At 41.2% G+C, this 288358-nt stretch overlaps 2 protein-coding genes across 3 annotated transcripts; both read left to right on the forward strand.

Annotated features, from left to right (window-relative positions):
- The first annotated feature begins 25819 nt into the window (after positions 1-25819).
- On the forward strand, positions 25820-155640 carry LOC148008906 (uncharacterized). Of its 2 annotated transcripts, XM_087673929.1 has the most exons (3): positions 25820-26129; positions 31711-31807; positions 155168-155640. In XM_087673929.1, exons 1-3 carry the CDS (start codon positions 26067-26069, stop codon positions 155173-155175), a joined length of 168 nt encoding a protein of 55 aa, XP_087530055.1. In that variant the 5' UTR covers positions 25820-26066; the 3' UTR covers positions 155176-155640. The 2 variants fall into 2 exon arrangements, with proteins under 2 accessions (XP_087530055.1, XP_087530054.1); XM_087673928.1 differs by lacking the exon at positions 31711-31807.
- An 86623-nt stretch (positions 155641-242263) lies between these two features.
- LOC148008907 (uncharacterized) lies at positions 242264-246391 on the forward strand. Its single transcript, XM_087673927.1, has 3 exons — positions 242264-242696; positions 245773-245835; positions 245956-246391. The coding sequence occupies exons 1-3, from the start codon at positions 242349-242351 to the stop codon at positions 246073-246075; spliced, it is 531 nt and encodes a 176-aa protein (XP_087530053.1). The 5' UTR covers positions 242264-242348; the 3' UTR covers positions 246076-246391.
- The last annotated feature ends 41967 nt before the right edge of the window (positions 246392-288358 follow it).

A 288358-nucleotide genomic window follows, 5' to 3' on the forward strand; every position in this document is an offset into this window, starting at 1 on the left:
TTATCCTATGAAGTAGAAGCAGTCATCTAACTGTGCGTCTTGTAGCATAGGGTTTATTTACAAGATGAAATGATGGTCCACAAATAAGGTGAAAGGCGTAGCGAAAAGATAATGTCAAAACTTCTTTATAGCAAATACCATGGCTAGGCCTTCCCTCTCCATCGTGGAGTAGTTCATCTACATATGTATGAGTTTTCTACTAGCAAAGCTCACCGGATAGGCAAGATTTTGTTCACCAAGTTGGCATAAAAAAGCTCCCACAACAAACTTTGATGCATCAATGTGCACATGGAATGTTATGTTCCAATTTGGAGCTCATAGTATAGGTGTAGTAGTGAGAGCCTTTTTCAATTCCTCATAAGCGCATTGGAACTCCTCCTCGGTCCACTGGAATATGATTTGCAACTTTTAAAGAGGTCTAGCAATCAATGCATAGCTCAAGATGAAGCGCCAATAGTACCTTGTGTGTCCCAGGAAGCATTGAACTCCCATATGATTCATTGAACTCCCTTATGATTCATTAGTGGTGCCAACATGTAATGCATGTTCATCTCTAGAAGTGCTTGGTTCTTCCTTAGTTTTTAGCTTCTTTTCCTCCTCTAATAGTGATGCTTGGATATCAACAAGTTCAGGGTTTGGCATGTTGATTAAAGTTGTTGATACATTATTATATTCAAGAGGCAAACTCTTAAGTAGAACATTGATGAAAACATATTCTTCCATTTTAATGTTGATTCTTGCAAGTTGGGTTAGAAGTCCTTCCATGTAATTTAGATGTGTGGCAAATGATGTGCGGGACTTCATTTCAAGCCTAAAAATCTCAATCAAGAGACCATACTTTGATGATGTAGACTGTGCACCAAACCAGGTATCAAAGTCTCTTCCATGTATCCTGTGATGTCTTACAGTTATCCACATGGTGGATATAGCTATCGTCTAGCTCCAGTTTGATAGTGGCCTAAGCCTTATCATTATTCTTTTCCCAAGTGACAGCAAGGTCGGCATCACGAGGCTTCTTTTCTTTTTTGGTGGTAATGGCCCAGAGGCCCTTCTTCATCAGGATGAGTTTGATGCGGGTTTGCCAAGTATAAAACCCGACTTCTTTGAAAGAGGTAGTTGAAGAGTCTTTGCCCATGTTAGACGTGTAGGAATAGTAGCAAATTAGTTTCAAAATTATCAGATTTAAGCAATAGAAGAGTTGATTGAGATGTGTCAAAAGACACAAGTGCTAAGAGCACTAAATGAGTGTTAATGGACACTATGTTTCTTCCTTGAGTCTTCCAAATTTGAAAAATCCTTCAAGTTATGTCTGATCCGAATCTTCCCGTTCTTGATTTGATGCCGGGACCTTCAAATCTGAGTCACGGTGGGTTGTTCTAGGTGGCAGGAGAGAGAAAATGATGAGATTTTTTAGCTTGGTGAAGTTTGGCTATGGAGTCATAGTTAGGGTTTTTGGGGGCAGCTTGGTTTTTTTGACATTGCAAGAGCTATACTTGATAATTTTGAAAAAAATTTATACGAGAATGATGCTTACTTCAAGAATTATCAATGCCCTATGGTGGTCGTCGACATTGCGAGCTGTTGTACTGACGATGATAGCCATACGAACGGCAGTAGGCGTTCGTATGGCTATCGTTGACATTGCGAGCTGCTGTACTGACGATGATAGCCATACGAACGGCAGTAGGCGCATTCTGGGCAGCAACCACGAATTTCTTCAATGCTGGGCTTTGGAGTGGCCAATGCCAAGGTATCATGTGATAGGAATCTTCTCCATGAGCAAAGGCACACCTCTCTAGAAGAAAGCTTCCAAAGATATGAGCTCTATGATGAGATATGAAAGCTCCAAGTGTAGCAGGTCTTATCTGAATATGGTTGCCACAAGGTGACTGTGAGATTCAAGTGAGAAATTTGGGTTATGCACTCATGAAGAGAAGTTGAGAGGAGTGAAAGGAGATCTGAACCATGCTAAGATATGCTTAGGTGAGCTCTGATACCATGTTAAAATATGCGGGATCTAGAGCATGGCAGATGCAAAAGCTATGGAGGTTGAAAGAGAAAGAAGAAACTCATGAAGACATTTACCCTGACAAAGACAAATTGTCACACAAGTGAATTAGGTTCCAAGATTGAGACTTGGACTCATAAACACAATCTTTTGTATTGATAGTGACAAGACACTTTACTGGAAAGAAAAGAGTACTATCATTGCATTAGAAAAAGAGTGCAAGGACAATGCTTTATAGGAATTGAGTGGTGGTACTTTCTCCTTCTGCACATATGGGATTCTGGTCGTGAGCCCTCACTGCTCCTTACAAAGGGACTGAAATAGGTGTGATTGAAAGTATCTCACCATCTTTCATAGCCTCCTAGATGATGGTTGTTAGCACACTTCTATATTTGATGAATGAGGCTTTTGAGGAAGACCTCTTCCTCTTAGTACTTTTAGAGGCTGGGGACTCTCCGCCTACCTGTCTGCTGCCCAGGGCTAGTCCTTTGGTTGCCTGGTCTATATTCTTGCGCAAGTAGTCGTTCCACTCTACCTCATCCAAGGTGTGGATCGCCACATTCTCTAGCACATGCACACTGATTCGGTGCATGAGGGAGTTATAGCTCTAGCTCGAGAAGAGTGAGTGCACCAATTTTGCATGCATACAGGCCTTAGCATCGGGGATATCCTGTATGTTGATGCCGTTGTTTGTCAAAACATCCTCCCTCTTCATCTTTAGCATAGCATACACATCTCTCTTATGTTTCTTCTCCACCATAGGTTCCAATCCCAGTGCCTTCTCCACCAAGGCCTCGTTCAATGGCAGATGCACCTGTTTAGCATTCTCCCCTCTTCCCACAATCACCGTTCCGCATTCTTGATCGGGGTTCTATGTTCTTAGAAATTCCACACACTTTGTGTGATCAGGCTCCTGTGCAAACTTCTCTAGGTACTTCAAGAGGTTACACTGTTCCACATCTCTCCTTACAGCCTTCTCCTTGGCTACCACCTTCTCGAGGTTGTGGATACTGCGGAATTTCAGTTGATTATAAGCACGATTTTCTAAGCCGATGCCATACTGCGTCCTCTCCTCCTCCGTGAAAGGGAGTCGGTGAGCACGATCTTGTTGCGACATCTTTCGTTCCTGTCATGAACCATCATTCCCTTTAGTGCTTCCAAAACAATTATTTGCTGAAAAGAAAGACTTCATGTTTGTTGAATGAAAACATTTAAGCTCCAACATAAACTTTCCTTTTAGACTTTTCACCCTTCATTTCAAAATTTTTGTGACATTTTTCCTCAATCGCAAGTTAACATGTTTCTTTCCTTTCTGCGTTTAAGTGTAGACTGAGGTTTTCATAGTGGTGTGTTTTTTCTTATGTGTTTATGCATTTGCTTGATTTTGATTGGTTCCGATTTGACTCACCTTGCCCCCTCCGCTTCTAGATTTGAGAAGAATCCTTCCTAGGATTAAAGGCTAGTGGGCCAAGGACATTTAGCACATGGGTGGAGTGTTTACTTTTGCATGAGCCAAGCATAGAAGTCTGGATTGTACCACTCCAACTAAGCTTTGCAGTCTAGATTGAAGGGTCAGCTGTCTACGTGTGTGATGTAAGTAAGGACATTTGTTAGAAAGCCATCGGAATCAGTATGGCTAGCAATATGTAACTCTTCCTCTGTTAGGAGAGGTGATCAAGGTAAGGGTTTCCTTTGATGTGCTCTTCCATGGGTCGGCCACAAATAGTTGCTAACACCCTATACGAAGTTGGAGAAACATAAGTTGGGTCATCCTTCGATGTCTTGATTGCGCATTGCTACTTAGCATTGGTCATTATTTAGCATCCTTTGAGTTCCCATTGCAATCGAAGAGCATACCAGTTCCATAAGAATGGGGATTCGATTCAGCAAGCTATTTCAACTCCTCAATTTCTTGGTCAGTGATAGCAAAAGTAGCTCGCTTATCATATGACATAATGAGACACTATTTGATGGCTTGCTATCTAGATATCTCAGTGCTGAGCAACTCTGCCAGCTGAGTGGGATGCTTTGACAAATGCAAATTTGAATGTGTCCCATGAACAAGGCATTGTATGAACTTCGGTTGCTAAGGGATCTTACAATAGGTCCATGTCCAAGTCCAAGCAGTCATAGCTCAGAGTAAGCGACATGAATGTGACATCTAAGCATCTAAGGCAAGCAATCATGTCATCCCATGTGTCTTCGACTAGATCTATGGCCAGTGTCAAGAATGATTTCCGCTCATAGGAGGGTCTAAGGCCTACGACGGGTGGTTGGGGTTTGACAGAACTAGAGAGTTTGGCAGGCAGATGGTTGCGGGTTTTGTTGTTCTTGAGATTGTGGTTGGGTCCCTTGCACAACATTGGGACTGGATTGCAAACAAGGCGCTGCTACTTGCAAAAGCGGCTTCATGAGTCTTGGTAGAGTTATGTGGTACTATTTTGGGAGTAGTAGGTTGAGATTTGGGCCGATAGACTTGGTTGGTCTTCATGGGCATAATCAGTTGTGAGACTATGGGCTTGGTATCTTGAGGCTTATGCGGATTTAGGCCTTGACACGTTGTATGGTTGGGTATGGTTAAGCATGAGGGCAGCATTTGATCGGCGCCTTTGGCTGTTTTAGCCTTAGGGATCCATATCCAGGCATTCCCCTCATAATAGCCTTGCTCTTGCAATAGGGTCTTAGAAACCCATTGCGCATTGAATGTACATTGTTGTCTGTAGCTTTGTCTTAGTCTCCTAGGTTTTGAGGTTGCATTCTTAGCCTTGCAAAGGCGTGGCAGATTGCTCCTCCATGGTAGGCTCTGATGTTTAAGTACCCATCTAAATTGGGGTTCATGGGCATTAGGTTTGACCTTAGCGGGTTGTTGGTGTAGAGGCTTGGTAGGTTGTAACAAGTCACAACCCCCCTCGGACTATCTAGTCTTTTTTGCATCATATTATACAAGTGCAAGATCAGTTTTAGCACATGCAATCCACTCTTCCAAAGGCCCATCTTGTAGGGATTACACTTGGTTGCAAGCATTTCTACCGGTGGCTTTGCTGATCTCGTAAGAGTCACACAACCCTTGCTGAAAGCTACAACTATGCAAACATTGTCAATGGCTAGGTGGATATGTTGCAACTCATAATTGACATTGCAGTGATCTTGCTTTTTAAAGGTTTGACCTAGCAATGATTCCATGCCTACATCTTTAGTGTTTGGCAACACGTAAAAGATCATTAGTGTGCTCTCAGACTGGATAGAAACTGCGACCCTGCACTTTCCTAGGAGTGCGTATGATCGGCCCCCATATGGGCTTAGTTTGGCAGTAGTGGGCTGTAATTGTGGTTTGCTAATGTGGGTCCAATGATTGTGGGTTAAGATATTGAAGTCTACTCCCTCATCGATCAAGGCATTGAAAGTGCATGTCTATATGGCAGTGACCGTGATGCAGAGGTAAGCAGGTTCTATAGCTTCCTCATTTTCATCGTCAATCTTCGTGATTGTGGCTACTCGTACCTTGACAGGGGGTTCTAACATTCGTGGTTCATGTAGAGGATGTGTGGAGGGTAGTACTTCTTGATGTGATTTCCATTGAAGAAGTCTATGCCCTTGCCTTCCAGAGTCTCGAGTTCGACATTACTAATTCGACTGATGGCACGAACCTTGAAAGTCCTTAGACCTTTAAACTTGATTTTCTATTTATGCCCCCCATTAATAGAGTACAAGGGCACTAAGTCTTCCTATTCAAAGTCACGTTGCTTGACATGCTTGTCAAAGCAGCTTTTGTGTCATGCTTTCTCGCATATGAGCACATGGGTAGCTAGAAGTTGAGTTTTTGAGAGGCGTTTGAGTTCAACTAGATGTTCCGTCCATGCCTCCTTCCCTTCTCATCATTCATGAAGTGTGATCCTCAGGCTAAGAATGAAAAACTCTATAGGTAGAATTGCTTCATTTCCATAGATCAACCTAAAAGATGTCTCTCCTACAGTTGTTTTATAGGCTGTGCAATAAGCCCACAAGGTTGCCATCAACTTGTTATCCCAGTCACTGTGCGAAGCAGAGACTACCTTGGTTAGGACATTAACTAGAATTTTATTTGTGGATTCTGCCTAGTTGTTTTCTTGAGGGTAGTATGGCGAGGATTGCTGATGGATAATTGGAAAGTGGATAGAAGATGTGCAATCAATTCATTAATGAAGTGTGTGCCTAGTCGCTAACCAGTTCGATGGGGCAGCCGAATCGTGAGATTACCTACTCCCATAGGAACTTGGCAATCATTCTAGCGTCATTCTTTCACGTAGCTCTTGCTTCTACCCATTTGGTTAGATAGTTAGTGACCATAGTGATGTACTTGGCTTGCGAGTATTGTGCCGCAGGACTAATGGGTCCTATGAAGTCGATTCTCCATTTTTTGAAGGGTTATCGTGCAATTATTGGGTTAGCTCCATCTGATCCTTGCTAATCGGGACCTTTGTTTGTTGACACTTATCACAGTGCTTAAAGAATCGTGCTGCATCGCAAGAAAGCATGGGCCACCACAGTTGTGATTGTAGCACCTTGCGAGCGGGCTATTGTATCTCCACTAAAGTGTCCTCCAGTAATTCCACTATGTACTTCTGAGAGCGCATCATGTATCTCATACTCGCATATGCATCTACTCAACAATCCATATTGCCCTAGCCTATATAGCTGACCTATTATCAACTGATAGGGTTGGATTTTGAGGATAATTTGCCTAAGTTAAATTTTCTCTATTGGTCATTCAGGTAGTCCACACTCAAGCACTTGGACTATGTCGTCTGTCCAATATAGCATCAAGTCGGCTCGAAATAAATCTCTCTCTCTAGATAGGTTAAACAAGTGTGTATTTGGCAACTCATTGGTGATGCCTCATCTAGCAGCCTCTCTCGTGGGGATGCGTGACATGTGGTCGGCCATGTAGTACCACTTTCCCTTTTGTACAACCACAGAGAAGTCAAATTCTAAAAGCAGAAGGAGCCATCGAGCTATAGCACAACGTTTGTTTACTAAATACAACAAGACTTGATGGTCCACAAAGAAAGTGAAAGGCGTGGCTAATAAATAATTCTGAAATTTCTTCACGGCAAATACCATGGTTAGACCTTCTCTTTGTGTTGTCGAGTAGTTCATCTCAGGTCTCAATGAGTTGTCTACTAGCAAAGCTCACTGGATAGTTGAGATAGTTCTTGCCAAGTTGGCACAGCATTGCCCCCACAATGAATTTCAAAGCGTTAATATGCACATCCCTCTCCCTCTCCCTCTCCCGCTCCCGCTCCTACTATCGCCCTCCCTCCCTCCCTCCCTCCCTCCCTCCCTCCCTCCCCCCCTCCCCCCCTCCCTCTCTCTCTCTCTCTCTCTCTCTCTCTCTCTCTCTCTCTCTCTCTCTCTCTCTCTCTCTCTCTCTCTCTCTCTCTCTCTCTCTCTCTCTCTCTCTCTCTCTTTGTGTGTGTGTGTGTGTGTGCACGCACGCGCGTGAGGCATGCACAAAAGCCAACAAATAAATTTATAGGTTGAGGTGACGATCAAAGATTGATGTGGCCCCAAGGCATTCACTATTAAGAAAATTCTCCACTCACTTGCATTTTAGTCCCTATAAATGAATCCCAACTACATCTTGAAGGTAATTTCTAGCACTCCTTGTCATCTCTCCTTCAGGTTGTGTGAGAGGTTTATCTCACACACTACTCTTGAAACATTTGTTTTTGATGCCCCTACTGAGGGATGTTGAAAACTAACTTTGTTTGCAATTTGTGAATTATTTTTCTTGAGATTGTTTTCAAATTGCTAATTATTTTTCATACTTTCATGGTACAAAAGGAGAGGATCCTCAGTGATTCCTTAAAAAATTGGAACTTGGATGCATATTCCTACAAATTACTAACTCGCCCTTGAAACTTCAAATTTTAAAAATTCAGTTGTTAGATGAAGGTAGAAATTGGTTTGAAGATTATGAAAAATGTCTAAGATTTAGAAGTTCTCAAATAAATGACTTTTTTACTCAAGGGTCTAGGTATATATACTTTTCTTCTTGAAATTTTGACCAACCCATCTGTAGAAGAATCCATATAAAGACATCCCTTATGTACCGATAGGTCGAATAAGTTAAAAATCTCATTTATTCACTTATCTGACATGATACATTCAAAAAACTAACAACCCCATATAGATATCAAGGCATAAGTTTCTAGAATGTTCGTTTCTACTGGGTTATTCAAAAAGTTGATAAACAAGTAAATCAAATCAACTAATTAATCCAACCATTGGCATAAACTAATCTTGCATGATGGGATTTGTCAATTTTAACTATGAAACATGAAGATATATAACATATCCAACTTCCTATTAGAGATCTAGTGTGATACAAGACAACATACATGGAAAGTTGACAAGGATTAAATTCTATGTGTTTTCCATTGTTTCAAATCTAGAGTACAATATCCTTCTATCGAACTTGTTCAAAGAGGGAAATGTTGGCCTACTTTAGGTGGTCCACATGGGTGGTGAGCTCCTGATGTTAATGTTGCTACTAGATCAAGAACCCATTGATAAAGTTAAGGGACCGGTACACCATTTCCCAACTAAACTCCAAAGGGATAAGAATGAGTTGTTGGGAAAGAGTTGTGGAAGATGGGATGGCAACAGAGGAGGTGATGTCCAGACTTGTGAGTGTCATCAAAGTGGGGCCAAGCTCTTATTGTCTTGTGAAGGTTTCTCCTTATAGTGGCACTTATATCCTCCCTAATAATTGAAGAGGGCAAGTTTGGTGGAGAGGCTAGTGGTAGAGGTGGTCTTCTTGGGGGAGCAGGGGGTGGCTTCCTTGGGGCAATCAATTGTGCTCTAGTACTAGCTTGGTAATGTCTTGATCCATATGATCCTCTTTTTGGAGGATTTAGTATTTAGGGCTCTACTCCACCTAGTCCTGATGGGGGTTAGCATTAGGCTTGTGTGAGGTTCCAACATCAAGTTGAAGACTAGGCGACATTCACGATGGGTGATGGAAACTAACAGGCTATGTAGCATTCCCACCATAGCACTTCATATCAAGAAATGAATTTGGGCTTGATGCATTTTAAAAATTACTTGCCAAGCTATCACATGCCTTGAATCTATGCACCCAGGTGATCTGCAAGATGATTTGATTCTCACAGCACCTCTTGTTCAGGAGATTCAGTTAAAGCCAAGGAATAATAAGCTCTAGAATCAAAATAAAGGGACTTTGCGGGGCTATCTTAAGCGAGCCCAAGGTCAACATCTACCTGGTCAAAGAAAGAGGGTCAAAACAAATGCAGTGAGAAACTTCATACATACAGGAAGTAATTCAGGAGTACCTAGGTGCTTCCACTATAATGAGCCATGACATTTTAAAAGACAGTGCCCAAAGCTTGGCCAAATTCCTCGCCAAGGATAGTAGAGAGGTCAAAACTAAGCTTCAATTGCAAAAGGAAAAGCATCTGCTGTAATTCTTAAATAGCTTGAAGAAGCGGGGAACCCAACTATGGAAGTGGGTGTGGAGAGGGCATCAGTTCATGCCACTCTCCATAAGAAAGGCCCAAATCGCCAGTTTCTGAGGATTAAAACACCATAAAAATATCAAGGTAAGTCCTTTAAAATTTTGATTGATTTTGGAAGCACACACTCATTCGTGTCACCAAAGTATGCCAAGAAATTAGGTATAGACACAATACCTACATCTAGGTTGCTTGTGGAACTTGCCAAAGGAAAATAAATCATGTCTACTCAGCAAACTTGCAAAGTGACATTTAGCCTGGGAAGCAATCTCTTAAAATGGGATTTAGGATTATGAATTTAGGGGCCTACAAATGTCTATTGGGTATGGACTGGCTAATCCCCAATGACGCACATATTGAGTGCATGTGACTTTTCAAAACCTAAAGGGAGAAAAAGTGACGACCCAAGGTGAGGTAGGAAAACCCAAGGTTCAACTAGCCAAATCATCTTGCATAATAAAAGGGTTAAGAAAAGGATTACATGTGTATCTCATAAAATTAAATAAGGTTGAGCAAAATAATCAAGACAAGAGAGAGCCATATTGGCTAAAGGAATATCATGACATCTTCCCAAAAGAGATTACTGAATTAGCACGTTAAAGAGAAGTCGATCACGAGATCAAAACTTGAACCAGGAGCCACTTCAATCGCCAAGAGTTTGTAAAAAATATATATCCCTGAAGCAATTGAGCTAAAAGAGCAACTCAAGAAATTACTAGATCAAGGATACATCAGACCCAGTAATTCACCATGGGGGGGCCCATTACTAACCCAAAAGAAAAGGATGGAACTCTCTGCCTTTGCATTGATTACCAAGGACTAAACCAAGTAACAATCAAGAATAAGCATCCAATCCCAAGGAGCTACTTGATAAACTGCAAGGGGCAAAAATCTTTTCCAAGTTTGATCTCCGATCTGGTTATTACCAAATAAGGATCAAGGAAGATGTCCCCAAAACTACCTTCAATACCAAATATGGTCATTTTGAATTTATTGTAATGTCTTTTGGTCTAGCTAATGCCCTTGCTACATTTAACACATTAGTGCATGACATTTTTTAACCTTATTTTAATGAGTTTGTCCGTCTTCTTTAATGACATCCTAACATACTCCAAGAGAGACAAAGACCATGAGCTACAATTGCGCATTGTGCTAGACACAATGAGGATGCACAATCTCTATGCGAAGAAAAAGAAGTGTGCATTTTTCAAAAGACAGATGGAATATCTCAAATTCATAGTATTTACTGAAGGAATCTTTGTAGACCTAGCCAAAGTTAGAGATGTTCAAGAGTGACAACCACCAACAACAATTAAGAAAGTGAGAAGTTTTTTAGGGCTGACTAGATGGTATAGAATTTTTATCAAAAATTACTCCCTAATAGCTGCACCTCTCACTAATTTGTTGGAAAAGTATACTACTATTCTGAGGATGCCCATTAAGCAACAAGCCAGTTTTGAGCAACTCAAGAAAAGTTTGGTAACAACACCCATTTTAAAGCTACCTTACCTAAGTTAAGATTTTGAGGTCATAATAGACGTAAGTTCTCTTGCACTTGGTTGTGTGCTTATGCAGCAAGGTCATCCGATAGCCTATTCCTCAAGCTAAAAATCCATGACAAGAATTACGCCGCCCATGATCTTGAGCTGTTAGTTGTGATCCATGCTCTCATTGTGGCGACACTATCTATTTGGAAGTAAGTTTACTTTGGTCATTGACCAAAAAATTCTCAAATGGATCTTTACTCAACCAAACCTCAACATGAGGCAGCATCGATGGATTGAATTCTTGCAAAATTTTGATTTTGAAATCAAGTTCAGACCTGGAAGACAAAATGTGATTGCTGATGCATTAAGTTGTAAAGCTTTTCTAAATGCACTTATCATGGAAGAGCCATATAAAGAAGAGACTTTAGCTACCATGATATCAATGCCTAGCAATCTAGTCATTGAGCTAGCCAAAGAAGAGGCAGACAAGGATCCTAAGTATCAGCTAATGCTTAGAGAAATCCTAGTTAAGGACACTAATCCTAAGCTCAAAGTCAAATGCCAAAATTTCATTGTGGATGATGTACTTGTCTATTTCAGGACAAGGCTCTACATTCCTCTCAGTCAAGTGCTGAAAAAGAAGATATTATGGGAAGCCCATGACTCCCTGTTTTCAAGACACCTTGGCTATGCAAAGACTCTTAATGCAGTCAAGAAAAGTTACCACTGGGAAATATTGAAGCATGATGTACTCAGATATGTTACTAAATGCCTAAGTTGCCAACGGGTGAAAGCTAAGCGTGTCAAAATGCCATGCAAGCTGCAGCCACTTGACATTCCACAAATGAAATGGAAATTCATCAATATGGATTTCATAATTGGCTTACCTTCTGTTCAAGGAGGTTATAATTGAATCATGGGGATTGTGGATATGCTGACAAAGGTGTCTCATCTTATCCCAGTCAAGACCAACTACAAAGCTTCAAATATTGCACGACTATTTGTGAAATAAATCTTTAGGCTTCATGGATTGCCTAAATGGATCATTAGTGATTGTGACTCTCTATTTACATCGCATTTCTAGAGAAGCCTATTTGAAGTACTTGGAACCCATCTTTGCTTTAGCACAGCTTACCATCCCCAAAGTGATGATCAAACAAAGTGGGTTAATCAAGTCATTGAAGATATACTTAGAGCTTACTATTCCAAAGAACTGACAAGGTGGATACATTATTTGCCCTTAGTAGAATTTTCCTACAATGCATTATATCACCAGAGTATTCAAATGACTCCATTTCAAGCATTGTGTGGGCAAGGTTGTTTTATGCCATTGAATTTCTCTGATCCAACCCTAAAGGTTGAGGCTTCTAAGAAAATTCTAGAAGACATGGATGATCAGGTCATCAAAACTATCAAACAAGACATCCAAGCTACCAAAGACCACCAGAAAGCTTATGTTGATCTAGGACGGCAAAAGCGTATCTTCCAAGAGGGAGACATGGTTTTCATCTGTGTACACCCAAAGAAGATTTCTTTGTCGTTGGAAAGTTCAAAAAGTTGAGTCCAAGGTATTGTGGACCATACAAGGTTCTCAAATGCCTAGAAACTAATGCCTACAAACTACAACTTTGTGATCATGTGAAAGTCCACAATGTATTTCACGTTAGTCTTCTAAAAGGTTATGTGGCAAATCAAGATCATATTCTTGATGACCAACAAATTGTAATGCCCAGTCAAGGAGTCCTTGAACTCCAACTTGATAAGATTCTAGATGTAAAAGAGAAATCTCTGAGAAACAGAACCATTATAGAGTATCTTATCCAATGGAAAGACTACCCAAAGGAGGATGCCACCTAGATAGAAGAGACAGCTTTAGAAAAACAGTTTCCCAAATTCTTTTCAAGATTAGGACATCTCGATTCCTCTAAGGAGGAGAGGATGTAATATTCCTGCCACAGTGCTTTATATCAAGAAACTAATTTGGGCTTGACGCATTTTAAAAATTACTCGTCGAGCTATCACATAAGTGACCACACGTAATTTTTTTGATATCGAGTCTTGCATTAAATGAATTCTACAATTCGACATGAGAAGATGCCTCAATGTTCCCTGCCAAAAAAAAGCAAAGACGCCTCATAAATAATATTATGATGGCTTGATCATATAATTTTTCCCACATTATATTTGATTTTTCATTCTCGAATCCATTTAATTCATCGAGGATCGCATTGATTTCATAAACTGCAAGACAATTCACAAAAGCCTCAATCAATAAACGAAGAACGCACAAGAACCAACATGATATTGAGTAAGTTAACTATGAAAGAGTCTGACGTGACTTTATATACTAGATAAGTCATGAAGTAGCTAGGCCAAAAATACATGACGTTTTTTACACCTAGAGAGAGAGAAAGCATTAAATAATCATCCCCATGCCACCATCCAACAAGCAATCAAAATGAATATTTAATCAAGCTCAATCAGCTCTTGACAAGTAGACAAACGCAGTCAACTACATACTCCCCCTCATGCCTATACATACACCCCCTCTCCTTCACAAAAAAGCAAGAATGAAGATCTCCCGATACTAGCAAAATTTCTCTACTTTCCTTATCCATGGAAGCTTTGAGGCTTGAAAGAGAGAAATACCCTCCCTCCCTTCATGTCGAGAGAGAGAGAGAGAGAGAAATATATATATATATATGAGTTGTAGGCTGCTGTGAGCCCAACATCTGGAGGCGTTGGAAGATCCTATTCTAGATAAAGGATGGAAATTTTGGTGCCATGTGATTTGGTCTGCGCTACTTTGATCACTCACAGACATGCGGTCTTTTGAAAAAAACAATCTATTGTATTTGATATATCCAAGTCTCGATTACAAGATAAAATTTATTGTAGTTACATCTCATGGATATCTTCTAGGTTTTTCCTAAGCACTTGGTATATTCTAGATCACTGGAGCTTGTACAACTTCATTTCTTGTAAGCTCAAGTTCTCTTCGAGTTCCTTTGGGACAATTGATATAGTGATGTCCAATATTGTGGCACTCGGAGCATCGGTGTTTAGGGTGCTTTGGACATTCCCTTTTGAAATGACCTAACTCCCTGCAATAGAAACAGTGCGGAGCTTTATCACTTGTGGTCACAAGGTTCTTGGTTGTCCTTGGCAGGATTTTCTTCTTTAGACCAAAGTGTCCTAGGATTCTTTTAGCAGATTGGAGTGGTCCTTTATCTTGGAAACTACATTCCCAGATTGTCCTATCCTTAGTTCAGGACTGAGCTCCATGAACAATTGGCTTTGCTTGTAATACTAAAGAATACTTCCAAGCTTTGACATTCTGGTAAGACCCAATCCATATTAGTTGAGAAGAAACGACTTAAGAGAAATTCATTGCACATTATAACTGTCATTCCTTGCCAGAGTATCTCTAATCATTTGCAAGTTATAGGCTCAAAATAGATGCAACTCATATTACTCAAGTTAACTGTAGTTACAAGAGTAAAGTTTATTCCAATACAAGTTGTATTTCATATCGACAAAATTTCTAGGATTTCTAATAATCCTGAAGTGGTGTAGTAGGTTCTAAGTTGTCGTCTTCATCTGATTCCTCTATATATCTGAAGATTGCACTTGTGTAGCTTCATTTTCTTAGAGGCCCAATGTCTTCTGGACCTAGATCAGGGTAGTTTGCTTGGATGTGTCCTAGCTCATTGCAATGGAAACATTGTCGGTAGGGACATCTCCTACAGATGTGGCCTATCTCACCGAGTGGCATCTCTTGTCCTGATCTCAAAAATTATCTTTGTTATGATTGCCTGATTTAAGTTCTTGGATGATTGGATTCGCTCGAAGTAATGCATCTTGCAAGTCCGTTGGACACATTGCTTCAAGAGGGTGGTTTAGAGGAGTGTTCAGGCCATGCCAAAGCTTGGATGCTTGCTATGCAATATCCATAGGTGGTGCATATTTTAGTAGGGTTACAAACTTTGAGTAGTAATCTTCCAAGGTTAGTTCTAGCTGCTTGAGCTTGAAAAATTCATTCATCCTCAAAGTCTGGTAGGTTGGTGGAAGGTATCGTCTGCGTACAACATCTTTTAGCTGAGCCCAAGTGACAATGGCTTCAAAAATACCTTGATCCTTGCACCATTGCTTCCACCATAATCGAGCCTGGTCAACTATTGGCTATCATTGCTTGATTGGTAGAAGCAGTTTCTGACGCAGAGAAATAATCATCCATCAACTCAATGCATATCTCCGCCTCAGCTGCGACGTCTATTCTTTAAACTCAGGTGCCTTAAATTGCTTGAGAAGAAATTTCCTCTCTTGCATGTTACAATTTATGGGTGCAAGAGGTGCCTAACAATCAAGCCATACCACTTAGATTATTTTGTTTAAGATATGCCTATGAACCATACATTAATCAATCACGCGTCATTACGAAGTTTGGCTCTGATACGAACTGTACGGTGCCCGCCGTCCATCGGCTATCCAGGCACGCTTTTAGTAGTCTATCGAGAAACGAATCTAAGCGTCACTGCTCGGCACTCCCATGGAATGTTCCGAGTTTTGTTGCCTAGGGTTTTCTGAATCCGCCTCGCAATAGAACGTTCACGGCCAAACCCACTAGGATCAACTTGAAATTCGAGTTCCTAGTTGTCAAGGTCTCCTGATAGCATTCTAGCATCGGGTATTGGACATCCTACTTTATGCAGAGATACCCAATCCGAAGCAAACCCATGCTGCACTTGGTTCAAAGAGAATGGAAAACGAGAGGGATGCGCTCCTCAACCTCTCTACCTGTAGGGCATAGTCCCATTCCAGTCCCCTAAAACGGCATGAATCGAGGTTCTATCCTAACAATTTCTAAGGTTGAAGACGATAAACCTTGTGAGAAGCCTCCTAGCTTTCTGGGATCACCCTACCGTAGGACGGGACCCGTCGGGGGTTTCGCCCACCCACTTCCCTTAATAGCTTTAGTTTTCTAATTAGGTCCTACCACATTTATGTGTGACACTTACAGTCAGCTTCATTAATTAAGCCTTTTAGGGAACATGGTTCGTTCGTATAACTTATAGCACAGACACGAAAACAGAGCAAGAAATCTATTGACAAACAAGTTCAAACAATTTCCTTAACTTATCTTCAAGTTAATCTTTGTCTCCCGCCCATACAGGAGAAATTATGTATCCCTTCTGTCCAACAAAAGTATCCCTTCTACCTTGCAGAAGTAACTGGTCCAATTCACATGGCACCACAAATTCAATCCTTTATCTAGAATAGGATCTCCCAACATACCCAGATGTTGGGGGCCACGGAGGTCTTCAACTCCATTCTAGACCTAGCAAGGGGTGTCCAGAGCTCCAACTGACCCGCAAGCTATCTAGGAGCGAAACATCATTCCCGTGGTTGGCCTTTTTACCACTCGACCTTCGGCCCATGAATCGAGTAGTGCCCTCTTTGGGTTAATTTGCGGTGCGATCATGGAGGTGATCCACATGTGCAAAATATCCTTCCTTAATTAAATCCTTTAAGAATCAAGCACAAACAAGGCATTCAGCCCTAATATCATTTTCCAAGAAAACATTCATTTATTCCCATGGCGACTTGTCATCACACATCCTTGCCATGCATTTACCATAAATCACAAGCACTTGGAATAATCATCCAAACAACAACTAACAACCAGTTGAATGTAAAAGCATTTAGGATGTTGTTCAATCAACCAACAAAACCAATTGCATTCTTCCCAAACAATGCAAGAATAGTCACGATAACATTTCCATCATATATCAACTCTCCCCCTTGGGATCGACGATCTATTCTATATAAAATTTACTTAACGCTTGTATGCACAATTTTTAATGTCAAGATTATGTCATTCATAACCATTGACCAATTCTTCATTGTAATTGCTCTATCAATGAATAAGCCACATGCAACTAGGTGCAATTAACTTACCTTGATATATGCACTTTGCAAGCTCCATCTTACAAATATGTGAGATGAAATGATCTAAACTCGTGCATCATAGTATGGGGCCTAACATATCTCATACGGGAATCAAAATAAGCATCTATCAATTTAGAAATACATTACTTACGACCGCTACCGCAATTGGATTGACAATGATGCCTTCGTCTGAAGCTTCGTTGTTGGTTATGATATTGCCATCCGTACATGATATTCTTCGTTTGGGGGCCATTGTCCGCAAGTAGAATCGAGAGATTAAGAAGGTGGAATAGATTCAAGATGGGAGAGCGTAAGAGAAGATGGTTAAGTCGAGGATCGAGATAGAGGGAATTGTGCAACCTCTCGGGGTGACTCTTCTCTCTTTCGCTCTCTCTCTCTCTCTCTCTCGCTCTCTCTCTCTCTCTCTCTCTCTCTCTCTCTCTCTCTCTCTCTCTCTCTCTCTCTCTCTCTCTCTCTCTCTCTCTCTCTCACACAATCTCTTGGAGGGTATGCTTCTCTCTACCTCTCTCTCATAGCCTCTCGAGGGTCTCCTTATGCTCCCTTGTGCCTCTCCCATGCCTCATATTTATAGTGAATTAAAGGAAAGGGATTGTGGCTGAGAAGTGGAGCTCTTTGTGGAGAGGGATCTTGGAAAGATAAGTGATATGATGCTCAGATCATAAATCTTATGGTTCCCTTGGCTCCGAAACGGGGGGTAAAACTCCAAGACACTTGTTAGAAAGCTCTCAGTTCACTCCTTCTTCTTTTCTCTGTACGAAGTGTTGTTTTCTGTCTGTGGACTACGATCGCGAAGTGCGCGATTTCACAAATCCTCTCTTTATTTTTTTCTTTTTATAAAATCTCCAAAACTAACTAAAACATCACTTTTCTTTTCTTTTAAATGACATCTAGTTCTAGAAATCCCCGTATCTTTTTTTTATAATATCTAAAATATCTAAAATAAACTAGTTTTGTCCAAAATCTAATATTTTTGGACCATCCAAACTATACACATTAACCTAGTGATTAATATAACTCATAAGTCTCGTTCATGTTCTAATTTACGTGAAGGGTGGCTACGGTCCTATCAATTCAAGAAAAATATCAGATTTATGACTCTCGATTTCTCTAAATAAAATATTTTTAATTAAATAAAAATTATTAGTTATTAATGTTAGCTAGTTTTTACCTTAGTTAGTCTTTAGTTAGTAATCTTACTAACTTATTGATTGACTAACTAACTTTCAAACTAACCAACTAACTTTTATTGTGTGGAAATATTACATCTATACTTTGTATTTTGATGGAGCTCCTTGAAGGCCCGCTAAGCATGCCAGTGTCGATATGGTTATCAAAGACTCCCAACATAGAGTCATTATGAAAATGGGAGTTTATTTAGGCACTACTTTTACTAATAACATGGCAACATACAAGCCCTTAATCATGGGGCTCAATATAGCTCAACACGGTGGTATATGTCATTTATTGGTGAAAGGTAACTCGCAGTTAGTGATCAATCAATTGAGTGGGATGTATAAAGTGAGTGATCCCATTCTACGGATGTCTCATCATGTAGCCATGGATATACTTGAGATTTTTGAGACAATGACTTGTTAGTTAATTCCGCATTAGTGGAACCGCTTTGCAAATTTGTTGGCAAATTATACCTTTGTTGAGGATGTATTTCTCAATTGTGGTCCTGAGGGGTTATTGGATTTACCCAATCTTGTTAGCCCATGACTGCTATGGGGACTACTTGCTAACATGTCTTGTTATGGTTGTCAATGGTTAGTATGGGTGATGAGCTAGGTAGCGATTGACTATCTTCCTATTCTTTCATGGATTCATAAGATTGTTTAATGATATATTTGTATGACACCCCTTGCTATTTATGCAGGGAGCTTGGATAATAATTTGATGCATTTAGGGTAGGGGTTGAGTAGACCCATCCCTTGGTCCAATACTAAATTTTAGTATGATTTATGTAGGGACCAAGGGTTTGTTTTCAACCATAAGATGCTGCTTTGTGTAGTTTATAGCTATGTTTTTCTTACGCCAAGAGGGCCGTTTATTTTATAGTGCACTAGTTGATTTCATAAGGCCAAGAGGACCATGTGTTTGTTTGGTGTAGGTGTGGTTAATGGTTTCTTGTTTTATCGTAAAGGAAAAAAATCGTCGTCCAAGTGATGTCCCTCCTTTACGATTTTTTTCCCTTTGTGCTATATATGTATATGTGTATATGGGGAATTTTCTTCTTTTAGGGACCGGCAAACTCAAGGCACGAAGTCCTAGAGTTTGGTTCGATATATTTGAGGAAGTTCTGAGTAGTTGTCTGCCTCCTATAAAGACATTATCAGGCACTCTAAGAGCTATTTTTGAGAGTAGTCCTTAGTGACCCTGTCTTGCTAGCATGCTAGGCACTTGTTCCTATAAAGACATTGTTAGCCACTCTAAGAGCTATTTTTGAGAGTAGTCCTTAGTGACCCTGTCTTGCTAACTTGCTAGGCACTTGTTTCTAGTTGCTTCTATTAATTGTGACATAGATAGATAAGTGTGCCACATAAAAGAAAGAGATGCAACAATGAAAACCTAGAATACAAAGGTGTGTAAAAAGAGGTTCTAAACCTTGAAAAAAGAAACGAAAATACAAGAAAGAAAATTCCAAATGTAGATGATCATTGCCTTGCGAAGGCTTGGTAGGTTCTTGGGGTTGAGTTAGAACCGAGGGCCAATGCCTTGTCTTCCTAGTGACATTTAGTCGAAAAAAAAGAGGGATGGTTGGAGACAAAATAAAAGTGAGTGAAAGGTGAAAAGGATCTAGTGCTGCCTCGCAAGAGCTTGGTAGGTTCTTGGGTACTGTGCTAAGACCTAAGACCGATGCCATGTTCTCCTTGGATCATAATATGCTCACTTCCCTTCGTTTTACACGCTCAAGTATTAAGTCCTAAAGTGTAACAAAATGGTACATTAAAAAATATATGAAAATAAAAGACTAGGCTATAGGAGTCCTCACCCAATAGGAGTTCCTAGTCCAATTGTCCTAGGTTAGGCAGGCAAGTCAAACCACCACTTAAGATGACTCCTTTGATAGTTCTTTTTCACTGGTCTATGTTGGAGTAGTTGGTTAGCGACTAGCTCTGGATCTTTGTTAAATTATTATGCTTAGTGTATCCCTTATGGATCTTCATGCCTTGGTTTTGTTAGGGGGGTAGGACGAGAGCTATATTCTTGTTTGTTGTGTATTTTCCTTGTAGCAGCTTGATGCTCTTTATGGTTCATTAATGTGCATATCAATTCATGGATTTGACGGGTTGAGTCGCCCTATTCTATGGTTGCTAATGAGAGTACAATTTTACAACTCGAGAAGAGTTTAAAATGTACCAAATTTTGTCAATTTGAAGCAAAAATTAAAGCCTAATGAAAGTAGTGGATGCGGATTCGACAATTTTAAGTGGTCGTGGAAGGCAAGATTTAAAATTACTTCAAAAGATGGATCTTGCAGTGGTCTCAGACTTTTAATAATTGTTACGTGTGTCAAAATGAGATGAAACAAGTTTTAGCTAGCGTGGGACTCCAAGACGGACATGGAAAATTTATTAGTTCGCAATTCGGTCGTCGGACTCATGTAATAGCCAAAGCTGGGCGGCACGACTAACCAAAAGGAAATGTAAAAGAGACTTTATTTGTAAAGGATGGTGACCCTTGGGAGCTTAGGCCCCATAAATTTTTCGGGGCGGGGGAGGGGTCAGCTACGTGAGAAAAAATGGTGCATCCTCTTGCATGTTGTGATGAAAAATGGAGAGGGGCTCAAAGTAAGCCGATACTCTAATTTGACCAATCTACTTCTTGATTTTTGCACTTCATATCGCTCATCTCAAATCTGAAGATTGTGGCCTGATCATGAATATTGAATTTCAGTATTTCTTTCTCCTCTCTCTCTCTCTCTCTCCTATCAAGGGATGTTCGTGCGGGTATTCTTTGGAGAAGATCAGGATGAAGATCGGTTGTCCGGCTTGAACCGGATTGATATGAGATAATATTGATGCTGAAAAGAGATGATTTGACCAATATTGTTTAGAGATCAATGGTGGGTCCAGTGGCTATCCAAAAAAACAATTCTTGAGACCCGAAACCTGAAAAAATGGTGATAAGCCTCTTTCTAGTAGAAATTCAGATTTGTTTTTATAATTGATGGTGCAAATCTTGTTCATATGCCATAAAAATTTGTTTGAGGCTTGGTTGTGATGTGTTTGAATTTTAACAACTTGAAAACTAAAGACAGATGCTCATAATGCTCATTCTCATTTTTACTGAATACCAATATATCATCAAAGAATACTATAACACAATGCTGATATTTCAGAAATATGCGATTCATCATTCGACTAAATGTAGCTAGTGCATTAGTTAGACCAAAAGGCATTACTAGAAATTCATAGTGTCCAAATTGTGTTCTAAATGCAGTTTTGAATATATAAGATTTATCCAATCTTACATTATGATAACCAAATTTAAGATCTATCTTACTAAATATAGCAGAACCTTGTAGTTATGGTTTTCTTGGTTTCGAGGTTTCAAATTATTTTCATATGGGATAAAACCAAATGTGATGATGGATTTGAGTGTGGATTAATTTCTTGAAACATAACAATAAGAAAATATCTCATTTTAAACAAGTAAAATAAGAAAAAATACTCAAAAATACGATTTTGACAGAGAAAATAAAAAAAATAGTTCTTATGCCTGAAAATTTATTAAAAAATAGAATTATGTTTGTGCACATATAACAGAGGTAAAGCATAAGGATTAGCCTCAGTTTATCCCCTTTTGTATGTTTTAGTACATGCTTATCACTTTTTATATCAATTTTTTTACATGAAATATCATTTTAACTTACCCATTGAATACAAAATCTTAAATGGTAGGGGGAAGGGGATTGTGGGAGAGTTGAGTATCTTTTAAATTCTGATTTTATGCATATTCTAGCATATTGGGTTCGTTTGATTTAAGTCTTAAAAAGGGCAGTAGCACGAGTTAGCAACGAAGCAATGCGCTAGAGTGACATCATGAAAGGGTTGTTTAAGCACATCCACACTGATTGATTTATAAGTTTATTTGTTTGAGCACGCATGTCATTCACCTTACATCCGCTGTTTCATACATGGTTCCATGAGTTGTAGGTCTAGTGCTATTATCTCCTTTAGAGACTAATGTGGTAAGGATTATATTATCTCCTGAAACGTTTTATTAAAAGAGAGGGCTATGTTTCCTGTGTGTTTTTTGTTGAAATGGCGCATCCTGGGGCTAATCCATGGGGTGTAGAAAAGCCATAGTGGGGCCACAATGATAGGCTAGGGGGTTCTCCCCTCGTTTTGTTACAAGGTGCTAGCCACCAATATGTTTGGGTACTCCTTTTGCTTGGAGTCAAAAAGGGCATCATGTTGGACTAAAATCTGGAGATAGTATCTACAAACACATTATTTCGATAAATCAACTCATATTGTTTATATGCTCCTGGTAGGCTGTGGGGTTGTTCAGTTGAGTTCAGGAGGTGCAACTAGAGACCTAAAGCCAATGTCGAGCCCATTTTTGGTCTCGACACACCAGTTTAGAATCATGCCATCATTGCACAATAGTAAGGAACCAACCAACAATACCACAACAATAGATACAAGCATACCATCCTTATAGTAAAGTACCGACCAATAGCACCGCAATAGTAGATACAAGCATATCATCATTGCATAATAGTAAGAAACCAACCAATAGTATCATAACATTAGATAAAAACATGCCATCATTGCCTTACAATAAGAAACCAACCAACAACATCACAACAATAGATAAATGTATGCCATTGTTGCATAACAATTAGGAATCAACCAACAAAATCACAACAATAGATAATTGATATGCCAAGTAGATAGTCAAGCCTACTCGAAGAAGATACACTTCAAAATAGAGTAAGGCTAGTCTCGAAGAAGATGCACTTCAATATAGAGTAGTTGGTCTCCACCCCCCACTAGGAACTTCATCTTGTGAATACCTCTTGTTTGCCAAATTCCACAACTCCAAACATGACAATACAATATGAACGAAGCAACTCAACCAAGTACTATAGGGATGATGAGTAGATTCAAAACAAAAAAGTACTAGAAAGAGAGAAATAGTGGCCAAGGGAACTTACTTAAGCATTCCTTATAGTCAAACGTAAACACAAAACTAATGCATGCCCTCAAATCATGCACATCTAGCATGATGAAGACGATTGATTAAGATGAATCAACTACATTAGCTGATACAACAGGATTTTAAGCCTCCATAAACCCCTTTGGTATTGCTCGAAAATATTGTCGACTCATATGGTTGTAGTAGTATTCCCCCTCTAAAGCCATCCAAGAGATGAGAAATGCATAGCACAACTCCCATTTGCCTAGTTTCTCAATATCCTTGATAACATAGGAAAGAAACATTCAACCAATCTCTTCACTAAGGTCCTCAAAGGCTGAAGACATTTGAGCTCATCAAGATGCCCAATGATGTTAACCAAAATAGAGCGCATTAGCTCCAAATCTTTCAATGGTAGGTTATGATCAAGAAGAATATGTTTTCGATTGGGCTTGAAGTGCCATCTTCCACTCTTCTCAAAGCTTAACATCCTTTCAAACATATGAAGACTATCGTTATTGTGAAGGTTCTTAAATATGTTGAGATAACATCCAATCAGAGTACAAAGATTGCATGTAAGTAAAGACTTTGTCCTCAGAGAGGTGCCATCACTTTTGGGATTGCAAACATGGCCTTCCACATTCTCCATGGCACCTTCTGTTAACTCTCACATAGGTCAATGATATCATCAATGAGAAACATACCTCAATCTTTGTAGGGAAAGGTGTTTGAATACAAACTTATTTGGGAATTGGAGCTCTCGAATGCTAAACTCTCTCAAATTGAGTGGACTTGGGGAATTGGAGCACTTGAGATCGAGCAATTAGAAGAGAAAATACAAACATATTATTGAATGAAATTAGGGCTGAGGTAGATATTGTTTTGGAAACCAATTGGAGCAATGTTTGTTAGAGGTACAATGTCAGAACACAACTATGTAGAGTTTGCAAACAAGTGAAGCAAGAGTTTAAGGTTTAGGAAGGACAATGAAGAGATGTCAATTAGAATAAATGTTGTACTTGTGTCTTTAAAAACAACCAAAGACCTTGAATATCATCATTTGATATACAAAGGCTACTACAAATAATCCATCTAGAATGGGCCATCCATCATCGCTAGTGGAAATTCCTTTATGATTTGATCCCCTCATGCATGCCCCCACTCAACTCTTTCACTCGCCCCTTCTTCATCTTCTTCATGTGCTTCATGTTCATGCTACATATGTTACGACTTGTTTGAAGCTTCTAAACAACATCTATTTTGTCATTTTGATGTCCAAAGCCCAACACTCATCTCAGATACAACAAAATGTACCCCCTTTTTTGGGACCATCCATCAGCCATTGGATCAGATGTGTCTACCTCAAAAAGGAAAAGGGCTTTTCATAAGATCATCACTGCTAGGGTATTTTGATAGGAACCCCTTGTTTTCTTTGAAAATTGAAAACAACCCCCCCATGTGGCCTTTGGGGGGTTTTTAGTTTTTAGAGAAAACCCCTCCGGGAACAACTCCATAGTCTTTTCAAAATTTCAAGGTATCTTTGCACCAAGAGAAACAAGCATATCATAAACATTTCATCAAAAATCAAAACATTTTCATTTGGATATCCCATGAGAGAAGATACAATCCATGACTTATTTTCTCTAATGTGCAATCATAAAGAGCAATACATCATAGTCCCCCCTAGTATTTACGCTGCGATACTTCTCAACTTCCTTCATACTTTTCAAAGGTCAAAGCTTTTCTCCTAGATGATATAATGTGTTAGCATGCAACACTTTGATATGCAAGAGCAAGGCAGATGATCTATCTTTACTTCTAGTAATTTTGTTCTTTAAGGAAAAATCATGATTAGTTTCTAATGGACAATTTATTTCCATATTCTAAGACGCTATAAGTTGTAACTCCCTCCTAAATGTTTGATAATTTGAGGATAGTCAAAGATAGTTATTGTTCGTTTCCCTTCATTGTCACAAGTACTAATAATATCCAACTAGGTATAAACTAGTCTATCACTCAATGAATCATTTCATTACTTTAAATCTATTCAATTGCACCTGAGTAGAAGTTGGTGTGGATGGGACTTTGTTCATATGTGCTTGTCCCGCTCTAGCTCTCTGCCATTTTGGGGCCATTGTTGTCAACATTTTCTCAATTCCTCCTTGGCGGTCTTTGTTAGACTTGAACTTCGAGCTAGAAATTGTAGAAGCAAAAGAACACATACGGAAAAGTGTGAAGGAGTTTAAGAGATTGGGGAGTTTGGCTTAGAGTAATGAAAAATTTGGGGAGTTTGGCTTAGAGTAATGAAAAATTTGGGTGGAGTCTTTGGACAATTTTGGTTGCATAATTCCATAGATGGATGCTCTTATGGGTGATGTGATAAGAGTAGGATGATGAATGGAGGTAGTGGATTGCACCGGGTAGGTAATTCTAGGCGAAGAGAACATTGAAGTACTTAAGCTAGGGTATCTCCATGCCTGGTGGTCAACCCTTATGATCCATGTTTAGCTTCCTAACTTCCTCCTCTCCTTCTTCTTTCTTCCTTGCCCTTTCTCCCTCTTACCTCTTATTCCCCCTTTTCATTTAATTCTCCCTTTCTCTCTCTCTCTCTCCTCCCTTGTCCCCTCCCACTACCCTTCTCTTCTTCTTTCCATCCCTACTCTTCTTCCTCTCTCTCTTTCCTTCTCCTTGAACCCCAATATCTCTTCTCTAACTCTCTTTCTATCTCTCCATCTATGGCCTAATTCCTCTCTCTCTCTCTCATGGCCGGCGCCTTAGGATAAACGGTCAGCGCCTTCCCTAACTAATTATCCCCCTAAGGCTTTATATAGACTTAAGCCAAGGGGAGGTTTTCTTAACGCGTGCAAGCTGTTCGTTTGTAAATCGAGTTTGGAGATTACTCCTGCCTTTCACACGAGCTTTGCTGAGGATCGCGTTGTGATGGATGATTGCGCTGCTTTCGAGATACATCGGACGACAGACGTGATGATGACAGTGCTGAAGGTGACATTCGCGGCCGTTTTTGATTTCTTTTTTCCTTTTCGTTTTAATTTTACGTTAAAACGTTACAGAATGTAACCCAGCTAGTGCTTGGAGGTGTGCCACTGCTATGCACACACTTGTCTACACAAGCTAATCGACACAGTCTACTCACACACAATGCAATACATGCATCAATGGAGAGATCACCTCTCTCAGATGCACACACATGCATGCACAAACATGTCACACGCATACACCTACGCACACAAGAGAGGGAGAGAATCAATGGAGAGCTTGCGAGAGAGGAGAAATGCTCATCACTTAACTCAATGCTCATACATTAGCGTGCCCACAAGCCACGGAAGCTTGGAGCTCTTGGCTATGGAGACCGTCGTGCTTCACCTCTGATAGGTCCACGTGTGCTTTTTTTTGGCAAACGTGCCACAAACGATTGCAGAACTCCCCCTTGTAAGTTGTCTATTGATTGTTCATCCCTGGAGAATCTCTCGTGGGTGTCCAGTGTTGATGTAGATGGTGCTGTTGAGGCCTGTGATCGACGTGAGTGATTGCGCAAGAGGGTTAGTAGCGAGAGAAAGGTGGTGGTGGAAGCTAGTCATGTCTGCTGCATTGTTGGCATACCTGTTTCTTTTTGTCGTGTTGTTGCACCTTGGTGATTGTTCTTAAAATATTAGTGTCTTGTCACCGAGTTCTCCGCTACTAGGGCTGTTAAGTCTCTTGATGACTAAGTCAAGTTGTTCTTAAACAAGTTACCAAGGAAGTACTTTGACTTTGTGCAACAAGTGATCTCATAGCTAAACATGCCCATGTTCTTTGAATTTGAGTGTCAACTATCGTGTTACGCTTGGTTGTCTGATTAGTTTCATAGAGCATCCTCTACAGAGGAAGCCTTTGTTACATCTTCTTAGAAGGGGCAGTAAGGGAAGGATAAGCAAACTCAAAATTCAAATCAAAATCCAAATAAAAAACAAGCTAGTGAGTCGTAAAAAACTTTCTAGTTAAATCTTAAACTTGGATGGTAGAATGTACCAAAGAAAAGTAGGTATTGTCAACATTGTCAAAAGGTTGGTCACTTTGATAATGAGCGCCGTTTAAAGGCTAAAGGCAGTTCGCCCAAGACTCCCTTTTCAAGCATATCAGGTGAGGGCTCTCCTGACCCCCCTGCATAGCCGAGATAGTAGGGTAGACCAATTGCTCACATGGTAGTTGACTCCTTTGCCCCCCCAACATCTAAGGAGCTGTTAGAAATGTCTATCCATTCTAGTGTTTTGGACTTTAGTTATCTTTGGGCACTTGTTGTTTCCCTTGAGGACAGACTTGACGAGTCCCCTTCTCGTTCTGAGTTGCCCTCTCCTTCGAGTGTGTAGCTAGAAGCACTTGAGTTTACTTTCTCTAGAGACCTTGCGGTCCACCAACAGAATGTGGAGCCTGCTTGCAATTTAGTCTTCAATGCTACTGACCATGATCCGTGTACCCCTCCCACCTACACATCACTCGATCCTTGTAGGACACGCTCTAGTTTGTCTTCTCTTTTCTGTTGCATATTTTTTCGTTTACTTTCCTAGATTCTTAGTGTACCTATCTTTTGGTAGTAGGAGTCCTATCACATTTGTATGTTGCACCCCCTTGTGCTTTGCATTGAAGTTGAAGTTTGGATATTTTATGACCTTATGTAGTTGTTTTTGCTTCTCTTTACAAGTTGACATTTACTTCTTTAGGATTTATTGCTTTGCTCGAAGGGAAGACTTGGATAGTTCGGTACTCCTTTTCACGGTTGCACCTTTTGGTGGAGCATCTTTCCCAGGACCAGTCATTGCCTTTTTTGAGATAACCTTGAAGGTCATTCATTTCACAGGTTTTCAGCTAGACATGTATGCACACGCTTCTTCTTTGGGTGCTTCTCCTTTTTCCCACCGACATCGATATCTTGGGGAGAGAGGGGATGCTTACTTCTCATTTCACTATTTGATAGTGAGAAGGGGAAGCCTCTTTACTTTCCCTTCCACTTGGAGAGGGGGCACCTTATTCTCTTGATCGTGAGAGTGGTGATGCTTACAGTTTTTTATTCAGACATTGTCTTTATTGTATATTTTGAACATTGTATTTTCATCTGCACTGTTAGGATGACATGACTGTACAAGGGCGGTTGGGCAAGTAAACAATTTCTCTATGCTTGCTTGCTTGCTTTACTTGTCTTTCTAGCTTATTGTTTTTTTTTCGGGCTTCTCCATATACCCACTATATATTGCTTTACATACTCACTTAGATGAATCTTTAGGCACTTACCTAGTAGTGTGAGAGCTAGTTTTGCTTGTTTTGTGAAGGACTTGGGTTTAAAACTCTCTTCAGAAAAATCTTTTGGCTATTTGATACTTGATTGGCTGATATCTATATATTATTTATTCATTATTTGGAAAAAAGAAGAAGGTTATTTGTGGTTCTATCTAGCTTTGTAGGATGTGGTAGGCCGCCGGGCAGTCGACGTGCACTCTTTGTTTGATGCCCTGGACTCTTTGGGGTGACCACTTGAACTCCCTTGGTAAGATAACCATTGCCTCCATATTCTTGGTAGACAAGTGGGCAGCCAACGTGTACCTTTTGTTTGATGCCTTGGTTGCTTTGGGGTGGGATGCCTTGGGATAAAAATAAAATTTAGGCTAGACTACTTTTTTAGCCCTATTTTGGGTTTGAGAGGGGGTATTGAGCTAAAAAATGAATTACATGTTGATTAGCCACTTAAACGGCCCCCAAACATACTTATTTTATGTAAAAACCCTAAAAGATGGTTTGAGAGAGTTAAGTGGGAGAGGATTGAGAATCCAAATTTTCTATAAATAGGTATTCTTCCCTCCACTCTCTCAATCTTGTGTTTGCAGTTTGCTGGTGCTAAAGCTTTGCTGCCCACACCTTGTTTGCAGAGGATATCTCAGATGAAGTTGTCCCAACCTTGTACCCATACATTGGCATGTGTTTTGCTGCCTCCACCTTGCTGTGCAATCACCAATTGATCTAGCTTATGCATTTGCTGATTGGCAACACCATCCTTAGCCTAGCGACCTTCTCTCTTTGCTGCCACTTGTCTTTCCACTGATACCTAGAGCTTGTGTTTGCATCCTTTTGTTGCCGCCCATGCTGATCTCCACCTCGAGGTACTTGCGTTTGCTGCATATTCTCTTTCCTCGTTGCCTAGCTGTATTAGAATCCATCTTCCACAATATTCTGTATGTTTGTTGCCTAGCTGTACAATTTGTTTGTTGCATGAGCATTGTATATTCTGTATTGATTTACTTCAGTATTCACTATGTTCGTTGTCTCTGAGTTACCATAACCCTATTTGTGTGATGTGTTATAAGTTTATGATGCTTTGTTGTACAATTGGTTTTGTGTTTAGAGCATTTTTTCACACGGTGTGCTTATTTAAAGTAAGGGAGATTGGAGACGATCTCTTCTAAGTACTGGTGGGTATCCTCATTGTGAATGTTGCCTACTAGGGCACCATATCCTGGACCTCTAGTATGCTATCATCAAGCTGCTAGCTATCATCACTTGTGAGGGGTACCATCTTCTCAGTAGCTAGGGCATCCTTTACTATCAATGCTGGCTACTTGGGAATCATGGGCCTCCAATATGCCATCATCAAGCAGTTGTATCAATGTTGTATCCTAGCTCATCAAAGCAAACCTTTCTAGTGCATTGATGAAGGACTCGCTTACATCTCTTCTTTCTATTGTGACTTATAATATAACAAATCTTTCTATTGTTAGTGCAAATCCTTTCTAATATCAATGCTATAGCCTAGCTGATCAACGCATTAAATCTACTATTGTAGTACAAGAAATGACCTACTGTAATTCTAAATAGTACACCCTTGGTAAACTTGGGTATGAGTAATCCCTTGGCCTTGAAGACTAGCATTATGCAAATGGATGCCTATGATCCAAGGCTTGCCGTTCCAAAAGTGTTAAAAAGTATTGTATTTTTATTCAAAATCAAACTTGCTCATTTGAAATAAACCTATAGTCATAGAGCCTATGTTATCATTTGAATGATGCATGGCATTCATATTTCTTATGCTACTTAGTGACCCTATATAATGATCCCAAATTCTACTTGGGCCTTGTAGTCATCCTAAATGCTAACTTTAAGGTCTCAAATACTTGCAATGATACCAGATGTTGCTTGCAATGATCCCATATATTGACTTCAATTCTAAATACCTAGAGTGATCCTAGATGTTGCCTATAGTGAATCCAAATAGTGCAACCTACTTGTGGTGATTCTAGATGTTAAAGGTTAACTTTGATATTAGATGCCAAACTTTGATTCTTACACAAGAGAGTTGATACAAATGCAATGAATTCTTCTACCAAATTTGCTATTAAGTATACTAAGAGAGAGTTTGATATTGAGTATGCTGAGATCTTATAATGATAAAACATGTGTTGGTCTTCATCTTATGTGTATGATGACAGAAGCATCAGATAACACAATAATAATAATCATTATCTTAAGGTCCTAAATCTGAAGTTGACTAACTACTTCAATCTAGAAAAAATCAATAATATGTAAGCCCTATAATAAGCATTCTTATTCTAGGTGTATCTTGCAGTTAGTGTATTGGAAGAAACTATATCTTTGTTGAACATCATGAAGTATTCGGTGAATTTCTTCTAGGTTCTCACATTTGTAAACATGTCAATTAGAGACTTAGTCATTGAAGCATCTACATGCAATCCAATTTAGATATATTGAATTAAATTATTGTTAAAAAATATCCTAGTAGTACCTTTGAGTAATTAGCTAAAGTCTTTGGATTGAATAATGAGATGGAGTTTGAAATTGAAATCGCTGCAATCCTAATTTTAAAGGATAGCTAAAGGGGTTGAATTCTTTTGCAAGATGTTTCCAAACTATTGTTGCAAGCTGCCCACAAAAAATGTAAGTATACTTATTACAATCCCGATCTAAAAGGATAGATGAAGGAGATGAGTTTTTGTTTTTTCAAAACCTTTCCGAGCTCTTTAGCAGATGTTGGAAATATGCCCACCCAAAATGTATTTGACAAATATTTTTGCAATTCTAATCTTAAAAGTATAAATGAAGGAGGCTAATATTTTCTGTAAAACGTTTTAAAAAAAGGAGATATGCTTCCTCGACCGACTTTCCCTTAACTCTCTCTCCTTGCCTCCCTTCCTCCCTCCCCCCTCCCCTCCACTCCCGTCCCTCCCCTCTATGAATTAAAAAAACACAGAATGCTCACCATACATGTGCTTCATGGTTAATGTTTGCCATGGATGATGATACATCACTACACTTGAGACCTCTATCCTTGCCCTATATGGCGTGGTGCTTCAATGCCCCATCCCTTGGTCTCCCTTTCTTCCACCCCACTACCACTTCTCGGCCCTACCCTTCCATCCTTGTCAGCTTGGCAAATATATATAATTGGTAAGACATAATGATAGTAGTCAGTAGTCTTGGTGATAATTATACTTTCTTTTTCTAGTAATTTTACCTAAATTTCAAATTTTGAAGTCATATTTTTGCCTAAATGCAAAATTTTACATTTTTTTGTACTATTAAGGATACCATCCAACATTCGCTAGCACAAAGTGGGAAGTTGTTACTTGTCAACATCAGCATCACACATTTGCTAGCACATAATTTATCAAGGTTAGAAGGTAGGCCTCATGGTTTCCCCACACTTGTTATTAATGACACATCTAGTTTACTATGTGGATAGTAAGTAAAGAAAAATAGTGCAAGTACATGTAATTCAAGCTTGCTAAGTATACCACTTCTAAAAAAAATGAACCTCAGTGAAAAGAGACTGTTACAATTGAGTATAAATGTCATAGGCAAAAAGAGTTAAGTTAACAACATATACTCAACCACAAGCATGACAACTACAAATACTCCAAATGCTCTACCAACATGTCATGTCCTACTATAGACAATGGATGGAATAGATTATAAGCGCAATAGAACTTTCTGGCTAATGATGAATGGCTACCAACACAACTATACACACTAGAAAGCTCTAAATTAGTCTACTAGCATTTTGTGTTATGGAACAGACCACAAGCTTGAGAGAGCTTGCCAATCAAACATAAATGGTTAGTAGATCAGCCTATATCCACTTGCTAAAGTTTCATATATAACCTTAGTTACTAGTCCAAAAGACGTAACTTCTTCGTAATCGTGTTAAGTCTAGATTATTACCTCCAATTGAGTTTTGACACCTTTATATGTTTGAGTATGGTGGTACTAAAAGGGCTAGACTTCATGTATAGTCTTCTAGGGCAGGCTAATTTCTACTAACTTGAACAATATTATGATTGATCGATTTAGAGTAGTGATTGAACTTCTATCATAAATAAGTTGTCTAACATATGAGGAAATTTTCTTTATTATTATTATTGGTTTATTTGAGCAGCCCAAGCATTAAATCACCATAAGAATATGTTAATCCATAATTCTTACTATTTGTAAGTTTTTATAATTCTTTAACAAATAAGATTCAGTGCAGATGTTTTAGGCATTGCTTGACGTAGATTTGTATAGGTACTACTCACCTTTGATAGATCCAAGAAAAGTCTATATCTCATCCATAGAGAAAAGTGTAGCATATGGTAGTCAACAAGACTATATGATCATAGTGTAGTTATAAGTTCAAGGTTGTCAATTGTACAACTATACAATCTACCTATAAGCTCGTGTAGCGCTAGACGAAAATATACAAAAGCATAGTAAAAAATTGCAACACACGGAAGTCAGTGATAAGACTATACAACCAAAGTGCAGTTGAAAGATAATGGCTGTCCCATCATGCATAGTTCAGATAAAAACATACAAAAGTATAGGTGATTATTGTAGTTATAGTAGGATAAACAAGAAAGACATGCTATTTGCATCGGTACAAGAAAATCTCAAATAAGACCATTTTTACTATATCAACATATATCCCACTTTCAATGTTTTTGTTCAACATAGAAAAAAAATCAGAATATCATGTTTAGTTCAAAGCAGAATTTTTCATTGATTTGAAGAATCCATCCTGGCTTGCAGCTTGCCCAAGTAAACTTCTAGCTCGATCGCAATGATTTTGAACCTAGCTAATGTTCATGACATATGATAGTGTCATTTAATTTTAAAAAATCCACAACCTAGCCAGGATTTGAAACATAGTACTTACGAGGCATAGGTCCTACAAAAACCAATAGGCTTATGCCAGTTCTTATCAACGAGAAGAGTGTTATAAAGCATGTAAATAATAAATAATTATACTCTTGAAAAGATAGACTATTTTAACAAGTGGAATACATAAGGTATTTTGCACCAAAACGATATATGCGTGTAGAATGGTACGAATGTTGTACCACTTTGTATGAACCTTGACAGATTATAATAGTAAGTATTACCATAGGATAAATCATAGTAATAATTAAGTTATGATGAATCAAAACTGACAATTTTCAAGATGTAAGGATTTTACTAAGGTACTTCAGAGATTCACAAGCTATGTCTTGATAATTTCATCTAGCAGGAGAAAAATTTGTGTTAACTAGTCCTACTAGCATAATCTAAGTAGTTACAAATTAGTGCTGGACATTCTTCAACATATTCGTGATTACCACATGCCAATGTACAACACTAAGGCCTGACATGAATACTAAAAATCTTGTCTTGAGTTCATTTTCTCCTTGCAATTTGAACGAGCAAGTTTTCAAAAAATTTTCTCCAGAGTTTACCAGATATTATCATGTACACATAATCCTCAGTGAATCATGGATGCAAAACAGTATTAACGTAAACCTCTAGTTTAGTCCTTAACATCCATAGCATTACAGAATTTAACCAGTTTAGATGTATGCCATCATTGCATAACAGTAAGGAACCAACCAACGAGATCACAACAATAGATAAAAGCATGCCATCGTTGCATAACAATAAGAAACCAACCAATAGCATCACAACAATAGATAAAACCATACCATCGTTACCTTACAATAAGAAACCAACCAACAATATCACAACGGTAGATAGAAGCATACCATCGTTACATAACAATAAGGAACCAATTAATAACATCACAACAGTAGATAATTGATTTGCTAAGTAGGTTGTCAGGCCTACCCAAAAACGATGCACTTCAATATAGAGCAACTAGTCTCCACCCCCTACTAGCAACTTCATCTTATGTATACCTCTTGTTTGCCGTATTCCACAACTCCAAATATGACAACACAATTTGAGCGAAGCAGCTCAACTAAGTACTACAGGGATGAGTAGCAGATTCAAAACATGAAAGTACTAGAAAGAGAAAAAAAAAACAGCCAAGGAAATTTACCAAAGCATTTCTTATAGTTAAGTGCAAACACACAACTACGGTATGCCCTCAAATCAGCACACTTACCATGGTGAAGATGATTGATCAAGCTGAATCAACTATATCTGTTGATACAATGGGATTCTACGGCTCCATAGATTCCATGTGTTGCTCGAAAATATTGTCTACTCAAATGGTTGTAGTAGTATTTCTTCTTTGGAGCCATCCAATAGGTGGGAAATGCATAGCACAATTCCCATCTGGCTGGTTTCTCAATGTTCTTGATAACTTGAGGCAAAAAACATTTAGTTAATGCCTTTACCAGGGGCCTTGAAGGCTCAAGACATTCGAGCTCATCAAGATGTTCAACAATATTAATAAAAACGAACTTCATCAACTCAAAATATTTTATTTGTAGGGTATGATCAAGAAGAAATACATTTGCAATTGGGTTTGGACCAACTGCAACTCATCTTTTGCTCTTTTTGAAGCTTAACATCCTTTCAAACATATGAATATTGTCATTGCAAAGGTTCTTAAGTATGCTGAAATAACATCTAATTATAGTGTGAAGACTAAAAACTTCAGCACGTTGCATATAAGCAAAGACTTTGTCTTCAATGGGTACCATCACTTTTGGGATTGCAATGTTCACCGTGATGTTGTACAACTTCTACGACTAGGGAGGAGGGGATAGAATCTGAATACCATAAACCTCAAAAAAATAGGTTGCAGTGGCATAGTTGTATCATAAATGATTTGATTGTAATGGCTTGGTTGTAGTATAGCCACCAAAAGTTTGTGTAGGTGAGTCTATCCAAAGGTTCTTTAGTTGACGGTCCCCTAGGTGCCACAAGTGGTTCAAGGTCAGTAGCTCTGCCAGTAATATCACTCATAATTCCATCTAATGTATACAACCAAGTGTCAGAAGTGGAGCAGCAATGGAAGTGTAAACACATGTTGTAATAAATTGTTGAAACACAAGACAAAAGAGAAAGGGAAAGAAAGAACACAATATAGATGAGAACACAGATGTATGCTTAGGAAATGGAGTCCATATATCAGACACGAGACTGTCACATACAACAGTGAGTCATTGGTTGCATGCGCACTGGCACTGGCACCGGCACCGGCTCCTCTCTCCACAGGACCTTTAGGTGGTAAATTGACTCTGAGGAGGAGGAGCCTAGAATATATAGGCATGAATAATGCCATAAAATATGTCAGGTCGGCCAACATTTAATACTACTTGACTGGCAGCAATAAATACCATAAAGCATGAAATGCTACACAAAAAAATACCTAAAATATCTACATAATGTGCCCACCCATAATACATGCTCAGACTCACACATGAGCTGACATACTCTGCTAACATCCTCTCTCAGATCATGGGTGATTTGATACAATACAATGGTACAATAATAAAGGACTCATCATAGTCCATACAATAGAGAACCACCGAGTAGACCCATGGATATTGAGGCAATGGGTGGTTAAGCCACCACCAAGGTGCCTTGGAGAGAACCTGATGTCGATATCGATCATACCAGCTCTCCTGAAGATAGAGAAGATCGTAGTAGCTCTTAATGTTTGTCAACAATGCCGCTAATATAGCACACGTGACCATCTTGTCACCAATGCCACAGCGCATAAATGACCATGGATTCCCCTTCTTTGGCTAGAGCGTCAAAGTGTCCCCTCATGTAAGCTCCAGACGAAAGCCACCTGCTCTTTATTAAGTAACCATTCCATCATGAACCTGGATGTTAATCCAAGCTCCAGGATTTAAACTTGCTAGACTTTGGTTGATGTGTCAAGGACGTCCCTCTTTGGATTCTGTGTATGTGTAAGAACTATAGATGAGGTGCGACTGCTCCATCTCACCACCCTCTCACACTCCCTCTCTGGCACTGGAGAGTCATGAGGGATGATTTCATCACCACCACTAGAAAGTAGCTGAGGAAGGGGCCACCAAGCCCTTCCCACGATATGAAGAAGAGGATCCCTTCTGTGCCTTGGACTTTGTCTAGGCTGGAGGATCGGAGTCGGAATCTAAGGCAAATGATGACTCGTTGGAGGAGTCTGCATCCCGCTTTATCTTCTGCTTCTTTTTCTTTCTAGAAGCCACTAACTCTTTGTAGTCCTGCAAATGGCCCTTCTTGCCACAGTGGTAACACTGAGGCCTTTGACTTCTTTGTCTTCGAACCCTCTTTGAAGTTGTAAGAGCCTCACCTGAACCTCCATAATGTGACGGAAGCCGCCCTTGTAGTCGCAAAGTCGCCTCATGCTCAAGCAACATCGAGAACATATGAAGAAAATTGACATGAGTTGTAGATGTCTGCGCCCGTAAAGCATTTGCCACTCCATCAAACTCCTGAGGAAGCTTGTAGAGTACTGTACTAACAAGATGTGCCTTTGATAGGGCAGACTGCATAGTCCGAAGCTGGTCCTGGATCTGGGTAACTCGAAGGAGGAATGATTGGATCATATCTTTGGTTTCAACTTTGGCCATAGAGAGTAACGGCCTTCATGATGAAAGGAGCCTTGTACATCAATTGCAACTTCGACCATACGTCTAAAGCTGTCCTGTAGGAGGTGACCACCGGTAGGACTTCTTTGGAAATACACCAAAGTAAGGCCGAGTAAGCACGGGCATCATCCGAATTCCATGTAAGCACTGCTTCCTCATGGTTGTCTTCATCAAAATCAGTTGGAATAGGAGAAGGCCGTTGAAGATGTGCAATAGCTCCGCAAACCACATACCATAACTGCTTCTGGATGAACGAGGTCTTCATCACCGGACTCCACGTGTAATAATTAGGTCCATGGAGCTTGTCATCAGTGGATGTGCACGAAGGAGCCATTTGTAGAGGATTCAGAAGAGAAGTAGAGAAAGGAAGGTATTTGGAGAGGGAACACAGATAAAACACGAGCACAGACTGCAAAAAACAAGAGTTCATGTACAATATAACCCAAAATCTGACCAAAAGAAGACAAAAGCTGCTGCAAAAAATCAAGAAATCGGTCAAAAAACTGCCAAAAACAGCAAAGACAGCTTGAAGTTACAGTCGCCCAGCCAGGAAGGAGTTAGGAACGCCAAAATGCAGGCTGAATATTGCCACAAATAGGCTGAAAGTCGCAAGAGTCGGAAAACTGAAAACACAAGCAACAGAGGGCCGGTAGACAGCAGTTGATGGAAAATCTGCAGAAAATGCAAGTAAAACAGATTGCCTGTATGGAGCAGTAGTCACCTGATCAACAAGGGTGAAAATAGTCCTAAAATCAGCAAGAAAACGCAGCATGAGCACAAATCTTGAAATTTGATACCATGTCAGAAGTGGAGCAGCAATGGAAGCGTAAACATATGTTGTAATTAACTGTTGAAACACAAGACAAAAGAGAAAGGGAAAGAAAGAACACAATACAGATGAGAACTCAGATGTATGCTCGGGAAATGGAATCCATATATCAGACACGAGACTGTCACATACAACAGTGAGTCACCGGCTGGGTGGGCACCGGCACCTCTCTCCACGGGACCTCCAGGTGGTGAATCGACTGACTTAGGAGGAGGAGTCTAGAATATATAGGCATTAATAATGTCATAAAATATGTAAGGTCGGTCAGCATTTAATGCTGGTCGACTGGCAGCAATAAATGCCATAAAGTATAAAATGCTACACAATAAAAATGCCTAAAATGTCTACATAGTGTGCCCACCCATAATACATGCTCAAACTCACATATGAGCTGACATACTTTGCTAACAGCAAGAGTATACGAGGTTGGTGGGCTGCCAACTCTTTGTTCAGAGCAAGGGGAGTATACAAATCTAGATTAGCTACCTCCAATTTGTTCAATCGAGAGCCTTGATTTGGGAAAGTTCGACAAAAGATGAAGTGAGTAGTACTTTGAGGTTGTGTACCTCCTTCTTAAGCTTAGTTTGTTGCACTTTTGGTCGCTTTATAATCTCTCCATTGGTTGAGATTCGGTTCCTTGCTTATATCCTGGAAGCCAAAAGAGTTTTATGGCTTATAGCTCTGTTCTCAAGAGCTCTTTGTGCATCACCTATTGATAAAGAATCAATTTCACTTGTTCTAAACTCTATAGTCCATGTTCCACATGGGGTGTCTCTTGTAGGGATATCCTCCAAGCTTTTTACAGATGGTACGAAACGATAGGAAGCAAAGAATAGAATAGAATCTGATGGAGGAGGCGGAGAAGGAGTTGAGACAGCTTCCATGGCAAAGAGGTAGGCACAGAGTTGAAGAAAGAAAATGTAAGTGTATCTTCTTGCGAGGAAAGTATTGAACTTTTTTTACTTTGGATTTTGAAGCAATGAAACATTTAGGTGCTTTTTTCTGTGGATCTTGAAAGTAAAGTTTGGATAAACATAGTTTTTTTAAAATTCCAAGGTACGTGCTTGCCAAGAAAGTATTAAACCTACTTTTCCGTCGGATCTTGAAGCCAAGGCAAAGCTTAGATAAATGTAGTAGCCTTTTGCTTTGGATAGAAAATATTTTTATTTTTTACCACTTGGTAATTACTAAGCAGTAAGTTGGAAAAACTATAGAAATACGCAAGATCTTAAAAAAGTTCAATAGCCTTGAAATTTCTAAGGAATCTCTTACTTCCTTCTTAAGTGTTTGTTTCCCTCTCCTATCTTGTCTTACTCATGCATCTATCGATGCGTCTGTCTCACGCATCCATTCACGTATCATTCCCCAACATTATAGCCTACAATATAATCAATAACACATGCTTCTCAATCAGGTTCCATTTGCTACCCATTTTGCCCCATCACAAAGGATGGAAAGGAAGAGTCGTGTGCATGCATATGCATATACACATACATACAAAAGAATGCATACATGTATGTATATATATCTTATATGTACACACACACACACACACACATAAATACTTTGATCTCTTCTTTAGCCATAGTTGCCTGAAACAGAAACATTTCGGCCTCAAAACGTTTTGGTCACATTTGGGGGGACAAATAGGGTAACTCACCTAGTTTCGTGATAGACAGCTTATTTTGCCTTGCTACATGTAGATTTTACATTGTGTAGAAATTACATGGCATAGCGGACAGAATCTAAGGAGTAGAGTACACACAACAAATATGTGAAGAACAGAGATTGCTTTAATTTCAAATGAATTGATACAAAGATAGCTCTGTCCACCCATGCGCTTTTACTGTGAAGTTTAGATGGCGATCCAGACAGATAATAGGCGAAGAGCTTAGGGTAGTTGAAAAAAACTCTAACTGGGTGAAAGATAGATTAACGATGGCATTAGAGGGGTCTTCCTTTTATAGCCCGGGATCATTAGTACTAGGGGTCTCTCCATCTACTCCACCCCTCATATATCTCCTCTCCCCTAGGTAGTTGCTAATTCTATGTGGCTCTTCTTGTGTGGTAGAGGCTTGATCCCCATATGGAAGCCCCATACATAAGTGTTGGTGTGACCAAAGTGTTGAAGAGCTAGAGCTTCATTTGAGGCTCTTGAAATTGTATGCATGCTAATGAATCACTAAGCACAAACAACAACACATTCTAGAAAGAACCACTTGGTATCGAATTATTAGCTTATTCTTCTGCATGATCCTTTGATCTTAGCTCCATGAAATTCTACATGGGTGGAATGATGATATGCTTGGGTGTGGCCCTTTTGCACAAGTTGTGTGGATAGTTTCCGATAAAGAGAGTGAGTATGATGAAGGCTTCTAGCAAGTAAAAAGCTTGCTAAAAATGCATTTCGTGAGAGTTGAAGTAGGGCATGCATTCTATAGATGTTAGCATAGCATCTCTCTCCCTCTCTCTCTCTCACTCATAAACACTATTCAATTTTCTTTTTGCACTGTTACGAGACTACTGCGGTTGTAGCTAAACGATCCTATGGACTACCTGGCAAGATAATGGCAATCCAAGTTTGGTTCTACACTAGCGATTGTATACTCGACTACTGCATGGAGGCTACCTCATAGAGAAGGAATGCACTCATAACCTTTAGAGTGATTCTAGAGCTCTTTCGCAAGCCCAACGTGCTTTTCAACATACACACACATGGTTATCTACTCTCCTATCTACTCCAAAACCTTGTCACAAGCACAAAGAGTCATTCTTCACTCTCCAAATAAGCATTTTGCCTGCTATCACATGCTCAATAACACTCTCAATTACTTCAAGCATCACATTTCATGCATGCAAGCTCATTCAAGTCTTATCTAGTGTTTGTTGAGCATCCAATTAAAACTTTCCCCGTGTTTTGATCCGTGGTTTGATAGGAAAGTAGATAAGCTTGCGTGTGTGTGTGTGTGTGTGTGTGTGTTGAAAAGCAGATTGGGCTTGCGAAAGAGCTCTAGAATTACTCCCAAACGTTATGAGTGTATATCCTCTTTGTGAGGTAGCCTCCATGCAGTAATGGGTGTGGAGTTGTCATTATCTTGCCAAGTAGTCTATAGGTTGGTTTAGCTATGACCACGGTAGCCCTATAACAATACAAAAAGGAAATTGAATAGTGTTTAGGGGAGAGAGAGAGAGGGAGAGAGATGCTATGCTAATATCTGTAGAGTGCATGCCTGCTTCAACTCTCACGAAATGCCTTTCTAGCAAGGTCATTACTTGCTAGAAGCCTTTGTTATACTCACTCTCTTGTTGGAAAATGTCTACACAACTTGGACAAAAGGGCCACGCCCATGCATATTATCATTCCACCTATATGGAATTTCATGATGGAGTTGAGGTCAAAGGATCATGCAAAAGAATGCGCTAATAATTCTCTACCAAGTGGTTCTTTCTAGAATATGCTGTTGCTTGTGCTTAATGGTTCATTAGCAAGAATCACTAGAGATTCTTTTCTCTCTCTCTCTCTCTCTCTCTCTCTCTCATCTATCTACAAGCATGTCCCTTCCTCCCTCCTCTTCTCTTTCTTTCTTGCTCCATAAACTATCCGCTCTCGAGCTTTCTATCTTCTGCACCAAAGAAGAGATCAGAGTATCTTACTTTCTCGTGTGTGTGTGTGTGTGTGTATGTATACGTATTAGATATAAATATATACACGTGTGATCCTTGTGTGTGTGTGTATACATGCGTATGACTCTTCCTTTGCACGTTCTTTGATGCGGCAAAATGGGTGGCAAATGGAATGTGATCGAGGAGGGTGTGTTATCGATTATGATGTGGGCTATAATGTTGGGGGATGATGTTTGAATGGAGACATGAGGTGGGCACATGAGAAAGACAAACACTTGAGAAGAAAGCGAGAAATTCCTTAGGAATCTCAAGGCAATTAAACTTTTATACGATCTTGCGTATTTCTATAGTTTGTTAAAGTTGCTGCTTAATAATTATCAAGTGGTAAAGAATAAAAAAATATTCCATCAAAAGCAAAAGACTACTATATTGACCTAAATTTTGCCTTGGATTCAAGATCCAAGGGCAAAATAGGTTTAATACTTTTTGGGAGAGCACATATCTTGAAATTTTGAAAAGACTATGTTCACCTAAACTTTCCTTTCAAGATCCAAGGTAAAAAGCACTTAAACTTTTCCTTGCTTTAAGATCCAAAGTAAAAGAAGGTTCAATACTTTCTTAGTAAGAAGATAAACATACATTTTTTTTCTTCAACTATGTGTAGACCTCTTCGCTATGGAAGCTATCTCAACCTCTTCTCTGTCTCCTCCGTAAAATTTTATTCTATTCTTTGCTTCATTTCCAATCGTATCATTTGCAAAAAGCTTAGAGGATATTTTTATAGAATACACCCCAGGTGGAATACGGACTTTGGAGTTTAGAACAACTAAAATTAATTCCTTACCAATGAGTATTGTGCAGAGAGCTCTTGAGAAGAGAGCTACAAGCCATAAAACTCTTTTGGCTTCGAGGATATGAGTAAGGCACCGAATCTCAACTAGTGGAGAGATTTTAATGCAACCAAAAGTGCAAGAAATTGAGCTTGAGAAGCAGGTATATGACCTCAAAGCACTGCTTACTTCATCTTTTGTTGGACTTTTTCAAATCAAGGCTTGGTTGGATAAATTAGAGAGAGATTATCTAGATTTGTATACTCTCCTTGTGCTAAAGAGAGAGTTGGCAACCTGCAGCCTCAAATGCTCTTACTTGTGTATATTAGATGGAATTGTAAGTGATATTACCACTAGATCTACTAACCTTAGAACCACTTGTGGCATGTAGGGGACCATGGGCTGAAAACCATTTGGATAGACTCACCTACACAAACTTTGGTGGCTATACTATAACCAAACTATCTATGATCCAATTGTGCTAGTGTAAGCCTATTTTTTTGAGGTTCTTGGTATTCAGATTTTGTCCCCTCTTCCCTCGACCCTGAGCTTTGAGGTGAAAAAGTCACAGAAGTTGTATAACATTGTGATGAACATTGTAATCCTAAAAATAATGGCACTCTTTGCTTACATGCAACCTGTTGGATGCTATCTTAGTGTATTTAAAAACCTTTGCAATGACAATATTGATATCTTTGAAAGCATGTTAAGCTTCAAGAAGAGCCAAAGATGGGTTGCAGTTGCTTCAAGCCCAATTGAAACATGTTTCTTCTTAATCATATCTTACCATTAAAAGATTTAGGGTTGATGCGATTTGTTTTGGTTGATATTATCGGGCATTTTAATGAGCTCAGATGTCTTCAATCATTGAGACCCTTGGTAAAGGGATTGACTAAATGTTTTCTTTTCCGGATTGTCAAGGACATTGAGAAACCAGCCGGATGGGAATTGTGCTACGTATTTCCCACTTATTGGATGGCTCTGGAGGGGCAATATTACTATAACCTTTTGAGTGGATAATATTTTTGAGCAACACCGGAGGGGTCTATGGAGCCATATAATCCCATTGTATCAACTGATGTAGTTGATTCAGCTTGATTAGTCATCTTTATGATGGTGGCTATGCACAATTTGAGGGCATGTCACAATTGTGTATTTGCGTTTGACTATAAGGAATGCTTAAGTAAATTCCCTTGGTTGCTATTTTTCTCTTTTTAGTACTTTCGTATTTTGAATTTTCTCATCATCCTTATAGTACTTGGTTAAGATGCTTCGTTTAAGTTGTGTTGTTATATTTGGAGGTGTGAAACATGGCAAACAAGAGGTATACATAAGATGAAGTTGCTTGCGGGGGATGGAGACTAACTGCTCTATATTGAAGTGCACCTTTTTTGGGTAGGTTTGACTTTCTACTTAGCACATTAATTATCTATTGTTGTGATGTTGTTGGTTGGTTTCTTACGATTATGTAATGATGGCATGCTTTTATCGAGTGTTGTGATGTTGTTGGTTGGTTTTTTACTATAAGGCAATGATGGCATGGTTTTATCTAGTATTGTGATGCTGTTGGTAGTCGGTTCCTTATTGTTATGCAATGATGGCATGCTTCTATTTACTTTTGTGATGCTATTGGTCAATTCCTTACTGTAAGGCAACGATGGCTACTATTATGATATTGTTGATTGGTTCCTTACTGTTATGCAACAATGGTATGTTTTTAAACTAATGAAATTTTGTATTGATATGGATGCTAAGCATCAAACTACAGGTTTTCGTCAGTACTGTTTTACATTTGTGATTCACTGAGGATTATGTGTGCATACTAATATCTGACAAACTCTAAAGGAAAAAAATTGGAAACTTGCTCCTTGTTCAAATTGCAAGGAGAGAATGAAATCGTGGGAGCTCTCGCTTAACCGCCGCTAAGACCCATGGATCGCTTATTATTTCAAGCGTTTCATGTAAGCTCAAGCAAGCTCGATCCTCAAGCTCCAAGCTCCAACCTCAATTGCCACATGCGAGACAAGAGAAGAGAAAAGAAGGGAATAAGAAGAGAGGAAGAGATGGAGAGCTTCTCCACCATAGTCTCTCACCCTTACACACTCACTCCCTCACACTTCCCCTCTCAAGCACAAGCACAAGCAATAACAAGAAAAAGAAGAAAAGGAGAGCTAGTTTTTGGCTATACACAAGAATGATATTCTTCATTTACTTTTTATCTTTCTATACATGCCCTATTCCTCTTAGGCGCCCATTTCTTTTTTACATGACCGGCTATTTTAGCCTAGGTTGTCCTATTTTCTTATTCTCTTCCTATTTACATTGTTCTTTCCTCATGCCCGCCTATATTTACAAATGTAGTGACGGGTTGGGCATGAAGATCGAGACAGTCAATCATTACGTGCAATGAGAGATAGAGAGTGAGATAGAGCAGAGTAGAGAGTGAACATGCCTTAGGTACAATGATGAGTGTGTACATTTAGGTTTTTAGATAGATATATATATGTACGTATAAGTGCTAAGGGTGTGTTCACACTCGAGCATATTTAAAGGCACGAGGCCTTTATTGCCAACAACCTCCCACCTAAAGGAAATGTACCTTAAGAGGAAAAAAGAATCAGCTAAGTCTAGGTATGTACAAAGCTGAAATACATATATCTATCCAACTCCTGAAGTACATATATCTATCCAACTCCCATCATTTGTCGGCAATGAGCAAACCGCTCCGCTGGAAGACCCTTCGTGAGAAGGTCTACAGGATTATCATCTGTATGCACTTTGACAAGCTCAATGCTCTTACTGTCAAGTACATCTCTAATGAAGTGGTACTTCACATGTATGTGCTTTGTCTTTGCATGAAAGACATGATTCCGTGCTAGCATGATAGCACTCTGACTATCACAATGTAGAAGAGGTAACTCTGTGATGCTAAGCTCTCCCACAAGACGTGAAAGCCATAAAGCCTTCTTGCATGCCTTAGTGGCAGCCACATACTCTGTCTCTATAATAGACAATGCAACACACTTTTGTATCGTGGAGATCCAAGAGAGTGCTCCTCCTGTGAAAGTTAACGCATACCCAGAAGTGGACTTTCTGCAATCCGCATGACCAGCATAGTCTGTATCCATAAAGCCAACAATAGATGCCTTTTGCTTTCCAAAGCAGATGCACAACTCCTTTGTGCCTTTGAGGTATCTCATAATACCTTTCGCTGCATCCCAATGCTTCTTGCCAGGGGTTGCCATGTATCTGTTAACCACTCCCACTGAAAAGGCAATGTCAGGACGTGTAGCAACCATAGCATACATCAAACTGCCAACAGTTGAAGCATATGGTATCTTGGCCATTTCAGCCTTCTCATCATTAGATGTAGGGCTGTCCTCTACACTGAGTTTCACATATGGAGGCAATGGAACTTCAATTGTTTTTCCCCCTCCATATTGAAACGTTGCAAAACCTTGGAGATATACTCCTACTGAGATAGATAGAGTAAGCCTGTTGACCTATCTTTGAGTATTCGCATGTCAAGAATGTGATTTGCATCACCAAGATCCTTCATGTCAAAGCTGCCATGAAGACTGTGCTTCAATGAATCCAAGGAATGAGTATCCCTGCTAGCAATCAGCATGTCATCAACATACAAAACCAAGATAATTAGGCTGCCATCTGCTGCCTTCTTGGTGTACAAGCAGTGATCCACTTGACTTCTATGAAAGCCTTGGGACTGCATGAATGTATCAAACTTATGATACCATTCTCTTGGTGCTTGTTTCAGCCCATACAAACTCCTTTTGAGTTTACATATCATCTTTTCTTTTCCTTGTTTAACAAACCCTTCAGGCTGCTGCATATATATGTCCTCATGCAAATCACCATGTAAAAATGCAGTCTTTACATCCATCTGTATAAGCTCCATATCCTCAACTTGTAAACGCCCTGAACAACGTAGTATGCTTAACAATTATGATATTCGCTTGTTTTTGAGATTTAATATAAAAGAGAATGAACACTTAAAGCTGAAAATGAAAATTACTCACAAAATTACAGCCATGAAAATGTAAAAGTAATGGAGACAAGATTGAGGGTTGAAGATGGGCAATCCCCTCCCCCCCCCCCTCGAAGGAATGTATTTCTGCTCAACCCAAGTTCCTTAGGGAAGAGCTCAGTTACAATCAACCTGAGAGTGAGGAGAAGTAATTCTCACTCTTACAAGATCATGCAAAGATGTACAAACACACATGCATTATCTATTATGCAATGATAAGAACTGATTTCTTTACAGTATGAGAGAAGAAAGAGGGGAAATCAGCATTTCTTCATCGTTGATCAGCAGTACATGGATAGGGCTTGCTTCTTGTTGCTAAAATGGAAGAAAGAGCTCGAGAAGGAGGTGCTGTAATGAATTTACAGGCTTGCTGTCCTGTAAAACAGCAGTGATAGAAGAGGGAATATGGAGGAATTTGATAATGGAGAAGTGGGGGATGATGATGGGGATGGATGGGGCCAGTTTCTGGCTATTTGTGGGTGCTGTACATGAGTTTACAACAAAGAAAAATGATGCTGAATGAAGAAAAACGAGCTCTTATTTATAGGAGAGGGGAGAGCTAGTACAAAAGGGGAAAGTGGAGTAGCACAAGGCAAGTGTCCAGCCACATGTCATGAGATGTGACAAGTGGTGGGACACTTGGAAACTTGTGTGACAAGTGTCTTGACACTTGTCTCTTCTCTATGGTCTTCCTTTTTGGGCTGAATACTGTCAAGAATAGAAACAACCAAATTTAGTAAGCACAGTCAGGGTACAGAATTTACTATTTTTAGAATGTCATCCCTATGTTTTAGGACTAGCATTTTTAGGCTAATTGGAGGCTCCTAAAATTTAGGGACCTCCTAAATTTTAGGGACCCCCCCAATATGGGTGTCATATGAAAGCTTTTTCCGTGTACATCGCAAAAATGGTATCCGAATCTTCATGTGACTTTCCTATGCAAAGAAATGTGCATTTCAAGCTTTCAGCCCACACATGCACATTGTACAAGCATTTCATGATCATGCCATCTTGTTGATTGTAACTGTCTGTTCTGGCGGATCTAGCCCACACTTCAAGGCATCAATCCTTTTTGTGTGCGAGTCTAACCCTGATATGCGTGAGTTCTGGTCACAGGCGCCCAATCGGCTATATAAGTGGAAGTGCGAACTATCTTTTCTCTAACCCACCGCGTGGGTCCACCATAACCTGTGACCACTCATCAGTGGCCAGTTCCAATGCACTTTTCTTTATATCTAATTAGTGCAAAGGAAACAAATTTAATAAATCATTATATAGACAAATTAATGAAAAAGGATACAAATTCTGTTTCTATAGAGTTGTGATACAACTGTAACGACGCCCAAAATGGTTCTCAATGTAGTCATCTTGACTACAGGAGAGAAAATCTCATCAAAGTCAATTCCATGCTTCTGCTTGTATCTCTTTGCAACCAATGTTACTTTGTACTTTGGTGAGGAACCAGAAGTGACCTTCATCTTGTAAACCCATTTACATGGAAGTATTTTCTGCCCCTTAGGCAACTACATCAAGTCCCAAGTGCCATTTTTCTCAAGAGATTCCATCTCTGACAACATGGCTTTATACCATTTCTTGCTGTCCTATCTGTCCATTGCTTCCTTGAAGCAAGACGGTTCACCATAGTCTGTCAACATGACATAATCAACCACATTGTTTTTACCAGGAACAAATTTGTCAGGTGGTCTAGTAGCCCTAGATGATCTCCTAATCCAATGGTCATTGTTTGTTGGCTGTTCCTGCAAATTTCCATTTTCAGCATGCTGTCCTAGCATTTCAGCCTACAAATCAGTATTAACAGCTTGCTATCCTAGGTGTTCCTGCACATGTAGTGGCTCATTATCACGGGCAATAGCTAGCTGATAATTTCCAGTATCATTTCCTGCATTTACAAGTTCATTTACAGCAGGTATTTGCTGCTGTACAGTGGGCACATTTTGTTGTCCAAAAGGTATTTTTTCCTGGAATACAACCCTACGGACCTCCTCAGTCTTTTCGGGCTGTTTGTGCATGCGATCTTCTCGGAAGATAACGTCATTGCTACGTACTATTTTCTTTTCTTGGGATCCCACAATTTATACCCCATTTCACCCTCGTCACCGTATCCTAGGAAAATGCATTTATAGGACTTTGGCTCAAGTTTGCTGCATTTTTCTTTAGGAATGTGCACAAAAGCCTCGCAGCCAAATACTTTCAGATGAGTATCTGAAGGTGGCTTGCTCGACTACGCTTCTTGGGGAACTCTCCCCCCTCCCCCTTCCCCTCTCCAAAGACCTGTTTGGTGACCGATTAATTAAGTGAACGGCTATCATAATAGCCTCTGCCCATAAACCATGGGGTAGTGCAGCATGAGAGAGCATCGTACGGACCTTATCTTGTATGGTCCGATTCATACGCTCTGCAACTCCATTTTGGGGTGGATTATGAGGAGCAGTGAGCTTCCTCTTTATCCCTTTGCTATCATAAAATCCCTGAAAGGCCTTGGACACATATTCCCACCCATTATTAGAGCAAAGACACTTAAGTGTTTTATCTGTTTGATTTTCAGCCAATGCCAAGAATTTTTAAAACTTGTCAAGCACTTCATCCTTGCTACAAATAGGGTAAATTCATACCTTTCGTGTAGCATCATTGACAAAGGTGACAAAATATTTCTTTCCCCCTAAAGATAATCCTGGTATTTGATATACATCCGAATGTACCAACTCTAGAGGAGAAGATTTCAAAGAAAGAGGCTTTTTATGGGATGTCTTTGCATGTTTGCTATAAATACAATGATCACAGTGCTCAAAATCGGCATAACGAAGACAAGGCAAGTAACCCAAACGAAAAAGCACTTTCATTCTTGTTTGACTCATGTGTCCCAACCTGCCATGCCACAAAGAAACACTTGGTTGCTCAGTCACGGCAACAACATGGTCATGCACACTAGATACATGAAGTGGATACAAAGTATCACTCTTGCAACCTCTGGCAATCACTCTTGATCCCTTACAAATCTTCCATTTTTCATTACTAAAGGTGGTATGAAAACCATCATCATCTAGCTGCTTTGTGCTAATCAAGCTCTTCTTAAGCTGAGGTACATGCCATACATGCTGAAGTGTAAAGACAGAGCCATGCTGAAACTGTAACTGTACACTACCAATACCTGCAATCTCATATGCATAGTTGTCCCCAAGATGGACAACACCATGTCGACCCCTTGTATAGACAGAGAACCACTCACGATGAGGGGTGACATGAAAGGAAGCCCCTGAATCGAGAATCCAGGTATGCATGTCATCATCTGTATCTGCAAGTAAAGCATATACACCAAAGTGTGAAGAGACAAAGAGTACGTCACTCCTACTATCACTGTCATGAGTGACTACATTCACCTCTTCAATTTTTACACTGCTCTTCTTAGGCCGACTGCCCTTCTTCTCTTCCTTGCTATCATCTATCTTCTTGCCTTTTCCTTTCTTTCTTCCATTTGTAGCAATCACGTTTAAAGTGACCCTTCTTGCCACAATGATGACATTCAACATCTTTGCCACGTGATTTAATGCCTCCCTTGCTATCATATTTGCCCTTTTGCTGTGATCTGCCCCTAGTATGCAAAGCATTGGAAGACTTACTGGATGCATTGTTTTGTCGATTTATTTCTTTCATAAGTAGAGCACTCTCGACATTAGCATACAAAAAGATCACATTAGAATTGCTCATAGCAGTCATGAATGTATCCCAACTCTGTGGTAGAGTGCAAAGCAAGAAAGTAGCCTTAAATTCCTCATCAATCATGAACTTCAAGGCAACCAGCTAGCTGAAAATGGAGTTAAACTCACTCAAGTAAGTAGACATTGCTATACCCTCTTTTATACGCAAATCCATAAGCTTTTTCAGCTTATACACTTTGCTTGTAGCACTCTTCTGTGCATACAGTTCTTCCAGTCTAGTCCATATAGCATATGCAGAATCCAAACCTTCAATGTTGAACAGCAAAGCATCAGAAATTGATAGCTCTATGGTTGAGCGTGCAAGCTCATTTAACTCATTCCAATTGTCCTGTTCCATATATGCGGGCTTTGCCCCTTGTGTTTTGATTGGCTTTGCCTGCTTCTTTTGTAACAGGATATTGTAGCATTGTTTTTGCCAAACTGCAAAGTTATGTGCTCCTTCAAGCTTTTTTATGTATTCCACAATTGATTACAGTTGTTCCAAGGGCATATGCATCACCTTACATGAGAAATCCTAGATATTAGTTGCAATTTCTGTTGTACATGTACCCATGGGCACAAAATTTGACAGGAACGGTCAAAAGCCCTAAAATTTTGTGCTCAAAGCATCAACCACACATCTGCATTTTTTCTATCATGCATAGGATAGGCCAATTTTGCCAAAATAGAGCAATTTCAGCAAAACCCCCAAATTTTACGAAGTGTTGATGTCCAAATTGGGTGGAATTCAACCTACATGTACATAAAATGACCAAATGCTGCATAGATTTTGCCCAAATAGTAGAAGCCCCAAATTGCACGGGGTCCAATGTGCATCAATGTCAAGAAATTGGGTAAATTTCAGCCCAATTTGTGCATGTACATGAAAAGCCCCAAATGTCGGATGCAAGATTTCACACTAGCTTTGATACCAGTTTGTAGTGACGGGTTAGGCACGAAGATCGAGACAGTTAGTCGTTACGCGCAGTGAGAGACAGAGAGTAAGATAGAGCAGAGTAGAGAGTGAACATGTTTTTAGGTATAATGACGAGTGTGTACCTTTAGGTTTTTAGATAGATATATATGTGTAAGTACTATTAGAGTGCAGTGATGCGGAAGCGTGGGACCAAGACTGAGAGAGAGAGAACGCAGAGAGAAGAGAGAGAGAGAGAGAGAGAGTGGAAGATGAAGATCTGCTGTATAAAGTGTGCTGTATACAAAGATATGTAGATATGTACACGAGCGCAGTGCGCGGGACTGCATGTCTCCACCTCGACGATGCAACCTGTTGTTCACCTCGAAGTCCGCTGCAGTCTGCACGATCTCCAGCCTGTAACCTGCGAACATAACTGTAATCTGCACGAATCTCCAGCCTAAAACCTGCGATCAGAAGTGTGGAAGACTGCAGAATGTCGGCTATAAATAGCCAGCATGAAATCACCCAGAATAGATAGGTCGGCTGCATTAAATGCAGCAGCCGACTGACCAGTACAGGTCGGATTGCCACGTGGCAGTCCGATTGGTCAGTCCAACCAGTCTGCCGTACTATACGGCCAGGGATCTGATATCGCTAACACCCCCTCTCAGAGCTTGGACGGGGCAGAAGCCTGAGGGATTTGGCATGTCTCCGAAGTAGGGCTTGGGGAAGCGCCTTCGTAAACAAATCTGCAAGATTGTCCTCCGTCTTGCAGTACTCCACAGCTATGGTCTCATCCAGAAGCTTCTCTCGGATGAAGTGGTACTGGATCTCTATGTGCTTCGTCTGGGCATGGAAAATAGGATTCCGTGCCAAGGCAAGGCAACTCTCATTGTCGCATTGCAGCAAAGTAGGACGAGTCTGGGGGCAGCCAAGCTCCTCCAACAATCTCCGAAGCCACACAGCCTCACATGTGGTGGAAGACGTGGCCCGATACTCCGCCTCAGTAGACGAAAGGGCTACCGTGGGCTGCTTCTTGCTACTCCATGAGATAACACATGCACCCAAGGTAAAACAATAGCTTGTAGTAGACCGCCTGTGGTCCACATCACCAGCCCAATCCAAGTCGCTCCAACCTGCAAGTACAAGATCTGAACCACCTGTGCCTGTTGGATAATGAATCCCTAAGTCAGATGTCCCCCTCAAGTACCGAAGTATCCTCTGGGCAGCCTGCCAATGTACCGTTTGAGGTTCACTCATGAACCCCGCCAAGAGACCAACAGTAAAACAAAGATCAACACGAGTGTTGAGGAGCCAAATCAATGATCCAATCAACTGACGGTGGCGGGAAGCATCTGCCAAGGGAAAATCTGAATGTGAAGTGGCCTTCCAATTCGGATCCATAGGAGTAGAAATGGTCCGATAATCCTCCATCGCAAAAGAAACCAAGAGCTCCTGTACATATCTCTGCTGAGAGATGAAAATTCTCCTCTGAGACTGATAAATCTCATGGCCCAAGAAGAAGTGGAGTAGACCCAAGTCCGTCATCTCGAACGCCTGATGTAAAGCTGCCTTCGTCTCTTTGATCTGCTGTGCATGATCACCTGTGACAATCAAATCGTCAACATACAACACAAAAAGCACACAACCAGCCTCGGAAGTGTGTACATAAAGTTGCGGATCGGCCTTGGAACGCCGATAGCCCAACTGTGACTGAAGGAACGAATCAATCTTCTCGTTCCATGCATGCGGAGCCTGCTTGAGGCCGTACAAGGCCTTCTTTAACCTGTAGACTTGCCCATCTGAAGATCCAAAGCCAGGAGGCTGCTCTACATAGATCTCCTCCTTCAAATCACCATTAAGGAAGGCCGACTTCACATCTAATTGGTAGACAAACCATCGCCTATGGCCAGCCAAGGCAAGAACAACTCGAATAGTCGCCATACGAGCAGTGGGGGCAAAAGTATCATGACAATCAATCCAGGGCGCTGTGCAAAACCTTTAGCAACAAGGCGAGCCTTGTGCTTGTCGAAAGAACCATCGCTAAAGTACTTGGTCTTGAAGACCCATTTGACACCAATCACCTTTTTATTCGAGGGGCAAGGCACGAGATACCGAGTGCCATTCCTCTCAATAGCCTCCAACTCGGCTTCCATAACTTTCTTCCATGGTGCGGACTGTAAAGCCTCCTTCACGGAGGTGGGCTCTCGATCCTGCATAACACGGGTCATCAAACAATAGTTAGAGCAAACAAGCTCCATAGAATGTGCCTGGTGTCTCTATGACCACCGCGGACCATCCTGCGGTCCCCACTCCTCAGGAACCCCCTCGATTCCTAAATCTTGGAGTGTGTCACGGGCCCAATGAGGAGAAGACCGGACCGCTCCTCGTCTCTCTCCATCAGTTGAAGACTCTGGGAGATCCACCGGTGGTAACTCCTCGGGGGTGACCGGTGGAACAGTAGACTTTGTATCGGAAACAGAATCGGAATCAAAAGGCGTTGGCTCCAAAGGAACTGTCTCGGGAGCCCAACTCTCCCCTGGATCTCCAAGAACGGGATGCTCCTCACTCGTTGCTATGGCCAGAACCTCCACGAACCGCACATCGCGACTAGTGTACACATCCCGCTTTACGGGATCATACAAGTGATAGCCTTGGGACTGAGAGCTGTAGCCAACAAACACCTGTCTTCGGGAAGCCGCTTCAAATTTATCACGATGAATCTTGGGAATGTGAACATAGGCATCACACCCAAAAACCCTAAAATAAGAAACATCGGGCTTAGTCCCAAAGTAAGCCTCAAAAGGTGTCATCCCATCAACGGCCGAAGTGGGGATCGGTTAAGGATGTGGACTGCAGTAGCCACAGCCTCGGCCCACAGAAACTGAGGTGTCTGTCGGTGCTCCATCATGGTGTGTGCCATCTCGATCACACTTCGGTTCTTCCTTTCAAGAATGCCATTTTCTTGAGGAGTGTTGGTGTTAGCAAACTCCTGGTGAATGCCTTTATCTGCACAAAAACGAGCAAACTCATTAGAAACAAATTCACCACCCTTGTCGGATCGCAAGGTCTTTAATCGCCGGCCTGATCGGTTCCCCTCAAAGAGAAGCCAATCCTTGAAGTGGGAGAAAGCCTCCGACTTCAACTCCAAGAAATAGGTCCAAGTCATCCTGCTGTAGTCATCTACGATCAACATGAAGTACGAGCTCCCTTTCAAGGACTCATTCCTCATAGGGCCACACAGATCCGTAGATACAAGCTCCATCGGTGAAGTAGACCGCCGCGAAGCTTTGTTGGGAATCGCATCCCTATGCTGCTTCCCACGAATGCAGGAGACGCATGGCTGCTGGCTCACCACTATGTTCGGCAACCCTCGAACAAGCTGTCCACGTGGCACCCTCCGAAGATAATCATAGTTGAGGTGACCAAACCGAGCATGCCATAGCTCTGACTGTGTCTGAGAGGTAAGAAGAAGAGTAGGAAGAGCGGTAGAAGAAGTCAATTTGTAGATGCCATTCTCCTCATATCCTGATGAGAGAACCTTCCTTGACCCATGATCAAGAACTCGCATCGAATCACTGTCAAACTCCACCAATAGTCCAAGTGAACAAATCTTATGAACCGAAAGTAGATGATACCCTAAACCTAGCACATGCAAGACCTCTGAGGTATGGGTACCACCACGTCCATCTGGAATAAGCTGCATTTCACCCCGTCCTGCAATAGACACCAAAGAGCTATCTCCGATGAGAATCTGCCCACGCGAAGGTCGCAACTGGGCAACACCAACGGATGGAGTCATGTGTCGAGAGGCACCACTGTCAACGATCCACTCTCGAGCCTGGGGAGCTGTCATTGCAGCATCAGAAGCCTTCGGTGTAGAGTCCTCAATGACTGCTAGATGAAGAAACGCAGCTGATGAGGGTGCAGCTACCGCTCTAGAATCCTTCGAGTCCTTCTTGTTGGTGTCCTTCTTGTCTTTGTCGGGGCAATCCTTCTTCCAATGGCCGGTCTTACCACAAATATGGCACGTGGATTCTTTTTCCTTGTCATTCTTTGACTTGTTGTCCTCCTTCTTTTTCTTTTGGTCCTTCGCCTTCTTCTGAGAGGCTTGACCTATCAAGGCTTCCGACTTGGAAGCATGCTGTCCCTTCAGTTGTTCCTCTTGGTCCAAGACCATAGGAACCAGCTCTTCCCACCGAAGAGTAGACTCTCGCCCCGAAGCAATAAGGGCGGAGTAGAAAGCACCGAATCGTAGCGGCAACTGGGACAAAAGTGTGATCGCCATGTCTTCGGAGGAAATCGGCTTTCCCGCATTTTGAACCTACATCTGAAGCTGTCTAAGCTTGTTGATGTGCTCCCGCAATGAAGAAGACTTGTTCACGGACAAGGTCCGCATCTGCACCTCCAAAGAAACCCACTTCATAAGGGTCATCCGGTTATACATTTGGTCAAGCTCCAGCCATATCTCCCGAGCCACCGTCAAGTGCTTGATATGGGCTATCACGGCTGTAGTACAAGACAGAAAAAGAAAAGAACGAATCCGGGCATTCAGTTTGTCCCAGTGAGACCGTGCCTTGGCCAACTCCGCACGAGCATCGGAAGAGAGTTTGGACTTATCTCTCACTGAGGGCCGGTCGATCTCCTCCTGTACAAGCTCCGCCAAATCGTAAGACTCAAGGATGGCCAACATCATCATGCGCCAGATGCAGTAATTGTCGCCATCGAGCTTTTGATCTGCGGAAAGAGCTGGTAAGACAGGCACCTTCCGATCCATGATCGTCTGGAACTCCAAGTCAATCTCTGTAGACATCTTCACTTGTAATGCCTTCACAAACGCAAAAGCAGCCCCCTCTGACTGTGAAAACGCAGCCTGCTAGGGCTCTTTCTTCTGCGTCCCGAACCTTCTTCACCCGCCGGAGGCGATGAAAAAGCAAAACCTGCACTTGAAAGCTGAAAACTCAGCCTTCCTCCTCTTCAAACAGCAGTAAACAGCAGAAAATCCACCAACTAGACTTCTTCCCCGCGCGCCCACGCTCGCTTCAGCCTTGTTCCGATGCGCAACCCTCCCGCTTGCCCTCGAACGCTGGAAACGCAGCCTTGTGTCGCGATGGAATCTCCTCGTCAAGTAGGTTCTTCACTCAGTCAGCCCTTCTTCACTGCTCTGATACCATGTCAGAGTGCAGCGATGCGAAAGCGTGGGACCAAGACTGAGAGAGAGAGAACGCAGAGAGAAGAGAGAGAGAGAAAGAGACAGTGGAAGATGAAGATCTGCTGTATAAAGTGTGCTGTATACAAAGATATGCAGATATGTATATGGGCGCAGTGCGCGGGACTGCGTGTCTCCACCTCGACGATGCAACCTGCTGTTCACCTCGAAGTCCGCTGCAGTCTGCACGATCTCCAGCCTGTAACCTGCGAACATAACTGTAATCTGCACGAATCTCCAGCCTGAAACCTGCGATCAGAAGTGTGGAAGACTGCAGAATGTCGGCTATAAATAGCCAGCATGAAATCACCCAGAATAGACAGGTCGGCTGCATTAAATGCAGCCGACTGACCAGTATAGGTCGGACTGCCACGTGGCAGTCCGACCAGTCTGCCGTACTGTACGGCCAGGGATCTGATATCACTAACAAGTACAAGTGCTAAGGGTGTATTCACACCCGAGCACATTTAAAGACACGAGACCTTTATTCCCAACAAGAAATTGCATAGGAGGGAGCTAGTGCTCCTTTACAAAGATTTAGGGTGCGCTTTTATATTTAAAATGTGCCTTTTTCCTTTTGCGCTTGCCTTGGAATTTTGAGTTTGCTTCTTGCACTTTTGGCTCTTTTTCTCCTATTTTTCCGTTGGCTTGCATTTTTCCACTTTGTCCTATGACTTTTTAATTTTCTTTACTTTCTTTGCACTTTCTTTGCACCGGGGTTAACATTATCCCCCTCCTAGAGGAGTGTCAATCCCATGGCACTTGTTGGTGTGGGTTCGGGTGATTGAAGGTTTTCCATGTGGATTGATGATGGGGCTTTAGGGAGATTGATTGCGGAGAAGAAGCATAACAAAACAGATGAGAGGTTGTCAGAGACCGAGGATAAATTGGGTGGGTAATGGGAGCCTCCGATATCAGTGGTTGATCGCGGGTTGTTGGGTGTATTTGAAAGAGGAAAAGAAAGTGCATTACTTGGGGGTGTGTCTATCTCATCGTGTAGTGCATGATGTCCATGCCAATGAAATTGGGAGTTAGGCAAGCCCGTGGTGTTGTCCCACACTTGAGGACCCAGTTCGTGTACAGGGGGAGGTGTTGTGGGCGCGACTTAGGGAGACAGGTCTAATTCTAGGTGTGTGGGAGCTCCCTAGGTGTATCCTGCTCTTGATGTGCCTTAAGTATGTGAAGTGGGGGAAGGGGCTAGGGATATAATTGTCCCTAGGTGTAGTATCTGTGACACTCTAATGGTATATGAGAATCCCATTACTTTCTTTTCTTGTGCTTCGTCTTTGTCTTTTCTTTACCTTTTTTCTTTTCTTTCCCCCCCCCCCCCCCCCCCCCCCCCCCCCCCCCTTTTTTTTACACTTAATACATGGGGAGAGAGCACACTAGACATCATCTCTATGCTCTTCAAGAGCTACACTATGAGGGGGCTTAAGGGACTTGGTAAGGAAGGGTCTACTTTGCAAGTAGCCCTTATGTTAACACGTACATTCAGAGGTATCATTGATAGGAAGGGGTGGCTGCACCTGGTGAAGTGGCTATCATTCATATATTCCAGGATGGCCATGCAAAAAGAAGGCAAGAGTGCGGCCATCTTTTTTAATCTAAATGTAGGAATTGATAGCTGCTTCTTCGTCTTGGCCTTGTTCGAAGTCTAGCCCCTCTTCTCTTAGCGGTTCCGTTGGAGCTACAATGGATAGTTGAGCTTGTTGTTTTGGCTCTCCAAACCCTGATTCTTCCAGCTCCTTCGTCGAGAACCCAGCTTGCCTCAGGTATTATCGTTGTTGCTCCGTGCTTAGGCTAGTGCTCTCTTTTGGTACTCTTTCATGGAGGCCATATCCTAGGGCTTGTCTTGTAAGTTCTAGCTTCCTCTGCATCCCTTCTATCGTATCCTCGCCCTTGGCTTGGGTCACATGCAAGACCGTGTTTAGGAAGGCTTGCTGTTGGACCTCAAGACTTGCCTCCATCGTTTCCGCCCTTACCAACGCCATGATTTGATCGTTTTTTGCCAAGGCAAGGCATTCGGCAAGGTCTCTAAGCCTTCTAGCGGTCTTTTCCTCCCTAGCCTTAGCCTTTTTGCTCATCCTCTCTATGCCCTGATTTTGGCATTGAGCAACATCATGACCATCTGTTCTTGCTCTTTCAAATTTCGAGCATTTTCTCTTTCTATTGTTTGAGGCGGCTCAGTTGCTCTGCCAGTTGTTCTCGCTCTAAGAGGGCCTTTTAAAGTTGGGTTTTCACCTCTGGCAGCTTTTTGGGTGACACTTCACCTCTTTGTGCCTTAGCCTCATGCAGTTTCTTAAGCAGTTATTTCTTTTGTTGTTTTTCCCTTCTATACTCTGTGTAGGCCCGGGTCCTAACCCTTTCAAGCTCCTCAGTGAGCTCGTCTCCGATCTTCTTCAGTTGGTCGAGGTATTCTTGCATTTGCTCATTCTGCTGAAGAGGACCGAAAAGTCCTCCTCCAGCGTTACCTACTTTCATCTTTCCTCTTCATGGGGCTCTTTTGCAACCTTCTCCTTCGTTTTCCCTTCTAGTACCTGTTTGGCTTCCAACTCCTTCCTCAAGTCGCTTATTTGCCTTTGTTGGGTGGCTATTTGGCGTGTTTTTTTGAGTTGGTAGGTTGAGAATGTTTCTCTTTCAATTTCCAACTCTGCTACTACTGCCTTCCTCTCTTCTTTTACTCTTTTGAGCTTGCCTAGTAGTTCTTGGACATACTTAGCATACTACGCTGATCTTGACATGGCTGAGGATATGGACATAGTTGAGGCTTTCACTCTGGCCTTCTTTGGGTCTTTTCTGGATTCAACGTCCACAGCAGGGCAGGCCTCTTCGTTCATGGTATTGGGGCTCCTCCATTGGGTACTGGACCAAACTGCTACACCGTGTTGACTAGGTATTGTACCCAAGCCATCACGTTGCTTTGGTTTACTATTGCATCCGTGGTTTTTTGGGTGGTGGTGGTAACTATGGCGGGCGGGGGCTGTTCCGATGGGGCCTTCCCTTTGCCTTCCTCTATGGGTCCTCTAGCCGCTTCTGCCGTTGTGGAGTTGGTTCCAAGTGTGTCATCTAGACTCCTCATGGCCAGATCTTCTGCATAGGAGGGTTGCTAGACTGACAGTCTGATGGCGAGAGCCATCTGCTCATTCTCTTCTCTCCTTAGTCTTTCCTCCTCCTCTTGTCGCTTCTTTCTTCGTTCTTTCTCCGTCCTTTGGGTTTCTTCTTCTGTCTTCCGTAGGCATTCCTTCTCTTCTTCCTGCTTCTTTTGCATGGTTGCTAGGGCTTTGTCCTCTCCTAGTATGATTTTCCTATTCTTGCTCGGGATTTTCAGCATGACTTTCTTATGCTCCCCCTGGCTCAATGGGACTGAACCCTCCTCGCCTTGCTCACTAATGGTCCTTTCATTGAACTTCTCTTACTGCTGTTGTGCTTGGAATTGAGCTCCCTTTTTTCTTGCAACTCGCTCTGCCTTCTCTTTTTGTGGCTTGCATGCTTCTTCGTCTCCCACCTTTCTTGCTTTTGGAGATGTTGATGGGCTTTTTGGGATTAGAGAGAGTGCTGCTCTTGAATAGGAAATCTCTCTGGAGTTTTCCCTACTTCCCTTTCCATCTCTCCCATGGCTTCTTGGATAATGGCCATCAGCATTTCTTCAAACCCTATCATGGACCCTTTCGATGCGGGCATTTTTCGGTCCAACTCAGTTGTGGTGGTCAATGACTCACCTCCTGCAGGTCGTTGGCTTGAGCAAAATGCCTTAGTTGATGATTCAATCGTCTTGTGGACGTAGGCATTCAGATTTATTTCATCTAGGGCCCCTACTACAATACTTTCAAGCATCGGCACTGGGATCCGAGCCATGAGGGTGTTGTATCGATGACTAGAGAACATGGCATGCACCATCTTGGCCTGCAATTGTACGACGGGGACAGGGATGTTTGCTAGACTGATCCCATCATTGGTGTACACCTTTGTCTTTAGCATCTTCAACATGCCATAAATGTCTCTCTTCGGTCTCTTTCCCTATGTGTTTGCCAACCCTACAGCCTTTTTCACTATTTCAGGGCTAAGCACGACTTCTATCCTTTTGGGTGAGCATTCCTTCCTAATGGTTAGTGTCCCATTGTTCTTTCTTGTGTTAAAAGTTCTTAGGAACTCTGTGCACCTGCCATGGTCAATCTTCTGGCCAACGTTCTCTACGTATCTATGAAGATTGCACTTTTGAATATTTGTCTTACCCGTCTTCCTTGTTCACTAGCTCCCCCAAATGGCTGATGTTATGGTACTTTAGTTGGTTGTTGTAGAGTTGTGTTTTAGTGGCCAATCGGTACTTGTTGTGCTCTTCCTCTGAGAACAGAAGTTGTCCTGCCATCTTGAGTTCTTGTTATGGCACAACAGCTTACAATTAGCTCATTTGAGAGTGCCTTTTGCAAAAAAGGAAAAAGTTTAAGAATAAACACTATGGAATGGTGCGATGTTCCAGTAAGGAATAGAAACTTTTTGTACTTCAAGCAATCCACACATTCCAAGTACGAATTTTAGAAAACATTTTCTTTAAGTATAAGTTTCCTTTATTTGTTCTTTTTTGCTTTTGAAGTTTGGTTTGAAGTTCAAAAGTTCAAGTCGTGTTTTTTTTTCTACCTTACTCCCTCCAAGAATGATGAAAATCCTTCCTAGGATTGGAGGGTGAATGGTTAAGGGCGTGAAGCACCTGCTTGGTGTGGTTTATTTCTTCATGAGCCAAGCATAGAACTGTGAGTTATTGTCACAACTCTATAGAAACAGAATTTGTATCCTTTTTCATTAATTTGTCTATATAATGATTTATTAAATTTATTTCCTTTGCACTAATTAGATATAAAGAAAAGTGCATTGGAGCTGGCCACTGATGAGTGGTCACAGGTTATGGTGGACCCACGCGGTGGGTTAGAGAAAAGATAGTTCACACTTCCACCTATATGACCCGATTGGGCGCCTGTGACTAGAACTCACGCATATCAGGGTTAGACTCGCACACAGAAAGAATTGATACCTTGAAGTGTGGGCTAGATCCACCAGAACAAACAGTTACAATCAACAAGATGGCATGATCATGAAATGCTTGTATAATGTGCATGTGTGGGCTGAAAGCTTGAAATGCACATTTCTTTGCATAGGAAAGTCACATGAAGATTTGGATACCATTTTTGCGATGTACACGGAAAAAGCTTTCATATGACACCCATATTGGGGGTTTCCTAAATTTTAGGAGATCCCTAAATTTTAGGAGGTCCCTAAAATTTAGGAGCCTCGAATTAGCCTAAAAATGCTAGTCCTAAAAAATAGGGATGTCATTCTAAAAATAGTAAGTTCTGTACTTTGACTGTGCTTACTAACTTTGGTTGTTTCTATTCTTGACAGTATTCAACCCAAAAAGGAAGGCCATAGAGAAGAGACAAGTGTCAAGACACTTGTCACACAAGTTTCCAAGTGTCCCACCACTTGTCACATCTCATGACATGTGGCTGGACACTTGTCTTGTGCTACTCCACTTTCCCCTTTTGTACTAGCTCTCCCCTCTCCTATAAATAAGAGCTCGTTTTCTTCATTCAACATCATTTTTCTTTGTTGTAAACTCATGTACAGCACCCACAGATAGCCAGAAACTGGCCCCATCCATCCCCATCATCATCCCCCACTTCTCCATTATCAAATTCCTCCATATTCCCCCTTCTATCACTGCTGTTTTACAAGACAGCAAGCCTGTAAATTCATTACAGCACCTCCTTCTCGAGCTCTTTCTTCCATTTTAGCTACAAAAAGCAAGCCCTATCCATGTACTGCTGATCAACGATGGAGAAAGGCTGAATTCCCCTTTTTCTTCTCTCATACTGTAAAGAAATCAGTTCTTATCATTGCATAATAGATAATGCATGTGTTTGTACATCTTTGCATGATCTTGTGAGAGTGAGAATTACTTTTTCTCACTCTCAGGTTGATTGTAACTAAGCTCTTCCCTAAGGGACTTGGGTTGAGCAGAAATACATTCCTTCGGGGGGGGGTTTGCCCATCTTCAACCCTCAATCTTGTCTCCATTACTTTTACATTTTCATGGCTGTAATTTTGTGAGTAATTTTCATTTTCAGCTTTAAGTGTTCATTCTCTTTTATATTAATCCTCGAAAACAAGCGAATATCATAATTGTTAAGCATACTACGTTGTTCGGGGCGTTTACAGTGGTATCAGAGCTTTGGCTCGGTCCTCACCCCCAACACTGGTAGTGCTTACAACTATAAGTTTGTTTGTTTTCAGCCCTTGCATTGAGTGCTTGAGCATATTTTTTTTCTTTAGTCTCGAGTGCTATCCTTCAAGCCATTCAAAGTCTTAGAGAGGAGAATCAACAAATTCGTGAGCAACTTCTCAAACTAGAAAAAGTTGAGAATCCCAAAGAATTCAAGGAAAGAAGCCCATCTACTTCAAGGAGACAAAGCCATACCAATGAAAGGAGCGGATCAAGAAGTCCAACTACTTCTAAGAGGCAGTCCCATTCTACTTCAAGACAAAGAAAGAGATCGCGTCGAAGCTCATCCTCTTCTTCAAAGTCATCTGGCGCCTATTCTGATGGATCCTCTTCTAGTAATGAAGAGTCACACTCTTCTCGTGGAAGACCTCATCATCGTCAAAGGCGTCAACATTCTTTACCCTCGTCTCCATCTTCATCCCCATCAAGCACTTCATCATCTTCAACCTCAAGATCCGAGCATGGACGAAGGCATAAGAAGAAGAAGAAGACTAAGTCACTATCTCAACTTGAAAAGAAGATCAAGTTCAGTATGTATGAGAGTTCCCGAAATCCTGATCTTCTTCTGAAGTTTATTTGTCAATTTCAAATTTTGTATGGTCGTGACAAGTATAAAGAAAAAGAAAAGATTAAGTTTGCAGCTTTACATTTAACCGACTTAGCCCATACTTGGTGGACGGGGTTGGAATATGATCATGCTGCCCCAAAATCATGGCGGTCCTTTGTTCGCCTGATACAAAGCCAATTTCTTCCTGTTCATTTCAAAAGAGATGTAAAAATGGAATGGGATCGGCTTTGGCAAAGGAAAAATGAGTCACTTGGTGACTATACCAAGAGATTTTGGGAGCTACTTTTGAAGGTCCAACATTTTAAGAAGATCAGCAGTACGGAAAAGCTTAGGAAGTTTCAAGGAGGTTCGCATTTTAAACTTCATATTGCTCTTAATCATTATCATTGTTCTAGTCTCAGGGAACTCATTGACCATGCTGAGACATGGGAAATGGAGCACAATGGCAACAAATCATTCCAAAAGAATGATAAGAAGAGAGTAGCTGATGATGAGGAGTATTCAGCCCCAAATGAAGGACAAAAACAGTGGTAAAAGCAGCCATCAAATCAAAAGAAGATGAAGCCCTATGCACCTCCTAATGCTCCTCAATTTCGCTCCAATCTATACCCACAAGCAAAGCAATTTTCCGAAGAAGAAAAGCAACGCTTCATGAAAGAAGGGAAGTGCTTTAAATGTGGACAAATAGGCCACATAGCGAAGCAATGTCCAAACAAGGGACAAAGCAAGGTTTCTGACAACAAGCCTAAGTCGCCAGTGAAAATCAATGCTATCAGTGATGTAGTTGCAAACACAACTCACACTCCAGAGACGCGCAAATTATTAAAAGCTTGGGGACAGTTGCAAGGTAAGCAAGCACTATTCTTAATAGATCTTGGGGCGAATGAAAATATCATTTCCTTGCAATTAGCTAAAGAGCTTGGATTAAAGAATGAAGAGATGGACACTCCGGTAGAAGTTCGCTAAGCTTTAAATGCTGATGAAGGTGACACAGTGAAGACTGTGATACCCTACATTGGCAAGCTCAAGTTTCAAATTCAAGGCTACAGTGACGAAGATACCTTCTGTATCGGAGACCTTGATGGTTGCGATGTGATTCTTGGCATGCCCTGGAATCATAGAGTAGATTCAACCATCTTCTCTCAGAAAAAGAAGGTAGAACTCACCAACAAAGGCAAGAAGTACGAGATCCAAGCTGGAGTTTCTGGAGACACCATACCTATGGTAAGCCATATGCAAGTCTCTAGAGCAATTAAGGATTGTGTTCAATGTTGTCTGCTTTATGTCACTGATGTAAAAGATAATATGAATGCTGAAAACCAAGAGCAACTTCAGCTCTTGGAAAAGTATAAAGATTGTTTTTCGGAAGATCTTCCTTATCAGCTTCCCCCAGAAAGGCCAGAAGATCATCATATTGATATTATCCCGGGCAGTTCTCCTCCTAATATAGCACCATACCGTGTGAGCCGTCCTCAACAAGAAGAAATCAGAAAGCAAGTCGAAGACCTACTCAACCGTGGGCTAATTAGGCCAAGTAGCTCACCATTTTGTTCACCGGTTCTTCTTGTTCAAAAGAAAGATGGCACATTCAGGATGTGCATTGATTATCGAGCCCTCAACAAAATCACTGTGAAGAATCGGTTTCCTATTCCCAGAATTGACGACATTTTGGATCGTCTAGGAGGCTCAAAGGTTTTCAGCCGCATTGATCTAAAGAGTGGTTATCATCAAATTAGGGTAATACCACAAGATGTACACAAAACTGCTTTCCGCACTTCATACGGTCTTTATGAATTCTTGGTGGTTCCTTTCGGATTAACCAATGCACCAGCCACCTTTAATCGAATGATGGAGCGCATCTTTAGAGAGCATCGACAATATGTCGGTACTTTCTTTGATGATATTCTTGTCTTTAGCAAGAATGAAGAGGAGCATCATCAACACTTGGAAATTGTTCTACAATTACTACAACAAAATCAACTCTTGGTAAATGGTAAAAAGAGTGAATTTTTCATGCATAAAATAAATTACCTTGGGCATGTCATCTCTTCTGAAGGGATTCAGATGGATCCTGAAAAGATCAGGATAATCCAAGAATGGCCTCATCTTCGTGATGTACATGAGGTGCGATCGTTTCTTGGCTTATGTTCTTATTACCGCCGCTTCATCAAGCATTTTGCACATATGGCTTCTCCACTTCATGACCTTATAAAGAAGAAGATCTCTTTCCAATGGAAGGAAAAAGAGAAGGCAGCCTTCACGACATATTACTTTTGCAAGAGCACAAGCTCACTCCCGCCCAAGCCCAACAGGTAGGAAAGGTACTCCCACGCAGTTCACATACTTACTAAGAGTACACCATCGGTGCCCACGGCAAGAGTGGAGACGTATGCACCTCTATTGGCCCAAGCCTCACCGCCCATGTACAAGACCATGGGATGATTGTGGCAGGGAAGGTTTTATGGATCAAATTGGATATTGAGGACTCGTGCCTTGGAGTTCTCAATGACTATGCCCCTACTGAGGTTAGGGCACGCAACAGGTTCTAGATGGAGATTGCAGCAGGACTCCTAGAGGTGGACTCCTAGATTGTTGGAGGAGACTTCAACAACCTGGAGGCTTTAGAGGACCAACAAGGATGAGGCAAAAACTACCAGAGCATGGATAGGGAGGAGCAGGAGGCATGGGAGATCTTCCTACTAGCAGTAGGAGCACGCAATGCTTGGAGAGACCCAACTTTCCATAGGAGGGAGAGGTCACTAGACTTCTCTTGGGGATACAGACGGCTAGGCACAGTTTTGTTGCAGCAGCTGGACAGGTTTTATGTGGGAGAGTGAGAATGTTGTCGCTAAGGCCAGGTAGGGTAGTTGGCTGGTACCACTTTGTCAGATCACTGCCTGGTTCTCCTGACACTTGATACCCCATCCTCTGCCCTAGACACATGATCCAAATCCCTGACTCGATCTACAGAAAGAGAAGGTGAAGAGACAAATTGAGCAGATTTGGACTAGGGAGTGGAGCAAGAGGGACTGGATCGTAGAGGAGGTTACGGAGGTCCTAGCCGAGTCGAGCAGTATCTACCAGGAGGCAGCCCTATAGGGCAGGCAGCAAAGCCGAGAGGAGGAGAGAGCACTCCGACGGGACCTAGCAGCCACGCAAAGACTACTACAAGAGGCACCAAGGGATCCCATCCTTCACGCACAGGAGGTGCGCTCACGAGAAGCCCTCGTTGGCCTAGAGGACAAGCGCTCGGAGTTCTCATTCCGCACCTCAATAGCCTTTTGGGCGTGGAAGGGGGACACGATGTGCAAGGAGTTTTTCCAAGCACATCAGCCCCGTACCTTAGGAGAGCAAATACGTAACCTTTGGGATTAGTATGGGAGGATTCGCTCTAGCCCAGATGAGGTGATGGAGATTGCCACCGACTACTAGAGACGCCTTTTTTAGCAGGAGACAACCTCAGCCACAGGACAATGATGTAGACAACAGGTCTAGGATCACATCCCGTCCCTCCTCAACACAGAGGAGATGGGACGCTCCCTCCTAGACCCCTTCACAGAGAAGGAATTGGAGGAGGCTTTCCATACACAGGACGGGCAGAAATGCCCAAGAGAGGATGGCCTTTCTAAGGCCTTCTTCACTACCTACTCGGAGGTGATGAAGAACTCCTTACTGCTGGCCATCCAGGAGATTTTCAGCTCAGGATGGATGCCAAGGAGTCTATTGCCATGTCTTATCAGTCTCCTCCCCAAAGGGGAAGATCGGTTGGAGCTATCCCAGTGGAGACCAATCACCCTCTTGTCAGTGGCCTTAAGGACACTGGCAAAGATTATTGGTAGGCTACTCCGCCTTGTGCTTCCAGACATCATTCAGGACACACAGACAGGCTTTGTCCAGAATAGGAGCATTCTAGACAGTCTTCACCTTCTTTGAGGCGACAGAGTAGGCCCAGCACAGTGGTCAAGGATTGGCGGTACTACTCCTGGATTTCGAGAAAGCCTATGATAAGGTTGACTGGGACTTCTTAGAGGGTACCATGGTGAGGTTGAGCTTCCCCCAAGCATGGGTCCGCGGAGTCTTTGCACTTTAGAGATGAGCTACCAACAAGGTTCTCATAGGTGACAAGCGAGGGGAGGAGTTTTGACTGGAGAGATCGGTCCAAGGCAGGGCTGCCCTCTAGCCCCGTATCTGTTCCTACTCTTTGCAAAGGCGATGTGTCACTTCCTCAGTGAGCAGGTTACGTAGCCTCCGACTTCCAATGAGAGAGGAGATGGAGCTGTTAGACTCGGAGTATACAGATGATACAACACTCTACATAGAGGACGATGAGTTGATGCTGGAGAGAGTGAGACTAGCTCTCGAGGTATTTTACACTGCAGCGGAAGTGAAAATCAACTGGCGAAAGTCGCTTGGTTTCCTTACGGACCCGAACTCTAGCACAGAGTGCTGCGTCCACTTGGGATTTAGATGGGTGTGCAGAGGGAAAACCATCCGTTACCTAGGGCTCCATGTGGGACTCGACATCACTCCTGCCCAACAATTTCTTTCAATCCTCGACTCTATTCAGAGGAAGTTGACCTACTGGAGCAGGCCAAGCCCTGGTGGTTAACCAAGTCTTCCTAGCGACGTCTTACTACATCGCCTCGTGTTGGTGCTTCTCCTCGTCCTGTGTAGTTCACCTTCGCTGCCTAGTGTGGAATTTCCTTTGGGCTGAATCTTATGATTCCAGAGACTCCGGGGCCAAGGTGGCGAGGGCAACCATCATCCAACAGAGAGAGGGCTTGGGATAATAGACCCAGAGTATCATAGTCTAGCCCTTTTGGGCAAGCTAGTAGTCTGTGGTCTCACACCAGGAGAGCAAACTTTGAAGATCCTATTGCAGGAGGGTCTCCAGGAGTGTAGACCGAGACTTGGCGGTGATTGGAGGCTGTCCTTGAGATGGATCTTTACGACGGCCCACATCATGTCCCCATCCTCCTTCCTACGCAGCCTACTTCGTGTGTGGTAGGGCCTCCGTAAGGCCCTAATTTAGAGTCCCCCCAAGATACTAGGAGGAGATAGACCGCCAGCCAGTGATCTAGAACCCCGAGGTCAAAGATCGGGATGGGTTACAGATTGGCGAGCGCCCCCAAATCCAATGGGCTGGTCCGGCCTGGCTCATGCCATCAGGACATGGCGAGAGATGTACAGGATGGTGGACCAGGAGGTGTTGCAGCAGGCATCAGGTTGCCAAAGAGGAGTTGAGTTGAGGAGAAGGGAGATTGACGCAACAATACCTAAAGAGTGGCTTGACCCCCCGATACAAGAGCTGATAGAGCCCGATGAGGTATGGGTTGCTAGGTTTTTACCAACACGTATTCCCTTACAAGTGGCAGGTAGAGTGGGCGGTGCAAGAGGGGGGGCGTTTGGTCCTTGACAGAGGGCAATAAGATGAGGAGATAGTTGTCCTTCCATGGAGGAGAATTTGGGTGGTTGGCCTTCAAGGGAAGACATGGCGGCTAGACCCTTACATGTATTCCCCTACAAGTGGCAGGTAGAGTGGGCAGTGCAAGAGGGGGGGCGTAACATGATGTCAGAGCTCCTAGGTTGAAAGGGCCTAGTTTGAGCAAACTTGAGTGAGAGATACATTCTCCATTTACCACAATATCACTTATTTGTAGCTGAAAATGGCACCAAGCCCACACAATCTTCACTCAGAGGGACCTAAAAAGCTCAATGGCGCTAATTATGCAACATGTAAGGTGAAGATGGAGTCCCTACTATCCTTCCAAGAATGTTGATAGGTGGTTTCTATGGAGAGACCAAGTTCAAAAAGTGATACTCAAGAGGAATCGGACAAATGGAACAAGAAGGCCATGTTTGCAATCCACATGATGAAGCTTACTGTAAAGGATAATATGCTTAGCCATCTAATGGATGTTAAGACTCCCAAGAAACGATATGGATGCTTGGAAATTGGTAATAGATTGCTTTGAAAGTGGTGACAAATTCCTTAGAAAGTGGTTCTGCAGACTACTTGAAACCTCTTTCAAGTGTTCTCAAATCCACTTGAAAGTGCTTCAAAGTGCTTTGCTAAGTACTTTAAGGTGATACAAAAGGCTTGTTCAATATGAGAAATTACTTTACAGTACCTGTATGGTACTCTTACAAAAACCACTTGAACCACTTGGCAAGTAAAATAAAAGTACTTTCTACAATACATTTGTTATTCTCATATATTTGTGATTGCTCATTTTAGTCCATTGTTGTTAAACTCTTGTCTTGTGTCAAAGCTTGCTCTCCCATCCCATGGTATCAAAGCATACCATCAACTTTCACATTGTATCAAAGCATACCATTTCTTGGCATGATGTTGGAGCTCCTAGGTTGAAAGTGTCTATTTTGAGATCTTGAGTGAGAGATACAATCTCCATTTATCACAATATCAGTTGTTTGAAGCTAAAAATTGCACCAAGTCTACACAAACTTAGCTTGGAGGGAGCTGAAAAGCTGAATAGCACCAATTATGCAACATGAAAAGTGAAGATGGAGTCCCTACTATTCTTCCAAGAATGTTGGGAGATGGTTTCCATGGAGAGACCAACTGCAAAAAGTCATACTCGAGAAGTTGGACAAATGGGACAAGAAGGCCATGTTTGCAATCCACATGGTGAAGCTAAGTGTAAAGGATAACATACTTAGCATCTAATGGATGTGAAGAACCCCAAGAAAGGATGGGACATATTGAAGAACATATGTGACTCCAAGAGCACCTCAAGGCAAGTGGCTTTGAGAGCTGAACTAAGCAACACTAGGAGGAACCAAGGAGAGGATGCTACAAGCTTCATCAAGAGGGTGAAGGATCTACATCAACAACCAGTGGGGCTGTTGGAGACAAAATCATAAACAATGACCTCTCTATAAACATCATTAATGAATTGAGAGATGGATATGAGGGCTTGCTCCAAGGCCTCATTATTTGGAGGGAGAAGCCATCCCTTGATGATATAGAACAAATCTTTAGAGATGAAGATCGAAGGAAAGCAGCCATGAGGACCATACATGATGTAGGAAGAGGAGCACCTCCAAACAACAATGACAGAGCTCTCTTTACATCAAGAAGAAGAGGAAGAGCCAACACACAAAGAGGAAGAGGAAGACATCAGCCCAACAACAATCAAGGTCAGCAACCTTATGAAAGTAATCCATCATTTTATGGTAGAGAAAGTCCTTCCTCAAGAGGTAGAGGAAGAGGAAGAGGTAGAAGCAACTTCTATTCCATGCAATGTTTTAAATGCTCAAGGTATGGGCATCTTGTTAAGGAATGCAGGAGCAAAGCTGATTGGAAAGGAAAATCAGCCAACTACATGTATGGAGAAGATGGAGAAGGAAGCTCGCAATGCTTCCAAGATAATACTTCGTTGTTATCTCCCAACATTCTTGGAACAATAGTAGGGACTCCATCTTCACCTTTCATGTTGCATAATTAGTGCTATTCAGCTTTTCAGCTCTCTCGAAGTGAAATTTGTGTAGGCTTGGTGCTATTTTCAGCTGCAATAAAGTGATATTGTGATAAATGAAAATTGTATTTGTCACTCAAGATCCCAAAACTAGGCACTGTCAACCTACGAGCTCTAATATCATGTCAAGAAATGGTATGCTCTGGTACCATGTGAAAATTGTTGGTATGCTTTGATACCATGTGATGGGGGAGCAAGCTTTGACACAAAACATGTAATATTTCCACGCAATAAAAATTAGTTGGTTAGTTCGAAAGTTAGTCAGTCAATTAACAAGTTAGTAAGTTTACCAACTGAAGACTAACTAATGTTAATAATTAATGATTTTATTTAAAATATATACATATTTTTTAAAAAACGAGTCATAAATCCGATAATTTTCTCAGATTGACAAGGACCGTAGCCACCCTTCACAGAAGTTACAACGTGAACGAGACTTATGAACCATATTAATCACTAGTATTAATGTGTATAGTTTGGATGGTCCAAAAATATTAGATTTTTGGATTAAAAACTAGTATATTTTAGATATTATCCTAAAAAGATAGAACTAGATGTCATTTAAAAGAAAAGACAAGTGATATTTTAGTCAGTTTTGGAGATTTTATAAAAAGAAAAATGATAAAGAGAGATTGACGAAATCTCGCGCGCCATGATCGCAATCTACAAGCAGTAGACAACACTTTGAACAGGGAGAGAAAGAATGAGTGATCTGAAAGATTTTTAACCAAGTGTCTTGGCGTTTTACCCTCCTTTTGGAGCCAATGGAACCATCAGATTTATGAGTTAGGCATCAGATCACTGAGTTTTCCAAGAGTCCCTCCACCAAGAACTCTTGTTCTCAGCTACATCCCCTCCTCTCTAATTCATTATAAATATGAGGCATGGGGAGGCACAAGAGAGCATAAGGAGATCTCGAGAGGCTGCAAGAGAGAGGTAGAGAGAAGGATACCCCTCTAAGGGATTGTGAGAGAGAGCTTGAGAGAGAGAGAGAGAGAGAGAGAGAGAGAGAGAGAGAGAGAGAGAGAGAGAAGAGTTACCTCGAGAGGCTGCACAATTCTCTCTATCTAGATCCTCAACTTAACCATCTTCTCTTACGCTCTCCCATCTCGAATCTATTCCGCCTTCTTAATCTCTTGAGTCTACTTGCGGACGAGGGCCTCCAAGTGAAGAATGTCGCATGCGGATGGCAATTCTACAACCAGCAACGAAGCTTCGGGCGAAGACATCACTGTCAATCTAACAACGGTTCCGATCGTAAGTAATGTATTTCTAAATTGATAGATGCTTGCTTTGATTCTCGCATGAGATACATTAGGCTCCATACTATGATATACGAGAATAGGTCATGGGAAGGGATATGCCTCTTCTCACATATTCGAAAGATGGAGTTTGCAAAATGCATGTATCAAGGAAAGTTAATTGCACTTAGTTGCGTATAGCTTATTCGTTGATAGAGCAATCGGTCAGGGATTATGAATAGCATAATCGTAAAAAGAATAACATTAGGAATTGTACATACAAGTATTAAGTAAATTTTGCTTGGAATCACTCTTTGATCCCAAGGGGGAGAGTGAATATGAGATGAAATTATTATCGCGTTTATTCTTGTATTGTTTGGGAAAAATACAATTAGTTTTGTTGGTTGATTGAACAATACCCTAAATGTTTTTTTTACAATCAACTTATCGTTGTATTGTGATTTGGATAAATATTCCAAGTCCTTGTGTTCGATGGTAAATGCATGGCACTACGTCTGTATTGACAAGTTTCCATGAAAAATAAAGGAATCTTTTCCTAAAAGATGATATTACGACTGATTGCCTTAATTATGCTTGATTCTTAATTGGATTAATTAAGCAATGATATTTTGCACGGGTAAATCATCTCCAAGATCGCACCGTAGATTACCCTGAGAGGACACTGCTCGATTCATGGGCCGAAGGTCGAGTGGTGAAAAGGCCAACCACAGAAGTTGTGTCTCACTCGTAGGTTGCTTGGGATCAATGGAGCTTTGGATACCCCTTGCCTAGACCAAAACGGAATTGTAGACTGCGTGAGCCCAACGTCTGGCGGCGTTGGAAGATTCTATTCTAGATAAAGGATGGAAATTTTGGTGCCATGTGATTTGGACCAAGTACTTCTATTGGACAGAAGGGATACATAATTCTCCTGTATGGACAGGAGACAGATTAACTTGAAGATAAGTTAAGGAACTTGTTTGTCAAAAGGACTACTTGTTTTGTTTTCGTGTCTGTGCTGTAAATCACGCGAATGAACCTTGTGCCCTAAAAGACTTAATTAATGAAGTTGATTTTAAATGTCGCGCATAAATGTAGTAGGACTTAATTAGAAAAACGTCTGGCGGCGTTGGAAGATTCTATTCTAGATAAAGGATGGAAATTTTGGTGCCATGTGATTTGGACCAAGTACTTCTATTGGACAGAAGGGATACATAATTCTCCTGTATGGACAGGAGACAGATTAACTTGAAGATAAGTTAAGGAACTTGTTTGTCAAAAGGACTACTTGTTTTGTTTTCGTGTCTGTGCTGTAAATCACGCGAATGAACCTTGTGCCCTAAAAGACTTAATTAATGAAGTTGATTTTAAATGTCGCGCATAAATGTAGTAGGACTTAATTAGAAAACTAAAGCTATCAAGGGAAGCGGATGGACGAAATCCCCGACAGGTCCGTCCTACAAGACAGGATGGTCCCAGAGAACTGAGAGGTTTCTCACAAGGATTTATCACCATTCGACTTAAGGTATTCTTAAGTTAGAACCCGATTCATGCCGTTTTAGGGAACCGGAATGGGACTATACCCTTCGGACAAAGAGGTTGAGCGCGCATCCCTCTCGTTTCCCATTCTCTTTGAACCAAGTGCGGTATGGATTTGCTTCGGATTGGGTATCTCTGCATAAAGTAGGATGTCCAAAACCCAACGCTAGAATGCTGTTAGGAGACCTTGGCCCTAGGAACCCAGATTTCAGGGCGATCCTAGTGGGTTCGGCCGCGGATGTTCTGTTGCGAGGCGGACTCGAGAAAACCCAAGCAACAAACCCCGTGCTATTCCATGGGAGTGTTAGGCGGCATCGCTTAGACTCGTCTTCCGATGGACCACTAAAAGCGTGCTGTGACAGCCGATAGATGGGCACGTTACAAGACAAGAGTATAACAACAATGGACTAATACGAGCAATCACAGACATATGAGAACAACAAATGTATGGTAGAAAATACTTTTATTCCCCTTGGAAATTGGTTACAGATTTCTTGAAAAGTGGTTCAGATTGCTTAGAAAGTGGTTTCTACACACCACTTGGTAGATAACCAGATCCACTTGAAAGTGCATTGGAGTGCTTTGCTAAGTACTCTAAGGTGATACAAAAGGCTTGCTCAATATGAGAAAGTACTACAGTGACTGTAAAATACTTTTAAGTACTTTTACAAAAACCACTTGGCAAGCAAAATAGAAGTACTTTCTACAATACATTTTTTAATTCTCATATGTCTATGATTGCTCATATTAGTCCCTTGTTATACTCTTGTCTTGTATTGAAGCTTGCTCCCCCATCAAATGGTATCAAAGCATACCATCAATTTTCAAAAAGACACCCCACTCAAATATTGAAACGGGCTACTATCACGGCATGCCTCAATGGCGCTTGTGGGGTTGACAATCAATTGAGGAGTAGAAATGTTGCCAAGGCTTTGGGGCTACACTGATGGAATGTCATTGCCACCAATTCCCAACTTCATCATGATGGCAAAAATGGTTTATTTCCCTCGGAGGTCTGTCACCGTCAAGTGCATCAAATAAGCAGCATCACGAGCGAAATCAAGGAAATTGTATTTGAGTTTTGGTCAGTCAGACCAAAAGATGTAGTGAGAAAAAGGATAGACATGAGTGCCCATGTCATGCAACCATTGCATCTACTGGATTTCCCTCAGGTATGACATCTCAATGAAGCACATGCTTTTCTATATGAACTACTGCTTTCATCTAGGCTGCTAGTGCTGAAGTGAATTTCAAAGTGCATTACAACGCCTCAATATGCTTGATTAGTGCTGTCAAGTGCATGTCAGTCATTCACAATGCATCAAAGTGCTTCTAACTGCTTGGCAATGCTTGGAAGTGATTGGTAGTGCTTATAAAAGCTAGGAAGTGCTTGGTAATCCTTGGAAGTGATTGGACGTACTTGACAATCCTCCCTAGAGCTTGGAAGTGCTTGACAACATGCCGAAACTGCTTAACTGAGCTTGATAGTGCTTGCAATGTGGTAGAAAAGGTGCTTGGATGTACTAGAACGTGCTTGAAATTTGTTATTGATGACAAAATTGCTGTAATTGAAGTGCTTGGCAGTGCCTGACACTACTTGCTTGGTAGCACTTCCAAGTAATTAGCAGTGCTTGGTGTTGCTTGGCAGTGCTTCATAGTGCTTGGTAGTGCCTCAGACTGCTTGGCAGTGCTTCCAAGTGATTAGAAGTGCCTGGTAGTGCTTGCAGTTCCTCCTAGTGCTTGGCAATGCTTGGAAATGCTGTTAATGACGTTCTCTGAAGTGCATTTAGTATGTACATGTGAAGAGGTTGTACCGATTCTAAATGCATTGTTTTGTGTCTCAGAGGGACTTTTAAATGCAGTTCCAGGCACCACATCCTAATATAAAGATCAGCCTCAGATGCTTTGAGAGTCTGAAGCCATACTTTGTGCCAAAGCTGAGGGACCACAATACTTGCCTCAAGACTGCTTGGTAATGCACAGTGCTTCCAAGTGCTTGGCAATGCTTGGCAGTGCTTCACTGTGCTTTCAAGTGCTTGGCAATGCTTGGCGGTGCTTCCAAGTGTTTGGCATGGCTTGGCAATGCTTAATGTTGCTTGAAAGTGCTTGGAAGAGCTTGGACGAGCTTGGACGAGACTCTGCATTAGGCCTAAACATATTCTTGAACTTAAATGAAGAAGGCAGTTGCACCTTCTTTCAAGCCATCTACATTAAATAACATAATTCGATATTAGAATACTAATCGTTATAGAAACTCCTCTTTTTTTTTTGAAAAGTACACTCCATTCAGATAAAAGATAACCCCAAAGCAAGACATTAAAGTAACATCTATGTAGTACCATTCTTGAGTAAAAGCTTCATTTACATTAATTAACTCTACCAAGAAAGAGAGACAACCTTTGCATTGAAATAAGAATCTGTGAGGTTTAACTTTCATGAATATCTCAAGGGGCTACATGTTAGTGATTTGGTCATCCCCTGGAAAGGCATTCATCAGAGATGGGTTGTGTACATGCATTTCCTATCAGACACACGTTTGAGAGCAGTTTTGTCAGAGTTGTGTGTCGTCATCAGGCTGGTTGTGCCACGTGGCAGTGTTTACAGCCATCACATTTATGGCAGGAGTGCCACATGGCAGCACTGGGCAGATTCACTTGTGCTGGAGCAGTCAGTGCATTTATTGCACATGCCACATGTCATTTTCAGGCAGTCAGCCTGATTTCTGCCCAGTCAGCCATCATTTATGGGCCGATCTGATGCTGATTTATGGGCTATATATTCCAGCCCACCACACATACTTTGACACAGATCTGATTGCAGATTTCAGGGTTGAGATCATGCAGATTGCAGCAGACTTCAAGGTGAACAGCAGGGTGACATCATCAAGGTGGAGATACACAAACATATGCATTGCGCCCATGTACATATCTGCATTCTTTATTCAGCATTCATCATTTGCAGATCTTCAGTGTTCTCTTTTTTTTCATGAAGATAATTGAATTAAGTAGTAAATATTTACATCAGACCATCAGGTCAGCATTCTCTCTGTATCTCATACTTTCTCTTATTTTCTGTTACATCAGACCATCAGGTCATCAGAGAAACTCTCTCTCTCTCTCTCTCTCTCTCTCTCTCTCTCTCTCTCTCTGTTTACATTCTGTTGCATCAAAACATCAGGTCCTCAAAGAAAGTGAAAGACTATTAGGACTATGTCACAAAGAGAAAATCACACTGCTGGTGTCGAGCAAACAATGGCCAGCCAGTGGGCAGCAATGTCAGGAAGAACCAGGTCAGCTGATATCATAGAAGAAATCTGCCATGGCACTAAACCTCAAATACAAGCCACATGACCATGGATGCCCGAGACCAAATCAAAAAGAAAGGTATTCCAAGTTCGCCAAATATGCCACAAGGCAGTCCATCTAAGGAACTGGAACACACAGGAATAATCAAAATGCAAAGAAGGCACGGAGGGCAGCTTTCCCATAATCCATGACCGGGCTGTTATCCAGAGCCAAGTCGCCGAGAGTCAGACGCGAGAAATAAAACACCAGATCTGTCGCGCTACTGGACAAGAGGCAAAAAGACAAAGCAATGTTTCATCACATGTAATGCAAAATATACAACGACCAGCAGAGATCTTTCGGGCACGCAGCACCTCTCTAGTTGGAAGACCACCAATCAGCAGTCTCCACAAGAAGATTTTCCCCTGATAGGAAACCTTAAACTTCCAAAGTTGAAGGAATCTTTCCTACCACTTCTTTTTGCCGTCCCTAATATGCCATAATTTATTCACCTTTGTAGTGACCCATCTCTTGGCCTCCACCGTCTGATGGTATATCTAGTTAGCAGACCTCTTCTCAAAATCATCCAGAATCACAAACTTCCACACACCATGGATACAATGGCTGCAACACTGGTAAAGGAGAGAACCTCTGAAGTGTGATCTATATGGATGACCAGATATCACAATATCCACGGGGTACCCGAAAGTGTTGATGAATACGCCAAAAAGAGTAAAGACGGGACTGCCCAGGAATAACACCATAAAAAATTGTCTGCAACCCCAAACGAGCCATCCGATCAAACTTGAGTCTATGCAAATCTTTGTCCGGCCAATCCAACAACCTGGAGGAGACTAAGACCTCTCCTTGCAATGAATTCGCCTCCTTGTGAATCTCAAGAGGGCGCCAAACTGAAAAACGTAAGATCTCCTGCCAAGATGCAATCTAATGAGAAAGAAGAAAAGACTGGGTGGTCTTAATTGGCCTCGAGGAGTTGAGCACATACCACTAGGAGGCACAAATAACCGTATTACCATGAGAGATGCCAATCTTTTCAATGAAAAATTTTGCAATGTTCGACCAAGGATGACTCTGTACACATAATGCCTGCAAAAGGGCCAACCTTAAGGCTTTCATATGCAAATTAACATCCAATAGGGTTGCTCCTTCCATTCGTTTAGGCATAGTCACATGCTACCACGAAATCCAAACCTGACCCAACCAATTCCCCTTCTTTTTCCACAATGTAAACCTGATAGGCTGAACAAGTTCCAAAAGGGACTTCTTAGTCTAGGGAAGGAGTGGCAAAAAGAACGATATCGTACTGATCATAATACTTTGAGCAACTTTCAGTCTGACATGTAAAGGCTAGCCCTGAGATTTCCAGTACATGAACCTTTCATGAATCCAAGAGGCCATCCAATCCAGTAAGGCCCGGGGTGCTACCTCCAACCCAATAGGATATCCCAAGTGTCTCGTTATATTTCCCTTTGGGATCACAATTCCATGCCAGCCCAAGGCCTGCAGATCAGACTCCGTACAAGAGAGAAGTATAGATTTCTGTGTATTAATATGAAGACCAGATGCCAAAGCAAAAAGATTCCATGCCACCATTGCCCAATTAACATTAGTGCGATCAGCCTTAAGGAACATAAAAGAATCGTCTACCAAAGATCGACCCACAAGTTGAGTACCACTGGGAAGAGTCAAGCCAACTATCTCACCTTGATCAGCCAACTTGTCCAACAATGAGAGCATCGGGTGAGTGACCAAAGCAAACAGCAAAGGGCTGACAAGGTAGCCTTGCCTAAGAGATCGAGATAAGGCAATTTCTTCTGTGATCCCTCCATTAAGAGCAAACGAGCTACAGCTCCCTGACCAATAGTGTCAACAAGAGAAACCATGCGAGGGCCAAATCCCATTGTAGACAATAATTGCCGCAAAAAAGGCCAGCTAACATGATCAAATGCCTTCTCAATATCAAGCTGAAGCATTACTACTTGTTGTCCTGAAGCTTTAGTATAGTCAATTTCCGGTTGAACATTCAAGATGTTATGCATGATATTCCGTACCTTCAATGAAACCATATTGACGTGGATGAACCAGGTGCAGAAAAACTTTCTGCAATCTGTTCGCAATGATTTTGGAGAAGATTTTATATAACGAACCCATAACGGAAATAGGTATCCATTGTTTCAAAGAGGTGGGGGAGGGAACCTTGGGCAACAATTGAATGACAGCAATCTTCGAGTCGAATGGCATGGTACCAAAGTTCCACACTTGCTGGCACACGCGAGTCAATGGGTCTTTAAGCTGGTGCACATTAGCTAAAAACAGCTCATTAGGAAGCCCATCCCAGCCAAGGCTTTTCCTTCGGGGTAGATGGGATAGCACTTCTTCCACTTCATCTTCTGAAATATCTACCTCCATTAAGTCCACCCATTCTGGTTTGACCTGGTTGCTTACCAACTCGCAAATATAGCAGCGAGCAGAGAGGACAACATCAAAAGAATTCTCTTGCGGACCCAACAAGGACTTATAAAAGTCGACACACATACGAATGATGGAGGCCGGATCCGTCACCATAACACCCTGTTTATCCATTAAGCGCATAATATTGTCCCTAGCATATTTTTGGTGCAGGCGAGCAAAGAATTGATGGGATTGGCAGTTATTATCGTATAAAGCTTCTGCTTTGGCCAACAATTTGTATTTTGCATATTCCTGTTCTTGAAGAGAATGAGCCCTGCCTTTCAACCATTCAATGCATGTGATCAATTCATCATTAGAATCCCCTAATTGACTTAAAGACAAGGTGTGGACTAATAAAGATTGGGCATTTTGCAATTCAGCTCGTAAAGAGGAAGCCTGCTAAATACCATACTGATTGGATAATTGTCGCTCATTGTCCCTAAAAACAGCCCATGCATCCCTCCCTCCAGATAGGACCTTCAAGCTAAAGGAAGCGATCAGTTGCTGAACATATTCCAAAAACCGATTCTGTTGCAGAAAAGATTGATTAAAACGGAGTGGCAACCCGAGTAAGAAGAGCCTTAAATACACGAACAGATCTATGGGTCATTTCCAATACCAAAGGGTAGTGATCTGATAAGACATGCTGTCGTTCCACCCACATGTCAATAACTGCAGGAAGAAAGGAATCACTCTGACAAATATATATCCGATCCAGTCTGGCCCAGGTGTTAGGATGTTGCAAAGATCGATAGGTATAACCAAATTGTGATGGATACATCCAAGACCACATGTCTTGCTTCAAAGATCCAATTGCAAGGGCATCCCAAGCCTGTCGCTCAAGACCATCCATAACTGAGTGCAGAGAAGTAGCCTAATCCTCAGATAGACATGAATTAAAGTTGCCCATAACAAAACCTTGGCGAGCCATGGAAAGGCAGTGCAGGTCATCATAAAGTTAACGACGCTCCCTTACCGTGAAGGAGCATACACGCCCACCAACCACAAAACCTCTCCCTCATAAAGTATCTCCAGAATTACAAATCGACCTCGAGGGTCTTGAGAAACCAACGATGGCTGCAGACAAGATTTGACAGCCAACATAACTCCAGATTTATATGGAGCTCAACCACTGAAAAAAACAACATAATCCTTATAAACATAGGAGGATCCAGCCAAAGCATGCTGTTTATGCTCCACCACACAAAATACATCCCACTTTCCAGCAAACACAACTTTCCATAACCAATACTGCTTGCTATGCGAAGAGATACCTTTCACATTCCACAAAGCAATTCTCATAATAAATCGGAAATGAGAAAACTATCAAACCACTGCTTTTCCTTTTCCTTTTACATCTACAGCTTTGGCTGCCTGGAATCTTTCCATCTCGCTTCAGATTACATCTATAAGGTCTACCCTTTGCAAACCAGCAATCGAAGCACGAGAAGAAAACTCTTGTTACTGTGAACGAAAAACATCCCTAGGCACAAGCCTCCCCTGCATATCAAAGCGCAAAGCAGAATTGGAATTCCTTTTATCATCCCTGATCGGAGCACGTGAAGATTAAGGGTTCACGTAAAACCCCCTACCTCTGCGTTGAAAGGTCTGAGTGATAGGGTGTGGCAATGGGTGGGCAAGAGCCGAACGAGAAGCTTGTCATACATTACGTCTAACCACTGATACCCAAGAATCTTCCCAAGAAGACACATTCCGATCAACCGGAAGGGAATTACGCTCAAGGCCCACTTGAGGAACCTCCTTTTTACCTTCATCACGACCATGTTGGAGAGGCATCTCAAGGTCAGTTTGAAGCTGTTGATGTATGTGGGGAGGATGGTGATCTTGCATATCCATGTCTAAATCTATAGATTGCTCCAAAACCTCCAGATTTTTGTCACATTCCGAAATAAAATGGCCCAATTGGTCGCATTGGAAACAGTATCCTGCAAAAGCATCCCATTTCAACTCATAAACCAAGGTTTGCAGTCCTGGAACCTGAAAACGAATTTTGGTTGGGCGAGGTTTTCTTGTGTCCCAAAGCATGCATGCCCTATTCCGATTGTGGGAAGTCAGCCGAGGCTCTACCAACACATCGCCTAAGGTTCTCAAGACCAAAGGCACGAGTCTCCAAAGATGCGCGGGAAAATCAACCATCTCCACCCAAATAGAGCATGCCTGCCTCAACACCTCCTGAAACTCAGTATACTTGGAGATCCCAAAGATAGTTGGACACCAGAGACTGTTCCCTTGGAGCCAATGCCTCTTGGAGATGCTTCTTCTTCGGATGAGGATCCTACTTCACTGCCTACTACTCCGCTTAAGCCACCACCGATGGATGTACTAGAGACTTCGGTAAATGGAGCATGACGTAGAGTGATCTGGCCTCCTTCTCACTAGGCACGCGATACACTCCGCAATGCAAGGATTGAGGGGGTCCTTGAGAAGTGGTAGCCACGTTCTCAGAGGAACTAGGGACATTCCACCGAGCTTGTTTGTTCTAACTATTATCTGATGACCCATCTTATGTAAGATAGAGAGCCCACCTCTGTGCAGGAGGCTTCGCAGTCTAATCATTGGCCGAAAGCGATAGAGCACGAGTTGGAGGATATTGAGAGGAATGGCACTTGGTACCTTGTGCCCCGTCCCCCTCATAAGAAGGTTATTGGCATCAAATGGGTCTTCAAGACCAAGTACCACAGTGATGGCACTCTAGAGCAGTAAGAAGCAGCCCACAGTTGCCCTCTCTTTGACTGAGGCCAAGTATCGGGCCGCGTCTTCTACCACATGCGAGACAATGTGGTTTCAGAGGTTGTTGGAGGAGCTTGGCTATCCTGAGACAAGTCTTGCTACTCTTCAATGTGACAATGAGAGTTGCATTGCCTTGGCACAGAACCCCATGTTCCATGCTACAACGAAGCATATAGAAATACAGTACCATTTCATTCAGGAGAAGCTTCTAGATGAGACCATTGATATGGTGTATTACAAGAGGCAAGATAATCTTGCAGACTTGTTTAACGAAGGTGCTTCCTCACACTTTACTTCAATAGCATTCCAAATCCCTCATCCTCATGCCGCATCCAGGACCTAAGTGGAGGTGTTAGCGATTTGGTCAACTTCTGGACAGGCCATCAAAGATGGGCTATGTACATGCATTTCCTGTCAGACAATCATTCGAGGGCAGTTTTGTCAGAGTTGTGTGTCCTGATTAGGCTTGTTGTGCCACATGGCAGTGTTTACAACCATCACATTTATGGCAGGAGTGCCATGTGGCAGGCTGCAGCACTGGGCAGATTCGCTTGTGGTGGAGCAGTCGTTGCATTTATTGCACATGCCATGTGTCATTTTCAGGCAGACGGCCTGATTTCTACCCAATCAGCCATCATTTATGGGCCGACCTAACACTGATTTATGGGCTATATATTCCAGCCCACCACACACACTTTGACACAAATCTGATCGCAGATTTCAGGGTTGAGATTGTGCAGATTGCAGCAGACTTGAAGGTGTACAGCAGGCGAACATCATCGAGGTGGAGATACACAGACATACGCATTGCACCCGTGTACATATCTGCATTCTTTATTCAGCATTCATCATTTGCAGATCTTTTGTGTTCTTCTGTCTCTTTCTTTCTCTCTCTTCTCTCTATCTTGACTCTATCTCTCAATTTTGGTCATATGCTTCTGCACTGCTGCACTCTGACCCTACATTCTTTTCCATCAAAACATCCTAGAGCTCAACCATTTACCCCTTTGAACAAACACGAACAAACAACCAAGAACATGTACTCTCAAGTGAAAATCGTCTTCCAAAATACTAACAGCATGTACTTTCAAGTGAAAACTCAGAACATATAAACCTGAACTGGCATCAGTAAATTTGGACTGACAGTAGTTTCTACTATCAGTTCAGTGCAAATCTGACAGAAGCAAATCTGCTCTAAATTAGTGGCCTCCCCCATTTATGTTTACTAACTCCTTTCTTAAGGATTAGACATTTAGTCAGAGGTTGAAAGAAAAGTGGATTGAAAGTACTACTGGCATAGCAGATACCTTTGGGAGAATAAAGGCACATATTGCAGTAATCACTGAAAACCCCAAGCAACATGGTCATGCTTGAGCTAAAGCTAGGAGAAGAGATTTTGATTTGGCCAAATGTTAAGCATCCATGTTGGCTATCCTTACTTGCTACCCTCATGATAAGCATATGGTCAGGGTGCTGCAAGGAATTGAGGATTTCATTAAGGAGGAGGAGGAGAGGAGAATTACTGCTGTACAGACACAATTAAAAGGGGGATATTATCTAGAGAGCGATACCCTGTTGCCAAGCTTCTTCGAAGTCACTAGCCACGAACACTAGAGAGAGAGAGGGGAGACCATGTACCTATGGACTATTTTGTATTTGAGAGTTCACATATGCCCCATGGAGGATCCTGCATTCCAGCTGCCATTTTGTCACATAGTCCTCTTGCTGCTCGCATTCTTGAGATTTGGTCTCCTCCAAGCAGGCATGAAATGACTAAACAAAGCACCTGCAGTATAATTTATTTTTCATTTGAACTGACAATAGATCCTACAGGCTACCATGATAATAGACTAGCAGTATAATAAACGTGGAATAATGTAATGAACCTGGAATGGACTGACAGTATGTCATCTGAACTGACAGGAGCAGATCCTAATGTAATGATAAATCGACAGTATAATGAGCTTGGAACTACCAGTATATACTATCTCCTGCATGTACATTCACAGTCATGTACCAGGGGTACACTCATTTTCTGGAGTGAGAAACTACACCAAGGGCCAACCATCTACTCTGTTTGCCTCTTTCTGCCAATCAAAACCTCCAGTGATGCCTACAGTGATCTAGTTGAATCTTATCACATACAATCTAGTAGAATCATCAGCACAAACTACTTCATTGTGATCTCCAGCTTCAACAAGATTACCTTACTGTGCAGTAGGTTCAGCTTCAACAAGATGCCCATAATGTACCCAAAGACAAACGAAGGATTTAAACAATCTAACAAGCTGATGGCAAACAGATCTGCACAAGTATTAAATACAGCAACATCCAAAGAAAACAATGCATCCCAAATATGGTAGGAAGCATTGAGAAGCAGTGAAATCATGAGATATCTTAAGGGCACAAAGGATTTGTGCATCTGTTTTGCAACTATCGTTGACTTTGCAAATGCAGACTATGTTGGTCATGCTGACTGCAGGAAGTCTACTTTAGAGTATGTATCCACCTTCACAAGGGGAGCAATTTCTTGGATCTCCAAAGTACAGAAGTGAGTTGCATTGTCGACTACAAAGACAGAGTATGTGATTGCCACTGAGGCATGTAAGGAGACTTTATGGCTTTCACGTCTGGTAGGGAGACACTTGTCCTCCATTGCGATAGCCTGAGTGCTATCATGCTAGCACGGAATTATGTCTTTCATGCAAAGACGAAGCACATCCAAGTGAAGTATTACTTTATCGAGGATGTACTCGACAACAAAAGCATTAAGCTTATCAAGGTATATACAGATAATAATCTTACAAATCTTCTCATGAAGGGTCTTCCAACAAAGCAGCTTACTCATTGCCAACATATGATGGGAGTTAGATAGTATATGTACTTCAGCTTTGTACATACTTAGACTTAGCTGATTCTTTTCTCAACCTTAAGACACACTACCTTTAGGTAGGGAGGCTGTTGGGAATAAAGGGCCACCGTACCTTTTATGTCTGCTCAGGTATAAACACACCCTTAGCACTTGTACTTTACATATAAATATCACAAAATCTTTCTCTTTGCCATTGCTATTGCTGAATATCAAACCTTCACTATGCATCGGCCACCACACCTCATCAAGTATGATCACAAAATAAGCTGAAAGATTTTCATCAACAAGTGCCTCTCTCAAGAGCATACCATCTATAGACTACCATCTACTTTATTACTACCTCAGGTATTGTACAATGCTCAAACCTAATGGCATATCCTACCTCCTCCCCTAGTCTGCAACCAAACTCTTCTCCTTTCATGCGTCTCATCAAGCATGATCACAAAATAAGCTGAAAGATTTTCATCAACAAGTGCCTCTCTCAAGAGAATACCATCTGCCATGTACTTTATTCCTATCTCAAGTCCTGTACAATCCTCAAACCTGATGGCATATCCTACCTCCTCCCCTATTTTGCAACCAAACTCTTCAGCTACTTTCTTAGCAACAGACATTGCTGCAACTCTTTGAGGTTGGGTGCAGCCAAATTTTCCTCTGGTGGTGTACCCTGCTTCCACAAGGTACTGTGTGACCTATGTTGTCTTAGCTGAACCTGTCTCCCCAATCACCACTAGCATCTGATTGTCCTGAACTGCTTTGATCAGTTCATCCTTTAGCTTATATATGGGGAGATTCTGTCTTTGTTTCTAAATTCAAAGCTTTGATCTCTGACCAAAAGTGGGTGCCTTTCCAAACACATCCTTCTTCCACTCAAGCATATGATAAGCAAAAAGGCCAACACCACAAAGCTCCTATGCCAAATGCCTCTCTCCTATCTCTGGCATTGGATCCTCCCAAGGTCAATTCAAATCTTCAGGGATGGATCACCATCTGGGTCATAGTTGGGATGATCCCTCACATCCAAAACCCCAAATACGATGAGCTGTGTAGCCTCCCATCTCTCTAGAGGGCTCATCCTTTTTAATGGGCATCAAGAAGAATAGTTATCATCTTCTTCCTGTTTTCATTGTACCTGAGAGGCCCTTCCTAGTAGAAGGAAGCTGATTAGAACTAGAAGAATTTGCCAGCATGTCAAACAATGGGACTTTCAGCAGGGTGACCTAGTGCTTCTGTACTCCATGAAGGGCCATAAGTAAAAGATGAAGTTCAAAGGATTGGGACCTTTCAAGGTCCGCAACATTAGTCGAACCAGCAATGTAGAGCTCAAGACTCTAGAGGGGGAGAGCATAGGCTTCTTTAATGGCAATCGCCTCAAGAAGTACTACCCTCCACCCCACCCATTGCACCAGCCTCCAATGCTAGACCCACCTGTGAATGTAAGAGTAGCCACCATCACTGAGATAGAGGACGAGGACGAGGAAGCAGTGGCATCTACATACTTGTGCATAACAGGGCCACAAGACATATACCTTTGATGCACTCATTGACGAGGGAGCTAACTTTAATATCCTTATGCACGTAGCACGATCATTCAACCCTCATTGGTCAACCCCAATTGCAACCTACTGCCGCAAAACTTAGCCCATTTGGGAGGCAATCTTATTCACTACTAGAAAAATGCAAGGTAGCAGTCTCTATCGAGACTGAAAGCCTAACAATGATATTCTACGTGATACCTAACACCAAAGCCACTGGTAAGGAATTACTGCTAGGACATGCATTCAAGAAACAAACACACTACAATATTGACTACAACTCACAGCACATTTACCTTACCATTGGCAATGTTCAGATAATGACGGCTTTTAGCAAGGGCAGCATGGCTCCATCTAAGACTACAGCACCACCAATAGAGCAACTTACTGCCAAGCCTAACCAACAAATGCACTCAAAGCCACTGAGCAGCTCCTCAAATGGATACCCAAATGACAATCGCAGTCGCCTAGAAGCCAATCCACACAAACTCATGATCCCAAAAGCCCTAGGTCTAGGAGACAAAGCTGGTGCTATAGGAGCCAACAAACGATCAACAAGCCACAATGGGTGCCTAAAGCCCTATTACACGCTCAAGGCTACTACGAAGACAACACTTGGATTTGGTTGCCGAAGTCCACAAGTGGCACGCATATCCCTCAGCCACCACCTTCCAACCCACCTCCACGAGACTGTGAGCCAGCTAGGTATGAGAAACGAACTGACCCAAAAGGAACAAAACCCAACAAGTCTCAACAAATCTATCTACCAAAACCGTGGTCCACTATATCCGAACCGACTCAACATAACACTTCTACTGTTCCAATGACTCCACAAGCAAAGAGCAGATCAACTAAGCTGTAAGACCAATCCATCGCACAAGTGGCCAACACACACTCCACAGAATAGTCCATGAGACAGGCATCAGTAGTTAATTTATCCAACCCAACCAAACCCCAACCTCTCACACGACTTAGACCCTCTTATAAGCAAAGATCCATCCTACCTTTACCATGTTTGCTAAAAGCTACAAACAGTTGGATTTAGGCCTCCTCAACGAGCCATTAGCAACCAAAGTACACTCCTCGCCATGCACTTGGAAGGAATATGAGTTCATGTTTCTCAAGATTCCCAAGGTGGCCAAGGACTTGATTGCCAATGAGATTTCTCAAGAGCAAGCTCTCAAACAGTGGTTGCTCACCTCCTATAGATTCCCAAGGTGATCGAGGACTTGATTGCCAACGACATTTCTCAAGAGAAAGCTCTCAAACAACGGTTGCTCACCTCCTATAGCAAGAGCAAATGTCAAAGTCTCTACAACAACCCAAGAACTAGAAGAGTTGAAACGGTTAGCTGACTCTAACTCTTCCTTTCTGCGAAAATGGTATACTCTTCGTCTCCAATGGGAACAAGAGGACTGCCCAATTATGACCAATGTTGAGCAAAGACACGCAATCAAAACCTCTAAGTACGATCCGACCTACATGGCTCCTACCTCGTTTAGAGTATTAGCCATCATGTGCAATCAACCTTACATGTTATGGCCCATCCCTATTTGGATTGACTCCTCACTTAGAAGAAACTATATGTCACTAGCAAGATGCACTCTAGCAACTTTCTAACCAGACTTTCTAACCGATGTCTTGACCTATATTACACACAAGGCGTTAGGTCTCAAAGCATGAACCATCATGTGCAATTAGAGTATAACTGTAAACGCCTCGAACAACGTAGTATGCTTAACAATTATGATATTCACTTGTTTTCGAGATTTAATATAAAAGAGAATGAACACTTAAAGCTGAAAATGAAAATTACTCACAAAATTACAGCCATGAAAATGTAAAAGTAATGGAGACAAGATTGAGGGTTGAAGATGGGCAACCCTCCCCCCGAAGGAATGTATTTCTGCTCAACCCAAGTCCCTTAGAGAAGAGCTCAGTTACAATCAACCTGAGAGTGAGAAAAAGTAATTCTCACTCTCACAAGATCATGCAAAGATGTACAAACACACATGCATTATCTATTATGCAATGATAAGAACTGATTTCTTTACAGTATGAGAGAAGAAAAAGGGGAATTCAGCCTTTCTCCATCGTTGATCAGCAGTACATGGATAGGGCTTGCTTCTTGTTGCTAAAATGGAAGAAAGAGCTCGAGAAGGAGGTGCTGTAATGAATTTACAGGCTTGCTGTCTTGTAAAACAGCAGTGATAGAAGAGGGAATATGGAGGAATTTGATAATGGAGAAGTGGGGGATGATGATGGGGATGGATGGGGCCAGTTTCTGGCTATCTGTGGGTGCTGTACATGAGTTTACAGCAAAGAAAAATGATGTTGAATGAAGAAAAACGAGCTCTTATTTATAGGAGAGGGGAGAGCTAGTACAAAAGGGGAAAGTGGAGTAGCACAAGACAAGTGTCCAGCCACATGTCATGAGATGTGACAAGTGGTGGGACACTTGGAAACTTATGTGACAAGTGTCTTGACACTTGTCTCTTCTCTATGGCCTTCCTTTTTGGGTTGAATACTGTCAAGAATAGAAACAACCAAATTTAGTAAGCACAGTCAGAGTACAGAACTTACTATTTTTAGAATGACATTCCTATTTTTTAGGACTAGCATTTTTAGGCTAATTCGAGGCTCTAAATTTTAGGGACCTCCTAAAATTTAGGGATCTTCTAAAATTTAGGGACCCCTCCAATATGGGTGTCATATGAAAGCTTTTTCCGTGTACATCGCAAAAATGGTATCCGAATCTTCATGTGACTTTCCTATGCAAAGAAATGTGCATTTCAAGCTTTCAGCCCACACATGCGCATTATACAAGCATTTCATGATCATGCCATCTTGTTGATTGTAAGTGTTTGTTCTGGTAGATCTAGCCCACACTTCAAGGCATCAATCATTTCTGTGTGCGAGTCTAACCCTGATATGCGTGAGTTCTAGTCACAGGCGCCCAATCGGGTCATATAGGTGGAAGTGTGAACTATCTTTTCTCTAACCCACCGCGTGGGTCCACCATAACCTGTGACCACTCATCAGTGGCCAGCTCCAATGCACTTTTCTTTATATCTAATTAGTGCAAAGGAAATAAATTTAATAAATCATTATATAGACAAATTAATGAAAAAGTATACAAATTCTGTTTCTATAGAGTTGTGACAGCCCTCTGGCTTTTATTCAGCTGTCCTTAGCTGAAAAGCTTCTTGATATTGCTGTAGAATATTTGGGTAATCCTTCATGAATTTTTCATCTACCCACTGTGCATCTGTTGTGGGTAGATTCTTGAATTTTAGTAAGAATTTTCGTGTCACAAGGCCACTTCTCGTGGTTCGATCCTTGAGAAACAAAATCTTTTCAGGTTCCAAGAGTTGCTCTGTTTCTTCAACTTCTGGGGGATCTTCAGTAATGGGTTCCTTTGGTTCTGGTCCTATGTAAGGTTTTAGCAAACTTACATGAAAAGCATTGTGTATTTTCCAATGAGTAGGAAGCTCAAGTCGATAAGAAACTTCATTTATTTTCTCAATCACTTTGAAGGGTCCAAAGTATCTACTGGAGAGCTTTGGAAAAGATGAATTTTGACCAGAACCTTGTTTGAGCCTGCTTTTATCAAACTTTAGCAAGACATATTGACCTTTTTCAAAAGCCAAAGGTCTTCTTCGTTTATCTGCTTGCTTCTTTTGTCGTTCTTCGGCACTTTGATAGTGGCTCGAACTTGATCCATTGCGGTTTTTAAATCTGAAGCAAACTCATCAGCAGCAAAAATCTTATCTTTAGTGCGAATAATTGGAGGAGGAATCACTTTACCCTGTACTATTTCATTTGGAGCTTTCCCTGTGGATGAGTGCACTGTATTGTTGTAAGCAAACTCCAATAATGGAAGATATTTCTCCCATTGTGACTTATGTTCACTAACATAAGCTTTCAACATATCCAAAAGAGTGAGATTCATCACCTCTGTTTGGCCGTCAGTTTGAGGATGAAAAGCTGAGGAGAACTTTAAAGTGGTTCCCAAATTCTCAAATAAAGCACGCCAAAAGTTACTTGTGAATTTGAAGTCTCTATCTGAAATGATCTCAGAAGGCATACCATGTAATCTGAAGATATGTTGAATGAAAAGTCTTGCAGCTTGTGCGGATTTCAATGTTTTATGACATGGAATAAAATGTGATTGTTTGCTGAATCTATCAATTATGACCCAAATCATATCATGACCTTGAGGTGTTCTTGGAATACCTGAGATGAAATCCATTGTGATAGATTCCCATGGATCTTTGGGCGCTGGAATAGGTTGCAACAATCCTGGAATCTTCTGCCTATCATATTTGGATTTTTGACATACCAGACAAGCCTCAATGAAGTTATGTGTATCTTTTCGTAATGTTGGCCAATAAAAGTAGCGCTCAATTGCACTTAGAGTGGCTGCCCTCCCTCTATGCCCTACATAAGGGGGTTCATGACTTTCTTTAAGCACCTTTTGTCGAACAGGAAGAGTGACACAAAGGCGATTGTTCATGAGAAGGTAACCGTCTTTGATGGAATAATCTGGATGAGAACCTCCTTGCTGTAAATTTGACCAAATTGCTGCAAAATCAGTATCTTCATCATAAGTATTCTTCATCGTTTGAAAATCTTCATGATGAGCCACTGTAATAGTTGCAATGCGAGGCACTCTAGAAAGTGCATCAGCAACTACATTTTGTTTCCCTGGAGTGTACATAATTTGAAAATGAAACATAGACAAGAAATTTTCCCATCTTGCATGTTTCTCCTGCAAATGCTTTTGAGTCTTGAAATACTTCAAGCTTTGATGATCGGTTTTAATAAGGAATTCATTGCCTAAAAGATAATGTTTCCATATCTTTAAAGCATGAACCACTGCTAAGAGCTCCTTTTCATAAATGTCATACCTTTTCTCCACATCATTTAGACGGCGGCTTTCAAAGGCTACGGCATGGCCTTCTTGATTTAGCACTGCACCAATACAATCACCGCAAGCATCTGCAAGATGTATATTCATATGGAAACCTGTGAGACTGACCGAATAGGCATATGTTCGGTATGGAAGCTGCTGATGAAGAAGAAGAGCCATGGGTCATGCGGATATGCTCTGCTGTAGGCCTGGACGGTGAACTCCATTTCCCCATGGTAGCCCTCGGGCGGACCATGGGGGTGATGGATGTGCTTGATGGTACCACGAGGGCATCTATTAGGTGAGAGGCGTGACTCTGTACACTAGTAGAAATGGGCCACTTGTGCCAGGGGCCACTCGATCGCATCCATCGGAGCTCTTCACTGTGGAGGGGCTCGAAAGATAATGCTTAGATGTGGGACCTCGGCCCTAGCCCACCAATTAATGTCCATCATGCAACTTGGCCAGTGTTGGGAGAAAAGTGCCAGTCCTCCTTCCGTCCATTGGGAGATGTAGCCTGCCACTTGGCTCTTCACCTCCTCCTCTATTTGTGTCATCGTCCAGTCTCTTATATGAGAGGTCTGAAGGAAGAAATCATAGTTTGGTCCATCCGATGGTGCTAGTAGATGGACCTTGCTGCTCCTTAACTTTTGCGTACCACGAGGATTCCCACCTCTAGAGATAGTGGAAACTCTTCGCGCTCCAGAGATAGTAGATGGACCTTGCTGCTCCTTAACTTGCGTTCCACGATGATTCCCACCTCTAGAGATAGTGGGAACTCTCCGCACTCTGCAAATCTCAGGTAAGACCACAAACCACTGTGAAAAAACTCCTGTGGTAGTAGCTGCGCCTCTCTCAAGAAAGTGTGACGAGCAGTATGGACGAATGAGGTGGTAGCTGTGTGGGGAGGGGGGGGACTAGATTGCTTGGTGCGTGGAGGATGTTAGCGAATGGGGCTCCTCACCTCCTGTGGGGGGGATTCACCTGTACTGGGTGGCGATTAGGGGGGCTGATTAGCAGGGGGTGGTGGGGAGGGGGAGGGTGTGGGGGATGTGGGCCCTCGAGTGAGGTGGTTTGTGACGCCTCCGTGGGAGGTGGATGTGGAGGCATGTGGTCTTGTCGGTTGAGATGAGGAGGGGTGCACTGCGTGGTGCTTTGCTGTGGGGGCGACACTCGCCCTCTTGCTCCTTGCTGTCATGGCTGCGTCTGAGGGGTTGACTACGGCTCTCCTTGTAGTCTCCCTCTCTGTCATCTTTGGACCCGTGTAAAGCTGTCCGTGTCCACCTATGGGCCTGTCGGCGAAGCCACCTTGGCTCCGAAGTGTGTGTAATCTGTTGTTTGATGCTCAAAGTCATGGGAACGCAGGCACTGCCCTGGCTGCCCAGTCACAATAACGTGTTGCTTAAAAGAGTGTCCGCCTGTCTTAATCTCTAGAAACTGTGGTATATTCTTTGTCTCTTTCACTACCATCCGTACCTTTGGGACTTGTGCGGCTGTCACTACGTCCGCGAAAGAGGCGGGAAGGATAGTGTCAAAGAGCCATCCAAAGTCCTCCACTAACTGGCGATACTCTATCACCAGCCGGGGGAAGAGTAGGGTGACCGGATGTCTAAGAAATATATTGTGGAGCATGAATGCCTCCATTGTGAAGCCACTGTACTAGGAAACCATGTAGATGACCCCCTTTGTGGAAGCATAAGGTGAGCTAGCCAGTAGCTCACGTGCTGCGTTTATCGAGGTAAGTTATACCATGAAGATTTCTTGACCCGTGAGAATCGCCTCCATGATCTGCACTGTGCCGATGCGTAGTGTGGAGTGAAGCCAATCCCAAAGCTAGCCCTGGATAGGGAGTGTCCTACGACTTGACCAAAGATCGATGTTTCTTTTAGCTCCAGCTCTGTGGCACGGACGGCTAAGAGCTGTTCCTTAGAGGATGACACTCAAGGTGTTTGATTGGGGGGCACTTGCAGAATGCATCGGCGTCTGACTAGAGGTTTCCATTGTGCGTCCCTACTGAGAACCTAACAATCACTTTGCTATGATGCTAGAGGGGGGAGTATTGCTGCAAGTGGAGGGAGCAGGGGGGGTTTTGGTGTTTTTTGGCTGTTGGGAAGATGCTAGACTCCACGGATAGCTGGCTCCCTACGGGAACACGCGGGTGGAGGGACTTGCTGGATGGGGCCGCAAGGCAAGGGAGGTGAGGCTAATGTGGGAGAGGGGGAGACGTGAGAATGAGGTTGCCTGGATGGGAGGAGGTTGTTTGGCAGCAAGCAAGTTCGAGGGGGGGGGGGAAAGCGTGAAGAGAAGAAGTTGGCGGGAAGAGGGGGGGAGCGCGTTAGGAGGGAGATGGAGCACAGCGTGATGGAGGGAGGGGGGAAGGTGCGATGATGGGCAGGTTGGAGGAGGGAGGTGCGATGGTGGGCAAGAGGAGGGAGATGCGATGGCGACCAAGGGGGGGGGGGGGGGGAAGTGGGATGGCGCGACAAGACGTGGGGGCTGTTAATCCTCAAACGAACAAGGTGGAAAAATCGAAAAATCTAAAGTAGAAGACAAGGCCAAGGCAAAAGTGAAACAGAAGATGAAGGCGCACTAAGAAGAATTTGGAAATATAAGAAGTGCAAAAAAGTCCTAAATCAAATAGAAAGGCACACGAGAAAAAATGCAAGTCAATACTTTTTGTAAAAAAAGCACAGGGCGCATCATGATTTGTTTTAAGAGTGTCGGGTCCAATTTGTAAAGGTAGATGGGCGGTAGGAAGGTACACGAGAAAAAGTGCAAGTCAATACTTTTGTAAAAAAAGTATAGGGCGTACTATGATTTGTTTTAGGAGTGCCGGGTGCAATTTGTAAAGGTAGATGGACGGTAGGAAGGAAGCTAGGAAGATAATAGGACAATGGGAAAAAGGGTGTTGACCATGTAAAAAAGGGGATAAGGGATGACCACCCAAAAGGGATTTAGGGCTTTGTATATAAAGTTGAAAAGTGAATGAGAAGCTCATTCTTGTGTCTTAGTTGAAAAGTGAATGAGTTCCTTTTTCATAGTTTTAGTTTGTTCAGGCATTTTAAGATAGACCAATTCTCCTTCTTCAAAGGAGATGTCTCTTCGGTGAGGATGTGCATATGCTCTAGCTCGATTTTGAGCTTTTTAAATATTTTCTTGAGCAAATTTTAACATACTATTCATATCCTCCAAAAAATCTTTAGGTGCCTGAACCTTTTCCTTATACAGTCCTACTGCATAAGGAGCTCTGGGCTGAAATCCATACATTAACATAAATGGACTATATCCAGTGGAAGAGTGCTTGGCACTATTATATGCAAACTCTGCTATCGGTAAATACTCTTCCCAATTAGTTTGCCTTTTACTTACATATGCCCTAAGCATATCTTCAAGGATTTGGTTAACCCTTTCAGTTTGCCCATCAGTTTGTGGATGATCCGCCGTACTCATGCTAAGTTTAGTATCCAACTTCCTAAATACCGCATGCCAAAATTGACTATCAAATTTCCTATCCCGATCAGAAACTATATTTGCCGGAAGGCCATACAATCGGTATATGTTCTCTACGAACAATCTAGCAAATTCTGGTGTTTTAACATCAGTTGAAGTTGAAATGAACCTAGCTATTTTGGTTAACCTATCCACAATCACCCACATAGAGTCGTGCCCCCTCTGTGTTCTGGGTAAAGCAACAATAAAATCCATGGAGATACTCTCCCATTTTCCCGAAGGAATCTCTAGTGGATGGAGAAGTCCTCCCATTTTCAATCTTTCAGCTTTATTAACCTGGCATTTATTACATTTGACCACATAGTCAAGGACGTCCTTATTCATTCCAGGCCAATAGAATTGCCTTTTAATAAGACTATAAGTCTTATTAACTCCTGGATGTCCCGCGCTAGGGGTATCATGACACTCAAAGAGTATCTGGCGCCTTATTTCTGTATCTTTCGGGACACATACCCTACCCTTGTAGAGTAAATAACCATTATCAATGGTAAAATTCTTCCACTTGAATCCGGTTTGAGTAACCCCTAATGCTCCATTTCCTTGTTGAACATCCTCAGATATTCCTTCCTCAGTAGAAGCACTTTCATTTGGATCCCCATTTCTTATTGCTTCCCATATGTTGGAATATGCCGGATCAACCTGGCATTTCTCTTTTAAAGATTCAAGCAAGTTGGAAGTGAACTGAGTAAAACTCAATTCATTAATGATGGGCATTCTGCTGAGTGCATCAGCTACTATATTATACTTTCCTTTTCTATATCTTATCTCATAGTCGAACTCTTGGAGGAGTTCGGCCCATCTGGCTTTACGCCCGTGTAAATCCGGTTGATCATTAAGCCACTTAATGCTTTCATGATCCGATAAAATCAAAAGTTTGGCACCGTACAGATAGTGCCTCCATTTCTTCATTGCATGTACTATTGCATATAGCTCCCTCTCATAAACAGAATAATTCTATTTTGCACGGTCTAATTTCTTGCTTTCAAAAGCAACTGGTCGACCTTCTTGTAATAAGACCGCACCTATCGCCTTATCACTGGCATCAGCTTCAACCACAAATGGTTTATTGGGATCCACAATTAATAATACTGGAGCTGTAGCAATAGCTACCTTAAGTTTTTGAAAACTTTCATTTTGGTCTATTCCCCAATTAAAGTGCTTTCCTTTCCCTTTAAGTTGGTCTGTCATTGGAATAGCTATTTTGGCATAATCTTGAATGAATCTACGATAAAATCCAGATAAACCTAGGAAGATCTGCAGCTCTTCCAGGTTCCTTGGAGATGGCCATTCAATAATTGCCCTTACTTTTTCTGTGTTGAGAATCAGCAATCACACTCACTAAACATCCTCTTTGTATGGAGCTTCAGGGTCAAGGATATGCAGGCTAACCTATCCCATATGCACAATGGTGCCTATTGCAGTTTCCTACTTTCCTATAAAGCAATGTACTTGCTTCCTTTTCTTAATACAATGATAGTACTCTTTTCATTTCAGTAAAGTGTCAATGTCATTGTCTACATATACAAGATTGTGTTTATGAGTCCAAGTCTCAATCTTGGAACCTAATTCACTTGTGTAACAAACAGTGTCTTTTCCATCATGAGTCCACACTTCTCCTTCTATCCTCCATAGCTTCCGCCTTTGCCATGCTCTAGATCCCGCATTTCTAACATGGTATCAGAGCCCAGTTGGGCATGACATTGCTTCTCCAGCCTCTCTTGATTCCTCTCAACCTCAATCTAGCTCAATGTCAGCTCATGACTTCATCTCCCAACTCTACTCTCACTGAAGCTTCCATGGCAGCCATAGCCAGCAGCACCCTGTTAGATTGAGCTGCTTATATCTCACTCCACAGGTCAAATCTCTTGGAGCTTCCTTCTGGAAAAGTATTTCCCAACTCACAAAGCTTCCCTGTATCACATCAATCCAGGACATTTGACCATCTGGAGCTCAGCATTGTGAAAATTCTCAATCTCTGCTCTGTGTTTGCCATAGCCAGACATGACCTACCTTACTTGGAGCTTCAATAACTTCTCAACCAGGCCATTTCAGCTCTTGATTTCTTCTAGGGAGTTGTTCTTCTACTCAAGGCGCTTCATCTTGGCACGCAAATCGATCACATTGCTGCGCCCTGACCCTGACATTGCACAAATTCGTCATCACTGTTCTGAATTGCGTCGAATCTGTTCGAGCTGCCTGCGTGCTTCATACAGTCCACGATCTTGACGATTATCATGGGGCTTTGATATCTCATGAAGTCAGCTTCCTAGGCATATAAATTTTTTTGAAAATGATCAAGTATAGCTCCTGCAATCTGAGAAAAACCAGGGCCCTGTCTCAGAAACCCTAATTCCACCATAGCCAAAATTTCTCAAGCTTTTTTTTTCCTCAGTTTTTCTTTCTCCTGACACTCAACCCAAGCCTCTGTCACTCTAATCCATTGACCCAACATCAAATCAAGGAGGGGAAGGACCTGAGAAGATTGAAGAACGACCGAACGATCCCGAACAAGAAGAATCAAGCTCAACATCAACACTGACATAGTGTGTTTTCACACCGTCATTAACTGTGTCTCTTGACACACTATATTCTGCTCTTCTATTGATAAAATCTCAGGATTCTGGTGTTGATTTGCTGCTGATCTTGCAAACCTCAACATGGGAAAAGACTCTCCAAATGCTCGATTCAAAGGAGTCGGGTTTCACACCTGGCAAACCCGCATCAAGCTGATCTTGATGAAAAAGGGTCTCTGGGCCATCACAAATGGCAAAGAGAAGAAACCTCGGGACGCGGGCCTTGCAACTACTTGGCAAAAGAATGATGACAGAGCCTAGGCCATTATCAAACTGGAGCTAGACGACAGTTATATCCACCATGTGGATAACTGTGAGACCTCACATGATACATGGAAAAGACTTGACACCCTGTTCGGTGCACAATCTAAATCATCAAAGTATGGTCTCTTGATTGAGTTCTTCAGGCTTGAAATGAAGTCCAACACATCACTTGCCACACATCTCAATTACATGGAAGGACTCCTAACCCAACTTGCAGGAATTAACATTAAAATGGATGAAGATCTTTGCATCGATGTTCTACTTAAGAGTTTGCCTCCTGAATATAATAATGTATCAACAACTTTAATCAACATGCCAAATCCTGAACTTGTTGATATCCAGGCATCACTGTTAGAAGAAGAAAAGAAACTTAAAAGCAAAGAAGAGCCCAGGACTTCAAAGGATGAACAAATGTTATATGTAAACAACAGATACAAAGGTAAAAAGGAACCACTCTTCTGTGACTTCTGCAAAAGGACCGGACATACTGAGAAGTTCTGTCATGCTAGGAAGAGGTCCCAAAAGGCCTATCTTGCAGTTGTGAAAGAAGAAGAAGACCATGGACCAAAAGATGAAGAAGAAGATGAAGATGAAGACCACCAGGATCGGAAGGACAAGACTCATCAGTCCTTCTACTCTCATAATTCTGATAGACTGTTTTAAAAGCCTTGCCCTAATGCTTCCTGCCATAATTCTGATAGACTGTTTTAAAAGCCTTGCCCTAATGCTTACTGCCATAAGCTTTGTAAACTCCTTATGTAACTTGGCATTACAGTCCCTGTACACTTTGTGAGGCCCGTGTTACAGCCTCTGGATGTCCATCATGTTTTGGTGCCCACACTTAGCCTTTTCTGCAACAGCCTCTGGTGTCTACCATGTTTGTGGTGTGCCGACACTTTGCAGGTGGTTCTCATTACAGCCTCTACACACTTTGTGCCTTTTTAGTTGTGATTGAGGATGGGTGTTGAGAATTAGCAATCACACTCACTAAACAGTCTCTTTGTATGGAGCTTCAGGGTCAAGAATATGTAGGCTAACCTATCCCATATGCACAATGGTGCCTACTGCAGTTTCCTACTTTCCTATAAAGCAATGTACTTGCTTCCTTTTCTTAATGCAATGATAGTACTCTTTTCATTTCAGTAAAGTATCAATGTCATTGTCCACATACATAAGATTGTGTTTATGAGTCCAAGTCTCAATCTTGGAACCTAATTCACTTGTGTAACAAACAATGTCTTTTCCATCATGAGTCCACACTTCTCCTTCCATCCTCCATAGCTTCCGCCTTTGCCATGCTCTAGATCCCGCATTTCTAACATTCTGGATCCATGTTGATTCCCTCTTTCGAGATAATATGCCCCAAATATTTGACCTCTTGTGCAAAGAATTCGCAATTAGTTTTCTTCGCATAAAGGGAATGTGTTCTTAACAGTTGGAATACTAATTGTAAGTGTTCCAAATGTTTTTCTCTTGATTTACTAAAGATCAAGATATCATAAAAGAAGACTACTACAAAATGTCCTAGATAGGGCCGTAATACATTATTCATCAGCTTCATAAAGGGAGCTGGTGCATTAGTGAGGCCAAAAGGCATCACCAAAAAATCATAATGCCCGTATCTAGTACGAAATGCTGTCTTGGGAACATCTTGTGCCTTAATTCTTACTTGGTGATAGCTTGATCTTAAATCTATCTTTGTGAAGAATTTTGCCCCTTGCAATTGATCAAAAAGATCTTCCATTCTGGGCATAGGAAATTTATTCTTTACGGTTATTTTATTAAGTGCTCTATAGTCAACACAAAGTCGCATAGAACCATCTTTTTTCTTTACTAATAAAATTGGTAAAGCCCAAGGTGAATTACTGGGTTGTATATCAAGGTAATCCTTAATTTGTCTTTCAACTTCTTGGTGCTGTGTTTCACTTAACCTATACGGTGGTTTAGAAATAGGGTGTGTATCCTTATTTGTGTCAATTGGGTGATTTATATCACCCCTATCTGGTGGAAGGCCACTTGGTAAATAAGAAGAAAACACATCTTTAAATTCATCTAACAAACTACTTAATTCATTATTTACATTCAACTCACAAACATAAGAAAATTATTGCTTTATATTACAGAAAGTAAAAGTGTTTTGTACAGGAAGAGACCATAACATATATACCTCACAAACTTCCTTCTTTAGTAGCTTCTGAACCTCAGTGGAACACAACAAAGGATTATCAGATACTTCATGTTCACCTTGAATGACAAAAGTCTTACCATCCCTTGCAAATTCTAGTGTATTATGATGGTAACTACGTTTTAAGGATGGTTCCAATCCCCATAGCCACTCCCTCCCTAGAGCAATATCAGCTCTTTCCATGTTCATAATTTGGAAATCAAGCTTATCTTTATATCCTTGAATCTCAATTTCCAAATTGGATACCATTGTATCCCATATTTTATTGTCTTGGCCTTGCATCATACGAACAATATATTGATGCCCACTCTTTTGTTGGGGAAGTTTCAATTTTTTGACAAGTGCATAATTTATAAAATTATGTGTAGGAGAGTCATCAATCATGACTCTAACTCTCTTTCCAGCTATCAATCCATGCACTCTGACTAAATCATGTGGGCCAAAGGTAGGCTGCCACATAGAAGTTGACATACAACACTTGTGTTGTACATCCATGTGCAAGACCTCTAAAGATTTATACCTTTCATTCCCCTTTAATTCTAAGGTCTGCACTACATGGATTTGTTTTTGTTTTCCCTTGCCCTTGTCCTTATCCGTTCCTTTGTCTTCCCCCTTTTTCTTTTGAGGGCAATTCCAAGCAGCATGGTTAGGGGATAGGCAACTGAAACACAACTTTTCTTTTTTGGCCTTATCAAAGTCATCAGGACTCAACTTTGGCCTCACATATTGTTTCTTTTCAAAAGGTTATTTTTTACCCTTAAAAAATGGCATTTTCCTTTTAAATTTGCCCACAAATTTTGAGGTTTCCAATTCCTTAGACTTGGGCTTCGTATCAGTGAGACTAGTGAGTGTACATGGACGCATACTATCTTCATTGATTAATGCAAATTTAATTGCCTCTTCCAGCGTCTTAGGTGAACTCCTTTTTACTTCCTTTTTACAGGCTTTATCTAGTCCCCTAATGAATGCTCTTGTCTTTTGAAATTCATCTATTCCTTCCAATTTGAGGATTATCTCACGATATTCCTCCAGATACGTCAGCAGGGGTCTTCCCTTTTGTTTGACATAATCCCAATCTTCCCAATTTCTTTCCATTTCATTTTTAGGAAGGAATTCTTTCAAAAAGACGGATTCAAATTGAGCCCAAGTTTCAGGTATTTTATTTGCCTTCTTTAAAGTTCGCCACCATTTATATGCTTTGGGCCCCAAAGTTAAACTAGCCTCCAGTTGGAGATGTGGTGGAGTATTTTTAAGTTTATGTAAATCTTCCCATTTTTGGAGGAAATTAAAGATTGTATCTTTATTTCTATCTTTTTCCTCCCCGTGAAACTGAGGGGGTTTCATATTCTTTAGAACTGGATTATCCCTCAACTTGTGGTGGGGTTCCTTAAGATCTCGCATAGTCATATCTAAATCTTTCGATGAAGATGGGACATCCGAGGTTTCTATCTTATTTTTGTCTCTTTCTAACAATAAAGTTAATTGAGATTTTATTTCAGTGAGTGTTTGAGTTAAAAATTCCATTTGAACCCCTTGAGCCTGTACACGAGCAGTAAGATCATCAAATTGTTCTCGTGTAGCAAGAAATTCTTCCCACTGTTCTTCTTGCATCTCTGGTTCATGGGGATCTACCATAGGGTGGTCCCCAGAACTAGAACCTTCCATTACTCTCTCTTTCCCTTTTTCTGCCATTAATACACTGGAATTGGAAAGCAAAGATAAGAAATTTGCATACAAAGTAAAGTACTTCCCTGGTTTTAATGGCAGGCAACTGTTGCTGGTTTTGTAAATAAACCCGAAGAGTAAGGAACAAATTTTGCCTTCTTGAACTAAAGTAGTGAACCAGTCATACTGGAAATGAAGTTCTGTGGTAGAAACAGAAGAATCATGGGAACAATCGGTATATCTTCTATGCAAAAAAAAAAAAACGGGTTTGATTGACTTCAGTCCGCCGATAAATGAACTGACTCCTGACTTCAGTCGTGTATCATCTGACGTTTTTCTGTCCGTCCCACAGCAGTCGCCTCATGCACAACAGTCGCCTCACAACTGTGACGTCTTTTCCTTCACAGTCGACCGTCGCCTCATGCTCCGCCTTACGCCTTTCTTCTGCCTGCTACGTGTCACACTTACGTGACATGGCACAACCAGGAGTTACCACTTCGTATAGAAATCTTCGACGACTGACGGATGACGGGCGACCTTAATCGACTGGCGGATGACGTGTCATGTCCGTTGAACCGTGTGGCTCTGATACCAATGTCAGGCGATGACCTTGACAGGAGGCTCTGGAGAAGACGATCCAGAATAGAGAAAAAGTCATTCGATACCAATGAGCACGAGCGATCGTTTCACCTCCCAGCCTTGCCTAGTTCATTGCTGGCCAGACTCATCGTGATCCGATTGCTAGCCGTCAAACCTTGGTGAGTCCTACTATTCTTGGACTCTCTTTGGTTCTAGGCTCCCCTAAACCCCGTTCGGGCGCCCTAGACCCCGGACGGCCATCCTTGTGCATGTTTCCCTTAATTTACCTTATAATGTAACATCGGGCCACAAGAACGGAGAACACAATGGGGTTGGTGTAGTGATCACAAGAGCTCTAACTCATGAGCAATTGAAATTGGATGGATGGGTGCTTACCCAACACACTCACAAATTGTACAAAGAAGTCATATCTATGCTTGTTGAGCTCATTTCTCTTTAGTTGTTTTGGGTCATATCCCACATTGCTTGGTAATGCTTCTAGAATTAAAACCAATCTCCCACTGATACAACAACTTGTAAAGAGAATCTACCCCATGATAAGAATGTCCTCTGTCCAAGAGTGTAACTGGAGTCTAATCTCAAAAGGTGATTGAAGAGGTTGCCTTCTCTTTTCCTTGGCTGTAGTGCATGGTAGTTGGTAAAGCTATGGCAATACAGATCTCTAGGTTTTCATAATTTCAACTACAAATTTGACCTCAAAGCTCCTCCTTAGGTCCCTGGTCTTGATGTCCTGAAAAATCCAACGGGATGCTATGGTCCTCCATGTGTAGGTGTTATAGCTTGTAGCCTCGCTGTTAGAAGTTTCTTTCAAGGCTCCTCACTTGGAAGCAAAACCCTTACAATGAGCTTAGCCATCAAGACTTTGCTTTGGCTGTCTAGGCCTATGATCCCCAACCCTCCCTTGGATCTAGGCTGCATGATAATATCCCAAGCAACCTTCATCTTGGTCGGGCTCTTGTCTCCTCTAGACCAAATGAAGTTCCTAATAAGGTAGTTCACTTGGCCGATGCGTGACTTGGAGAATGCCCAACAAGAAGTGATGTACCACATAGTCGCAAGGACCTGGTTGCTGTCGACCACTACCCTCCCTACTAGTGAAAGTCTCGTTGAGCTCCAATAAAGAAGTTTTTGTCTTATGCTCAAGAGAAGAGGTGCCAATTACTATTTTGGGGTAATGTCACCCTCACACACTCACTCCCTTACCCAATCTCACTCCCTCCTCGAAGCACTCACAAGCAAGCAAGAGAAGAGAATAAGAGAAGAAGAAGATTCCACTTTGCCACACCCAAAGAATGAGCTCTTATTCACTTTTTGAACTTTATATACAAAACCCTAAATCTCTTTTGGGTGGTCATTCCCTTATCCCCCTTTGTTTTACATGGCCAGTCATGGCCTCTAGGCACTTTTTCCCATTGTTCTCCTCTCTTCCTAGCTTAGTTCTATCGCCCGTTCATGGTTACAAAGTGCACAGGATGGAGCCTGCCGCTCTTTTACATAGGTTTTGGTTATGCCTTCATATTTAAAGGTGTGCTTTTTTGCGTTTGGCTTCTTGGGACTTCCATGGTTGTGTCTCCTTGTACTCTTGGTGGTTGTTCCCATGCTTTTAGATTTCTTCCGGGCCCCACTCCTTTTTAGGGCACATTTTCCTTATTTTTTCCTTGTGCTTTTCTTCTTGATGCCTCATTTTTTGCTTCTTTTGCTTTGCAGTGAACATTAACCCCCTCCTAGTTGAGTGTTAGTCCCATGGCACTGTTGGGTGGTGTGTCGAACAGTGTTGTTGGGGTAGCAATGTAGCTTTTTGAGTTTGTATATGAGCCCTATTGAAAGGTTTATTGGAGGGATTTATGGTCCTAGAAGGTCCTTGAGTTGGATATGAGCCCTAGTGTTGGAGGGATTTATGGTTTTGAAAGGCCCTTGAGTTGGACATGAGCCTTGGTGTTGGAGGGATTTATGCCTTATATGAGCTCTAGTGGAAGGTGTGTTGGAGGGATTTATGCCTTTGAAATTGAAGATATAGTTGGACAAATCCGTCGGTTGGCCCTCCATGGCTACCTTCTTTTGCGCTGTTCCAAATGAGCTTCTTCATTCACTTTTTGACTGGGGTTGTTGTGTCCGCTCCTTGCTTTGTTGTGCCTGCATGGTGACATGTCACATAAGATGGGGAGTGCATTGCATGGATGGTGGGGTCTCTGGAGATGGTGGTTCGCGCCTTTGTTTGTACCTAGAAAGGAAAGAAAGGTGTACTACATGGGGGTGTTTTTGCCTTACCGTGGAGTGTGTGGTACCCGCGCTAGTGGAACTGGGAGATGGCTCTAACCTTGGGCAAGCTCTCGGTGGTGTCCTACACTTGAGGACCCAATTTGTGCATAAGGGAGGTGCGGTGCAGGGGGCTTAGGGTGACGGATCTAAACCTAGGGAAGAATTACCTTCCTAGGTATGTCTTGCTCTTGATGTGCCCTAAGCAAGTGTCGTGGGGTATCCAAAGGGCTAGGGGGTTAAGCACGAAGCCGGTCGATTGAGGCCACCGGACACACCCAGCTTGAGAACCCCTAGGTGCAATGACTGTGATCAATATGCGACTTGCAATGTTTATGTGTGATATTTTGTCACAACTATGTAACTTGGACTATATATATATATATATATATATATAGAGAGAGAGAGAGAGAGAGAGTCCAAGTTACATAGTTGTGACAAAAGTTAGTCTTTGTCATCGGAGTGAGGTGGAGAAGGGGGCTTAATAGATTTGCTAAGAAACTGGCAGCTTTGGAGATACCCCTTGAGACTTAGGCGGACCTAGAGGTGATGGTGGAGAGGAATTGATGATTTCAGTGGGTGAAGCGGCTATAATTCATGTCCTCTAGAAGAGCTAAGAAAAATGAAGGTAATAGAGCAGCCCGCATCATTAGTTGAGTCATCGCACAACTATCTATATCGTTAGGATAAAAATGGAGTACTGGAAGGCTGCGCTCCTGCGGGATGGGGTCTTGCCCAAGGAGTATCCTAAGCAATCTAAGGTAATTACAAGTAGTAATAAAGGCGGGGTCAAGGCATGAAGAGAATTCGTTAGTGAATTGGGCTAGGGCTTTTCTCGCGTTCACTTTCTACGAGGTTAGTCTTGCCAATAGGAGATAATGGCGTTGCTCTTCCAGGCTTAGGCCAACTCCACTTGATTGTGACGGTATCTTTAGTCATGCTTTCAGTGCTCTATGAGCCATTCCCAGTTTCTTTTTCATTGCCTCTATGGACTCTCTCTCCTCTGCCTGGGCGATGTCTAATAGGGTATCTAGGTTGGCGCGTTGTTGGGTTTGGAAGCTCACTTGGGCAGCTTTCGCTTTGCTTTCAACAAGTATTTTTTCTTTTTTGACTTGAGCGAGACAACGTGCCAAGGCTTTCACTCTTTTTTCATTCTGGTTAGGCCATTCCTCTACCCTCTTATTCATAACTTCAAGGCTTTCCCCTGCCTCTGAGCTAGCACTGTCAGCTTTCTTTCTTAATCTTCTATTTCTGTCCTTAGCTTTTGCTGCTCTTCATGTGCTTATGCAGCCTCTTGGGTTAGTTTCTCCACCTCTTTTTCATACATGCGAGCTCTTTCCTCCCTCAACTCCTCCAGGTCTTTTGTGGCTTTAGTGATTTTCTCCATTTCAGCTTGCAGATATTCGTAGCATGCCACAATCTCTTCATTGTGCCATCGTAGGCATCATATGGGCTCAGTTTCTTCATTCAATCGCGCCTGCCATTTCACTTCTATCTCTTCCTTAGCTTGTAGATGCTACTTCAGCTCGTGAACTTCCCTTTGGGCCATGGCTATTTGGCATGCTTTCTCCAATTGGGATGCAACCATGGCCCCTTTTTCGGCTTGAGCTCTGCTAATGGGATTTGTTTCTCCTCCTTGGCTTTCTCTAATTGAGAGAGGAGCTCCTTGATATACTCGTCGTATTCTTTGGATGGCCTCTCTATTGTGGGGATTGAGGCTGTGGAGCCTACCACCTTTTGCCTCTTAGGGTCTTGCCTTAACTCGGTGTCTGTTGCACCCAGCCTTTTGGTTCCTATCGTAGGGGTTCCTTCTCCTACTCCTTGGCCCATTTCTTTATTCACGAAGTACTTGACCTAAGCCATTAAGTTGTTGGCATCCACCTAGGTCGTAGAACTGGGAGTGAAAATGGCGGTGGTAGTGGCCGACATTAGGAGAGTGAGAATGGGGGTGATTGAAGCCTTGTCCTTGTCTTCTTGCATTGCATGTGGCACGAACTCTAGTGCATGGGTGCTCGAGCTCAGCCCTTCGTCTCTGATTGGGCTTGCAGGTTCCGGCTCGTTGTGCCTAGACTGCTCCTCAATGGACCTGCGCATGGCGAGGGCCATGTCTTCCTCCTTCTTTTTTCTCAACTTCTCTTCCTTCTTTTCTTGCTTTCTCCTTCTTTCCTTCTCGGTCTTTTTGGACTCCCTACAAGCCTTTTGCAAGTTTGTCTTCTCTTTTTTTATCCTCTCCTCTTCCTACTTTCTTAGCGCGATTTTCTTCCTTATCTTCTTAGCCTTTGTTGAGGGTAAAGGTGCCTCCGCCTAGCCGCCCGTGTATTACTACACTGACAGTCACCGCCACTGCACACTGCAGGTGGTGAGCGTCCGTCACCATCACTTTATTCTTTATTCATTTAGTAACAGTTTGAATAAAGGAAGGCCCGGTCACACATTGTGACTATTGGAGTTTCCATTTCTTGTCTCTCTTTTATGCTCTTGCTCTCCCACCATAGCTCTCGAGTGCAAGCTTCGATCCTTCTCACCTTTCAACTGGTATTAGAGCTTTGCTTCCCAACTCTTGAGCTTGGCTTGTGGCATTCTCAGCTTCCCATTGACTCCCTACTCGCATTGGGTCTTCTTCCCGGCAACCATGGCTCATTCTCTTGAGCTCCCATCACTTCCCAGCTTCTCGAGCTTCTTCCCGGCCTATTGAGGTACCATCAGGGCATTGACATTGAGGTATTGCTTCATTATTTCAGAGATTTATCTCAATCCACAGGTCTAGGTAAACAGGGTTTTCACAGGTTGTGGGCAGCCATAGCTCACACCTCTTGGAGCTTCCTTTACCTGGATTTTGCTTTCAGCCTATCAAGGCTTGCTGAGGCTTGGTTTAGGCCTTCTTTAGCCCCCATTTGTGCCCCCCATTGTTGACATGTGGGACAGTAGACCCCCCCAGCCAGCTCACGTTTTTTTTGAGTATGTTTCAAAGTCTAGCAAAAAAATCACTCTTTTTGTCATATCTCGAGCATTCGGAACCCAATTTAGGCAAGGCAAGAGTCTAAGTTGGGGTTTTGGCATACTCCGGACGCAATGGTGATGTCTGATTTGCCAAATTCTGATAACATAATATTTTTCAACAGATTTCAAGTCTGAGACAGCATGCATTTGTATGCCTATGGCTTATGTGATGCTTCTATTGATACCAGATCAGGATGTTATGCCTCTTATGTGAGACGCATTTGGAGCTGATTTAGCTCAGCTATTGACTGTTTTGAACAATCCCAAATGTGTCCAAAATAGGGTAGCAATCTGTTACTTCAATTTTATGCTTACAGGTCTTGACATTTGATGCCCAATTATGCCCGATTGGTGCCTACATATACGGGAATGCATGCCTATGGTTTGCCTATGGATTTGAGCTTGGATTGAGCACTGATTTGCTTGGTTTACAGAGGTTATATGTTGTTGAAAACTTCAGGGTTGAAGCTATTTATGCTACAGTTGGGTTATGCCTATTGTTCACGGGGTGCTTTCGGCTACTCGGTATGATGTCATGATGCATTTAGACTATGCCACATGTCTTGTTTATACTCCGAAATACTTTTGAGTTGAGATTAGAGCTCGATTTAGGTTTGACTGTCACTTCTTTGCAGCTGGCATTTCATGTATGACATGATTTATGCCTAGGCTACCCAGTACGGGTTATGATGTCTTGGTGAATGCTTTATGCTTTGGCTGTGGATGGCAGTTTTTTGAGCTTGTCTCGACATTCATTTGAGTATTTCCTTGAGCAGTTTGACATTGATTTGGATTTTTTTGTTACGACTTGGCCTTTTCCATTACGACCTTGGATGCTATTGAGGCATTGTCTTGGTTACATGTCTTTGGTACTTTGACTTGGTTTGCTTGAGCTGTTGAGCTCATTTATCCGCCTTTTGAGCCAGTGGGAGCATCTTGTATGCTTGACCGATATTGAGCAAGAGGTTTATGCTATTTGAGCATTTTGCAGATACTTGAGACTTTGGGATCTCTTACACTTACATGTTGCATGATTCATGCGCTGATATCTTGGAATTGCTTTTGACTTGAGCTTGGGCTTTGCACTCTAGTGAGCATACACCTACTGGTATCAGGTCTTGCCAGTGTTATGTATACTTTGCCCTATTATCTAGGGGGTATGCCTACTCACACTGACGGATGCTTTGGTGACATATTTGGGTGTTTGCTCAATTCCGGTCCAAGTCTTGTGGGAAGTTACGTAGCAAATCCCGTGGCAGGAATGCAGATGTTACTTGTTACCATTGTGGAAAAAAGGGCCATATTAGGCCAGAATGCCAGAAACTACACAATGAAAGGCACAAAGATAAGGGAAAAGACAAATTGCAGGATAAGTCTTCTGATCACAGCATAATGCATTCAAAGTCCAGTGTTAAAATTGAAGAGATCAATGTTATGCACCCTGAGGATGTTGATGATGGTTATATCCTTGCAGCTTCTTCTAGTGCTTTGCAGATGACAGAGATACACTCTATGTATGCAGTGTTGGCTCTTGGACACAGGTGCGTCCTTTCATGTGACACCTTGTCGAGAGTGGTTTCATTCATATCGTACTGTTTTGGGTTCTGTGCGCTTGGGTGATAACAACTCTCTTGATATTGTGGGCATTGGTGATGTGACAGACTGCAGTTTCCTTCTGACGGCAGTTTTGTTATGTAGGATGTACGTCATGTACCTGCTTTGACACGCATTCTTCTGTCAGCTGGACAGCTTGATGATGCAGGTTATCATGTATCTTTTGGAGACTCTACATGGAAGATCACTTATGGCAGGCTTGTGATTGCGAGAGGTACCAAGGCTCGCAGCCTTTCTCCCTTGATTGTATCCGCTTCTTCCCTTGATCATGTTTTGTCTGTGGGTTCTCTCCCACATGTATCTCTTTGGCATGCTCGTTTGGGCCATATATCTTTGAAGAAAATGAAAATGCTTTCTGGTTTGCAATACTTATCGCCCCTTGATTATGCATGTTTTGATTCATGTGAGCATTGTCTTTATGGCAGGCAGACTAGATCTATGCATAAGAAGTCTGGTAGGCTACGCATGAGTGAGCCCTTGGCATTGGTACATTGGATGTCTGTGGGCCCATGCCTTGTCAGTCTATGGGTGGTGTAAAGTATTTTGTTCCGTTCATAAATGCTTTTTTATGAAAAGTTTGGGCTTATCTCATTAAGCTGAAATCCGATTGGCTGTGTTTCAAAGATGGCTTGCATTGGTTGAGAACCAGTCTGGATATAGGCTAAAATTTCTAAGAACAGATAATGGGGGTGAGTATGTGTCACGTGCTTTTGAGTAGTTATGTGATGAGATGGGTATTAAGTGTTAGTTGACCGTCCCCTACACCCCCCCTCCCCCTGAATGGTTTGGCTGAGCGGATGAATAGAACCATCCAGGAGCATGTATGCAGTATGCTTAGCTATGCATGCCTACCACATAGCTTTTGGGCTGAGGCAGTTATTATAGCTATACATGTCATAAACAGATCACATTCTAGTGGTTTGGATTTCTAGGTTGAAGAGGAGGTATGGACTGGAAAACCTCCCTCTTATGCGTATCTCCGTGTCTTTTGATGTGAAGCATTTTGCCATGTGCCCAGGGACAAGAGAAGTAAGCTGGATCCTAAGAGTGTCAAATGAATTTTCCTTGGTTATGGGGATGCAGGGGAGATGGGTTACCATCTCTTGGATCCGCAGGCGGCATGGAAAGTCATCCGTAGTCATGATGTAGTCTTCCATGAAGACAAGATGTATCGGCAGCCTGAGAGAGTTGTTGAGATCCGCAGGGTCATATTACAGGAGGAGCCGAGAGCTTCTACATATCTAGTTGGACAGCCTACAGCTGTAGCAAATGCTCATGGTTAGGGTGTTGGATAGACAGCTGGGCAGTCAGCAGAGCTTATTGTGAGACGGTCTACTGGAGACAGCTGGGCAGTCAGCAGAGCCTCTTGTGAGACGGTCTACTGGAGACAGACGTCCACCTGATAGATTTCAGCCCTCGATGCATTACGTCTCGGTTACAGATGCATGAGAGCCTTTCACCTATGATGAGGCTATGCACAGGGGTGACAATCACTCCTGGGAGAGGGCTATGTAGTCTGAGATAGACTCCTTGCATAAGAATGACACTTGGGATTTGGTTTCCTTGTTTATGGGCAAGAAGGCTTTGCCATGCAAGTGGGTGTACAAGTTGAAAAGTACCCCTGAACACCCCAAGCCAACATACAAGGCTAGATTGATAGCAAAGGGTTTTAAGCAGGAGCATGGTGTGGACTTTGATGAGGTGTTTTCTCCTGTGGTTAAGATGACCACCCTGTGCTTAGTCTTGGCTTTGGTTGGTCAGCTTGACTTGGATTTATACCAGATGGATGTCAAGACGACTTTCTTACATGGGGACTTGCATGATGAGATTTATATGGAGCAGCCTAAGGGCTTTGCAGAACCTGGCAGGGAGCACCTAGTGTGCAAATTGAAGAAAAGTCTTTATGGCTTGAAGCAGGCACCTAGGGAGTGGTATCATAAGTTTGATGCCTTTATGTAGTCACAGGGCTACAGCAGGAGTGCTATGGATCTGTATCTTATACGAAGAAAGCCCATGATGGTTCTTTATTGATTTTGGTACTCTATGTGGATGATATGCTGATAGCAGGAAAAGCTCATGATGAGCTAGATGCTCTTAAGGCTTAGCTCAAGAAGAGCTTTGAGATGAAAGATCTGGGACAAATTGCTCACATACTTGGTATACGCATTAGACGCGACATGCATCAGCGACTCCTCTACTTATCACAAAGGGAGTACATTCATAAAGTCCTTGAGTGCTTCCGCATGCAGAACGTAAAGCCTATTGACTGTCCATTGCCTTCTTATGTGAAGGTATCATAGGCTGATTGTCCGCAAATAGATGAACAAAGGGCCGAGATAGCCAAGATTCCCTATGCATCCGCAATGGGCAGTATTATGTATGTCATGATTGCTACTTATCCAGATATTGCCTTTGCAGTTGGTGTTGTGGCACGCTATATGGCTACACCTGGCAAGAAGCATTGGGATGCCGTGAAGGGTATCATGAGGGACCTGAAGGGCACTGCAGATATGTGCATATACTATGGCAGCCAGGATATAGGAGTCGTGGGGTATACTGACTTTGATTATGCAGGACATGCAGATAGTAGGAAGTCCACTTCCGGCTATGTATTCACCTATGCTGGAGGTGCTAATTCTTGGCTGTCCAAGGTGTAGAAATGCACGGCCCTTTCTACTATAGAGGTCGAGTATGTTGCAGCCATTGAGGCTTGTAAGGAGGCCATTTGGTTGGGTCATTTGGTTGCTGACCTTGGTATTGATGCTACCATTACACTGCATTTGGATTCTATGAGTGCTATTCAGTTAGCCAAGAATCCGGTCTTCCATGCGAAGACGAAACACATTGAGGTGAGGTATCACGTCATACGTGGGGTCGTTGAGGACAAGTCTGTTGATCTTGTCAAGATCTCGACTGACCAGAATCTTGCAGATTTGCTCACGAAAAGCCTCTCTACAGAGCGCTTTGCCTTCCTTAGGAGGTTGATGGCCGTGGGATGAGATGACGTCTTTCCTCATCTTGTTGTACAAGTGTATATGTTGTACTGTCTTTTTTTTTCTTTTTCTTTTCACTCCTCACTAGGGCAGATTTGCCTTTAAGTGGGAGGTTGTTGGGGGTAAAGGCGCCTCCGCCTAGCCACATGTGTATTACTACACTGATAGTCACCACCATTGCACACTGCAAGTGACGGACGCCCGTCATCGTCACTTTATTCTTTATTCTTTTAGTGATAGTTTGAATAAAGGAAGGCCCGGTCACACATTGTGACTGTTGGAGTTTCCATTTCTTGTCTCTCTATTTCTTGCTATTGCTCTCCCGCCATAGCTCTCGAGTGCAAGCTTCGATCTTTCTCACCTTTTAGCCTTCCCTCGGCTAGTCTGCTCTTCTTGTTCCTTGTCTTCTTCTTTCTCACTCAGTGTCCTTTCACTAGACTACGCCTCCTGTTCTTGGTGATATGGAAACCTGCTTGGCGTTTCATCTACTCCTCCTACTTCTTCTTGCCCTAGTCCCAAGGCTTCCTTGATGATCGCGATGAGGACCCCACTGAATCCGATGGTTGTAGCCTGTGAAGGCGAAGCTTTCCTTTTAGCCTTGGTGGTAGGAGATTCTTCTCCGATAGGCTGTCCTCCCATTGCCAAAGCTTTTGCTGAGGTTTCAATGGTCTTCCTCACAAAACCGTTGAGGTTCACCTCATCTAGCGACGTTGCTGCGATGCTCTCTAGTAGGGGGATGTTGATGCGGCTCATGATGGTGTTGTACCTTTGACTAGAAAACGAGCATGTACCATCTTGGCTTGGAGTTGGACTTCGGGATCTGGGATATCCACCAAGCTGATGCCGTCATTGATGTGGACTTTCATCTTGTCCATTTCTAGCAAGGCATATACATCTCTCTTTGACTTCCTCTCTACTTTGTTTGCCAAGCCCAATGCCTTTTCCACCAGCTCCGGGGTCAATTCAATCTGCACCTGACTTCCTCATGCACAATTATAGTGCTGTAGTTCCTATGGAAAGTCCTTAAGAACTTTGCATAGTGGAAGTAGTCCACCCCTTGGCTTATTGCTTTCACGTATTTCTACAAATTGCATTGCTAGATGATTTGCCTCACAGCCCATTCTTCAATGGCCACGTCTTCTAGGTTGGAACTTGAACTGGTTGAAGGCTTGTGTTTCTACTGAAAGTCCATATTTTGCTTGTTCTTCTTTTGAAAAAGGCAATTTACCAGCCTTTTCTTGGCTTGCCATGATGGATGCCTATCATGAAGCCATATTCACCATTAGAGGTTTTTAGAATAATTACAAGCAACAGGAAATGAGTACGTACATGCTGAATTGAAATGCTTGAGTGCAAAAGTAGACTTTTTCCTCCTAGTAGTCTATTGATTTCAAATTTTATTGACATTTTCCTCAATCACAAGTTGTTGCATCCTACCCTTGCAATGTGTGCTTTTCCTTTATTGTTTTCCTTATGTGTTTGGTTTGATTCACCTTATCCCCTCCCCCTTCTGAAATGAGAAGAATCCTTCCTAGGATTAAAGGGTTAGAGGATGAAGGGTCTTCAATAGATAATCTTAGTGTTTTACTTTTGCATGAGCCAGGCGTAGAAATTTGGATTATATTCTAAATTAGCATAGTTAGCCATATCAAAAGGGTGGATGCCTACATGCATAATGTAAGTGAGGACATTTAGCAAGAAGTCATCGGAGTCCACTCGGCTAGCAACATGCAGCTCCTCCTTAATGAGGATGCAATCCAAATAAGGATGTCTCTTAATGTGTTCTTCGAGGGGTCGATTACGGAGGGTAGTCAACACCCTATATGAAATTGGAGCTACATAGGTTGGGTCGTATTCTGATGCTTTGACCGCACGTTGCTGCTCAACATTGGTCATTATTCTGCATCCCTCTAGCTCCCATTGCAGTCGTAGATCATATCATTTTTGCAAGAAGGAAGAGTCATTGTTAGAAAGCTGTTTCAACTTCTCGATTTCTTGGTTTGTGGCCATGATCATATTCTTGCTATACAACGTAATGAGACGCTGTTTGATTGCTTGTTCCTTGGATATCTCATTTACAATTAACTCCTCAACTGCTTCGGAAGCCTTAACAAATGCAAAATTTGACTCCTCCCAAGAGCAAGGGATTGTTCATACTTTTGTTGCTATAGGTTCTTCCAAGAAACCTAATTCTAGTCAATTGTAGCTTTTAGCCAATGCCATGAAAGTAGCATCCAAGCATCTTAGGCAATCAACCAAGTCGTCCCCATTATTTTCAGCTAAGTCCACATCCAAGGTTAGAATTGATCGCCGCTCATAAGAGGGTCTAAGCCCAGCAGGTGGTTGAGGTTTGACAACACTAGAGAGTTCAACAGCTAATTTTTGTTGCTTGGTTTGCTCCTGAGGATATAGCTGAGCCTTATGTTTGATGGGTTTGGTTGTAGCTGCAATTGACACATGTAGAGGCGCTTCTAAGGTCTGAGCGGCACCATCAGGACTAGATTTAGGTGATTTGTCAGTAGCAGGCTATGGTTTCGAGCAACAGATCGATTTAGGCCCTACTGAGCTAGGCTTTGGAGGTTCTATGGACTTAGCGGTTCGATTCTCTTGCGGTTTGAGTGTCTCTAGCATGATGTTTTGTACAGTCAAGCTTGAGGGTGGCGTTTGAGTAGGATCTTTGGTTGTTTTGGCTTTAGGGAGCCAAATCCAAGTGTTACCCACATAATAGCCTTGCGCTTGCAATAAGGTCGATGTTTATAGTTTCGTCTTGGCCTCCTAGGTTTTGAGTGTGGGTCATTAGCCTTGCAAGGCCATGGGTTTTTGCTCCTAGGTGGCGGTCCTTGTTGTTTAGGTACCCATTTGAACTAGGGTTTCTTGACTTCAGTGTTGGGTTCAACGGGTTGCCAGCATTGAGGTTTGGCGGGTCATGATAAGTCATGACCCCCCTCCTTAGACTTGACGATGGGGTTCTCTACTGGTGGCCTAGCGGACTTGGAGGGAGTCACGCTGCTAGGCTACCAGCATGTTTTCAGACTCGATAGAAACTGTAACCTTGTACTTTCCCAAAAGTGTGTAGAGTTGGCCTCCATAAGGGTTGAGCTCAGCATTAGTGGGCTTTGCAATTGCGGTTTGCCAAGTTGGGTCCAATGGTCATGGCTTAAGATATTAAAATCAGCTCCCTCATTGATCAATGCGTTGATGGTGCATGTGTGCTTAGCAGTGACGGTCATGCTTAGGTAAGATGGTTCTATTGCTTCCTCATCCTCATTGTCCATCTCAGTGATAGTGGCTACTCGTATGTGGATATGAGATGTTAGCATTGGGGACTCATGCAATGGGTATGTGGGAGGGAAGTACCTCTTTATGCGGCTATCATTGAAGAAGCCTATGTCCTCAACCTTTAGAGTTTCAAGTTCTATGTTGCCAGTTTGACTGATGGTTCGAACCTTAAAAGGTCATATCTCCCAAACTTTAGCTTTTTCTTATGTCCTTTGAGTGAGTACAGTAGTACTAAGTCACCCTGTTTGAAGTTGCGCTACTTGACATGCTTGTCAAACCAGCTTTTGCATCTTGCCTTTTCGCATATTAGCACATGGGTGGCTAAAAGCTAGGTTTTCGACAAGCATTTGAGTGCAATTAAGCGCTCCGTTCGTGTCTCTTTCCCATTCCATCTCTCTTGAAGGGCTATCCTGAGGCTAGGTACAAAGAACTCCAAGAGTAGATTTACCTCCATACCATAGGTCAAGTGAAAGGGGATCTATTCTATAGCCATCTTGTAAGCCGTGCAGGAGGCCCACAAGACCGCCGTCAACTTGTTATCCCAATCACTGCGCGAAGCAAAGATGACCTTGGTTAGGATGTTTACTAAGGTTTTATTTGTGGACTCAGCTTGACCTTTTTCTTGAGGGTAATAGGGCGAAGATTTCCGATGGATGATTAGGAAGGAGAACAAGAGGTGAGCTGTCACTTTGTTGATGAAGTGAGTGCCTTGGTCGCTGACTAATTCAATAGGATAGCTGCGAACTGTGAGATCACTTGCTTGCATAGGAACTTGGCAGTGGTCCTAGCGTCATTTTTTCTCATAGCTTGTGCTTCTGCCCATTGGCATCTTAGATGGACGTGTAGGTCCCCCTTGGTGTGCCTAGTCTTGGGGGTCCAGGTATTTCAGGGTCACTATCTGAACTGACTTCCGATTCCGAATCAAACTCTCTTTCTTTTGGATGAAGGGTCACTATCTGAACTAACTTCCGATTCAGAATCAAACTCTCTTTCTTTTGGATGACCCTAAAATACCTCGACCCCCCAAGACTAGACACACCAAGGGGGACCTATCCGTCCATCTAAGATGCCAATGGTTAAGGGAGGAAACTTCTTTATGCACAAAGAAGGTAAAAGGCGTAGACAGAAGATAATGTCGAAACTTCTTTATAGCAAACACCATGGCCAAGCCCTCTCTCTCCATTTTTGAGTAAGTCATTTCAGTCTCACTGAGTTTTCTGCTAGCAATGCTTATTGGATAATCTAGATTGTGTTTACCAGGTTGGCACAACACCGCTCCTATGGTGAATTTCGAAGCGTCAATGTGCACATTGAACGTGAGTGCCCAATCTAGGGCTCGTAGAATTTTTGCCATGGTAAGAGCCTTTTTTAGTTCCTCATACGCACGTTGGTATTCCTTGGTCCATTCCAATATAATCAATAGCTTGTATAGAGGTCTAGCAATCAATGCATAGTTTAACACAAATCGTCGATAATACCCTGTATGTCCTAAGAAGCACTGAATGCTTGACTATGGGGAAAACACAGTATGTGTGTTCAATTTTGTAGATGAATCCTGCTCTTATTAGCTTATCAATTTCTTCCTTCACGGCATGGGCGTGCTTTGGATTCATGGGATACAGTCACTGCTTGACTGGTGTTGCGTCATGTGTCATGGGTATGTTGTGAGTCACCACACTCAGTCTAACCACTCCTTTGAGATCTTCTAGGAACCAAGCAAAGATGTCTATATACTCTCGTAAGAGAGTAATGAGACTTGCTTCATCTTGCTCAACCAAGTCATCGACTATAAAGACAGGTAGTTGAGTCTCCCTCTCCTTGGCTAAATTGACCTCCTTGACCTTGGTGGGTCCATTGATTGGTTCGCTTGCTTGACTCTGTCGTTTGGCTCCCAACAAGATCACCACCCTATCTCCCTTTTTGAACTTCGTGAATCGTTTTGGTAGGTCTTGCGATTTTCACTGCTATTCTATCTATGTTTCTTTTGGTAGCTTCCGTCGTTCCTCCCTTAACCATTGGCATCTTAGATGGACGGGTAGGTCCCCCTTGGTGTGTCTAGTCTTGGGGGTTCGAGGTATTTCAGGGTCACTATCTGAACTAACTTCCGATTCAGAATCAAACTCTCTTTCTTTGCTAGAAGAGGGGCTCTCTCCTAGTGGTCGTAGCTTAGAAGATGAGTTCGTTTGCAATAGTGGTGCATGACGGGCTAGGCCTACCTGCTTGTAGTCGATTGCACCTGTGTGCTCCAACCAATTTTTATCGCAGTCCTTGTGTTTGATTTCTTTCACTACTCTAAGGGCACTCTACTTGCAGGGTCTAGGGTCTACTCATATTTGTTCGATTATACGGCCTGCAATGTCGTATTCTAGGGTATTGATTTCCCTTTCGCTCTCATCACTAAAGGAACAATAGTCCTCATATTCGACGTCAAAGCTATCTTTGTCCGGTTGCTCATAATTCTCCATCTCTTCTTGTTGATCAAGGATCAAGGCCCAATTGTACCTAAAGTTTAGATTGTGCACTTTGGACCATCGCCAATTCAGCTCGTCCAAGAGATTTTGGAGTGACTTGAGATTTATAACTTGATTACCATCCAATTTGTCTATCAGATATCCTAAGATCTCCAGGAGCTCTCGTCTATTGTTCCGAGCTTGGATGGAGCCCCAAGAGGAACACCAAGGAAAAGGGGTTTCTACTGCAAAAAAATCTATCTTGTAACATCAACAAGCTTTCGTTTCATTCTTTAGAGAACCACAATAAGGAAAAGAATAAATCTTCATGCAGCATCATAGTAGATATCTCCCACCGGATTTGATAGAATCAACCATAATCTTCAACATCTTAATAGAATCCATCAATAGAACAAGAAACACAAAAGAATACACCATTTTTGAATGGAAATAATCACATAGTATTCATCTTCATTGTTTTCATAGTTGTTTCTTTCAATCTCTCATAGATAGATACATTGTTTTGATAGAATTGACTATCTCTGACTCTCTCTCTCTCTCTCTCTCTCTCACTCAATCAATAGTACATCATCTCCTCACTACAATACTAAATAATCACTCTCAATAATCCTTCTTAGGTCATGGATGTACCTTCCAAGAGGCATGTCTGATATAAAAGGGCACCAAATCCACTATAGTGTCTCTTCATAGCTCACTACTGTCACTTCACTTTAGTCCTCTCTTCAGTCTTCAGCAGCTACTTCTTCCACTTCCTTGAGCTCTTTTGAACTTATATTCATCCTTTCCAAAAGTTATAAGACTTTTTCAAAGTACACCCTCATATCATAGAACACATATAAAAGATCTACAGAATAGAACAGAACAAAAATAGAGGCTCTACAGAAGGTCTATAGAGGATTAATAGAAGGTCATCAGAGAACATTAGAACCTCATAACTCATGCTAAAACCATTCCAAACTATCAAAAACTATTCAATAAGCTTTCAAAAGATCTTAACCTTCATAAATCATCAATCCATGCTTCATATAGAAGAAAATAAAAATAAAACATAAGCTAAACAGAAGGTATCAAAATCTCAATAGAACCTATCAGAACATCACAGAACCTCGTATTTCTACTAAGAATCATCATAAGATTCCAAAACATAATCAGTATAATCCAAAACACTCTCAAATACTTTCAGAACAACCAATCATCACTCAAAATCCTTGAAAAATCAACCATTCATGCCTAAAAAATAACAAAAATCAACTAGAAAATCTAGTCATTTAAGCATTCAACATATCCCTATACTTAGAAAGGAAGCATCCTCGCAATCTAAGGAAAATAAGAATATAAGTTCAGTAAAGAGCTTAATTCGATATTCTTTAGCATCTTGAATAATCCACCCAACCACGACTCCAACATATCACCTATGTCTAAGAAAGAATACAACTAAAGAAAAACACTGTTGTCCAGTAACACATCTTATAAACAATAGAAAGTCATGACGAATTTGTAAAGGATTAAGAGGTTCTTCAGTGTTGCATCGTAGGCTTTCCATCCACCATCACCATCAGTGTCAATAGTCGAAAATAGAAATCTTGAACAAATCCAATATTCAACTAGCACGAACACATCACATAAAAATTAATACAACACAAATAGAAAACAACCATCTGAGTGGCACCCCCAAAAGAGAGGTATATCATTAAGAAGCATAGAAGGTACATCCAAGGATATTAGTGAAGATGATTCCTCTTGAAAGCTTGATGATTACGAAAATGATACATGGATAAGGATTTATCTACAAAAGATTTTGGAGGATTCTGAAAGAATTGAAGGCATGACAATCTTTATAGCAAAACAAGGTATTTGCTAGGTAGACAAAGGGCATGAAAATATAAGACATCCAGTTGTTGGAAATCAATGTTCACATTGACATTCATGCATAACTTTAGAATGGCCTTTTGATCATTATGGGAATGCTTATATATATATGCTAGGTACCAAGCAAAATGGGCTGTAAATCTCACCTAAGGATCTGGAGATTGTGAATATTGTTGGGTAAAATGGAGATAATTTTGGTATGCTTGACTAGCAATTGTCCAGTCCCCTAGAATTAATGGCCAATTAATCTGTGGTGCCGTAAGAAAGTCAGTTGAGCTCCATCCTCTTCTTCTTAGAATCGTCTGATCAAATCCTTCATACCTACTAACCAACTGAGGGGATTGAGAAATAGAAGTGGTAAGAGATGAAAGAGGGATGAGTAAAAGAGGATGAAGAGATGGGTAGACAAAATCATAAAATGAGGAATAAGCTAAAGAAGGATTAGCTGAAAATTTAGGTGAATCAGCTAAGAAAGGTGTTAATTGATAAGCAGGAAAAGTGGAAGGAATATGGATAGATGGGGAAGGACAAGGCAGAGAAGGGAAAAAGACTCGATCTTTAATGAAATAACAATAGGTAAAGATTGGAATTTGAGGAGCACCCTGAGGTTGGAAAATGAGAGGTAAGATGGCTGCTGAGTTGGATTAATAAAGGAAAAAATAAGCATCATAGCGATGGGCCATTTTTTGATAATAAAATAAGCTAGGAACGGAGGGACCTAAAATAGATAATCAATGGTAGGCATCAAAGAAGGATGAATCAAATGGATGGTTCTTGGAAAGATAAGCTAAAAGATCCACCCTCAGTTGGTTAGTATTCTGTACATGAGTAGAGACTTTATTCGGTCGTTGGTTCAGGACTACAGAATCAATCATTGAATGCCATAAAGTGTCAGGCAAGCAACCACTTTAGAAGAATAGCACTGGAACATTTCATCTATCCTCAACTCCAAATGGTTGATATATAAGGTAGCTTGTAAGACTACATCCCCTACATACCAAGCCAGATCTACATCGTCTGGAATTAACAAATCACCTCGTAGATACATATAAGACAGTAACATTGTATCCAAAGTCACAAAATATTCAAAGACCATATAAACAACTTCTGTTAGCAAATCAGAAGATCAGGCTCCACTCCAATCATCCTCGAGAAGAGGTAGATCCATCATTGAGAGCTTAATATAGAATGCCAACTTCTACAATTGATAGTGGACAAAAAAGAAATGGTCGGGAGGAATATACTCCTGAAATTGCTCAAATGTAGACCATAATAAATCCATCCTGAATTGCAATATTTTCACTTTAGCTTGAAACAACGGATATAACGTGGCCTGTCTTTGGAGAACTGCGAAGTCCGTAGGGATCAAAGAAGGAACTGGATGTACAATAGGGCTCTGTGAAGAAGAACGTAACTGGACTAGTTTCTCGTTAAGGTGTTGAATTTGGTTTTGGCTCTGGTCTAAGGTGGTATTTGCTATCTTAAGCTCCTTTGTCTGGGCGGCTAGCAAAGCCTGAAGCTCGTGAGATTCCTTCAACAATCTATCTCGTTTCTCAGTTATATTAACCACTTGGGTTTGAGTGTCAACCAACTGAGTGTGCAAACTCGAAATTTTTATTTTTTCTGAGCATCAATGATCTTAGTTTATTGCTCCATTTGGGTACAAAGATCAGAAAAGCATTCATGAGCAAAAGATAGCTCTGCATTTGCTTTTGCCTGTTCGTCTTTGGTGTATTGGACTTCATCATAGCAAGAGGAATAGAGCTGCTGGATACATGCAGTCACTGAGAGCTCAATAGAACGCTGAACATCTTGACATAGGAAGGGAATTGCATCTCTAGCTACCAAGTGTTGTCCTGAAGGGATGGAAATCTCCAGAGTACCCTCACGATGTGCTCTAAAAAGTTTTGGCGTTGTAAAGAAAGCTGGTAGGTGACTACTAGATTGATCAGGGAACGAAGATTAGAGGAGGCTGGGGATGATTCAGCCACTCGTTTTAAGCGTTTCCTCTAAGCTATCATAGGAGGGATAGGATCAAGATTTTCAATGATGACATCAGAGTGTTCAGTGGGAGAAGCATCTTGTGGATCAACTATCAAGGTGGAAACTTCCTTCGAAGGGGTGGTATATGCCAAAAAGACAGAAATTTAGGAACCAAATGTAACATTAGTTACATTACCCCTGGTGGCTCTGACAAAGTGTTGATCTATTTTGGACAGAAGGGAGGAACTCCAATCAATCATTATGCATTTCAACACTATTCTAGAAGCTGTAATCAACTTCTTTGAACGGTAATTAGAGGATGCCTTGGCAGGCATAAACCTGTCACGAAGGAACTGGCATAGCTGCTTCCACACAGGATTGGAGATCATGGAGACACTGATACAAGAAGTGGTAAGAACCTTCTTGGGATCTAACACATCTTGTGTCTGCTTTTGCAACAATTTAAGGATATTCTCATTCGAGAACAATTGTCTAGTAGTAGGAAAAGAGTCGCGTAAAGACAGAGCCTTGCCCAAACTTTTAGGCGTCAATTGGACAATTGTTTCTTTGACAGGACCAGACATCTTAGTGTAAGAGGCTAGAAATTGATCACAAGTATCAGTATCCTCTGGGATGAGTGCTCGAGGGGTTCACTATATATATATTCTCTATATAACGTACGTTCATAGCCTATTTATAAATATCCTAATCTGTGAATTTTTCTTGAATAAAACACAACCCTTTTCTATTCAATCTGTAAGTAATCCCTTTATATGACACCCTTCTGTATGTAAAAAATGTATAAAAATGGTATTTTAAAAACCCCTTATTTTGAACTCACGTTATATATACATATATTCATGAGTGACCCCCCGTGAATGAGTGGTAATGAGAGTGCGATGAACTTGGCTAAGCCTGCTTTGCCAATAAGTTCAGACTCCAGCAATAAAGAATAATCGTGAGAGACCAATGGGACGTAGCAAACTGGAGGAGGAGCTTGAGGCGCTGTTCAGATAGATTATACACACACCACACACATAGACAATCACAGTGAATGCCTGTAAAACAACAGAATATCCATAAAAAAGAAATCGACCAGAATAAGCACACATAAACGTAATTAATCGATCGACCACCCCAAACAATCCACATTCTAAAAAAAATTTGGCATGACCTATAGACATATATAACTGAAAGCTTTATGCTATGCAAGACAAACAAACACCCTGAATCCTTGTATTAGGCAAAAAAGAAAACTACATACTGCACCCGTAATCGTATCATACAATCAAACCATAATACATCAATAATCCACTCAGGACATAACCAGACTTCTGTAAGCAATGACAGCTCGAAAGACTGCACGTACCCATCCCACAAAGCACATTTATTAAAAAGGAAAAAAAGTGCAGTGAGGGGAATGATTTGAGTAAACGGTTCGTTTTAATAAATTATTAAAAATGGGTCAAATTTTATTAGGTTGTAAATCTTAATAAGAAAACGACGGTTCCTTCTTAAAATGTTAATTACAAATTATTGGGGTGAAACGGTGCTTTAACTCGGACTCCGATATTCAGACTCAGGTCTCTAAATGCATATTCATTGATTAAAAATCAAGTGTGTGTTTAGTATTTTTATGTAGTGCGTGTACTTGTGATTTCATTTTTAATAAACTTAGATGTATCTGTAGCGCACGAAGCGCATGCTAAGTGAATGGCTAGTTCATTTTATTTGTTTAGAAAAATGTGTGTTTGACGTGAGTGCGCGTGGAAAAGTGGATGATTAACGTTCATTTGAACAATTAATTGTGATTAAGGGGTGACAAAAAAAAACTAGAAATAAAAATACCTGGCAAGGGTGTGTATGCAAGAGATTGAGGGTGCACGGATGGGTCCCAAGATGCAATGAGTCCAACAAAAAAATGCAAAAGTCACTAAAAAAAAATGAAATACCTTATTTTTTTGAAAAAATATCAAGGTGAGCTTAATGGGGTCATATTTGGTTTAGTTAATTTTGATTAGTGTTTGGGTGTTATTGTTATTTTTATTGTTATTTATGTGTTTTTTCGTTGTTTCTTTATTTTATTTATTATTTATTATGGTTTTTTTATAAAACAAATTTAATAAATAGCTGTTTGCAATCAACCCTTAGTGAGAATTGAATCATCAGGCTTCGACAATGGATTTGTATTTTTAAATATTTTTAAAGCTTATTTTTAAAATAAAAATAAAAGTTCGATGGATTTAGGTAAAAGTTTAACATTTTGGCCTTAAAATAATAGGATGATTATGTGTCAAGGCTTTTTTAGCTTATAAAATATTCCAAAAGTAGTTAAATGCATTGATGGAAATTTTTGTGATTTCTTTGAATTTAATTTTGATTTTTATTGATTTTTAGTGAATTTTTATTCAATTTTCAATGAATTTTGAAGGATTTTAAGGATTGTTAAATTTTTGCAATTAATTCTCTAAATGGTAACCAGCAAAATAAACCAAAAAATGTCCCAATTTGGTAAGAAAAATTTCAACTATTTTTACATTTTTAAATTGATTTTTTATGAATTTTTAAAACGGTTTTAAGTGTTTTTTTCATGTGTTAATATGTTTTTAAAAAATAAAAAGGAGGTACTCAAGCTGTGTGTGAACAGGAGCTTGTGCTCGGACAGCACGAACCACCGTACGGACAAGTCGAGACGCGCGTCCTTGTACGTGAACACGGATGGACGACTCCCGAACACAATACGAGCGCACCCACAACCCACGTGAATACTCGCACGAACATTCGCAAGCAAGCTGGGAGGATGAGGTGGTGGTGGGGACCCGGTGGTGACACGAAAATGAAGGAAAGGTCGGCAACGGGGTGGCGACGGGTTGCTGCGGAAGAACATGGGAAAAGTGGACTCGAAGGCTACTGTGTGGGAACGGGGGCGAAGGGAGTTGTTTTTTTGTTTTTTTTTTGGGTTGTGAATGGGGTTGGGGGGAGTGGACAATGGGTGGGCAAGGGGGGTTGGGCAGGGCTAGTGGACAAGGGGGGTTTGGGCAGGGCTGGTTGGGCAAGGGGGGTTTGGGCGGGGCAAGTGGGCAGGGGGGTTTGGTGGGCGGGCAGGAGGGGTGGTATGGTGGGAGAGGGGAAGGGTGTAATGACAGGTGACGGTGGCGGCGGTAGGCGTGGACAGCGAGTGGCGGGCGAGCGATGGGTGAGTGTGGATGGCGAGTGGCGGGCGATGGGCGCGAGTGGGAGGGAGGTCGCCAGCTCTTGTGGAGAGAGGGAAGGGAGGCAACGACTGTGGAGATGAGGGGAGGAGAGGAGAGGAAGAGAAGAGGAGGAGATGGCGATGGTAAAGGGGAGGAGGGAGGGAGGAGGAAATGGGGAGAAGAAGGAAGAGGAAGGGAGGAGGAGATGGGGAGAGACAAGAGGAAATGGAGAAGAAGAAAAAAAGAAGAGGAGGCAAGTGGAGGAGATGGCGAGAGAAGAAGGAAAAGGAAGGGAGGAGGAGATGGAGAGAGGAGATGGTGGAAGAAGAAGAAGAAGAAGAAGAAGGAGGAGGAGGATGAGGAAGAGGAGATGGGAGAGAGAGAGAGAGAGGTCGAGAAGAGAGAAGAAAGAGAGAGAAAGAAGAGGAGAGAGAAGAGGTAGATTAGTTGATCCAACTTGGAAGAACCCTTTTAGCATAATATAGTGCCTAGCCCTTCGACCGATGCATCCATGTGCACATGGAACTCCTTTGTCCAGTCAAGAGATTGTAGGATGGGTGCTCTGATGAGGCACTATTTTAGGGTATTGAAGGCTTCTTTGCAGTCATCATTCCACATCTTTCCTTAGGAGCTTGTGCAAAGGAGATGCCTTGGTTGCAAAATTTGCAATAAATCTTCTGTAGTAGCCCACATGGCCAAGAAATCCTCTCAATTGCTTGAGGTTTGTTGGTGTTGTCAAGGTGGCAATCTTCTCAATCTTCGCCGAGTCTATTGCAATTCCTTGTGTAGAGACAATATGGCCCAGAAGAACTCCTGATGAGACGCTAAAGACGCATTTGTCAGGGTTGAGAGAAATCCCATACTCTTTGCATCTGTTAAAACATTGCTCTAGGTGTCCTCAATGCTCCGGAATTAGGCTATGGACATAAAAGTCATCGAGATACACCTCAATGAAATCATGCAAATAATTTTGGAAGGCAGCCATCATCACTCTTTAAAAAGTAGCTGGGGTGTTGCAGAGCCCAAACGACATCACTCTGTAAGCATATGTTTCCCATTCTGTTGTGAAGGTTGTTTTGGATTGGTCCTCTTCTGCGATTTGGACTTGGTTATATCTATTGAATCCATCTAAGAGGGAATAGAGCTCATGGTCTGCCACTGTGTTCAATAGTTGGTTTATGGGATAGGAAAATGATCCTTCTTTGTCTTGGAGTTCAACTTTCGAAAGTCCACACATATTTGAAGTTTCCCGTTCTTCTTAGATACGACCACAATGGGCGAAACCCATTCACTGTTAGCCACGGGATAAATGAACTCAGCTTCGAGGAGCTTCAATAATTCAACCTTCACCATAGCAGAATAATTGGGATTCATACGCCTTTGTCTTTGCCTCACAGATTTGACATCTGGTTCAAGATCAATGTGATGATAGACTGTAGGGTCGATCCCCTTCAGGTCTTTGTACGACCAAGCAAACGTGTCTAAGTTCTCCTTCAGTAGGTCTTGCAGAACCACTAGTTCTTCTTTTGGAAGATTTACACCCACTTTCAGGTGACGTTCAGTACTGTCAGCATCCAAGAATGTCAATTGCCTTTCATCTTCCACTTCACGGATTTCTTCTGGATAGAGGTTTGACTCCTTCAAGGGAGTAGTGTCATCGTTTGATGTTTCACTAGAACCGGTATCCTCCTTCTAAACAAATGACTCATTTATCTGTTGAGATTGTTGAAAGGGTATCAGAGCTTTGTTTGCTTCTGTGTGAGTGGTGATTCCTTCTAGACTCAGGGATTCATGTTCAGAGGATGCGTCCAGGAATGTCACATAGCACGGACCTTCTATAAGCCGTGGCTCTAATAGCTTTGGCTTCTGTTGACAAGGGACATCATCATTATCTTTTCTTCAGATTGAATGGTCAGGGTGACAGAAGCCATTGGTGAACTTAATTTTTATATCTTTGATCCATTTCTTATGCAGATTCCGTATGCTTTGTGATCCATTGGTCAACCCAAATGGAACCATGGCCATTTCATCCAACACCCCGAGATCCTCAGCCTCCTCTGAGGTCTCTATAAGGACATCAACAAGATCATCTACTATCAGAGGAACTTATTCAATTGCACTTTCATAACCTTTTTTTTTTTCCCCTTATCATTTTCATCCTCTTCCTCTAGAGGCTCTATCATTATTTCTATGGAGGCTCTGTAGGAGAAGAACAGGTCTTCCATCTCTGTGTCTGCTTCTGGTTCTGCCTTTGTCTCTGCTCCCGACTCTACTTCTATCTCTACGACTGCCATGTAACATGAAGAATAGTACATCCATGCTTCTATTTCATTGCCAGAGATGATTTTAGAAGTCAAATTGGGTTGAGGTTGGAGGTATTTTCCTATGGACAAAGACTTTGCTTCCTTCGGTAGTTGGCTTATAGTGCCCACTGTTAGGGACTGTGCCTCTATTTTCTTGGGAAAGATCTATTTGATAACCTCTTCGTCTCCTGATGTACCATCTATTACTTCATTATAGGAGTCTGTTATGACTTCGATGGATGTGGATCCATTGCCTTTTTGCAATCCATATAACTTCAATATCACTTTATTGGATCCTCTACCTAGGGTTAGGGTTCCTTTGAACTAGTTTGTCCTTGCTCTTGCTTCAAAAAGCCAAGGTCTTCCCAACAACTGAGGGTATGAGGTCTCATAAGAATTTGGTTTGACCACCAAATATGTAAGCCAATAGTCTCTTCTTGCAAGGGTTGTTTTTACGTAAGGGAGGATGCTCAACGGTTTGATTCTGCTTTGGTCTGCCAATTTGATAAGCCACTGTGTAGGTTGAATTCCTTGCAAACCTAGATCCTTCAGTGTCACATTCCTCATTATGTTTACTGATGAACCTCCATCAATCAATGCATCTGAAATAAAGCATCCTTCTATCCATACACTAATCTCTGGGGTTTTCGGATCTAGGAAGGCGTTAGCTACATCCACTTCCTTCACAAGTTCTGAGGCTCTATTGGACTTTGTTGTTGTGGGAAGAGCAATCCTTAGGCCGCGTCTTCTTGTCAAGATACTTTTGAATCTTTTTCGACAACTAGGAGACAGCATCAACAACTATCAAAATGTTAGGTTTGGCTTAAAGGTGTCTAGGTCTTTGATCAAATCGTACTCTTTGATAGGATTCATAGGCTTTTCCAATCGACTGAGAAATGGGGCCACGTCCACTTTTATCTTCCCTTTTTCTTCTAAGATCGGTAACATCTGCGCTTCTTCCTCATGAGGAGGTTATTATACATCCTCTATTTCCTAGATCTCTAGTCCTGTCTCTACAACTATCTTTGTAGCTATCTATGGCTTTGTAGTGCTCTGTACTACATTGTTCTGGACTGCATTGTTCTGTTTTCCTTGAGAAAGATTAAACTTCACAGTCTTAGCAGAAGGAACGCTCTCTTTTGGAACTACAGATTCTCCTTTCTTTGCTCGCGTTATTGCGGCCACTTTCAATTTTACCGAATTGGAAGTAGGTTCTTGGGTCTTTTGTTGGATATCAGAAGTAGAGTTCATAGGGGCTAGACTTGGACAATCTTTTGCAATATGGCCTTCTCCTTTGCATCGACTGCATAAGGGCTTGTAATCCACAGGTCTTCTAGGGTTTAGACAATTGGGTGAGATATGACAATTTTCTCCACATTTATAACATTCCACCTTTAATCTCTGACCATCGCCAAACTGTCATTCTCTGTAACTTTGAGAGGGAAACCTCCTTGGATCGAAATTAAGACAAACTCCCTAGGCTTTGGTGCAATGTTTTGTGTTGTCATTTTGGATTCTAGCAATTTGAATCTTGCATTTTCGTCTTTCTTTCTTCGTTCATGTATCTCTTTTAGAGAGCAGATATCCTCTGTATAGTTCTTCCTTAAACAATATGAACAAAAGGCTCCAGGAATGGTTGGTTTTGGGTATATTCAGTGGCTAAATGTTCAACTTGATGGTACTTTCCGCACCATGTATTTGAACGCATCACATCTCTCCCACCTCCCATAGGAGTAGATATATTGGCGGTATTTACCTTCAGCATCTGTAACTATTCTGTAATCACATCCATTAGCTCTTTCTTAATACTTGCGACTGAGTTAGATATGTAGTCCTTCAAATTTTCACCTCTTGAAGTACTTGTAGTAGGGTTTTGGGAAGCTTCTGTTATTACTGCATACACGGGTTGGGTCGATCCAAGAGGTCCTCTATTTTGATTCTGATTCAGAGCTCCTATTGAGACTTGGGGTTGTTGATTTCAATGGGTACGATTCCATTGTTGTTGAGTCGCCATCGGAGAAACTATTTGAGGCCACCGTTGTTGTGGTTGAACCATCATTTGAGGCAATCGTTTACGGCCACTGTGGATTAGGTGCATTGTATTGCGACACTGTTTGCATCTGGGGATAGGGATACGGAACTGTCCCTGGAACTGGATTTGGTGGGTATACCATTTCTGGTATGGGAGGAGGTAAGACTGCTCTTCTTGAGGTCATTGATAGCCTTGCTTTAACTTTGTCATACAATCTTGCACCTTCCACTGCAGCTTGTAGATTGACTAGTCTTCTCAATTCCACGAACTTGCAAACTTCTGGTTGTAGGCCTCTAAGGAATACTCCTTTTTGGATGCCTTCATCCAAATGATGATTGGTCCATCTCTTCAGGATGGATTCTTTCGTGAGACATAAGCTTTTACTCTCTCTCTAGAGGACTAACTTAGGTTCATGAACTCCTCTGGCATCTGCTCACCATCACGCTTGAATTTAGTAAGGAAGTCCAACTTCAAGCCATCCCATGTGCCAAAAGTTCTTGCTGCTTGTCTCTCATACCATTGAAATGTCACGCCCTTGATAGTGGCAGGGAAGATACTAACCAATGCTCGCGGGTTTCAGCATTGTTAGCCACATATGATACTATATACTCTACTACATGAAGATCAAGTTCTTCATTGTACTCTCCCTTAAAAATTGGCAATGGAACTACATTTGCTGGCATGTCATCAATATTTCTACGATGAATCTGACTAGAAAGGGGACCTTGAGTCGCCATGGGGACTTCTGTAAAGAGTGCTTTTAAGGCGTCAAAGGAGGCTTCTGCTGCAAGCTCTTTCTCAATCTTGATTCCTGCATTCTCTCTTCTCACGTATCTCTGGACTTGTTCTAGCACTTACCTCTTGATTACGTCATTCATCAGGGGGTTGGCTCCAACCAATTGGTCTGTACTCATCAGAAGAGAATTAGAGGGGGACTTCAGTCTCTGGAGGTTTCTTCTGGCCAACATCTTTGAATTCAACTTTCAAACCACTATAGAGGGGGAGATATTCCATTCTAAAAGTATCAAAACTCATTTTTCTTAGGATCGTTGTTGTACCATCATTATAATAATCCCAGCTTCTGATGGTTTCAATAGTGTATGTTGTAAAGAACACTCTGTCTACAAACTTCCAATGGGTTGCTAATTGGACAAATAGAAGATTATCAGAACACCAAGCATTCCACGTGTCTTGTTGTTGAGCATCCATAAATAAATTTCACCTCTTTTCTTTCTTTTCTTTGTGAATCTCCACTGACTACGACTCCTGAAGCTTCTTCACGATCTCCCACTTGATGATGTTTGGAAACTTCTCAATGAATGTCAAATCTTCCATGGATGGTCATTCTCTCTATTTCTACTCTTCAGTTTGTTGCCAAACAATTTGCCACCAAGATACACGTCTCCGTTGCTTCAATTGAAAGAGGAAATAGTCCATCACACAGAGCTTGCATCATGATGGTAATATGTTTCCGCCATTGTGGGATGAACTTCTTGTAGAAAGTAGCGTTGGCAATAAGAATCTCCAACTCTTCAGTGGAAGAAGGAACTTTGCAAGTATCCATTGAATTCTCCTCTTCTTGGCAATGCCATTTTCTTTATTTTCAACCTCTTCTGATGCTTGTTGATGGCAAGTTTCCCTGGCTGCGCACAAAAAACATGGAGTCCCAAGAGGAACACCAAGGAAAAGGGGTTTCTACTGCAAGAAAATCTATCTTGTAACATCAATAAGCTTTTGTTTCATTCTTTAGAGAACCACAACAAGGAAAAAAACAAATCTTCTTGCAACATCATAGTAGATATCTCCTACGGATTTGATAGAATCAACCATAATATTCAACATCTTCATAGAATCCATAAATAGAATAAGAAACAAAAAAGAATACACCATTTTTGAATGGAAATAATCACATAGTATTCATCTTCATTGTTTTCATAGTTTTCTCTTCATCTCTCATAGATAGATACATTGTTTTGATAGAATTGACTATTTCTAACTCTCTCTCTCTCTCTCTCTCTCTCTCAATCAATCAATAGTACATCATCTCCTCACTACAATACTAAATAATCACTCTCAATAATCTTTCTTAGGTCGTGGATGCACCTCCTAAGAGGGATGTCTGATATGAAAGGGCACCAGAGCCACTAGAGTGTCTCTTCATAACTCACTACTATCACTTCACTTTAGTCCTCTATTCAGTCTTCAGTAGCTACTTCTTTTACTTCCTTGAGCTCTTTTGAACTTAGATTCATCATTTTCAAAAGTTAGAAAACTTTCCCAAAGTACATCCTCATATCATAGAACACATACAGAAGATCTATAGAATAGAACATAACAGAAACATAGGCTCTACAAAAGGTCTACAGAGGGTTAACAAAAGGTCATCAGAGAACATCAGAGCCTCATAACTCATACTAAAACAATTCCAAACTATAAAAAACTATTCAATAAGATTTCAAAATATCTCAACCTTCATCAATCATCAATCCATGCTTTATACAGAAGAAAATAAGAACAAAACATAAGCCAAACAGAAGGTATCAGAACCTCAACAGAACTTATCAGAATATCACAGAACCTCATATTTCTACTAAGAATCATTATGAGATTTTAGAACATAATCAATATCATCTAAAACACTCTCAAACATTTCCAAAAAAACCAATCATCACTCAAAATCCATAAAATTTAATGATTCAGGCCTAAAAAACAACAAAAATCAACAAAAAAATCTAGTCATTTGAACATTCAACATTGGAACATGATGAGATTTGGCTTCTGCGTAGGTTTTCAGTTATCATGTAGACTAGCATTGAGGATATGTCCTTGAGTTTTCCAGCTGCCTTGATGGCTTGCTCGTACTCCTCAGTGTCTAAGAACAGTAGGTCGATAGTAGCAAGAACATGCATCCAATCTTGCTCGTCCTCAGGGCACGTCATATACTTGGTAAGGGCCCCATAGGATCTCCTAGTTTGTTCATCACCCTTTAGCATGGTGGATATGGAATTCAGGTGGACATGCGTAGTCTTTCATGTGTCCATCTCCACTCTTATGGCCTTCGTTTGATTTCCTAGGAAGATAAAACCGTTGCTCGAGTCCTCTACGACTCGCATTGTGTATCTAGGGTCGGCCTAGCAGGATGTCGTAGTCCACTCCCTTCATGACTATAAAGTCGACAGAGAATTGGATTCCTACAATCCTTAGTGTCCAATTTTTCAACACGCCAAATAGTCTCACCTTCATTCAGTTAGCTAGTGTGACGTTGAATCTAGCAGCTTCGACCGACGAATTACCCCAAGTTTGGATCACTGTATGGCTTCGCACACTCACTCGTGCCTTCATGTTCGCAATCCCCTTTCTAGTGATGTCCCTCAGGGCTAAGACTGTGGTAAGACTGTATGCATTTCTATGCCTTCCCAAAAGGCATTGACGTGCAAGGATTTAGGCATGGAATGTAGCGTCAGACTTGGTATTTGAGTTTTTGTATCGTGCTCAGGCAAGCCTGTGGTAATTGGCTCATTTGGTTCTTCAACCCATTGTTTCAGCTCTAGCCATAGCATTGGATGTTGCCTAAGCAGGTCTCCTAAGCTTAGAGTTATAGGGGTGGTCACCAGTGTATTGAGAAAGCTGCTAGCTGCTTGCCTCTCTCCTAATTCTGCGGTTCTTGGCAAATGGCTCTGACTGGTTTGCTGGCCCAGAGCATTTAGACTTTGTTTAGAGACGGCCCTGCTTGTGGTGCCATCACCTTCCTTGATTTTGGTTGTGGGAGAGAGATTGGTGTTCTTATTCTTGAGAGATCATTGATCTCGTCTTCTAGTATGGGTTCAGCATCTTATAGTTGCTCCTAGGCCTCCTTCACCGATTCTTTCACCTTCTTGATGGCTTTGAATTGGCACTTCAAGTTGGGATACTCCCTGACCTTTGCACTTCCCTTTTTAGCCATCCGTGGAGCCAACGTTTCTTCCTCTTTTTCAATGAATTTCCTTCTAGCAGGTAGTGTTGTGGTACTTTCGGTTTTGAGGGTGACCTTAGTGTCTAGTCTTTTCTTCTTTCATTATCGACTCTTCTTTTCAACTGAGGTTGCGTCAAGGTTGCTAGGCCCTGGCAATGATATGCGGACATGCTTTGTCTGCGCATGGGTCATGACATGCAATGGGATAGGTGTGGCCTCCCCATCGAGTGTCTCGACGCCGAACAACCCCAATGGAACCGATGGCTCATTTTTCAAACTGGATGATGGCCTCTACCTAGGGCAATCAACAAAGAGATGAGTGATTCTATACTCAGCACATCTCAGGTTAGCCTTATCTCTATTTGCTTGCTCCCTCTCGCGGCAGCGCGAAGAAATGTGTCCTGGGTGACCGCAAGTCCAACACATGATTGGCTCTTAGGTCTATGCTCCTAGGCCTCTACCTCTCCATCTTCCTAACGCAATCACTAGTATTGGTCGATAGTCCATAAGTATTGTGTTTTCTTCCTCATCGTACGATAGGTATGGGTTTACATAAGGCTCATCGCTGCTAGGCTCGTCCACATAGTGGACTAGAGCGTCATGTAGGGTTAGGTGGTCTAGGAATACCTGCAAGGTTTATTTCCATCCTTCGAATGGACGGCTTGGCGTCGTTAGGTCCCGGGAGAGCCAATTGGGCTCCCCTTCCAAAGAATATCGGTGGCTTGTTGACCGTAAGGTTGCAAGTATGGGAGCCTCCGAGGTATGGTGTCATGGTCGAACCTACCACAATTAGCACAAGGTCGTGACCTAGGGTCCTGACACTCAGTTGGCAAATGGTTTCCGCCACAATGCACACATTGAATGTGTGGGTGCGGCCGTCTCATCATCTCCTACAATTTTGGCTATGTCCATCCTAATCTCTGCTAGTTGTTGTCTCAGATCAATGTCCTTCCCTTTGTCGTGCATGCCTGGGTCTGCTCTCTCACTCGACATTGAGACTCTCTCGAAACTCCTGGCACTGGATTCTTCTTGATCCAAGCCTCTTTGCTTGAGCTGGTTGTCCACTCTACTAGCTTCTTCAAAGACCCTTGCTAGTACGTCTCGCTACAAGCTCAAGTTGCTGGCCAAGGCTATGTAGAGTTCTTCACTTCGTATTCCATTAATGAATACCGTGGATGCCACTCTTTTAGTTGTCACTCGTCCATAGGGATTCTCTTGAAGAGGCTTCATGGGTTACATATCCTCTTTCTCTCTCTACTTGACGTTCATGAGTCACACTAGTAACTTATCGGAGTACCCAGGTTTGAAAAATCTCTTAATGAATAGATTTTTCAAACCATTGAAATTGGCACGCTCTCCAGCATCTAAACTTGTATACCACGTCCGACCCTTGTCGCCTAAGTACAATTCGAAAGCTTGGGAGCATTAAATAGAATTAGTGAGGTTGTTGGCCTCGCAGACTTGCTCGAATTGTTCCACAAAGCTGCACGGGTTGTCGTTTGCTTGGTATTTATCTAGCTGTTTTGCCACTAGAGGAAATTTTTATTGGCTCTTAGAGCCTTGGTTAACCCCTAATCCCACTAGTAGCGATGTTGCTAATGCTATAGCGCTTTGCTCTGCTTCCATGTTATCTAGCAGCCGCTTTGCATCAAAAGCTTGCTCAGTTTGAGGTCTTCTTTTAGCGCTCTCTTGCTCTTCGACTGATTTTTACTTGCTAGGGCTATTACTCTCAGGATCTCTCGCATTTCCATGCTCTAGTGTAAGCTCCTAGTTTTTTGATCCTGGTTGTATGTGGCTAGTAGGCCTTGCAGATCCTTGCATGCCAACTTCCTCTTCTCCTCAAGGTTCGCTATAATGTCCTCTACTTGTCTACTATGGTGCTTTAGCCAGGTTTGAGCATCATATTTTTTCACTAACTACTGGATGGCCTTAGAAAAAATCCCTAGGTCAAGTTATTCATTGCTTCTATGGCCTGAGCTGGCCTCTTCCATGTCCAAGGCTTCCTGTTCTGCCAAGTTGTCAATCAAGTTGATAAGGCTAGGTAGATCCACTTCCACAATAGTGTCAGTCCTTGTTGCATCCGGATTTTTAGCTCTGTTTCTTGCTTGGTCCTACTTTTGAGGATTCAATCACCCTTCTATGTTCTTGGGTCTCCTCCTACTGGTAGGTACCTTTAAGGTTTTATATCAGAGTAAATTCCTTGTTAATTGCAACCAATTCTCAACTGCCCGTCACTCTTTGCATGTGTGTGTGGGTGTATTCTTTTATGTTCACTATGCGTAACCATGCTCTTCACTTTCCTTAAATGTGTTTCGGGTGATGGAAATCAGAGTAAGTGAGAAAACAAAGTGTACACAGCTCTAGCGCTCTTGTCCATGGGTCGCTAGATAGAGTTGTGTTCGGTTTCTAGCTGTCCTTGTTAGATAGCACCTTAGCCTTCCCGATCACCCCACTTGCGACTCCGAGACATCTGAGCACTCTTTTTTTTCCCATATTTTCCCTGTTATTTCCCTGTTCAGGACTATTTTACAGCAGTGAATCTTAAGCTTCCCACTCTGATTTTTCCCTCCTATCCTATTCTAATTGCAATTTAAAAAAAAGAGAGCAAAGCACTAAATTGATTTCTCCTACTTAACTAATCATCAAAAACAAAAAAATACTTACTTGTAATATGGATTAAAGACCCAAAACCTCCTATCTATCTCAAGCTCTAGCTCAAGGATAAAACCCTTACTTCCATGCTCCATTTGAAGCATGCAAGCGCTCAAACTTGAATCCGTTTGTCCTTGTAATGGAACCAAAATGTAGAGGCGAGCTCGAGCTCAACCGCCGCCAAGACCCACGTACCGCTTATTATTCAAGCATTTCAAGCGAGCACTAATGGTTGTCTCTCACATAGTTGATGTGCTATCCCTCTCTACGAGTGTAGTGAGCTTACCTTAATGTTTGATTCAGTTACTTTCTCTCTCAAGCACTCCAATAGCTCCACGATTCGTGGTGCGTGCTCAAGCATCCTCAAGCCTCTTCCTTCAAGCTCCATCCTTCATAGCCACATGCGAGATGAGAGAAGAGAAGAGAAGAAGAAGAAGAAGAAGAAGAAGAAGAAGAAGAAGAAGAAGAGAGGAGATGGTGGAGGCCTTCACCTCCAAGATTCCTCACCCTCACACACTCACTCCCTCATCCACTCATACTCCCTCCCTCAAGCACTCACAAGTAAGAAAGAGGAGAATAAGAGAAGAATAAGAGTCTACTTTGCCACACCCAAAGAATGAGCTCTCATTCACTTTTTTAACTTTATATACAAAATCCTAAATCCCTTTTGGGTAGTCATCCCCTTATCCCCCTTTTCTTACATGGCCAGTCGTGGCCTAGGCCTTTTTTTCCATTGTCCTCTCTTCCTAGGTTAGTCCTACCGCCTGTTCATGGTTACAAATTGCACAGAAGGGAGCGTGGCACTCTTTTAGAGAGGTTTTAGTTGCGCCTTTATATTTAAAGGTGCGCCTTCTTGTTGTTGGCTTCTTGCAGCTTCCATGGTTGTGTCTTGTACTCTTGGTGGTTATTCCCATGCTTTTAGATTTCTTTCGGGCCCACTCTCTTGTAGGGCATATTTTTCTTTTTTTCGCCTTGCGCTTTTTCTCTTGATGCCTTGTTTTCCACTTCCTTCACTTTGCAATAAATAATAACAATCCCTCAATGTCATTTAGTACTCAATCGAAACACATTTAGTCGCTAGGAGCATTCGAAGTAGATACAGATGATTTCGATATATTGTATTGGGTTTTTCATCAAAAACCAATAGCTAATGTTATTAAAAGACAACAAGCAGGAGAAGAGCTATTTGTTGAAAGATTTGGGAACTATAAGATTGAGTGGCACATAGATGGTGACTTAAAGTCACTTAAATGTATGTATAATGTATCAAAGGGAGTCAACTCTAGATCTCCTTGCCTATATTGCATGTTCCCAACCATAGAGTTGAACTCAAGTAATTGGAATAGAGCTCCCTCTAGACACAACAAGGATCCACAGTTTAAGCCAATTCTAGATATTCCTTTAGTGAATGCCCATATTTGTATACTTTATGTGCTTTGTAGGATAATTGAAAAGTTTGTTTATATTAATATAGGATTTGCATGGAAGCTGAAGCCATTATTAGCTAGAAAAGATGCTATAACAAAGATTGAAAAAGTTTTATATGTAATTAGTTTATATGGTGGTATTGTTGTTATTGAACTAGATCTTTAAAAGTTTAAGGATGGCAATTGTGTCTCCAAAAAGTCATCTATTGGTCGAGTGAAGGCTAGAAGGTTCCTAGACTTTCATGGGAGACTTGGTAAGATAAACTCTAGGAATGGTGGCTCAACTATTAGATACAATTAGTGAAAGTGCCTATATAATGCAATTGAGGATCTTGCTGATAATGGACAAGCTCGGAATAGAAAAGCCAATGTTTTGAAAATACTAGATAAATTATTCTTTTATTGAGATAAAAGGAGTGGAATGATGATGAACTCAAAGACTTCAAAAACCAATTGAATCTTTTAAAAAAGGCAATGATAAAAGCTTGGGATAATCAATACTTCACTCACTATATGGTAAGAAGTTTGCATATATAATATGTATGACTCATATAGGGTTTTCTAATTGATTTTTTTAATTTGTTAACTATGCAACATATTTTATATAACCATGCTCCATATTTTATCAAGAAATATGGATCTCCATCTATTTGGTCAACCCAAGATATGGAAAAATCACATTATCAAGCAAGAACAAAATACCTTAGACACACAAGACATAGAGGTGGAAGATATAAAGAAAACAATTTATTAGAGGTCTCACTACAAGATATAGACCTTATACCGGCATTTAAAGTGACGAAAATACAAACAATAAAATTTGCCCCCGTCGTCGCAAAAAGCATCGTTATTAACGACGCCATAGAAACGTCGCAATTGGCATCGCTATTAGCGTCGCAAATGTGACGCCAATAGCGACGCAATCAGTAAGTTTGCGACGCGCATAGCGACGATAATAGCGACGCGAGCAGTAAATTTGCGACGGTAACAGGGATAAAATTTTTTTTGCGGCAGGGCAGCTTGTGCTGTATGAGAGCCATACAAAATAGTTTTTGCACTATTGTATACAAAGCGCTTGCAAACAAAAAGAATGTATACTGAAATCATAAAACTGATACATGAAATAAATATATGATCGCATAAAAAGCGATTGGTACAATCATGACAGGATATCACTAATACATAGAAAATGTCTACATAGATTAGGCGACTAAAAAATAAAGGTATGTGAGCTCCAAGGATCCAAGGGCGAGCTACAAATCCTCGTTCCCCGAAAGCTCGTCCCGCCGCAAAGGAGCATCGAACGAATTCTACAGAAAAAGAAACAACATATCAATCCACCATACAATAATGCATTCAAATATCTCATGGTAACTACGGACAAGAAAGATGATTGACTTACAAGGCCGCCGCATCTATACAATTGGTCGATCAATGCATTGAGACCGTGCCTCTCTGTATATCGAGTCTCAAGGCCTTGCGGATCGCGATTTGTAATGGAATGCTACAAAGAAAACAAAATGCTAACTGTTAGAAACATGATTGTCAGTACAAAGAATATTTCAAAAAAACAAACAAGCAAAACAAAAGAAAAACTTACAAAGTCCTCCAAATATGTCATGTGGCCGCCACTCCCAAGATGATACCACTCCGGCCTCGAGTCGTACCCTCGCCGCCTTGCACTGCTGACTCCAATGTCCTGGAGAATCTGTAGCCTCCTTCCTCAGTCGGCGCCAATCGTCTGCATCTAACCACTCGGGCTTTGCAGCTCCACTCTTGATTGCCTTGTGTGCGTCGGATCATCTATGTGATATGTATGCATGCATGCAATCTATCATCCAGCCTGTAGAGAATCTATCTACTGCGGCTGGCACCGAAAACTCCTCGTGCAAGGATGCTACTATGTAGTCCTTGCTCCCCTCCGGTATGTTCTTCCAATGATCCAGGACGTTGTGCTGAAATACTTGTTGGCACAACTCTCTCATGCAAGCCATCATCCTCCTCCCCTCATCATTCATGATGATGGATCCTGACCTACTATCCACTAGATATCCATAAACCCTAAGAGTCAGTCTAAGATGGGTCCTCTCCCATCTACGTCCACGCTCCTAGGCATATCCAGGAGACCCCTCTACATCCGGTGTACCGATGGGGGTAACCTCTCTCGAAGTGGCACCCAAAGGGATGCCACCTGCTGACGGCTGCGCAAAAGCTGGAGTAACTGGAGTAGACGTCCCCACAAGTGTGACAAATCCTAGAGGTGACGCAGCTCCAACTGAACAACGAGACGGAGACACCACATCCGTGTCTCCACAGCAGCATCCCCCTGATCTCGATGCAGTCCCTTCCTCTGGCCCAAGTCGTGAGCATCGAGATCGTCTGCTCGAAGCCGAAGCATCCGATCGCGCTGAAGCAAATCCCGCAGAGCGCTCTGACGAAGAACGAGACAGCTCCTGGTCTGTCATCTCTCTGAATCTCGCGAGCTGGTCTGGAGACATGCGTGCGAAGATGTTCTGCAACTCCTCATCGCTCATCCCTCGACTCATCCTAAAAATGTCACCTGCACATATAAAAAATGGTGTTAAAATAATTAATTTAAATTATACAAAGCACAGTAATATAAATCATTTTTTAAAAATCCCTCTTAAAATGCATATCTTATGTACCTTTATAAGAGATTGATCAACGAATTGAGTAAGTGGATGCTCCAAGTATAAAGTATCATATGGTCCCATGTTAATCTCCTGACACAACTCCGCATACACTGGAAGGTCGATAGACATGTCACCACAAAAGAATGAGTCTGCCTCGTTCTCAAAAAATTCTTGGACTCCTGTATTTTCATCATTGTTAGCCGATGCTGGCTCCAAGCTTTTGACGGTCTCCACCCCTTGTAATATCGACCCCTCTATTTGCATATTATCTTCATCTATGCTCGGAACATCGCTTTGATTATATACTCTTACACTTCGGAGAGTTGAATGTATAACATACCACCATCGAGGTTGTTAGGGGTTTGGATAGAAGATTACCTGTTCACAAACACGTACAAAGCGAGTTCAAACCATTGTGACATAAACCATGTCGTATTACAATTAGCAAGCAAATGACTCCATGCACCTGTTCACAATGGGCTGGCATCACAAAGGTGTCGCGCAAATCCATCCATTTTTTTCGGAATCTATTTCGAGAAATCCCGATGGACCTCGTCTAACTGTTGCTTCAGCTCCTCCAAGTACCACTTTGAACCATTGCACATCGAATAGTATCATGGAGAAGCTACGATAATCCACTGTAATAATACTTTGCAAGTTCCCAAAATACTCCATCTCATCCACAACCGTGTTCGGATCCGTTGCTCGTCGTCGGCTCTCTTGCTCGAATAATGCCATGACACCACAGTCCATTGTGGAGCGCATTTTGTCAATACGTTGCACGCGAAAATGCCGTCCGCACAACCACGCTGCACTATATATTTTGTACTGTATATTGAAACACTCAAATTAGATGTCGCATATAAAATTTAGATACGACAGATTTTAAACCCCTCATCACCTTTGGACTTCATCCCCTCGAGAATTCCCACTCCTCCATTGAGACCTCTGTTCCTTCATTGGATGCTGCGGTCAAGGCTCCATGCAACCATCGTGTTGACATAAACCGTGGCATCTCCTCCATGCCTTCGGGATATCGAATCGGTCGATGACGCGTACTACGTCGAAATTCAGCTCGCGCTTCCTCTCGATCTTACCTTGCAATCTGGTACTTGGCGAGCTTTTCTATCCCATTTCCAACCACCACATCTCCAGTCTCTTTCTGTGAGATCCATTGCACCAAAGTCGACAACTTGTAAATGGCCCCGTGAATTTCTAGAGTAAGGCATCCTGCGATTGCGATCGGTAGAACAAACTGCCACAAATGAGAAAGCATTATGAATAATGGCCACTTTTCAAATTGCAAAATGCCCACGCTAATTACAATCCATTCGTAGCACAAACCTGACATATCTTATGCCAATCATGGGATTTTAGCCCTGACAATTGGTCATCTTTAGAAAATGCGAACCTGAGAGAACGCATCATACCCGTCGGAGTGCGGATAGACTTGATTACTTGCTTCACAATATGCTATTCTTTAGTGGACAAAACCCAAGGAGCGCGAGGAAGCTGCACGTGACTATCAGCACTCGACTGCGGCCAAAGCGCCTCCATCTTACCTACCTCCTTCAAATCCATTCGTGCCCCTATAGTGTCTCTCTTTCCTGTGATGTGGTCCCATAGCAAGCTACCCACATTCTTGAAAATATGCATGGGATCCAACAAGTGGTTGACCTGTAAGTGGGTCCAATATGGCAACTCGTAGAAAACTGAGAACCATCGCATTCCATTTGGATGTGATTTCGGGTTGACCATTTTCAGCTCGTACCAGCTTGCGGCGTTCATACGTGTTGGAGGTCATCCAAGGAAACCTTCCCTGAGTTCATGATCCTCCGGCAAGAAAGCGGTGTGTCCTTGATATACCATCTTCTTCATGGTTCTGATCTTCGGGAGTCTAACTGTGGCCCACACAATGGACATGCATGATAACCTGAGGTAACCAGGCCTGTAAGGACACCACGACCTAGTGAATACGTGATTGAATGAGATAAAATATAGATATTACCAGCGAGAACAGAGGCCTGCTCACCTGAGCACTCTCCCAATCCCGGAAAGTCATGTATCGTCCACATGAGAATGGCTCGAATGTTGGTTGACCGCCGACCATCGCGCTTGCTCATATCTTGCACAGTGACCCCCTCCTCCCACAAAATCTTAAGCTCATCGACTAATGGATGAAGATACATGTCCATATTTTTTACTTTCTAGCGGCCTAGGACGAGCAAGCTAAGGATGAGATGTTCTTTCTTCGTAGAAAGCCATGGAGGGATGTTGTAATTGACAAGGACTATAGGCCATACACTGTAAGAAGTTGAGCGCAGACCGAATGGGTTCACATCATTCATTGCGAGACCGAGCCGAAGATTCCTTGGCTCTCGTGCAAAGCTTGGGAAGGTAGAGTCAATGTGGCTCCATGCACGCGAATCCATTGATATTCATTGAACTCCATCCGTGGATCTATTCTGCACATGCCAGTTGTCAAGCTTGCCATGTCGGACGTACGAAACATGTGGTTTATGCGGGGGATGAGCGGAAATTGTCTGAGAACTTTTTGAGGGATGGTTTTTCCTTGCAAGTCTTGTCGATACCTGTGAGCACTACACTTTGGACATGTCTCCATAGTCTCGTATTCTTCTCGAAACAGTATGCAATCATTGATACATGCATGGACGTTATTGTAGTCCATGCCAAGCTTCCGTAAAACATGTCATGTATCATCACGAGACTCAAGCATGGTATTTGCAGGTGGTAATATATGATATTTCAATAACCTGAAAAAAATCATAAAACACCTTGAAAAAGCACAGATGTTTGTAATAATAGTGTCAAAAAAAAAATCAATGAAGCCTATGTGCAAGGTACCTGAATAACTCGGTCACACTCGTATCGCTCCACCCGTATTTTTCTTGCATACTTAAGAGTGCAAGCAATGTCTTCAACCGAGATACTCGGCACCCATCATATAATGGTATGGATGCTTCCTCTCTAAGCGGATCAAATGTCTCGACATCCATGGGAATCAATGCATCAATCATTGCCTCCATCTCAGGCTCCAAGATTGTAGGTAGGTCTAGAAGGTTGTCTGTCTCCTCTGGCATTGACGGTATAGATTGGCCTTGCGAGTGGTGGATTGGCTCCTACACTCCATCCATCGCACGTTCACAAACTCTTCTAATTGGCCGCAAAGGGTGCACTCCTCCTTGGGATGAGACATCACCTCCCTGGATAGAAAATTTGCCAACAAGATCCAATCTTATTGTGTATGGTTTTCAATTAGCTTGCGAGTACAATGCATGATTAATATTATTGATGTTATATCTCAGCCATATACCATGCTCAAGGATTTGTTTGTCCCGGTAGATAATTATTTGTTACTATAAAAAAAAGAAAAGCATTGGTTCATAAAGTTCATGAGTCGAAGACTAAATGTTTGGACTTGACTAAAAGATTGGATAATGCCTTAGATGCTAAAAGGAAAAGTGATGAATATGTTACTTCATCATTGCAACAAAAAGATTAGTGACAAGGATGCTATGATTAATGAAGTTCTTCACGAGGTGAATATAGAGTTGAAGGGGACGTGAACACGATTCTTCTTTGGGATTTAATGGTGATAAGTCAATTATTGAGGTGTCTTCTTGTACAACCATTATACCTTATATACCTAGCTACAGTCTCTAGGTTATGTACTTTGAGTATCTTAGAGGGGCTCTACTAGGATTACTTATACAACTGCACTAGAGGGCTTTGAGTATAAGTAATCCATTTATGAGCATCATTGAGGATCTCTTAGTCTAATAATAAATCAGTCTTTAAAAAAAAGCATATTAGAAATGTGGTTTTTTTATCCTAGGTCCATGTATTAAAATTAATGCTATCTATGAAATTTATTAACTATAGTAATAAAATTTGTTTCAATCAATTCTACTCATAGTTATAACATTTGAAGAAAATATCCTATGCTCAATTTAAGGGATTCTTCTTCTATAGCAATACTTTTGGGTTCATTTTGATGAAGTACCATAATGACCATTAGCTAGGGTATCATTTTCTTTTAGTCCTTCCGTTGACTAGTTGGCATGATTTCTAATTTGTTATGCCTATAAAAGTTAATACAAAAACAATGAATTATGCATATCACAATTAGATCCCCTACTTGGACATTATGAAGGATATGACCAATTTTAAGCCATCTTAAAGAGTCACCAATGTACGTGGCCCATGGCAAAGCACATTGCATACCATTATCGATAAGTCTATTATCGTGCATCTTAAATCTCCTAATTAGACTTTATAAAGTGTATGACTTTATAAAGTGTATGCACTCTCCCTCCCTCTCCCTCTCTTTCTCTTTCTCTTTCTCTCCCTCTCTCATTTCCTCCCCCTCCCCCTCCCTCTCCCTCTCCCTCTCCCTCTCTCTCTCCCTCTCTTTCTCTCTTTCTCTCTCATTTCCTCTCCTAAACAAGCAAAAAAGAAAGTGATTTAAACCTTAAACAAGCAAAAGGGAGAGGGAGAGAGAGAATGCACTCCCTCCCTCTCCCTCTCCCTCTCCCTCTCCCTCTCTTTCTCTTTCTCTTTCTCTCCCTCTCTTATTTCCTCCCTCTCCCTCTCCCTCTCCCTCTCTCTCTCTCTCTTTGTCTCCCTCTCTCTCTCCCTCTCCCTCTCTCTTTCTCTCTCATTTCCTCTTGTAAACAAGCAAAAAAGAAAGTGATTTAAATATTAAACAAGTAAAAGGGAGAGGGAGAGAGAGAATGCACTCTCCCTCTCTCTCTCTCCCTCTCTTTCTCTTTCTCTCCCTCTCTCATTTCCTCCCCCTCCCTCTCCCTCTCCCTCTCCCTCTCCCTCTCTTTCTCTTTCTCTCCCTCTCTCTCCCTCTCCCTCTCCCTCTCCCTCTCCCTCTCTCTCATTTCCTCTCCTAAACAAGCAAAAAAGAAAGTGATTTAAACCTTAAACAAGAAAAAGGGAGAGGGAGAGAGAGAATGCACTCTCCCTCCCTCTCCCTCTCTCTCCCTCTCCCTCTTTCTCTCTCTTATTTCATCTCCTAAACAAGCAAAAGAAAAAGTGATTTAAACCTTAAACAAGCAAAAGGGTGAGGGAGAGAGAGAATGCACTCTCCCTCCCTCTCCCTCTCCCTCTCCCTCTCTTTCTTTTTCTCTCCCTCTCTCATTTCCTCCCCCTTCCTCTCTCTCTCCCTCTCTTTCTCTTTCTCTCCCTCTCTCTCCCTCTCTCCCTTTCTTTCTCTCTCATTTCCTCTCTTAAACAAGTAAAAGAGAAAGTGATTTAAACCTTAAATAAGAAAAAGAAAGAGAGAGGGAGACTCACCGATGAGATATGGCGAGTGTGGGGCGACTTCTCTTTGCAATGAAGGCTCCTCTTCTTCGTGAACAATGGCGGCGGCGGCAAGTCTTTTTCCTTTCCTTCTCTCACGACGGTCGCTCTCTCCTTCGCTCTCGCTCTCAAAACACAAAACGTGAAAACGTGAAATAAAGCCGCGCTCGATTTCGGCCCGCTTTTTTCCCTGTGGACAGTCACTATTTGCGTCGGTATTTGCGACACAAATAGCAACGCAAATACCGATGTAAATACCGATGCGAATAGCGATGCCGATACCTGCCGTCGCTAACCGCCGTCGCTACCAGCTCAAATCCTTGTAGTATCTTTCAATGGTTCTACAGATAAATTTGGCACAAATTCAAGCTCAAAGACACAACTGCATCATGTAATACATCATCTTTGGCAAGGACTATATCCACTATTACCCAAAGAAGAAAAGAGGGATATTTAAACTCTTGTGCAAATCAAGGACATTGAAAATGGTTACAAACTAGACAAAGATGAAAAAAGATGGGTTTCAAGAAACCGTTAACATCTTTTAGTCTCTAACTCTATTGTGTTGGGGGTAAAGGTACCTCCGCCTAGCCGCCCATGTTTACTACACTTTACTACACTGACAGTACCTGCCATTGCACACTACAGGTGGCGGGCATATGTCACAGTCATTTATTCTTTATTCTTTTGGTGATAGTTTGAATAAAGGAAGACCTAGCCACACATTGTGGTTGTTGGAGTTTGCACTTTGAGTTTCTTTCTCTCTTACTCTTGCTCTCCATCTGCCATAGCTCTCACCACCAAGCTTCTTCCTCTTGGGTTCTACTTCCCTTTCAACTGGTATCAGAGCAAACACATTGGAGCTTGCCCGACATTCTCTTTAGCCCATATTTAAAGAGCTTCAACTCAAGCTTTAATGGCAACCATAGCATCTTCATTTGCAAGTATGTTTTGATCTCCCGCCTCCTCCCCGATCTTCTCAGTCTTCATTCGGCACCTTGCAAGGCTGTATTGGAGACTCTTGATCATTGCCAAGTGCTCAATAGCATTGTTGAAAACTCCCCAACCCCCAAAAGCAGCAAGCACAAAATGTAGAGCATTTTTAGGGGGTTGTGGGCTGATCCACTTTTGGCATTTTCAGCTCTTTTTCCGGCTTCTCGTCATTGTTTACAAGCTTCTCGATCATCTTTGGACTCCCCGGCATTGGTTCTTGGCTCTCGACGATCAATACAAGTGCTTCCACCTTCATCCATTACTGTATACATAGTCCCAAGATTGTCAAAAACATGGCAATACTTGACATTTGATGTTTGATGTTTCTTGGCATTGCCCGCTTGATGCCGATTGATGCTCGGATGTTATGGGATGCAATGTCTATGCTTTGGGATTGATTTGGAGCAGATTTGGGCACCGATTGAGCTTCATTTGACAGTGAATATGATGTTGTAATATAGTGGGCTGGAGCTCATTTACTTGGTGTATGCATTGGTTGATACGGGATGCTTACCGACGATTTGAATGATCATATCGATGTATTTGGAGATTGTCAGATCCTTTTTTTTTGTTTCGAAATGCTTTTGAGCTTGGATTAGGCTCCGTCTTGGTTGTCATTCACTGGCATTTGAATTCAGTTGGCATGCTTTGGACCGGTTTATGTCTATTGTCACTACTTGACATTTAGGCCTCTTGCATTTATGCTTTGGTCAAATATGGCTGCCACTTGATTTGCCCATGCATGATAGCCACTTGGAGCTTCGTCTTTGGATGTATTTGAGCATTTTGGACCTACTAGAAATTACATTTGATTGTGAGCTACATGCTATTTGAATGCTTTCAGGCTTATGCTTTATGGGTTTGAGATAGCTTGGGATTTATGCTCCGAATATACCCTACTAGGATTTGGAATGTTTGATGCTATGTACTCGATGTATTTGAGTGTTTCTTGCTCTATTTGCATCTGACTTTACTTCCAGTGGGAGCCTCTTGGCATATTTGGATGTACACAGAGTTTTACTTACACTTGAGCTTGAGCTTGTGGGACAGTTACATGCATTTGCTCTCTTGAGAGCTTTATGTCTGCAGTTAGTTTGTAGTGGGTTGATTTGATATGCCTATTGGGGCTGGCATCTATCTCTGTCATAGGTTTGTCAGTTTTGTATAAATCTTGGATGGTTATGCATTGAGCTTCTTGCTCTATCAGTTGTGCTTGTGCTTGGTCTCTTCTCTTACCTCAAGTCCTATTACATGCATGACTTCTAGACCTATGAGATGTATCTTGTATGACAGGTTATTGGTTTGACAATTCTTGGTACCTTTTGCACTCATTGTTGGATGTATCTTGCTACCTGGCAATTGCAGTGACATATGTATCAGTGATTGCTTCACTTTTGCACAATTTTACATACTGCTGTCATTTATTCCAGCAAGCTAAAATCTGCAGATTTTGAGCACTTGTATGAGGATAATGCTTACTGTTTGATGTTATCTTGGTCATCTTTGGTGGGTAGGTGGTTTTCTTGGTGATATCCACTCTTTTAGCCAATTTTAACAGTGGTTTTAGTGTATTTTTTGCTAATTACTGCAACCTACAATTTTGCATTTTTTGCTTTGATTTGGGACACTATGGCTGGTCATCTGAAAGGCATAGCTCTCTTTAACATTGCCAAGTTGGGTGGTACCAACTATGGGTATTGGAAGTCCCAGATATTGTAGGTTTTGGTGTAGAAGTTGCAAATTAAACCATTGCATTTCAAGGGTGCTAAATCCGAGGATATGGATATTGATGTTTGGATGGAAGTTAATGAGCTATGCAAGTCTACCATTATCTTGTCACTCTCAGAAGAGGTCCATTATAATATTATTGAAGATGAGAATCAGAGTGCATGGGACTTATGGGTGAAGATTCAAGAGCTTTATGCGTAACAAAGTCTTGCATCACAGATGTATTAGCTGAAGTAGTTAATGGACCTTCGCATGAAGGAGGAGACATTCCTATCATCTCATTTGAGCCAATTTCATGCTATCATGAAGAATCTATTGTCATAGGATATTGAGTTCAAAGAAAACTTGCACTCATTGTTTCTACTTGGCACCTTGCCTAAATCATGGGATGTCTTCCATACTGCCATATGCACGAACAAGCTTGATGGGCTGAAAATCAAAGATATTGAGAGTGCTTTATTGATTGAAGAAATCAACAGGAAAAATAATGATGCTTCCCACTCTTCATATGCATTGACCATTAGAGGTGGTAGACATGGCATGCATGATAATGATCATAAGGACAAGGACTCTTAGAAGTCTAGGTCAAAGTCACGTGGCCGCAGTAAGTCCCATGGATGGAAGTTTGATCTTACATATCATTATTGTGAAAAAGCATGACATATTAGGTCGTAGTGTCATAATATGCGCGATGATAAGCGTAAGGAAAAGGGAAAAGAGAAAGTGTAGGAAAAGTCTTCTGAGCGCAGTATTGTACCTACAAAGTCCAGTGAAAAGATAAAAGAGGTTAATGTCATGCAGGCCACTGATTTAGATGAGGATTACATACTTGCAGCTTCTTCATGTGATGCCTTACAGGATTCTAAGACACATTCTATGTATGTGTAGTGCTGGATTTTAGATTCGGGTGCGTCATTTCATGTGACACCCTGTAGAGATTGGTTTCATACCGATCGTACCATCTCTAGTTCTGTGCGTCTTGGTGATAACAAGTCTCTTGATATTATGGGCATTGGAGATGTTAGGCTACAGTTTCCTTTTGGTAATTCTTTTGTTTTGCATGATGTACGCCATGTACCTGTGTTAAATCGTAGCCTTATGTCAGCTGGACAGCTTGATGATGCAGGGTATTTTGTGTCTTTTGAAGACTCTACATGGAAGATTACTCGTGGCAGGCTTGTGCTTGCAAGAGGTGCCAAGTCTGGCAGCCTCTATCCCTTACTTGTATTTGGAGCTACCTTGAATCATGTTTTGTATGTAGGTTCTATCCCGCATGTAGCCCTTTCGCATGCTCGTTTGAGACATATGTTCCTTAAAGGAATGAAAATGCTCCGTGCTTTGTCTTTTGACTCTTCACATTTTGATTCTTGTGATCATTGTTTGTATGGCAGGCAGACTAGGAATACACATAAAAAGTCTGGTAAGAAATGCATGGGTAAGCCCTTGGCTCTTGTGCACTCAGATGTATGTGGGCCCATGCCCTATCAGTCACTAGGTGGGAAAAAGTATTTTGTTACTTTTATAGATGATTACTCACGTAAGGCTTGGGGTTATCCCATAAAGAGAAAATCCGATGTCTTAGACACATTTCAACATTGGCTTACATTAGCACCCAATATGGGAATATGCTGAAATGCCTAAGGTTAGATAATGGGGGTGAGTATGTATCACATGCTTTTGAGCAGTTTTGTGATGAGTAGGGTATTAAGCGTCAGTTGACCGCCCCTTACATCCCTCCCCAAAATGGTATGGTTGAACACATGAATAGGACCATTCAAGAAAGAGTCTGTAGCATGCTTAGCCAGGTTGGATTACTGCATCACTTTTGGGCCAAGGTAGTTACTATTGCAGTGCATCTCATTAACAGGTCACCTAGCAATGGCATTGACTTTCAGGTTGCAAAGGAGATATAAGTAAGCAAGTCCCCCCTCTTATGATCATTTGCGTGTCTTTCGATGTGAGGCATTCTGCCATGTGCCCAAGGACAAACACAACAAGCTAGATCCTAAAAGTGTTAAATGCATTTTCATCGGCTATGGAGATGCAGGAGAGATGGGTTACCAGCTATGGGATCTGCAGGCGCGAAAAGTGATCTGCAGCCATGATGTTATATTTCATGAGGACAAAATGCATATGCAACATGAGAAAGTGGTTGAGGTATGCATAGTTATCTTTCAGGAGGAGCCACTTGCTCCCGTACAGCCCGCTCCACGGCCCAAATGTTAGACATGATAATGTTAGATAGGATGTTGGTCAGGCAAAGCCTAGGTTGAGGCGTTCTACTAGAGATAGATGACCTCCTGACTGTTATGCGCCCTCTATGGATTATGTACTGGTTACAAATGTAGGAGAGTCTCTCACTTATGATGAGGCTATGCATAGGGGCGATTGTCACTCTTGGGAGAGGGCTATTCAGTCTGAGCTTGACTCATTGCATAAGAATCAGACTTGGAATTTGGTTTCCTTGCCTAAGGGTAAGAAGGCATTGCCATGCAAGTGGATGTACAAGCTGAAAAGTACCCCTGGACACCCCAAGCTGGCATACAAGGCTCGATTGGTTGCTAAGGGCTTTAAGCAGGAGCATGGTGTTGACTTTGATGAAGTCTTTTCTCCTGTGGTCAAGATGGCCATCCTACACTTAGTCTTGGCTTTGGTTGCACAGCTTGACCTGGACTTGTATAAGATGGATATCAAGACAGCTTTTTTACATGGGGACTTGCATTATAAGATTTACATGGAGCAACCTAATGGCTTTGTAGACCCTGGTAGGAAACACCTAGTGTACAAGTTAAAGAAGAGTCTATATGGCTTGAACCAGGCACCTAGGGAATGGTACCATAAGTTTGATGCATTCATACAGTCATAGGGCTACAGCCGCAGTACTATGGATTTGTGCTTGTACACAAAGAAATCCCGTGACGGTTCTTTATTGATTCTGGTACTCTATGTGGATGACATGCTTTTAGTAGGGACAGCTCATGAGGAGCTAGATGCTCTTAAGGCTCAGCTCAAGAAGAGATTTGAGATGAAAGATCTGGGACATGTCTCTCATATACTTGGTATGCGCATTACGTGCGACAGATCTCAGGGACTACTCTATTTATCATAGAGAAAGTACATTCATAAAGTCCTTGAGCACTTCCGTATACAGGATGTTAAGCCTATTGGCAGGATGTGAAGGTTTTACAGGTCGATTGTCCATAGACGAATGAGCAGAGGGCCGAGATGGCCAAGATTTCCTATGCATCAACCGTGGGCAGTCTTATGTATGCCATGATAGCCACCTGTCGAGATATTGCTTTTGTATTTGGGATTGTGGTACGTTATATGGCTACACCTGGCAAGAAACATTGGGATGCCGTAAAGGGTATCATGAGGTACCTGAAGGGCACAACAGATATGTGTATTTGTTATGGTAGCCAGGATATAGGAATTGTGGGGTACACTGACTCTGATTATGTAGGATATGCAGATAGTAGGAAGTCCATTTCTGGCTATGTGTTCACTTATGCCGAATGGGACATCTCTTGGATGTCCAGTGCGCAGAAGTGTACGACTCTTTCTACTACAGAGGCCGAGTATATTGCAGCCATAGAGGCTTGCAAGGAGGCTATTTGGTTAGGTTGTTTGATTATAGACCTTGGTATGGCAAATGCTTTGCCTACACTACATTTGGAATCTATGAGTGCCATTCAGTTGACCAAGAATCCGGTCTTCCATGTGAATACGAAACATATTGAGATGAGGTATCACTTTATTCACGACGTCGTTGAGGACAGGTCTGTTGACCTTGTCAAGATTTTGACTGAGCAGAATCCTGTACACTTGCTCACAAAGAGTCTCACTACAGAGCGCTTTGCCTTCCTCAGGAGATTGATGGGCGTTGGATGAGATGACGTCTTTTTCCTCATCCTGTTGTGCATGTGTATATGTTGTACTGTCTTTTTTTTTCTTTTCTCTCTCACTGGGGCAGGTTCGCCTTTAAGTGGGAGGTTGTTGGGGGTAAAGGCGCCTTCGCCTAGCCGCCCGTGTATTACTACACTTTACTACACTGATAATACATGTTGCTACTACACATTGCAGGTGGTGGGTGCCCATCATAGTCACTTATTCTTTATTCTTTTAGTAACAGTTTGAATAAAGGAAGGCCCGGCCACACATTGTGGTTGTTGGAGTTCCCACTTTGAGTTTCTCTCTCTCTCTTTCTCTTGCTCTCCATCTGCCATAACTCTCACCGCCAAGCTTCTTTCTCCTGGGTTCTACTTTCCTTTCATATTGTAGAAGAGGATTTAGTTTCAGGGAATTCACTAGGTCCTCTAAAGGAATCTTTTGTTTCATCCCACTTGATGAGACCTCTACATTTCAGAAACTCTTGTTTTCTATAGCCTGGAAGGAGCTTCAAATTCTTGGCATCTCCTACATGTGAGAGCAAATAAGAGGTAAGAACTCCAAAGTATCCTGCCCTAGATCCATTGTATCCACCGGCAGGCATGAAGACAAAAACTCTTATAGCTTCTTCCTTCTCCACCAAAATTATCTTGTCTAAACCTCTATTGAAAGCTTGTAATCCAATCATCTTGGAGATAGCTTTCAAAGCCATTATGTAATCTTGGAGAGCTTGAAAACCTGCTATGATAAATTGCATCTGTTTGATTATTTAAGCTTCCAATATAATGACCAAGGCCTTGACTTTTGCCAAGCTTCAATGGCCTTGAGCCCTTGGCTTTTCCAAGAAATTTGTCTTCATCTTCAATTTCTATCTCCACAATAAGCCACAATAGTATAAGATGCTAGTAGATAAATATCCAATAATATTTGTTTATAATGTATAACATACTCTAATATAAATCACAATGGATATCTTAGAATTATCTTTCATACCTTAGGATTCTCATTTTCTTCAAGAAGACTATCATCATATAGATTTATCGAAATTTTTGGTTTCTCCTCTAATGGAGCCTTCAATTTCTCTTCATAACCCATATTATCAATACCAAGTCTTTGCTGAATTTGTAAGTACTATTCCTTTGTAGGTATCCCCCCCTTTTTATATTCCACGATCTAATTAATACAAGAATGCAAGGCTATAGAGATGTCTTGAAAATTCTCTCCGTCAACATCAAGAGTTGCTAGCAATTCCTCTTTATAACCTATAAAATTCTTATCATTTTGACCCCATGTTGCAAGGATTGCCAAGCAATAATCTTCTCTAAGATAAAAAAGGTATTGAATATCATTTAGCAATACATATCTCTTTTTGTTGATGAGATAACTGGGAAATGTTGAGACACATTCAAGAGGGCATGTTTCAATCTCTACACTCAACTCGATCTCCTTTTCTTCCAGTTTTGTAATATTCTGACTTTTAAACAAAGCATTATCAAATCCTTGCAGTAATTGGTTCTCAATATTCTCTTGAAACATTTTTCCCTTCTCTTTAACTTCTTTGTCTTTGCATGCAATATCATTCATCTTCTTCTCTTATAGAACAACTATCCATATATTGAAGATATACAAGAAATCCAACATCCTTCTATTCAAGAAGACATTGATGTTGATTCTGATGAAAATTGCAATTTTCTTTCCACTTCATGAATTCCTCATCAATAAGGCTAAACCTTGTTTGCAAAGTTGTTCTAGCAACATTGAAAGCTTCCATTACATCACTATAATGGACAAATCCCTCAATCTCTAGGCCTTCCACATGTCTATCATAAAACCCCCTAAAATCCTTCAGTTTATCTTCAAGATCCTTCAAGAGCACTTGAAATCAAATAGAACATTGAGCATATCTCTGATGTAAATAAATCTAGATGAATTTCCAATTGCATGAAGAAAATCAAACAACTTTTCATCACATGTATTCTCTAGATCCTCCTCCTCCATTCCCTTTAAAAACAACTTCCTTTTAGTCATCTTGATTACTCACAAAACCAAATCTAGAAAAAAAAAAGGGCATAATATACAAATCCACATTTGCGCATATCTAGGAGACTAAAGAAAGATTGCTAAAAAAAATTAGTCAAAACTTGCAAGGTGCTGCTTTTGTGTTTTGACACATTTAATGTGTTTGTTATGTAAGATATTTAGAAATACAAGATAAATGAAGTGGATTTGCCTTTTACTCAGCAGAGAAAGCATGAAATTCCAAGTCTCATTGATCAAACTTTGTTGTATATTCACGACTCATGAAATACGAAAACAATGATCTAGACCACTTCACAGTTCATAAAATCATGTTTCACACAAACTTGATGAATTTGTGTTTTATACATCTATAAAATTTGAACAAAACAATGCATCAAGAACATCAGAACCCCATCGTTTAACATGTATACAAGACCAATATTGATAGAAAAACAAAGTAAAATCCTTATATAATTTTTAAGTTCTTGATGTATCTTTCTTCTCTTAAACCAACTAACATCTTCAATATTCAAAATTCAAGATTGTAGAAAAAAAATATTAAGGAAAGTGTGATACCTAATATTTGTAGTCCTTGCTCTACCGAGAATAAATGGTTTTTTGTAAGAATACACCCGGTTTAGCTTGTGATGCTTACAAGATACATAGCTTATCAAAGACAAGACAAGATATGTGAAAGAAACGGTAACAAAAACCCGACCTTGAGTATTCATATATATATATCAATGGTTACCACACATTTTTTCAAAAAGTACATTGTACTAATTTGGAGGAGGTGCACTTAAAATGAAAAAAAAAAGCTAAGAACTACCTTTAGCCTTTAAAAAGTGGAGCCATAAAAGTGCTATTATGTCAAAAAAATAAGTGACATGTTGCACAACTTCTTAGGCAAAAATGATCTACCCGTCGCATGTGTGAAATTAACTATGCATTATAGTATCCACATGTGTAAACTGACATCCTTATAAACCCAATTTCTAAACGAAAAAAGAGTTTTTTCAAAGATGAAGCTCTTTCTATACTCAACCATACCAACACAACGCTAACTTGATCACATGTAAAATTATTCTTCAACGCAAGGCAACTAAAGAAGGCTTCATCACCCATCAGCATACGCACCAAATCCTCGGAAATGTAATCTTTTTGACAAATATGAGTGAGCTCTAAATCACTTGAAAATTCTTACCAAATGATCCCAAAAAATACAAAATGTTTGAAATGCGATTAGTCATGGCTCTTCACATTGACAAGAGCTATTTTGTGTTTCATATGTTGCTTGGAGAGAAAGTTTCTTTTTGATCGAATATGTAAGAAACATGAGTTTGTGTTGGTTTCTCTTGTCCATGTGAGGCCTCCTCACGTTTCATATATGACTTAGGCCTACATTGTTTCTCTTGTGACATATGAAACATGAGAGGGTGTTAGGTTCTCTTGTCCAAAAGGCCTCCTTGCGTTTCATATGTCTTGTGCCTACATTGTTTTATTCAAATTGGATTTAGACTATGTAATTAGTGTTTGTTTACTACTTAGTGATTGTAGATAAAATGATATGAGAGATTTGAAGATCTTTCCCAATTTGGTTGTATTATTTGTTTTTTTGGATATTTCAGATGGCTAGAACTAAGGTCACTCCAAGGAAGCAGAAAGTTGATCCTAAAGGTCTTGCTTCAAAGATCCATCAGTCCTCCAAGCCTTCCAAACTTACAAGGAAATCAAAGCCAATAAGAAGGTTCTCACAAAATGTTAGGTGCCTAAAGGAGATTAAAAGTGCAATGAAGGCTCTGAATAATGCAATTCCAAAGCTGTATTTTCAGAGGCTTGTCAGAGAAATTTGTAATAAGCATAGTCTTGATAGTTTCAATAGACTAGGCCAGCTCTCAACTGTATTTAGGAGGCTATAGAAGATTTTCATATTGAGTTTTTTCAAGATTCTTATATCTGTACTGCTCATGCATGTTGAGAAACATGGATCTTGAACACGGTTTAGCTATGGAGACTTGAACTCATAAGCAAGAGACATGAAGACTAATGACTAGACAACACAGACTTTCACTCAAGTGAATTAGGTTTCAAGATAGATTAGCTTGGACTCATAAACACAATCTTGAGTGGATAGGAACAAAGACTCTAAGTACAAAGTACAATAGCATTGCATTGAAAGATGAACCAAGTATATGCTTTTATAGCTTTTCAACTTCTCCACTCTTCTCACTTTGCTTGTGGGATACAAATCTTCTCATCATGCAGTATACATCATTTGACCTATTTTTCAACACCTCCCTTAAATGATGAATTCTTACACTTGCTAGCTTTTGCCCCCCCACATGATAACATAGCCTAGGAGACTAGCTCTTGGACAGCCTAATCAAGTCAAGCTTGAAATTTTACGTTTTTGGCAAGGGTTTTTTCAATACTAATCCATTAAGAGAAAGAAAACATCCACTATGGAAAAGATACAATGAAAATTTCTTTAGAATAATCTATCAGAGTTTTTAATGGTGGTAGAAGCATCTTCTTCTTCTTCTTCTTCTCCTTCATTCATAAACTGACCTTGATGGTGATCATCTTACACCTATTGTGCTCTCTTATTGTGGAAACATTAATTGTCTACATGGCCAGTCTTGCCATAATAATGAAAAATAATTAGGTCTTTGTTGCTATTGGTGGTGAATCCTCGACCACGTCCTTTTGTTGCATAAGTATCCTTAGTGTACAGGAGGTTATCCCTTGAGCTGGTTTCTTTTACATCCTTGCTTTTAAATTTTCTTTCTCCATCAAGAAGTTAGTGCTCAATGTCTTTGAGTGAGAGATTAGGAACATTACTTAGTGTTGAAACAAGGTTCTCATATGGTTGATGATTAACACTAGCAAGTAGCACTGCTATTGCCTCATTCTCATCAATATTCTTTTTAAGAGTTGCTAGCTGAGTTATAAGACTCTTGAACTTATTGATGTGTATAGTCATAGATGAACTGTCTTTTACATCCAACTTATAAAATTGTATGAGTAATTTTACATTTGAGTTCTTTGCTTGTGTACCAAAGATCCTGTCAAGTTCTTCCCATGCCTTATTTGCATCCTTGATGTCAAAGATGTGGTGTAATACATCATTTGATAGGCCCCAAACAATAGTACCTAAAGCTTTGTTGTTCATATTCTTCCATGTTTTTGTTTTAGGCTGGTTTTCTGCAGCATCTTCCTCTTTAGAGTCTTCTTTCTTGTTATCTGCATTATCTTCCTCAAAGAGATCCTAGAGGTATTTCCTCATGAGATGGTACATGGTTTTCTCCTCCCAAGCGTAAAAGCCTTCACCATTAAACTTTGCTATCTACTCCAGTTTAGTCATGTTAGAAGGAGGCCTTACCACAAGAACACCCGGGCCATGTCTATCCTTTTACAAAGAAATTGAGACTTACAAATGGATTTGATCAATAGAGCTTAAATCATTACAAGTGCTGAGAATGAGCTTTTGAGTAGCTGAGATGGAGTCCGAGACTAAGTTGATAAAATCCTAGAAAATCTCCTCTTTGCAAGCTCAATTGACTAAAGCAAAAGCTCAAGTAGTTACTGCCAATGAGGATAAGTACCATCTTTTTTAGGAGACCCAAGATCTTAAAGCTTTGATTGCTGCCCAAATAGTGGAGATACAATCATCCAATTGAATTGTTGAGCACTAGAACACCAAGATTGAGGAATTAAAAGAATAGTTGGCTCAGCTATGCTCCATTCCTCTAAGTCCTAGTATACCATCAGTGCCATCTTTGTTAGCTACGACCTTGGCTTCCCTTCAATGTTAAGCTACTTTATGTTTGGTGTTCCAAGCTAAAGTGGAAAGACCTTAGTCTAGAATGGATCTTTTGCGGTCTTATTTTGTGCAATTTCTGGAATACATGTCACCAAATGATTCCTTCTGTGTACACTATAGAGTAATAGAAGTTGGCTTTTTACATGAAGCTATCCACCATGGATTTGCTTCCTCCAGAGGATGGATGGGGTAGTGCTTTTGTCTTCAAATCTTTTAGCAAAAGTTGCAAGAATGATTTTTGTGGATTTAGTCGTCATATACCAAACACAATGTTGATATTTTATATGTATCTTAGAGGTGATCTCATGATTCCTAATGATGAGGATATGTCTTGGTATGTGGGGGATTTGATATTGCAAGTTGTTCTTTATGTCAAACATTTGGAGTTATAGATGGATGAAAATTTTCAAGCCTATCCTTCCAAAGTGAATACATGTCCTAAGGTGTCTTGGCATTCCATGATTGAGTCTGTGGTACTGAATTTGAGGTAATTAAAAGCATGGATGAATACAAACTACTAACCAATTGGGGTAGGATCTCTTAGCCCATATTTCTACTCAATTTCCTTTTGATACCTCTTTCTCTGAAACCTATAATCATCGCTTTGTTCTAGGTCCATCAGTGTCTTCTCTTACTTATTATCAATAGATGGCCCACGGATTAGATTTCGATCTATCCATCCTTAAAACAACTCCTCATGTTATTTCCCCTCTTCTTTTCCAACCACAAGATACTCCTCAATTTCCTATTTTTAGTCCTTTCCCCTTTATTGTCGATCATGTTTTCTCTCATATTCCTCCTTGTCCTACACTATTTATCACACTCTTTCCAGTTTTCCAACATATTTCCTTACCCCTTTCTTATATGATTTAGTAAAATTACCAAAATCTCCATCTTTAACTTTTTCTTGTTTTTACGACTTTTCCTATCCATCACTTCACCCCTTGGTACTTGTTTCACTTTCTCCATCTACTTCTTTCATTCCTAGCCCCCCTCAGTTGGTTAGTAGCCACTCTGTTTTTATATGCAAAGATACAAAGACAAAGAAGCTGAAGCCAAACTACTTCATTGATAGGATCTTAGATTAATTGGCATGTAATTCCAGGGGATTGATAAACTCCTATCCAAGCTTATCATAATTATTTACAGCTTTCTTAGATTCATAATCAATCTAATGATCCTTCAATTATATTGACTACTCATTTTGCTTGGTACTTAGCATACATGCATTGACACTCTCATAATGATTAGAAGTAGGTCCCAAAGTTATTCTTGAATGCCAATGTGGATATTAATCTTGTCAATCAGATAGCTTGTACTTTCATGCCCTTTGTCTTCCGAGGAGATATCTTGTCCTTGTGGAGAGGATATGTTGTATGCAATTTTTCCAAAATCCTCCCAAGAGATTTGTAGATGATCTCTTCATATGGATAAGTTCCAAAATCATCAGGCCTTTAAAAGGGAACATATTCATTGATGATTTTTCTCTAGATGTAATTGGTGGATTGAGTGTTTAATGCACTCTCTCTTTTTTAATTCTCCTTTGTTGGGGTGTTATTCAGATTTTTTTGTGTTGTGTGTTAGTGTGTGGGTGTGTTTGATTTGTATCTATTTGGAGATTTGGTTCGAGAAAGCAAGAAAAATATTTGAAGATGCTAATTTATGCAGTTGGCTAAAGTTTTGAAGACTTGTGAAGAACTGGAAGAATCTCTTATATCCTTTACTAATTTGTTTGGTTACAGTTTGAAAAACTAAGAATTGGTTATGTTTTAAGGTGTTTTCCTTTGTGAATCTATTTTATAGATCCATGTTATTTTGGCAATTGATGGGGTTGAGTTTTGTTTGTGGGGATGCTAATTAGTCGATGTTTGATCAAGCAATGTTGAGCTAGTTTTTGGGCTTATTATTCTTTCTTGTTTCAAGCTCGCGTTGAGAGGATGCTCCCTGATTAAGTATGGGAATATATTGAGAGCTAGATTGATTTGTTTTTGGGCTAATTTTTGTTATTTTTGTGAGCTGAATGGTAATTTTGAGGGTTTATTGATTACTTTTTGTTTATTTGGAAGTGTTTTGGAATGTGTTGGGATGGATTGAGTATGTTTAAGAAGCTCATGATGGTTTTTTGGTTGAGATATGATGTTTTGATAGGTTCTGTAATGTGTCTAATTAGTTCTAATATGTTCTATTTTGATCTAATTTCTTTTTTTTTAATAAGGTTGGGATTGTGAATAAGTATTTTGAGGAATGATTGAGAGTGTGTTGTATGGTTTGAAGCAGTTTTGGTTTGAGCTATATGGTTTTTATGCTTTCTATTGACCCTCTATAGTGTTCTATAGAGCCTTTGTATTTGTTTTACAAGCTTATGTTTGCTTATGTATCTATTTTGATAGTAAAAGGAGAGAAGGATAGAGCAAGAGAGCATGGATGTGAGAGCTATGGTGGATGGAGCAAGAGCAAGAAAGAGAGGGACTCCAAATGTGGGAACTCCAATAGTCATAATATGTGACTGGCCTTTCCTTTATTCAAATGTCACTGAAAGAATAAAGAATGAAGTGGGTACTAGTATGCACATATCAGTAGTGCCCTTCAAGTACCTCATGATACCCTTCATGACATCCCAATGCCTCTTGCCAGGTGTAGCCATATAACGTGCCACAACATCAACTGCAAAAGCAATATCTAGATAGATGGCTATCATGACATACATAAGACTACCCATTGTGGATGCATAGGGAATCTTGGCCATCTCGTCCCTCTACTCATTTATCTGCAGACTATTGGCCTATTATACCTTCACATGAGAAGGCAATGGACAACCAATGGGTTTTATATCCTGCATATGAAAGCGCTCAAGGACTTTATTAATGTACTCTCTCTCAGATAGATAGAGTAGTCCTTGATGCCTATCACACATAATGCACATACCAAGAATATGAGAGGCTTGTCCCAGATCTTTCATCTCAAAACTCTTGTTGAGTTGAGCCTTAAGAGCATCTATCTCATCATGAGCTTTCCCTACCAAAAGCATGTCATCCACATAGAGTACCAAAATCAATAAAGATCCATCACACACTTTCTTCATGTACAAGCACAGATCCATAGCACCACGGCTGTAGTAGCCCTGTGACTACATAAATGCATCGAACTTATGATACCGTTCCCTAGGTGCCTGCTTCAAGCCATAAAAACTTTTTATCAATCCACACAGGTGTTCCCTGCCAAGCTTTGCAAAACCCTTAGGCTACTCCATGTAAATCTTATCTCGCAAGTCCCCATGTAAGAAAGTTGTCTTGATATCCAATTGATACAAGTCCAATTCAAGCTATGTAGCTAAAGCCAAGACTAAGTGTAGGGTGATTATCTTAACCATAGGAGACAAGACCTCATTATAGTCAACACCATGCTCTTGCTTAAAACCCTTTGCTACCAATCTGGCCTTGGTGTATGTTGGCTTGGGATATCCAGGGGTACTTTTCAACTTGTACACCACTTGCATGGCAGAGCCTTCTTGCTACTAGGCAAGGAAACTGAATCCCAAGTATGGTTCTTATGTAATGAGTCTATCTCAGACTACATAGCCCTCTCCCAGGAGTGGTTGTCACCCTTGCGCATAGCCTCATCATAAGTGAGAGGCTCTCCTACTTCTGTAACCAAGACATAGTGCATAGAGGGCTCAAAGCAGTCATGAGGGCGTCTATCTCTAGTAGAACGCCTCACTACAGGTGGTGTTGCCTGTCCAACATCATGTCTAATGTCTAGCCATAAGTACCAACTTCTGCTGCTGCAGGCTGTCCAGCTGGTTGTACAGGAGTACGCAGCTCCTCCTGAAAGATAACCCTACATATCTCAATAACTTTCTCAGGATACATATGCATTTTGTCCTCATGGAACACAACATCATGGGGCTGTGGATCACTTTCTGCACCCGCAAATCCCAAAGATGATATCCCATCTCACCTACATCTCCATAGCCAAGAAAATACATTTCACACTTTTAGGATCTATCTTATTGTTCTTATCCTTTGGCACATGGAAAAAGACCTCACATCCAAAGACACACAAATGGGAATATGAGGGAGGCTTTCCTATCCATACCTCCTCTGCAACCTCCAAGTCAATACCACTACAAGGTGACCCGTTAATGAGATGCATGGTAGTAAAGACTACCTCAGCCCCAAAAATGTTGTGATAAGCCTACTTGGCTAAGCATACTGCAAACCCTCTCCTGGATAGTCCCATTCATATGCTCAGCCATACCATTCTAGGGAGGGGTGTAAGGAGCGATCAACTGACGCTTAATACCCCCCTTGTAACAAAACTGCTCAAAGGTACGTGAGATATACTCACCCCCATTATCAATCCTTGGGAATTTCCCTATTCCTAGACTGATTCTTTGCTAAAGTAAGCCAATGCTAAAAGACGACCAAGACATAAGATTTCTGCTTTATGGGATAAGCCCAAACCTTACGTGAATAATCGTTAATAAATGTGACAAAGCACTTCACACCCCCTAATGACTGACAGAGCATGGGTCCATATGCATCTGAATGCACAAGAGCCAAAGGCTCACCCATGTGTGGAATACCATACTTTTTATGCTAATTCCTAGTTTGCATGTCACATAAACAATGATCACACAAGTCAAAATGTTAGTAGTCAAAAGAATGAAGTTACTGCAAAGCACTAAGCATTTTCATTCCCTTAAGTGACATATACCCGAGATGAGCATGCCAAAGAGATACATGTGGGATAGAACCCACTAACAAAACATAGTCAATAGTACAAGATACAACCAGGGGGTAGAGGCTGCCAAACTTGGCACCTCTTGCAAGAACAAGCCTACCACGAGTTATCTTCCATACAGAATCACCAAAGCATATATAATAACCTCCATCATCAAGCTACCCAATAGACATAAGGCTTTTAGTTAGTGTGGGTACATGATGTACATTATGTAGAATAAAAGTGCTACTAGAGGGAAACTGTAGAGTGACATCACCAATGCCAACAATATCAAGAGACCGATCATCACCTAAGTGCACAATACCAGATACACTGCGATAGGTATGAAACCACTTATGGTAGGGGGTCACATGAAAAGACGTACCCAAATCCAAGATCCAACACTGTGCATGAATAGACTGAGCCTTGGTCAATTGAGAGGCATCACATGAAGAGGTTGCTAAGATGTAGTCACTATCGGACTCCTCAAGCTGCATGACATTTATCTCCTCAATCTTTATGTTGGACTTTGCAAGTATAATGCTGTGATCATTGGATTTCTCTTGCACTTTTTCTTTCCCCTTTTCTTTACTCTTGTCATTGTGCATCCTATGGCACTACGACCATATGTGTCTTGCTTTCCCACAATAATGGCATGTAAGATTAGACTTATGTCCACGGGACTTGTTGCATCCACGTGACTTAGATTGGGACTTTTGAGAGTTCTTTCCATGATGATCATTATCTTTCTTGCTACTTTTTCCACCTCTAACTGATAAAGCATGTGAACTATGGGAAGCATCATTGTTTTTCCTATTAATTTCTTCAGTCAAAAGTGCACTCTCTACATCTTGCAATTTCAGCTCATCAAGTTTGTTGGTACAGATCGTAGTGTGAAATACATCCCAAGACTTAGGTAAAGTGCCAAGCAAAAACAAAGGATGCGAATTATCCTAAAACTCAATACCCTGTTGAAGCAGATTCTTCATGATAGAATGAAATTGGCCCATCAACTATTTAAGCCAATACATCTATGAAGTAGGGCTCTGCTTTGCATAAACTTTCTAAATTTTTTCCCATAGATTCCATGCACTCTGATCTTCATCTTCAATAACATTATTATGGACCTCTTCATAGAGTGATAAAATGATAGTGGACTTGGATAGTGCATCTAAATCAGCCCAGACATCATCATCCATATTCTCGGGTTTAATACCTTTGTTTCTTAGTGACTTAATCTACAATTTTCGCACCAAAACATACAATATTTGAGATTTCCAATAGCCATAGTTGGTGCCATCCAACTTGGCAATGCTAAACAAAGCCGTATCTTTGAGATGACAAGTCATAATGAGTCAAACGAGGTAGACTATGCAGAAAATAGTTTGTTGTAACTACCAATAAATAGACCAAAACCACTACCAAAACAAGCTGAAAATAAGAGAAACTGCTAGAATGACTAGTTGTCTACTAAATAGTACCAAAAGTACATCAAAATGACATTATTAAGCTCCACAAATACATCACAGTTTGCATAAAATAACTTACTATAATAAATGTCAGCAGTGATTAAATGAGAGCAAACAATGAGCTAATAGAGATCCAATGACAACAGTGTTGCCAAGTCCAAGCGAGCATAACAGAGGCACTATGACAACCAATGAACATGAGCCAAACACCCAAATGTGTCAAGAGAGTCCATTAATACAACCGATACAACCCCTGAGTAATAAGTAAGATGTACATGCCACTGGCAAGATCTGACAAAGGTCGATGTATGCTCAATGAAGATGGATCAAACTAACTCATTAGCATCCAAGAGCGCACGTGGAAGCATCTACCAAGCAAATATCATGGTCAAGGATGTGTAAGAGACCCCAATCTCAAATCTCAACTAATAGCTCAAATGCATAACCCTCAAGCTCTAGGTAAATCCAAGACCATAAGCATAAAGCTCCCACTTGCACAAAATTTGATGGAAAATGAGCAACTAATCCCATAAATAGCATGTAAATGCATAAGACATTTTATAGCCAAGACCGTACATCATGAGAGCACCAAGAGCATATAAGCGGTTAAGCATCTGATAGCATCCAAGTACATCATGTACGAAACCAAGTCAATCTTTGACAAGCCAAGAAACATCCAAAAGAGCCCAACTGAAGCTCTAAGTGGCAAAGAAGCTCAAACAATGTAGGTAGCATGCATCACTAACATATGCTTCAAAGCATGTACCAACGGGTCATGTATAGACCATAGATATAACCTCTATCACAAAGCATGCAAGTGTATACCAATGTCAAGTAAGTGCCAACCAATACGGAGCTCAAACGAGGCTCAAAATACAAAACAATCCAAAAAATTTGCCAACCTCCATTTGCATCCAAATAGTCATAACAAGCACCTAGGAAGCACCTGAGATCAATAGGCATAACATAATCCGAGTTAAATAGCTTTAGCCTTGCTCTATTACATCAATAAATTCACTATCAAACTTAGCATAAGCATGGCCAAAATCAGCACCAAATCAATGGCATATCATATGCATGGCTTCCCATAACATCTGGGCATGATTTGGGTACCAAATGACATCAATAGCCAGTACCAAGCAAGCATAAACATCAAATGCTAATGTAGCAATGTTTGGGGCTGCCTATGGACTATTATGAAAATCTTGGACTGAAGCATATCAAACCCAAATGTCAATGCCATGGTTGAAGCATGCTCCTATGCCTCAAATGAGACCTTTGTGTAGTGTCAATGGCTTGAAGAGGTGCTAGAGATGAAGGCCATGTTTTTCACAAGCTGAGAAAATGGGGCAACCTACTAAAATCACATTTTTGATGTTGCTGAGGAAGCTAGGTACTACTTGATGGTTAGGCTTCTATGCCTCCCAAACAAGCTTCCCAAGAGGTCTCAATAGGCATAGAAAAGAGAGAGCTCTGTTGCAAACATTCATGGGCTGAGCCATGGCTCCCTTGTTCTTCAAACCCTGTGGACTGAAATAAAGAGTGGAATGAGAGCTCCATTACCTATAGATGAATGCCTTGAGGTTGCTCAGGAAGGTCCAATGCTTGTGCAATAAGGATGAGACAGACCGAAAGCTCAAAAGGTGTGGGTATGGCTGCCAAGAGTGAAGAAAAGAGTGTAGGTATTCAAATGAATGCTCAAGGAGTGCCCAGCATGTTCAAGACCTTGAAGAGCCAAGCTCTAATACTAGTTGAAAGGAGAGAAGGATCAAGCAAGAGAGCATGGAGGTGAGAACTATGGTGGATGGAGCAAGAAAGAGAGAGACTCCAAATGTGGGAACTCCAACAGTCACAATGTGTGACCAGACTTCCCTTTATTCAAATGTCACTGAAAGAATAAAGAATGAAGTGACAGTGATGGGCGTGTGCCTCTTGCAATAGTATGCAAGTGCAGATACTGTTAGTGTAGTAATACACATGCGACTAGGTAGAGGCGCCTTTACCCCCAACAGATGGATGGATATTTAGCTTAGGGAATGTTTTGTAATCTTGGAAGAGAAATAATATAAGCTTGAAAAAGCTCAAAGAAGCAAAAGAAATACATGAAGAAGACTTGAAGTGAATACTACAGCGATAGTGCTAGTAGCGAGCTCTCAACAAGGCACACTGTAGTGGTTTTGGTGACTCTTCATATTAGAGGCATACCTCTTGGGAAAGGCATCCATGACCAAGAGAGGGTTATTGAGAGTAATTCATTGTAATTCCAATAAGAGAGAGAGCATGTGCAAGAGAGATAGAGTATGAGAGATAGCCAAAATTTCTATGAGAAACATTGTATCTATATGAGAGAGACCATGAAGACTATGAAGATGATAAAAGATGAATACTATGTGATGAATTCCATTCAAAGTTGATCGTTCTTTTGTATCATTGTGATTCTTTGATGGTTTCTATGAAGAATATAAAGGATGTATTGAAGATTTGTTGTGATAAATCCGTGGGAGAATTGGTATATGATGTTATGTGAAGATTGGTATTGTTTTACTTCTTGTGGTTGACTAAAATATGAAGAACATGCTTGTTGGTGTAACAAGATAGATTTTCTTGCAATAGATTCTCCATTTTTATTGGTTTTCCTCTTCGGGCTCTAGCCGATATAGATTTTTTGCAATTAAGGCAATCTTTAAGGCTTGCTCTTTAATTTTTATTTTCTCAATCTTAAAAAAGATGATTCTATCTCTCTTGTGTTATTGCAGCATACTAGGATAGAATGGATACCATGTCTATTTTAAACAGATCCTCAAGGTCACTAACTTCACATAGTACTTCTTTCAGCTCCCTAAAGTCTACAAGACACTCTACAATGCTTTGGAATCACAATGGCTTACTCTTCATCTCTGAAGAGATGGACCAACCATAACTTGGATGAAGGCATCCAGAAGGGAGTTTTTCTTAGAGGCCTACAACCAGAAGTTCTTACGTTTGTGGAGCTAAGAAGACCAATCAACCTACAAGTTGCATCAATGGAAGGTGCAAGACTATATAATGAAGTTAAAGCAATTCTGTCTATGATCCCTACCCTTAGATGCAAACAATGCCACAATATAGTGCACCAAATCCACAGTGGTGGCTGCAGACACAATAGTGTCTCAAATGATGGTTCAACCACAATAGTAATGGCTTGAAATAGTTCCTACAATGGCAAATCAACAACAATAGCAATGGAACCCTACCAATTGGAACCAGCCAACCAATAGTCCCAATAGGAGCTCTATGAATTAGAGTCAAAATAGAGGACCCTCTGCATCAACCCAACCAATATATGTGATGATTACAGATATGCTCCAAAATCCTTCAAGTATTCCAAGAGGAGAAAATTTGAAGGATTACCTATCCAACTTAGTTGCAAACATCAAGAAAGAGTTGATGGATGTGATCATAGAATAATTGCCTACACTAAAAGTAAATACTACTAGCATATCCAATACTGCAACAGTAGGAAGAGATGTGATGCTACCAAATACTTGGTGTGGAAAGTTCCATCAAGCGAGACATTTAGCCACTAAATGTACCCAAAGGACAATTATCCATGGAGCCTTTTGTTCTTATTGCCTAAGAAAGAACCATATAGAGGACATCTACTCTCTAAAGAAGATGCATGATAGAAGGAAGAGAGATGAGGAAGCAAGGTTCAATATGCTAGAATGTAAGATGACAACCCAAGTTATCATCCCAAAGCCCAGAGATTTTGGTCTTCATTTTGGCCCAAGGAGGTTCCTTGCCCAAAGTTACAAAGGAAGACAACTTAATGGTGAACAAGGATCAGAAGTGGAATGATATAGATGTAGAGAAAAGGGTCACATCTTTCTACATTGCCCAAACCCTTAAAGATCCATGGATTAGAAGCCCCTCTATAGCTGATGCAAAGGAGACAGCCATACTGCTAAAGGTTGTCCGATCCTAGCCCTTGTCACACGGCTAATGGCATAGAAAACCAACATAAGAATTAGAAGCTTGCCTCCAATCTAGTAGAATTGGAAGTAGTTGTAGTTATGTGTGCCCAAAAAATAAAACCAACAATTCAAAAAGAGAATGTTCCACCTACAAAAGCTGTCAAGTTCAAACTCCCAATAGAGCCATAGAGAAGTGCAATACAATATAATACATTGTAGAATAGTCCAATGCCACAAAAGGATACATAGGTAGTCTAGGATGCAAAACCAAAGGTCTAGGAGATAGAAGAGATGGACGTACCTCTAATAATAGACAAAGTGGTGATGTATTTCTTGCTTTAAGAAAGAGGAAAAATGAAAGTAAATATCACCCCATTCCCTAGCCATTTAGAGAAGCTCATGGATCCCATTAAAGAGTATGATTTGGTAAAGAATTTGGATACCTTCCGCCCTAATTTGACATTTTGAAAGCCATTGATGCTCTTGCCTAGTTGCAGAAAGAGATTCAAAAGCATTCTCATGAAAAGACATGGTCTTAGGATTGCCAACCTTGCAACTATTACAAAAAACATTAAGTCCCAGAGCCTATGAAAGAAGTAGACGTGGCAAATGATCTAGGCACTCTAGAGACTGGCGTCTAGATAGAAGGCTATTTTATTACAAGTGCATTGATAGATGGATAATCTTTACTAAAAATCATGACTGATGTAACAATGAAAGATCTAGGCTTGCAAGGCATGCAACCTAATTAATGGCTCATGAGACTCGCTGATCAGAGTAAAATCAAGCCTTTAGGCATCCTTCCTTACATCAAGACCATTGTTGCCAGAAGACACTACTGGATGATATACCTAGTGGTAAACCCCAACTCTTATGGAACATCTTACCCTCCATTGCTAGGAAGACCATGGCTATTTGAAGCGATGGATTGGTTTAAAGGAATCCTAATCCTAGGTAGAGGATACAACAAAGTGGTGTAGAATCTCTATGGTTTGCAAAAAGAAAATGGATCCACCTCCATAAAAGTCTCATTTGACTCTTCCAACAAAGGAGCAGATGGAATATCAACTGAAGAAGATGCTATCAATAAAAATTTTTCAAAGAAACTTGAAGCACAGTCCCTAATAGTGGGCATTGAAAGTCATCTCTCGAAAGATGGCACGTCATTGTCAATGGGTGAATACCTATTGTCGGAGCCAGGAATGACTATAATGAGATAGAGACATGGATGTATTGCTCTCCCTATTACATGTCCACAATAGAATCAGAGATAGAAGCAAAAGCAAAAATAGAGAGCGTGTTCTTCTCTTACAGAGCCTCTACAAAAGAAGCAAAGATAGAGCCTGTGGAGGAAAATAATGAATCTGAAGATGAAGTTAATGAAAGCAAGGAAGAGTAAGAATCCCTTCCATTCGAAGAGTATGTCCATGAGGACATAACCAAGGCTTCTAAGGATGAAGATTCCTTACTCTTGGATGGAATGACTGTGGTCCCTTTCGGGCTTGATGGCCCACAATGTATATCGAGAATATACACAAAGTGGAAGAGACAAAGAATACTAACCCCATAGAATCCGAGAACCTTAGAAGGTTCCTATCACATTACATTCTTAAACGCATCCTCAGAAGATGAATATTCAAGTCAAGAAGTGAGTATTCCATGTAAAAAATTACACAATGCAGCGAGCAGAATCTGAGAAAGAGATAGAGAGTACACAACAGATAAGAGGAGAATCAGTAAATTCTTTAGCTCCAAACAACTGATACAAAGATGGCTCTGTCCACCCGTACGCTTCCACTGTGTGAAGCTTAGATGGCGATCTGGACAGAAGATAGGTGAAGAGCTTAAGGCTAGCTGGAACAACAACTCTGACTGGGTGAAAGATGAATGATAGATAGCTATGAAGGGATTTAGCTTTTATAGCCCGCGAATTTCATTAGATCGGCCTAACCGACTTACCATATGAGCCTCCACTAGTCGGCCAGGGAATATTCCCTTTACCATCGGGCCCACAACTCGATGCAATGTGCCTCGAGTTGCTACCAGCTTAACCACTCTGTCTAACCCAAAGATTAGACCCACAACGGTCACCTTTTTGCCATCCGATCACATAGACCTCATCTGATATACAAGTTAGGACTCAACCAATGTCAGAGCTCACATTTGGCTTCTCCTCATAATGGGGACCTTACAACTTTGAGCACCATGGATCATTGGTGGCACCTAATGAGGGTGGGGCATTGATCATATCTAACACCCCCCCTGAATGTCCACCCATAGGTGAACTATCTCCTCGACCCAATGCCGAGTTTGTGAAGATGAACTTAAAGCAGATTCTTCGTAAGTGCTTTGGTGAAGATATATGCTCCATTCTCCTCTGTTGAACAATAGACCACAATTCCACTATCCCATCCTCCATCAAATCATGCACATAATGATACTGGATCTCTATATGTTTGGTGCGTGTATGAAACACTGGATTTTTGGCAATGGCGATGCAACTCTGATTGTCACATCTCAGCACAGTTGGTTCTTCATTCTGCACTCCCATATGCCATAGAATCCTTCTCAACCATACTGCTTCACATGCAGCAAAACAAGCTGCCTTGTACTCTTCTTCGGTAGAAGACAATGCCACTATTGGCTGCTTCTTACTAATCCAAGAGAAAATTCCTGAACCCAAAGAGAAACAATAACTAGAAACTGACTTCCTGGAATCACTGTCTCCTACCCAATCTGAGTCATAGTTCCCCACAAGAGAAGTTTTGAAACTGTATGTGATACCATAGTCAAGAGTTTCCTTCAAGTATCTGAGCACCCATATCCCAGCCTTCCAATGACTCTCATGAGGTTTGTTTGAGAACTTGCTCAAAACACCAACAACAAAACTGATATCTGGTCTGGTGTTACACAAGTAGATCAGACTACCGACCAACCTCCTATACCTCCCAATGTCTGCTAGTGTTGATGTATCCTCGACGGATAACTTTGCATTCACCTCCATAGGTGTAGCTATCTCCTTGCACTCGGTCATGCCAAATGCCTTCAAGATCTCCCATATATACTTCTTTTGAGAGATGAAGATATTTCTTGGCTCTTGCCAGGCTTCAATCCCCAAACAATAGTACAGCAAGCCCAAGTATGCCATTTCAAACTCAGAACTCAAAGCCTTTCGAGTTTGGTTGATCATATCTTCATAGTCACCTGTAATAAGAAGGTCTTCCACATATAGGATAACCACTACAGACTTTTTACCATCCATCATCTTCAGATTATGAGGAAAAAGTTCACCAACCTGACATTACCCCATCGGAAAAGCAATTGCCACACTGGGTGAAGCAGCTCTATGACCACAATAATCCTATGCCTGCATCTGTTGAGGAGAAGGTAGACGGACCAAGGAGGTCTCAAAGAATAGAGGAGCAAAGGAGGGCTTCTACTCACATAGTCAATATGGCCGTGATGGCTAAGATTATGAGAGAAGTAAAGGAGCCAATTGACTTAGAAGAAGCACTTGCAGATCCATCATGGAAGGCTACTATGCAAGTGGAGTATGATAGCATAATGAAGAATGACACTTGGAAGCTAGTGGATCGACCAGCAAAGCGGAAGGTTATTGGCACCAAGTGGATCTAGAAGGTAAAGTACAAGGCTGATGGTACCTTAGAAAAGTACAAAGCTAGACTGGTCGCCCAAGGATTTTCACAAGTTGAAGGGTTTGATTTTCAAGAGTCATTTGCCCCAACTGCCAGAATGACCACTATTCACACAGTGCTTGTAGTGGCTGCCCACAAGAAGTGGCCAGTGTACCAAATGGATGTTAAGTCAGCATTCTTAAATGGTGACCTCAAGGAGGAGGTGTACGTGGCTCAACCACCAAGAAGTGGCCAGTGTACCAAATGGATGTTAAGTCAACGTTCTTAAATGGTGTACGTGGCTCAGTGCACAAGAAGTGGCCAGTGTACCAAATGGATATTAAGTCAGCGTTCTTAAATGGTGACCTCAAGGAGGAGGTGTACGTGGCTCAGCCACCAGGGTTTGAGGCCCCCCATTCTGAGAACAAAGTGTGTAAGCTGAAGAAGGCATTGTATGGGCTGAAACAAGCCCCCAGAGCATGATGATGCTTCCGCCTCCTTAACGATAGGGACAGCTCTCGGGACAGGTTCATAGTGGACTACTTCTTCGCTTGATGATAAAGTGGAAGAACTTGCCTTCTCCTCCTCCACTGTATGCAGCTTCTCCTTGAACACCACATCATGGCTCGCAATGATCTTCTTTGCCTCTTGGTCATATAATTTGTAAGCATTCTGCTCATCACTATAACCCAAGAAGATACATTTTCTGCTTTTTGGTTTTAACTTGTTTCTCTTCTCATCTGGAACATGTGCATAACATTTACATCCAAAAATTTTGAAATGTGAGACAGATGGTTTCTTACCAGTGTAAGCCTCATGAGGTGTTTTTCCCTTGAGAGCCTTTGTGTAGCTCCGATTTAGAATGTAGACTGTAGTATTAACAACTTCAGCCCAAAAATGGTTAGGCGATCCCTTGCCCTTTAGCATGCATCTTGCCATCTCCACAATGATGCGATTCCTGCATTCCACAACACCGTTTTGCTGAGGTGTGTGAGATGTTGTCAATTGATGCTTGATCCGTTTGCTCTTGCAAAAGTCTTCAAACTCCTTTGAGTTGAACTCACCACCACCATCTGTTCTAAATTTCTTCACACTTTTCCCTGTTTCATTCTCAACAAGTTTTAGCCATTCTTTAAACTTACCAAAATCTTGAGCCTTATCACGAAGGAAGTACACCCACATCTTCCTATTGTAGTCGTCGACAATCAACATAAAATAAGAAGATCCCCCCAAGGCCTGTGTGGGCATCTTACCACACAAGTCAGCATGCACCAACTCTAGAGGAACCTGTGCTCTATTCTTGCTTTCTTGTTGTGGAAATGCCTTTCTTTGTTGCTTGCCCATCATACAAGCTTCACATGGTTCCTTCAATTCAGTTATTGTAGGTAGGTGAGCAACCATACCTTGCTTTTGTATCTCCTTCAACACTGCAAATCCGATGTGTCCAAACCTTTCATGCCAAAGCTTACTTGTGCCCACTCCAGCGGTGGCTGTAAGAGCACTTAGCTCATACAGGTTGTTCCTTCTTTCTCCTTTGCCAACAATTGTACCAGCACTATCAAGAATTTCTGCACCTGTCTTCTTGAACCTCACTTCATGACCAAGATCAGTTATGGCAACAATTGATAACAAATTTCTCCTAATTTCGAGAACATACAACACATTTGAAATCTTTTTTACTTTACCATTTGCAACAACAAAAGAAATAGCACCTGTGCTCGTAGTAGGGCATTTACCATCATTTCCAACTGTCACAGTGATGGATTCTTGTAGAGGCTGCATAGAACTGTATAGACCTTTCTTGTTGGTCATGTGATGGGAGGCCCCACTATCCAACACCCATGAGTCAATGGTAGATTCTTCTTGTGCCGAGGAGCACACTTCCTCAATGGTCGCCATGAATAATTCCAACAGCCGTATTGACTATCTCTTTCCCTTTACTTTTAAGGGTACCATTCTTTTCATCTGCCTTCTTGACACAACAATCTGCAATTGCATGTCATTTCTTCTTGCAGTAGAAGCACTCTCCTTGAAACTTCTTCTTGACACCCTTCTTCTTTTTGTCACCATCATTTTTGGAGGAGGAACCACCTTTGCCTTTTGCATTGGCAGAGAATGCATCATCTCCATTGTTGCTTCCTTCTCGGGCTTTCAGTCTCAACTCCTCCTCCATCAATAATGCACAAAACTCTGCAAAAGTCAAAGCTTGAGGTCTCACCTGAGTATTAAGGGCAATTACTAGTCCATCAAAATTTTGTGGACAAATCCGAAGACATCTCCGAGCTAGCTCTTTGCTAGTCTTTTGTATCCTAGCGCTAGCCATTTGGTCGCGCAAATTCTTAATCCGAGTGATAAATGCTTCAACCGTCTCTCCTTCAGCAAACTTCTCCGCTGCTAGTTGATTCTCCAAGTTTTGAATCCTTGTTTGGTTTCATGTTTCATACTGACTCCTTAGTACATTCTAAGCCTCTGACGCTTTGGTTGTATGCTGAGTCAAAGTCAGAACACTGTCAGAACAGCTTGTAACTAAGGCACACAATGTATCTACATTCCTTCGTTTCCAAGCTCATAGAAGATCTGCATTCGGAGGAATCATCACACTAGAATTTGATGGGTCGGGAGTAGGCTGTGGTTCTATGTCAGTTCCCAGTACAGTCTCTAGAAGCTCATAAGAATCAAGGATAATTGTAATTTTGAACTTCCACAAGGTGTAGTTTGTACCATCTAACTTGCCTTCGCTGAAGGTTGGTGAACGAATCCTCAGTGTTTGAGCCGGTACAGCACCACCACCTCCTGCACCGCTTCCTGATGTGCCAGAACCGCTTCTAGAAGTCAACATAGTTTCTCTTTGCTGTTGAAGCCTTTGCCTCTCGCACACTCTCCGATTTCTAGAACCCCCTGGGCTCTGATACCATGTAAAAAATTACAGGGCGCAGCGAACAGAATCTGAGAAAGAGATAGAGAGTACACAACAGATAAGAGGAGAATCGGTAAATTCTTTAGCTCCAAATAACTGATACAAGATGGCTATGTTCACCCGTGTGCTTCCACTGTGTGAAGTTTAGATGGCGATCTAGATAGAAGATAGGTGAAGAGCTTAAGGCTAGCTGAAACAACAACTTTGACTGGGTGAAAGATGAATGATAGATGGCTGTGAAGGGGTTTAGCTTTTATAGCTTGCGAAGGCCGTTAGGTTGGCCTGACCGACCTACCATATGAGCCTCCACTAGTCGACCAAAATAGGGGCGGCTTTTAACTCCCTTACCCCACAACTCGATGCAATGCGCCTCAAGTTGCTACCAGCTTAATCACTTCGTCTAACCCAAAGATTAGACCCACAACGATCACCTTTTTGCCATCCGGTCACATAGACCTCATCTAATATACAAGTCAAGACTCAACCAATGTCTGGGCTCACATTTGGCTTCTCCTCATAATGGGGGCCTTACAACTTTGAGCACCATGGATCATTCGTGGCACCTAATGAGGGTGGGGCATTGATCATATCTAACATTCCACAATTCCCATTAGAGATATCCCCCATACCATTTCAATATCTAGAAGTATCTACTACAAAGTTGCAGCTAAAAGTAGAGAAACATGACTCTAGTGAAGCATCAAAGGAAGAAGTTACTCCCTTGAAGGAGTTTGACTTGTATCTAGAAGTACTACAAGGCACATTCATCAGAGAGGTAGAAGGGGAAAAGTAGTTGACTTTTATTATGTAGATGGTACGAAAAGGCATCTCAAAGTGGACAATAGCCTTCCAGAAGAGGAGCTTTTGAAACTCATAACCTACTAGAGGAGAATTTGGATTTTTTTGCTTGGTCTTAGAAAGAATTAAAGGGGATTGATCCTACTATATGTCAACATCACATCGATCTAAATCCTGATGCTAAGCCAATATGGCAATGTTAGAGATGCATGAACCCCAATTATTCAGCTTAGTTAAGACTAAGTTGATGAAGCTCTTAGAATCTCAATTTATCTACCAATTGGCCAACTGTGAATGGTTTTCATCCCTCATGGTTGTACCTAAGAAGAATGGAAAGTTGGGGGTATATGTGTGGACTTCCAAAAGCTAAATTTCAAAACAAATAAATATCATTTTTCGATCCCCTTCACCGAACAATTGTTAGACATAGTGGCAAGTCATGAGCTCTATTCCTTGCTAGATGGTTTTAATGGATACGATTAGGTGTAGATTGTAGAAGAAGACCAATCCAAAACAACCTTTACCATAGGATGGGGGACCTATACTTACAGGGTGATGCCATTTGGGCTTTGTAACACCCTCACTACCTTTTAGTGTAACATGATGGTTGCATTTCAAAATCACTTGTATGATTTCATTAAGGTATATTTAGATGATTTTTGTGTCTTCAGTTTGATCAATAAGCATTGGGGATACCTAGAGCAGTGCTTTGATCGATGTGGAGAGTATGGAATCTCCCTCAATCTTGACAAATGTATATTTGGGTTTCTTAAAGAGTTCTATTGGGCCACATTCTCTATGCACAAGCTATAGTTACATATCTTGCCAATATTAAAAAGATTGTAGCCCTAGCTGCATTAAACATCTAAAGCAATTGAGAGGATTTCTTGGCCATGTGGGCTACCACAGAAAGTTCATCACACACTTTTTGCAACTAAGGTAGCCCGCCTATACAAGTTCCTAAGAAAAGATATAGAGTTCATTTGAATAGATGACTATGAAGAAGCTTTTTATGCCCTAAAATAATGCATCATCATAACACCTATCTTGTAGTCTCCTACAAAGGAATTCCATGTGCACACACTGATGTATAGTTGAAGGGCTAGGTGCAATTTTCTATCAAAAAAGGCTCCTCAAAGCTAGACCAATCAATTTATTATGCAAGTTGAAAAGTCATTGATAGAAAGAGGAACTATAGGATGATAGAGCTTGAGCACTTGGTAATGGTGTTTGCCTTAGAGAAGTTTTAGCATTATCTTCTATCAACACATTTCAAGTTTTATGTGGATCATGAGGCTTTATACTTCCCGATGAAAAATGCAAATGTTAAAGAAAAAATGAAGAGATGGGTTTTTTCTATTCCAAGAGTTTTATTTTGTAGTGGTCACTAAACTTGATCATTTCCATGTCCTGGTTGATCATCTATCACGAACCCCTCAAAGTGACAAAGGGAAGCAAGATGATCCAAACCTTCTTGATGTAACTCTATTTTTGGTTGACTCCATGGTATGCAAATATTGCCAACCTATTGGCCATACAATAATTGTTGAGATGGCAAGCTCAACACATGTGGACATTGATGGTGGACCACCTGGTTAGATGGGTCCACACGTCTACACTAGTAAGTTGGTGGTCGTTATGACTCTCACATGGCCACTGACTCATTACTTATTATATTCAGGTTGTTACACATATTTACAGCTGGCATAGTTATAGCGCCATTAGACTAGTTTAGTCGGTTATACATTGTTTGACTTAGTAGGCCACTTTTCTTTATGTTGTATCTTATCTATACTTTGTGTACATTGTAAAGAGTGTAGAGAAGAAGAAAAAATCAGCAAGAAAACGTTTTGGCCTCCATCTCTCTTCTTGTCTCTTGAGTGAGCTTCTCCTTGTGCATTCTGTGTGTGTTCGGCGCAGCATCTTGAGCAACTCCCCCCACCACGCGATTCTTGATATGGTATCAGAGCCGCACCACTGAGAGAGGCTGATTTCGAAGGTTGAAGCAAAGGAGAAGAAGCAAGGTTCGAGCAAGCAAGCCACGTGTAAGAAGCTCTCCCATCCTTCCACTCTTTCTCTTGGATAGTACCTGTGGAGACACCTGAAGCAGGGCAGAGCAAAAATCTCAGATTGCAGTGAGATTTGGTATGCGCAAAGAGCGCTGTGTATTCTGTGAATCCACCCTTTAGGACTATCCACAGTTATTTTGGGCATCTGAGGCCGTTTCAGGGCCTGTTTTAGAGCCGCAAGGTTGCGGACAGCAGTTTCAGGGTACACTGTGACTTCGACTGTATTGACTGAACGTGGGTGCGCAGGTTACAGATTTCAGATCTGTAAGTTCAAAGGTGTTTACCAGTGAGTAGACACAAGGTTTATCTATAAACAGGTTGCAGATTGCATGTATTGTTGAGCAGACAGTAAAAAAGGTTGTCTGGTGTATTGCTGTGCACTACAGGTCGAGGGTTACAGAAGATTTTCTTGCTGTTTGGTATTATTCTTGTGATAATGGCAGAGAATAGTGGAAGCCCCATCATTAAGAAGCTCGACAAGAACAACTACCCTTCATGGAAGTTCCGTGTTACAAACTTCCTTATTGGAAAAGGCCTCTATGAGTTCGTTTCAGGTGAAGAAAAGGAGCCGGAGATGAGTGATCCTCCAACTGCAGAAGAGACAAAGGCATGAAAGGAATGGAATGCAAAAGACAAGAAGGTCATGTATTGGTTGTCTGCAGTAATTGATAATAATATATTGGGACACATTAGAAATGCAGAGAATGCATATGCAGCTTGGACCATACTTGAAAGTATGTTTTCTGTAAATACAAAGGCACGAAAGATTCAACTCAAGCAAGAGTTGAATACATTGAAGAAAGGGAAGATGTCTATCAATGAGTATGCATTGAAGGTAATGAGCATTGCAGATGCCTTGGCAGCAATTGATGCAATGCCCGATGATGATGATTTGGTGTCATCTACCTTGGGTGGACTTAACAATGAAAAGGCTTGGAAGTCTTTTGTAACTTCCGTATATGTCAGAAAGCCATTTCCAGATTTCGATGAGTTGGTCTCCCTTATTATTACTGAAGAGATCAACATGCAGAGTGAGACATCTGAAAGAAGCGGTGAACAGGTCCAAGCTTTCTACTCCAGTTCAAGGAGACGTGGCAGGTTCTCTTCAAGAGGCCGTGGTACAAGATGTGATAGTGACAACCAGCAAAATAGATTGAATCAACAATTTGGCGATATGCAGGTTTCAAGAGGTCATGGTAACTTTAGAGGCAGGGGGAGCTTTAGAGGTAGAGGTGGATGACAGAACAGAGGTTCTAACAACTCTGATATTGTGTGCCACTACTGTGGCAAAACAGGTCATATTGCAGCCCAATGTTATGCTAAGAAAGATGATATCCGTAGTGGTAAGTTGCAGCAAGGAAACTATGCATCGTCTTCACGACAGAATGAAGACAAAAATGAACGTCTGTTTGTTATGCAGCATATGCTGAATGCTGTTACAGGAAAGGGAGCACATGATGATGTTTGGTATGTTGATTCGGGTGCATCCAATCATATGACCAGCCATGCAGAATGGTTTGGAGAGATGCAAAATTTGCAGAATGCAGGTTATGTGCAGACGGGTAATGACTCATGCCACCCAATTTCACACATTGGAAAAGTTCCCTTGTCCTTGCATGATGGTAAGACAAAGAGTCTTTCAGATGTATTACATGTGCCATCTATTATAAAGAACTTGCTGTCAGTCGGTCAAATGGTAGAGCAAGGACTGCAAGTCAGATTTAATGCAAAGGGCTACTTTGTAGAAGACTTCAATGACAAGTGCAAGTTGGTAGCAAAGGGAAGTAGAGTTGGACGTATGTTTACTCTGGATGCTGGAATTCCTACTATGAATGCTGCTATATATGCTAAAGGAAAAGGTGTTGCAGATATTGAAATTTAGCACAAACACATTGGACATGCAAATGTACAAAGGCTGAAATTAATACAGTCCAAAGGGTTGGTTACAGGTTTGCCTACATTTAAAGTTGCAGAATTTCATAAGGTATGCGAAGCATGTCAGTTTGGTAAGCAGGCAAGACAACCCTTTTCACATGACAGAGATGTAAGCAAAAATATCCTTGACGTTGTGCATACGGACATTTGGGGGCCTACACAAAATGTATCTCTTGGAGGCAGTTCATACTTTGTCACATTCATTGATGATTGTTCTAGAAAGCTGTGGGTATATTTTATGAAGGAAAAGAGTGAAGTGTTTGAGCACTTTAGAACCTTCAAGGCTGCAGTTGAAAGAGAAACAGGCTTGAAAGTAAAGTGCTTGAGGTCAGATGGAGGGGGAGAGTACCTTTCAAATGAGTTCAGTGATTTTCTGAGATCTCATGGGATAAAGAGACAGTTTACATGCAGATATACCCCACAGCAAAATGGGGTTGCAGAAAGGAAAAACATGCATATTGCAGAAGTTGCACGTGCCTTGATGGCTGAAAAGAATATGCCTAAGCATTTTTTGTCTGAGGCTGTTCATACTGCTGTTTATATTATAAACAGAACCCCCACAACTGCAGTTCATGGTATGAACCCGAAGAATGTTTTACAGGTAAGAAGCCTGATGTCTCACACTTGAAAGTGTTTGGTTGCATTGCGTATGTTCATGTGCCAGATGAGTTGTGGAAGAAACTGGATCCAAAGGCTGAAAAGTGTGTCTTTATTGGATACTCTTTAGAGCAGAAAGGGTATCGCTATTACAACCCTATCACATGTAAGTTCAGAGTGAGCAGGGATGTCATCTTTGATGAAATGAGCAGTTGGTATGCATCTAGTGGTGATGCATTGGATGATGATGATGATCATGACACTCATGTGCAGGCTAAAAAGCAAGAATCACGGACTCTTAGTGGACCAGAGACATCACCTGGTAGTCCTTGGTCTGGGAGACTAAGGAGTACCTCTACATCTTCAGGTGCATCTAGTAGCACTACAGATAAAGACAAAGGAAAGTAAAAAGTGCCAGAAGGCATTGATGCAGTTCTTGATGGAGACTCCAGTGGCTCAGAGAGCTTGGATGATGACCTTGGCATTCCTTCAGTGAGGACTCCATGTGTGCAGAGAGCACGCGTTAATGCAAAGACTCCATTGAGTGATCCAGTGGTACGCAGGTCTAGCAGGGTGAGATACCCTATTAAAAGATTTGGTTTTGAAGGTTATGCAGCTCACCATTATACTTATATGGTGAAACTAGTTGAGGATGTTGAGCCCACTTATTTTGAGGATGCTGTTGGTCATACTCATTGGGATGCAGCAATGGATGAGGAGATGGCTGCATTAGAGGCCAATAAGACTTGGGATCTAGTATCATTGCCGAAGGGCAAGAAAGCTATTGGATGTAAGTGGGTTTACAAGATTAAGCACAATGCAGATGGTTCTATTAGTAGGTACAAAGCTAGGCTGGTTGCAAAAGGCTATGCCCAGACATATGGCATAGATTATGATGAAACCTTTAGTCCAATTGCTAGGATGACAACTATCAGATGTGTGATTGCTTTGGCAGCAGCCAAAGGTTGGAGGTTGCAGCAAATGGATGTGAAGAATGCCTTCTTGCATGGTGATTTGCAGGAAGAAGTGTATATAGATCAGCCAGCAGGTTATGAAGATTTAGAGCATCCCACGTATGTGTGCAGGTTGAAGAAGGCACTCTACGGGCTCAAGCAAGCACCTAAAGCATGGTCTTACAAGATTAGAGAGTATCTTGTCAATATTGGTTTTTATGTTTCTGATGCTGATCACTCACTTTATGTGAGAAAGGGAGATGCAGGTTTGGTCATCATAGTCATCTATGTGGATGACTTGATTATTACAGGTGATAGTGATAGTGAGATTGCAGAAGTCAAGGACTTTTTGAAGAAGAAGTTTGAGATGAAGGATTTAGGTGAGCTAACGTACTTCCTTGGCATTGAGATGATCAGATGTGATGATGGTATATGGCTGTCCCAAAGACAGTATGGCTTGGATATGTTGTCCAAGTATGGTATGACAGCATGCAAACCACTTTTAGTTCCGTTGGAGCAGAATGTAAAGTTGAGTGCTGATGTTGGGGATGAGATAGAAGACCCTACTATGTTCAGGAGGATAGTGGGGAGTTTGATCTACATGACCATTACAAGGCCAGACTTGAGCTACGCTGTTGGTCTTGTGAGTCAGTTTATGCAAGTACCTAGAAAGCCACACTTGGATGCAGTCAGACGCATATTGAGATATGTGAAGTCCACATTACATTATGGACTTTTCTATGAGGCAGGTACAGATGTACAGGCGTTTGGATACACAGATGCAGATTGGGCTAGTAGTATGTCTGATAGAAGATCTATCAGCGGATACATGTTCTCTCTTGGTAGTGCAGCAGTTGCTTGGAGCAGCAAAAAGCAATCTATAGTTGCTTTGTCGAGTACAGAGGCTGAGTATAGAGGTGCTGCTGTTGCAGCATGTGAGGTAGTATGGCTGCAAAAGTTATTGGCTGATTTGGATGTGCAGGTGGAAGGTCCAGTTGTCATTTATTGTGACAACATGAGCAGTATACAGTTGGCTAGGAACCCTATGTTCCATGCCAGGACAAAACATATTGAGGTACACTACCACTTTGTGAGAGAGAAGGTACTAGCAGGTGAGATTGACTTGGTGTATGTCAGCACACAGGATCAGATAGCTGACATCTTCACGAAAGCATTGGGTATAGAGAAGCTTCAAAAGTTTCGAAGCTTACTTGGAGTTGCAGAGATGCAATTGAGCTTGAGGGGGAGTGTTGAGATGGCAAGCTCAACATATGTGGACATTGATGGTGGGCCGCCTGGTTAGATGGGTCCACACGTCTACACTAGCAAGTTAGTGGTCGTTATGACTCTCACATGGCCACTGACTCATTACTTATTATATTCAGGTTGTTATACCTATTTACAGCTGGCATAGTTATAGCACCAGTAGACTAGTTTAGTCGGTTATGCATTGTTTGACTTAGTAGGCCACTTTCCTTTATGTTGTATCTTATCTATACTTTGTGTACATTGTAAAGAGTGTGGAGAAGAAGAAAAAATCAACAAGAAAACGTTTTGGCCTCCATCTCTCTTCTTGTCTCTTGAGTGAGCTTCTCCTTGTGCATTCTGTGTGTGTTCGGCGCAGCATCTTGAGCAACTTCCCCCACCACGCGATTCTTGACAATAATATCCTCCTAGTATCTCTAGTAGAGAGAAGAAAAAGCTTCTGTTTAAATCAAACCCCTACAAGAAAGATAAAAGACAAAATTATTACTCAGATGCATAGCAAGAGATGAGATTGGAATCATTCTGAAGGCATACCATGATGAGCCATATGGTGGACGATTTGTAGGAGAGATGACAGCCAGGAAAGCTCTACTCTTGCAGGATACTAGTATGGCCAACCCTCCACAAAGATGCCTATGATTACTATAAGTGTTGTGATGCCTGTTAATGAATGGGAAAGCCCACAAAAATGAGTGCCATACCATTATAACCTATCATTCCCTTGAAGCCATTTAAGAAATGGAGCATTGACTTCATGGACCCAATCAACCCACTAGCCAAAAGAAAAGTAAAACAAATACATTCTTGTATGTATAGATTATGTGATGAAGTGGTATGAAGCTAAAGCTCTCAAGTAAGATGATGGTAAAAACATGACTTTATTCGGGTATGAGAACATTATCTCCTACTTTGGTAGTCCTTTGGAGCTTCTTAGTAACAAATCTACTCACTTTCCAAACAAGATCATGGAAGAGCTAACAAAGATCTACAAGATCTGCCTTGCAAGTCCACACCATATTATCCTAGATTCAATGGTCAAATCAAAGTCACCGATTGCATTCTTTGTTTGATCTTGATAAGGACAATCACTGCACATTAGTGTGATTGGGATGATCATCTTCTTAGAGAAGCCTTCTAGGTATACAAAACCTCCCATAAGATCACAATAGGATAGACACATTTCCAGTTGGTCTATGGTATAGAAGCCATCTTTCTTGTGGAGTTGGAATTTTTCTCTTTTGAGAGTGGCTATTAAAGAATGCATTGAGTCCCTACAGTGCCATCTACTACTCTTAGAATGTTTGGATGAGACTGGAAGGATAGCCTTATAGTGCATGGAAGCCATACATGCTTGATGCAAAACTTACCATGATAGTTTCGACAAAAAAAATTCAAAGAAGGTGAACTCGTCCTTGCCTATGATTTATGCTTTGGCAAGTTTCCTAGAAATCTTCAATAGCACTAGATGGGCCCTTACAAGGTACTTGTAGTCAACCCTAATGGCTCTGTGTAGATACAAGATATAGATGCCTTTGATGATCCCTTCGTAATCAATGGCTATCACCTAACTGAAGAAATATTTCCTTCCTGGGGATCTTGACAATCATAGCAAATATCTCATATTCCCCTATGGAGTCTCTTCTTAATTCTTCTCATACTACTTCTAATAGTCATAATCATGTGGATTCTCTCGATGAAGCGGATGATTTCTTTTGTACTCTTTATTTGAGCTCCTGTCCTTGTTCTGTTCCCCTTCCTTACAATCCAACGGATGTGGTAGGGTTGATTCTGAGCACTGGTACTCTTGTTCTTGAAAAAAAAAACCACCAAAAGAAAAAACAAAAAATAAAAAAAGAAAGAAAAAGCTACAAGTTATGGGAGGAAAGGGCTTCATCCCTACCATGCCAATCTACTCTTCAAAAAAAGGTGGAAACACCCTCAAGACTAGGAAGAAGAAAAAAACAAATAAACTATTATGGGAGAAAAGGAAGAAATTCCATGTCAATATAATAAGCCTCGCTATAAGAAAAGATAGCAAACACCCTTGGATGGAAAGTGTTGAGATATCGAGCTCCACTCGTGATACGCCAGGGTGACCGTTGTGTATTTATGTCACCGACTTGTCAGTTGCAGATGCGGTTGGTACACCGCCCCTTAATAATAGCTACATGATAGTTATCCTTATCTACTCTAGTTCGTGCCTCAATTAGTATGCCACCTTAGTTAGTTGAGTTTGGTTTTGAGACCCACATCTAGGGTTCTTCTATTTTCTTGGTACTTGAGTTCTTTTGGCTTCCACAACTAAGAAGAGAAAAACTGTTTTCAGCCTCCACCCTTATGTGTATTCCCCCATTGTGCAAGCAAGAAAGCTACAAGTGAGACTCCTTCCTTCTCTCCCACAATCTTGACATGGTATCAGAGCCTTGTTCGTGGTAAGGAGCTCAAGAAAGCAAGCCAAGCTCGTGGTGTTCTGGTAAGAGGAGCAGTGTTGCTTTCATTTTCTGTTTTGGGAGCAGATCTCTGCAGGTAGCACAGCCGGAAATTGCAGGAGTGCATTGTCTCAGGTTGAGACGCCCTTCACGGTGAAGCAAGAGGGCAGTATATGCTGCGGGAAGGAGCTTTAGCTCTTGGCGATCCTGTTTTTTTGATTTGAGGCCATTTCGGGGCTTGTTTTGGAGGCGGAAGTTTTCTGCACGCACTCAGGAAAAGGCTCAGTTTTATGCTGTTCAGCCACTGTTCTACAGGTCGGTGAAAAGTTACTGTAGAAATTGCATCGTATGCTTGTGCGAAGAGACATTGGGAGTTACAGAATCATCCTTGGTTCCTGTTTATGCAAAATCATCACTAGGAAGTAACTGTGTGGTCAAATACCACTTTCGCCAGTTTTGCAGATTTGCCCTTGTGAGGGGGAAGCTGTGTTTTTTGCAGTGACAGAATTTTTTGCAGTATTCTGTAATGGCGTCTGATTCTCTTTCACAGATTGTAACTGAAAAGCTTGACAAGAACAACTTCCAAGCATGGAAGTTTAGAATGACGAATTTCCTTATGGGAAAAGGATATTGGGAATTTGTTGCAGGAAATGAAGAAGAACCAGTTCTTCCTGATGTTCCCAATCAGCAGCAAATGCAGGCATTCAAAGCATGGCATGAGAGAGCCAGGAAAGTTATGTACTGGCTGTCTATCAGTATTTCAGACTCTATGATTGTGCATATTCAGGATGCAAGTACGCCAAAGGAGGCATGGGATACTTTGTCAAAAATGTACAGCACAAATACTCAAGCCAGGAAAATGCAGCTCAAGCAAGAGTTGCATAATGTGCAAAGAGAAAATATGAGCATCAACGACTACCACATGAAGGTGAAGAAGATTGCAGATGCACTTGCTTCCATTGGGTCGCCAGTGGAAGATGATGATTTAGTTTCTGTGACCTTGAATGGTCTAGGAAAGGATTATGCACAGTTTCGGACATCCATTTCAGTTCGTGAAAGATTTCCTGATTTTGAGGAGTTGATTGCTCTTCTAATTTCTGAGGAGCAGAGAAATGGTGGTGCATCTTCTTCAGGAGGAACTTCAAAAGAAGCTGTCTTCTACTCAAATGCTGGAAGAGGTAGAGGCAGAGGTAGAGGAGGCCGTGGCAGAAATCAGAATATGCAACAAACTCAAGAAAACCAGTCCTATGGAGGAGGACGTGGTAACTCTAGAGGCAGGGGGAGCCAAAGAGGTCGTGGTGGATGGCAAAGAGGCCAAAATGCAAACAGTAATGTTGAATGCTATTACTGTGGTAAAATGGGTCATATGGCTAAAGACTGCTATAAAAAGCAGAATGACATCATGAATGGAAAACTGCAACAAGGAAATTATGCATCTTCTAGTAGACAGGGTGATGACAGAAATGAGCACTTGTTCATGGTGCAGCACATGAACAATTCTGTGACAAGTGCAGAAGAAAGCAATGATGTATGGTATGTTGACTCAGGTGCATCAAACCACATGACAGGTCATGTAGAATGGATGGAGGATGCAAGGAAAATGGAAAAACCAAGATTTGTGGAGACTGGTGATGATACTGCACATCCTATTGTGCAGATTGGAAAAATTCCTTTGTCTATGCAGGATGGGAAAAAGAAATACCTATCCGATGTATTTCATGTTCCGAATATCACCAAGAATCTGGTTTCTGTTGGTCAAATGGTTGAACAGGGCTTGCAGGTCAGATTTAATCCTCATGGATGCTTTGTTGAGGATATTAAAAATAAAGGTCGCTTGATAGAAAAAGGAAAGAAGAAGGGCAGAATGTTTCCGTTGGATGCAGACATGTCTGAATTGAGTGCAGCAATGTTTGCACATGGGACTGGTGTAGTTGCAGATATTGATATCTGGCATAAACGCATTGGTCATGTTAATGTACAACGACTTAAATCAATGCAGGCCCAAAATATTGTTGCAGGTTTGCCGAAATTCAAGGTTGCAGAAATGCATAAGGTATGTGAAGCCTGTCAGTTTGGAAAACAGGCAAGGAAACCATTTCCTAGACATGTTCAAGAGAGTAAGAAGCCATTGGAATTAATCCACTCTGATGTGTGGACTACTAAAACTGCATCGCTTGGAGGCTGTCATTATTTTGTCACTTTTATTGATGACTATAGCAGAAAAGTTTGGGTGTATTTTATGAAAAAGAAAAGTGAAGTTTTTGGGCATTTCAAAACTCTTAAAGCTATGGTTGAAAAAGAAACAGGCCTGCAGATAAAATGCCTAAGGTCAGATGGAGGGGGAGAGTACCTCTCAAATGAGTTTGCAAAGTTCTTGCAGGAGCATGGCATAAAGCAGCAATATTCATGCAGTTATACCCCACAACAAAATGGAATTGCAGAAAGGAAAAACAGGCATATTGGAGAGGTATCTCGTGCCATGCTCAATGAAAAAGACTTGCCAGATTTTTATTGGGCTGAAGCAGTTGCTACAGCAGTCTACATAATGAACAGGACTCCCACTGCAGCAATACATGGAATGACTCCAGAGGAGAGGTATACTGGTAGGAAACCAGATATTTCTCATTTGAAAATTTTTGGTTGCATTGCCTATGTACATGTGCCAGATGAGCTGAGATCCAAGTTGGATCCAAAAGCTGAGAAGTGCATGTTTATTGGTTACTCTCTGCAGCAAAAAGGGTATAGATGCTATAACCCTTCTACTCGTAAGTTTACAGTGAGCAGAGATGTTGTTTTTGATGAGATGAGTAGCTGGTATAAACCAGTAAATGTGATTGATGATGTAGATGCACAAAATGGTAATGCTGCAGAGAATTCACAGCAGCAGTCACAAAATATTAGTGGACCTGGAGCGTCCTCTAGCAGTGGTTCACATTCTTCGCCATGGACAGGCAGATTGAGATCAGGAGAATCTTCTCAAAGCAATGCAGATAGTGGTATGCAGGTATCACGAAAAGGAAAAGAGAAGGTTGATCAGCCCATGTTTGATGTGAATGCAGGTCACTCTTATGTGGATGGTGAATCCAGTGGCTCAGAGCAGAGCATTGATGATGAGTTGAGTATTCCTTCTATTGTTACACCTGGAGTAAGGAAGACCAGGGATGTTTTGAGAGCACCTGGGAGTGAACCTACTTTGCGCAGGTCTACGAGAGCTAGGTATCCTGTGGATAGACTGAAATATGATGGATTTACAGCCATTCACTATGCATATATGGTCAAAGTGATACAGGAACCAGAACCCACTTCTTTTGAGCAAGCCATGGAAAAAGAAAAATGGGAGAAAGTCATGGATGAAGAAATGGATGCCTTGGAAGCAAATGCTACATGGGAATTGGTACCTTTGCCTAAAGGTAAAAATGCAATTGGCTGTAAGTGGGTTTATAAGGTGAAGCACAATGCAGATGGTTCTGTGAACAGATACAAGGCAAGATTAGTAGTCAAGGGGTATGCACAAACATATGGCATTGACTATGAAGAAACATTCAGTCCGGTTGCAAGGATGGCAACCGTAAGAGCAGTCATTGCTATGGCTGCATCAAAGGGATGGTCTTTACATCAGATGGATGTAAAGAATGCCTTCTTGCATGGTGATTTGCAAGAAGAGGTCTATATGGAGCAGCCACTAGGTTATGTGCATGATGTTCATCCTGAGTTTGTTTGCAGGTTGAAGAAAGCCTTGTATGGCTTGAAGCAAGCACCTAGAGCATGGTCTGACAAGATAGGACAGTATCTTGTCACTATTGGCTTTCAGATTTCCAAGGCAGATTTCTCACTTTATGTGAGGAAAACAGAGAAAGGTATTATGCTACTTGTCATTTATGTTGATGATTTGATTATGACAGGTGACAGTGATGAAGATATCCTTCATGTGAAAATGCTATTGAAGCAGAAGTTTGAGATGAAGGATTTGGGAGAGCTGCGTTATTTCTTGGGCATTGAGGTGATTAGATCACCAAGTGGGATACAGCTCTTGCAGAGGCAGTATGGATTGGACATGCTGTCCAAATATGGGATGACAGGCTGTAAGCCTATTTCAGTTCCTTTGGAGCAGAATGTGAAGCTGAGCATAGATGCAGGTGAGCTTCTAGAAGACCCTACTATGTACAGACGCATAGTAGGAAGTTTGATTTATATGACTATTACCAGGCCAGATTTGAGCTATGCTGTTGGATTGGTAAGTCAGTTTATGCAGGCTCTAAGGAAACCACATTTGGATGCGGCTAGACGCATACTCAGGTATGTGAAGTCCACATTGCAGTATGGACTATTTTATGAGACTGGGGTTCAGATACAGTTGCATGGATACACTGATGCTGATTGGGCTGGTAGTATTTCTGATAGACGATCTACCAGTGGATATGTGTTCTCTTTTGGGAGTGCTGCAGTCACTTGGAGCAGCAAGAAACAGCCTACAGTTGCCTTGTCGAGCACAGAGGCTGAGTACAGGGGTGCAGCAATGGCTACATGTGAGGTAGCTTGGTTGCATAAGCTACTTTATGATATGCATCAGTCTACAGATGGGCCAGTTGTCATTTATTGTGACAACATGAGTAGTATACACTTGGCAAATAACCCAGTCTATCATGCTAGAACAAAGCACATTGAGGTGCATTATCACTATGTGTGGGAGAGGGTTTTACTAGGTCTTATTGATCTAGTTTATGTCAGCACAGAGGATCAGGTAGCTGACATATTTACGAAGGCATTGGGCACAGAGAAGCTGCGCAAGTTCAGAGACCTGCTCGGTGTGCAGGAATTGGGATTGAGCTCGAGGGGGAGTGTTGAGATATCGAGCTCCACTCGTGATACGCCAGGGTGACCGTTGTGTATTTATGTCACCGACTTGTCAGTTGCAGATGCGGTTGGTACACCGCCCCTTAATAATAGCTACATGATAGCTATCCTTATCTACTCTAGTTCGTGGCTCAGTTAGTATGCCACCTTAGTTAGTTGAGTTTGGTTTTGAGACCGACATCTAGGGTTCTTCTATTTTCTTGGTACTTGAGTTCTTTTGGCTTCCACAACTAAGAAGAGAAAAACTGTTTTCAGCCTCCACCCTTGTGTGTATTCCCCCATTGTGCAAGCAAGAAAGCTACAAGTGAGACTCCTTCCTTCTCTCCCACAATCTTGACAGAAAGCTGGTTGTGTGGAAAATGTGGTAACACCCCATAGTCTAGAATGATTGAAATCTCAATTGCAATCTTCAAGATGTAGTCCCAAAGCCACCTCCCTTGGTAGGTTTTCATGTCACTTTGCAAAGCATCTGACTCCTCTAGTCGACGAAAGCTCCTATTTCCAAACCAAGTTTCTGATATATCGATTACCTCCTTGGGTACATCTCCTCTTCAGATATCATCGACACAAGTCAAAGCTAATCTTCATCGATGATTATCGCAAGTGATGTGAGCTTTCATCCTAATAAGATGTGGATATGAGTTTGGGCTACCCTTTGTATCTATCAATAGAGCTTGAGACAGAGCATGGACTAAGTGACCAGTCTTTTTTCCTTCAATTCAAATGAGAGGTGAGATGCGTGAATAGAGTGTTCCATGCATGGGCTGGGCCTCTCAATGTAGAAAGCACAATCGATTCCTGTGTGCAGCACTGTAAGGCTCCCTAGCCTTCCTTCTCATACTCTATACCCGCACAGGTGGGATGCACTATTATGCAATCAATCGTGCACAAGGCATATATACCTTTGCACAAGTGGCAATGAGGATTACATCAATGGGTGTGAGGAACTAGGTTTCCCTCCTATATATATCAACTGAGCATGAGATAGAGGGGAGACTAATCATGAGTAATATTTTCTTTAATCAATTGAGAGGTCAGGATTGAGGGACAATACTCGCAATCAAGTACATTTACATTTCCCTATGCACACAAGATGATAGACCTTTATCACCACATCAAGACATGTAGCTCTATTTTGTGCACTGCACTATAAGGCTCTTTGGTATTACTTCTTGCACATATGCCTAATGGTTGGGACAGAGTGATGCACCATTAATTGTGCACATTAGCATAGTCTCTCTAAGCTATTCATCTTGTCTAATTCTAAATCATATGTGAGCGATGGATTTCCTTCATTCGTCTTCGAGTGATGTGGCTATAGGGTGCGAGACAGATCTATCATTCTAACATGAGTAGTTATTGAGCTAAGTGCTATCTCTTCATCATTGACACTGAACATGTCTTCATCAATCATGCTTCCTCCCTAGGTGTTGTTGTATGGTCCCTGCCATGATTGAAGCAATGCTATTGTGAGCTGTGGCATCTCCTACAGTCGACTTTGACACCTAGCAAATCAGTCAGGTATCAATCATCTACATAATGGGCCAGGTGTCTTTAATCCTACCTCTTGTTTTTACATGTATATATCATGTCTTAAGTATAGAGACATGAGGATTTCATTAGTTGTCAAGTCCTAGGCCCCTGTTGATTAGCAAAACCGGTGTGTTAAGCTTTTAAGTGTGGGGACTGTCCTTGCATGTCGATTTTGCATAAATGAAAACACTGCTATTTAAACTTTAAATGATGCAATGACTTCTCTATGCCCTAATGGGGTTCTTCCCCACCCACCCATCCTATTCTACCCCATATCTAGGGTCTTCCCTTTCCCATTTGACCATTTTTCTCTTTTCTTGTATTTCCATGTGAACAGACCCATTCCTCATTGAACTGCACTTTAATATCACAGTCCTCTTTGTTCCTTTGAATTGGATGATTTTTCCTTTTACAGTCCCTTGCTCTGACTTACAACTCATATGTTATTCATTTTTTACCACTTGTATGCTCTTTCGACGTATATCCATGGACACATTCCCTATTATCCCAAAACTGATACCTGACATTATACCCCTATTCGTCCCTTCAAATCGAACACTTTTTTCTTTTACTATTCTTTTTTCCAAGCCATTATTTATAATTTATTAAATTTTTAAGGATTTTACATGCATCAAACGTGTTTCCATGTTAATGCATCGTTTTTGCTAACTGCAATTTGACCTTGTTGCCCCAAAATTTCCCCTCCCTCAAACAAATTTTCCTTTCACAGCTTATCACTTTGATGCATGGATTAGCCAATATTAGTTTTTAAGTGTTTGCGTGTATTTTTTCTTCAGTATTTTACTATTTTTCCATGTGAACACCCTTGTTTCTCATCGGAGTTGTGTTCTATCTTGCTCACCCTGTGTGGTTTGTCAAACCACACATATTTTCTTCTTGCTACATTCTTTTTTGATAGATAAATTTTTTGTTATTAAGCTATGAAAAATTTTCTATATGTGTTTTTCGATATTTTTTCCATGTCACCCCCCCTGTTGGCACCAGGCACGTTGCTTGCACTGTTTAGTCTCTTTCTCATGTTGCCTCGCCTATTTTTTCTTTTTTTTTCACTTCAAATGAATAGATTTTTTGCAATTATTTTTTAGGTTAAATTTTGGGTGTGTCACTTTTGCATGCCCACGTAACTACATATATTTCATTTTCTGACATGTGTTGTCATGTCCAACATGTCACATTAACCTGTTCGTACCCCTGTGTAGCATCCCACTCCCACCAATGAAAATTCTTTTACCCTCACACAATTTTATACCCCGTCTCGTGCACATGCACGACATAGGGGAAAAACCACAAAAAATACCAAATAATCCAAAAAAACATGAATGAAAAAAAAACAAAGAAACAAAAAAACACACACACCCACTCCCCACCTCTCATAACCACCCTCCCTTCATTCTCTCCTCTTTCTTTTTTCTTTCTTCTTTTCTGTCACCTCCCCCTCTCTCTCTCTCTTCCCAACTCTCTTCTCACCCCTCCCCATTTCCCTCTTCTCTCTCCTCTCTCTCTCTCCCACTTTTCTCTCCATCCCCCTTCTCATTTCTTTTCTCCTTCTTGTTCTTCCCCTCCTTCTTCTTTGCCTTCTCGTCTTCTTCTCCTTCCTTCCCATTCTCCTCCTCCTCCTCCTCTTCCTCTTCCTTCTCCTATTCCTCCTCCTCTAGCCCTGCGCACTTGCTACCTAGGCTAGTGGTGCCCGCTGATCTAGCCCTGCTCGGTGTCCCACAATTGGTGTTACCTTGTAACGTGCCCGCTTATTGGCTGTCCAAGCACGTTTTAGCGGTCCATCGAGAAATGAATCTAAGCGTCGCCACCCGACACTCCCATGGAATGTTCCGAGGGGGGTTGTCACCTAGGGTTTCCCGAGTGCACCTCACAACAGAACGTTCACGGCCGAACCCACTAGGATTAACCTGAAATTTGGGTTCCTAGTTGTCAAGGTTTCCTAACAGCATTCTAGCGTCAGGTTTTGGACATCCTACTTTACGGAGAGATACCCAATCCGAAGTAGACCCATGCCGCACCTGGTTCAAGGAGAATTGAAAACAAGAGGAATGCGTTACTCAACCTCTCTGCCCATAGGACATAGTCCCATTCTTGCCCCCTAAAATGGCATGAATTAGGATTCTAACCTAACAATTCCTAAAGGTCAAACCTCGGTAAAATCTTGTGGGAAGCCTCCCAGTTCTCTGGGACTACCTGCTATAGGACAGACCCGTTGGGGTTCTGCCCACCACCCACTTCCCTTGACAAATTTAGTTTTCTAATTAGGCCCTATCACATTTATGTGTGATATTCAAAATCATCTTCCTTTAATTATGCATTTTACAGAATATGGTTCGTTCGCATAATTTACAGCATCGACATGAAAACAAAACAAGCAGTCCTTTTTACAAACAAGTTCCTTAACCTATTTTCCAATTAATCTTTGTATCCTGCCCATATAGGAAAATTATGTATCCCTTTTGTCCAACAGAGGTACTTGGTCCAAATCACATGGCACCATAAATTCCATCGAGTATCTAGAATAGGATCTTCCAGCGCCCTAGACGTTGGGCTCACAACAGTCTACAACTCCGTTCCGGACTCGGCAAGGGGTGTCCAGAGCTCCACTGACCCCAAGCATCTTAGGAGTGAGACCCAATATCCGTGGTTGGCCTTTTCACCACTCGACCTTCGGCTCGTGAATCGAGCAGTGCCCTCTCGAGTTAAAATGCGGTGTGACCTTGGAGATGATCCACCCGTGCAAAATATCCTTTCTTAATTAACCCAATTTAAGGATCAAGCACAATCAAGGCAATCAGCCTAATATCATTTCTCAAGAAAAACATTCCTTTATTTCCCCATGGCAACTTGTCATCACTGACCCCTGCCATGCATTTACCATCAAATACTAATAATCCTCCGAATCACATCCCACAATCAGTTTAATGCAAAAGCATTTTAAGATGATGTTAGATCAATTCAACAAAACAAATATAATCTTTTCCAACATTGCAGGACAGCCGCGATAACCTTCCATCGCATACTCGCTCTCCCCCTTGGGGTCTAAGCAATTCCATGCAAAATCTACTTAACACTTTGGCTAAGACACATGCCAAGGTCTTATACACTTTGGCTAAGATGCATGCCAAGGTCTTATACAACTATGTGAGAATGTAAATTCTATCGAGCACTTATATTGATCAATAACCTAACCCTATTTTCAGCGAGTTCGAAAGCATCGGCCTTTTCTTTGTCTCGGGTTTCCCTTGAGCTCTCTACTTGCCTTTGAGGCTCGAAGTTGCCTGTATCTAACCCAATCCCCATATTTGGATTGATAAACATAGTGTTTATCGGGTGGATCCCAGGGCAACTTAGCCTCTAATTCTTATGATCATTGTTTGTACGAGTTAAGTATAATTTCAAGATTCCTAATCTAACGGCATGAGCTACTAGCGAGAGTTTGGCCAAGGTCTAGAGCTTCGAAAATGATTCTCTTCTAGAGTAGTTGCTTGCCATGCAATCTATCAGACATGCGAATTACGACATATACATTTGAAATGACAAAAATTGCACCTAGTATCATGAGGATGCAAAGCTGACAATGCTTGAGTCTTTTATGAATTCATCGCATAGCATTTAAATACAATGGTCTTCTCATGATATGCATGTTTGGGGAATTCAGTCTGTTGAATACTTGTGATGCAATGTATCCTTCTTAATGTCCTATCCTCATACGGATCTAATGCATCTCATGTGGGACTCAAAGCAAGCATTTATCAAACTAGAAATACATCACCTACGACTGGTACCACAGTTGGATGGGCAGTGATGTCCTCGCTCAAGGCTTTTGTTGCGGGATTTCCATCCAGAGCGACAACTTCCACTTGGGTGCCATCCCTGATCTCTTCTCTTTTCGACGTGCCTTACACAAGACTTCCGCGTCTTGTATTCAATTAGCGAGGGCCAGTTCGGGAGCAAGATGAACTTGCGATCGAGGGATAATGATGCAAAAACGAGGTATCGATCTGTGGCCAATGGAAGAGAAGGTATGCGTGTGGTCACCCTCTACGGAGGGGAAAGGCTCCATCTTCTTCTTTTCCCTCTCTCTTCCTCTCCCTATCTCTCTCTCTTCTTCTTCTTCTTCTCTTCTCCTCTCTCTCTTCTTCTTCTCTTCTCCTCCTCCTCTTCTTCTCCTCTCTCTCTCTCCCTCTTCTTCTTATTCTTCTCCTCTTCTTCTCCTCTCTCTCTCTCTCTCCCTCTCCCTCTTCTTCTTATTCTTCTCTTCTTCTTCTCCTCTCTCTCTCTCTCTTCCTCTCCCTCTCTCTTCTTCTTCTTCTCCTTCTCTCTTACTCTTCCTCTTCACTTCTTCTTCTCCTCCTCTCTCCCTCTTCTTCTTCTTCCTCTTCTCTTCTTCTTGCCTCAGGCCAATAGCAAGGGGGCGTCTCTCTCTCTAATCCATGGTAGAAAAAGGGCTCTCTCTCCCTCTCACGACAACAACAGTGGCAAGAGGTAATGTGTCCCTCTCCTTTCGATTTGGAGGGGGGGGGGGGGGGGGGGGACTATGACATGGAGGTAGAGTGGGGGTGTCTCCCCCTCCCACCACTCATCATCACATGGCGGCGGGGACTGGGTGAGGGTGATATGCCCAAGGGGGTACTCACCCACGTGGTCTTCATCAACTTCATCTTCTCCGTCGCTGCCATTTTCTTCCTCTCGACGTTGTCTCGCCTCCACTTTGTGTCATCATTGTCTTCTCTCCTCTCACCACTTGTTCGGCAGCAATTGGGGGGAAGATAACATTTTTTAAAAATTCAATTAAATTATTTTTTAAAAGGGAGGGTTTATAGTCCAACATTTTAGACCCCAGCCACCATCCTCACCTATGCTCTTGCATTTTCATGTCCCCACCATGCCCCATGCTCCCTGCCATCCATTACCTTCTCCACTAGAAACTCCTCCCCCAACGTGGACTCATCCTCGTTACCCCCTCCTTAACCCTTGTCCCACCCCTCATGGACTCATCATCGAAAACACACCAAAAGATTGATACCCAAACAACAACAAAACCCACAAAATAAATCTGCCCACCCCACTACTCTCGTTCCCACACAAGCCCGTGCTTGCTCCACCTTTCTACGTGATTGTGGGCTATTCACCCATAGGATTGCAAATAATTTCATGTGTGTCCTTTATCCACTGTGGGTTGAGTGCGAAACTTTACATATGTGCGTGTGGAATTTTCTAATTCTTATTCATGTGTGAGGACATGCATGGGGTTTTGTCCATACCATTGAGCTACTTTCGCGTACCATGTAGTGTAGTGTAGTGGACCTTTTTACACTCCTTCATGCCACTTTAAATTTCTCCAAACCTTTAAAGAATACAACAACGACAAACCAAAATTAAAAAAAATAAATATAAAAAATATAAAAATATAAAATAAAAAGAAATAAATTATTACCATTTTGAAACATAAAATAGAAGTTAAAATTTGATTATTTTTTAAATTTTTTGAAAAAACCAATTAAAACTTGTAAATTACATTGAAAATCCATGAAATTTAGAAAACATGATTAAAATAGCAAAATAAATGAAAAATATCTATAAAAATCCACAAAGTTCCACAAAAAATTCAAAACCTTTTGTTATTGATTGATTCTTCAATTGTTTTGGTTTAACCTAATAAACAACCCAAAAAATCAAAAACAAAATTTTTAAAAATTCATAAAAATGCAAAAATAAATTATGAAGAAATATATATACCGTATTTTTTCCTTCTTCCTCACGTTGTTTACTTTCAAACTAGCTGGATTGTATTTTGATTTTCTTCATGATTGTGGCCATTAGTTTTTAAAGTGCGCATTTAGATTAGGGTGTGTACACACACCTGTTTCTTTTCATGTACGAAAAATCACATTCAATTCTTAAAATAAACTAAGCTAATTACTTTTTTCACGTGCATTCATGTCCAACACACCATTAAAATAAAATAAAATAAATCCACCATTTACATGGCACTCGCTTCATGCGTCAAACATACACTCTCTAATTTGAACCAATTGTCACTCAGGCATAGCTTGGCCAAAAGGTGCTCCACATACAATAATTTTTAAGAATGAATTTGCGTTTAGAGACCCTATAAAATCAGGATCACAGTCATGGGTTACGCTTAATGCATTGATCAATTTAATAAATGTTATAATGGGTAATTAAGGAACTGCAATTTTCTTTTCTAAGGTTGATCACCTAATTTAAAAATTTTCATCCATTTCTAATAATTCTTAGAATCCACTTGACATTAAATCTTAGTCAATCCACACTGCACACCTATCATCTAATTTAATGAACGCGCTATGTGGGAGTGTGGGTACCATAGTCTACTCGAACGTAATTGTTGACACGATCAGTTGATTTAGTGGTATCCATGTGTTGTGGTTTGTCTAGTTTTTATTTAGTATTTTTTTTGTCACAATATTGTAGTCAAGGATGCAATGTGTGTTTTGTTTTTTATTGCATGATGATACAAGGATCAAGGTGCATATATATTGCATATCATGAAGCTTTCAATCACATGTAATAAATTTATATATGATGTGGTTTGTTTGGGATGGTCAATGGTCCTGTGTACGAGTTGATACTTTTTTCGATCTCTTATCTATTTTTGTTACACTATTTTGTAGGCATTCTTTCTATTTGTGTGATGTGAGTTTTGCTATCATTTACATGGCACCTTAATCTGTCCAATTTGTTTCTCCGGTCTGTAGAGACTATTCTCCATTGTTAAAATTGGACCTTATTATTACAATCGCCCTTTCCAACTTTGTGGCTCTTTCATTACTACTAATTCTAGATGATCCTGCTCTTTATGTATTATGTTCCTATTCTATTATAGCAAGAGGGGTAGTTTTATCTAAAATGCCACTATTACAATGACGCTTAGAGGCTTGGGAAAGGCTTTGTCTCTTCCTTATCGTGAAGAAGTTTTTCCAACAGCTAATCAACTCTTAGCTAATGAGAACATTGTCAAGGTGTTGTAGGAACAAACTCGTATCATCGTGAATCTTAAGAAAGTTCTTACCACCTCAAGTGCCTTGGTAGTAATGATCTTTGATCAATTTTGGAAGCTCTTGTGTCAATTTCTTCGTTACAAGTTTATGCCTTCCAAGACTCCCTCTAATTACATGTCCAAGGAGTTGTTCGCTGTCTCTAAAATGGTGCTTAAAGGTGTGGTCACACTGACTAGAGCTTGTACATTTATATAAAAATGGATTAACATTTTATAAAGCTTACTAGGGGTATTGTGACTAATGTCACCTATGTGTCCAACTTGTATGCTTTTCTAATGTACTCTGTCTGTGCCAAGGAAATTCCATGATCTTTTAAAAACCTTCCAATGATTCCTCCTCCTCCTACAAAAGATCTTGAACCCATGCTTAAAGATAATGATTCTCCTCCTTCTTTAGAGAAGCGCTTAAAGCATATGGTGGAAAGTGTTCTAGTTATAGTTCCTCCACTTTTAGTCCCTTCTATGTTAGGAAGTGTTATTTTTATGTGCCATACATCTACAAATTTGTTTAGGACACACAGATATGGTAATATACAAATATCAATTCCTTCTTTACATTATGTGATAGTAGGAGATGTCATTCCTTTCTTGTATAAGGATATTCAAAGCTCCATTGAGATATCAATGACTAACTGCTTGTATTTGGCAATAGTTATAGTCTTCTTTTTATAAGGAGATCCAATAGTCTAATGGGACCTAAAATGGGCCGGCACTGGCTATAGCACTAGCCGGACCTCTAACATGTACAAGACAATCCCACGACCTCACGGTCAGAAGCGTCTACACGACATATTGCCCTGCCATCATACGTACATTTTGTGTTTGTATCGTGCTTTGTAGTCCACCCCTTAACCTTCTCAAACTCCTCAGAGGGAGACTCTACACATTTTGGTGTAATTCTCCACGTAGAATAACATAGGAGACACCCCTTGACTGATTGTCGCGGCCCCAATGCGACTCTCCTACACCTTGGGGATTGGCCCCTCAATGCGTCACTAACACATATAACACATACGAAACAGACTCCACTCTTGGTACCAATATTATATCGTTCTAGGAATGTACCAGTCCTCGCTTACTTGTCCCCTTGGATCCACTGTCTAGACCTACAGCTTGGGTGCCTTACTCTCTCCAGCGTGGGTCGTTTATACTTCAAGCAGTTGCTATGCATGCTAGGAATAGATATCATGTGTATGATTCATGTAATAGTGTATGATTTATTCTGTGCACAAATAATTATCGTTTGAAATCAGTCTATGTGTCGTGCAAAAACAGCCTTTTTAATGAATTTAATATACAATGCTTCGTTGTAGGAACCTAGCACCAAGGCAAACCTTGTATTGCTAGATCCATTATTTTCAAATAAACTGCATCCTAAATGTTATGCATAAAGAGAACAATTGGACTTTTTATTATTTCAGTGCTTAAATTATTGTATAACATCATCCTCCCCCTTACCATTTAAATTTTACTGCGGTGCATAGGTATAGAGGTTCTTTTATGTCATTTTTTGTATGTAAAAGCAATAAATACGCACTTTAACACCAAGGACAAGGGCCAAACTAAGGCTTAACCTCGTGTTTCAGCCCCGTCAAACATTCACATATATAAATCTTATTTTTGCATTTATTTTCAATACAAAAAATCTTTTTTATTATTTTTTAATTTTTCTATTTATTTTAATAGAAAATAGATATTTTTTGGTTTTTTTTAATGACTGATCATTTGAACTAAAACTCAACATTTTCTCTCATTTATCACATATCCACTCATTTTTTTTCACTCCAAATCAAGAAAACTATCAATTTCCATCAAAATTAGTGATTTTTCGAGTTTTGAAAATGTATAATTATTGTAAATCAATACAGGTTCTACATAACAGTGATTGTAGCCCTCAAACATAATGCAAGAAATATTTAAATAAAATTTCAGCCCATATGCATACCATTTAGACCATAAACAATAAAAAACAAGCAAAATTCTTTCATAAAATAGAGCATACCACCTTTTTGTGTGTTTCGGGTTTCTTGAATAATTAATTGGGATTGTGTATCGACCAACCAACCATGGATTTTAGTATAGATCTTCAGCCTTCAGTCCCCTTAGTCTCTTGGAACAATCCGGTGCCTCCCGAACAAGCGTTCATCTCTCGATTCTCTTCTTGATTCTTGCCACATGAAGTGCCTCTATGTAGGAGAGAGAGGAAGGAGAGAAAAATATTGGTTTTTTTATCTCTTTGCTCAGTGCATCAATTCTTGATCAGATTCTGGCAATGGAGGGCAAAGAATAGAGGCATCTCAGGCCCAAGAGGATTCTCTCTCTCTCTCTGTAGATCAAGAAATGGCCAATCATTGCCAAGATGGGAGGCGCAAAAAAAAAAGCACCCCCCCCCCCCCAATGGCGTTACATTTCTTGGCATTAAGCTCTTTGTTAAGAGCTTTCAAGCTTTAAACCAAATATCTAGTTCATGGCTTGTTGGTTTTACACTTCCGGCAAGTGATTTTTTTAGTTTTGAGGGGACAAACGACGTCAGAATTGAGATCCGTGTGGACGGGTGGTTCCATGACGTTGAAATCTACAAAGTTGGGCCCCGTTACACTCTTTCTATCTTCCCGGTCTAGTAGCGGCTTTTCAACCCCGAACCTTGTGGGGATTAAATGGGGGATCAAACGACCTCAGAATGGAGATCCGAGACTTGCATTGGATTCCTGACGTCGTTTTACATCTACAAAATTTCTAGCTCGACCATCCGCCACCGTTTGATTTTCCATAAAAATAAGCACTAGCGCTTTAGAGACTTGCCGCTTAAAATCGTACTAATTGAAACAACCACCTTCGACAAAGTCTATTTTTCCCCTGAAATTTGAAATTTTTTGCTATTTTTAAGCACTTCTCGGCATAAAAAATCATCCGTCATTGGCGACCAGGGGATAGGGCGACTCAGGCCGTCGAATCCCATGAACAGATTTGCATCTAAACACAACCAAAAAGAGCATCAAGGTGATACAAAATAGATACACTCCAAAACACATCACAACTCTCACCCTACCCCCTAACAAAACCAAGGCATGAAATCCACGAGGAGTAGGCCTAGCATAATCTGACAGAAAGTCTAAACCAAGTCACTGACCAACTGCTCCAATACAGCCAAGCTAAAAAGAACTATCAAAGAGGTCATCCTAAGTGGTGGTCTGAACTACCTACCTAACTAAGGACAACTCAACTGGGAGCTTCTACTAGGCAAGAACTCCTATAGCCTGATCAAGAAATAGTTTCTTTTAGCACATGGGGTCTTATTTTCCATACTCAGGCATGTAAAAAGGAGAGAGCAGAGCGTAGTGACCTAAGAAGAACATGGCATCGGCCTCAGGTCCTGTCTCGGTACCCAAGCACCTACCAAGCCCTGGCAAGGCGACATTGAATCCTTTTCTAACGCTCACTTTTATTTTTGCTCCAACCTTCTTGTGTTCTTTGTTTTTTAACTACTAGTTGCCACCCCTCGGAAGACAAGGCATCGGCCCCGGGTCTTGTCTTGCCCCCAAGAACCTACCATAGTTTTGCAAGGAGATAAACAATAGCTCAAGGATTTTTCTTTCTTTCCTTTTCTATTTTTATAGGGGTTAGAACCCCTTTTTACACACCTCCGTATATTCATATATTGTCTTTCAGATATTTACGATTTTACCTCTTTCCATCATTATTTTAGTAGGCTTCTCTAACTGCCTCACAACTAACAGGAACTTCTAGAACGGTCGCCTAGCAGGTCAGCAGAACAGGGTCACTAGAATTTCCTTCTAAAATAAGTCTTTCAATGCCTGTCAATACCTTTGCAGGAGGCAATGACTACTCAGACCTCCCCCAGACATACAGAGCCTAAACCTGGGACTTCATGTCTCGATTGCCGGTCCCCAACAAATAAAATAAAGTAACCCTTACATACACATATATCATTAATTGCTTAAAGGAAAAAACTCAGAAAGGAGACGAAACCACCTGGAATGGCCACAAGAAGCTCCTTCGTAGCAAAGGTCCCCTCCAGCAACTTCGTCAACCTGTATGATGCAATCACTACAACAAAAACCCATTAACTATACCCACACCAAATAGACGAATGGCCCTCTTGGCCTAAAGAAATAGCACATTTCACTGCAAACTAGCTGGCCCTCTTGGCCTAAAGATAGATAGGTCATTCTTATCCATGCAATATAGGGTCGTCTTGACATATACATCACATCCTATCAAACTAACCAGGATACCAAGGATAGCAACAATTGGACAGCGAGCCCCACGCTACTCATGCCACACAGCTCAAGGCTTGATCTTAGGCTTTTGTAAATCCACTAGCCCAAGCCTTTCTAGTGATATAACCTCGATATGGCCTATCCTTCCTTGGATACCATTGACTAGGTGAATGACATCATTGGGCTCGCATGTCCCGCATTTATTGTCATCCAAATGAACCGGTCGTTCAAGCGGCTTAGAGGCTCCTTTGGTAGAAATAATCACAACTTGGTGCTTATTCAAACCTTCCCTATTTGGGTTTTGACATAAGTCAGTGTTGCAACTAGGTAGGGTTTCAATCCGAGACCCATCACATGATTGTATCCTAGGGCGATGCATATTGTTAGACGTATCATTATGGCCTTTTATCACACCTACATGGAAATTAATCACAATATATCCGCATGGTGTTATTGACCTTGTATCTAACGCATCAGCCATATTTTGAGAGATCTTGGGTTTCCAAACCCATCTCACATCCCTTCTTGCATTCTTAGGCTGCCTTGACTGCCCACATTGGTCCAATGGACTCACTGTGGATTTATTGCTATAGCCAGATGACCTCACATCCTTATGACTTCTATTTAGTACAGGTGGACCTTTGGCATCATGCATATTCTTCATACAAGAGATCTTTACTTGCTTTTGTCCACTCTCCAATTGCTTAGCCATAGGAACCATCCTTTTACTAAAAGGAATAGCATCTACTCGAAAGCATGATTAATCACTAAACTAAAAAGGCTTCTCAAGAGCCTTACTAGCAGCACAACTAGGACCAGTCATTGCATGCTTATTCATACTCATAGGCCCGATGGTCCTATCAATGCCGCCATCGCAACTACTTCTCATGGGAGCATTGCAAGCTTTGATGGGACTTACTGGGATTGGAATCTTTTCATCCCCAGGGGGTATATTATCCCCACTATTGCCATTTTCTGCTTGGAGATATTGGCTACCAAGGTTTCCCTCATAGGCTACCTTGGTATCAATAAGTGAGCTATCTCCTTGTAGAAATGGTTGGAAGCTAGGATGCACTTGTACTGAGTGGGGAAAACTCCAAAATTTTTCTCAACATCTCTGAATATGTTCCTCATAATCAATGGCATGCATCTTTGCTTCCCTTAACGATTTAGGATTCCCCATTCTCACTTGGATTTGCATGTTAATCTCTAAGCCACTCAAAAAGAGCTCACATAGCACATCACTTGGCAATGCAGTAGCTCTTCTTGGCCAAAGCCTCAGAAGATCATCAAAGGGTCTAGTGTATTCTTTAACAGAATGATAGGACTCGTACCTAATCTGCATTAGCTATCCTAAAACTTGGGTCATAGGCACCTTCTTCTCATATTCATCTAAAAAATTATCACATAGCTCATCAAAGGATTTAATTGACCCTCTTGGGAGGCTCCAATACCATTTCCTAGCTTCTCCCTTCAGGGTACTTGAGAATACGAGCATCGGATGAATATCATCATACCCACTTGCAAGGCAAGTTAGGCCCTATTCTCGTAAATGCACCATCGGATCCTCATTAACCAGCCCATGAAACACTGGGAGATCCTTATAAGGAGGAGGGCATTTAGTCCTTTCCTTTGGGATCAACACTGGGGCATTAAAATCCTCGTAGTCATAACCTAAATCTAGTGTCTTAGGGTCTCCAACCTCTTCCATTTCCACCTTTACTGGTGTAGGGAGGTTAATATTATCCTTGCCATCCCTTTCTGCCAACGCACAGAGTGGTCTAGGGAGTCCTATAGCTCTTAGCATGTCATTCCGATCCTTTCTTAGAGGATCGTCCATATCTTGCCCATTTCTAGGCAGTTCCCTGATGACTCTATCTAGGAGCTTCTGCCCCTAATCAAAAGCAAACTTATCCTTAGCACTTAGGACCTGGGTGTTGAGAAACATGCGGGATCTAGAGCATGGCAGTGAGTTATGATGGATGGAAGGAGAAGTGTGGACTCATGATGGAGAAGACAAAGACACTGTTTGTTACACAAGTGAATTAGGTTCCAAGATTGAGACTTGGACTCATAAACACAATCTTGTGTATGTGGACAATGACATTGACACTTCACTGAAAAGAAAAGAGTACTATCATTGCATTAAGAAAAGGAAGCAAGTACAATGCTTTATAGGAAAGTAGGAAACTGTAGTAGGCACCACTGTGCATATGGGATAGGTAAGCCTGCATGTCCTTACCCCTGAAGCTCCATACAAAGAGGCTGTTTAGTGAGTGTGATTGCTGAATCTCAACACCCCTCCTCAATCACAACTAGAAAGGCACAAAGTGTGTAGAGGCTGTAATGAGAACCACCTGCAAAGTGTGGGCACACCACAAACATGGTAGACACCAGAGGCTGTCTCACAGAAAAGGCTAAGTGTAGGCACCAAAACATGATGGACATCCAGAGGCTGTAACAGGGGCCTTACAAAGTGTACAGGGTCTGTAATGCCAAGTTACATGAGGAGTTTACAAAGCTTATGGCAGGAAGCATTAGGGCAAGGAAGTACAAGGCTTTTAAAACAATCTATCAGAGTAATGAGAGTAGAAAGACTGATGAGTCTTGTCCTTCTGATCCTGGTGGTCTTCATCTTCATCTTCTTCTTCATCTTTTGGTCCATGGTCTTCTTCTTCTTTCACAGCTGCAAGATAGGCCTTTTGGGACCTCTTCCTAGCATAACAGAACTCAGTATGTCCGGTCCTTTTGCAGAAGTCACAGAAGAGCGGTTCCCTTTTGCCTTTGTATCTGTTGTTTACATATAACATTTGTTCATCCTTTGAAGTGCTGGGCTCTTCTTTGCTTTTAAGTTTCTTTTGTTCTTCTAACAGAGAGGCTTTAATATCAACAAGTTGAGGATCAGGCATATTGGTTAGAGTGGTTGATACATTATCATAGGCAGAAGGCAGACTTTTTAGCAAGACACCAATACAAACATCTTCATCCATTTTTAGCTTTATTCCTGCAAGTTGAGTAAGCAAGCTTTCCATTAGTTCAGATGGGATGCCAAGGATGTATGAGACTTCATATCAAGTCAAAAAAATTCAATTAATAGACCATACTTAGACGACTTTGATTGTGCACCAAATAGGGTATCCAATTTATCCCAAGTGTCATGGGATGTGTCACAGGCATCCACATGATGAATGTAGCTGTCGTCCAATTTCAGTTTGATGATGGCTTGTGCATTGTCATCATTCTTCTGCTAAGTAACTGCAAGGTCCATATCTCGGGGTTTCAGATAGGGGCCTGGTTTTTTGCAGATTGCAGGAGCTATGGTTGATCATTTCCAAAACTTTTTTTATAGAAATGAAGCTTACTTCAAGCTCTTCAAAAGCCCTATCCTCCTCATCAAGATCGCGGCTTGTATGGCGCGCGCAGAGTGGACGAACAGGCATGACTCAGATTTGGGCAGCGATGTCGAATGTCTGCAATGCCAGGGCTGTAGATCACCAATGTGGTCGAGTTTTGTGCCAAGAGGGAGCGCCCTAAGTAGAGGAAGATATGTCTAGAAGAAAGTTCATGAAGATATGCTCTGCAAAGAGAGATATGAAGGCTCCATGGAGGGTATGTCCTGCAGGTCACAGTTGAAGACTATGGCAGTGACTGGGAATTTTCACAATGCTGAGCTTTAGATAGTCAAATGTCATGGATTGATGTGATACAAGGAAGCTTTGTGAGTTGGGAAATACTTTTCCAGAAGGAAGCTCCAAGAGATTTGACCTATGGAATGAGATATAAGCAGCTCAATCTGACAGGGTGCTGCTGGCTATGGCTGCCATGGAAGCTTAAGTGAGGGTAGAGTTGGGAGATGAAGTCATGGGATGGAACTAAGCTGACCAGAGATTAACATGAGCTGAGAGAGGGCATAGGAGAGCTAAGCTGAGCTGAGCCATGCCAGACTGGGCTCTAATACCATGTTGAGAAACATGCGGGATCTAGAGCATGGCAGTGAGTTATGGTGGATGGAAGGAGAAGTGTGGACTCATGATGGAGAAGACAAAGACACTATTTGTTACACAAGTGAATTAGGTTCCAAGATTGAGACTTGGACTCATAAACACAATCTTGTGTATGTGGACAATCACATTGACACTTCACTGAAAAGAAAAGAGTACTATCATTGCATTAAGAAAAGGAAGCAAGTACAATGCTTTATAGGAAAGTAGGAAACTGCAGTAGGCACCACTGTGCATATGGGATAGGTAAGCCTGCATGCCCTTAGCCCTGAAGCTCCATACAAAGAGGTTATTTAGTGAGTGTGATTGCTGAATCTCAACACTGGGGACCGTGCCTTTTAAGCAACGGCTTTCCCTTTATAGCTAGGGCTTCTAGCATCCTTGTGATACCTAAAATTTTAGCACGATGCCCCACCACATGGGATGTTTCAGCCCCATAAGTGTGCTCCACTGTATGTCGAGTTTTTCCCGTGGCACTACGGTTTTAGCATAATCACTTGTTAATGCCATGACCGCCATAGCTTCCAACATACTAGTCCCATGCCCTCTAGATTGATGGATGGTTATACATGATTTCTGTTCGGTAGAGACTATACCAAGGTGAACCCCCGGCCCATGCCATCGCATTAGAGGATGGGGAAACCACTAACTGGTTACTCTTCTCATCACCTAAATTATCTCATGTAGAGGACTCATGCTCTACATAACTAACTAAGTCCATCAGTAAGTTTTGTATAGAAAAAGCCAAGATTTTCCATCCTTGAACAAACACCATTTGATGGTTAGCCTAACACACTCCGAATGGAAATTATAAACATAGGTCCCTTCACAATCTAGATTCAGAGACCGCCACTTATAGGCAACTCCCAGCAAATGCACCACTGATGGAACCTAAAATGGGCTGACACTGGCTATAGCACTAGCCTGACCTCTAACATGTAGGCCTCGCGGTCAGGAGCGTCTACAGGACACATTGCCCTGCTATCGTACATGCATTTTGCATTTGTATCGTGCTTCGTAGTCCAACCCTTAACCTTCTCAAACTCCTCAGAGGGAGACCCTACACATTTTGGTGTAATTCACATGTAGAATAATATAGGAGGCACCCCTCGACTAATTGTCGCAGCTCCACTGCAACCCTCCTACACCTTGGGGATTGGCCCCTTGATGCATCACTAATACATATAACACATACGAAACAGACTTCACTCCTGATATCAATATTATATCATTCCAGGAATATACCAATCCTCACGTACTTATCCCCTTGGATCCACCATCTAGACCTACAACTTGGGTGCCTGGGTCATTTATACTTCAACCAATTGCTATGCATGCCAGGAATAGATACCATGTGTATGATTCATGCAATAGTGGATGATTTATTCTGTGCACAAACAATTATGGTTTGAAATCAGCCTATGTGTCGTGCAAAAATAGTCATTTTAATGAATTTCCACTAATACACAATGCTTCATTATAGGAACCTAGCACCAAGGCAAACCTTGTGCTACTAGATCCATTATTTTCAAATAAGCCACATTCTAAATATTATGCATGAACAGAACAATCATAATTTTTATTATTTCAGCACTTAAACTATTGTACAACATCATCCTCCCCCTTACCGTTTAAATTTTGCTGCGGTGCATAGATGTAGAGGTTTTTTAACATCATTTGTTGTATATAAAAGCAATAAATACACACTTTAACACGAAGGACAAGGGCTAAACTGGGGCTTAACCTCATGCTTCAACCCTGTCAAACATTCACATACATAAATCTTATTTTTGCATTTTTTTCCAATGCAAAAAACTCATTTTTTCATTTTTTTTTCCTATTTATTTTTAATAGAAAATAGATTTTTTTGGTTTTTTTCTAATAATTGATCATTTAAACTGAAAGTTGATATTTTTTTCTATTTTATCCCATGTCTACTCATTCTTTTCACTCAAAATCAAGAAAACTATCAATTTCCATCAAAATTAGTGGTTTTTCAGGTTTTGAAAAATTATAATTGTTGTAAATCAAGACGGGTTCTGCATAACAATGATTGCATCCCTCAAACATAATGCAAGGAACATTCAAATAAAATTTCAGCCCATATGCACACCATTTAGACTATAAACGATAAAAAACAAGCAAAATTATTTCATAAAATAGAGCATACCGCCTTTTTGCATGTTTCGGGTTTCTTGAATAATTGATTGGGATTGTGTATTGACCAACCAACCATGGATTTCAGCATAGATCTTCAGCCTTCAGCCCCCTCAGCCTCTTGGAACAATCCGGTGCCTCCCGGACAAGCATCCATCTCCTGCTTCTTTTCTTGATTCTTGCCACATGAAGTGCCTCTATGCAGGAGAGAGAGGGCAGAGAGAGAAAGAATGGTTTTTTATCTCTTTGCTCAGTGCATCAATTCTTGATCAGATTTTGGTGATGGAGGATGAAGAATAGAGGCATCTTAGGTCCAAGAGGATTCTCTCTCTCTCTGTAGATTAGAAAATGGCCAATCATTGCTTTCTCTCTCTCTCTCTGTAGATTAGAAAATGGCCAATCATTGCCAAGATGGAAGGCACAAAAAAAAAGTGCCCCCCCAATGGCGTTTCATTTCTTGTCATTAAGCTCTTTGTTAAGAGCTTTTAAGCTTTAAACCAAATATCTAGTTCATGGCTTGTTGGTTTCACACTTCCGGCAAGTGGTTTTTTCAGTTTTGAGGGGGCAAACGATGTCGGAATTGAGATCCGTCTAGACGGGTGGTTCCGTGACGTCGAAATCTACAAAGTTGGGCCTCGTCATGCTCTTTCTGGCCTCCCGATCTAGTAACTGCTTCACAACCCCGAACCTTGCGGGGATTAAATGGGGAGATTAAACAACCTAGGAATGGAGATCCGAGACTTACGTTGGATTCCTGACATCGTTTTGCATCTAGGAAAACTCCAGCTCGGCCATCTGCCACCGTTTGATTTTCCATAAAAATAAGCACTAGCCCTTTAGAGACTTGCTACTTAAAATCGTACTAATTGCAACCGTCGCCTTCAACGAAGTCTATTTTTTCCCTAAAACTTGGAATTTTTGGCTATTTTTAAGCACTTCTCGGCATAAAAAATCATTCGTCATAGTCCAAGGAGGGATTATGCAAGGTCACTACAAAGCTTGCCTCCACTAAAGAAACCCTAGCTGATTTATTCAAACAAATGAAGCAGCAAGCTAAATTGATAGAGGCCTAGAAAGTGGAGTTGTCCTCTTTGCAAGCCCAATTAGCTGAAGTAAAAACTTTGGTAACACAATAACTTCTATTACTGTGAGGAAAGATATCGTCTCTCTAATAAAAACTAGGAATTCAAAGCCTTAATTACTACATAGATAATCGAGTTACAGTCAATAAACTCCACAATTAATAGTTAGAATATCTAGATCAAGGATTTGAAAGAATAGTTGGCTCAATCACGCTTTATTCTACCAATTCCTAGTGTATTCCCAGCTTTCAAGCTAAAGTGGGCTACAATCTAGAATGGAACCTTTGTGGACCTATTTTGAGTAATTTATGGAATATATCCTACTAGATCACTCATTTTTTATGCATTATCAACAACTAAAGTTGACTTTTTATATGAAGTTGTCCACTATTGATTTGTGTCCTCCAGAGGATGGATTGAGTGGTACTTGGTCCTCTGATCTCCTTGTGGAAGTGGTTAGGATGGTCTTTGAAGCTTCTATTACACTTGGAACCATGATGATGCCTTATATGTATATTCAAGGTAATCTTGTGATTTCGGAGATTGAGTGGTACTTGGTCCTCTGATCTCCTTGTGGAAGTGGTTAGGATGGTCTTTGAAGCTTCTATTACACTTGGAACCATGATGATGCCTTATATGTATATTCAAGGTAATCTTGTGATTTCGGAGAATGAGGATTTGTCTTGGTCATTTATATTCGACATCTAGAGATAAGGATAGATTAAATTTTCTAAGCTTATTTATCCAAAGTGGTTGCTTGCCCTGAAGTTTCTTGGCATCCGATGATAGATTCTATTGCCTTGAATCCGTGATAATTAAAAGCCTTTGCATGCCTACAAAATACTAACCAACTATAGGAGGATCTTTTAGCCCATATTTTTGCACAACCTCCTTTTGTACATCCTTCTTTGAAGCTTACAATCATCTATCTATTTCAGGTCCATTGGTACCTTTACTCGCTTATTATCAACAGATGGCCTATAGATTTGATTCTTATTTGTCCATACTTCAATTGACTTTACATGTTATTTCTCATCTTATTTTTTAACCTTAATAAGATCCCTAAATTCTTATTTTTACTCATTTCTTGTTCATTGAAGATCGTGTTTCCCCACCTCCTTCTCTTTGTCCTCTACCATCTACTACATTTCTTTCTACTTTTCTAGCATACTTCTTAACTCCTTTCTTATTACATTCTGTTAAGTTGCATGAATCTCCATCTTTAAGCCTTTCTTCTTTTTATGATTTTGTATATCCATTACTTTATTCTTTAGTGCTTGTTTCTCTTTCTTCTTCCACAATTTTCATTCCTTATCCATCTCAATTGGTTAGTAGCCAATCAAGTTTTGATTTACACATACCTAGACCAGAGAATGGAGTCATACAAATTTATTGATGGGTCCCTAGATTAATCGGGCTGCCATTCTAAGGGAATGAAAGACTCCTATACAATCTTATCATAGTTATTTGTAGTTTTCCCAAATATATTATTCATCTAATGATCCTTCAGTTAGATTGGCTGCTCATTTTGCTTAGTACTTAGCATATATGTATCATCATTCTCATAATGACCAGAAGCCATGTTCTAATTTGTGCCTTAATGCTAATGTGGATATTGATCCCCGTGAGTTTGAAATATTATATTTTCATGCTTTTTGTCTCAAAAGTAAATGTCTTGTACTTGTGGAGAGAATGTGTTGTTTTTGCAGTTCTTTCAAAATCCTCCCAAGACATTTGTGGATGAATCCCTCTCCATACACAGATTTAGAAACCATTAAGCTTTTAAGCATGATACACTCCATTGATTCTTGATATATACTTGTTGGGTTGAAATGATGTATTATGTTTTTAGGAGGTGCCATTCAAGTGACTATTGTATGTCTAGTTTGTGTATGTGGTGTGTGAGTTGTGTATGGAGTCGTAGTTTGATAAAGTTGATCGAGATGGTGGTTCTTTGGTGATTTCTTGAATTTTAATGAATTGTGATTGACCAATAAAGAAACCTATAATATTCTTTACAAGTTTGTTATAGTTTAATCTTTTTAGGATGAGTTAATGGATAAATATGTTTTCCTTTCATCAAAATTGTTTGCCATATACATGTTATTAAAAGGGATTGTGAATTTTTTTGAGCTAGAGTTGGTGATTGATAATGGTTATTTTATATTTTTTACTTTTTTTTGTAAGATTGTGAGGACGCTCCCTTAGCTAAGTATGGGGATATGTTGAGTGCTGGAATGATTGTATTTTAGCTTATTTTTTGTTAGATTTTGGGTGATTTTTATTTGGTTTTCTAGGTGGTTGATTGTTTTTTGAATGTTTTGGTAGTGATTTGGAGTATTTTGGGGTAGATTGGGTAGGTTTGAGAAGCTTGTGATGGTGGATTTTTAGCTGAGTTATGATGTGCTGATTAGTTTTATAGTGTGTATGTTTGATTCTAGTAGGTCAATTTTAACCTTTGTTTTGGTCTATTTTCTTTCTATTTGAGAGGTTATGATTGTGAATGAGTGGTTTGAGAAATAATTGAGAGTTTGTTGTATGGTTTTTTATGGGTTGAGTTGGTTTTGGTTTGAGCTCTATGGGTTTTATGCCTTTTGTAGACCTTATGTAGTGTAATGTTGAGCTTCTATATGTCTTTTGTTTTCTTTTGTATGCTTCTGTAAGTGTTATGATGGATGTATGTTTAGATTGGGGATGTTTTCTAATATTGAAAAGATAAGAATGAAAGCTCTTAATAGCTTGAAGAAATGGAAGAAGTAGCTGATGAAGATTTGAAGTGAAGATTGAAGTGAGAATGACACTGATGAGCTCTCAAGGGACATTGTAGTGGCTCTAGTGCCTCTTCATATTAAGCATACATCTTGGGAGGGGTATCCATGACCAAGAGGATATTATTGATTGTGATTATTTTTATTCTCACATATTATTGAGAGAGAGCATATGTGAGAGAGTGTGTGTATGAGAGATAGCTAATTTCTATTAAAAAACATTGTATCTACATGTGAGAGATTGAGAGAAAGACTATAAAGACTATAAAGATGATGAAATATGAATACTATGTGATGAATCCCATTCAAAGTTGAGCATTCCTTTGTGTTCTTTTGGTTCTTTGATGGTTTCTATGAAGAATATATTGAAGATTTTTAGTGATAAATCCATGGGAGATTCACTATATGATGTTGCGTGAAAATTGGTTATTCTTGGTGTTTTTTTCTTCTTGTGGCTAATTAAAGTATGAAGAACATGCTTGTTGGTGTGACAAGATAGATTTTCTTGCAATAGTTTTTCCATTTTCTTGGTGTTTCTCTTGGGGCTCCATGGTCATTAGTGGTATTTCTAACTGATTATGCTCTTGTGGGTGTGAATATCTTATTGTGTAGTGAAAAGTGTATTCATACAAGTGCAACCATGGAAATGGGTCAAACTCCAAGCAAGCCTAGAGTGTTGTCCCACAGCTGAGGACCTAATTGGTGTAAGTTTATATGTGGAGTGGTAATCTTAGGGTGAGAGATCAATCAAGTAATCTTGGGAGGTCATGCCCCTTATGTGCATTGAGATGGTGTAGGAGGGGGAAAGGACTAGGATTCTAGAGCTAGAGACAATCGACCAAGGCCACTATAGGTACCTATGAAAAGGAGACATGGAATAGAAGGAAGAGATAAGGCTAATAAACTAGAAAAATAATGTAAAATATTGCTATTAAAAAGTACTTTCTCCATATACAAAATCACTTTTATACAGACAAAATGTATTTTCTCTTAGAGGTAAAAGTGTTATTTAGGATCCAAAAGAACTTTTCACATAATAAAGTATTTAGTGAAGAATGATTGTAGAATGTTTAAAGAAAAAAAAGTATAACCTTTGAAGTTAATCAATATTATCAAAATTAGAAGGAATCATAGAAGTCAAGCTTGATTGATGAATGAGCAAATGTCAAATACAATGATACTTATTCTAGTCAAATTGCTAGTACAAGAGATGGATTGATCCTCAAACCCAACACTAATAAAAAAGAGCTCAATCAATTGTGATACAAGGAGGAATGCACTAGATTATATTGGATATCAGTTTGTTGGGGATGTTAAAAATAGCTTATATAGCTTTTTATTATAAGTGAATCTCAAGCTATTCTTTAGCAGGTGGAAGCTCCATAAAGTGGAGAACAAGTATCTTGTCATTGTGCATCCACTATTAAGTTCAGACTCTTTTCTTTCGATTCTTGTAAACCTCCACTGACCATGACCCCTGAAGCTTCTTCACAATCTCCCACTTGATGATATTTGAAAATTCTTCAATGAAGGCCAAATCCTCCATTGATATTCACTCTCTCTATTTTGCTCTTAAGTTTTATTGGAAACAATTGGCTAAGTGATACAACTTTCTATAGCTTTAAAGGACAATGGGATCAACCTGTCACATAGAACCCCCATCAAGATAGTGACATGTTTTTGCTTGAGTTTTCTCCATTAAGGAGTGAACTTCTTATAGAAGGTGTCTTTGGCAATAAATATCTCCAAATCTTCAATAGTAGTAAGAATTCTACAATCTTCCATTTCTTTTCTTCCTTTTTGATAATGTCACTGCTTACATTTTTAGCCTTTATTGGTGCTTATTGATGACACTTTTCCCCGGCTATGCACAAAAAATATGGAGCCCCAAGAGAAACACTAAGGAAATGAGGAAAGTATTGTAAGAAAATCCATATTATCACACCAACAAGCATGTTCTTCACACTTTAATCAACCATGAGAAGAAAAAGGACACCAAGATCAATCAATCTTCACATAACATTATATAGTGAATCTCCCACATATTTATCACAACAAATCTTCAACATATTCTTCATAGAAACCATCAAAGAACAAAAAAAATACAAGGAAATGCTCAACTTTGAAAGGAATTCATCACATAGTATTCATATTTCATCATCTTCATAGTCTTTTTCTCACACTCTCATATATAGATACAATGTTTTTTCATAAAAATTAGTTATCTCTCATACATTATCTCTGTCACATATGCTCTCTCTCAGTAGTACATGATAATAACAAATAATCACAATCAATAATCCCCTCTTGGTCATATGCCTAATATGAAGAGGCACAAGAGCCACTACAATGTCCCTTGAGATCTCATTAGTTTCACTCTCACTTTAATCTTCACTTCAATTCTTCATCAACTACTTCTTCTACTTATTTGAGCTATTAAGAGCTTCTATTCTTCTCTTTCCAAGATTAGAAAGCATCCCCATACTTAATGTAAAGGGAGCTCTCACTCAATCGCCAAGACCTATGGACCACTTATTCCTTCAAGTGTTTCAAGCGAGCACTAATGGCTACCTCTCACATAGCCGACACGCTATCCCTCTCTACGAGTCTAGAGAGCTTACCTTGATGCCTGATTGAGTTTCTTTCTCTCTCAAGCACTCAAATAGCTCCACAATTCGTGATGCAAGCTCAAGCCTCTTCCTCCAAGCTCCATCCTCCATAGCCACGTGGTGCAAGACAAGAGAAGAGAAGAGAAGAGAAAAATAAGAGAGTAGATGGAGGAGGGCTTCACCTTCAAGATCCCTCACCCTCACACACTCACTCCCTCACTTACTCACACTCCCTTCCTCAATCACTCACAAGTAAGCAAGCAAGAGAAGAGAAGAGAAAGAGAGAAGAAGAAGAGTCCACTTTGCTACACACAAAAGAATGAGCAATTCATTCACTTTTTAACTTTATATACAAAACCCTAAATCTCCCTTTGGGTGGTCATCCTCTTATCCCCTTTTTTACATGACCAGTCATTGTGGCAATGTCATTTTTTCCATTCCCTTCTACTTTACCTATTTCTCTACCCTTTTACAATTTGGGAGCCTCGCACTCTTTTACAAAACATTTGGGGCACCTTTCACTTAAAAATGCACTTTTGCCTTTAGCTTGATTTTCATCCTTGCGCCTTTGCTTGTTCTCCATCCTACTTCTTCCATTGCCTCCATATTTTAGTTCTTTTTCTTCCGTCTCGAGCTGGGGTTAACATTACCCCCTTCTAGTTTAGTTCCAATCCCATGCACTGATGTGGAGTGGTTGGAAGGAGGGATGGGTATAGCCATGTGACTTTTTTTAAGTGTGTATACAAGCCCTTTGTGGGGGGTTAGTGTTGGGTGGACCGGCCCTTGAAATTGGAGATGAAGTTGGGATGGGTCCCTCTTTGCTACTAGCCTTGAGGGGATTTTTATCTTGAAATTGAATATCATGTTGGAAAGATCCCTACATGGAGAGAGGCTGGTGGGCAGATCCATCTTTAAATTGAATATTGTGTTAGATGGATCCCTGCTTGGAGAGAGGCTTGTGAGCGAATCCATCTTTGAATTTGAATATCATGTTAGACGGATCCCTGCGTGGAGAAAGGCTTGTGGACAGATCCATCTTTGAAATTGAATATCGTGTTAGACAATGGATCTGTTGTTTTTCTTTCTGCAATTGCCTTCTCCAACATTGTTCCAAATGTGCTTCTTCATTCACTTCTTGACTGGGACTGCTTCAATCTGCCTCTGCCTTGTTTTTCCTGTATGGTGATATCTCATGGAACATTGTCCCCCTCCTAGTCAATTGCAAGTCTCATGACACTAGCAGTTCTAAGTTGATGAAGATTCAGTGATTTGAAAGGGCAGTCATATGAGTCGATGATGATGGGGTCTTGGGGGAATTGGCCTTGGGAAGAAGCTATTGAATTGGTTAAGGTGGTGGAGGTCGGGAGTGCATTGCATGGATGATGGGGCCTTCAACATTGGGGGTTGGAGCCTTGTTTGTACCTAAAAAGAAAAGAAGGTGCACTACCTTGGGATATGTCTGCTCTGTTGCGTGGTGCATTGTGCTTGTGCTAGTGGAAGTGGGAGTTGGATGAACCACAAGCTAACCACATGCAAAGCTTGGGTGTTATCCCCCACTTGAGGACCCAGTTTGTGTATAAGGGAGGTGCGGTGCATGTAGCTTAGGGTGACAGGTCTCTAACCATAGGTGAGTGTCACCTCCCTAGGTATGTTCTAACCTTGAGGTGCCCCAAGTATGTGTAGTGGGGGATCAAAATGAGGCTAGGGGATTAGGGACGATGGAGCCAGCCGACCAAGGCCACCGGCGTGCCTAACTTGAGAACCCCTAGTTGCAGTGGATGTAGCCTATGTGCAACTTGTTATGTCTTCGTGTGATTTCTCTTTGCACTTCCATTCTCTCTATTTTCCTTTTTGGTTTGCGCTTTCTTGCCCCCTTTTTTTCTATCTTGACTTTTGGGAGGTAGTACAAACTAGAGGATCTATTCCTCGGGCTCTTGAGTGTGAGATGGGGAGGTAGGGGGCTTTAATGATTTACTAAGAAAGTGCCTACTTAGCATGTATCATTTTTGGCCTACCCTAACATGGAAAGGAGTGGTGGACAAAAATGGATGGCTACAGCTAGTAAAATGGCTGTTGTTCATGTCCTTAAGGAGGGCCATGCAAAATGACGAGAGTAAAGCAGCACGCAGTATCAGTCGAGTCATGCTACATCCATCTATTCCCGCATTAATGTCAAAAAAGAGCTGTAGGAGATGGTGCTCTACTGGTGCGGGGGGTTGCTTGAGGAGGGTCCTAAGTAATATAATATAGTTACATGTTGTTACAAAGGCGAGGTCCAGTTGGGGGAGAATTCCATTAGGAAATGAGACATGGAATCCCATAGATCTTGTTTTGAGAAGGCGAGTGCATCCTTCGGTTCTGTGGCATTGATGTTGTAGATCTTCGGGAAGTCGTATTGACCATGGATGTCAGAGTCAAAATCTACTCCTACCCTTCGAGGATATGGTAGATAGGTCCGATCAATTCATTCGAAGAGTAGGGAGCCGCAAAACAACATCCACTCATCCACATTGCTGTTCCAGACTCTTCTTCCCCACTTAGGTTGGGATTCATAGCCTTTCACCATGTGGGATACCTCCTTAACCTTGTTTTCCCAATAATCTGGTAATTCTATTCCCCAAGTCGTTGGATTCTTCTCTCTTTCAGTGAGCCATCGATCATCAAGCATTCTTCCCATGGTGATTCCTTTTGTTACCGCTTGGGTGGATAATACTTTGCTTAGGACAGTTGGGTATCGGAAGGTGAAATTGAAGGGATGGCAGTGATTTTCCCATTGCTCCCAAAACTGATAGCTCCATGTTCCAATTCATGGGTGATCAATCCCTTTTTGGTGGGATGGGAGGCTCTGGAACTACAGGCCGTTGCACTTTTGCCCTCATGCGTGCTTGGTCAAGCATTCTAGCCCTCTTCTTTTTAGCTTCTACCATCCTTTCTGCTATAGCATCTTATTCTTGAGGGGGTTTTGGCTATTGTGAGGGAGATGATGGAATCCACTCGTCATCTTGTTGTGCCCCATCATGGCTAGACCTTGCTCCTGCTTCATGTGGTTGTTCTTCTTGGAGTCCCAATGTGTCAACATCATGCGGCCTCAAGCCCGCTCTCAACAAATTTTCTCACTAAACTTGCCCAGTCAGATTGAGGCTTGTGTCCTGGATTCGGGAGCACAACCCTTGTTTAATCACCTTCTGCTATTTCCAATTTTCTTTTAAGCACCTGAGCTACCTCCTCTAAGGCTCCTCAAAGAGTGTCATGTCTAAGATTGTGTTGAGGAAGGCATGTTGTTGGGCTTCTAGACTGGCCTGAGGGGTGCATGCCCTGCTTTTTGCTAATATTCTACTTCCTTCCACAAGGGCTAAGTGGCTCGCTAGGTCCTTCACTTTCTTCTCACTTTTGGCCTCCCATTTCCTTGCCTTCTTTTTCATATCTTCCAAGTCCTCACTTTGCCTTTGTGACAAGGCTACTATCATCGGCTCCTACCTTTTCCATTTCTGCATAAGTTCTTATTTTCTTCTATCAGGCTCTCGATCTCCCTTTCTAATCTTGCTCGTTCCTCACTTTGTCTTTGCATTCCACACTTTGCTTCTTGTCTCTCTCTTTTCTGTTCCTCTTGTTCTTGCGCTCTCTCTATTTCCCATGCAGCAAGCTCTTCCATGTCCTCTTGGAGTTTTCTCATCTATGTTTTGAGGTACTCTCTTTGCATTTCGATAAGCTCTTGGTTCTCTTCTTCTAGTGTTTTTCGCCATTGTTCCTCCTCATCTTTCTTGGCCCTTATCTCCGCTTTTCGCGCCTGGATTTCTTTCTGTTGCATGGTCCCTTGGCGTGTTTTTTCTAGTTGGAAGGCATTCAACATTTCTCTTTCTATTTTTAGCTTTGTCATTGCGCCTCTCTTCTCCTCTTTTGCCCTTTCCAATTGAGTGTAAAGCTCCTTGACATGCTCGTCCTGGTCAGGGGCTCCAGCCTTATGGTAGTAGTAACCATTCTTGGTTGCTTGGGCCCCTATTGAGATTCAACATCTGTAGCTATCGGTCTTTTTATTACTGTCATCGGATTTCTTGCACTGGAGACTAGCATTGGGGTATGTGCCTTATCAACCAAGAACTGCATCCATTCCATGAGGTTACTGGCATCTACTATGGTTGGGGTGCTTGGCATTGCTGTGATGATTGAGGTATTCGACAAGATAGTAGGTGGGATCGAGTGGAGTGCAGCCTTTCCCTTTCCCTCTGAAACAAGTGGAGGTAGGTCTTCTGATGCTTAGCCGTTGGTCCTCGTGTCTTGCCTTGGTGGGCTCATTGCTACTAACTCCTCATACCTACATTACTGCTTAATGGACATGTGCACGACTTGTGCCAAGTCCTCTTCTTCTTTTCTTATCAACTCTTCTTGTTCTTCTTCCACCTTCTTTCGTTGTTCTTCCTTTTCCCTTTTGATTCTTTCATTATTTTTTGCAGTTCAACCTTCTCCTTGTTTCTTCTCTCTTCTTTGGCTTTCTTGGATTTTCTTTGCACTTTTATTAGCTCTTCTTTCTCCTTTCTTATCATTCTCTCATCCTGCCTTTCTTGTGTGGTTTCTTTCTTGGCCATTTTTTGTTTTCTTTTTCTAGGATAGCCTTTTGGTGCTCCCTCTTTGTCACTAATTGTCCTCTCACTCAATTGTTTTCTGTCATGATGAGGGGGTGACCTGTCAGGTGTTTCATTTGCTCCTTCCTCTTAGCTCCTTTCGATGCTTGGGACTCTCCACCCATCGATTTGCTTCCAAGGGCTAGTGCTTTAGTGAATTGATCAATGGTTTTCCGCACATAGCCATTCCAATCCACCTCATCCAGCGAGTGGGCTACCATGCTTTCCAGTACGGGCATGTTGATCCTATGCATAAGCAAGTTATACCTTTGGCTAGAGAAGAGGGAGTGGATCACCTTAGCCTACAATTTGACCTCTGAGTCGGGGATGTCTTGGATGCTTATGCCATTGTTTGTCAAGCAGTTCTCCTTTTTCATCTTTAGCATGGCAAAAACATCTCTTTTTTGCCTCTTTTCCACCTTTGGTTCCAATCCCAGTGCCTTCTCTACCAAGGCCTTACTGAGTGGGATCCGCACTTGCTTGGTTCCTTCTCTACTCCCCATAGTTATTGTCCCACACTCCTCGTCAGGGTCGTATGTCCTTACGAATTACACACAATGTGGTTTGGACTTTTTGAGGTGCTTGGTGAGGTTGCACTATTCTACAACCCTCTTGACAGCCTCCTCATTGGCCACCACCTCTTCGATGTTGTAAATGCTCCTGAATTTGAGCTGGTTGTAGGCCTAATTTTCAAGAGAAAGGCTATACTTTGCTCTTTCCTCTTCCATGAAGGGATGGTAATAGGCTCGATCTTACTGTGACATCTTCAACTCTAGTCATGAACCATGGTTTATTATTAGTGCTTTCCAAAATAGTTACTTGTTAGAAGAAAAGGCTTCATGATTACTAAATTGAAACATTTTTTGTATAGAGTTAGACTTTTCCTTCAAGATTTATTTCAATATTTTGTGACATTTTCCTCAATTGCAAGTTAATGTTTTCCTTCATTTTCTTGTTCTTAGGTGTGGATTGAGGCTTTTAAGGTATGTTTTTCCTTTTCTTGTTTCCTTATGTGTTTGATTTGATTTTGATTCACCTTACCCCGTTACCTCGACCTCCTCGAAATTGAGAAGAATCCTTCCTAGGATTGAAGGTTGGAGTTTAGAGGGCATTCAGTGCATGGGCATAGTGTTTTACTTTTGCATGAGCCAATCATAGAAGTTTGGATTATATTCCATATGAGCGTATCGGTCCATGTTCAAAGGTTGGATGCCAACCTGGGTGATGTAAGGAAGGACATCGAGCAAGAAGTCACTGAAGTCTACATGACTAGCAATGCGCAGTTCCTCCTTAGTGAGGACGCAATCTAAATAGGGGTGTCCCTAGATGTGTTCTTCCATGGGTCGGTCAGGAATGGTCATCAATACCCTATAAGAGGTTGGAGCGACATAAGTGGGGTCGTACTCCAATGTATTGATAGCGCATCACTGCTTGGCATTTGTCACGATCTGACATCCTTTGAGCTCCCAGTAAAGGCAAAGGATGTACCATTTCCTCAAGAAAGGCGAGTCACTAGCAGTAAGCTATTTCAAGTCTTCTATCTCTTGATCATTGGCATAAGTTGTGCGCTTGTCATATGAGGTGATGAGGCATTGTTTTTGCGCTTGTTTGCGAGAAACATCGTTTTTGGCAATCAACTCCTCAACTACCTCAGAAGCCTTGATGAACACAAATTCTAATTCTTCCTAAGAACAAGGGAGTATTTGTACTTCCATCTTGTTATAGGCTCATCCAAGAGTCCCAAGTCTAAGTGGTCATAGCTTTTAGCAAGCCACATGACAGTGGCATCTAAGTGTCTAAGACAGGCAATCAAGTCATCCCATGTGTTCTCATATAATTCCCTTGTTGCAGTTTTTCACTCATGATGTCATTCTGCTTTTTATAGCAGTCTTTAGCCATATGACCCATTTTACTACAGTAGTAGCATTCAACATTACTGTTTGCATTTTGGCCTCTTTGCCATCCACCACGACCTCTTTGGCTCCCCCTGCCTCTAGAGTTACCACGTCCTCCTCCATAGGACTGGTTTTCTTGAGTTTGCTACATATTCTGATTTCTACCACGGCCTCCAAATCGGCCTCCTCTACCTCTGCCTTTACCTCTTCCAGCATTTGAGTAGAAGACAGCTTCCTTTGAAGTTCCTCCTGAAGAAGATGCACCACCATTTCTCTGCTCCTCAGAAATTAGAAGAGCAATCAACTCCTCAAAATCAGAAAATCTTTCATGAACTGAAATGGATGTCCGAAACTATGCATAATCCTTTCCTAGACCATTCAAGGTTACAGAAACTAAATCATCATCTTCCACTGGCGATCCAATGGAAGCAAGTGCATCTGCAATCTTCTTCACCTTCATGTGGTAGTCATTGATACTCATACTTTCTCTTTACACATTATGCAACTCTTGCTTGAGCTGCATTTTCCTGGCTTGCGTATTTGTGCTATACATTTTTGACAAAGTATCCCATGCCTCCTTTGGCGTACTTGCATCCTGAATATGCACAATCATAGAGTCTGAAATGCTGATAGACAGCCAGTACATAACTTTCCTGGCTCTCTCATGCCATGCTTTAAATGCCTGCATTTGCTGTTGATTGGGAACATCAGGAAGAACTGGTTCTTCTTCATTTCCTGCAACAAATTCCCAATATCCTTTTCCCATAAGGAAATTCGTCATTCTAAACTTCCATGCTTGGAAGTTGTTCTTGTCAAGCTTTTCAGTGACAATCTGTGAGAGAGAATCAGATGCCATTACAGAACACTCAAAAAATTCTGTCACTGCAAAGAACACAGCTTCAGCCTCACAAGGGCTAATCTACAAAACTGACAAAAGTGGTATTTGACCACACAGTCACTTCCTAGTGACGATTTTGCATCAACAGGCAACAAGGATGATTTTGTAACTCCCAATGTCTCTGCGCACAGGCATACGATGCAATTTCTACAGTAACTTTTCACCGACCTATAGAACAGTGGTGGCTGCACAGCATAAAACTGGGCCTTTTCCTGAGTGCGTGCAGAAAACTTTCGCCTCCAAAACAGGCCCCGAAATGGCCTCAAATAAAAAAAACAGGGTCGCCTAGGGCTAAAGCCTTTTCCCGTAGCATATACTGCCCTCTTGCTTCACCGCGAAGGGCGTCTCAACCTGAGACAATGCACTCTTGCAATTTCCGGCTGTGCTACTTGCAGCGATCTACTCCCAAAACAGAAAATGAAAGCAACACTGCTCCTCTTACCAGAACACCGCGAGCTTGGCTTGCTTTCTTGAGCTCCTTACCACGAACAAGGCTCTAATACCATGTCAAGATTGTGGGAGAGAAGGAAGGAGTCTCACTTGTAGCTTTCTTGCTTGCACAATGGGGGAATACACACAAAGATGGAGGCTGAAAACAGTTTTCCTCTTCTTAGTTGTGTAAGCCAAAAAGAAGTCTCATACAAAGAAATAGAAGAACCCTATATATGGGTCTAAAACCAAACTCAACTAACTAAGGTGGCATACTAACTGAGCCACGAACTAGAGTAGATAAGGATAGCTATCATGTAGCTATTATTCATGGGCGGTGTACCAACCACATCTACAACTGACAAGTCGGTGACATAAATGCACAACGGTCACCCTGGCATATCACGAGTGGAGCTTGATATCTCAACAATATTTCCGTTTGAAAAATATTGATAGTTCGACTTTCCACACCTCGTGTGAAACTCATGCAAAGGTTAATTCCAGCACTGAAGTTACCGACAGTGTAATCTATAAACTATACGCGAGGAATCATGACATCCCCATTGGCAAATCGGGACCGAGGTTCAAAACCTGCATAACCGCAGGTGAACATCCTCTTGGGAGGAGGTTAACAGGATAATGTTGGCATACAAAATTCAAATTTTTATTTTATATTTATTATTCCTTCCCGTCACTCAGCCAATGCCATGCTGGAGGAGAGGGAGTGTGGGGGGATGGGCAAGCAGTGTTGCTTGAGGACGTGGAGGAAGAGGACCATGCAACAGGCCACCCCCCTCAGGGGGGGTAGGAGGGGATGTGAAAGAAGGAAGAGGTTGCCAAACGGCGCCAGACTCTGGACGCTCGAAGCTGCCATTGTAGACGTGGAGGAGAAAGGAGCTGCCGCCGTGGGGTAGAGGAGCTATGCTAGCTGCCGCCGAATTGAAATGCCACCACTAGACAACTACCGTCGAATTTGCTGCCACCAACTCCACCTGTCGGCCACCTTCAAGCTATTAATTCCCCCCTTTTTCCCACGTGGCCCTGCACCCATCTCAGAAGCTTCTTAGAAGCTTCTAAGGGGGCTTCTCAAAGCCCCCCTTCCCATTGCATCCACCACAAGCAATTTTTATCCCCGGGTTTTAAAGGCCCTTTCCGTTGAACCCTCCAAAAGCCAATTCTCCCCTGCTTCCTATAAAATTTCCCATAAGCCCATCCCTAGTTTTTCCCCCCAGTTCTTGTAAAGAAGAAGAGGGGTTTCTCTAAGCCCCTTCCCACTCGATTTCCTCCATAAGCCCATTGAAGAGGATTTCCTTAAACCCTCGGGATTTTGAAGAAATTAAGTATAAAGCCCTTTTCACCAATAACCCACAAGCCCCTAGGCTGGGGATTTAAAGTTTCCTTTTCCGCAAGGCCCACAAAATCCATTCCTAGCTGGAATTCCAAGGAGAGCAATCTCTTAAGCCTCCGTTTTCGCAAGGGCCTTCACAAGATCCCTAAGGCCTTCCAAAACCAAATTCCGCAAATCAGTACTTCTATCAAGGTGCCGTACCTCAAAGGGAGTTGCGCGTACAAGGGAGACGGCTAAAGATCATAAGACTACAAGCCAAGGCAAGAAGTTCGAATCCACGAAGGCAAACCAGAAGTCGAATTCATGATGGCCCCTAAAAAGTCACAAGGCACAACCGCATGAGGATCACCTCCTAATATTCATGTGGATATTTCACCGAACTCACAAGTCTAGGTTCTCTTCCTATTTTTGATTTACGTCGAAGTATTTGCAATTATGCATGGTTAATTCACAGAATAGGATGCACTTATGCTTGTCAAAACCACCTAGTTGATGCGATTGAAATTCATTGGCTATTTTAAAAGAAGTAACTCACGATTGAAGATTGGTCATTTGTATTTTTCAATGGAATGAACACAAAAGAACATAAGATGTCTATGCATTGTTAGCAAGTTGCCTTTGTGCATTGCAAAGTAACAAATCTAGAACAACTAATGACTATCATTACAAAGTTGAAACTATTGTAGCACATCTTTGGTTATGCATGGAAAGATTAAGTCGCATGTCGCAAATTTTAGACAAATCTTCTACGTAATGATTCATTACAAAAAGTAGTTATCAACCATAGGAAATTGCAAGGCATTGAAAGATTCTAAGGGCTACGTGAAGTAGGTTAACTCTAGTTTCAATTGGCATAAATCTCATTCAACTACGTAGTAGTTAGGAAAGGTTGCGTAATGCTCAATCAGCATATGAATATTTCATTCAGAAATGAAGTTAGGGAAAGGCTGCATGGTCCATTTTAACATAAAACCTTAAAAGCTTAGTAGCATGAATCATGAATGCATGTACTAGTAGGATCAATGGAAGTTTTAACATGTGCTTGGTCTTAACAAGAAAAGTTAGGGATTGCAAATCTAGAGGAAATGAATCGCGTGCATATGTGAATTATGAAGTAATGCAACTAGTTTTTCCCTCTTAGATCAAGACAACCTCTTTAGGAATGGCTCGTCCTTGTTGTAAGACAAGTAAATTGGTTTATCCAAAACACCTAAACTGTAAAGGATTCATTTAGAATGGTTAAATCGATACAATACACTCCAAGTGCTAACTAGGGTTTAGCACGTTAAGGACTTGACCTAGTCGCACTTATTGCCAAGTCGAAACTCTCATACCCTAAAGTCCTACCCACATTCACGGAATGTAGGGACAATTGGACGTACTTGCAAGAAACGAATTAGGGTTTCTGCCCTTAAGATCACTCGTTAAAAAGATGAAACTCGGATTGAGTTGGAACCCCTAGGACCGACGATGTTGGCCTAGTGCAATCGGGAATGGATTGGATATGAAGACACCCTAAACCCTGTTTCTTATCTAATCTTGATTCCATGATTAGAAGATGCCATTCGATGGGTGAAATAGTCCCATGGATTAGATGTGACACTTGTGCAACAAGTTGCAACATCGCATGATCTTGTGGGTTGATCACAAGAGAATGGTCAATTCCTCGGAATGAGATTAGCAGACTCTTGCGCAAGTTTAACTTGCAAGAGGATGAGTAGTTATCCTATTATATCACCTTTCTTGGGAAAAGTTGCCAAGATAAGGGAATTAGATATTTGTTTGGAAGCAAAGGAACAATCAATAATTTGGAGCAACATAGTTGCCATGATTTACTGTTAATAGAACCTAAGGTATTGGTTAAGTTGGGTTAATAGGGTATGGCTCTAACCCAAGGACATAAGGGTTAACAAACAAACCCTTGGGGATCTTGCCGTGTCACAATTGATCTCGGATCGAATGCTGGATGCATTCGGAGAGAAGGATTTACTCCTTAGCAGTTGGCAAAATAACGACCATTGGAAATGATTGTGTTGTAATAGTTTAGGGAGCACTGTTTGCTTTGTTTGCGCAACGAACTAAAGGATGAAAATATATCTAATACTTCAGGTTGAAGGCCTAAACGGAGAGGCAGCCTCAGTTACCCTCGACTGTCTGCCTGACCCTAACCAAGGGGGTTGTTAGCCACGCTGGAAAGGTGGACCGAACCTGCCACGTGAGGTCTCTCCGTTGAGCGCTACTTGGAGAGCAGGAGGACGCTCGGGTGCTGGGGGGGCTCTGGTTGTAAATCCCTCACCTTCTGGGTCCTGCACAAGAGGCCAACGTGACTCGGGATTGGATCTCGAGGCCCGCATACTAGTTTACGGGCGGAATCTTGGATTATTAATCCTTGTGGATTGCTAGATAGCCTTCGCCAGATTATGGATAAGCCTGTGGCCTGGACTTTATGAATGTATTCCAAAGATAAATATGATAACCTGTTGAAAAGGAACTTGTTTGACATTACTTTTCTATTTCAAGTGCTAAGATTACGTGAAGGAACCAGTGCCTAACAGGCTAATTAAGGAAGCTGCTTGATGCATGTCCAACTAAATGTGGTAGGTAATTAGACAACTAAAACAACCTGAGGGAAAAGTGCAGTGGATGTGGCCATGGGTCCATCCTACGGATGGGTGGTCCCGGTTGCCTGGGAACTTTTCTCAATCATAGTGAATAGCAAGGGCGCTGAACTAGAGTCCAGATTATAATGATCCGAGTTTACGCTGTTTTAGGGGAACATAATGGGACTATGCCTTATGGCAGAGAGGTCGAGCCTTGCCTCCCTCTCGTTTCCCATTCTTCTTGAACCAAGTGCAGCGTAAATCAGCTTCGGCCTTGGTGTTTTTGCATAAAGTAGTTCGCTCGTGGTTCAATGCTAGTTGCCATTTAGGAAATGACCATTAGGGGAAACCCTGATTCAGGTCGGTCCTAAGTGGGAACGGCCAGAATACTTCCGCTACGTGGCAGATGTGGAAAGTCCTAGATCGCAAACCGCGTGGCATTCCATGGGAGTGCCGGGCGGAGCTTTCTAGACCTCCTTTCCGATGGACTACTAAGATGTGTCCTAAAGGGAACAGGTGGACATGTTACATATATTGATTTACTACTTATTCACTAACTTATTCTAAGCTATTCAATCTTTCCTCCATTTGATTGCTTAAATAAATCTTAAATAAGTTCTTTGGGTAGGAATGATTTCCTTAGTGCATTGTTGAGCTGAAATCTTCACAAGTATTAATTTATGCATTGACTACCCTTGCACTCATGTATATATTACTCTATATAACAATTTACCTATTAATATATCAACTTAATTTATAAAAAATGAAAATTTGTTCTTATGTGATTTCGTCCTATAACAAAAAGGCCATTGATACTAAGTGGGTTTACTAATTCAAATGTAAACTAGATACGAGGGTTGTTGATTGTTGCTACAAGGCTAGACTTGTGGCAATGGATTATGCCCAACATAAGGGCATTGGATTTGATGAGACCTTTTCTCCCACATTCTATATGACAATAACTTGTAGCATTTGTGCATTAGCAACTCATAATGGTTGGAATGTACATCAATTGGCCATAAGAATTGCATTTTGAATTGTATTTTACATTAGAAAGTATATGTTTTAAACTGCATGGGTTTGTTTAATGACATCAAATCTTGCTATTTCAAGAGCTTCAACCTCCTTAGATCAATTATCTCTCACGTAGTTATCTCACACTCCAACTCTAAACCAACCATGCATCTAGTCTCTTTATCCTTAAAAAACACGGAATATAGGACTTGCTTTGAGGTGTAGTAAACTCACCTGCTTAAATTCCTAAGTTGTGGTCAAAGTCTAAAGGCTCAAATATGGTTCCACAATCCAAGTGATGTAAGAAAATTACCTAAACTCATTTGCATCCACATCAAGTGCAACCACTATTGATAGAAGAAAACAGAGAAGAATTAGGAGGAGAAGAATAAACAAAAGAGCTTCACCTCACTAGGTCACTCACTCTCTCACAAACTCTCCCTTACATACAACTCCAAACTCAACCTCTTACCTAAGAGAAGAACACAAGCAAAGGAAAAAATGGAGATCAACTTTGCTTCATTGAGTCCTTCACTCATGCACACATTCTCACTCTTTCTCTCCCTCCCTCTCAAGCAATGGCTACAGAAGATGAAAGACAAGAAGTGAGAAGTGTACTTGCTTAAATTTTGCACACATATGAATAGGGTGCTTCAACTAATGTTTGGTTTTATGCATGAAAATTTGGGTGAGGATTAGGTTCTTCACCCAAATTAGGGTTTAGGTTAAGGTTTACACCCCTCTCAATTAGGGCTAATGTTTTCACCCAAGGGGCATGGTACCTTCTCTTGAGGCTTATGACTAGTTCTTGTCTTTATTAATGCATCTATCTTATGATGGATCTAGTCGAGTCTAAGAGAATAGAGTTACATGGTCACAACCTTCACACCCATTGTGGGTTGTCTAATCCATCATTGAGAAATATTACAACTTACTTGAGACTAAGCATGTCTCTTAAAAAATATTTGAAAAATAATAGTGGCTCATAGAAAATGGAAGTGTCTAAAATAATATAATGAAGATTTGAAAAAAAAATTCATCTTTTGAATATCAATTTTGGTGATTTGACTTTGACATAGAATTTGACTTTGTTCCTTGCATGTGAAGTTAACTTTACCCCCTCCTAAATAAGTACCAAGGATCCCTTAGTACTCACTATCGAAGGTAGCATACTATAGATTACATCAAAGATGCAAAATGTTGGGATGGCGGAGATGTTGTCCTATTAGAGGATTGTTCGTTGTCTTTGATGATGGGCTTGAAGACTTCTTCTTGGTGCATTGGTAGATGGCAACTGAAGTTATGGATGATGACATGGTTTTCAACAGATGGTTTCATTATGTATCACTATTATAGAAAAAGTGAAAAAAAGGAGGGAAGGGTATATATATTATAGACTTCCAATGTCGATGGGTCTTCTTATTTTTGTTTGATTCTTCTTATTATAGAATTCCAATGTTGAGTATTGAAATGATTGTATTTTTAGATATTTTTTGTTGGATTTTGTTTGATTTTGTGGGTGATTGATTGGTTTTTAGATGAGTTGACATTATTTGAGTATTTTAGGTTAGGGTGAGTAGGTTTGAGAAGCTTGTGATGGTTTTTAGTTGAGTTATGATGTGCTAATTGATTTTGTGGTGCATCTGTTTGGATTTGATAGGTCTACTTTTACATTTGTTTGGTCTGTTTTCTTTCTATTTGAACCGTTATGAGTTGGATGGTTTTTTATGGGTTGAGTTGTTTTTGGTTTGAGATCCATGGTTTTTAGTTCTATAGACCTTCTATAGTGTATTGTTGAGCTTCTATATGCTTGTGTTGTCTTTTGTATGCTTTTTTAAGTGTTCTGATGAATGGATGTTAAGTGTTAACCCCAACTCGAGATAGAAGAAAAAGAAGTAAAATACGGAGGTAATGGAAGAAGCAAGATGGAAAATAAGAAAAGGCACAAGGATGGCCTTGAAAATCAAGTTAAAGGCAAAAGCACATTTTTAAGTGAAAGGCACCCCAAAATTTTTGTAAAAGAGTGCGAGGCTCCCTCCTATGCAAATTGTAAAAGGATAGGGGGGCATAGGCCAAAGAAATAGGCCAAGTAGAAGAAAATGGAAAAAATGACATTGCCACAATGGCCGATCATGCAAAAAAGGGGATAAGGAGATGACCGCCCAAAGGGAAATTTAGGATTTTTTATATAAAGTTGAAAAGTGAATGAAGAGCTCATTCTTTGGTGTGTGGCAAAGTGGACTCTTCTTCTTCTCTCCTTCTCTTCTATTCACTTGTTTGCTTACTTGTGAGTGCTTGAGGGAGGAAGTGTGAATGAGTGAGGGAGTGAGTGTGTGAGGGTGAGGGATCTTAGAGGTGAAGCTCTCTACCATCTACTCTCTTCTTATTCTCTTCTCTTCTCTTCTCTTGTCTCGCGGGTGGCTATGGAGGATGGAGCGTGGAGGAAGAGGCTTGAGGATGCTTGAGCTTGCATAAAAAATCATGGACCTATCAGAGTGCTTGAGAGAGGAAGCATCTCAATTGGGCATCAAGGTAAGCTCACTACACTCGTAGAGAGGGATAGTGTGTTGGCTATGTGAGAGGTAGCCATTAGTGCTCGCTTGAAATGCTTGAAGGAATAAGCGGTCTGTGGGTCATGGTGATTGAGCAAGAGCTCCCTTTACATTTTGGTTCCATTACCGGGACCAACGGATTCAAGCTTGAGCACTTGCACACTTCTAATTGAGCATTGAAGTAAGGGTTTCATTCCCAAACCGGAGCTTGAGATAGGTAGGAAGCTTTGGGTTTTTTAATCTTTGCAACAAGTAAGTATTTTGGTTATTTTGATGGTTTGAAGATTAGGAGAGTAGGAGAAATCATTTCAGTACTTTACTTTCAATTCTTGTTGCATTTAGAGTAGGTTAGGAGTAAGAAACCAGATTGAAAAAGCATGGGATTACTGTTGTAAAACATGCCCAAATAGGGCACAAATCAAGAAAAATGGGGAAGAAGAGTGCTCAAGGGGATTAAGGTCGACAAGTAAGTGATTAGGAGTGGCAAGACCTTTGCTGGAAAAGGGTTTAATATCGAAGACACCAAGGGAGAGCTTATTTGAAATCTTGGTTGAGAGAGAGAGAGAGAGAGAGAGAGAGAGAGAGAGAGAGAGCGAGAACTCCATTGCGTGGATTCACTTTGATCTTGCCATTGACGAGTTTGTTGCCCGCTATAAGTATACCCACACCTTCTCCTTAATGCATAGATAGGATCTCAAAGTGCTTGACAAGTACGAAGCCTTGAATCTCTCGACGCATTAAATTTTTCACCATTTCGGCAAGAACAGGCTGCGTTTGGCCATTCTAAGTGGCTCAATCCTATCCTAGAACGACCCTCAACCACTCATCTTCGACCATTTAGCTTGTCTGAGTCATCCTCGCACATTTAAACATGCAGCCACTCAGCGCGTCCGAGTGGCACATTTCAACGTATTAGGTGGTCGACTCTTCCAATTTGGCCTTGGAGTGCTCTCCTCGCCCAGGCCATTCGACCCCATCCGAGTGATACACTCAGCCCCTGCAATTTGGACCTGTTGGGTAGAATTTGAATTTTTTCCAAAATTCTTAAATTTTGGACTAGAGACCCACATTGATATCGGCCGTATGAACCTCCAAAGGCCATAAGACACTTGAAACACCTTTCTAGTACGAGAAAAAGAAGAATCAACAAGACATAGACGTAGCGGTGATGCTAGTCGACTATCTAATGATTCGGCCCATTAGTAGCATCAAGTGGAGTTGTAGACTCCCAAACAAATCTTGACTGAGCTGGAGGCATGGTGAAAACCCTATAAACTGGCGAGGATAGCCAGAAACCAACATACAAGCGTATCGGGCCAAACCCATAAACGAGAGTACAAGAGCCACTCAGACACTTTGTTTTCTCATTCTGATTTCCAACACTCGGAACACACTTAAGAGAAGCTAAAAGCTTGATTGCACACAGTGCACAAAAAAGAGCACGCACACGCACATAGGGTGAGGGTAAGTTGAGGACTCGTTGTGATTAACAAGGAACTCACTCAAATATAAAAACTTGAAGGAACCCACTAGTAAGAGAAGATCCCAAGTGAAGAACACAACTGAAATGCCAGATGCAGTAAGGACTGACACTATCGGGGAAGTGGATCTACCTGACCTTATCAACCTGATCGACAACATGGCAGAACAAGAAATCTTGAACATGGAAGAGGGTAGCTTAGTTCATAGAAGCAACGAAGAACTTGACTTAGGAGACGTTCTTGAGGCGATCCAATAATTAGTGAGCAAATATGATGCTCAAACTCAGTTAGAACACCGCGGCAAACTTGTAGAGGACATCATAGCAGACCTTGAGGAGGAGGAGAGGAAACTAGCACATGAAGCTCTACAATGCATAGTCACTTACAACTAGGATCAACAGCAATTGGAAAAATACTAGCCGAATGATGACCTGTACAGCTTTGTAGAGCAGTTTGAGTAGGTATGCAAGGCCAATGGCCTCATTGATCTTACTCAATGCTCGCAAGCTTTCGGTATGTGCTTAGGCGATAAGGGTAGGATCTGGTACATGAGTCCAAATGTTACTGAGCAAGCCAATTTTAGTGGCGTGAAAAGTCTCTTCATTAAGAGATTTTCTGAACTTGGATACTCTGATAACCTGCTAGTATGACTCATGAATGTCAAGCAGAGAGAAAATGAGGACATCCAAGATTACATGACCCATGTGAGGAGCCTCTTTAAGAGATTCAAGATGCACGATTTAAATTTGATGTACTATTGGGCCCTAGTTCCCGACCAACAAGAAGAGACGTATCAAGACTTGTGAAATGATGAGTATTCAGACACGAATAGATCTAATGATAAATGTGAAGACTGCTATTCCTTCAATGATGAGAGAGAAAGGGAAATATACATTATAGAATATGACAATAGGGGCATGTAATCAAACAAATATGAGTTGACTCCAGACCACGCAAGCAAAACACATTTAGGATAGAGAAATGAGTCATTTTCATGGATTGTGATCAAACCTGGTTGGAGCACATAGGTGCAACTGACTACGAGTAGGCAGGCCTAGCCCAACCAAGTGACATGCCACTACTAAGAATGGATTAACCTTTCAAGCTACAACCACGAGGAGAGACTCCCTCTTCTAGCAAAGACAGAGAGTTTGATTATGAGTCAAAAATCAGCTCAGAGAGTGATCCTGAGATACCTTGACCTCCCATGACTAGACGCACCAAGGGAGACCTAGCCGTCCACCTAAGGCATCGCCGGTTAAGGGAGGAACCACAGAAGCTGCCTAAGGATACGCAAGCAGAAGAGTAGTGAAAACCACAAGACCTACCAAAGTGATTCATGAAATTCAAAAAAGGAGATAGTGTAGTGATCTTGCCGAGAGCCAAGCAACAAGGGAAAGCAAGCAAACCAATTGAAGGACCTGCCAAGGTCAAGGAGGTCAATTTAGCCAGGGAAGGGGAGACACCTCGACCTGTCTTTATAGCCAATGACTTGACCAAGGAAGATGAAGCAAGCCTCATTGCTCTCTTACGAGAATATATAGATGTCATTGCTTGGTCCCTAGAAGAGCTCAAAGGGGTAAACTCGAGGGTAGTGACCCACAACATACCCATGACACCAGATGCAATGTCAATCAAGTAGCAATTGTATCCCATGAATTCAAAGCACGCACATGCCATCAAGAACAAAATTGATAAGCTAATGAGAGCATAATTCATCTACAAAATTGAGCACAAAGACTGGGTTTCACCTATAGTCATCATGTTGAAGAAGAATGGAAAGATTGAAGTGTGCGTCAATTACAAGAAGATAAGCGTGGCTACAAAGAGAGATAACTATCCATTGCCATACACTGAGCACATGCTCAAGAGAGTGGCTAGGAAAGAGGCCTACAATTTTTTGGACAACTTCTGTCAATACAATTAGGTGCAAGTGCATCCTAAAGAGGCCTACAGTTTTCTGGATAGCTTCTGTCAATACAATTAGGTGCAAGTGTATCCTAAAGATTGGCATAAGATTGCATTTGCCACAGAGTGGGGTATCTTCACCTACAAAGTCATGCCTTTTGGATTGACTAACACGCCGGCTACCTTTCAACGACTTATGTGCACTATATTCAAAGATATGATTAGGAAGGAGTTAGAGGTCTTTGTGAATGACTTGTGTGTTCCCTCTACTTGGAGGGAACACTTGGGTCTTTGAATGGTATCGACTATATCATCTCTTATGAACCCCTTGAAGTACCAATTTTGGGTAAAGCACAGATGCATCTTAGGGCATGTAGTGTCGAAGAATGGCATTGCCAAAAAATTCTCAAAGGTCAGAGTCATTGTCGATCTTCCATCCCCAACTGATTACAAGAGCATTCAGTGCTTCTTAGGCCATACCGGGTATTATTGGCGGAATTTTTCCAATCTGCACAATAGGATGTGCAGTATCATCACCAGTCTCCACAAATCCTGGTTTTTCCATTTTCCTTGCATCCTACATCCATTCTGCATGACCTGTCATGTGGTTTGATGCAGCTGAGTCAACATACCACACATCGTTGCTTTCTTCTGCACTTGTCACAGAATTGGTCATGTGCTGCACCATAAACAAATGCTCATTTCTGTCATCACCCTGTCTACTAGAAGATGCATAATTTCCTTGTTGCAATTTTCCATTCATGATGTCATTCTGCTTTTTATAGCAGTCTTTAGCTATGTGACCCATTTTACCACCGTAGTAGCATTCAGCATTGCTGTTTGCATTTTGGCCTCTTTGCCATCCACCACGACCTCTTTGGCTCCCCCTGCCTCTAAAGTTACCACGTCCTCCTCCATAGGACTGGTTTTCTTGAGTTTACTGCATATTCTGATTTCTACTACGGCCTCCAGATCGGTCTCCTCTACCTCTGCCTCTACCTCTTTCAGCATTTGAGTGACACCTTCTTTTGAAGTTCCTCCTGAAGAAGATGCACCACCATTTCTCTGCTCCTCAGAAATTAGAAGAGCAATCAACTCCTCAAAATCAGGAAATCTTTCACGGACGGAAATGGATGTTCGGAACTGTGCATAATCCTTTCCTAGACCATTCAAGGTCACAGAAACTAAATCATCATCTTCCACTAGCGACCCAATGGAAGCAAGTGCATCTGCAATCTTCTTCACCTTCATGTGGTAGTCATTGATGCTCATACTTTCTCTTTGCACATTGTGTAACTCTTGCTTGAGCTACATTTTCCTGGCTTGCATATTTGTGCTATACATTTTTGACAAAGTATCCCATGCCTCCTTTGGCGTACTTGCATCTTGAATATGCACAATCATAGAGTCTGAAATACTGATAGACAGCCAGTACATAACTTTTCTAGCTCTCTCATGCCATCCTTTAAATGCCTGCATTTGTTGTTGAGTGGGAACATCAGGAAGAACTGGTTCTTCTTCATTTCCTGCAATGAATTCCCAATATCCTTTTCCCATAAGGAAATTCGTCATTCTAAACTTCCATGCTTGGAAGTTGTTCTTGTTAAGCTTTTCAGAGACAATCTGTGAAAGAGAATCAGATGCCATAACAGAACACTGCAAAGAATTCTGTCACTGCAAAAAACACAGCTTCAGGCTCACAAGGGTAAATCCGCAAAATTGACGAAAGTGGTATTTGACCACACAGTCACTTCCTAGTGACGATTTTGCATCAACAGGCAACAAGGATGATTCTGTAACTCCCAATGTCTCTGCGCACAGGCATATGATGCAATTTTTACGGTAACTTTTCACCGACCTGTAGAACAGTGGTTGCACAGCATAAAACAGGGCCTTTTCCTGAGTGCATGCAGAAAACTTCCGACTCCAAAACATGCCCCGAAATGGCCTCCAATCAAAAAAACAGGGCAACCAAGGGCTAAAGCCCTTACCCGCAGCATATACTGCCCTCTTGCTACATCACAAAGAGCGTCTCAATCTAAGACAATGCACTCTTGCACTTTCTAGCTGTGCTACCTGCAGAGACTTGCTCCCAAACTCAAAAAATGAAAGCAACACTGGTCCTCTTACCAGAACATCGCAAACTTGGTTTGCTTTCTTGAGCTCCTTACCATGAACCAGACTCTGATACCATGTCAAGATTGTGGGAGAGAAGGAAGGAGTTTCACTTGTAGCTTTCTTGCTTGCACAATGGGGGAATACACACAAAGGTGGAGCTGAAAACAATTTTCCTCTTCTTAGTTGTGTAAGCCAAAAAGAACTCCAGTACAAAGAAATAGAAGAACCCTATATATGGGTCTCAAACCAAACTCAACTAACTAAGGTGGCATACTAACTGAGCCACGAACTAGAGTAGATAAGGATAGCTGTCATCTAGCTATTATTCATGGGTGGTGTACCAATTGCATCTGCAGCTAACAAGTCGGTGACATAAATGCACAACGGTCACCCTGGCATATCATGAGTGGAGCTCGATATCTCAACAGAATCTTGGTAGGATAAACCTTCGGGGTTTGTTGCCGGAAGATGGAAGGATTTTTCTACGGAGGCAGAAAGGAACACTTAATTCTCCTATATGGGCAGGAGACAAACATTAATCTGAAGATAAGTTAAGGAAGTGTTTGATCTTGTTTTATCTTGTTTTCGTGTCAATGCCCTAAATTACGTAAAGGAACCTGTGATTAACAGGGTTAATTAAGGAAGCTGCTTTTATGTGTCAAACATAATTTGGTAGGTAATTAGATAACTAAAACAACCCCCGAGGGAAGCATGGTGGATGTGACCAATGGGTCTATCCTACGGAAGGGTGGTCTCGATTAGACGAGACCTTTCCTCAAAAGGAAATGTTAACGAGGAATGTTAGGGAAGGTCGGATGATGACCTTAGACAATATTGGTTAGAACCCTGATTCATACCGTTTTAGGGGATCGGAATGGGACTATGCCCTACAGGCAAAGAGGTCGAGTGATGCATCCCTCCTGTTTCCCATTCTCTTTGAACCAAGTGTGGTAGGAGCCTGCTTTTGTCCAGTTGTATCTATGCAAAGTGAAGCGGCTGTCGACCGACGCTAGAAGGTTGTTAGGAAGACTTGACTGCTAGGAACCTGGACTTTAGGTCGATCCTAGTAGGAACGGCCGGATAAGTTTCGTTGCGAGGCAGACTCGAGAGACCCTAGTTGGCAAACCCCGTGTCATTCCTTGGGAGTGCCAGGCGGTGTCTTCTAGATTGATCTCTCGATGGGATGCTAAGACGTGTCCCGCAATTTGAGGGGCGGGCATGTTATATACAATGGCCCTATCTGATATAGAGATAGAGTATGTTGCAACCATTAAGGCTTGCAAGGAGGATCTCTAGTCAGGCCGAACCTTGGTATTACTGATGTGGTTTCTACAATGCATTCAAATTCTATGAGTGCTATTTAGTTGGCCAAGAATCTGGTCTTCTATGAGAAGACAAAGCACATTGAGGTGCATTACCACTTTATTCAAGAGGTCATTGAGGACAAGTCTGTTGAGCTTGTTAAGATCTCAACTGATCAAAATCCTATTGATCTGCTCACCTAACAGTCTCTCAACTGAGTGTTTTGCCTTCCTTAGGAAGTTAATGGATGTTAGATAAGATGATGTCTTTCATTGTTCTATTGTACCTATGTACATTTGTACTTTGTCACTTTTTTTAATTCTCTCCTCACTAGGGACACATTCACCTTTAAGTAGGAGGTTAGTTGGGGGTAAAGGCACCTATGCCTAGCCACCTGTGTATTAATTACATTGATAGTACTAGTATACTAATGTACTTGTACACTACAAGTGGTGGGCACCCATCATTGTCACTCCATTCTTTATTCTTTTAGTGACATTTGAATAAAGGGAAGGCCAGTCACACATTGTAATTATTGGATTTTCCACATCTTGTGTCTTTCTCTCTCTTGCTTTTTCTCCTTCCACCATAGCTCTTACTTCTGCTCCATGCTTTAAAAGCATAATACACAAACAATGAAAACAAACTTGTTGAAATATAACTTTTTTATTTAATAGGAATTTCTTATACAAGTATGCACCTTCCACCCATACAAAAGAATAGCACGAAAGCCTTTATTTCTCCAAGATTTTATGCCCCTAACGAGTACAGGGGCCCTTAGGAAATCCATCTTGAGACATGTAGGATTTTGAGCAGTTTCTAGGAGCCTAAGAGTTTACCAGCGAGAGCTCCTAGGCACCCTCAACTCCTCTTGCCCAAGGACTTCCTAGGGAGGGAGTGACCTCTCACCATTGAGGTCAGTCCAAAAGCTCTCTAAGGCGGCAAGTAGTTTCCCCCTTGGAAAGGGATCCACAACTAGCCTTGGGGGAGGTCTAGTGCGCTTTCCTTTTTATCTTGTTACTGCAGACTTAGTATATTAGGATTTTTAATTATTTAATCAATTTCCTAAGTGCATCAAGTTAAACTTGTATCCATTACTACAAGAACAAGCAATTTCTTTCAAGCAATAATCCTAACAAATAAGGAGGCAATTGAGCAAGATCTTCACTTGTGGACAACCCTTTCCAACTCGATCCTCTTCTAACTCTTAGGTTTTTCCAATTTCCATTCGATTTTGATTTTCTAGCTTTCCTTTTTCTTAAACTTCAATTAGCTTTTCTCTTTTTGATCATTTCCTTAATTATCGTTGATCTTTGATTGTGATCTTTCATTCATTACTCTTATCAATGATTGGTCGTTAATCCCATCAAGAATCTAGAGGTTATCCTAAATTGGGGGAAAATATTATTAGATTTTGAAATCTAAGGTGAGATTCTTCTCCTTTAAGAAGTAACCCTAATCGATCATCTATTCTAAATTTCCTATAGGTACTAAGGAAATATTTCTTGATATTTAAGACTTTTATAAGCACAAAGAGAAATATTCTTGATACAATTTTCACTATCCTTTACGTTCACATAATTTATAAATGAAAAAATAAAATTATTCTTAATGCAACTTTCATCTTTTCATGATTATAAATGTAAAGGAGTTACACTTAATATGACTTTCTACTTTCCATGAATTATAACATGATTTATAAATGTAAAAAGAACTTATTCTTGAAGCAACTATTTGTTTATAAGGATCTTAAGATAACTGCTCAATGCGATATTATGCAATTTATCCTAGCTTTGAATTATACAATTTTGACTTATTAATCATTATGTGTCCTATTGCTACACGTTCCTAGCCACGTATTGAATGAGCATTAGGAGAGAAGAAGAGGGGAGGAGAAGGGAAGAAGAAAGGAGGAAAACAGAAGAGGTGAAGAGAGGAGAGAAGAGGAGGAGGAGAGTAGAAGAGGTGAAGAGAAGAGAGAAGAGAAGGAGGAGAGTAGAAGAGGTGGGGAAAGAAAAGGAAAGGAAGGAATAGATAAGAGAAGGGAGAAGGATAGAGAGAAAGGAGAGTACAGAAAGAGCAGGAGTGAGAACAAAGGAAGACATCCCAATCGCAAGAGGAGCACCACTTTGGCCTGCGAGTATTTTGACACAAGTCCTTCCTCTCCTAGTGGAATTGTGATCCTACAAGGAGCTACCAATCCATATGGAGCTCAAGACCCAGAGTTAGTGCTGCAATTGTCTTCTCGTAATGGCCCCCAAGAGGAGATATTTTGGAGCGAGAAGCACAGGAGTTCCTAACGTATTCACAAACATCGTTGACATGCCATCTCATACGGCACAAGATCAGGTTCCTTTCCTTCACTTTCCTTCTCATTTACCTTTTCTTCTCCTCTCTCCTCCCTTCTTCTCTTCTCTTCTTTCTTCTACTCCTACTTTCTCTATTCCCCTCCTTCTCTTCCCTTCTTCCTCTCACTCACACACACACACACACACACACACACACACACACACACACACACACACACACACACACACACACACACACACACTCTCTCTCTCTCTCTCTCTCTCTCTCTCTCTCTCTCTCTCTCTCTCTCTCTCTCTCTCTCTCTCTCTCTCTCTCTCTCTCTCTCTCTCTCTCTCTCTCTCTCTCTCTCTCTCTTTGTGCAACAACTAGTGCAAGGGGGGGGGGGGGAAGAATAGAAGTATTAGCCTTAGCCTAAATCATGGCTTAAGGTTTTATAGCCTTATCAAGGGTTGCAATTGGACCCAATATGGCTTTTTATTCTCCTACTTCACTATGTGTGATACTACCAAGGTTGCTATTAATTGTATGATTGTGTGGAGTAAGATGGTGATGAGTTTAAGACGGTGCTCAAGATGAGAGTCTGTGATGATGCACTTGAGGATGACAATGGTGACAGCGCAGTTGGCTGACGGCCGTAATTAGATTTTCCTTCTTTTCCTCTTTAAAAGATTACTAAGACTTCTTCTTTTTTTTTTTGCTTCTTTAACCTTATAGTCCCCTCCGCCCCCCCCCCCCCCCCCCCCCCCCCCCCCCCCCAGCCTCCCCTTACATGAAGGGAGGGGAGGGGGGAGAGAAGATTACAAGAACCAAATATGAGCCATATATTGAAGACACATAGATATGCATCTATAATGGTTTCTTCTATAGACTTAACAAATTGAGGTGTTGATTCACTGGAATAAGTTCAAAGCCATTCAACATGGTTGGTTTCTTTAGCTCTTTTTTGTTGTCACATATTGGTCTTGTAAAATCATCCACTAAGGATGAGAAAACTACAAACCTAGGAAAACCAATCAATCCCACTAAAACTGGCTTCAACACTAAAACTAAAATGGTGGCTACCCCTAAGTATGTTGTGATAATCACAAATAGTATAAGCCCACATGACCATAAATTAGTATTTGTACCATCATAACCTTAATCTACAATGACCCAATAACAACGATAAGAACACTTAAAATGAACTATGTTGGATTATTACTCCAAATGAATTAAATGGGACATCCAAATTTTTCACACCACAAGGGCAATGTAATTTGAAGGCCCATATGTCTTGTATAATATAGAGAGAGAAGAAGGCAAATCCCATGAACTCATTGGATGCACACCATTAAACCAAGTATTGTTCATGAATTGTAGCTAAAATGAAACATTGACAATCATTTCCCTCTAGGGAAAGCCCATTGAAAAATTGTCAAACGTGCCACACACAAAGAGAGAGAGAGAGAGAGAGAGAGAGAGAGAGAGAGAGAGAGAGAGAGAGAGAGAGAGAGAGAGAGAGAGAGAGAGAGAGAGAGAGAGAGAGAGAGAGAGAGAGAGAGAGAGAGAGAGAGAGGCAATGTTCTACAAGTGGAAGAGCATGGAGCAACAACCATGCAAGAGTGAGTCTAGTGAGTTTTGACTAGTTGTTACCCATTCCTCATTTGAGGAAATCACAATACGTGGCAAGCGGAAGGACTATCTTCTATTTTTCCCTCCTTAAAATAACAAATACATTTTAAAATCAATTAAAAAAAAGGTCAAATCCACATGTTACCCTTTTTCTTCGGATGAGAGTGAAGGCCCTCACACATGGGCTTCAAATGATGTATCATGGTTCATTATTTATGATTTGGTAGCAAAATATTATGGTATTTAGAGTAAACGAAGCCTTTACCCTCACAGTGTGCTATTACTTTGATCCTTTGTCTAGAGCACCTATCCTGTAGATGGATGGAGATAGTAAGCTTATAAAAGGAGGCCTCAACAAAGATTACAATGGGATCTAGGAGAGTGGGTGTGGAGGGATCTATTTCTTGATAGATCATGTGACATGGCCTTCTCTAGCTACATTAGTAGGCTAGGGAGGAGGATATAGATGAGTAGGATCAGTGCGTAGGTAGTAGCCAGCCCCCATTAGCATAGAGAGGGAATCTCAGATGAGTTTTTATATGATTTTTGGAGGAGGCTACATGACAACTTTAGGCCTAGGAAGATATCTTTCTTCTTAGGACTTGTAGCTCACAAGAGCTTAGTAGTTGGCACATGGCTTGGATACAAAAGGGACCTAGTGGCATGCACAAGATGTTGGCAAGTTGAGACATAGAGATGTTGCCTATGGGATTGCCCTAGAGCCTAGGAGGTATGGAGGAAAGCTCTCAGGGTGATATTCCATGGCACAACAAAGTCCATGGTGGCAACTTAGGGGGATGTAGCCTAGGTCAAAGATAGAAGCCTAGCATGTGGTGATGAGGACGTTCAGAGAGTTTTTCTTTTCTCATCATTGGATAGCACTTTAGTAGGATCCCTACTCTACTCGTAGGCATAGTGGATCTAGGGACAATGTCACATAAGAGAGTTGATTGCTAGAATCATAGCCTCGTACATTTGGATCACAAGATGCATCCACGTTATTGACCTTTAGGATGTATCCGTAGTAGAGACTTTAGCGAGGATTTTGGTGGAGATCATCTACACTCTCAAAGGGAGATGGAAGAGGATGCAGGGTAGCTCTGAGAGGATGAGAAAGAAAGAGAGGCCTTTGTGTGAACATGGTACTCGGGCACTTTCTTCTACATTGTCCCTTGGATGGTTTGGCATTATAGCCTACCTGATTGGCTGTTTACACAACCATTGAATTTGTGATGTACTTAGGCTGGTTACACACCAAGTGATGGATGACCAATCCCTGCCTAGAGTGTGGGCATTCACTCTTTGAAACAGGGTGCGGACATGGGCGCCATACCTTTACACACCAAATGGACACAATTTATAAAAAAATACAAGACAATAAACTTATAACTTTTTTGATTGATTGCAAATGCTAAAAGTGCACCCTTATCCGCCAGTTTATAAAGTGGGAAGGGGAGAGTCCTCGTCCAAAAGTGGATGGGAGATCGACTTGCTTAGCAGGTAAACAACAGGTCATGTCTTCTTGAGTGCGTAAAGGATTACGGATACCCAACCTTTAAATAAGTATTTTGATTGATTAAAGATTATAAAATGAGTGTCCATCATTTGGTGTGTAAGTAACCTTAGTTCCTCTTTAAAGAGTTCGTTTTCTTTGTATTTTGCCTAGGGGGTCCATTACCGGATGGTGTGTGAAAAGTGAGGTGCTTCACCATTGGCCCCTTTACCCTACAGATAGCCCCAAAATATCCATTTCAGGATTTTCAGTAGAAGATAGAAATAATCCCTTCAACTGGAAAATATTTGTCTCTACAACTTCTGCATCTGCCTCTGCATGCGAAGGCTCGCAAGCTATGGCGACGTTATCCATGGCTGCCGTGTCCTCATGTCACCAGCCGTTGTCTTTGTCCTCTTCCGCATTTTCTCCTTCGTCGCTCCCTTCTTCGGCTCTCTCTTCTTCCTTTCCTCTTTTCTCCTCTTCTTCAACGATCAGCTTTCACCGTGTGGTATGCCACAGTGCAGCTCCTAGTGACGGAGGCAGCGGCGGTTCGTGCTGCGGCGGGAGCGGCAAAGGGGCCGGTGGCGGAAGCTGCAGTAGCCACGGAAAGGGTGCAAGCTTGGCCAACATTGGGAAAGAGTTCGAGCAAATGGTCGCCTCTGCTACCCTGATGGAGTTCGAAAAGCAATACGACTCCAAGCCTGTGAGTGTCTCCTCCTCCCTGCACTGTTAGCTCGACTGTCTGCATTCTCGGACATTTGGTGAAGCTCGCACAAGATTGAGGCGATTCGGTGAAAATGTACCTTGCAAATTCAAAGAAATGTCATATTTGAATACCGGTTGAGATGGCCCAGCCCGTGAAATGAAAGCGTCTCAGTGAATTCTCGGAGAGTAGCATCTGAAAATTGAATTCTGAGAGATACCAGGGCGATTTCATATGGTACCTTACACTAAAATGTATATATGGACACAGAAGTGAACCGATTGAGAATGGTATACATAGCCAGTCTTACATCAGTGTCTTTGGGATGCCAACGAGCTTGCAAATGGCGTTCAGAAATGAACTGCATCTATTAACAGCTGTTGTTTAGATGGTCACACAATGAATTTAATTAGATTGGACGGTCTAGAAATGCTGTAAGCTAACGTTCACTTGATAATGAGGATCTACTGATTCAGGCAGAATGCCACATTACACTGATGCATCACACAATTCGGGACACTTATCTTTCCAATGGTGACTGAGAGTGGATACATTACTTGTGTCTGATCATTTGAAGGTTTTCAAGAAAGTCTTTAAGCAGTTAGGAGATTTGGGGGCTATTGACTGTAATTAGTCATTTGCTGTTACTACAACACTCCAGCAACAGAAGGTCAGATAATGTGACATCCACTGCAGAAATCTATTGTTCAAGAAGTATTGCGTATTACACTTGAGGCGGCAGGGTTCATTAGAATATCTGAATACTGCAGCCTATTGCTGCATACTAGTGACATTCTGCAAATGCAAACTTTGGTTTTATTGGGTTGGACTGATAAAGGCATAAACGAATAAGGGCATAACTCCAAACATCCCATATTTCCTCACTGCTGGGGCAGACAAACAGGAAATTACTTCTTAACCGAAGAGATTATGTGGGAAAATAATGAATTTTGGACATGGAAGAAGGATAGCACTTTATATATGCTACCAATCTTTGCCATCAGAAACTTGTTCTCATTAGTGATAAATCAATGAGCCCATATGTTTAGATGTAAATGGATTTGAAGTGTGGGTAACATCAGATATGGATTGCTTCATTGGATATGCACTAGGCTATATTTGACCCTCGCTTTGGCCTATATGATTATTTGGTGAAATACTCCGGTCCATCAATCACGAGACTAACTTTCGGTTTTGCCATATGTGTATATATCCTTTTGTGACATTTCTGTCCTTTAATAAAGAGGAACTTTTTCCACATGTGGAGGCTCTACTTGAAGAGTTGAACAGATATATTATTTTCAGAGTCAATAAGTGCTTTTTTGGGATTATGGCTCGGTGGTCAATGTTCATTGAAGCTCTATTTCTTATGCTGCCATTTCACGATTTTGATAAAGGAGCATGCTGTGTTCCCAGTGAGACCAAATCATAAACATATGTTTGAAAACACGATGAAGGCCTTCACAGGTGGACTTGATCTCTTGATAGCAGACTTTCAAAAGCCTTTTCCAAGTTTACTCTGATGTGTGAGCAGACTGATAGTGAAAGTCACAAGTTTAAACACACCTTAGAAGAAACTGAGTATTCTTGAGAAGAAATTACCAGCAATAGCTTGTGCTTCGCCATATCTGATCATTATTTTCTTGGAGCCAATTTCTGAGTGAGTACTGGTCAACAGAATCTTCACTAGTTCTTGTCCAAGAAGCATGTCCAATGGGCAACTTTTTATTGATCTTTTTGGAGGTCCTTTTTTTTGTCTAAAGATGATCAATAGAGTCTTACTATTCTCAAGACGCATACGCAATGGAAGCCTTTTTATCCACATTAGTCTTGTGGATTCTCTATGCTAAAAGCGAGAGGAATGTGGTAACCACCACAGCACGTTTTAGAAGGGTTGGTACCACTGACAGGAAGTTGAATGTAAATGCTGTTATGAAATAATAGGCAGGTCAAATTCTGTCCTTTTGTGATTAGGATTTTTGATGCATTAGAATCAATTGTGTATGGCGAAGGACCTTTTGTAGGGGGTTATGGATGTGTCTTGTAAGATAGAAAGGAATTACTCCTGCTACACTAATTTTGGAGCCACATTCCTGCTGACACACAATGAGGGATCTTTGTCTCTGTCTAATTTTGCTGTGTGATTACCATTGGTAAAAGCTATCAACTGTCCTGATCTGTTTTTTCCAAGACGCACTCTTCTTGTTCCTTGGAACTTTAAGACCACATTGCTCAGCCAACATTAGTCACTGAAAGATTGAATGCATCCTTCTTCTTCATGGAGGCTCAAGCTGACTTGTAATTTTACTTATATTATTCAGAAATTTGCATGTATGCTTTTTGCATTGCAAGTGGCTTGACACCTTCCCAACCTTTGCTTGTATGATCTTGAGGTAGACTAATGGCCATTAGATCTGTTCCTATTGGTGCTTATCAGCCTCTTGTATTTCTTTTGATTTTGATTCGAGATATTGTTCCTGCCTTGTCCAACACCTGCTTTGTACCAAAGACACTGTGCTTGCTGTGTAGGTGCTGGTAGAAAACTGTTCTGGGATTGCTGGTGGATCTTCCATTTACAATTGCTTTTTAGAGATTTGCATTGACGGTACACATAATCAATGGCAAGTTGCACTGTGTTCTATACCGCAACTTTTGCATTCTGACCTATTAATTGGGTCAACAGACCAGCTCTAAGATGTCTTGTATAGCACATCCCACAAGGGTAGGGATCTGCAGCACAGGCAGCATTATCATATGTACACTTGTGATGGATTACGTAGTGAACATGCACAAATAAAGTTCTGTTTTCTACTGGCTTTCATAATGCATATGACTAACTTGCTTCTTGTTTACTGAGACTTCAATGGGCAGTCCAAAGTCTCAATTAAATTTCACAAGCCCTGCATAAGTTTAGCAGATTGTAACTTGTATTGGAGTTTGTCTATAGTAGTTGCACACTGTTTCTGGGAGGAACTATTAGCAAAAAAATTTCACTGTTTCGATTTTTAGACAAAATGATAGTTTCTACTCAGATTCTGAAGATTCAAATATGGCTTGCTTACATATTGCCCGGCAGATGGAGGGCACCATCACTAGAGATATCATTGACACTGTGATGCAGACTCGTCCAGAAGGAGTGGTATGTATGCACTGAATTGCTTGATGCTTGAGGTAGTCAAGTGTTGTCTATGCAGAATCACTGGTACCATGAGATTTCTAAGTTTGAATTGAAGAAAGCTTGCCTTCCATTTGCTGGCAGGATCAAGAAGGAGAAGGAGAGAAGTTTCTTGACATCAATGCCATTTTAGAGGAGGCAAGTGCAATGAGCAATGGTGGTGATTTTGTCTTTGCAGACGACTCTGATTTTGTATTTGTGTAATTGAGCAGAATAATTCTCCTTAAGAGTGACATGTACATATGTATCCATTGGATCTACATGTGGAGTTTTATTCCTATAGGGTACATGAAGCCTCAAAAGCAAATACAGCTTTTAGAAGCTTAGATCATGCTTCCTGCAGTCTCTCTATATTTCTGTGGCCAAATTTCAATTTCTGTTCTCTTGAGGTTGCAACTTCAAGGTATTGCTTGTGGCACATCTGTGAGATTGGAAACCTCTGGGCAGTTGACAAGCTTGAGGTCTTCCAAAAGAAAAACCAGTTGACAACTTTGCAATATTTATCTCCTCGTTACAACGACTTCTCCTATTTTTTTTTCCTGAAATATCATCTGATAAGAAAATCTTTTACTTCCCTCCGTGAACAAAAGGAAGAAGGGAGTTTGCTCTTTGAAATATGACAAATTCTTAGGATATATTGCCCCAAGAAAAAGAGGTTGATTCTTCCATTTACTTTTTGCCTTGTCGTGAGGCAACGAAATAGATGCACCTACCTTGGTAGACCCTGAAGATATTTTCCCATATATGATTTCCTCTTTTGTCAAGCTTATTGATGTTATCATATGTGAGTGGGTGATGTACCCATCACATCTTTTTAGCTTGAGGGTGGGACTTGGCTCAAAGGTGGTCCAAAAAAATAATGAGGTGCTGGACAGCCCAATCACTGTTCTCAAGTTTTAAAAGAGTATTGAACAAGCCAATGAATCTAAACAAGGGACAGGTTGGTAAATGAATGTAAAGGTGAAGCAACCAACTACACTAGGGATCAAGAAGTTGGTAAATGAAGGTGAAGGTGAAGGAACCAACTACTTTAGGGGTCAACAAGAAGTGTGAAATGTGCTTCTTGTTGAACATGTGTTGGCAAAGAAATGACAAATGGGGAGGGTCTAACATGTCCTTAGCGAGTGGGCCATGTGCTCGTAATATACTCTCATGTTTCAATCACCTGGGAATCATTGCTTTCCATCAAGTCGTCATTGGTACATGTAGGAGGAGTTGTTAATCAAGGGCTTGGACTTGCTGGACAAGTTGGATTCATCGATGTACTTTTGTCCATGCTTTTGTGAGAGCTGGTTACTAAGTTTTAGGAGAGGTGCAAGGTTTGATGCATGACACAATCATCATGAAGGTTGATGCATGTGTTGTTGGTTTGGATCCATTGCCCATCTGCCAAATATTGAAGCCCATGATATCATGATTAAATGTTTGGAAGATCATTGGGAGCATCATCGAGTGGCACATTTGAAAGGCATGTTATTAGTTTAGGTGGTGAGAGCGTCTTCGTATATGTGATCTTGGTAGAGCTTTGAGTGTCCATCATTCACTCATTGTGCTATTGTTGGGACCCAATGTAGGGTTAGTCTCAAGCTTTCTACTCACTTGGTGTGGCCATGACCTATTCTTCACAATGCAGGTGGGTGGCCCTAGATGAAGATATATTCCCCCTCCATGGCTTTTATCCCCCATACCTTGTTAGTGGATTAGTTGGTGCTTGAGTGACTTTAGGTGTGGTCCAATGGGCCGTACATGGGAGTTAAACGTTGTATAGTTTTTTGATGCCTATTTGTGAGGTTTGTTGCCATTATCTTATGATCAACTAGACAATATTATTATTTTATTTGTTCTTTGATCTAATTCAAATATTGGCATATTTTTTAAATGGCTCCCTCATTCATTCATCATTTGCAAACTTTGAGAGCAATACTTGTTGGAGAGAGGGATTTTGTGCTATCATTCACACAATCATGCTAGTGACTCGCTGTTGTACATGACTATCCTATGACTTGGTATGTGGATTCCATTTCTTGAGAATATCTACGAGTTCTCTTTGTAGAGTGTTTTTCTCTAGTAGTCTCCCTTTCTTCTCTCTCGATGTTATGCAATCTATTATAACAATCTTTCATGCCTCCATCATTGCATCCACTTTTAACATGTCCCTTAGATTATCTTGAGAGACTTGTATATTTGATTGTTTTATATTTTTGGGCCAACTTTTGCTAGAGTGTTGAGCATATGTACTTGTACAATTCTTAATTAGCCATAGTTTTAAGTGAAAAAAAAAAAGTTGTGAGGTGAAGTGCTTTATCTTCCTCTCTATTGATTGGCTTTCCATTGCCTTGCCCTTGTGGCACATGTCTTATCCATTACTCTTGATTCATGACTTGGGAGTTATCAATTTCAACTTATTACGTCAACTTCTATCTTGTGTGCGATGACTTCTACTTTTTGAATGTTCAATGTATGGAGGATTTTTTACCATGGAGAAGCTATCCACACTACTTTGGAGGTCTTGGCTTTAAGCTTGCCTTTATATCTAATTCATGAAGTGCTTTTTATGTTGACCACATTGAAGTATCTTATGGATTGACATGACATAATGGCATCTCTCTCTCATTTTGAAGGATTTTCCATTACTAATGGTATCTCTTGGTGTACCCATCTTCGTTAAGTTTGTTTACTTGGAAGGGGAGTTTGAGGTATGTGAATGTAGTGTAAGTGCATATGCTTTCACTAAGAGGATTTGCTTGAATCTAGTTTGGGTATGTTTTCGAAGCGGATATCTCATTAGTGTAACCTCACTAACATCCGTTGGAGGATTCATCCCCTTGTGAGTGACCCTTGGGTTTTCTTCCACTAAGCCAACAAGATAGACTTCTCTTAGCACATGGTGATAGCTTTCTAATTGGATTAGTAGGAAGGGCTATGAACTATGGAAACTGTTGTTTTGAGAGGGGGCAACTAATATCCTTGGACATTCACCTTAAGGAGTTCTTTATTATTGGCACCTCGTGGGATAATTCTAGCTTTTTCACCCTTCAAGAATTTAGTACTAGTGCTTGGGAGGTACTTCATAGGTCTAGTCATTCTATGATCGATGGCTTGGGGTCAAAATTTTCCCCTTTGACATTTTGGACATTACAAACAGTTGAAGAGCATGAGGTGCTTTTTTTAGGAGATTTGAGTAACTCTTGCTTGGACTATTGTGGACATTCATGAGCTTCTCACTGTGGGGAGTTGTTTCTTCATCCCATGATTTATAAAAAGGACCCTTTTAGTTCTATGTTTTAGATATGTTCAGTTTATATGTAGGATTGGGAAGTCCATGGTTTTGGCACTTTGTTTACATCTTTCTACCATTGTACTCTTGTTACTCATAGTGTGTAATAAGTATTAAGAGGGAGTATTAGAAATATATGTGCTACTTTTTAATGTGCTATTGGGATTGCTCTCGTGAGACACTCACAGTGAGTTCTTTGGACTCTCATCTATATTATTCTCTTTCATCTCATCTCACTTGTAGCTTATATTAAGATAACCTTACTTGACATCCCAAAGATTGTGGGTTACACTCATTATTCACTTGCTCTTGGCTAGTGTTTTGCTTATTATGGTAATCACTATGAAAATAAGATGCGTTTTTAAAAAACTTATTGGATTCTCATTTGTTTGTTTGTTGCACGATTCATGATTTTTACGCAAGGTACTATGTATAGCACTAGTTGCATTGTGCTTGCAAATAGATGGTAGGGAACTAATGTGTTTTGTGTTGTGGTTTCTAGATGATTAGATGGAGCTATGTGGAATAATCATTTTGATTGGATTGTATTTGAAGGCGTAAGTATTAATTTTTTAAAGGCTCTTCACTAGCATGAAATTATTATATTTCGGGTGCTTTCTAGCATAGGATTATTGTATGCATGTATATGTGAAATTATTTATTTTGTAACATTTGTACAAAGTTAAGGCTAAATAATTATATTTGTAAACCTTAGAATATATTTATTTGATAGAAGTTAGATACTATTAGACCAAAAAGATGGTATTTTTGTAAATAAAGAAAAAGCTCAAATAATAGGATACTTTTCATAGATTTTTTTGGAGTACAAAAAAAAATGCTAATCCATAAATACATGCATAGGGAAGGTGCTCACTAATGCATGGGGGAGATAGTACCCAATCTTGTGTTGTGCACTCTTTTATTGTCTCTCTTTTTCCAATTTGTGGTTTTATCAAATTCTTATCAATTTATGCCTTTGTATGGTTAAGAGCTATAACATTCCTACTAGCTTAAATTTATGAGTGTTTCTTGGTGGCTCTCTTTGGGATAACTTTTGTATGGTCCTCACCATTATTGAGTTGCTTTTTATTTGTTCTTACTAATCTTGTTTATGCTATATAATATAATATTACTATGTACATGATCTTGTGATGGTGTAAACACACCATAACACACTTTCTTTAGTAAGGGTATAGTAATAGATATTCCTTCTTTGATTTCATGCACAACAATAACTTGATGCCATCTCTTCATTGGTGGTTGAAAATTTTTTTTTTTTTGACTGCGCACCAAGGTATACATGGCTATAGCGTTTGTTACTTTTCTTAAGAGGTGTACAATATTAGTGTTTGCAATTGTTGTGGAAGAGTCAATTCACAATGCTAGTTCCTTAGCCACATATACTATAGGAACACTCTCATTGAGAGTATATTGACATGGAACATGATAAGGAAGGTTAGGGTCCTAGGATTAAAATGTTTCAGTGGTTGTTTGGGTTTTAGTGTTATGGTTATGTTCCAGGTTAGAATTGATTGGGAATGGGTTATAAGTATTAAAATATGATGTGATGTTTCCTAAGCTAGTATAGTTGGTAAGACTAGTGGTTGCTTAATGAATGTGCTTATAGAGCTTATTGTTGTTGCTATTGCTTCTTCACTTCCATAGGTTGTTTAGATGTTGAGAAACTACTGAGAATGGGTATTAAGGTGTGGTGTGACCATATTGATTGTACATTTGGCAAGTAGATTATTGTAAAGATCTCTTTTAGATGCTAACACCTTGTAATAAATTGCACCTCTACATTAATGTAAATCAATCATTGAATCATAAAATATCGATTTTGTCTTGGTTTGTTCTGCTTCCAACTCTTGATTCGAACTTTTAGAACCCATTCATGAGCGCATATTAAGCCTCGAATGTACTTATTGCTAGAATCTTCCATTGATAAATTTGTCCTATCACTAAATAAATAGCACTCTTATGCTCCTTGGAAAGTTCCAAGTGCATAATAAGAAGCATGTTGTGGCTCTAAGTATCTTGTATGTTTAGAATTAAAGCATTTATTGACTGGACAATTGAAAGTTTACATAGCTTGTCTAATGATCTTCTAAAATATTTTAGGGTGGTTAATAGTAAACATTGATGGATTTGCTAGGTCTATGTTGTTTTGTAAGGACAAGAGGGATGTCTAGAGTATTATGGGAAGCAAACATATTCTTTGAGGACTGCCTGCAACTCATTAGTTATTGTTGACAATAATCAAGACCACTTCTTAGCTTTACCTTTTCCTCACAAGATCAATTAAATATGCTAGACATTTGTTAAAAAATGTCAAATTGTGTGAGAGCTTATGCTCGACTGCTAGGACCCACGAACTACTTATTGTTTCAAGTGTTCAAGCCAAGTGTAATGGCTACCTCTCATATAGCTGTGCACACTCACGCCTACAAGTGTAGTGAGCTTACCTTCATGCTCGATCAAGTTGCCTCCTCCCATGAGCTATTTGGTAGCTCCACGATCCTAAAGTGTAAGCTCAAGCAAGCTCGATTCTCAAGCTCTAAGCTCCAAGCTTCATTGCCATGTATGAGACAAGACAAGAGAAGAGAAAACAAGAAGAAAAGAGGAGAAGATGGATAGCTTCTTCACCATGGTCCCTCACCCTCATATACTCCTTACTTTCTCACACACACTCTCTCAAACACAAGTGCAATCAAGAAGAAGAAGAAGAAGAGAGCTAGTTTTGGCTACATACAAGAATGGTCTTCTTCATTTACTTTTGCCTTTTACACTTGCCCTACCTTCTCCTTAGGTGCTTGTCCCTTTTTTGCATGATCGACCATTTTAGCCTAGGTTCTCTTTCCCTATTCTCTTCCTATTTATATTGTTCCTTTGAGGTTGGTGCTCTTTTACAAAAATTTAGGGTGTACTTTTATATTTTAAATGTGCCTTTTTATTTTTACACTTGCCTTGGGCTTTTAAAGATGCTCATGCACTTATGACATTTTTTCTTCTATTTTTCCATTGGGCCGACCTTTTCCACTTTGCCATGCATCTTGATTTTCTCACACTTTCTTTTTCACTTTCTTTTCATCGGGGTTAACATTACCCTCCTCCTAGCCAAGTGTCAATCCCATGGCACTTGTTGGTGAGGGCTTGGGTGGTTGAAGGTTTTCCATGTGGGTCGATGATAGGGATTTGGGGAGATTGGCCGTGGAGAAGAAGCATAACAAAATGGATGTGAGCTTGTGGAGGTCGAGAAGAGATCAAGTGGGTGACGGGAGCCTTCAAGTTTAGTGGTTGGTTGTGGTTGATCAAATGTACCTGAAAAGGAAAAGGAAGTGCACTACTTGGGGATGTGCTTACCTCATTGTGTAACATATGATGTCCATGCCAGGGGAAATGGGAGCTGGGTCGGAACCTTAGCAAGCATGTGGTGTTGTCCCACACTTGAGGACCTAGATTGCGCAAGGGGATTTATTGTGAGTGTGAATTAGGAAGACAAGTCTAGTGTAAACTCATTTGGCATGTCCTACCCTTGATGTGCTCCAAGTGTGAAGTGGGGAAAGGGGCTAGGGATATAATTATCCCTAGGTGCAATGTCTATGGCACTCCTATGGTACATGAGAATTCCATTTTTTCATTTTCTTGTGCTTCGTCTTTGTCTATTCTTTATCTTTTTTTTTTAAATTTTAAAAAAATATTTAATATATTAGGAGGGAGCATGCTAGACGTTATCTCGATGTTCGTCAGGAGCTACCTTGTGAGGAGGCCTAAGAGACATAGCAAGGAAAGGTCAGCTCTACAAGTAGCCTTTTATGTTAATAGGTATGTTTAGGGGTGCTGTTGATAGGAAGAGGTGACTGCACTTGGTGAAATGGATGTCGTTAATATCTTTAAGGATTACCATACAAAAGAAAGGAAGGAGCGTGGACTTGATCATGAGGTGGCCCATTGTGTAGCTATCAATTCCAGGCATTGAGATAAAAAAAGAGTGGGGCCTCTTTCACTGTGGGCTTTTGCTTGAGCAAAATCATGAGTACCTTGAGATGATTACAAGTAGTGATGAATGTAGGGTTGGGGAAGAATGAAAACTCATCGAGGAAGTACATGATGGATGGGCGGATGTCTTGCTCAGTGAAGATTAATCACTCCTCTAGACTCCTTGTATTCACATTATAGATCTTGAGAAAATCGTACTTGCCATGCACATCTGGGTCATAGTCTACCCCTATTCTCTTGTGAATATGACATGTAGGTGGGATCATTGTGCTCCTTCGGTATGGTGTTATAGAAGGCCATCCAAGCATCAAGGTTGGAGTCCCAAACACGTCGCCGCTATTTTAGTTGGACTTTGTATCCGCCATTGATGGTCTTTGGGATCTCCCAAACCTTGCCTTGCCACAATAGTCCACATGCTCTTTTTGCTACCTTGTAGGGTATTTTTCTCTTTCATTTGTCCATCGGTTTCCTAGTTGTTGTGTGAGCTTGATCACCTTCCACTACTTTTAGAGACAAGACCCTGTGCAAGGAGCGAGGATAGTGGAAGGAGAACTCAAAAGGTCAGCATTTGTTCTCCCACTACTCCTAGATAGCTAGTTACTGGGCCTAGTTTATAGGATAGCATTCTTCTCTTTGCAGGATTTTGACTTCAACAACTTGCTGCGGTTGTGGGCTCTTAGTCTCCTCTGTGCTTGCTCCACCATCTCTCCTCTTCCTTTTTGCTTCCATCACCCTTTTTGGAACTGGGCTTCCCTCAAGTTCTTTAGGTGGCATCACCTGTTGTCGTGGGCTATAGGTTCACGTGGTTGCTCTTTCTCTTCTTGGCCCTTCTTAAATTTTAGCCTCTCTTCTTGCATTGGTTGTCTTGGCTTTCCAATAGGGCGCTGCATCTGTTTTTCCTACTCTCCAAACCCTAACTCCGCCAGCTCCTTTGTGTCGAGAGCCAAACATGCCTCTGTTGTTGCTTTGTGCTTAGGCTAGTGCTAGCTGCAGGAGTGCTCTCTTGGAGATCGTATCTTATGGCTCTTCTTGTAATTTCCAACTTCCTTTTTGGCCCTTTTACTGCGTTCTCACCTTCAGTCTAGGTCACATCTAGCACGATGTTAAGAAAGGCTTGCTGGTGGACTTCTATACATGCCTCCACTACTTTCGCCCTTGATAGTGCCATGATTCGTTCCCTTTCCTCCAAGGCAAAGTTGTTTGGCAAGGTCCTTGAGCCTTCTAGCACTCTTTTCTTCCCAAGCCCTAGCCTTATCCTCCATCTTTTTAATACCCCAAGTCTGGTATTGAGGCAACATCATTATCGTCTACTTCTACTCCTTTTAGGTCTCGAGTATCTTCTCCTTATATTGTCTGTGGTGGTTCAAGTACTCTTCGAGTCATTCTTACTCTTGGAGGGTCACATGGAGTCGATTTTGCACCTCTGCTAGTCTTTTTGTGCATTCGCATGGTGTAGCTCTTTGAGCAGCCGTTCCTTTTGTTGTTTCTCCTTACGGAACTCTGTGTAGGCCCAAGTCTTCATTTTTTTCAGCTCCTCGATGAGCTCATCTCTGATTTTCTTTAGTTGCTTGAGGTACTTTTTCATGTTCTTATTTTGTTGTAAGAGGACTGAGAAATCCATCTCCAACTCTATCTCCTCCCCTATCTTCGCATCATGGGGCTTTTTTGCGCTCTCTTCTTCATTGTTTGTCTCCACTTCCTTCTTCGCTTCCAACTCCTTCATCAAGTCATTTATTTGTCTCTTCTGGTGGTAGTTATTTGTCAAGTCTTTTCAAGATGATAAGCTGAGAATGCATCTCCTTCCGCATGTAGCTCTGCCAACACTACCTTCCTCTCTTCCTTCACCTTTTTCAGTTGGGCTAGTAGCTCTTTTACGCATTCATCATAATTCGTTGGCATTGGCATAATCGAGAGTATGGATATCATCGAGGCTTTTATTTTAGTCTTCTTTGGGTCTTTTCTTGACTCTGCATCTATAACAGTTGCGGCCTCTTCATCCCTGGTACTGGGGCTCCTCCACTTGGTGCTAAGCGAAGTTGCTGCACTGTGCTGACAAGGTAATGCACCTAAGCCATCACATTGCTTTGGTGCAATATGGCTTTTGCGGTTTCCTATGTGGTGGTGGTATGTGTGGCAACCACGACAAGTGGTGGTGGGTAAAATGAAGCCTTCCCCTTGCCTGCCATTGTAAGTCCTTGAGTTGCTATTGCTGATGTGGCACTGGTACCTAGTACATCTAGGCTCATCCTTGCCAACTCTTCTGATTAGGAAGTTTGTTCAACTGACAATCTCAGGGTGAGAGACATCTGCTCATCATCTTTTCTTTTAGCCTTTCCTCCTTCTCTTTTTACTTTCTCATTTATTCTTCTTTAGCCCTTTTAGACTATTCTTCAGCCTTTTGCAGCCGTTCATCCTCTTCCTCCTACTTCTTCTTTCATTCCTCTTCTACCTCGATTCCTTCTGCACAACTGTTAAGTCTTTGTTCCCTCTATTGTAGTTCCCTTCTTTTTGCTTGGAATTCTCAATATAATCTGTCCCTTTTCTCCTTGACTCAATGGAATAGAGCCATCCTCACCTCGGTCACTAACAAGTCTTTTGCTCGAACCCTCTTGTTGTTGCCGTGCTTGGAGGTGAGCTTCCTTTGTCTTTGTAGCTTGCTCTACTTCTTCCTTCTGTACTCTTGTAATTCCTTTATCCCCCAAGTTTTCGATAGAGAATGAAATCGGGATACTCATCTTAATGGTTGAATGCACTAGAAACCCATGGGCTAGTGAGTGCTCAAGTGTTTCTTGCACCACTTCTTTCCCTTGTACATCTCCCATAGCTTCGTGGATTATGGCAATTAGCATGCCCTTGAACCCTATGTTGGTCGCTTTGGCCGGTAGTTTCTTTCTTGTTGCTATCTTTGATATGGAATGTTGAGATGGCAAGATCTACATGTACAGTCATTGATGATGGATCGCCTAGCTAGATGGGTCCGCATGTTTACACTTAGCACGTTGGTGGTCATTATGATACTCACATCTCCACTGACTTATCACTTATTATATTTAGTTTGTTACACCTACCTACAACTGGCAAAGATATAGCGCCAGTCGATTAGTGTAGTCATGCATTATTTGACTTAGTAGGCCACTTTTCTTTATATTATATCTTATCTATACTTTGTGTACATTGTATAGTGTGTAGAAGAAGAATAAGAAATCAGCAAGAAAAAATTTTGGCCTCCATATCTCTTCTTATGTCCTTGAGTGAGCTTCCTCTTGTGTATATAGTGTGTGTTTGGTGCAGCAACTCAAGCAAGTCTCCCCTCCACACAATTCTTGACATGGTATCAGAGTCGCCCTATTGAGAGAGGCTGATTTTGAAGGCTGAAGTGAAGGAAAAGAAGCAAGGTTTGAGCAAGCAAGCAATGGGTAAGAAACTCTTCCATTCTTCTACTCTTTCTCTTGGATAGTGCTTATGGAGGCACCGAAAGTAGGATAGAGTGAAAATCTCATATTACTGTGAGATTTGGTGTGCAAGCAGAGCATTGTATATTCTGCAAATTCAGTCCTTTAGGGTCTTTCACACAACTTTTTTGGGCATCTGAGGCAATTTGAGGCCCCGTTTTAGAGCCATAAGATTGCGGACAACAGTTTCAGGGTACATTGTGATTTCAGCTATGTTGATCGAAAGTGGATGCACATGTTGCAGATTTCAAATTTTTAATCTTTGAGGTGTTTGTGAGGAAGAAAGCATAAGGTTTATTTACAAACAGGTTGTAGATTACATGTACTATTGAGCAATCAGTAAAAAAGGTTGCTTGGTGTATTGCTGTGCACTTGTTGTGAAAGGTTGCAGAAGACTAGTTTGCTGTGTTGTATCCTTATTTGTGATAATGGCAGTGAATAGTGGAAATCCCATTATTGAGTAGGTCGACAAGAACAACTACCCCTCATGGAAGTTCTGTGTGACAAACTTCCTCATTGGAAATGGCATTTATGAGCTTGTTTCAGGTGAAGAAAAGGAGCCAAAGCTAGGTATCTCTCCGACTGCAAATGAATTAAAGGCATGGAAAGAATGGAATACAAAAGACAAAAAGGTGATGTACTGGCTATTTGTAGTCATTTAATACTATGTTAGGAATGTAGAAACTTCACATGCAGCTTGGACAAATTTTGAGAATATGTTTTCAGTAAATACAAAGGTATGAAAGATTTAACTCAAGCAAGAGTTGAATACCTTGAAGAAATGAAAAATGTTTGTCAATGAGTATGTTTTGAAGGTGAGGACCATTATAGATGTTTTACCAGTGATTGATGCAATGCCTAATGATGATGATTTGGTTTCATACACTTTGAATGGCCTTAATAATGAGAAGGCATGGAAATCATTTGTTATTTCACTATATGTACGGAAGCCATTTTCAGATTTTAATGAGCTGGTCTCTCTCATGATTACCGAAGAGATCAATGTGCAGGGTGACTCGTCTGAAAGAAATTGTAAACATGTCCAAGCATTTTACTCAAGTTCAGGAAGGGGACGTAGTAGATCCTCTTCGAGAGGTCATGGTATGGGACGTACTGGCGATAATCAACAAAACATGTTCAATCAATAATTTGGTGAAATGCAGGTTTCAGGAGGCCAAGGAAACTTTAGAGGCAAGGAGAGCTCTAGAGGAAGAGGTGAACGGCAGAATAGAGGTTCTGGAAATTCTGCTATTATTGGCAATTATTGTGGAAAAACAGGTCATATTGTAGCCCATTGTTATGCTAAGAAGGATGATATTTGTAGTGGTAAATTGCAGCAAGAAAACTATGCATTATATTCATAACAGAATGAAGACAAAAATGAGCGTTTGTTTGTTATGCAGCATAATATGATGAATGTAATTACAGGAAAGGGGACACATGAGGATGTATCGTATGTCGATTCATGTACATCTAATCATATGACCAGTCACGTTGAATGGTTTGGAGAGATACATGACTTACAAAATCCAGGTTATGTGCAGACGAGTGATGATTCATGCCACCCAATTTTACACATTGGAAAGGTTTCCTTGTCCTTGCATGATGGCCAGACAAAGAATTTGACAGATGTATCACATGTGCCATCAATCATAAAGAATCTAGTGTCTGTTGACCAAATGGTAGAGCAAGGGTTGCAGGTCTGATTCAATGTAAAGGTTGTTTTGTAGAAGACTTTAATGATAAGTGTAGGTTGGTCGCAAAAGGAAGTAGAGTTGGCCGCATGTTCACTTTAGATGTTGGAATTCCTGCAATGGATGCTATTATATATGCTAAAGGAAAAGGAGTAGTTGTAGACATTGAAAAATGACATAAATATATTGGACATGCAAATGTGCAAAGGTTGAAATTAACGCAATCAAGAGGATTGGTTATAGGGTTGCATTCTTTTAGAGTTACAGAATTTCATAAAGTTTATGAAGCATGCTAGTTTGGTTAGTAGGCGAGACAACCCTTCTCGCATGACAAAGAATTGAGCAGAAATATACTTGATGTAGTGCATACAAAATTTTGGGGACCTACACAGAATGTATCTCTTGGTGGCAACAAATACTTTGTCACATTTATTGATGATTGTTCAAGGAAGCTATGGGTATATTTCGTGAAAGAAAAGAGTGATGTATTTAAGCACTTCAAATCTTTCAAGGCAGCTGTTGAAACAGAAATATATTTCAAAGTGAAGTGCTTGAGATCAGATGGAGGGGGAGAGTACCTCTCTAATGAGTTTAGTGTCTTCTTGAGGACTCACGGGATAAAGAGGCAATTTACTTGCATGTATACCCCGCAGCAAAATGGGGTTGCAGAAAGAAAAAATAGGCACATATTGCAGAAGTTGCACGTGCATTAATGGCTAAAAAGAATATGCCAAAACATTTTTGGTCTGAAGCTGTCTATATTGTTGTCTATATTATGAACAGAACTCCCACAGTTGTAGTTCATGGGATGACTCCCGATGAATGATTTACTGGCAAGAAGCTCGATGTATCACACTTGAAGGTATTTGACTGTGTTGCATATGTTCATATACTAGATGAGCTATGTAAAAAGCTTGATCAAAAGGTTGAAAAATGTATTTTTATTGGATACTCTTTAGAGTAGAAAGGATATCATTGTTATAACTTTGTCACAGGTGAGTTCAGAGTGAGTAGCGATGCTATTTTTTATGAGATGAGCAGTTGGTATGCACGTGCTGGTGATGTATTAGATGATGAAAATGATCATGATAGCTATGTGCAAAAAGAAAAGCAAGAATCACAGAGTCTCAGTGGACGAGAAACATCATTTGGTACTACATCGGACCAAGGAGTTGCGCTACATCTTTAGGTGGATCTATAAGTGTTGCAGGTAAAGACAAATAAAAGAAGAAAGTGTTGGATGGTAATGATGCATCTACTAGTTATTTGGGATTTGATGGAGATTCTAGTGGTTCAAAAAGTTTGGATGATGAGCTTGGTATTCCTTCAGTCAAAGGACACCAGGTGTACAGAGAGCTCATAGTAATGTAAAGGCTCCATTGAGTGATCTAGGGATACGCAGGTTTAGCAGGGTCAGACACCCTGTTAAAAGATTTGGTTTTGAAGGTTATGTAGCTTACCATTATGCTTATATGGTGAAACTAGTTGAGGATGCTGAGCCCACTTGTTTTAAGGATGTTGTTGGTCATGCTCATTGGGATGCAGCAATGGATGAGGAAATGGCTGCATTAGAAGCCAATAAGACTTGAGATTTGGTAACATTGCCTAAGGGTAAGAAAGCTATTGGTTGTAAGTGGATTTACAAAGTTAAGCATAATGAAGTGTTGAGATATCGAGCTCCACTCGTGATATGCCAGGGTGACCGTTGTGCATTTATGTCACTGACTTGTCAGTTGCAGATGCGGTTGGTACACCGCCCATGAATAATAGCTACATGACAGCTATCCTTATCTACTCTAGTTCGTGGCTCAATTAGTATGCCACCTTAGTTAGTTGAGTTTGGTTTGAGATCCATATATAGGGTTCTTCTATTTCTATGTACTAGAGTTCTTTTGGCTTACACAACTAAGAAGAGGAAAATTGTTTTCAGCCTCCACCTTTGTGTGTATTCCCCCATTGTGCAAGCAAGAAAGCTACAAGTGAGACTCCTTCCTTCTCTCCCATAATCTTGACATGGTATCAGAGCCTTGTTCGTGGTAAGGAGCTCAAGAAAGCAAACCAAGTTCGTGGTGTTCTGGTAAGAGGAGCAGTGTTGCTTTCATTTTCTGTTTTGGGAGCAGATCTCTGCAGGTAGCACAAACGGAAATTGCAAGAGTACATTGTCTCAGGTTGAGACGCCCTTCGCGGTGAAGCAAGAGGGCAGTATATGTTGCGGGATAGGGCTTTTGCCCTTGGTGACCCTATTTTTTTGATTTAAGGCCATTTCGGGGCCTGTTTTGGAGGCGGAAGTTTTCTGCACGCACTCAGGACAGACCCTATTTTATGCTGTGTGACCACTGTTCTACAGGTCGGTGAAAAGTTACTGTAGAAATTGCATCGTATGCTTGTACGCAGAGACATTGGGAGTTACAGAATCATCCTTGTTGCCTGTTGATGCAAAATCGTCACTTGGAAGTGACTGTGTGGTCAAATACCACTTTCGTCAGTCTTGCACATTTGCCCTTGTGAGGCTGAAGCTGTGTTCTTTGCAGTGACAGAATTTTTTGCAATGTTCTGTAATGGCGTTTGATTCTCTTTCACAGATTGTCACTGAAAAGCTTGACAAGAACAACTTCCAAGCATGGAAGTTTAGAATGACGAATTTTCTTATGGAAAAAGGATATTGGAAATTTGTTGCAGGAAATGAAGAAGAACTAGTTCTCCCTGATGTTCCCAATCAACAGCAAATGCATGCATTTAAAGCATAGCATGAGAGAGCCAGGAAAGTTATGTACTAGCTGTCTATTAGCATTTCAGACTCTATGATTGTGCATATTCAAGATGCAAGTACGCCAAAGGAGGCATGGGATACTTTGTCAAAAATGTATAGCACAAATACGCAAGCCAGGAAAATGCAGCTCAAGCAAGAGTTGCAGAATGTGCAAAGAGAAAGTATGAGCATCAATGACTATCACATGAAGGTGAAGAAGATTGCAGATGCACTTGCTTCCATTGGGTCGCCAGTGGAAGATGATGATTTAGTTTCTGTGACCTTGAATGGTCTAGGAAAGGATTATGCACAGTTCCAAACATCCATTTCCATCCGTGAAAGATTTCCTGGTTTTGAGGAGTTGATTGCTCTTCTAATTTCTGAGGAGCAGAGAAATGGTGGTGCATCTTCTTCAGGAGGAACTTCAAAAGAAGCTGTCTTCTACTCAAATATTGGAAGAGGTAGAGGCAGAGGTAAAGGAGGCCGATCTGGAGGCCGTGGTAGAAATTAGAATATGCAGCAAACTTAAGAAAACCAGTCCTATGGAGGAGGACGTGGTAACTCTAGAGGCAGGGGGAGCCAAAGAGGTCGTGGTGGATGGCAAAGAGGCCAAAATGCAAACAACAATGTTGAATGCTACTACTGTGGTAAAATGGGTAATATGGCTAAGGACTGCTATAAAAAGCAGAATGACAATGAATGGTAAATTGCAACAAGGAAATTATGCATATTCTAGTAGACAGGGTGATGACAGAAATGAGCATTTGTTTATGGTGCAGCACATGAACAATTCTGTGACAAGTGCAGAAGAAAGCAACGATGTGTGGTATGTTGACTCAGGTGCATCAAACCACATGACAGGTCATGCAGAATGGATGCAGGATGCAAGGAAAATGGAAAAACCAGGATTTGTGGAGACTGGTGATGATACTGCACATCCTATTGTGCAGATTGGAAAAATTCCTTTGTCTATGCAGGATGGGAAAAAGAAATACATGTCGAATGTATTTCATGTCCCGAATATCACCAAGAACCTAGTTTCTGTTGGTCAAAAGGTTGAGCAGGGCTTGCAGGTCAGATTTAATTCTCATGGATGCTTTGTTAAGGATATGAAAAATAAAGGTCGCTTGATAGCAAAAGAAAAGAAAAAGGGCAGAATGTTTACATTGGATGCAGACATGCCTGAATTGAGTACAGCAATGTTTGCACATGGGACCGGTGTAGTTGCAGATATTGATATCTTGCATAAACGCATTAGCCATGTTAATGTACAGCGACTTAAATCAATGCAAGCCCAAAATATTGTTGCAGGATTGCCTAAATTCAAGGTTGCAGAAATGCATAAGATATGTGAAGCCTGCCAATTTGGAAAACAGGCAAGGAAACCATTTTCTAGACATGTTCAAGAGAGTAAGAAGCCATTGGAATTAATCCACTCTGATGTGTGGACTACTAAAGCTGCATCTCTTGGAGGCTATCATTATTTTGTCACTTTTATTGATGACTATAGCAGAAAAGTTTGGGTGTATTTTATGAAAAAGAAAAGTGAAATTTTTGGGCATTTCAAAACTCTTAAAGCTATAGTTGAAAAAGAAACAGGCCTGCAAATAAAATGCCTAAGGTCAGATGGAGGGGGAGAGTACCTCTCAAATAAGTTTGCAAGGTTCCTGCAGGAGCATGGCATAAAGCAGCAATATTCATGCAGTCATATCCCACAACAAAATGGAATTGCAGAAAGAAAAAACATGCATATTGGAGAGGTATCTCATGCCATGCTCAACGAAAAAGACTTGCTAGATTTTTACTGTGCTGAAGCAGTTGCTACAGCAATCTATATAATGAACAGGACTCCCACTGCAGCAATACATGGGATGACTCCAGAGGAGAGGTATACTGGTAGGAAACCAGATATTTCTCATTTGAAAATTTTTAGTTGCATTGCCTATGTATATATGCTAGATGAGTTGAGATCCAAGTTGGATCCAAAAGCTGAGAAGTACATCTTTATTGGTTACTCTCTGCAGCAAAAAGGGTATAGATGCTATAACCCTTCTACTCGTAAGTTTACAGTGAGCAGAGATGTTGTTTTTGATGAGATGAGTAGCTGGTATAAACTAGTAAATGTGATTAATGATGTAGATGCACAAAATGGTAATGCTGCACAGAATTCACAACAACAGTCACAAAATATTAGTGGACATGGAGCGTCCTCTAGTAGTGGTTCACATTCTTCGCCATGGATAGGCAGATTGAGATCAAGAGAATCTTCTCAAAGCAATGCAGATAGTGGTATTCAGGTATCATGAAAAGGAAAAGAGAAGGTAGATCAGCCCATGTTTGATGTGAATGCAGGTCACTCTTATGTGGATGGTGAATCCAGTGGCTCAGAATAGAGCATTGATGATGAGTTGGGTATTCCTTCTATTGTTACACTTGGAGTAAGGAAGACCAGGGATGTTTTGAGAGCACCTGGGAGGAGTGAACCTACTTTGCGCAGGTCTATCAGAGCTAGGTATCCTGTGGATATGCTAAAATATGATGGATTTACAGCCATTCACTATGCATATATGGTCAAAGTGATACATGAACCAGAACCCACTTCTTTTGAGTAAGCCATGGGAAAAGAAAAATGGGAGAAAGCCATGGATGAAGAAATGGATGCCTTGGAAGCAAATGCTACATGGGAATCGGTACCTTTGCCTAAAGGTAAGAATGCAATTGGCTGTAAGTGGGTTTATAAGGTGAAGCACAATGCAGATGGTTCTATGAACAGATACAAGGCAAGATTAGTAGTCAAGGGGTATGCACAAACATATGGCATTGATTATGAAGAAACATTCAGTCCGGTTGTAAGGATGGTAATCGTAAGAGCAGTCATTGCTATGGCTGCATCAAAGGAATGGTCTTTACATCAGATGGATGTAAAGAATGCCTTCTTGCATGGTGATTTGCAAGAAGAGGTATATATAGAGCAGCCACCAGGTTATGTGCATGTTGTTCATCCTGAGTTTGTTTGCAGGTTGAAGAAAGCATTGTATGGCTTGAAGCAAGCACCTAGAGCATGGTCTGACAAGATAGGACAATATCTTGTCACTATTGGCTTTCAGATTTCCAAGGCAGATTTCTCACTTTATGTGAGAAAAACAGAGAAAGGTATTATGCTACTTGTCATTTATGTTGATGATTTGATTATAACAGGTGACAGTGATGAAGATATCCTTCATGTAAAAATGCTATTGAAGCAGAAGTTTGAGATGAAGGATTTGGGAGAGCTGCGTTATTTCTTGGACATTGAGGTGATTAGATCACCAAGTGGGATACAACTCTTGCAAAGGCAATATGGGTTGGACATGCTGTCCAAATATGGGATGACAGGCTGTAAGCCTATTTCAGTTCCTTTGGAGCAGAATGTGAAGCTGAGCGCAGATGCAGGTGAGCTTTTGGAAGACCCTACTATGTACAGACGCATAATAGGAAGTTTAATTTATATGACTATTACCAGGCCAAATTTGAGCTATGCTGTTGGATTGGTAAGTCAGTTTATGCAGGCTCCAAGGAAACCGCATTTGGATGCGGCTAGACACATACTCAGGTATGTGAAGTCCACATTGTAGTATGGACTATTTTATGAGACTGGGGTTCAGATACAGCTGCATGGATACACTGATGCTGATTGGGCTGGTAGTATTTCTGATAGACGATCTACCAGTGGATATGTGTTCTCTTTTGGGAGTGCTGCAGTCACTTGGAGCAGCAAGAAACAGCCTACAGTTGCCTTGTCGAGCACAGAGGCCGAGTACAGGGGTGCAGCAATGACTGCATGTGAGGTAGCTTGGTTGCATAAGCTACTTTATGATATGCATCAGCCTACAGATGGGCCAGTTGTCATTTATTGTGACAACATGAGTAGTATACACTTGGCAAATAACCCAGTCTATCATGCTAGAACAAAGCACATTGAGGTGCATTATCACTATGTGTGGGAGAGGGTATTACTAGGTCTTATTGATCTAGTTTATATCAGCACAGAGGATCAGGTAGCTGACATATTCACGAAGGCATTGGGCGCAGAGAAGCTGCGCAAGTTCAGAGACCTGCTTGGTGTGCAGGAATTGGGATTGAGCTCGAGGGGGAGTGTTGAGATATCGAGCTCCACTCGTGATATGCCAGGGTGACCGTTGTGCATTTATGTCACTGACTTTTCAATTGCAGATGCAGTTGGTACACCGCCCATGAATAATAGCTACATGATAGCTATCCTTATCTACTTTAGTTCGTGGCTCAGTTAGTATGCCACCTTAGTTAGTTGAGTTTGGTTTGAGACCCATATATAGGGTTCTTCTATTTCTATGTACTAGAGTTCTTTTGGCTTACACAACTAAGAAGAGGAAAACTGTTTTCAGCCTCCACCTTTGTGTGTATACCCCCATTGTGCAAGCAAGAAAGCTACAAGTGAGACTCCTTCCTTCTCTCCCATAATCTTGACATGCAGATGGTTGCGTTAGCAGGTATAAGGCTAGGCTGGTTGCAAAAGGCTATGCTCAAACATATGGCATAGATTATGAAGAGACATTCAGTCCAATTGCTAGGATGGCAACTGTTGGAGTTTGCAATAAATGGATGCTAAGAATGTCTTCTTGCATGGTGAATTACAAGAAGAAGTGTACATGGAACAACCAACAGGTTATGAGGATTTAGAGCATTCCACATATGTGTGCAGGTTAAAGAAGGTGTGCTCTATGGGCTGAAGCAAGCATCTAGAGCATGCTTTGACAAGATTGGAGAGTATCTTGTCATTATTGGATTTTGTATTTTTGATACTGATCACTTTATGTGAGAAAGGGAGATGCATGTTTGGTCATCATAGTCATCTATATGGATAACTTGATTATTACAGGTGACAGTGACAATGGGATTGCTGAAGTTAAGGACTTCTTGAAGAAGAAGTTTGAGATGAAGGATTTGGGTGAGCTGAGATACTTTCTTGGTATTGAGGTGATCAGATGTGATGATGGTAAATGGCTATCACAAAGGCAGTATGGCTTGGATATGTTATCCAAGTATGATATGATAGCATGTAAGCCTCTTTCAGTACCATTGGAGGAAAATGTGAAGTTGAGTGCTGATATTGGGGATGAGATAGAAGACCCTACTATGTTCAGGAGGATAGTAGTAGGGAGTCTAATCTACATGACTATCATAAGGCCAGACTTGAGCTATGTTGTTGGCCTTGTCAGTCAATTTATGCAGATGCCTAGAAAGCCTCATTTGGATGCAGTTAGACGTATATTGAGGTATGTGAAGTCCACTTTACATTATGGACTTTTTTATGAGACAGGTAAGAATGTACATGTCTCTGGATACACAGATGCATATTGGATTGGTAGCATGTCAGAAAAAAGATCTACTAGTGGATTCATATTTTCCCTTGGTAGTGCATCAGTTACATGGAGCAGTAAAAAGCAACCTACAATTGCTTTATTGAGTACAGAGGCTGAGTGTGCTGCTATGGCAATATGTGAGGTGGTATGGTTGCAAAAGTTATTAGGTGATTTGGATATGCAAGGAGATGGTTCAGTTGTCATTCATTGTGACAACATGAGCAACATACAACTAGCTAGGAATATAGTATTCCATGCTAGAACAAAACACATTGAGGTGCACTACCACTTTGTGAGAGAGAAGGTACTTGTAAGAGAGATTGACTTGGTATATGTCAGGAGACATGATTAGATAGCTGACATTTTCACAAAGGCATTGGGTATAGAGAAGCTTTGAAAGTTTCGAAGCTTACTTGGAGTTGTAGAGATAGAGTTTAGCTTGAGGGGGAGTGTTGAGATGACAAGCTCTATACGTGTGGACATTGATGATAGACCGCTTGGCTAGATGGGTCTGCATGTCTACACTTAGCACATTGGTAGTCATTATGATACTCACATGACTACTGATTTATCACTTATTATATTTCGTTTGTTACAACTATCTACATTTGGTAAAGATATAGCACAAGTCGATTAGTGTAGTCTGTTATGCAGTGTTTGACTTAGTAGGCAACTTTCCTTGATGTTGTATCTTATCTATACTTTGTGTATATTGTATAGTGTGTGGAAGAAGAAGAAGAAATCAGCAAGAAAACGCTTTGATCTCCATATCTCTTATTGTGTTCTTGAGTGAGCTTTCTCTTATGTATACAGTGTGTGTTTAGTGAGCAACTCAAGCAAGTCTCCCCACCACACGATTCTTGACAACCGGAGACTCCCTACGTGCTGCTCTAGGCCCATGGCTAGTGCTTTTGTTGAAGACTTGATAGTCTTATGCATGTAGGCATTCTTGTTGATTTCATCTAAGGATCTAGCTGCAAGGCTCTCGAGGAGCGGTACTTTGACCTTACTCATCAAAGCATTGTACCTTTAGCTGGAGAACAATGTGTGGACATTTTTGCATGTAGTTTGATGTTGGGGTTGGGGATGTCGACTAAACTGATCCCATCACTTGTGTACACCTGGCCTATGTCCATCCCCAGCATGCTGTAAATGTCTTTCTTTGGCCGCGCTTCTCAGGCTTGTTGACAAGTACAAGAGCCCTTTCCATTAGTTCAGGACTCAGTTTGACTTCTACTCTTTGGGACTCCTCTCCCTACCTCACTGTCATTGTGTCACGGTTCTGATTGGCATCGAAGGACCGTAGGAACTTCATGCACTTGGTGTAATTGATGGCTTGGCCTTCTCTAGATACTTGTTTTGTTGAGGTTGCATTAGTCGATGATTTGTTTCACAACCTGATCCTCTATCACCATGTCTTCTAGGTTGTGAATGATTTTGTATTTGAGCTACTTACAGGTTCTTTTTCAGCATATTGCTATATTTGGCCTACTCCCTTTTTGAGAATGAAAGCTTGCTACATTTGTTGTGGTGCCCTACCATCTTGGGTTCCTGTCATGATGCAACAACTCACTATTAGCTCATTTGAAATGAATTTTTGCAAAAAGATAAGAGGATTACAAATGTGTGTTATGGAATGGTGAAATGTTCAAGTATAGAATGAAAATTTTTGCTTCAAGCAGTCCACACATTCCAACAAAAATTTCTTAAAAATTTTCCTTAAGTACAAGTTTACTTTAACCATCCTTCTTTGCTTTTGAAATTTGGTTTGAGGTTCGGGCCATGTTTTCTTGTCCATCTTACCCCCTCCCCCTCAGGAATGATGAAGATCCTTCATAGGATTGGAGGATGAAGGGTTGAGGACATTAAGTGCCAGTTGGCTAGGCTTTATTTCTTCATGAGCCAATCATAGAATTGCGGGCTATACTCTAAATGGGCGTGATAGTTCATGTTATAAGGTCTAATGCCTACGTGTGTAATGTAGGTCAGGACATCAGTTTAGGAAGTCACTAGAGTTCATCCTGCTAATGATATGCAATTCTTCCTCGGTTAGGATTTGGTCCAAATAGAGGTGGGCCAAAACATGATCTTTTAATGGTTCTTTGGGAGTGATGGCCAAGACCCTGAGTGGCGTAGGAGCCACATAGGTCTCGAGAAATCTCCGTGGTGATCAATTTCTCAACTACCATGGGAATCTTGACAAACATGAATTCATATTCTTCCCAAGTGCATGATAAGGAGCATACATCCGTTTGCCAATGGCTCATTTAAGAGGCCTAAATCCAACAGCTCATAGCTTTTAGCAAACATGGTGGAGGTGGCATCCAAGCATTTGATGCAGGTGATCAGGTGGTCCCCCGTATTCATGGCTATGTTTGAGGCCAAAGTAAAGATAGATCTCTGCTCATAAGAGGGTCTAAGGCCTGTGGGAGGTTGGGGTTTGATTGGACTGGATAACTTAGTAGCTAATGCCTGCTTCATGGACTAGTTAGTAGAGTGTTTGTTGACCACTTGTGTGATGGATTGGTCTTGCGGCTCAATTGCTGTGTTTCTTTCTGCTTGTGGAACAATTGTGATACTAGAAGTGTCAAGTTGAGTTGGTTTTGATGTAGAGGGCTCTAGTTTTGGTCAATAGACCTATTGTGGTCTTATGGGTTTGGTACCTTTCGGGTCAATTGGTTTCTCATTCCTAGCTAGCTTAGTGTCTTGTGGAGATGGGCCGGAAGGTAGTGTCTGAGGGAAATGCGTGCCACTCGTGGCCTTGGGTAACCAAACCCATTTGTATCCTTCATAGTAGCCTTGAGCGTGCAATAGGGCTTTGGGGATCCATCACGGCTTGTTGGCTTTTTGTTTACTTCTATAGTGTCAGCTTTATCTCTTAGGCCTAGGACATGAGGTTCTAGGATTATGAGTTCATGTGGGTTGGCTCCTAGTAGACGGTGGTGATTGTTGTTTGGGTACCCATTTGAGTTGTTGCTTCATGTTCTTAGGTGTGTCTACTAGGGGTTGCGGCCGATTTGCTTCGATGGGGTGGGAAAAGTCATGACCCCCCTCCTTAGGCTTGGCACTAGGTTCCTCTACTGGTGTCAATGTGGGCTTAGATGGAGCTATATTGCTCTTGCTGAAAGAAATTGTCAGTATTTAAATATTTCCAATGGCAAGGTGAATACACTATGAGTTGTAATCAACGTTGCAGTGTGCTTGTTTCTTGAATGCATGTTCTAGTAGCGTTTCCTTACTGGGGCAGCCTTAGTGTTAGGCAATACATAGAAGATAATTGGTAGGCTTTGAGTCTCGATAGAGACCGCTACCTTGCACTTTCCAACAGTGAGTAAGATTGTCTCCTAAAAGGGGTTGATTTTAGCGTTAGTAGGCTACAAAATTGGGGCTAACTAATGAGGGTCCAGTGGTCATATGTAAGAATATTAAAGTCAGCTCCCTCGTTAATGAGTGCATCAAGGCATGTGTCCCCTGGGAAGTGACCAATATGCGCAGGTAGGCAGGTGATACTACTTCCTCATCCTCGTTCTCTATCTCAATGATGGAGGTGACTCTTATGTTCACTGGAGAGTCATGCAGTGGATGCGTTGGAGGGTAGTACTTCTTGAGGTGATTGCCATTAAAGAAGCCTATGCCCTCTCCCTCTAGAGTCTTGAGCTCTATATTGCCGGTTTGACTAATGTTGCGGACCTTGAAAGGTCCCAATCCTTTGAACTTCATCTTCTACTCATGGCCCTTTATAGAGTACAGTAGCACTAGGTCGCCCTACTCAAAGCCACGTTGTTTGACATGTTTGTCAAACCACCTCTTGTGTCTTTTCTTCTTGCTCAATGCATGGGTCACTAGGAGGAGTCAAGTCTCAAATAGGCATTCTAACTCTACCAAGCATTCTATCCATGCTTCCTTTCTATCCCATCTCTCTTGGATTGCCACTCTCAAGCTTGGAACAAAGAGCTCCACTAGCATGATTATTTCAGTACCATATGACAGTTTGAATGTTGTTTGCCCTACGGCCATTGCCTTACGGCCGTCTTATAAGCTATCCTATATAGGCCCATAGTGCTACCATGAGCTTATTGTCCCAGTCAATGGGTGAGGTGGAGACTATCTTAGTCATGACATTTATTAGAATCTTATTCGTGGATTCCACTTGACCATTAGCTTGAGCCTAATAGTATGGTGAGGATGTCCTATGGATGATCAAGGTGGATAGTAAATGGATAATCACTTCTTTAATGAAGTGTGTACCTTGAACACTAACTAGATTGATGATGGGGTAGCCAAATTGTGAGATCACTTACTTCCAAAGAAACTTAAATGTGATCCTAGCATCATTCTTCATAGTGACCCAAGCTTCTACCCATTTCATGAGATAATTATTCACTACAATTATGTACTTTGCCTATGAGTATTGCGTTGTGGGGCTGATCTACCCAATGAAGTCGATTTTCCATTTTTCAAACGGTTGTCATGCTATTACTAGGGTTAACTCCATCTTGTCCTTACGGATGGGGATTTTGGTCCTTTGGCACTCGTCACAATGCTTCACGAAGTTAGCTGTATTGCAAAACAGAGTGGGCCAGCACCGTTGAGATTGCAACATCTTGCGTATTGTAGTGTCTCTACTGAAGTTTCCTCCCAGTAATTTCACCATGTGCTTCAATAATTACATCATGCATCTCATGCTCACACGTATCTTTGCAATAACCCATCCTCTCCTAGCTTATAAAGCTCGATAGCCATTAAAATTGATAGGGCTCAATATTGAGGATAAGATGCTTTAGCCTATCCGTCTCTATAGGTCTTCCGAGCAATCCATGCTCTAGGATTTGGACTATGTTATCTACCCATTACGGTGTTAGATCAATTCTAAACAAGTCTCATTCATTGGACATGTTGAAAATGTGCACATAAGGTAAGTCACCTACAATGCCTTGCCCAACAGCTTCTCATGTGGGTATACGAGACATATGGTCTACCATGTAATGTTGCTTACTCTTGTGTACAACCATGGAGAAGTAAAATTCTAGAAGCAGAAGTAACCGTCTAGCTATGCATCTTATAATGCAAGGTTTGTTTACCAAATAAAGCAAATCTTGATGGTCAATGAAGAAGGTAAAGGGTGTAGCTAAAAGATAATGATAGAACTTCTTTACAACAAACACCATAGCTTGTCCTTCCCTTTCCATTGCGTAGTAATTGATATGTGAGTCGTATACAAGCAAAGCTCACAGGATAATTGATATTATGTTCACCAAGTTGGCACAAAACAGCTCCCACGGTGAACTTTGATGTAACAATGTGCATGTGGAATGTTATGTTCCAATTTGGGGCTTGAGGATGGGTGTGGTCGTAATAGCCTTCTTTAGTTCCTTGTAGGCACGTTGGCATTCCTTGGTCCACTCAATTACAATCAACAATTTGTAAAGGGATCTAGCAATTTATGCATAGCTTAGAATTAATCGTCGATAGGACCTTGTGTGTCCCAAGAAGCAATGAACTCCCTTATAGTTCATGAGTGGTAGTAAATCGACAATGACTTTGACTTTGGAGAAGTCTATGGCAATGCCGTTCTTAGACACTACATGTCCTAGGATACATCTGTGTTTTACCTAGAACTGGCACTTCAGGGGATTTAAGGATAGATTATACAGTCTACATTGCTCAAAGATTGCGCAAAGTTTATGTAGGTGTTCCCTTCAACTAGAGTGGATACATAGATCGTCAACGAACACCTAAGCATGCCTTTGAAGATGGCATATATGAGTCACTGAAAGGTAGCTGGTGTATTCCTCAGCCCAAATGGCATGACTATGTAGGCAAAGATGCCCCATTTAGTTACAAATGATGTCTTATATATATCATTAGGGTAGTCCTGCACTTGCTTGTAGCTTGAGAAGCTGTCCAAGAACCTGCAGGCTTCTTTTCCTGCTACTCTTTTGAGCATGTGCTCTTTCTTGAGGACAATTACTTTAGGTGACATTGAGTTTGTGCTCTCAATTTTGTAGATGAATCCGACCTTCAATAGCTTATCTATCTCCTCCTTAACTACGTATGCATGCTTCAGATTCATCGGGTATGGTTGCTGGTTAATTGGTGTTGCATCGGGAGTCATAGGGATGTTATGATTTATGATCCTTGGATCTACTCCATTTAATTCATCTAAGGACTAAGCAAAGACATCCATATACTCTTGTAGAAGAGTGATGAGATCAGCCTCCTCTTTCTCATTTAGGTTTTCTGCTATGAACATGGGTCAAGACGTTTTCCCTTTCCCTGCTAAGTTAACTTTCTTGACCTTAGTAAGCCCTTCTATTAGTTCACTTGCCTATCCTTGCCTCTTAGCTCCCAGCAATATCACTACCCCATCACCCTTTTTTTTGAACTTCGTAAAGCACTTTGATAGATCTTGGGGCTTCCTTTGCTATTCAGCTCTTCTGACCCCTTTGAATGTCTTTCCTTTTTCTCTTTCAACTTCCTGCACCTTAGGTGGATTGGTAGGTCCCCTTTGGTGCGTTTGGCCTTAGGTGGTTGGGATATTGTCGCCGAATCTCTTTCAGAGCTAACTTATGACTTAGAGTTAAGCTCACAACCTTCACTAGAAGACGGAGTTTCCCTTGGTGGTTGCAGCTCTGAAGCTAATCCTATTCTAAAGAGTGGTGTGGTACTAGGTTGAACTAATCGAGCTTGCTCATAGTCTGTTACACCTAGGTGGTCCAACCAAGTACGGTTGCATTCTACCTTGATGACTCCTCTTTCGATCCTAAAGACATTGGCTTTCTGTGGCTTGGAGTCTACTCATATCTATTCGATCACTCGATCGTCTATATCGTACTCTATTGTCATGGCCTCTTCCTCACTTTCCTCATTTGTAGAGTAGAAGTCTTCGTACTTATCATCTGAATCATCATATTCTGATTGCTTGTCATTTCCTAAGCTTCCACTCTTTGCCTTCTTTTCATTCATGATTAGTGCCCAATTGTACAATAGGTTCAAGTCATGCACTTTGGTCCGCTGTCGCTTTGGCTCCTCCATGAGGTCCTTGAGGGGTTTGAGTTTGGCGGATGGATTATGAGCTAGCTCTCTCATCAAGTGTTTAAGAAACCTCTGGAGTTTGAATTTGCTAGATGAAATGTGGAAAGGGACAGGTGTTGGTTGATTGCTAGAGCTCTTGGCCATCATGCTGAATGGTACTGATGGTGTGGTCCTACTCTTTGGTAGTTGAGATGGTCTGGCTTTGTGGGACTCATTGGCTGTCCTCATAACTTTCTTATAATCCTCCTCTTCATCTAAGAATGACAGATCAATGGGGCTAGCACATGCTTCCAATCCTGCACATACTTGGGGCAAGCGAATATACTTGGTTAGTGGCCCAGAGGAATTTTTGACTTGTGAGTCTCCTTTCAAGGTGGTAGGGATGGCATTTAGGTTGATCAATGTGGTCTTCCAAGTTTCCATCTAGACTCTCATAGCTTTTGATCTATTGCCTAAGAATATTAGACCGTTATGAAAATCTTCTATCACTTGTGGATTTCACATCTAGGGTCAGTCTACTAGAATGTTATACTCCACTCCCTTCATGACTATGAAGTTCAGTGAGAACTGAACTCTTGCTAGGGCCAATCTTTCAGTACTCCAAATGTTGTAGTCCACTCTTGCTAGGACCAATTATTTTGTTAGCTAACGTGACATTAACCTTGCAATCTCCACATGTGAGTTACCCCAGGTTTGCAAGATTGTATGGCTGAGCACATTGACTCCTACTCCCGTATCTACAATTCCCTTTCTCGTGGCATCTTCTAATGCTATGAGCGGTAAAATTACGTGCGTTTCTATGCCTTCCCATCCTACTGATATACCATTGTGCAGCCTTGGATATGTTGCATATTTTTGAGACGGTGACTTCTCAACTAGTTCCTTGACAGTGGAATCGCTTTGCAGATTTCCTAGCCAATTATGCCTTTGTTGAAGATGTATTTTTTAATTGTGGTTCGGGGGAGCTCTTACAATTACCTTCTAATATTAGCCTAGGACTACTTTGGGGTCTTCTTGTTGACACATCCTATTTTGGCCCTGCCAATGGCTAGTTTAGGTTATGAGTTAGGTAGCAATTGAGGACCTTCCTATTCTGCCATGGATGCATATGATTGTTTATCATCATATTCGTCAGACACCCCTTGCTATTTATGCAAGGGGGTTAGACAATAAGCTAATGCATTTAGTATAGGGCTTAAAGAGTCCTTATCCTTGGTTGATGGTCTTATGTTTTGGTAGAGTTATGTCATAATCAGGAATGGTCATTTTGTGAAACATCTTGTTAGGCCAAGAGGGCCATGTGTCTTTTTAGTGCGAGTGAGGTTAATGGGTTTTGTTTTAGTGCTATGCTATACAGATTTAGCAAGACTTGGAGGGAGCCTCTTGCTACGCAGAAGCTTCTTGTGGCCAAGTCTAGGTGATGTTCTTGCTTTATGAGTACGTTCCTATTACACTATATGTGTTTATGTACTTGTGGGGGATTTTTCTTTTGTTGGGGATCGAAAATCAAGGCATGAAGCACTAGGGTTAGCTTAGGTATATATGGGGGAGGTTCTAGTAGTTATCTACCTTCTGTAAAGACATTGTCGGACATTGAAAGGCCTATTGCTAGCCTGCTAGGCAGTTGCACTAGGATTCCCTACTAGTGTGAGGCAGTTAGAGAGGCCTACTAAAATAAAAAGAAGAGACAAGCATGCCTATACTTGAAATATATAAAAATATAGAGGTGTGTAAAAAGCGGTTCTAACCCCTAAAATAGGAGAGAAAATAAAGAAAAATGTTAAGAGTAGTTGATCATCGTCTTGCAAAGAATTGGTAGGTTCCTAGGGACGAGTGACCTGGGGCCGATGCCTTGTCTTCTTAGGGATGACATCTAGCTAGAAACGAAATACTAAGGAAGGTTAGAGTGAAAATCAAAGTGAGCGAAAGAGAAAAAGATTGAAGTGTTGCCTTGCAAGAGCTTGCTCGGTTTTTGGGTATCAAGTCAGACTGAGGCTGATGCCCTGTTCTCCTTGGGTCACTCTACACTCAGCTCTCTCCTTTTTATGCGCCCAAGTATGGAAATCTTGAAAGAAAATGTGTCAAAAGAAAATGCATGCGGCTAGGCTATAGAAGTCCTCGCCTAGTAGGAGTTCCTAGTCCAGTTGTCCTTAATTGGGTCAGTAGTTTAGGCCACCACCTAGGATGACTTCTTTGATAGTTCTTTTTAGCTAGTCTGTGTTGGAGCAGTTGATTTGTGACTCACTCTGGACTTTTGTGAGATTATGCTACGCCTATTCCTTGTGGATTTTCATGCCTTGATTTGATTAGGGGGTAGGGTGAAAGCTATGCTTGTGCTTTGTTGAGTATTTTGTTTTGTGGTAGCTTGATGCTTTTTATGGATGTTGTTTGTGCAAATCAATTCATGGGATTCGATAGACTGAGTCGCTCTATCTTATGGCCACCATAATGAAAGGTGTATTTTGGGACCTCTTTTTGAAGCGAAAAAGTGGCTCGAGAGACATAAAAGACCAATTTTTCATACAAAATGAAACGGTTGCATATCGATGAGCTCAAATTTTCCTAGATAGAGTTCGATGCGAGGAATGCAACAAAAGTCTCGGTTTGTTGATTCGAAGTCCGTTTAACCCCCCATTTAATCCTTGTAAGATTTGGTGTTCTAAAGCAACTATGTGACCCAGGAGTCAGAAAGTGTGTGATAGAGGCCATGTTGATAGATTTCGATGCCATGGAGCTGCCTGGCTAGACGGATCTCAAATTGGAGTTCATTTGCCTTGCCAAAATTCAAAAATCCACTATTAGGCAGTGTGAAAACCCAAAGTGTGAATTTGATATTTTATAAATGAAATCAAATGAAGTGAAACATTAAAAAACATGCAAATTTTCATGAGCAGGGAGGGGACACAAAATTTTTTATGCCCCAAATTTGTGGGATTTTTTGTCTCTCCAATGTTGGCGATGAGAGAGAGATGATTGCACATCCTTGATCTACTCCTAAAGGGCTTCGATTTGACTGTGGACATGCATATTTTCAGCCAAGGAATGAAAATTCTATTTTTAGTCCTCTCTCCTCTCTCCTCTTATTGCGTGTTTCTATTGTTGACTGTGGACATGCATATTTTCAGCCAAGGAATGAAAATTCTATTTTTAGTCCTCTCCTCTCTCCTCTCTCCTCTTGTTGTGTGTTTCTATTGTTGATTCTATGAGAGAAGGGGGTGGACTGAGATGAAAGATTTTGATTGTAGGATGACGTTGGAGTGTAAAGGGGAGCGTAGATTGAGGTTGGAAGGATCATCAACGGCTATTAGAAGCATCAGTGGGCCTCCAATCACGAGATATGTACCTCATAAAGTGTGATTTTATGAGTAAGTTATGAGTAAGCGGTAGATTTTATTATTTTACGATAAATTTTGGTTAAAAATGGTTGCATTTGGTTGCCAATGCTCCGATCCATTAGAAATGTTAGAGAAATCAAGAAAATTTAGTCATCTAATAATTTATTTATAAACATGCAAAACTCGCAACATTGCAATTTTAAGAAAAATGATGCAGTTTTGGGGTTTTGTCGTACATATGGTGTTTGTATGGGATGGAATATGATAGAAAAATAATTCTCAATAAGATCAATCATTCTAAATTAGTAAATTAGGAATAATTAATAATTATCAATAAAAAAATAGTGAAAACTAATAAAAAAGAAAAAAAAAGACTTGTTTCATTCAAAAAATATGAAAATTTGATATTTGTATTTATGAATGTATGGAAAAACACATGAAAAATACACTCTAAACCTACCCCCAAATGCACAATCTTAAGTGATAGGGAGAAGGGTATATTACTATGCTTACAATACATTGAATTCTGATGTTTTTTCTGATTTTTTTGGCATATAGGATACGCATGGTTGAAAATTAAGAGGTCCAGTAGCACAAGAATGTTTGGTGCTAGTCCCAAACAACATAGTAATCTCGGTTTAGAAGAAAGTCATGAAAAGAATTGTTTTTGCACCTTTACAATGCTAGTTGCCAATAAGGAAATTGTTTGAGTACTATAAATCATACACAATTACATTGCACGCAACATATGGTATCATCCTAGATGCACAACAATTGTTTTCATGAAGGATGACCTATGTTGAGTGTGAGGTATCCTAAGTTGTAGGGTTAGTGGTTCGATATCTTTTGTTTGGGAAATATTCAATGAGGACTATCTATTATCTCCTAGAACGATTAATTAAAAGAGTGGATTATGTATCGAATGCGCTTTATGTGTTCACAGTGCATCTTGGGGCCGATCCCTGAGGTGTAGGAGAGCCGTGGGGCTGTGGCTATTAGCGGAGGGGCGCTCCCTTTGTCTATGTTTACATAGTGTATACCAGCGATATGTGTAGGGACTCCCTTGGAGGAGTGTGGAAAGGGTTATCCATTAGATTACAATCCATACAAATAGGAAGTTCTACATTTGAGGTTAGGGTAGTATACCCCTTAGACGCTCTTGGCTGCGAGGCTGTATGGGGTGGTTTGAGATGTGTAGTAGAGGCCCGAGGGGGCTAGTGCCTTAGAGCAAGTGTTAGGCCAGTTTTAGGTCTCGATAAAAGTCTAGTCACACAATACATAATAGTCTAGGTCACTAACTGACTCTATCACTAACTATGGTTGAGTCTTCGACTGATTTGTTACAACAACACACATGATAAATATGACTACAGCTGTCAAGATAGAGTCAATGATGGTGATTATGAGCTTGAATCTCAACACTCCCCCTCAATCTCAAACTAACTGTTGTAATCCAAGTAGCTCCCTGAAATGCACAAACTTCTCTTTACCAAGTGATTTGGTAAAGATATCTACTATTGGTCTTCTATCTTCACATGGAGTAGATCAATCTGTCCAGCAAGTACCATCTCCCTAATGAAGTGGTAATGAACTTCTTATGTGTTTGGATCTAGCATGATAGACAGGGTTGCTACCCAACATCACACTACTGAGATGGTCACAACACAATGTGACCTTCTTGTCTAAATGTATACCCAAGTCATGTAGCAGTTTCACAAACCAAAGTGCTTCACATGTTGCTAAGGCTGCACCCCTGTATTATGCCTTAAAGCAACGGTCGGCTACTTCTTACTATTCTAATTGATCATACTGATACCCAAGCTAAAAGTATAACCACTGGTTAACCTTCCGTCATAGGCACAATCAACCCAATCTGCATCTATATAGCCTGTTAACTCAAGTGACTTTTCATGCTCATAAAAGAGCCCATAATCAATAATACCCTTTATATACCGCATAGTCCTCCTAACTGCATCTAGATATGGCTTACGAGGCTTCTGCATAAAGTGGCTAATCAGTCCCATTGCATAACTGAGGTTAAGATGGGTGATAATGAGATAAATCAGGCTACCCACCATCTATCTATACATAGTGACATTCTCTATTTCATTCCCAATATCAACTACAATTTTGACATTCTGATCCAATGGTGTTTCCATGGTTTTACACTCATTATGCCATATTTTAGCAACATATCATGAGCATACTATTTTTGCAGCAGCCATATACCTTGAGGTGTAGGCACAACCTCAATCCGAAGGAAGTATTTTTTCAGCAGCCATATACCTTGAGGTGTAGGCACAACCTCAATCCGAAGGAAGTATTTTAGCTCTCCAAGATCCTTCACCTTGAATTCAACCTCTATAACTATGACTTAATTTCAGCAATGCCATGATCATCATCTCCAGTTATGATCAAATCATTGACAAAATATACCAATAAAACATAACCATTCTGTGTCTTCTTTGTAAACAAGATGGTCTACATGACCCATTTGAAAACCAAGTTGCTATAAATAAGTATTGATACAAGCATTTGCTTGTTTCAGCCCATACAAGGCCTTTTTCATCTTTCATACATGTGTCGAATAGTCAGGGTGTACATGGCCCTCATGCTTTTCCATATACACCTCCTCAAGTAAGTCACCATTCAAGAATACATTTTTGACATCCATTTGCCTAACTTCCATTCCTTAGAAGTTGCTAATGCAATGATTGTTCTTGTGGTTGCCATCTTTGCAAATCGGGCTGAAAGTCTCCTCATAGTCTAAGCCATACTACTGTGCATATCCATTTGCAAGCAATCAAGATTTATACCTTTCCAATGAACCATCTAACTTGCATTTCACTTTATAAACCCATTTACAGCCCATGGCAGTACACCAATTTTCATTTGCAATTGCCTCACTAAACTTCATAGGCTCTCTATAACCTAATACTTTAGTCATATATGCATAATATCTGACTGAATACCCATGATATGTCAGGCTATCAACTAGTTTCCTGACCCTTTCAGAACTTCTTAGCTGTGGTTCACTTTGCGCTTGCCTCTCATGAGGTGGTACATACCAGCTTTGTCTTACACCAGGTGTCATAACGTATGGTATGCACATACCGGCTTTGTCTTACACCAGGTGCCAAGACTATCACTTCCAGGTGACTTGTATCCAATTGTAAAGTATGCCAATTATATCATCAAACATATTCTCTTTACCTTTATATAATATCCCCCTCATTGACATATCCATGTCAGTGGATGTAGAAACATGACTGTAGTCATCCTATCCAAGGACTAACAGTAGAAGAACCATCACTGTAGGTCCATTCATGGTAGTACTAGCTGAAGGATAATATTTAGCATGAGTAAGGCTAGTTGGTTCATCAGAAACCACTACATTTGGACCACCATACCATGATGTTAACTTATCAAACACTACATCCATGTTGATCAAGGTCTCCAGAGTGGAGGGATTATAACACTTGTAGGCCTTTCTATCTTGTGCATAGCCAAGAAAGACACTCTTTACAACTTTTCGATCTAACTTCTTTCTATTTTCATCAAGTACATGTACATAAGAAATGCAACCAAACACTTTAAGGTGGCTAATATCGGGCTTGTGCCCATACAATTTCTCATACGGAGTCAAGTCATGAATTCTAGCTGTAGGTTTTTTGTTCAGTACATAAACAACAATGATAATTGCTTCAGCCCAATAAGCATTTGGTAAGTTCTTTTCATTAAGCATTGCCTTGGCAGCTTCCATAAGTTCACAATTCTTTCTCTCTACCACACCATTCTACTGTGGTGTATAATTGCATGTGAGCTACCTTTTTATGCCATATTTTACCGAGTACCTATCAAACTCTCTAGAGACATATTTTCCACCTCCATCAGATCTCACACGTGAGATATAACATCCAAACTCATTTTTAGCATGTGTCTTAAAATCCTTGAATACATCAATCACCTCATCCTTGTGCTTCAGAATATACAACCATGTATACCTGCTGAAATCATCGATAAATGACACATAATACCTAGCACCACCAAAAGATGCATTATGGGCAAGACTCCATAAATCTAAATGTATCAATTGCAAATGTTTCTGACATGCCGCATAAATGGAAACCTTGCTTGTTTTCCAAACTGACAAGTAGAACAATAGACATGTCCTAGATCAATGTACTTAAACTTTGGTAGACCAAGTACAACCTGCCTTTGTTGCATATTTTTCAGCCTCTGAATATTGACATGACCTATGTGTTTGTGCCGGATTTCTACATCCCAAACTACTCCATTATGATGGGCAAACATGGCTACTTTCAATTCAAGGATAGATGGATCCAAAATGAAAATTCTACCATCTCTCTTTTGCCTTTAGCAATCAATTTGTAGTCATTTTCATATTCTTCAATACAACAACCATCTTTGTTAAATCTAACTTGTAAATTTTGTTTTTCCATGTGTTCAACCGACAATAAATTTATAGTAATAGAGGGCACATGTAGTACATCATATAGCCTCTTCTTTATGCCATCAGGTATGATTAATGGAACAAAACTTGTATGCTTAATATCATGTTGTGTGTCATCACCAATGCATACATGTCCATGAGAACCTACTATCAACTCATTAAACCACTCACCATGCATAGTCATATGATTAGATGCTCCTGAGTCTATGTACCACTTGTCATTCCTACCTTGCTTAGATGTATTCTTAGAAACATGCTACATACCAAACAACCTATCTCCTTGATCATCATGTGTACCACTAGAAGATGCATAATTTCCATGTTGTCTGCCTTTTGCCTTCATATATGCTGCTTGCTTTTTATGATAGTCCTTTGCTATGTGTCCATATCTCCTACAATAATGATAGGCTTCATCCCTCTATTAGACTGCTTATGTGACCTACCAAGAGCCACCTCTACCTCTAGGTGATCTGCTGTCCACATATATTCTAAGTGTCCCCATGACCTCGAAAATCTCTCTACCACCTCTATCTCACTGACTAGAGTAAAAGATAGTATCTTTGCTCTAAGAGGTACTCGAACCTGTATTCAAGCCAAGCTTGACTTCCTCATGTAGTAGAAATGCAAGTAATTCATCCCAATGAGGAGGATTTTCTCTCATAGAAATCGTAGTATCAAATGCTTTGTACTCCTTGCCTAATCCATTCAATGTAGTTGCAATCATGTCATCCTCTGAGACTTAAGAACCAATAGTAGCAAGCTGATATGATATGCTTTTTATCTCTATCATATAAGCTTGAATGCTCCCGCCATTTCTAGATATATTATTAAATTTCTACTTCAACTATATCTTCCTTGTATGAGTAACATTACCATAATTCTTCATGAGAATATCTCAAGCATCTTTTGGGGTTTGATAGCTTGTAATTTGTATAGCCATCGCATCAGATATGCATAAAGAGAACCAATGTAACACTTTGCTTGCTCTTTTCAACCACTATCAATGATGAGCTCTCCACTGATCATGAGTTGGATTCTATTCCGCAGTTTAGGTGCTACTTCAACCCTCGTACACAAATCCTAGTAGCCTCTGCCAATCAAGAAATTTTGCATCTTGAACTTCCACAAAGCAAAGTTTTTATTATCAAGCTTCTCTCCCACAATTTGAGTGATATTATCGGTACTTGTAATATTTTCCATATTTGTAGTTGAAAGTATTCAATGCTTTATGCAACCTATCAATGCCTGATTCCCTGCAGTCTAATGTGTCTTTTCACTGCTTAAAATGCTTGCATAACATTCAAGCAACTCATGTACATGTATAGGTACCTTGCATGCAATTCAACCCAACTCAACTAATATGTAGCAAGCATCAATTCTCAAATGAGAATCCAAGGAGCTTCATTCAAGTTCATAGATACATCACTATTCAATTAGGATGGTTTCAACCCAAGAGTTTATGACAATCTTTTCAATGCCTAGATTGGTTGTTATTTATTTTTGCGTATTTACGAGTTTATTATTATGTGATTTTTACTTTTTTTTTCATGTGAACATCCTCTTTTCTATTCGGAATGGGGTCTTGCTTGGCTAGCCTCAAGCCCCTAGTCCCACCAAACCTTTTCATTTTTTCTCCCTCTCGTTTTAGCCCACAGATTTTGTGTTATTGATTTTTCATTGTTTTTTTCTACGCATTTTTAAAATATTTTTCCATGCAAATGTACATTTCTTATACTAGAATCACATTCTAACCTCGACAGCCCCATTGAACACCACTCCCGTGCCAAATCTCCTTTTCATTGCCTCTTGTTTTACATGATAGATTCTCTCGAATTCATATTTATTATGATTTTCTTGTGTATTTTTATCTTTTTTTTTCCACATGAATGCCCCTATTTCTCCTTAGATCTATGTTTTGACTGGATGGCTATGTGCGTCTTCCCAACCTAGCCAATTTTCCTTTTCGATGCATTCCATTCCAGCCAATGAATTTTCCATTATCACTTTTCGATCCCATTTTCGAGTATATTTTTTTCGTTATTTCCACATGAATGTTTGTCTTGGCTGTCGGATGTGTCATTTGAGTGGTCCCATGTGTTTCCCCTATCACCCTACCCATTATTCCTTTTTTTTTCACATGTTCATCCGATGCGTGGATCTTCTCGAATTAATTTTTTAATGTATTTTTATTTCCTTTTTCCCCGTGTGTCCTCGTGAGCACCCATTTTTCATCTCGGGATGCATGCCATCAGGTCCACTGTGTCACATCCACCCTATGGGAGCTTCTCACTTGATCGCTAAGACCCACGGGCTGCTTATCGCTTCAAGTGTTTCAAGCCAAGTGCAATGTCTACCTCTCACATAGCCATACATGCTCTCATACCTATGAGTGTAGTGAGCTTACCTTCATGCCCAATCGAGTTGCCTCCTCCCTCCAGCTCTCCAGTAGCTCCATGATCAAAGGTGCAAGCTTAAGCAAGCTCGATCCTCAATCTCTGAGACCTAAGCTCCATTGCTGCACACAAGACAAGAGAAGAGGAAAAAAGACAAGAATAAGAGAGGAGAAGATGGAGAGCTTCTCTACCACAGTCCCTCACCCTCACACACTCACTCCCTCACTCCCTCACACTCCCTCTCTCAAGCACAAGCATAAGCACAAGCAAGAGCAAGGAGGAGAAGAAGAAGAAGAAAAAGAAGAAGAAGAGAGTTAGTTTTGGCCAATGAGCTTCTTCATTCACTTTTTGCCTTTTTATACATGCCGTACTCCTCTTTGGGCACCCATCCTTTTTCACATGACTAACCATTTTAGCCTAGGTCCTCTTTCCCTATTCCCTTCCTATTTACATGGTTTCTTCACCTATGCCCATCTACATTTATAAGTTGCATAGGAGGGAGGCTAGTGCTCTTTTACAAGGATTGAAGGTGCGCTTTTATATTTAAAATGCGCCTTTCCTCTTTTGTACTTGCCCTGGACTTGAGTTTGCTTCTTGCGCTTTTGGCTCTTTTTCTCCTGTTTTTTCCATTGGGGCACCTTTTTTCGATGTACCCTTTGTGTCTTTTTAATTTTCTTTACTTTCTTTACTTAACATTACTAAGATTCAGTTTGTGAGGAGCTCACTAATAAGATTAGTCTCTAGTTCTATTGGCAACAACTAAGATGCACTGCACCTCACACATTTCTATGTCTTGTCTCATATTCTAGGCTCACTGCTCTTGGTTGTAGACAGCTATGCTTTGCAACACTTTCCTTGCCAACCTTCTCTCTTCCTCGAGATTGGCTATGATGTCTTTGACTGGTCTACCATGATGCACCATTTTGGTTTACGGGTCGTATTTAGTTTACCATTTGTTGCATGTCAAATTGGGAGTTTTCCCAAGTCAAGTTTGTTATCTATAGGGCTAGTGCTGGTTCCCAATATGTTTGTGGTTTCTTGCCCCTATCCAACAAACTGCATGAGCTAGACTTAGATGCCAAGTTTGCCCCCTCTGCCCAAGTTGCCATGAAAAAATCCTACTCCAAGCTCCTACACATGTCCTACTCCAAGCTCCAACACATGCCCAACAAATTGGATGAGCCAGATTTAGATGCCAAGTCTGCCCCCTCTGCCCAACCTTAGACCACTAATACTCCTCTTGTTTCCCAACAGTAAGGTGAGATCGCATGTGTTGGTTCTACCATGTCTCACACACACTCTACTTATGGCTCTGCTGCCAAGTCCAAACTTGTGACCCTGCCCCAAACCAATTTACCCACTGTCTAAATCGTCGTAGATCGGATGCCTAGGGATCAAGAGGGGATAGCAACCAAGCATCCCATGCCTTTGAATTTAAGGAAAGGGAAGGAGCCTACCATGGAAGAATCCATCACTGCCATGAGTGACAAGGATGTGTCACCAAAGGCTTTGGCTATGAACTTTGATTTCTCCACTAGTACTAGCTCTGCAGATATAAAGTGGTAGATGATGGTGTAGTATTTTCAAGCATTGGAGCAACAAAACACTAAGGTAGAGGAGAAAATTCAAGTCATATAATAACAAGCAGTACTAGGCAAATTGAGACTATAAGGCAGAGTCTAACCTTCTTTGGTAGCACATTCCAGAGGAACAACAGGCCAGAGTGGCCCAAGAAATGAAGAAGACTAGCATTCCTTGTCCTGATCAGGATTCAATAGACCCATATCCTCCACTAAAACATTGCTAGAGCACTTGCCTCCAGATGTGAGTCAGAGCCAAGAAGGAATCAAACCCAAATCAAGGAAAAGAATCTTCAAATCTTGATGATCCAAGCAAGGATCAGGGAGGTAGAGAATCTAACCTTGATGATCCACTCTCTAAGGACCCCTCCACTACTACTCAAGATATCATGAAGTTGGCTAATATTAACTAGCTATCTGGCCAAATCTAAAACCCTATCCTTGAAGCATTGGCATCACATCCATGCACTCTTGAGTGTTGAGTCCATGCACAAACATGAACTAGATGGTTTGTAGGCCCCCTTGCTAGAATCACATTTGAGTGTAACCAGCTCGAGCAATAAATCCACTTGGGAGCAATCTACTTGGAAAAGCTTGTAGTTGAGCTCATCTTCCACAATGCATCGCAACCTCCCTTATGGACCTAAATGGATCTCTAGTTGCAACAACACCATCTATATTATAACTTGCTCCTTCCGCTGTTGTGACCCTAACCACTCGATTGATTTGGAAACACCTTGGCTGGCCTCCACCAAACTTCAACCCACCCTAGCCTTACTTTCTATGATCCCTCCTTTGGGTCCAGCACCCATTTCCCCACATCCACTCCAGGACCAAATCCAGCAAGATGATACACCCACCATCGATGAATGAAGGCAACATTAGGAAATAACTTTGTTTATCTGAGTCTACCATGAATGGTAGTGTTAAGGGTGCTGATAGTTAGTGGCATTTAAAGCAAGATGTCTAACAGTGCATTTATGAGCAGGTATAATAGTAACGATCATAGGCACAACACATGGGGGGAGAATATCGCATCTATAACAAGCTATATAAGGGAGAGGCCCACCCAAACAAAGGGTTTGACTATTCATTCATATTTTTGGGTTCGTGTGTGTGTCTATCGTGCACCTACTGGGTCTTTCGACCAATCCTTTGACTAATACCTTGAGTACTAAGGCAATAGCATAGTTGTTCCCCTTTCTATATCTTGAGATATGAGTATTGGCAATATTACGACCATCTCCTTTTGTATTACTATTTTCCTTTGAGTTTATGAGATGATATTGTTCCTCCAGTGGTTGTCCCTATATATCCAATTACTATCATTTTTGTCTCTTTCGAGACTATTGTATTTGTTTCATATATCAATATACACTTGAGATTTTTGTTTGAGTACTTTGTCTTTGTCTCCATTGTTTCAACAATGTCAATCTTGGTACCTCGGACGTTGACTGTAGAGTAGGATGTTGGTGTCCACATATGTTAGCTCTGACTATGACCACACTCTACCCTTTGGTGGTGATGCTTGGACCCAATTACACCAACAATGAGTTACATGATGATGATGGAATAAATGAGTTTCTTAATGATGGTTTCAAGATGACACAAAATATCATAAAATTTCTTTGAGATGAAGCTTATAGGCACATCTATGAGGGTGCCTCTTTGACAAGATTAAGTACAACATTACTCATCCAAAATCTCCAATCTCTATATGGTTGGAGTAATATATCAATTCTAAGCATTACTCACATAAGCTCATGCATAGTACAATAAATAGAGGTATAAATAATACTCTTGTATTATAAAATTTCATGTTTTGAGTAAACATTTTTGTGTTAACATATCTACTTTTCAATATTAGCTTCGAATATTCAAGAACATGTGGGCCAATGAACAACATCTCCACATGAAAATGATTGATGAGCTATGTGTTACTCAAGATTATTGTACTATTGCATCATTTCAACAACTCTCTTGTGCAAGCACTTGCAACATAAATCTAATCAGTGAATAAGTTAGGCTATGTGGGAAAACTAGCGAGCATTTATGAAGTCAACTACCGCATTATGAAACAAGTTCATAATAACTTTTTCTTGGAAATTTTAGAGGTTGATTGGTCCATGTGGAGTACCATAGAACTTAAGCTACCATGAAGAAAGAGCCAATCAAATTTTCATCAATTAGCTCTTCAATGTTGATACACAAATAACCAAAGAGCCTTACCTTCCCTTGATGCATGCTCAACATGCCTTCTTTTACAAATATCCAAATGGCAATCCATGGTTGAAAATTGTACATGTTAATCATATAAGCAAAAAAATTCTTAATTCCTGTAATATCCCGTCGTGAGACCCCCCCTTAAAATCAAATTAAATGAATTTTTTTTCACCACCCCTGTCCACACCACTAGCTGGCGGATGGAGGGGGGGCTACAATCAAAAGATGGCTATGATGATGGCATATCAAGTTGACCAGGGGGAGGTGATGTGGTAGCGGTGGAGCTGCCGAGGACATGAATACAATGATGACGATGATTTTGATGGGGGGAGGGGCACACGTGTGCCACCTCCAACCCCCCCCCCCCCCAAATTAACACCCATCTTCCCCCTATATAATCCCCTCCTTAATCAAGGGATAACACGCTATTCTCCTTTCCCCCCTGTTGCCAACTTGAGAGAGAGAGAGAGAGAGAGAGAGAGAGAGAGAGAGAGAGAGAGAGAGAGAGAGAGAGAGAGAGAGAGAGAGAGAGAGAGAGAGAGAGAGAGAGAGAGAGAGAGAGAGAGAGAGAGAGAGAGAGAGAGAGAGAGAGAGAGAGAGAGAGAGAGAGAGAGAGAGAGAGAGAGAGAAGAGGGCTCAGGAAATCTCCTTCCTTCCCTCTCTTGAGAAGAGGTTACAACTACCCTCCCTCCCTTGCAATTCCCGTAATATCTCCATCACCTACCCCTCTACGTGGCATAAGGTTGCGGAAGTCAAGCAAGCGTAGGAAACTGCAACACAAAGGAGTGCTCCAGAAGAAGAGGAGGGCCGCATTCCAAGCTCTGAAATGGCCCCGAAGCGTAAACTCTCCCATGTAACTAGAAAAGCCGCAGCCATGGAAGGAGGATCGGGCAAG

Source organism: Lygodium microphyllum, unplaced genomic scaffold (assembly GCF_053477565.2).
Source record: "Lygodium microphyllum isolate KBCC unplaced genomic scaffold, Lygodium_microphyllum_v1.1.10 scaffold_48, whole genome shotgun sequence".
In the NCBI taxonomy this organism is placed as follows: domain Eukaryota; kingdom Viridiplantae; phylum Streptophyta; class Polypodiopsida; order Schizaeales; family Lygodiaceae; genus Lygodium; species Lygodium microphyllum.

Coding starts and splice junctions, on each gene's coding strand:
- LOC148008907 (XM_087673927.1), top strand. CDS start 242,349: ATGGCGACGTTATCCATGGCTGCCGTGTCCTCATGTCACCAGCCGTTG. Junction 242,697..245,772: donor AGCAATACGACTCCAAGCCT/GTGAGTGTCTCC, acceptor ATTGCCCGGCAG/ATGGAGGGCACCATCACTAG. Junction 245,836..245,955: donor AGACTCGTCCAGAAGGAGTG/GTATGTATGCAC, acceptor ATTTGCTGGCAG/GATCAAGAAGGAGAAGGAGA.
- LOC148008906 (XM_087673928.1), top strand. CDS start 26,067: ATGGATGATTGCGCTGCTTTCGAGATACATCGGACGACAGACGTGATG. Junction 26,130..155,167: donor TGATGATGACAGTGCTGAAG/GTGACATTCGCG, acceptor TGGATATTTCAG/ATGGCTAGAACTAAGGTCAC.